The sequence below is a fragment of the Struthio camelus genome, chromosome 5 (genome assembly GCF_040807025.1).
Source record: "Struthio camelus isolate bStrCam1 chromosome 5, bStrCam1.hap1, whole genome shotgun sequence".
NCBI lineage: Eukaryota > Metazoa > Chordata > Aves > Struthioniformes > Struthionidae > Struthio > Struthio camelus.
In genome coordinates this window covers 81,184,503-81,470,954 of record NC_090946.1, presented here as the reverse complement: position 1 = coordinate 81,470,954, position 286,452 = coordinate 81,184,503, and the positions used below count along the sequence as shown (strand labels likewise).

The 286,452-nt window shown below is 45.8% G+C and overlaps 7 protein-coding genes and 1 long non-coding RNA gene across 18 annotated transcripts; 5 read left to right on the top strand and 3 right to left on the bottom strand.

Moving 5' to 3' along the window:
* The first annotated feature begins 153,432 nt into the window (after positions 1 to 153,432).
* LRR1 (leucine rich repeat protein 1) lies at positions 153,433 to 166,313 on the top strand. 5 transcript variants are annotated; one of them, XR_011141746.1, is made up of 6 exons: positions 153,433 to 153,694; positions 153,794 to 153,892; positions 157,238 to 157,965; positions 160,821 to 160,987; positions 161,502 to 161,629; positions 162,729 to 166,313. XR_011141746.1 is itself a non-coding variant. In XM_068947618.1 (5 exons), the coding sequence occupies exons 1-5, from the start codon at positions 153,512 to 153,514 to the stop codon at positions 161,570 to 161,572; spliced, it is 1,248 nt and encodes a 415-aa protein (XP_068803719.1). In that variant the 5' UTR covers positions 153,433 to 153,511; the 3' UTR covers positions 161,573 to 162,681. The 5 variants fall into 5 exon arrangements, 3 of the variants coding, with proteins under 3 accessions (XP_068803719.1, XP_068803717.1, XP_068803720.1); XR_011141745.1 differs by lacking the exon at positions 162,729 to 166,313 and adding an exon at positions 161,932 to 162,681; XM_068947618.1 differs by lacking the exon at positions 162,729 to 166,313 and having other exon boundaries at positions 161,502 to 162,681.
* Positions 166,314 to 166,729: 416 nt separating this feature from the next.
* On the top strand, positions 166,730 to 168,288 carry MGAT2 (alpha-1,6-mannosyl-glycoprotein 2-beta-N-acetylglucosaminyltransferase). The gene has a single exon (XM_009677016.2). It carries the CDS (start codon positions 166,813 to 166,815, stop codon positions 168,160 to 168,162), a length of 1,350 nt encoding a protein of 449 aa, XP_009675311.2. The 5' UTR covers positions 166,730 to 166,812; the 3' UTR covers positions 168,163 to 168,288.
* A 1,733-nt stretch (positions 168,289 to 170,021) lies between these two features.
* Positions 170,022 to 185,763, bottom strand: DNAAF2 (dynein axonemal assembly factor 2). Its single transcript, XM_068947614.1, has 3 exons — positions 184,019 to 185,763; positions 173,825 to 173,971; positions 170,022 to 171,413 (listed from the first exon to the last, which is right to left on the bottom strand). Exons 1-3 carry the CDS (start codon positions 185,621 to 185,623, stop codon positions 170,841 to 170,843), a joined length of 2,325 nt encoding a protein of 774 aa, XP_068803715.1. The 5' UTR covers positions 185,624 to 185,763; the 3' UTR covers positions 170,022 to 170,840.
* On the top strand, positions 184,715 to 192,780 carry LOC138067562 (uncharacterized). Its single transcript, XR_011141744.1, has 3 exons — positions 184,715 to 184,784; positions 188,343 to 188,390; positions 189,375 to 192,780. It is a non-coding gene; the product is annotated as an uncharacterized lncRNA (long non-coding RNA).
* Positions 187,449 to 208,693, bottom strand: POLE2 (DNA polymerase epsilon 2, accessory subunit). The gene is made up of 19 exons (XM_068947615.1): positions 208,555 to 208,693; positions 207,185 to 207,285; positions 204,760 to 204,835; positions 203,254 to 203,331; positions 201,691 to 201,784; positions 199,596 to 199,670; positions 198,309 to 198,392; positions 197,670 to 197,726; positions 197,211 to 197,259; positions 196,099 to 196,171; positions 195,329 to 195,501; positions 193,065 to 193,154; positions 192,818 to 192,872; positions 191,545 to 191,604; positions 191,366 to 191,443; positions 190,786 to 190,894; positions 188,784 to 188,960; positions 188,508 to 188,575; positions 187,449 to 187,590 (listed from the first exon to the last, which is right to left on the bottom strand). The coding sequence occupies exons 1-19, from the start codon at positions 208,620 to 208,622 to the stop codon at positions 187,572 to 187,574; spliced, it is 1,584 nt and encodes a 527-aa protein (XP_068803716.1). The 5' UTR covers positions 208,623 to 208,693; the 3' UTR covers positions 187,449 to 187,571.
* A 2,441-nt stretch (positions 208,694 to 211,134) lies between these two features.
* KLHDC1 (kelch domain containing 1) lies at positions 211,135 to 243,091 on the top strand. Of its 2 annotated transcripts, XM_068947613.1 has the most exons (15): positions 211,135 to 211,473; positions 215,282 to 215,352; positions 218,012 to 218,129; positions 219,109 to 219,227; positions 220,994 to 221,072; positions 221,967 to 222,050; positions 223,848 to 223,931; positions 226,051 to 226,123; positions 227,458 to 227,657; positions 230,157 to 230,215; positions 236,109 to 236,221; positions 236,997 to 237,069; positions 241,344 to 241,428; positions 241,764 to 241,816; positions 242,169 to 243,091. In XM_068947613.1, exons 1-15 carry the CDS (start codon positions 211,372 to 211,374, stop codon positions 242,341 to 242,343), a joined length of 1,488 nt encoding a protein of 495 aa, XP_068803714.1. In that variant the 5' UTR covers positions 211,135 to 211,371; the 3' UTR covers positions 242,344 to 243,091. The 2 variants fall into 2 exon arrangements, with proteins under 2 accessions (XP_068803714.1, XP_068803713.1); XM_068947612.1 differs by lacking the exons at positions 226,051 to 226,123; positions 227,458 to 227,657.
* A 204-nt stretch (positions 243,092 to 243,295) lies between these two features.
* KLHDC2 (kelch domain containing 2) lies at positions 243,296 to 258,051 on the top strand. Of its 5 annotated transcripts, none has more exons than XM_068947607.1 (15): positions 243,386 to 243,456; positions 244,277 to 244,328; positions 245,200 to 245,367; positions 246,224 to 246,303; positions 247,350 to 247,467; positions 248,811 to 248,926; positions 251,576 to 251,657; positions 251,761 to 251,844; positions 253,996 to 254,076; positions 254,155 to 254,213; positions 254,657 to 254,766; positions 255,225 to 255,297; positions 256,167 to 256,254; positions 257,414 to 257,466; positions 257,805 to 258,051. In XM_068947607.1, the coding sequence occupies exons 3-15, from the start codon at positions 245,212 to 245,214 to the stop codon at positions 257,926 to 257,928; spliced, it is 1,224 nt and encodes a 407-aa protein (XP_068803708.1). In that variant the 5' UTR covers positions 243,386 to 243,456; positions 244,277 to 244,328; positions 245,200 to 245,211; the 3' UTR covers positions 257,929 to 258,051. The 5 variants fall into 5 exon arrangements, with proteins under 5 accessions (XP_068803706.1, XP_068803708.1, XP_068803711.1 ...); XM_068947610.1 differs by lacking the exon at positions 244,277 to 244,328 and adding an exon at positions 243,804 to 243,881 and having other exon boundaries at positions 243,393 to 243,456; XM_068947606.1 differs by lacking the exon at positions 243,386 to 243,456 and adding an exon at positions 243,669 to 243,881.
* Positions 258,052 to 259,438: 1,387 nt separating this feature from the next.
* On the bottom strand, positions 259,439 to 285,933 carry NEMF (nuclear export mediator factor). Of its 2 annotated transcripts, none has more exons than XM_068947603.1 (33): positions 285,770 to 285,933; positions 284,791 to 284,859; positions 283,972 to 284,074; positions 282,935 to 283,060; positions 282,702 to 282,850; positions 282,419 to 282,486; positions 277,952 to 278,038; positions 276,900 to 276,976; positions 276,294 to 276,364; positions 276,128 to 276,203; positions 275,013 to 275,075; positions 274,575 to 274,652; positions 273,971 to 274,179; positions 272,415 to 272,603; positions 271,860 to 271,923; positions 271,244 to 271,332; positions 270,398 to 270,501; positions 269,939 to 270,001; positions 269,021 to 269,133; positions 268,301 to 268,358; positions 267,855 to 267,913; positions 267,397 to 267,517; positions 266,990 to 267,254; positions 266,193 to 266,235; positions 266,058 to 266,107; positions 264,339 to 264,486; positions 263,902 to 263,979; positions 263,632 to 263,820; positions 262,959 to 262,991; positions 261,942 to 262,048; positions 261,800 to 261,843; positions 261,621 to 261,700; positions 259,439 to 259,765 (listed from the first exon to the last, which is right to left on the bottom strand). In XM_068947603.1, exons 1-33 carry the CDS (start codon positions 285,826 to 285,828, stop codon positions 259,688 to 259,690), a joined length of 3,210 nt encoding a protein of 1,069 aa, XP_068803704.1. In that variant the 5' UTR covers positions 285,829 to 285,933; the 3' UTR covers positions 259,439 to 259,687. The 2 variants fall into 2 exon arrangements, with proteins under 2 accessions (XP_068803704.1, XP_068803705.1); XM_068947604.1 differs by having other exon boundaries at positions 283,972 to 284,193; positions 285,770 to 285,905.
* Between the last annotated feature and the right edge of the window lie 519 nt (positions 285,934 to 286,452).

Sequence of the window (286,452 nt, the reverse complement as noted above, 5' to 3'; positions counted from 1 at the left end):
ATATCATGCAAATTCCTCATCATTATGGAGATGTAATTTACACCTTTCATTTCTTTTTGTTTTACTTAATCCATTTCAGATGCTGGGTGTTGTCTTTTAACTCAATAATTGTAACTGATTTATCCCTCTCTGGACATGTGACATTGCCAAGAAAATTGCTTGTCACTTAATGATATGAAGGGTCCAGTGCTTTGCAATGCTTTCCTGCAATTCAAAAGACATATTAAATAACACTTTCCTGAAGTGATAACAATCTGTGGGCATTTTGGCCTCCTCCTTTGCATGAAGGTCTCTGCAGCTCATCAGCTCTCTTTCCAGCAGTCCAAAAACCACAGACTGTCAGTTCTTCCTCCCTTGGAGAAGGTGCAAAACTGATGTTCTCCCCTTGCTGACAGTGTTTACCCTTCCAAGCTGCGTAATGGCATTCGCCTGGATGTTAGCTGCGGGACTCCCCAAATCCCAAGCAAACTCCATTGCAACTGAGCAGCTTCATTTACAGAGGGCTGAAAAGGTGGAACAGGCGTGCAAGTGAATATCGCAGCATGGACCACTGAGGCCAATAAGCAAATTATCAGGGGTTTGCTCTTGATGGCATAGGTGCCCTATTTCTCCCCAGGGAATATTTGCAAGTCAGAATGACAGCATGAGACTTCAGCTTTAAACAGAAGAGTGAGCTTTCTCTTCCACTACAAAGTGAGCCTTGGAAAACCTGCACTGATTTGCACTCAGACAGCACTCTCACATGACCAAACACTGCTCAGTGCGATCATGGTTATACCCCCACTGTTGCCAACGTACGTCCCATGACCTGAGCTAGCTTCAGGCTTGACCATAAATCCCTCTGAGAAACTGCGCTCTGTCCTCGCTGCTCGTGGGACCTGCCCATGCCAAGCAGGACCTTGCTCAGGAACATCTGTGTGAGCTTCAGGCCCAGCGTTGCCATTGGCATAGGCAGCAAGTAGGACTTTATGGACCATGCGGAGGTCTGGGCCCTTACAGATTGCAAAACCCTGCTTCCAGTTCACATGAAGTCAAAGAAAATACAGCCTGGAGGTGAGACTGTCCCTAATACAGCTCCCGCCAGCCTCTCCCCTCCATCCATACTGGCTGCACCCATCCTGGATCAGACGGCCCATGTCTCCTCTTGTTGCCTGGAGCCTCCACACAGTATTAGCTGATAGAGCAACCAAGTGTCTTTGGGTAACATACACCACAAACAGCTATGCCTTTCCAAAAATCAAGCAGCTAGTATAGTTTATACAATTATTTCCAGTCCTTGGCCAGACTTAGCTGCTGAAGTAAACTGTGCATGCCCACCATCGGCCATCTTCTAGCTGCGGCGCAGATGCTCAGACCATATTGTTGTCAGTGCAGTTCCCTGTTTTGATATTGTATCCTAATGAAGCATATAATGTGCCAATTTACAGTATGGATGGGTTGACATCTTCATAAGGAGTGGTGCTGCAGACAGAGCGCCTGAAACACCAGCCTGTGCTGTGCTTTCTCAGACACGCTGCTCAAAGCAGTGTTTCTCCTGCAGTCACCCCTGTGACGTTTCTTCACCGGAAGAGAGACATCAGTGCCCAGTTGCTGAGGTACCATGCAGCAGCTGTGGGGAAGGACGAGTTTAGGAACTCAGTGCAAGGCTGGGAAGGGCGGGCAGGCGTTTCCCAGGTAAGCGCTTGGGGCTACGTTTGCAGCATCCCCACCTGGGCTGCAGCCAACCTTCTAGCTAACATCAGCAGCACATGGCAAATCAAGCCCACAGTGTTTGCTCTTCAAAACTCCCTATTAATGGCCTTCTTCAGCAAGCCATCCCAGCTATGAACCGACTTTGCTGATGCTTCAGTTTTCTTTTCTCTGTTTGAAGGTCATTTTACTACCTGTAGCAAGAGGAGACACAGCTACTCATTCACATCAAGAACAGAGGTCAGGATGCCTGGACTCCTATTTCCAGCTCTTACAGAAATTCAGTGTATGCCCTAAACAATTCATTTAGACCCACTTGTCAGGAAGCTCACCCAGAGCACAGAGTCTGGGAGACTTGTGGAGGCTCAGCACTTCTGAAAATCATAACCTTGCTTAGTGCCTCAATTAATCCAGCCGAACAAGGATGTTATGCTACCTCAGCAGGAACATGAAGAAGCTTTTCAAGGCTTGTAAAATTCCAAGATCGTCTTTTAAAAAGGTGGCTTAAAAGTGCAAAGCACTGCTAAGACCGCTGTTGCGATTGCACGCCATGTAACCTCCTCGGCAGCTTTGTCATGAGCCTTCACGCTCAGCTCTGCTATCTGCCAGCCAGAAAGCCCTGCAATAGATAAGTAGCCACAATCAGAAAACTGACAGTAACTCAACTTTTTTTTTCTGCCTACAGAGCTGGGCAAGGGCTTTTTATCATGAATGAATATTCATGTCAAATAGGCAGGAGTGCCTGGAATTCATGAGTATAATTTTTACAGGATGACAAAGACAATCCTGTGACAGTGATTCATTTTGACATGACTGTAAGTGTACTGCCTGCAGCTCCCAAGTTGGGCTTTTGCTAATGCAGAAATGATTCATATTTTTGACGTTGCTATCAGATGAAGAAACGCTGTAGGAGAATAAATAGCATGAGTCATCCATTTTTTTTCTTTCTTTGTTTGGTGTTCTTAACCTAATTGTGCTTGTATTGCTACAAGTAGAATTCAGAAAGACAGACAGAAGAATTAGATCCTCTGAAGATTTGCACTCTGCCTGTAACATCCCGTGGTGAGCTGGAAATGGCACCTAAGAATATGCCATCAGGCTTATCTTCAAATGTTGTACTTTTATTGGTTTCCTGTATACCTAATGACTCTGATATTGCTTAATGTATTACTCAAAATCTCAGCAACATTTATTTTAGACACCATTGTACAGTAGAGAACATTACACGGCAATGGCTAGCAAAGCTCTTTTAGGACTGTGGTAAAGACACCTAAAAACTTAGGAAGTTTCACACTGGGGATTTTTCAGGTAATTGTACAATTGGGAATCTGTGGTTAGGGTTTGCAACAGATCTCCGCTGTCCTGTGTACCCTTACAGCAAGGTAATTACTCTGCCCGTTTCACAACTAAGGCTCAGCTCAGCGGTCACCAAACCAGCACGTGCCCTCAGGAAATCCCCCTCCGTGCATTTCCCGATGCTCAAACCTCATAGCTTCTGCTTCCAAAAATATTTAAACCACAGGAACTAATCTCTTGCTAAGATGAGTAGAGGGTGTTGGAGGCATAAAACACAGGTAGTAAATCAAGGTAAATGCAAACTAGCAAAATGAATCCTTTAGAAACTTTTCCTCCAGTCCTATATTTCCATAACCGAGGGAACAGGAACCCATGCCAGCACTTCCATTAAAAGAGGTATCATAAACAAACTTTTGTTTGATGAAGTTCTTTAAGAGCTCAAAAGTCTTGTCTCTTTGTCATCATAGTGGATAACATGATAACTATTCATAGCCCACTTTTCACCCTCAAAGCACATTAATTCTCACAATATTCCTGCCATGTAAGTGATTATTAGCCTCATTTTATGGATGAGGAAAATGAGGCAGAGAGGTTAACTGACTTGCCCATAGGCCCAGCTGCATGGATACATAAATAGAGGAAGATATAGAGAGAGGCTTTACATTTATTAGTTTTAATATCCTCTCAATCCTGCAGAGTGGGACTTGTGGTAATTAAGGCAACTGGCTTTAACAGGCAGCAATATGCAAGGTAGGGAACCTAGACAGTTCTTTAAAGCCCCTATAAAACATTTCTAAAATAACTTTTCTCTGCTCTACAGGGACATGGAGGTTAGGAAGGTTTTTATCCTCACACATTTGGGATCAGGTATATGACGCACCCGGTGCTTGGGCGCTCGTAGGGAATGGATGCTCACGGCTGTACGCTAAGAGGCTTTTCAGAGAGGAGCTTGTAGATGCTGAGGACGGGGAGGAGGAGGAGGAGGAAGCCAGCCAATTCCCAGGCCAGCAAAGCCCTGATCTCCATGGAGCGCACAGACACCAAAATAGCACAGCTGACCTTCACATCAACGGCTCCCCCTCTTCTACGCTGCACAAACGCACAGGAATCTTCTCAAAGGCAACCCTTTGCGTGGCACTTGGAGATAATTTCACCTTATTATTCAATTAATTCATGTTGTCCCTTCTTGAGCTGTATTGTCTCAGCTGAACCTTCTCATAAGAAAATCAGAATTTTCTGTATAATTCAGTGAGTGGGCATACAGCTCCCGAAAAGCAGCCAGAAAACTTCTTCACTTCAGATGCTTAAGAAACAATTTATGTTTTAACACCCAGATCCCAGAAGGGCAATTGAACAGAGATAACTCCTTGAAAAAATATCAAACTAATCATAAGCTAAAATCAAGTTGTCTTTATGGTTAATTTTCTCCAGCTGTACCCAACTGTGTGAGAAATATCAAAGAAAAAGACTCTAGTAGTTAAAACAACCCATAAATCTCTAATAGTGGCTTTCAGATCCTTATAATCTTGGATAAGCATCTCCATCAGTACCACCACAGCATCATGCTGGCCTCCAGCAGGAGCCAGGCAGGGCGCTAGGAAGGGACCAGCACAGCCTCTACACCCCTAACCCACAGCATTAGGGTGATTTTGGGCACAGCAGCTCCATGCATGACATGGCATGTATTCCCAGAGGCACTGCAGCAACGCCAAGGCAGTGCCAACGCCTCATTAAACGATGCAACTCCTTGCTACAACGTGGTAGGGATGCTAAAAGGTTTTACCGCTGCAAAGGCAAGGAGGAAAACAAAACTACTTTATTGAGAGTTATTAAACACCAAGACAGCAGAAACGGGTAAAGAAATATCTGAGAAGCAAATGGCTGGAGCCTGTGATAGTATTTTGAGGAAATATCATTAGCTGTTTGCCTTATTCTCATGCTCTTTCCCAGGCTCTGCTTCTGACTGCTGCCAGCAACAGGACACTGGGGAAGATGAATCTTTTTTTCTAATCAGGTGCAGCTAATGTACTGCTTTTATGTTATATATTAGGAAGTCAGTCTGCTGGTAAAACACAGAAATGAGCAGCCAATGCACTTGCCACCCTTGCTGTTCAAGCAAGCTATCACTAGGAAATCCATTTTAGAAAGGAAAAATGGAAAGCAGGATTCAGAGCAAAACAACATACGCTTTCTGAACGAACCAGAAGCTGTAGGAATGACTGTTCTGGGAAAGCACGTAACCCACTTCACCTCATCTCATGAGTCGTCTGCAACTCTTCCTGCATAAATAACATGTAATGCGCCTGGGGAAACGCACAGGCTGTCTCTTCTTTTCATTTTCCCCTCCCCAGAAACAGAAGCAAAGTATGTGGCTTGCTGCCTCCTCTTAAGCATAGAAATGAAATACGGTCCTTGTGTACAGATAATAACAAGCTACTTGATCTCAACAACAGCCTTCCTGCTGTTCTCCAACCCTCTAAAAGGATTCACATAGCAAAAGCCTGACTGTTCAATTGTGCTAATCAATTATGTTTATTAAATACCTCTATTCGAGCCCGTCAAAGGCAAAGGGAACGGACTATGGTATTCTAAACACATGACCCCAGTGAGATCCGAAGACATCCAAGTAGAAGGAGAACATCTTTCTTGAAGAGGACTCGGAGGGAAGGGTCTGGCTCCAGACTGGACTGTGCACATTGTCAGATCTCAATGTGACTAGAGATAGAAATCACATAAAAGTGACCGTTTCCTGCAAACAGTTTTGTAAGCTGTACTTCTATAATTATGGGGTTTCTAACACAAGGCCACCTAATTTCTCAATGCAAGCCCTGGAATAAGTTAATTACAGGGTGCATGACCCATAGCCTCTGCTCTAATCACCCTAATGTCAGTGGTTCCTTGTATTTTGAAGACGCAGTTGCCATTTGATAAGGATCCTGCTTCCTATTAATTGTCCCCTGCAATGAGCTTTCATGAAATTTAATTTCTTTAATGCATTTCTCTGATCTGGTTGATTTGGACAGTCCAACACTTGGCATTGTGTCTGCATTTATTAGACACCTGTTCTGCTGTCTCCCTTTGAAAAATAAAATAGTAGTAATAATGTTCAAACATGTACAAGATGCTGGTGAAAAGAGTTTGGACAAGTCTGTAACAGTGCCAAATCAGAGTGGGTCCAGCTCAGAGCTGGGAGGAGTCTGTGAGTCTTGTCCCTGCTTTGAAGGGAGAGCTGGATGTAAACCCTCGTGAAAGCCCAGTCAGGAAAAGGGATTTGAGCTCAGCCTCAGATGATGAAGACCTGTTTAGGTCGGGTCCTTCACTGCAAGCAAGGGCAAACGCGAGCTTGGAGGGGAAGCGTGTCCCCGCATTTGTTTGAGTCTTAAATTATTAATCCATTCTCTTCAGGTTTGCCATCAAATCATGTCCATTGTTTTGCAGCTTATTAAAAGCATCCTGCACATCTGGTCTAATCAGGCAGAGGACAATTGCCCAATTTGATTGTCAATAGCAATCCCAGGATATCGGCTCAGTAATCAAAACGTTTTCCAACTCGCCAGCTTCTGCAAAGGGTTGTTTAATCACCGCTGGCATAGAAGGGACTCCAAGCGTTACAGATACAGTCCAAGTAAAAGCGCTGCTCTCCATCATGCCAGAGGTAGAAAAACATGAACCAAGACCCAGCAGATACAGCAGCGGTCGCAATCATCGTCAGTAATGACCACCTGTAACTTGCTGGCTGCTCCCAACAGCACATTCAGCTCATCCCTATTTACATTTCCTGGGTCAGCGCACCCCTTGCAAGCTCAGAAGGGGCCCACAGAGAAACATGGGACATCTTATTGCTGCTATTATTATTATTGCAGTATTTGTTACGGAAGTGCTGAGGAGGTCTCACACCAGGAGATACTCCACTTTAGGGCCACACAGTACTGGGCCAAGCAACTTGTGGCACTGCCTTTCCCCAGACCCACACAACCTCCCTAAGCCTGGAATTTCAGATGTCATTGCGCTTGCAGCTGAGGTCAGAAAAGCCCTGCAAAAAGACCGTGTGCACTAAGAGCAAGCCATCTGAAAGAGGCTTTTTCTGCTTCTTTTGAGACCTTAACTAAACATACGTTAGCCGACAAAACGTGGTAAAAGGTCACAGCAACAGTTGAAAGGTTTGAAACACTCTATTCCCTCCTTTGCTCGCCTGAGCTGGAAGGAGAGATTTGATTTTGTATCAAAAGCCTGTTTTCTATACACTACCATCTATGTATCTCTATATATATATTTACATGCACACACATTATTTTTGACACTGAAGAGTTTGTGAGAAGTTTGAAAATAATCACATGCAGGAAGCCATAATAGAACCAGCAGCTATTCACGGAAAAGAGGAAAAATAACAGGTTTTAGACATGAGCAGGAAGATTTATCTCTTACCATTAGAAGCACCTCCATCTCTCCAATAAAACTTGTTAGGATAATCAAAGCATTGCCCTAGACAGCAGAATATTTATCAGCACGTTCCTCAACACGTTATTGCTCCGAATGTGAATCAGTGGACTGTACTGCCAGCTCTTAAAGGCTGTGCACAGAAACATACTTCCCATAAAGGTGCCTAAATGGGTCAGAGACTGTATGTGTCATCTTCTCATCCAGGAGAACCTCATCCCTTTTTTATATCTTTTCAATCAGTTTCATATTTAAAGAAAACTTTGCATAAGGTTTTGAAGTGTTCATGTGGGTTAAATGTAAGTATAAGGAGCTTGCCCTAGGGAACATCTGCTGCAAGGCAGTATTCCTGCTTGTCTGATTGGTGTAGAAACCAAGCCTCAATGCAAAACCCCATCCACTCCCCACCAGGAGCTGAAAGGGCACTGCCTCTGCTGCTCACTACAGAAAAAGGCCTTGCAAACAGTTTTCACAGAATGGTTGAGGTTGGAAGGGACCTCTGGAGATCATCTAGTCCAACCTCCCTGTTCAAGCAGGGTCACCTAGAGCATATTGCCCAGGATCACATCCAGACGGGTTTTGAGTATCTCCAGGGAAGGGGACTCCACTACCTCTCTGGGCAACCTGGTCCAATGCTCTGTCACCCTCACAGTGAAGAAGTTTTTTCTCAGGTTCAGACAGAAATTCCTGTGGTTCAGTTTGTGCCCGTTGCCTCTTGTCCTGTCGCTGGGCACCACGGAGAAGAGGCTGGCCTCATCCTCTCAACACCCTCCCTTCAGATACTTGTACACATTGACCAGATGCCCCCTCAGTCTTCTCTTCTCCAGGCTGAACAGGCCCAGCTCTCGCAGCCTTTCTTCATAGGAGAGGTGCTCCAGTCCCCTCATCATCTTGGTAGCCCTCCGCTGGACTCTCTCCAGGAGTGCCATGTCTCTCTTGTCCTGGGGAGCCCGGAACTGGACACAGTACTCCAGCTGAGGCCTCCCCAGGGCTGAGGAGAGGGGCAGGATCACCTCCCTCCACCTGCTGGCAACACTCTTGCCTAATGCACCCCAGGATCCCATTGGCCTTCTTGGCCACAAGGCCACATTGCTGGCTCGTGGTCACCTTGTTGTCCACCAGCACTCCCAGGTCCTTCTCGGCAGAGCTACTTTCCAGCAGATCAACCCCCAGCCTGTCCTGGTGCAGGGGGTTATTCCTGCCTAGGTGCAGGACCTTGCACTTGCCTTTGTTGAACTTCAGGAGGTTCCTCTCCACCCACCTCTCCAGCCTGTCCAGGTCCCTCTGAAGGGCAGCACAGTCTTCTGGTGTTTCAGGCACTCCCCCCAGTTTAGTATCATCAGCAAACTTGCTGAGGGTGCACTCTGTCCCTTCCTCCAGGTCATTGATGAATACATTGAACAAGACTGGACCCAGGACTGACCCCTGGGGGACACCACTAGCCACAGGCCTCCAACTAGATTCTGTGCCACTGACCACAACCCTCTGAGCTCGGCCATCCAGCCAGTTCTCAATCCACCATTTTGAGAGGCAGTGATTTACCAGAGGGAACTGAAGCCTTAATATTGAAATATTAAAAGATAGGTGTTTCACACATTTTGTTGTTAGCATATGTGCAGCAGTTATTTTAAAACAGAGTTAGCATCCAGACAGCTGTATGGGATAGACAGGATTAGGGATAGCAGTACAAAGCAACAGAAGTAAGCCTTGGACAAGGCTAACGCAGACGCTTGCTCGTGGCCTGCACTGGTGAAGGGCTACCGGCATCACAGCAAGCAAGTACCTACAAGTCAGAAATGGGTCATTATTTTCAATGAACAATTTAATTCATTAAACACAGCATTTCCCTTTCAGTTGTTGAATACTGTGCGATCAGATGATGATGCTTTTAAACATGATTGCTGTTTACAGTAGTCCAGAAAGCCTGTTGCTTCTGCACTCCACATTTCTCATTATTTTCCCTATGTGAGAGTGTCACTTATGGGGCAGGGTAATTTTCCTGCAGCTGTATATTTTGAGGAAGAGGATTTAGAAAGTGCCAAAAACTGGCAATTACTCCTAATTGCAAGGATCTGTTCTAGATCTAAGGTATACAGAGAGCTGTGAAAATGGCCATAAAAAAAACATATCCTTCTGCGAACGTGTTGCTACAAGGGCTTTTGTCTTCTGCAACAGAAAATCTTGCTCACCTGGGGCACATCGCCTGAGGCTGCAGTGCAAGGTGGTCGGGGCTACCAATGCAGGGGGCAAAAAAAAAAAAAAAAAAAAAAAGGCTTGGAGAAGTAGCTAAAGAGCTTGTTTTGGGCTTGATGACCTTGAGCTGGTGGCTAGATGTCCATGAGAAGATATCAGGGTCACAGGCAGAACAAGGAGATGAGCCTGGAGTACAGAGGCAGGTCAGTGAAGCTGCAGCAGATATTTAATTTTACTTGAGGATCAGGTAAGTCATGATGGCAATGAAGCTCTCTGGAAACCCAGACAGAGAAAGAGGATTCATCTTGCAGACCCTGAGGTAGAAAGCAAGCTGGGAGAGGAAAATGCCCTGAGAGTAAGGAAAATATTTCAAGAATAACAACAATCCTCAGGCCCTGTGGCCAGTCAGGATATCTCCCTGCTGTGGACTGTGGGGGCTCCGATAATTGAGGCAAGTCTTGTAGTTTTAGGGTTTTTCTTGATGTCTCAGACCTAAGAATCACCTAATGTATAAAGAGACTCCACCTGAATGGGCCAGACAGGCAGACTGACCACCAAGGTTGAAAAAGCCTTGTAGAAGTGATCTACAAGTACTCTGAAGAAAAGAGGAAGGTGCTGACATCTATTATTTTGACCCCCCCCCTTTTTTTTTTTTTTTTTTTTTTAAATCTCATGGTTTTCAAAGCAACTTGGGCAGTCTGAGTAGTTCCCAAATGAAAATTTGACAAGGAACTGGATTCTTCAAGACCTGATTAATAAGTGGGGATATTCTGGGTTTCTTCATTTTCTTTGCCTTTGGCCAGACTGACTCAGGAGGTCATTTCCATGAATTCATCTTTTACATTATGCCAATTAATCACCCATTAAGAGTTGCAGTTGCCTGTAAGTTAAAAATACAGTGGGCAATGTAGTCTTTTAAAGAGTACAGGGGGAGCTGAGCCTTTCAGTTGCACACGCAAGCACTAAGAAGCAATTCCCTTCTTTTGAAGGGCGGTATTAACCGCCGAACTTCCAGGTTTGGGGATCTGGGGAGGGGTGGTGCAACGGGACAGGAGAATTTTGCCCTGTGCTCACCACAAGTCTGAAGCTAGTTCAACCCTCCCACGCACAGAGGAGCAAATAAGCAGTAACATAAACATGGGTCAATTGTCACGTTAGAGGCTTTGCAGGATCCAGTCCTTGGATATAATCCCCGAGAAAAGTTTCCTAGTTCATTTTCAGCTGGGGCTGAGGAGAGGAGTTACATACTGGAAAGAGTCAGGCTCTACCCTAAGTTCCTCTATAATCATTTTTAATTATTATTTCACAACTGCCACCTGGCAAAACATGGATCCATCATCCTATCCAAGCACATAAACCTTCCAGTAATGCAGATAAAGCTAAGAGCCTTAAGCAGTTTGTTTCTCTTTTCACTTCTGCCCATACTCTCCCTACCGGGGCTGGAAATCTGCGGGAACCGAGGCAGCAAAGTATTTCATGGCAGTCTGTCACTTTCTGCTAATCTTCCCATGCTGAAAATCGTTTTAAATCCATTCCTGTCTTTTTACATTTGCATAACTGTCCAGAAAGAATATCCTAAAAAGGCAGAGACTGGTTTAGTGTGAATGAACATGTCACAAAACATTGCCAGATCTGCAGCGCTTGTGTAAATCTTTCACGATTTAAAAGTTCCCAAGTCGGTAATACCCAGAGTAATATGAAGTATGGGTCTGGACCCTCAGTGGACACAAAAAGACAATTTCAAGTTAGTCTCCTCTTCTTCATGTCTGCTTTATCCATCCCTTATCCTGGCAGCAGCAAGGCGTATTTAATCCCCTGCACGTACCTATGGATCCCAAGCACGGAGCAACCCCCTGTCCTCCAGCAAACCGCCTCTTTGCGGCTCTCTGAGCTTTCCCAGCAGAAATAGCCCAAAACACTCAGCGTGCACCCAGCCTTTCACCATGCAGCAGAGAGGCCTTCCCTTTCTGCCCGTAAATCGGATTGCTCCATGTGCTTTATTTCCCATCTCTCCACACTATATAGCTCTTTCCTTCCTTTTCCTGGTACGAGCCTTTTCCCAGACATTCCTCGCTTTCAGATATTTGCTGCAGGATTTATTTGAGAACTGCCAACCTGAGGGAAAGGAGCAGAACACCTTCAGGAGGAGAGCTGAGAGATCTCAAAACCTGATTTTTCACTGAGATTTTCCGTAGTGAGAAATATCTCCGCTCCTGAATCGGAAATAATCACGATCCCTAAAGTTTCCCTCAGCACTTACCGCATGAGTGATAACAGATATCTTTGCTTAATATGCCGGCACACTAATATCAGGAAAAATCACTGTAGTCACCTCTAAAATAGGGGGAAAAAAAGAAGCAGCAAGCTGTCTGCACTGTTTGTTTCCATTAGCTTCTAAACACTGTCAGCGTAGTTTCCATCATAGCCTATCGCCGCTTTCTAACCCAGCCAGCACTACAGCTTCAAAATCTCCTCTCTCCGCGCAGCATGCACTAGGATGTGCAGGGTCTCTGCTTTACGCCTCCGAAGATTTATTAGGAAGACAAGGTTTTCAGAAAGAAGCAGTATCCTGCATTGAATCTGCTGGATGTGGCTGAAAATATAATGAGTGCACTTGGAGGCACAGAGGCTTCTCCTCAAGCGCGACACACAAACTGAAAACTTCAAGCTAAGCACAGATTAGGAACAATTGCTCTGGGTTAAAGTTAATTCTATTAAGCAATTCAACAAGCTGAAGGGAAAATTAATTTAGCAGCCGTAACAGCCCAGAAAAAGGTGATCACCGGCTTTGTGACACAGAAAGGCAAGAAGTAAGGTGAAGGGTAGCAGAAAGCATAGAGTAGGAAAAACTCTGTCTTGAAGGCAGTATTTCATTGAATTTGAGACTTTTTATATTCAGAGCTATACGTTTGTACCTCTCAGGCCATCATTAGATGGTTTCATAGGTCTGCTTTGAAGAATGAGTTGCAAGGCCCAGTGTTTGCCTTTCTCTGGCAGGTATTCAGGCTGGATCAGTCCCTGGGAGGTTTCGTCTGATTTGCATCGTTCCATATTCCAGTGCTGTACTAAACGGGCTCCTTAAACGATGATTTGCTAGGCCACTCTTAATGACTTTGCAGCACCCAGCGGGAGCCACGTGAGTGTGGCCGACTGTGCCAGGGCACCTCAGGGTGGGCTGGGGGACCCCAGGCCCCTTCTGGCTCTGCGGGCTTAAGTACTCAGCTGCGGGTAGCCACGCGTTTGTTTACTCCAGGAACACGTGCCTTGGATCAGGGCGCTTTAAATGTAGCCTCTACTGCACTTTTTTCCACGTGTTGTCAAGCTAACAAGGAGTTCTGCGAAATCCTCCTGGGATTTCTCTTATTAAAAAAAAAAACTCTATTGACTTTATGCCAGAAGCTCCAGTGAAAACAGAGAGCGGCATCTCTTTAAGTGAGACGGATTTCACCGCACAGCCGTTAACAATGAAACCCAGAATATGAAACACAAAAATGTTTCCATCAAAAAAGGGGTAGGCTTGTCATAAGTAGTTTCAAAGGAGGGTGCTCTTCTCAGCCAGCGCTTCTCCATTTACCCAGGAGGGCAATTACAGCAATAACCACGCTGGCCCTTTGGTCCTACAAAAGCGGATGTACCCATTCCCTACAAGCACTCCATGAAACACGGTCATCGGTGGAGACTGTTGGATTTACTCTGATGGTATTTACTCCCTGGATAGGCTACAGTCGATCCCATAAGTAGGTCACCTTTATGCTTTTTAATAGTATTGCAGTATTCACGTTTAGAAAGTAAAGAGCCTAATGCAACAGCAGAGGCAATAATTTCAGCACGTTTAGGCAGGACTTAATTTCCTCCAGCATCCCAACCAGGGAGTGAGTTACTTAAAGAAATCGTTCCCCGAGCACAGCAATAAGTGAGGCTTGGAGTCGCTCCTATTTGGATTCCTTGCTGTCTAATAAAGTGTGAGCTTAACAAAATGCGGTTATGAGAGCACCTCACTCAGGCATTCAGTTAGCTATTTCTCAGAATATTTAGCCACGTTGTATCTTTGGGCCAAACAGTTCAACAGTCATCAGCAGGGACAGATAGAGAGGGAGAGACAAGCAGGAAGAAAGTAAGAGCGTAGATGGTCACTTAAGCCTTGTTTCTTCAGGAATCCTGGTTTTAAAAGACGTCAAATATCAGGCTTAAGCAGGCAAAGCCAGCCTCAGGCATATGCCACCTGCATCCACAATACATGTACCCTTGCAAGTGAAGCGCTGTGCTGTTAGTGCGGCTCGAGTGTCCTCAGTATTGGGGCAATAACCTCAGCAATAACCAGAGCAGGTACTGTCTGAATAGGCCTGTTTCTTCTTATATTACATTACTAGGGCTGCATGCTGAGACATGTCACATTATATTAAAAATAACAAAACCTACTATCTGTTTTCAGTTCAGACATCAATAAAAACAACTGTAACAATCAGCACCCTAGGTGCTGGTGAGAAAATTGATAATTTAATATCTCCAGGAGCTCTCTTTCCATTACACAGACACCAGTGAAAATAAAAACAAATAGCATCTCCAAACGTACAAGCTTCAGAAAGCTTTTCACCGAGCACAGGGTGAGACCTAACACACAGGACCAGAAAGAAGGATCAGTGCCAACCTTAATGTCCTCCCAAAAGACACAACAGTCAGGAGACAGGAAGACTGTGCAATCTAATGCAATCTCCCAAGCCCTTTCTGAGCATAACAGCAAGGACAACTTTACGTCACTAACCCACTGCAAACGCAAGCGCAGCCTCCCTTCAGCACTGCCACCAGACCCCGCTGCCCTCAGAAGACTGGAGGTTGCTGTCTCTCTTATCCTATAATGGGGGACTTGGGCGACCAGCTGTGTCTATAACCATAAAGGCACCTAGATGACTAGCCCAGGTTCATACACTATACTGCCAGTGCCTAAAATTAAGGGGAAGATGGCTCCTGTCCTTTCTGTTGCTCTTGTCCCTAGAGGGTAAGTGTCCTCAGCAGAAACTCATGGCATATTGGCCCTTCTGCTGCTCAGGGGGATATCTGTGATGGAGCAACCCGGATGCCAGGTCTCCTGCAGCAGAGAGCTATAAAAGATCAAAACGGGCATGCCGGCACAGATGCAACGTTTGAGTAGGATCCTGGGAAAACAAACAAAAAACACACTAAAACCACAAACAAAAACTTTCTGCTCTCAGACTCAGAGCCATGCTGGACAATGACACCACAAAAGTCTCCTTTCCACTGGGACCCACCTCAAGAGGACAACAATAGAAAGAGAGGATGCCCACCCAATTTGCTGCAGTGCAAGGAATGATCTACAGCCTGCCTGAAATCAGTACAGCTCTTTGGAGAGAACGTGACCACAGAGCAACCACCACGATATGTTCCCAGCTGTCCTTCCCACCCTTAATCTTTCCTTTTTAAAAGCCTCATGACTCAAAAGACTGGGCTTTTCCATACCTGTTAGTAGGTACCAGGAGGTGCCTTGCCAGTTTTTAAATATGCAGCAGTGATAATATGCACTAGCTGATCCCTATAGGGGATCAGCCTTTCCGCTCACCGTGCTCGAGATGTCCTGTCCCAGCTCAGGCCGTAGGCTAATGAACTCAGCCTTTGCAATGACCAGTACAGGAGCTACCCGGTTAAATGCCAAGGGTAGGCAGAAACCCACTCACCACTACCTGCGATCAGGAAGGGCTGCTCCACTGCCTTTTGCCTTTGGCTAATGACTTACCAAGTCCTTTTTAGTAACTAATCCAAGGCCACATATGTGCTAACAGCTCTAACCCCAGACACAGGTTTAATTTGCTTAATGCTAAATTTAAGGCTTCAGGAGCCTAATGAATTTTATTAAACACAAAAGTTATATAATGTAGTATTTTATGATTAATTAGCAGTGCATAAAAATGGTAATTATAATTGTGCTCATAATTCCATTTTTGTGTCATTATCATAATAATTGATCAAAACGTTTTACCCTACAAGCATTTTTAAAACTGCACTGCATAAGAAAAAAAATCCTCTAAGCCCACACTAAATAGCTTTTCCAGGCAGCACCCAGATACTGTCTCCCCATCCCAACATTTCTAATGCAGAAACCTTTCAAACAGCCACGGCAACCTTACCAAAAAATCTGCTTGTTATGAGGAAGGGGGAAAAAAAAAAAGATGAAAGTCCATCCGTAGATGGAAAAAGCCTACTTCTAATCACAACATAGTCTAAGAATACGCTGTATCTTTGCTTTGAAAATGGCCAGCTGCTCTACTTTGTCCATGGCTTCTGATCACAGGCTTCATCAAAAGCGCCTATTGCCTGTTTTTGAAGATAATGGAGATTAGACTAGGGAGCTCAAACAGATTAGATAAGCAGCGAAATAATTATCCTCCTACCTTTACACTTGCATCAGGTCACAGCCAGGGATTGGGAGTGCTTTGAAAAGGTGGCAAAGCATTACTGACCCAAACTGCCAGTAGCTCTAGCTCAGGAACACAGGGGATCAGACCACTGGCTATAGGAGCCAAAACCTAAACCTTCTCGTTTCAGCTCTCGGCTCCCAACCATGTAAGAGACAACAGTTTCGAATGGCTCTGCTGTGGTCCTGGCTGTCCTCAGCAATATTTCTTGACAAGTTTTGATGATGTCATGCTTTTCTTGTGTACTTCCTCACATCTGCTGGCATCTTTGGGTGATTTTTCTCAGAAATGCGTGATGCTCTCCATTGTGCTTCCCATGGCTGCAGTGGCCTATGGGCCAGTCCCCATCTCAATCCTACCACAGCTCTGCTCACAGAGACAAGGGATTTTGTACTTACTGATTTAAGTAATCCATGATTGGCAACAGCCCACTGGGAAATCACAAAGATAGTCATTCACCTTGGATGGATGGCGTACACCATAAAATTGGCTGTGGCTGAACAAGCCGTTCTTGGGTCCTGACACAGACATGAGAGCACAGAGCAATGCCACCTGGTCTCTCATACACCCCTTTCAAGAAAAGGTGATGATACCACCAACGTTACAATCCCATTGATCCTTTCCAAAGTGTGACATGCAAGGTTGTCCCCAGGGCATACTGGAGGAGCAGGTAGGATTTCTCTCTTGCTGTGGTCTTTCTTGCCCCTTCCCCATCAAGTCCGATCTCAGTGAGGGACAGCACCTATTCTCAGAGGATTTCACCCCATAAGGTGGCTAGGGGATGCATGAGTAGCGACACTGCTGGGCTAGGCAACACAGCATGGGATGCGACTGTGCACAGGGATTACAGATACTGTCAGAGCATGGCAGTGTCAGTCCCAAATTAGCATGCTGCCACTTGGTACCTGCACAGACCAGTGCATCCTGCTCCTTGGAGGCTGTTAGCACCTGGCTCTGGGTGGCTGTAGCTCCTTTTGCTCCCTGTGCCTGCACCAGCTAGCTCAAAACAAGCTCTGAGATCTCCATACGATGCTGTGGTCATTCCTGAAGTGCCAGTGCCACTCCAAAGAGTGGAGCGGGTCAGATGAGCCTCCTTGCTCTCCTCCACATGGCAGGGTTTGGGGTGGGCACAGCTGCTGGTTCCCTCTGCCGAGCTTGCAGTTAAACCCATCGCTGCATGGGCAATGCAGAAAAGGCCTTCTTCACTTCCATCACTTGTCACCTCTCTTCCCCAGTACCACTTCCATTACAGCCGGGGCACGTGGTGCATTTATGTCACTTCTCAGTCCAGAGCAGGCTGCCAGCGTGGGAAGGGAGCAAGTCCTTTTTCCAGCACTAATGTGATTGATGAAGCCTCTTCGCAGACTCCAGGTATGCATGGATGCAACCAAATTATATTTTACCTTCTGTTCAGCTTTGGCAGTGAAATGTTAACCATGTCCATGGGACAGAGAGGCTCAGACATACACCACTGCTCGTGCCTAGTGTGACATGGTCCAAATTGCAGTTTTGTGAAAGTGCTTTTCAGGAGCAAGTGAGTAGTTCACAGTCCTGGATATTAAGCTAGAAGAGGAGCCCGTATCTCAGCAGCAGGCCAGAGTATTGCAAGGCTTCAACAGCAGATTTTAACAATCCTTCTCTTATCACTTTTCTCCTGTACTTTCAAACTTACCTCACCCCAGTTGCTGACTTCAACTTTTCACGAATGGCTCCTAAACACTTATGTGAGCGTCTCAGTTAATTTAAGTCCCACTGTGGGACTGTGGCTCTTCCATGCACATGCTGAAGTCAGCATGAGCACTGAGCACTTCCAGAAAAAATAATAATAATAATAATAAGCCTTCCACAGCAAGGAGACTGTCAGTGAACAGAGAAGAACAAATTGGCCTCCTACCAGCAACATTTTCAATCATAATCTTAAAAGATCAAGCAACAGGTTAGGGTTACCTGACTTGTATTGGTAGAGTTTTCTCAGTAGAAAGCCATTCAGGGCAACTGGGCTGTAAAGCAGTAGCAAGCTTTACATTTTTGATCCAGGCTCACTTTAGGTCTAGCCCTTCTGGTATGTAAATACTTAAAGTCCAAAATCCAGCCTCTGGCTTTCCCAGTCCTGCCTTTCAAGATGTGTTCCCCTGCTTTCCCCAGCTGTTAAAATATCACCTTAATTTTGGGTGGGGGGAGGGGGAAGGAGGGCATCTGTGCTGGTCTTGGCGCACAGCTGGGAAAGCTAGCCTGAGGCATGCTGCTCAGGGAGCAGGTCCTCCTGGGGGTTTCCTCCACTTCCCTGGTACCCATTTGCACCAGAACAGCACCCAGCCCTCAGCCTCACACAGCACCCTGACAGCTCACAAGTTCTCAAATCCATTTAAAAAAAAAAAAAAAAAAGGCTCAAAAAGGGCTCTGCATAGTTTCAAAATAATTGTCAGAACATAGCTAGAAATTAGCAGTAACAGCCCTTCTGAGGCTGTGCAAAAGAAAAGGAGAGCTAACACTTTACCGATTGCTGGCTGAGTCTGGCCAGAAGGATGGCGAGTCTCTCCTCAGCTCACTGAAGGCTGATCCAGTTTAGTCTCAATAATACAGTAATTCCTCAAAGAGCAAAAAGCAACCAGTTGCGCTGTGCTGGCACACTAACCACATGGCCCCTGTGAATGATTACTGTCATCCACCACACGTCTCTCTGAAGGCATACAGCCCAAGATGCAAACCCAGTTTAGGCTAAATTCACATTTTTCCTCCAAATGTAAAGGTCAGGCCTCAAGCACAAGCCTTACACAAGGTATGAACACAAGAATGGCTGCGTGAGTCAGATCAAGACCTGTTTAGCCTCTCAGACAGTCCTGTGTTTGAGAGTGCCTGCAAGCTGGCCCCCTTGGAGGAACACAGGAACAGGACAGTTGTCAGCAGTCCACTGTTCCAACACATTTGGGAGCTATGGCTAAAAAGCCTTCCAATATTTGGAAGGATAAGGAACGAGTTGAGAGAGGAAGAGCTGCTTCCTGAACTGCCAGGACAGTAACACCTTTGCTCACTCACATGGCAGACCTGGACAGGTACCTATAGAGCTTCAATGCTGCATGAGACTCCCAGCACAACTGTTTTTAGATGTCCAAAATCTTATCATCCCTATTAAACTGCCTGCAGCAAACACCTGTGGTGGGCTACGTGAAACAAGACATCAATTACACATCAGGAGGAACCAGAATATCTGTCAAGTGGATTGCAAGACTGCAGCATGCCAGGGTCATCACTTGGTAACTGAAGCAGATCTTCCAAGAGATATCATGTTTTGAGAACTACACTGCAAATTGATCCCAGCTACCATTCAAAAACATTCAGCAAAGAAAGCCAGAGCAATTTAATAAGGCTGAAGAACAACACATGATCATGCTGAAGGCAGCATTTGGCTCCAGCAAAACTGTGCTAGGAAAGTTCTCTGCTCTCATAACAGGAGAAAAGAAATGTGATACCAAGGTTTTGCATGCACCCATTAGAAGTAATGGGGCACCATACCCCTCAAGCACCAAACCTATTGCAGGATGCTGCATCGCATCCCTAGAGGCGCCAAAGCCCAAAATGCAGATCCTCATAACCCTTGTGCAGCCGCCACAGAGGCGCAAAGACCTTCTAGAGGCATATGTTTTCATCCACAAAGCCCTCTCCATTCCTAAAGGTTTGCTGTGGGCACGTCCAGGACTGCCGGACTTAAGCCGGACTGAGCAGTTCAGCACGTTCCTCCTGTCCATGCCTCACTAGTAGCTATGAGCTCCAAGCTCTTCCAGGTACAATCTGTTAAATCTGCCAACACATCTCAGGCTAGTCCCTGAGCAATGTACAACTGTGGGGAGCTGCAGTGTCTTTTTCCTCTTTTCCTTGAGCTACTTGCTGCCCTTGTTTAGCCTAGAATCAGAGCTGTCCCCAGAGATGCAGGCAATACATGTTCATTTTCTGGGGAAACTGGAATCTGACTCTTCCATATGACTACCTGAACACCATACGTGCAAAATCTTCCTGGGCTTAGACACTGTCCCTCTCTTCTGCAGATGCAGAAAAACCGTTCTGGGTTCTGAACTCTTTCTGCATGGCTAATGAATTTGGAAGCCTAAAACTAAGTATCTGGCCCAGTGATTTGGGCAGTCACGTGGGCAGGAGGAGACACTTGCTCTAGTTTCTGTACCAATACATGTCACCAGAATTAATGCAAGGAAGTTTAAGCAGTTCTTCTCAGTGTGGCTGGCTTTACATGGTCCCTTCTTTGCTATCTAACTCTCATCATAAATGGAGCACAAAGCATCAGTGCAAGATCCAAGGCGCTGAATTCCTCCCAATAACAGTCCCCTTGCGCACCTCAGGCCCCTACCTACAAAAGGGAAAGACACCCCTTACGTCTTCAGGCTGCTGAGAGGAAAAATACATCAAGGATGGCCAAGCACTTAGACAACCCCAGGACCAAGCTGCCTAAGCATCTCTGACAGACAAATGCTAATCCAAGTCAGACTCCTGGCACCGTTCAGCCTGTCTGCAATTGACAGGACTAATTTCTGCTAATGTTTCACAACTATAGCCCTAGAGGGCATTTGAAGATCTAGGGCCTGAAGCTCACCTCCCCCTACAATGCAGAGCCAATTTTAGACATGAGAAACCAGAGCAATGTGGCCAATGCCGATGGAAGATGCCCCAAAAGCTCAGAGAGGTACCAGATGGGAGGGAGGGAACAAACACTGAACTGAATGCACATAGCATTTCTCATCATCTTCAGTGGGCTTTGATCAGGCATTTGTAGGAAAGACACTACACAAGACTACTGTGTGTTGCATATAGATTCAACAATGTCATCACGGGCACATTAAATCCCTCTGACGCTAATCCAACAAGGAGACCGTGCTGACAGGCAGCAATTCCACATACTCACATATTCCCCAGCACAGCCACTGCCTGTACAAAGGGAAAAATCAACCAGTAGGTGACTGCTACAAGTGCTTTGGGAAGAACATGAGCTGCAGCCTCAAATTCTTGAAAAAAAGTTTGTTCTTCAAAATCAGAAAGCTGCTTGCTTCAAGACACTCTATTCCAGTTAGACAGCAATGTGCTCAAAGGTTGTGGAGGAAAGTGTGCTGAAAGCCACGGAGCAACGCTGTGCCGCCTGGGAAGCCTCACAGCAAGCAAAGAACTCGCAGCACTGACTGCAGAGAGCCTGGTGCTGGTGATCTAGGAAAACTGGGTTTTGTATGGTAAGAGAGTGCCTCTCTCTCCTTATTCTAACAAAAACTGTGTCTTCTATCTTTCTTTGTAAAGCTACTCTCAAAACAAAACTACAGTATATCTACAGCACAAAACACACTGCGGAGGACAGCTTTTGTATCGCCTCCTCTGCCCTCACCCTGGAAAGCTTGGAAAAAGTAGAAGAAACGAGGCACAGAGATTGTCAGAGTCCGTGCCACCTGCTACCCCCACGCAGCCACTGCAGAGCGAAGGGATGGTGCTGCATGATGGACCACATCCTGGCTGTTGACACCCCAGGGCAAGAAAAGCTGTAACCATCTCCTATCAAGGTACACAGACATCCTACCTCAGACTCACTCATCCATCTTTCACTTTGTGCCACATCTTTTTGGACACTTGGGATACAGTTACATGACTCTCCTAGTTTCCCAGACTGCTCTGAATACTTGCTAGAAACTTCAGGTCCCTTCAGGCTCAGGGGCAATAAAGGAAGGGTGAAGTTCTGCTACATTATTGAAGATGAAGGAAACAGCAAGCAAAGTTCTGGATTTTCCAGTTTTGGTAGAAGGCCTTGGAAAAGGCAAAGGAGTCCCTTTGCCCTATGTTGTGCCTTGATGTATTAGAACAAGGGGGGAGCAACCTCTCAAATTAGTCAGCATGCTTTGTAGTCTGCCCATGGAGAAGTAAAATAAGTCATATTTTGGATCCTACATCTGAAGATGCCATAAAATCTTGTATAAATGACCACAGGTAAAATTGCTCTTCTGATCCCATAAATTTTTGTACACGAGTAAATATACAATTTGACTAGTTCCACAGGCTACTTTCATGAGCAAAGTCCAAAAAATGAATCCTTGAAGAATTAAAATTGATATACTCTTATTTTTTCCTTCCATTAGTCTTAGACTGTCAGAGCAAGTGAGACGTTTAGCATAGCACAGTTTTCGAAACCAGGAAGTCCATTAACACTTACAGTTTTGTAGCACTAACATAACTGGAACTCTTTACATTGGGGGGAAGTAGGTCAGTAACCTTCCTGCTCTACAGCTGCAGACTCTCCAGGACTTTGTAGCCCTTGACAGTTGAACAGAAATGAAGAAATCTCATAAACTTGTAGTTTTGGGTTACGCTGATAGTGTTCATGCAGGAACATCATGCTTTAAGTCAAGCCCCATCTAACATGCCCATGCTCATCACTGCTGCTATACTTGTTCAGCCGTCAGCTTTTCAAGCCACAGAAACGATGACAAGTCTCAGTCAAGTCTTCATCAGGTTAGAGGTTAATTGGCTCATTTTGGTTTACTTTTAGAACTTTCTAATTACCTTCACAAATAGAACATAAAGCAGGGAGCCAGATCTATCCTTAACCATGGTATCAGTCATGGAGGCAGAAGAGGAAGACGGTTTGGTGTGAAGTGCGAGAGCTTCTCCACTTGAGGCAGATGCTGAGGCCAGCTGTTCGGTGCTCTCAGAGGACATGAGGGAACGGATGACTGCGCTTTTGTAATCACTGTGAATCTGAGTCTATTTGAAAGGCATTTATTTATATCCCACAGTCAATGTATTTCTTGAAATGGGCAAAAGCTTGCTAACAGCATCGTCTCTGCTGGCAACCCAGATGAAATACAAGATGCTTTGTTTGAGGAGTGCTTGAACTTTAAGAAACCTCTGAAAGGGATTTTGGCTGAATCACTAAGCAACAGGACATTGCCTCCACTTGCCTCACACACAGAAGAGCGATGTTGAAGTCTTCTCTAATGGTCTCTCCTGGCCAACTAGCAACTCAAGTCCATATGTCTCAGATCAAAAGAAATGCTACCTTTTAGTTGAATAGCTGAATATCTGATTCAGTTCCTAACAAGACATTATCTATTTAGATGCCACAAAGTCTCACCTCTGCCTCATTTTAGCTATAAACCACCACAAATGTTTCTATTGCTTTTCACTATGAAATAGGAAGTTTCAACAATGTCAAAATACCACTCACAGAAAATAAAGTACAGAGTGATTTCGGCAAGAACAAGTGGGAAGAAATTGGCTGTGAATATCGTTGCTAACCATTAAAGCAGCGATCTTCTGGAACAGCCTCTCCGTGAAGAGTAGCAGAATCTAAAATTACAAGACATTTCTCTGAAAAGGATTACATGACACGGTCTTCTGGCCAGAGATATTGGCCTCAGCAATCCAGAAGGGACGGTTGTTCCCATGACTTCCCCCAGAATCCCTCCACGGGTGAGCACAAGGCTCACGATAACAACAGGGCTGAGTCCCAAGCGTTTACCGTGTACAAGGGATGGGAGTTGAAGGGTGAAACCATACACACTTAACAAAAGCACGTTATGTTAATTATTTCTGCAAGAGCTGCGCTAAGGCTACCCTTCAGCCCTACACACTATATGTACACCTAACCAGAAACAGCACCTGATACTACTCTCCATATTTTCACTACCTAACGGGAATTATAGAGAAGGGGATCACTGCTCTTCTCAGAGGCACACAGTGAACAACTTCAAACTGCATCAATGTCAAGTCCAATTGGACATCAGGAAAAATCCTCCACCTTGAGGGCAGTTAATGGGACAAGGGGCTAGAGAGGCCGTGTGAAGGCTCCAGCCTTAGAGATAATCAAAACTCGACTGGATAAAGCCTTGAGAACTTCAGAGCTAGCCCTGCTTGGAGCAGGAGTTTGGACTCCTGCTTGAGCTCCAGAGGTCCCTTGCTGCCTAAATCTGTGCTTGACTCCATAATTTAAACACAGCAGACTGTAGAAAAGAATGGCTTTGTGCTGTACCCACAGAGCCACCTGCACCTCCTTTCCAGAGGCTATGAGGTTTGTCCATGTATTCCCCCAGACCTCCTCAGCCAGTGGGTGTAAGCCACTTCATCCTATAGCAGAAGTCCATGACCTGGTAAATTAAAAGCACTTACTCTTTCTCATTAAGTGTATCAGGAGAGCCCTGGGTACTGGCCCAGCTAGATATGCTCATAGGAACTACAGAACTCCTGGGGTAGGTATTATAACTTTGGCCTCACCAGTAATTCTAATGATTAAGGTTGTGTAATACCTTTTTGTAAGTAACCCACAAGAGGAGACTATTAAAATTAATGCATAAAATGTCACTAACTCTTCACTTCCAAAATGTCATTATAAGTTGAGCTTTAAAAAAAAAAAATTTTTGAACACTCCCCTAAAACCACAAAGACTGTGCAGAAGGGCATAGCTGGCATCTACTTGAAATTAATTATGCCTCTGCAACGTTCCGATTTCTCACCAAGCTGTCAAGGGGAGTAAAAGCACAGACTACAGAACTCAAAGGCATAGGAAAACACCACCCATAACCTCACAGTGGTGTTTGGCCTGGCCACATGTAATGCACAGCAAATCACTTCTGTGCTTCTTGAATGCCCTTGTAGAAAAAGCACATAATAAAGCATACATTGGTCAAAATCTTCCATTGGACCCGGGATCTGCAATCCAAAGTTGGTGGGAAAAGTCCTCATTTCCTTAAGGACAACTATTATAACCCATTTTAAATAGCAAAATAGTCAGCTATTTTTCTAGAGAGGAAATGCATTCTAAGTAAGTAATACATTATTTAAAGCAGGCAACCAGAAGCTTCCTGGCTCTTTTCCTTTCTGCAAATGCTCCAGATATTCTCGTGCATTAGAGGAAGAGAGCGTGCATTTAATGGAGTGACAGACCTAGGAGCCAGAGCCCACTGGCTCCTTCTCGGGAACTCTCGCATCAGCAGTCTACAGTCTAGAGGAGCAGCAGACCATTGACCTTCCCCACCTGGATGGCAGTAACAGGAGCCAGACTTTTTCCACTTCTTCCCTCTCAAGAAAACTGAAACTACCCAGTCTTCCCAAAGCATTATGTCCTTGATATCTTGTCCCTTGTAGAGGCTCAGCACGGTGAATATGCCTGAAAACCGAGCCATCTAGACAGTCTAGTGAGAGTGACAGTGATTCCAAAGGGAAAGGCCATAAACACTCCCATCCTGGGAGAAACCATTACTGTGGTAATGGGCCTATTCGATACAAAGTGGGCCCAATTCTAAACCATCTCGTGCTCCAAACTGTAAAGCTTTTCAGACTGTGAATAATATCATCCCTCTGCAGCAAATACTAAAGCAGAAAACTCAGAACAAAGTCACTTTGGGCTTCTCCGTTGGAGAACAGCTCTTTTCCACCATTCCCTGTGGGGACCCTCTTTTCCACAGAGAGGCTTTATGCAGTAAGTGCCCTCAGGACACAAACACCAAGCAAAACGCAGCAGGTAGCATGTTCCTCTTGTTCCCCAGAGGAAACTGTCTCACAGGCACCATTATAAACATGGGGTAATTCAAGTTACCAGGTCCTTCCTAAACAAGCCAAAATCTCCATTGCAGTTCCCATGGCACACAAGAGCCAGCACACAAATCCGTGAAAGGGTGGCTGAGAAAGAGGTGACTTTATACCCCTCCTCAAGACTTATCCACATCCTTGAAGTGCAGTCAGACTGCTCACGAGGAGAGTTAGCGTGAAAGAGACTGCATGTGTCCCAGGACCACCGCAGATAGACACTGGGCATCTAATGACATTTGCACCCTGCTCACTTCACTCATGCAAGGGTCGCCTCAGCATTAGTGAGAGCTGTCCCCACATGTAACGGCAATAACTTTTCCTCCAGAATCTGCTGTCAGAGTAGGAAAGCACTTATTGTAAACTACCGAAGATTTACTGTTTGGAAATGGTTGGGGAATCTGACTGCTGGCTGCACCCCCACTTTTTAATGTGCAAATCTATTACAGCAGCAGACTCCATTTTCCTAGTGTGTAGTTTTGATTTTAATGAGCCAAATCTCAGGCATTAGCTTCCAAGAATGTATATTAAGTCATTATGTATATAGATTTTATATGAAGGCATTGAAGCCAGCCAGCCACAGTAAAGCAAATTGCTATTTGCACCGTTTGACCTCTAGCAGAAATAAGACTGACATGCGTGACTATTCAGAAGATCATCCTGCCCTTATCTACTTAGGTCTTCACATACATGGCTTGAAGCCTTACCATTTCAGGACACTGAATCTCACAAGCTGCATCCATCAGGTGTGGGACAGCCATCACTTTCTGGAGAAGCTTCCGCCAGCATTGGCACTGTCTTATGATCTCCTGCCTAATATCACCAGATCCAGTTTTACCTACCAGTTTTCTTATCTCTAGCTCTTATCTATTGCTCAGTGAAAACGTGTATTGTTTCTTTTCCCTTCTTTATGTCTTCCTTTAAGGGAAATAATACTCTTTTCTGGATAGGGCACTCAACTGCAAGTCAGAAGTCTTTAATTTTACTCCTGAGTAAACCACTAACCTTGGGCAAGTCTTTAAACTGCTCTCTCATCCTTTTGTACTTTTTGTCTGTTTGGACCACCAGTCAACAGAGAAAAATCCATTGCTCGCTCTAAGCGGGTCTTCAGGACTCCTCTACCGATGGAAAGGGAATAATATTTCCATGAGATAACTCATCCCCTCCTAAGATAAGAGGAGGGATTGTACTCCACATGCTCCTTTGTCTCCACTGATTATAAAGGAAAACTAATGGTTGGCTTGCACTAAAAACTAAACAACTAAAGGCCGGCAAGATGAACAACATCTTTCCCATGCGTTTTTACAGTACCTGTCACAAAGGAGTTCCAGTTCCAGGCAAAACTTCTAGTTGCTACCATAGCACAACAGCAAACGCAAAATTACTTGTAGTGAGATCCATCTTCCTATAACTTACAGAAGCTGTTCTGCAAAACAAGGTCTCCTTCCACCCTCTGGGTCACTTTTTCAGCGTTCTTTCTACATACACACATTATGGAGCTGTCCGGTAGTAGAAGTATCTCAAAATGTATACTTTTCCCCTCTCCCGCCAAGAAACAGGAAAGCCTTAGCACCCAGATGTCCTGGAAAGTAGTTCCCAGCTCCGGAAAAAGTTAACAGATTTGCTGAGGCTAGCTCCAAAAACATGGCAGGTTGAACACTAGGAAATCAGGAAAATGTATTTTTTATATATATATAAAAATATATTTTTAAAATCCCACATTTTCAACACAAAAAAAAAAAATCAAGATTTCTGGTCAGCACAGTGACTGAGCAGCAAAGCACTCTGCAGAGGCCGAGGCAAGGCCCCTGCTGTACTGAGCTGGGGTGGTGAAGTGACCATCCCTCCCCGCAGGGTGCTGCGGAGAAGTGCATTGCTCCCTGGCCTCCCTGAGCCACTACGGTGACAGCACAGCCCTGTTAATTAACAATGACAAGCTGACTTTTATCTTCTGGTGGGAATCAGGGTTGCATTGCACTAGCAACGCCTACACATGCACGTTACTCTGCCCTCACAGCCCTGCATCAATTCATCTCCAGTTACCTACCTGCTGTCTGATGACTTCTTATAAGTACCATAGCTGATGGGGACCTAAAGAGGACATCAATAGACAAGTGACTACCAGACTAGCTCAGAAACAAGCAGACACTAAAGAAACTCAGAGGCCCAAGGGAGAAAGATGAGCGTGCGTGGGAAGCTGGCAGAGAGTGATGCACTAGATAAAGGTAGGAAAGGGAGGGAGAAGGAAAGCTTTGAAAAGCCTTGAAAGTAAAGATGAGATGTTTAGAATTGTGATGGAAAGGGGGCACAGCGGAAAAACTCATTAATATTGTCACTGGGAGGTGGTAGAGGCATGACAAAAAGTGGGTCAGGCAAGAGAGGAACACTTAAGAGTAATCAGGACTTGGCAGCATGGGGAGACTGTTGTAAAGGAGGAGAGGATGAACCTTGAGAAACATTATGGGAGAAGACTAGATCCAGATCCTCCTGGGATCAGTGTGGGAAGCAACAGAGGACATTTGTGATCAACCGCAGTCAAATAGGGAAGGTAAGGAAGGTTTAGGAGGAAACACAGGGCCAAGCTCAATGCGCTGTTCTCTGGTGTTGCCAGGACCACAAAACAGAGACAAGTCTTAGTGTGTGTGACAGGAGAGACAGTTCGCAGGAGAAAGGCAAATAAGCAGGTGTCCGGATAAGATAACCACAAGTACAGGGGTAGAGAGAAAAAAAGTGAGATAAGGATCTGTAGAGATATTTATCTATCTATATATGGACACACACTTGTGTGTTTGCATGCATACGTTTATGAATATACTTTTAAACTTTTTATATATAAAATTTAAATAATATATACTATATTATATTTTCATACAGTCAATTTGCATAATTTTTCACAATTCCTAAGCCCCACGCTGGAGAGGAAACCCTGCACCCAGGGCTGGGAGGAATTTTGTGACCAAGTCAGTTAGGTCAGGATTTTCCTAAACATCCTAAAAACACTAAATTATTCCCTTCTCCAGGGCATCTCCAGAAGAGAAGTGAAACTTCCTAAAAATGACCCAGGAGATAGCAGTTCTTTAAAAGTTGAGACCTGAGGAGAGTCTCCACCCTTCTCTTTCAAGGAAGGGCCCTTCCTCGAGCACATCCAGCCTCTCTGCACAGTTTTGCCCTCTTAGCTTGCCCTTCAGCCCAGGGCCTTTGGCTGGCAGTGCGCTTGCTGCATCGCATGGATGTTTTAGCTCTGCACAGAACCACTTTTCAGCCTGGTTACATTGAGCGCCCGGCCAGCACACTCACAGTTGGCCAGAATCACCTCAATTTTTCTTAGCCCACCAAATAAAACGGTCCTAAAGTACTGATGCCAAATGCACGCTCTGTGTAGCCTATGTTCAAGCATCCATTACCCAAAAGAAAAAGTCAGCTTCTTCGACTCCTCTTATTGTACTCATGTTCTTTGACCCAGCTGCACTTACTGCAACCCAACAGTCCCATTTAGGGGTCTGCTGCAAGCTGCAGGTAAACACTCTCAAACCTCACACAGAAATAAAAATCAGCTACCAGGGTAATGGCAACAAGTTTAAGGGAATCTGCTCTTTTCCGGCAGCCCGTGCCCTCGGAAAGGGTGCTGCGTCCTCCCTTCCCACCGTGCTACGACATTAGCCAAGGACTTCCTTCTCTTTAGGAGACCTAATGAGAGGTTCACTTATCTCTTGGAGAATCTATTGACAGGAACAACTTTTTTAGTGTCTACAGAGGAATGAAACCTATTACACTGATAACGACCTCCGAGGAGAGATAATGAATGTCTATCAGACTGCAAGGAGAAAAAAAAAGTTATTCTCAGGTTACGTTCCTAGGGAGTCATTTATAACCTTCAACGCTCTTCTCCTATTAGTGTGTAAAGGCTCCTGCTTTTCTGCTCTGCAAGCATGACGGACAGCCAGGCAGACTGCCACACCAAACCAACCCCGGGACCTGCTCCGCAAGCTGCAGCATAACATTAAACACCATGCAGGCCTATTTTGTGAACTGATATTCTTACAAAGAGATTTCATTTGTCTTTGTTCAATAAAGACCAAATCTCCAGAGGCCACAGAACATAACATGCAATATTTAAAAAATGAAGCTGAAAATTAAGGCTGCCTTGTGGAATTATTTCTGCATAGATTTAGCATATTTCTTTATGAAATTTAATGTCACCTATAAGGGCATATAGTGGCTAGATTTTATTATTTACAGTGCATTATCTAGAGTACAACACATAATGGCTTCATACAGAATATAGGTATTTAACAGTAGTCAGTGAATAAAACTGTCAGCTCACTGTACTTTACCGGCATTGTGTCTTTGCAGGATAATGCAACATCACGAGGTATGAAAACATTGGGCTTCATTATCTGAAAGGAGAACGCTTTGAACTCAGTAAGTGATAAAACGAGAAGTATGATGGCATAAATAACCCTGCTTAATAGCACCGTCATAAAACACACCATCCTAATTAGCATCACCCGCCACTCTTGCCCAAGCAGCAGTGATGCTGAACGCTGGAGGTGAGCTCCACAGTCAGAGAAAGGCCAGCGGTGAAGGTCTGCTTCATATACAGCACATCTGCTCTTGCTGCAGTTGTATTTTTAGCCAGCATGAATTTTGAACCTTTATCCCCTGCCCTGCGCTGGTATCATCGAGTTTCTCTGTCACTTTCTCACTTGCACCCTGAAACTCAGCCCTTTACTGATCCCACAGCACCAATGGAGAGTCTCTAAGTTTCTCATTAGACACGCAAGCCACCCTCAAACTCCTCTACCCAACCCCTTTCACATCTTGCACTATATATAAAGCATATCTTACCTGTCTTCTCTGCAAAGTCTTCACAGGCAATATCTGCCAATTTGTGCCCTGGCTCCTGGACGTTCAAAAGAAATGCCCAGGCATTAGGACTAACCGAGTAAGAGAAAGCATAAAATAGGGACGGCAGTCCTTGACAAGGCTGATCCAGAGCCCACACAGATCACAGGGAGTCCTTCCAGCAGCAGCACATAGAAAGCATGTTTTTTCCTCTTATTAGGTGCTGTGTCGTTTCATACATAAACTCCTAGGGTTGCCCTGTGCTTGCAAGGCAATGGAAACTCCTAGCGAGAGACAAAGCAATATAGTCCCGTGTTTCCGTATTGCTGAAGTTGCACCCGCTGTATGTGCATTCATAATTATATATGACCAGCTCTGTCTGCAAGAGGGAAACAACTTTCATTCTCTCAGTGTTTTTCTCAATCTTATTCAAGCTCCTACATACAGGCATCTTGACAGAACAAGTGTGACAACAGATAGAGATTCACAGCATTCTCATTCCACAGCTGAATTTGGACACTTCAGGAATGAAAAAAAAAAAAAAAACCACTTTCATCAGAAAGCGTCAGCGTTTCTTTCCTCCAGTGTTTGCAACAAATAACACAACTCCTTCAGCATTTGGGTTGAGGTGGAAGTCACCTTTGTTTCACTGAGCTGCGACTTCCCTTCGGTACCTAACCAGAGCTGCTGTCTTGGCTTTTTTTTTTTTTTTTTTTTTTTTTTTTTTTTATGATCTTTGCCAAGAGTTTCCTCAAGCAGTTCACGCAGGCTGGTGTTCTCAATAGGCTCAGTTTAACAAAGCACAGGTAAAAAAAACCCAAAAAACTACTCTTCTTAAACAGTGTCTTCATGCTTCTGGGGTTGCAGATATATTCAAGCTTGGCTACTATACTGTGCTTCACTTTAAACTAAGAGGCTGTCTTGATTAAATTTGCACTCTCTCTCTCTCTCTCTCTCCTCTGTCCTGCCTATGAAACAAATGGTGAGCTGTTCTTGAATCAGGAATTTTCCATAAAAATGGTATCATCCTCTATTTTATAGACAAATCCAGCATTTCTCAATGAGACTCTGCTTAAACTATTATTTTACAGAATCTCATTAGGTCAGAGAAGCTGAGGGATGTTTTTAGCTGTTGTGGTCTGGTATATGACTAGATATGCCTAAGATGATATAAATGCAAAAGTACATTTTAAAAAAAAAATCACTGAATTGGTACCTTATCTTAGAGCAACTGATGTTTCAGCAAGTCATGCCAACAGACCCTAAACGCAAGATTCGCAGCAAAGCCCTTGGGCTTCCAAAAAGAATGAGGACTTTTATAAAAATTTTAAATGCGTTCCCTCCTTCCCCTATATAGGTGGTATAGGGCAACATCTTTCTTGAGATGACATACGCCTAGATGCAGCAGCTGAAAAGCTAGCCCAATAGATCCTTCCCTCCATTGTTTTAAATTAGGCAGTTTACAGATGAGGATGGGAAGGGGTTGCACTCCACAGGCACGTGATTGTTTTGCCTGCACATGCTCTTATTCTGCAATTCTTAGAGAGTCAGAATGCTTGAATGGATCTATCTTATCAAGGATTTGCACTCAATGAGGAAAGAAGTTCTCATGGTGCCGAATAGTTTAGATTACTCAGATTACGATTTCTCTGTGCTTACTGATTCTTTGAAATTAAATTGTTATTATTTACTCGCTTTCTAACTAAAAATAGGAAAGCTGTTTTTGGAGAACAGTAAATTTTCCAAAGGATGTGGTTAAAGGAAGGGGCAAGATAGAGGGAGGACACCTGCAAAACACCGTGAGTGCTCCTGAGGGGTGCTGAGCAGGGTGCTCTCCCACCAGAGATCCAGACCCCTGGGGCACTCGGAGCTTCTGCCCAAGCTGCTGCATTTCACAAATGCTTCAACACCCATTTGGCCATTGGATAAGAAATAGCTACAGCTGTACTCCAAGGACTGTTCAGTTATTAATACAGACCCAATAGAAAAGACCAAGCATGCACAAGCTCAATGGGAAGCATCGCTCCGTGGTTGGAGCCCTCTCCTGGGGGGACAGGACTCAGCCTTGTGCTGGTGGCAGAGGAACAGGAACAGAGTCTGCAATATCAGCGCTGGTGGCTCCGGGGAGCCATCATGGGTAAAGACTTCTCTATTGGCAGTTTGTTAACTATTTAATATTCTCGATCCTTTATTAATATTTTTCCTGTACCCAAAGCAATGCACTTTGTTACCTGCCAGACAGAAGAGTTTGTGAAAAACAATGCCTTTTTTTTCCTCCTTCAGAGATTACATTAAGAGGAGGAATTATATTAGGTTAGACCTAAAATTAATTTTATATATTCCAAGTTTTTCAAGATACAGAAAAAAAAGGAAAAAACATGGCTCTAGCTGCAGCACTCACTGCTGTGTATTGGAATCAAGGGCGCTGTGCAAGCACAGAAGACTCTTCAATGATAAAGTTTGTGCTTAAGCAAAAAAATACATACACGCACTACTTTAAACACAGATACCAGATGCAAGTGTCTGCATTATGTAGTCTTAGACCCAAAGCCTAAGCACCTGAGACAAACAGTAAAACCACACTGAACAAAGTAGGGTGAAAAATAAAGACATGATACCCCATTTCATTTAGATGCCCACTGAAGTGAAGATGATGCTACAGAGAAAAGTGCAAATCTTAGGCACCTCTAAACACAAGGCCAAAGATATACGTCCCACTTGTTTCATACAATCAGAGCCCCTGCAAAACTTTGGGATTAACTCTGCAGATTAGCCTTTCCTTGTGCATAAACTTCTTTATAAACCAAAAGCAATGCCAGACTCGTATGCACGATTATCATGGCCACAGCAAGACTGCCTGCTGTAGATGTATCAGGGCTTAGATCACGCCTACGAACAACTGATTTAAAAAAAAAAAAAAAACCAGCCACTGCAATACCTCTGCTTCCAGGCTGCATGTAATCAATTATCATTTTTGTAAACATCATCTGTTTTAAGCTTTATTTTTTCCTAATAGTTCTCATTTTGCTGAGTATTTGCCAAGTCATAAGTGATAGAAATGTGACAATAGCTGTTCATTAATCTCAAAGAATGGGATGCACGTTATACCAGCTGGCATCACTTAGAGCACTAATTAAGGGAAGACTGTTTTCAATGTATCATATGCTCTTCTTCCTACCACCTTCCTGAAAATACTCAGCTGTTTTGCCTGTGACGAACCCAATGCTCACTTTGGACTTTGCACAGCCACTGGGCTGGATATTCTGTTGATGCAAATTGGTGCAACAGCCACGAAGCCATGCCAGCAGGCACCAGCTAAGGAGGTGGCTTTTTGCCTCTCCTCTGACAGTCACTCAGCAGAAGTTGTCACTCACTCAAGGTGGCCATGAGAGAGGAATTTTTATAACTCCACCCGAGAAAGGAGATTTAATGGTTCACCAGAATAGCCATCCCAGCTGGTAAAAGTTTACATCACATATTTATGCCCAGAAGGGTGACCGCAGAGAGACCTTAATGTGTGCCTTTATCCTCATTACTCCAGCCACAATCAGAGGTAAACAAGTGCATTTAAATTTAAGGCTGTTTCAGGAAAATATGGTGTCTGTTAATGAGGTCAGCTTTTATATCACCGCAATTGTCAACTAGATTTTAATCCAGAGAGAGAAGGGGGGGGAAGGAAGTGCAACCAATCACACATGTTGAGTCAAACGTCTTGAAAGCTCCTAATAAAGCTGAATCCTTTACCAATATTTCTATCAGGCCCTCTAACACCAGCCAGGTTATACTAGGCAACTGCCTGACCTGTATGTGTGCCAGTAAAACCGCCACATGCGCTCTTGAGAATTTAAAACCTGCTCCAGTTTGACTAGAGCATTTGATATACAATTGTTGTTTATTGTTCGTATTAGATCTCCTCCAATGAGATGCAATAACACCCTTCCAGATTCAGCTGTGTTCACATCACCTTGATTCATATTTGAAAATTTTGGTGCCATTACTGTGCCTGCTTGAGAAATGCAGCTCACCTCAATAGCAGACTCCATAAATATTTTGTAGCTGAACTCCAAAGGCAGCAAATATTCCTTGTATCTGATAGGGTGTGATAAACAGCCCATATCCTGAACGATTTCTAGAAGATCATTGCATGGAGTCCTTTCAGCCATCTCATTAATAATTCACAGGGTATTATTTCCCCAAATTATGGTGGCATCAAGTTCACAGGGAAAGGCGAATCTTATGAAGATTATGATTGCATCATAAAAGCAATCAATGAAAATCTGTATTAGAAATTGCATCTTGCATTGGCTCGAGTGTTTTAAATTTTGTTTGGTTAACAGGTAATATCATATTGCTATAAATACATAGTAGAAACGCATTTTCAGTTGGATCCTTATTACTCAGGCTTTAAACCTTCAAGTAGTTTGTTTGACATTGAGCCCAACAAGAAGCATCATGACTGCTGAAGTGGGTTTGGTGCTCTACTCGCTCCGTTTGAAATCACTACCAAAGACACCAGGGAAACTAAAGATCTACGTAGCATTTCTGTTGCTTCTTTCCTGCACATGTGTGTCAAATTGTTTATTCTCAGAGGTTTTCCCCAATTTGCAAGTCAGATAATGTTCTTATCCATCAAGTCCATAATGATTATGGCATATTGTATATGACAGCTGCTTTAACCTATGTTCTGTTTGAAGAATGCATGTCACAAATAAGCACATGCTTGAAAAAAGGCAAACAAGTTCTGGGATCTCTATCAATAACTGATTTTTGTGAACTGCCTTTCAAATATTAAGCTTCCCCCCCCCCCCCCCCCCCAGTCAGAAAGCTACCTGTACCAACTTGGAGCATGTAGTTATAGAAGCCATAAAATAACATATGCTTTTACAAGCAACATTTAAACTTTCATGTGGTCCTCATCAACAAATTGATTTAAAATTTAAAATCAGAATCACTGTTACATGATTAACCACTATAAAGTTAATAAATGCATTTCCTATTCAAGTCCTGTTTGGGTGACTTAAATTCAGTTAAATCAGTGCAGAGACTAGCAAAGTTTCAACATACAGCAAAGACATCTAGGCATAAAGGCAAAATTGTTCCTGGGCGCTGCATTCATTTGCAGTGTGTATTTCTCCTACCCTTTGCATTTCATCTGCTCATGCATCTTTCCCATTACGAGCTTGCTAAAAAAGGGAGTATCTGACACATGCATCATTCGCGGCATAAAGGATTCCAATTTCAACAGGACTCCTGCAAGCTAACTAACAGATTCATTTCATAATCATCCTCCTCACAATTAGCTAAAACTGTGCTCCAGGAGGCTTTCACTTAGCAGGTGCAGTACGCTCTAGGAAAGCATTTCAGAAGCAATCACAGCAGCTTTTGTGGTGCAGATCCATTTGTCAGCTCCCTGAAATTAAAGACAGCACTTTCAGGTCAAGGTATTGAATCTTAAGTCTTGTACTATACTTTCCTATCAACAGGATTCAGTCCATGAAAGCCTTTAAGGAAAGGAACCCCCCCCGCCAGCTAATTTCCATGGCATAATTCACAGTTATGCCTGTTCTTAGGACCCTTCCTGGCAAAACTCTTCAAGGAATACGTTCACATACTGAGGAAAAAATTGGAACAGATACCAGGCATGCGTTGTTTTTTCCATGGATATTAAAACATTACCAAATTGAAAAAAAAAAAAGGCAGCTGTAAACATTTTTTTTCCCTTTGGTATTTTCTTGCCAAAAATCTACTTTTCATGACTGCACCCCTGCCAGAAAGGTTTTTACAAACATGTAAAATACCTCTATTACATCCCTGGAAGGCCTACTAAAAATACATTCCAAACTAACAAGCCTGGATATTAATAACAAATATCACCTCTGCATGTCCATGAAGGGCACTGGCAAGGCTGCCAATACAGGAATCTCTTGACTGATCCATTATATTTTCCAATTTTACACCGCACTGACATATTGTATCATACCTTTCAGTCACAACACAGGTTTTCCAGTTCTTTGCTGCTCAGATTTGCAATGAGGTGATCGTTATGTCAAATTGTAGGTTACAGACACGTTGTGCTAACTGCTGAGATTCCCTAAAGGCAACCCAAAAAACGTGTACAGAAAGTTTACTTTGAGAAACAGGGCCAAGTTCTGCCTTAATTTACAAGGGCACCAGGGGGTACAGAGGCACCAGAGGGAGTGCGGGAAAAGGGATAATTGAGCCCAGGAGTCTTTTTACCTTTGAATGCTTCAAGGTCATCAGCTCCATTGCTTTTTTCTGCCCCATCTATCATTGCTAGTTTATAATGATTATCAGCAATTAGCCTGTCACAGCATTACATTGCAATATATACTACTGCATGCTGAATGTTTTGAGGATCAAGCCTCAATTTCCTACTAAATTCTTAATTTAAAACAAACAAGTAAAACCTGAAATTAAGGAGACTTAATCCATCATTTTTCTTGCTCTTGATCATCACAAGGAAGCACATATCTCAAAATTTCATTTAACTTTATATCTTATTTGGTTTTCATTCAATATTCTGTGAGAGCTTTGGAGAATTCAGCTCACAAGGGAAATGCTTCACAGAGCCTGTTTACTGGGAATAACAGGAAACAAGATTCCCCAGGAACAGTCTTTGACAAAAGCATCGCCCTTACACCATACCCATCCTCCACAAATGGACCTGGACCTAGCACCTTCGGCCGCTGTGCTTTCCCAGCAGCACTTTAAAGACCTTTCAAACCATGTGGTAGCTGAATCTGCTTCTCCGGGAGTTGTTCAGTGCCCCTTGCACTTTACTGGGATACAACATGCATGGCATAGGTGACCTTCCGACCACATCTGGAAGGGACCATCCAACTGATCCTCAGTCCGTCAGCAGGCCCGTTTCCAGAGAGCCAGGTGCTGTTCCCACTGCAAGAGAAACAATCCAGTTCTGGCTGCTACAATGCAGAGGCAGCAGCTTAGATGCTGCATAATCCTTACCAGAGCATTCTGAAAAGAAAAACAAAAGGCAATTCTGTTTTCCCAAGGCTTCTTGCAAACACTCAGTGAGGTGTGATTATGCTATAACTACAGTTTACTCGCACCTTATGCTTCTCACAAGCCAGATTCTTTTGTCAGATCTACGCAAGGACTAACTTCTTTCCCATCTCCCATAGGTAGGGCTTCCTGACCACCTATCAGGACCAGCAACTGTGCCACAATAATTTTGATGTGAGCCTTTAAACAGTTGGGTTGGTGCTAGACTTTGACCTACTTCTGCTCCTTTCATTTACTAAGGGGACATAGGGAATGTTTTCTGTATTAATCTATTAGTGCCTGCAGTGGCTGGAGGATTTTAAAACCTGCCCAGTGCCTCTGCTCTGAATTGTATCCGTGATCTCTGAAGCATGACACAGCATGCTATCTGTGGCATTTATGGCAATCTACACAACAGGTAAGATGCATCTCACCTGATTTCACATGAGCTACGGTTATACATCTAGCTCTGAACTCCAAGCGTGAGAAAGAGCAGCAAAGACAAGCACTTGCAAAGGGTGATTTATCTGACTAACCTTAGACGCCCTACGAAGGAGGAGATGAATCATTCTTTGTAGATAACTGTTTTGTTCCACTGACTAAACAAGCCCCAAGCGATCAGCTGATACACAGAGAAAAAAAAAAAAAAAAAAAGCTTAAATAAGTTGGGTTGGTAAATCCTACTCCAGCTGAGAATTTGGCCCTATTCACAGAGAGAAGTTGAGTCAGGAGGTTCCAGAGTGAGGTAAGGACTTCCTCACCCACGTTCAATCGACCTAGTCAGGAACATTTCAAACGGATCTATCTTGTTGACGTACCAGGACACTCAGCTAACCTGGGCACATGAGGCACAGAAATTACCAGGTCTGTTCTTAAGGCATTCCCCATGCCTGCTCCTGGAAGGAAGACCAAGTCTTAGCGTTTCAAACCACTTCTAGCAAGAAGACAACCTGGACTATCATCACTTTTTAGATAAATAATCTCTTTCACAGGAATCTTGTCAGTTTGACCTACTCCCCGAATAGCAGCAATCACATTTTTGTTCTCAGAAGTACTCTTGGCAAAAAGTCAATGCTATTCTTTCCATGTTGATATGATGCAACATGGTTGCAGCAGCCCCTGGGACATCACCTCTCAAGGGATTGTCCTGACACTTTTCAGAAGGTATGTCCACACCACGGCATGAAAGCAGGCTTGAGCACACCAACTCCTCCAACTTCAACATTCACTGTCCACACAGCTGATTCGATGTTGCTCAGCACTTCTTCACTGCATGTTCAGCCTCCACATTGTGCTTAACCAGGCTGAGACACAAGGCAGATGCCATCATCCTTTGTTACAGTATAGCTGAAGCCTCTCTAGAAAAGACCAGACTGTATGGCATGTCTGCTGCTAACTGGGGCCAGAGCACAACCCCGGCTGTGAACCAGCCCAGGTCACCTGAAAAAGCAAGCATAGGCTGATGCTGAGGGGCCAGGGTGCTCTATACCTGCTGCAAGCCCCAGAGCTGGAGGGGAGGCCACATCCCAGCACAGGCTTGGAGAGCATCCAAAGCTGATGTCAGCCACAGACTCAAAGGTGCTGCTAAACAGACAGCTGAGGCACCTTTAATAAAGTTATACATCCTCCATCTTTCTGAAATGCCAGTAGATATCAACAAATCTCACATGCTACTTTAAGGTATTTCAATGACAGTTTAACCATGCTTTGCTGAAAGCAATTCCACTTCACAAGGCTCAGGCACACCTGACCTAAGTTGAGCAAGTTACCCTACAGCAACCAAGCTAAGGTAATTTTCCTCATAAGCAGCTTTGACCAATGCCACACAAAAGACAATGCTCTGAGCTTATTCTGCAATGACAGAGGATTAAGTGGTATTATTTTGATTTTTCTGCAGAGTAAGAACACACATATAGGCCTCGGGGGATGTTCAGTAACATGTTACACCGCTCTAACAACATTTTCCCCACAGCCTTGGGTTCATTATACTAGCTTTAAAATTGGTAGAGACTTCTTCTCCAAAGAACATCACAGTACCAGCAATACACCTTGCCACAAGGCTGCAGAAGGAGGCCAGTGCATTCACAATCTCCTTCTCTCGCTTTTTTTTTTTTTAAAAAAAAAAAAAGCATATGCTGAATTTTTTCCTCCAAGTTTTTCCAGAACCAGCTCAGGAGAGAACAGAAAGATCAGTGTAGACACTCATATGCAGATTCCCACCCAGGGAGATGTGAGAGATGAAAAATGAGAAGCTCCATTGCTTCCAAACAAGGTTATTTACAGCATGCAATGGGAGGCGAGGGCATGAACTCTCTCCAGAAGTGTTGAAATATAGATCTGACTCTGGGCATTGTAGTGCCTCGCCAACAGCGCACTCAATCAAAATCAAATAAGAAAGATTTCACACTGCTGCTGCCACTGCTGCTTCTATTTTAGAGTGTCATTACTACCTGTCCTGAAGCCTACAAGAAAAATTTCTCTGCAAGTTCTCAGGCAGCAAAGAGTTAAGAAGATTAGCTCCAATAAAACAAAAAGCTTTCACAAAAGTTAGCATGAAACACCAGCAGGGCTTTGCAAGGCCAGTAACCATACTTTTAAAACAGTATGTCTGGTAACAGAATGGCTGAATCCAGGGCAAAAAGGGCATGTTCATCAGTAGGCTGGCTGTGCTCTTATGAGAGGGTCCCTGAAACACTTTGCTGTCCAGGTGAGACTTCCATTGCTCCTCGTTGCTTAGGGATGCCCTTCACTAGCTGTGGGATGCTGCTGATGACAATTTGGATCATCCCAAGGAATGATCCAGAACAGAGATAAAGAGAGAAGAACCCGAATCCAAAGGAAGGAGAAAGCTTTGACTGTGCAAGAGAAGTGTCTTCCAAACCAGAGCCTGTTGAAGCATTTGCATTATGGATTTTGCCAGTCACCTTTGCTGCCCTTTGTGCTTCTCCTACAGTGACTCCTGTGCAAAAAGAAAGTTTCCAACTGCTCTTTGATGCTAGGAGGATTAATATTACTTTTAATAGTTCAGCACACGCAACAGTAAGACTACTCTGCATCACACAAGCCCTCCTCTGTGACCTGCTAGAGCTCAGGAAGAACCTACTAAATAATAAGTAATAGACTTCCTCCTCTTCTTTTAGAGTGTCTTTTAGTCTGCAACTGAGGCTCAGCATAAGGCCTGCCTACTATCCAGCCCCTGATCTCATGATGAACTCCTTTAGGAAAAAGTTTAATTCCCTGGATTCCAGAGGACACAGTGCTACCAAAGGCTGGCAGGAGAGAGGGGAAAGGAAAACCCACTCCAGAGGATGAGACAAAGTAAGGCCAGAAAAAACCCACAGAAGTAATAAGGATCTTCAGACTCTCCTGTCTCAAAACTCCATTTTTGGAGAAGCAGGCTGAAAAGATTCTCTTTTACCTAGCCTAAATCCTGGGATCAGCTCACAAAAGTAGGCCAAATCCACACAGGAGTCCTTCTTTCAGTAAAAAACTTCTGCATAGTAGGTCCCCAGCTGTCCCTGCCCTCCTTATGGGCTACTGCTTCAGAATCCTCCCCACATGCACTGCTGGGCACAGAGCCATTGCAAGGCACGAGGGCTGCAGGTACAAGGCAGCACACTGCTCTACAGGCCCCCTGCGCAACACATTTCTGACTGAAACTGCTTCTGCTACCTGTAAAGCTTCTCAGCTTTCCATCCACAGAGGTGGTGAGGACTTGGCATTGCTCCGTTACAGTGGAACTGTTCTCTGACCAAGAAGAACTTGTCTTTCGGCAGACTGGACTCCATTCATCCAAGGAAAATACTCTTCTTGAAAGCACACAACAGCACAAGGATGAAGGTGCTTCAAGCATTGTAATCCCAGGTTGACTGAGATAGCTTATTGGGTCTGTAAAATGCCAAAAACTTGCAGAAAAAGCTTCTGAACTGACCTAAAAGCTTACTTCAGTGGAAGGAAGAATTAGGCAAAATGCTCAGGAGCTCACTTCTGGCCTTAAATACATTGTCCCAAGAACTAGAACAGAGTAAAACTGGGCAGAACGTCCCATTGCTGGAAGACACAGACATGTCCATGAAGGGAGATATGAGGAGATGTCTTTGACTCCACAGGGGTGTATTAGCCATGGCACCACGAACACTAACGCAGTTCTGTGGGCCAGAATCAGGAGTTTGTTTACATACAGCCAGCTCAAAGCCCAGACCAAGGAGTGTGGGTCCCCAGACATGTCATCACACAGGGGCTGCACTGGTCAGTGCCTGAGAGGTCCTTCTTGCCCAGCCTTCCACAGCTCATGACAAATGCAATAATTTGAACTATGCAGTTTGGAGGTATACCCATCCCCTGTTACGGGAAGGTTTAGTCACAAAGTCAGCAAAAATACATTTTTCCAATAAAACTTTTCTTCAGAGAGTGATTTACTTCTCGTCTCTTTTCTTCCCTGACATATACTTTCCTACACAGTAGTAACCTGCTAAATATAAAGCATCATTCTGCAGTGATAACAGAGCCAAAACTCTCCTGTGACCAAGAGTTGTCATGAAGCACCTCTTGTTCTCCTCCAAGCAAAGCGAGTCCCTGGTTATGGTTTGAGCTTCCAGATGCTAAAAGTTAAAGAATATTTAGCATATTCCTTAACCTCATTTCCCTAGCATCAAGCAACTACATCAAAATGTCACAGAGAAAGCCATTTGAACATATTAAACACTTTATAATACTGAGTACCTTCTAGATCATCTGGCTGAAAGATCACTGAGCACAGAAACACAGGATTAAGTTTCCTTTGCTGTTTTCCAGGCCCGGGAAAAACAGCCTGGAAGCCAGTTATCATCCCATATCTTTGTGTGCATTTGAGCTGGGTAAAAAATGAAGCATTTAATGCCCTGCATTTCAGTTCAGCTGCTGCAAGTCCCTAAGTCAGTTTGCAAACAAGCGGACTTCAGAGCATCTTTACTCTCGCATTTGACCTCACTTTACCACTGCGTACACAGATACCAAAGATGCATTTCCTGTCTTAAGTGCATATTAGGAAATCGAGGTTCTTTGCTTTCTATTACACACTTTTGCCAAGCAGGGCTAGTTATGATATTAAGTAATACATCAACAGAACGATGGCCTTTTGATCAGAGTTCACACAAGTATATCAAAGCTCCAGCAACCAGCAAGCTGTTTTTCTGGTGATGTATTGGTGTAATACATCACCAGAATGCAATTTGGGAATGATGAATTAGTGGAAAATGCCATCAGAGCTCCATCATTGTGGGGATACATTTCTCACCAGCGGGTGCTGGCAAGTCAAAAAACACACTGAAAGCACTACAAATAATGTTTTGGAAGTATGAACTAATGAGAGCAAACTGGACTTAAGAGTCAGTGACATGCCTTTTGTGCCACATTAGAACAGAGTTGAAATACGCCAGTGTTTAATAAGGCTGACAGAGATCCTGATAACTTGATCTACTTCTGTTAATACCCAACCTGGCCTTGCTGTTGGAACTACTGAGCATGGATTTGATCGCAAACTTGAAAAGGTGACTTTGCTTTCCAACCATCTCCTCTTCTTAGAGCTCATAAGAAATCTCTGGGATGGCTTAGCATTTTTGCATTATTACTCACTGTTATTTCACTGATGAAACCCTCTCTCTCCCTCAGTGTTATGTGGCAGCAGCGCGAGGTTAGTATCCTTTAATGCAGCAGTCACCAGGAAGGACTGCAATACCCATCCCACCAGCATGTTATATCTGCACTGCCATATGCAGAACAGGTCTGAAATGGGAAGTGTTGAACATGTGGAAGCCTGCTGTTATCATGTTTTTTGGCCCAGATCTAAGTGACAGATATCAGAAAATCTGTTCCTGCTAGGACTGTTCACAAAACATCCGGACTCCAGAGCCATCACTGCTCACCTAGGCCATAGAAGACCATCCAGATGGGCCCCAGCTATCAAATATTGCTATTGAGACAGGACCAAGGTGGTCAGACAGCACAGAGCCCTGCTGGAGCAGCAGGAAGAGCCAGTCTGATGGGATGCTGGCAGCAGGGCAGGGCAGCCCTTAGGATTTTTTATTATCATGCTCATTGCTTAAGTCAAAGCCTCACCGACTACATCCTCAGACAACAGGATATCATCGCTCTCTGGAAGGCGGACTCATCGCTGCAGAGGCTGACGCAGACCTCCACAAGCCTGGGGTGGCTCCAATGATCCCAGGCTCCCACGACCCCAGGCTCCCACCAGCAGGGAACAGAGAAGCGTGCCCCATCCAGGGACGCTGTCACATGACCAAGAGCTCCCAGGTCGTAGATGGGTCTGGGCACAGTGAAGAAAAGTAAGACACGGCCGGTAGGCACGATTACCAGCAGCCATATGTCAGCACCTCAAATACTACCAAGATGTAGACAAACATCAGAGAACAGGCCAAAATAGAGAAAGTGCTCTGATAAATCCTTTTAGAGTCTAGATAAGTCTTTTTAAAATAAGAAAACAAAAGAACTAGTACTAAAACTTCATGGCTGATACTAAAACTTGCTTTTCCTCACTCTTGTTCTAGCTCTCGCTGCACTGAACTTGATGCCATTTAACCAAGGCCTGTTTGTACCAGTCTAGCAGCGCCTGAGAATTTCACATGGCTCCCTCATCGAGAAGGCCTATCTGCATCCCCAAGGACTACAATCAGAAAAGAATCATCAAAACTTTGATGGTCACTTCTCCCTTTGATGCTGCCCTCCAGAAACCAAGGGAGCTGTGGAGATCTGCTCTACTCTTGTTTTGGTGAGATACCATGTTTCCCAGTGTTCACTCACATTATATGTTTATGCATGTTTCAGGAGACCTAGAGGCATTAGCAGCATTCCAGCTTAACATATAACGCAGTGCTTAAGAGGTCATAACTACTTTTGGAAAGAAATTAGTTGGAATGAAACAATTGGAATTTTCAAGACTCAAATTACTCGTATAGCATTTCTGTCTTAAGCCCATGCCAAGCTCAGCCTTGTCAACTGCCTATTTGGTGATTATTATTAGAGCCGATAATCATAATCACATATTTAATGAATTGACAAAAGCGTGTATCATATTATAAGCCTGCCAAAGCTGAGCTTGTTTTCTGAATTTTTTGCCATCCTTACATGTGTGTGAAACCAGAGTTAATTTCTGAGTTTTCATTTTCATAATAGGTTAACACTTATATTGCCCAATGACTTAATGCACGGGCAGGGGAGCGTTGCTTATATCATAACGCGGCTTCCCTAATGAAGCTCCTATTGTCATGTAGCAAGCGTTGGCACTTGTGAGCACCGCGTTCGTAGCTCTGTAATTAAATTCCTTCTCCACCAGAACAAAGCAAAACACCCATTTGTACAGCTGAGTATGGCAATAATTAGAGATCATCACTACACGACTGTGTGCAAAATATTGTCTGGTGCTCCAGCCGTATCTATGGCAAAAAGGGGAGCTATTCCACTATACCTCGCAATTAGGGCGACCATGCATTCATTAGCAAGTAAAAAGTCGTAGGGAAGTGCATGGAGACAATAATCTCCCAATAGCAGGGCAGCTCACCAGAGGGTGAGCTTAAGGAGCCAATTAAATGTGTAAGAGACACTTAGTTTTCCGGTTCAAGTCAATATATTCTCATCTTAGTTAATGGAAAGTACTTTGGTTTGAAGTCCAGGAGCTCAGCAGTCAGCACCACTTATTCTCCTATCAAGTCAGGCAAAAATTTGCAGCTTAATAGTGCACAGCCACTGGTGGCAGGAGACTGCTATAATTTATTGCCCGCTCTGCTCTCGCGGTATGCTTCTGTGATGCTCGTGGTGCAGCTCAGTCTTCCTTTCTCTCCTGCACTGGTTAGCTTCAAGACTGAAAGTATTAACATTGTTGATGACACCATATAATCAATGCAATCGACAGAGGACTGAAGTATCAGGGAGCGCTGCACCTAATTAAGTTACCATCAAGTGATTTTTCCCCCTCCCTCTTCACAGCTTGCAACCTACTTTCTGCTTCTGATAAAGAGCCTGCTTTGGCTCTCTGCTCAGGTTTTGCCATATCCCTTCCAAGCCACTTTCTCTGCAAAACAGAAGTTGCAAACTAGAGGCACACGAGAATCTTTTCACAAAGCTTTTTCCTGGGGAACTGACCCTGCTTGACAGGATCCTGGAAGCTCAGACCTTTTCCACTTCTCAGGTTCTGGTGCAAGGGGAGAGATTTGTAACGCTTAATGCCCACACCGGCTCTGCTGCTGGACACAAGCGTATCCTAACGACGCATCCGACCCATGCTGCAGGCCAAGCCGCAGCAGGATGAGGAATCTAGCCCATCAATGCACAGCTGAGCAGCAGAGCTTTTGATGAAACATTTTTCCAGCAGAAAATGCCTTCCCATAAAGTTGGAATCAGACCTATTTTAATTACATTTTACACTGAGAAAGACACCTCTGAAAATACCTCCTTGGAGAGGATCAAAGTGCCCCATCTTTTGATTTTCCATTTAAGTGGCGTATAAGTGTTTCAAAACAAGACGACATTTGAAAAAATGAAACCCAGATAAAAGATTTTTGGATATCAGAAAGCAAATACTTCCGCTGAGGCAGAATTGTGTCTCTTCCTTTTCTTTTTCCATAAGGAATTTCAGTTTTCCATTTCAGCTTCAATTGACAAAGCCAGATTTCAAACAAAACGTTTCAGAAAGCTGAACCACTGACCTCCATACAGCTTCACGTTGGGCTCTCAATTTCCCTTATCACCCTGTCAATTACAGTCAAAGGTTATTAGTCCTTATGAATAAATGCTCAGCTGTGTAAGTGTGGAAAAATTCATAGCCACAGCAACATCTTGAGTTAAATATATTTTTAAAAAAATCCCTCCTCAGCTAATCCTGGTATAACCGAGAGATTTTTTTCAGTGATTACTCTCAGCAGGTTAGAACAGGATCTGCAATGGTGAGGCTGTGGGAGAAAGACTGGAAGAGGTGTGAATAATCAAAGAACCGAAATAGTCAAAATACCCTGTTCTTCCTCAAAAACACATTGAAAGCAACATTGCCGAGATGCATGGAAGTCAATGGCTAAAGCCACTTTGCTGAGCTTACTAAATATGCAAAATATCAAGAAATATCATGCCCATACATCAAATCATACCCAGATATGGCATGTAATTACTTCACATGAGTATCCAATACAGGAATAAGGACCCAGCTTAGAAAGCACTGAGTGTCCTTGGTTTGGTAGGATTGAAGAGTGCTTCTGAGGAGCACATGCTGTGAGAATACAGGGAGGTAAGTATAACAGAGCAGCCTGCTACTGGTGGCTATCTGCTGAATTCCTAGGTCTTTGAAGTGGGAAGAAAACAAAAAGAGCACTTCACATCTCCTACAAAACACCGAAGCCTTCATAAAGAAGGCATCCGTTTGAAAAGCACAGCTGATAAAGCACTGGGGTTTTGTGCAACAAGGCTGTTACTGTGCACAAGATAAAATAAATGAATCACACAAGCACAAACTGCAGAATGGGCAAAGTGGAAGGAAAGTAGTTACTGCTGATCTTGAAAGAGGATTTGAGTAAGCTTCTGACTCTGGCTAGGAAACATCTCCAAGGCCAAGTGATTTTATAATCTCACATTCATAGCCTCAAATCTTACCCAATCAAACAAGAAATTAATCTCAAGTACAGGGAAAGCCACTGGAAGAAGCAGAAATTAGTGGAAAAGATGTCCACTGCACACAGTCCAAGAAAAGCCTTTTTCCTCCCTTAGGTATACCAGCCTAGACCCTTATCCACAGCCAAGCTTTGTGGAAAACTCCTCAAAAATAGAATGAAAATAAGTGAAGCTCTTCCCTCTGCCATCACCAGTTCACTGATATGCTTTCCCCTCCTTAACCAGTATAGTCCCTGAACAAATCCCAGCTGCAGCCAGCACAGCTCTGCAGATCACCAGTCCACCTCTGTAACTCAGTATTACCAATGAGCAGTCAGCATGCTTCAGAACAAATGGGCCACATCTGAGGGTCAAACACTGCCAATAATCACAGAATTGGACTATGGACTTTTATGTACTGCCACAGTACATAAAAGTCTACTCTTCAATGGAAATGCAACCTGGCAAGAAATGTTACCGGTCCTTCTATCTTAATGTTCTTCTTGTTGCGTATAATGCATTTTCCCCCAAAACTGAGAAAGTCCTTTCAGCAACACAAGGCATGGGATTGCCTTAGAACAGAAACCTAATCTTGGGATTGCTACTTTGTTTGGGGCTACTAATCATGTTCCTGTGCTCTGCCTAGGTCTTCCTAACTGTAAATAGGGATAATAAAACTGCTTACCTTTGTCAGGTGGTTTGGGACTGGCAGATGGAAGGGACTGGAGAGGGACCAGGCAGGAATCGGGCTGCTACAGGCTGAGGCCAAGCAGACTTCGGTTTAAAATGGTAATTTATAACCCCTTTGGAACAGTTCCTGATGCTTTTCTGGCTGTCCCTGGGAAGCATAATACTGAAAACTAAGATCAGAAGATGTTTGTGGTGGAAAAAGCACCCTGCAACTGTCGCTAAGAGCCTAACGCTCCATAAAAAACCCCCTCCATTGCTCAGCTGGTGGATGCTCCTTGCAGCACTGAGTTTTCCCAGTGTGCAATGGTGGAGCTGAGCAGCATCTCCTCTGCTCCTGCAAAACAGCAGGTCATCAACTCCATGAATGGGCTAATTCTGGACTTTCTGATGCCTGAGAAAGTGCTTAGCTTCAGATGAAGCTTTTTCCTGCAATCAGGGTATTAATGAGACCTCTCCTGCCTCTGGTGGACTTGAGTACTTCTTAAGGATAGAGGTCATGTTCCTGACTTTTCTTCAGAGGAAGGATCAACTGGGCCACTTTGCTACCCACTTTCCATAGTTTTATGAAACTTGTGAACTCACCTCTTTGATACAAACTCCCAAGTCTGGCAGAAGTTAGCCAAAGAACTAATAACGACTTAAAACAAAGCAAGAACAGAACACATTCAGAGCCCAGTCAAGACACTGGTGACCAAAGCAACGCTGAAAGTAGTGGCCAAGGCTCTTGGCACAGAGGAGCCCTTCACAGCAGAAAGGGAGCTCTGAGCATTCCAGAGAATTTTGGTTTTAGGCAGCTTCCAAAAACTTACAAGATAAAGCTGGAAAGATATAGAAGTTCATATAAGGATTGAAAAATCTAATTTTATCTTGTTCTCAGATAAACAGCAACATTAAGAAAGCCACTGAGATTCATTTGGCTAGGAAATCTATCCTCTTGTTCAAGTCTATTATTGCAACCCTCTTTTACAAGAGGATATAAAGCAGATATTAGAAAAATAGATCCTCTTGAACACATATATCAAATCATTTTTGCAAGCCATAGCATATTTAACACAGTACCACACTTGTCCATGTTTAACCCATATGTTGTAGCTCATGCTTCTGAAACAGTCCTAACTCTTGAGAGAAAACCTTCAGCCAACTTGCACAAACTTGAATTTAAGCAGTTCCCACCAGAGAAATTACCTCAACACACACCACAAGTCACTATTACCATCAGACTAGCAGGTTCAAGGTGAACAGCACCAGTAAGAGTGTCATTATCACAGTCAAGCTCTGCTCTTTGTTCAAAACTCTGAAATTGCACAGCAGCACAAGCAAAACATGGCTTGACATGCACACATAACCATAGTCCAAGAGGTTGGCTTTCACCCGTGACAACAACACCTTACACACCCACCATCAAAAGGAAGGCTCACCAAGAACGGTCATAGGAGGGAGCCCATTATTACCTGAAGGCTCCTTTCTGGCATTCCCACTGACCCACTGTTGAGGTATCTTCCCCATAGGAGCTCAGACAGGGAAGGCAGACCAAAGGCTGAAACACTGCTCTGCAGCATATCATCAAGCTGCAGCAAAAGTTCCTGCACTCCTCAGCCAACAGCTGTGCTGAAGCCTGAGGACAACACCAGGCCAAATCCATAGTCTGCAGAACAGAGCAACACCCAGACGTAAGAGCTGACATCCACCCATACAGCCCAGAGATACCAACTGAGAACAGAAAGCACTAAATAATACAGGGAACAACACCTGCATCCCATCCACATTAGCACAGCTGCCGCTGGGTCAAATACCTCTGTGCTGAGCTCAAAACACCCCATAACAGGTCTCCAGGTCAGCTGTGGCCTTGAAACAAACACTTAGAGAATGTCTTTATAATGAAATCCCAAAGAAAAAGCAGATTTATCAGAAAATTAGCTAGGATGGTCAATGCTTAAAGCAAGGAAGCACCAGATGACTGGGCTAATCTATGCTTTCCCGACAGGCTGACATGGAGCCATCAGGCACAGGATCCCTGTATGTTTCCCCTCTTAGTGCCACATACACATTCTTACAGAAATACATCCAATGGCTGCTATTTTATACCCTTTGCTTGCTAACATCTGCAGACATTAAGGAACTGGAGTAATAGCACCTCTGTTCCCTTTTCAGTCTTTTGTCACAAGAATATAGATTTTCCCTTGTGTGCTCTTTTTCATGTGTGGTATGCATGTTCCAATTTCAGGTGAAAGTATATAAATTAATAATCAGAAAGAGTATATCAGCTTCGAAAGCTAGCAGCTCACACTTTGGCTCTGAACAGGACACGACACATGACTGGTTTATCCCACAAGCTTATCGACCGGCACTTATATTATATATTATATACACTCATATATTATTTTGCCAGGTTTATATTAAACATTTCAGTATATTAACAGCTCTGTTGTGGTAAAAGTAACAGTATTAAAATAAGAAAATCACAATCCATGGTAAGTTGTATCACTCACACCTGGTTCTTGCTTTTCTTCTCCAACATTTAGGAATAACTAATGAAATATAAATATTGGCCCAATAGCAGCTGGCACCTTCTGACATATTGTCTCCTTTAAACTTGGTAAACCATGAACCCCTTGCAGATCCTTGATCCGCTTGTATCATTCTGTCATGTATGTGTTTTTTTCTGTGCTTTTCATTGTTGTGTTTAAGAATAAGCTTTGATATTTTAGAACAGATACAGAGATGTCAATAATGAACTCTTAACACTTACCAGCTGGTTAGTGCAGATGTATCAGTACTTATCTGTATTGAAAAGAGGGCACAACTCCAGTATCTTGTATTTATATAATTAACTTGTCCAACTTTATAAAAGAAAGGCAGAGTCTTCTCTGTGTTGCTGACAACTGGAGGGAGATGTGCTGCTAACTAATGTATAAAAACCCGGAGGTGAGTCTAATAAAAGCAAAAGGAAACTCTATGCATTTTTTATTGCAATATAACCTTTTCATAGAAAAGAACACCACTTGCAACAATCCAGCATACTTCTCTTTAAAGCTAGACTGACACTCAAACAATGTTAAAAAAAGGAGTGCAAATATCTAGGAAGACTGTATTAGGGAGCAATTCAAGTAGACTGAGTTTAAACTAATCAAGGGGATTAGTTTTAAACTGAATTTAAACTATCTCTGTGTTTTGGATGCTACAGAAAACTCAAAAGCCTGCACCATGCTCAGCAATATCCATTTCAGTCCTTGGCAATGGATTTTCCTGGGCGATGGAAGAGGCACAGTCTCTGAAATTTCAACCTGACTTTACAGAGAAATAAAATTTCAATTTCTTTATATTAGTCCTCTCCCAAACTTCACCCAAATATCTCCACATTATCATAGAGTCACGGAAATGTTGGTTGGGAAGGATCTGGGAGGGTCTGCTGCCCCTAGACCAGGCCAGCCATGGCATCCAGTCTCCCAGGATGGAGTGTCACCACCTCCTTAGGCTCTCACCTTCTTGTTTCATTGCCCTCCACATGAAAATATTTTCCTGTATGTCCAATCTGAACATCCTAAGATGCAATTTCTGTCCATTCTCCCTTATTATTCCCTACCAGAAAGGGTTTGGCTTTGCTTTTTTTTTAAAAAAAAAAAAAAAAAGCACACAAACAACAAATTTATTGGGGAAACAGAAAGGAACAACATTTCTAATAAATGTTTCAATAAAATCATGCAAGCAACACACAAAGGAGAAACATTTCCTTAAAAAGCTGCTGATCTGTAAAATGTTTCATTTTTAGGAGTCTGACATTTTTCCAAATTTCTCCTCAAAAGGCTGAAGCTAAAATATTCTGATCTTTACAGGCGGGTATATGCAATCTTAGAAGGAGGCTTTGATTGCAGATCTTCCATCTGTGCTTTCATATTGCTGCTTTGCCAATAAAATCTGATAAAGGAGCAAGGTGGAGGAGCAGGGTCAGGCTCATAGGGACGGACCACCGCTCTGCCTCTAAGTCCTCCTGTGAATTAGTTTTGCTCCAGGAGCCCCAAAGTCACTTTACGCCTCTCACTTTTTCTATATGTGAGGCAAATGGCTCGGGGCTGCCCACTGCCCAGCACCTACCTCTCGGCACCCTCACTTGGGGCACCTCAGGTGCACAGCACCCTCCCCTCAGAGCATCGCTCCCAGAGCTCCAGGGCTGCAATCCGCCACTGTGGCAGGTAATTAGATTTTTCTTCTGAAAGAAGAAAAAGACTTGTTGACTTGGACCTGACAATATCTGTTTAGCTCCAGTGAGAATATAAGTCACTTTGGTGATATCAGCGAGAATGTCATTTTCTGACAATGCACACTAAGAACAATCATTTCAATTACTGAAGGAAAGGCTGCTGCCATCTAAAACCAGATGTCAAGCTGCCAGGGTACAAATTGGCTTTCTTTGACACAATAATTATGGCTGGTTCAATAACGCGTCAACATAGGCTTGCAATAGTGCCTTCCATATAGGTCGATGCTGCCCTGCTCCAGATCACTCTGTTCAGAAAATCTCTAGTGATTTCTGTTGTCATTGCATGTGCTGCTATGGTAAGGAGCAGATTTACGTAGCAGCTTGAAGGCCTTGTACTACCTGTGTCAGCAGGGATGGCATTCTGGCAGGACAATTTCGGTTGCATTAGCTTTGAGACTGCCCCCCTGGATCAGGAGCCACGTTAGACAGGGAGCTATTGCGCAGCTCCTAGGACTGCAGTCCACCTCTAAGCACAGTTGTAGAGCAATTCTAAATGCGTTAAACGTTCTCAGTTTGAGAATGGGATTCCTCTTTTGCTGCTTTATACAACTGAAGGTTGTTCTTAAATAAAACTTGTTGTCTAGGTGGCCTCTACAGTCCAACTGCATGAGATGCACACCTGAAAACACAACAGGATCTACCTGAGAGCTTCTTTCATCAATGACCTGGAGGAAGGGACAGAGTCACCCTCAGCAAGTTTGCTGATGACACTAAACTGGGGGGAGAGGCTGACACACCAGAAGACTGTGCTGCCCTTCAGAAGGACCTGGACAGGCTGGAGAGCCGGGCGGAGAGGAACCTCCTGAAGTTCAACAAAGGCAAGTGCAGGCTCCTGCACCCATGCACCAGGACAGGCTGGGGGTTGACCTGCTGGAAAGTAGCTCTGCCGAGAAGGACCTGGGAGTGCTGGTGGACAACAAGGTGACCACGAGCCAGCAATGTGGCCTTGTGGCCAAGAAGGCCAATGGGATCCTGGGGTGCATTAGGCAAGAGTGTTGCCAGCAGGTGGAGGGAGGTGATCCTGCCCCTCTCCTCAGCCCTGGGGAGGCCTCAGCTGGAGTACTGTGTCCAGTTCTGGGCTCCCCAGGACAAGAGAGACATGGCACTCCTGGAGAGAGTCCAGCGGAGGGCTACCAAGATGATGAGGGGACTGGAGCACCTCTCCTATGAAGAAAGGCTGCGAGAGCTGGGCCTGTTCAGCCTGGAGAAGAGAAGACTGAGAGGCCATCTCATAAACATGTACAAGTATCTGAAGGGAGGGTGTTGAGAGGATGAGGCCAGCCTCTTCTCCGTGGTGCCCAGCGACAGGACAAGAGGCAATGGGCAGAAACTGAACCACAGGAGGTTCCATCTGAACCTGAGAAAAAACTTCTTCACTGTGAGGGTGACAGAACACTGGAACAGGTTGCACAGAGAGGTAGTGGGGTCTCCTTCGCTGGAGATATTCAAAACCCGTCTGGATGTGATCCTGGGCAATATGCTCTAGGTGACCCTGCTTGAGCAGGGAGGTTGGACGAGATGATCTCCAGACGTCCCTTCCAACCTTGGCCATTCTGTGATTCTGTGATTCTGAGATTTGTACAGGCTGTAAATCTACATTAAATTAGCTCTAGTCATAAGCAAGATTCCCTGTTATTCCAGACACAGGCCAGACTGAAAAACACCTTTGAGTTACTCCAAGCCAAGGCTAGCCCTCAGTAACCATCATCCCAGCTGTACCCAGTACAGTTCATCTCCTTTTGCCTGTTTTCTCTTGGGACACAGTAAACGACTATTGGCCTGCAGCAACACCAAATCATCCCTTCTCACATATAGTAACCCTGCTACTGCCAGCTACCAGGCTACAAAATTGCACCCAATGGCCCAGGGATGCTTCCCAGCACGGTCCCACGTACCAGTGCAGAGAGTGCCTTGGAGTCTGAGCCCAGCATGTCTTCAGGAGGAGGCGGAAGTTTTTACTTGTCTGAACTGGGTGCATCATTTGAACGACAACCCACCCCAAGACAAGTTTTGTATTCAAAGATTTGCTCACAAGTGGATTTTTATAAAGATCTATTATTTGGATCAAGCCAGTCTGCGCTTCTTTAATGTTCCTCCATCACGGTCTGCTGCTGTATCCATTAGTTACACCAAGACAAAAATATAAATGGATGCGGTAGCAGAAATCATTTTACACAGACAAATCTTTTTGCATAAATACGTTCCCCACACCCAGGTGAATTTGCTCTGAAGATATTAGCTAGCTACTTTTGCAGATGCTTCTAGAAGCCAAGAATTGTGGCTCTCCGCAATAACGTTTGAGGAGCAAATTCATTATTTCTTCCAAAAACAGTCCTGTGTGTGTGTCTATATGTGTGTGTCTATATGTGTGTGAAGGAAAAATTTGTCTGGATGACTAGAATTCCAATATGAGTTGACAAAGGATTGACTGCTTGTGTATTTAAAACCATGACAACCCTGACATTTTATAAGTTTTTTGCTTCAGGCATATGATAATTTACATTACAATTTTAATATTTTGAGAAATGAAGGCCCGAGAGGTTTTCCTGCTCAATTATTTTGTTCAAAGTATCTCGGAAAAAACTCAATAGACTGTGATCATATTTCTTCATGAAGATCAAGCCACTGTTTTGTAAAGATAACACACTGAACTTTGTTCTTGGCTGATCATGCAATTCCCCACCCTCTTCATGACTGATGGGCCTCGAATGAATATTCGTACCTTGTTGGCCCAACAGACAATACCTTGCAGCAGATTTCATCTGTTCTGACTTACTAAATCTTTACGTGCCTAGTGATGAGTTTTCACCATTGTTTGCAGGAGCCGTATGCTCTTTAAGGCTCAGTTTTCTAACAGTTCTGGATGGCACCGAATGCAATGAGACCTTTGTCGTGAGCAGTGTCTCTGGCACTACACCACTGAATGCAGTAATATACAGGGACTGAGACCTCTGAAGCAGCAATACTGCAGGGCAGGGTGCAGGAACATATTTCGCTCTGCAGCTTCAGCACACATACAGTGTTATCCATCAAATTTTAAAGTCTTTTGTTCAGCCCATTTTCAAAAATCAATATAGATTTCATAAGGATACACCTATAGCTTTGTTCCATCCATTTCAAAGCCTACAACGGGCCATTCTTGCTCTGGGTTTTTGTTGTGTGTTTCTACAGATAAGGGTGGATGAGAAGACAATGAAAGATGCAGCACCAAAATTAAAGCCATATTTAAAAAATACCACCGGCCTTGTGAAGAGACACAGGATAAACAGACCCAGCTCAACTTTTTGGAATATGGTAGTTTTATCTACTGCAATACCAGAGACAGAGACCTGCCAAGTGCCAGATCTTTCTGATTACTTATTAAACTATGAAAGGTCTGAAAATGGAGTTGAACCAAACATCAGAAAATAGCAGTGAAAGAATGGATCAAGGATTTGCCGCACGGGTCCATTTATGATAACAGTCACATAAGCAATGGCCAATCTCATCCTATGCATAGATCCCAAGAACATCAAAGAAAGGACATTTTTCACCAGACAAATTGATGACAAATTGATGAAAAGCCATGAGAGGAAACACAGGAACAAAATTATTCTCAAAAGAGAAGGCTCTAGATGGATCCTGGCTAATAGCACGGGAGCAGTTTCAGGGCCTGCATTGTAAATACAATAAATTTGGATATCAATGCTCCTGACATCCTTTTGTCCCATCCCTCTCTACAAGGACACATTTGAAGCCGGGTGCTGCTCTCTGCTCTACTCGTGCCGCCAGCCTTCAGAGGACGCTCCGTACGCTACTGTCCAAAGCAAACCTACTAAAACAAGCAACCCAAAACCAAACCAGTGTCTTCAAAAACAGTTTGAAATCCCTGGTGATTTCGACCTCAAGCAAATAAAAGCAGATGAAGGAAAATGAAGATCCGTTTGAGAAATACCATGACTAGACAACCTGATCGATGCACTCGGAGGAGAACAACCCCATGAGAAAATTCATCTTGCCATTCGCAGCCAAATGGCACAACTTGGTGCTCCACCACAGTGACCGCAGATGAGCCAGTCCGACACCAAGATATGCTTTGGGGATCCTAGAGTTGGTGCTCAACCTAACGTTTAAGAAGTCTTAATACAGTAACTAACATATTTTCTCATAATCATTATGATCATTACCACAGTAATATCTTAGCGAGGACTTCACAACTCTGGGCAGTTGGCATTTAGGGGCTCAGTGAAAGGACCAGATATTCAAAATTTGCTTCACTGGGTTTTCCAGAGTATCCAGCTTTTCTGAAAACCTGATCAGTCATAGAGCTGTTTGATTACAGAAATAGGAACCAAATTTTGACATTCAGATAGGACCAAAGGTGCTAAAAATCAGGGTACAATCTGGCTGTGAAGACGCAGTGAAACTCTCCTGTGGGTATTGTGATTCTTAAAATGCTTCCAAAGACATGATCCAAAACTGGCCCGTAGCCCAGGCAGTTATTGTGGCAGGCACCTTGGCATGATGATTCCTGCCTGACATAGACCTTCAGTACAAAATAAGCAAAAATAAAAAGAAATGTGTGTGTGTAAAACAGTTACAACCAGAGAGAAAAGTCTGCTACAGGATGTTGAATATTAGAGGTAATAATGCCCCAAAAGAGGTAAGAAAAGGTATAAATGGGATGCAGCAGCAGAAAGGCTGTTATGTGATTGCTGAGGGAAGGAGAGAGGGTTATCGCACATGCAACCCTCACTGAATGGCATGGCAGATAAAGGCTGCAACTGCTGGAGGGCCACACCGCTGGAGCAGGATGCCAGGGTGCTGCATTTCTCTGCTGACAACACAGCTAAAAAATAAAATCAACTGGGTGTAGCCTGGGGCATCAAGAGGATGTAGGAAGACACAGTGGGGCTGATCCGTAATCATCCAGTCCTCCTCCAGCTCTTTTGGCAGTGATGGCAAGCACCAATTTGTGCCTTTGAAATGCTGCTCTGTGTCCACCTGGAGCCATTTCAGCTGCTGGGCCTGTCCTCAGCAGAGTCATCTCAGCTACCTGCTCCAAGTGGCATCTGTAGGCTCAAGGCTGCTAAACCCACCCAAGTCACACACTAGTAACCTCGTTTTCCTAACATCAGATCAGAAGGTTTATGCAGAATTCTGTAATCACTGAATTACTGCCAACAGAGACAGTCCAAAGGTTTTGCCAATAGTGTGACTTTCAGTGTTGGTTGCAGGTAATTTCTGGTACCAAGTCTGCCATGAACATGACTGAGCACCTATACTTCAGGTCATTTTGTGCCCTATGTGTATGTCTATATATACTTGTACGTCTATATATATTTATTCAGATACACACATACAAACATAAATATGTACACACATACACGCATACACACACATATATGTATATCAGCTTCACTAAGGCTAGCAGGGACATCCATGTACCATAAAGCTTTTATTTTCCTGTCTTTCCCAGCCCACTTCTCACCATAGTGGGAACACCCTGCTGTGCAAAGGGAGCAGAGGCAGAGCCTAAGAGTTGGTCTCTATTCCAACAAGGCAAGATATGTAAATGGAAACATGCATATTCATCAAATGAACAAGCTAAGGTGTCATTTCCATTGAAAGCTCCCAAAATTCAGGCGTTGACCACTCACTGTGGCATGAGCTGGCAGCACAGCGCTCTCGGCAGTGCCACCACAGCCACTGCCCATGCGCTGCTACCACAGAGTGAGAAATCAGCTGAAAAAGAGAGGAAGCAAAACAGCAGGAGTGAATAAAATGGATAAAACCGCTGTTTTGTGAATTTTTATATAGCAATTATTTCCACGGAACACCGTGTTTGTTGAATACCGTGTTGCACCCCTGCAGCTCACCTCACAAGGGCCAAAGCTTTCCTGCCTTCTTCCACAGAGCAGTCACATCCAACGGCTGCGGCAAATCCCAGGAGTATCTCGAGGTCTGGAAATTCAGCTCGATTCCTTCTCCACAGCAACCTTAGATTTCTGCAGCGAAGAATTTCTGGCATAAATTAATCATCACAGAGAAATGGAGAAGTTTCACTTTGCAGAAATTGGAAAAATTGCATCCAATTGCAATTCTTGGTGTGCCAGCACTAAGGAAAACACTGCAATGCTGCACAAAAAATGCAAGCTGGATGTTTTCATGTTGGCCTTTCAGATCCGTTGCTTCCCCAGGTGAGTTTCTTGGGAAACCACCAGCTTCTTGCAATGCACTTGGTTCTTTGCTGACCTGCATCTAGGAATGGATATGTGTTTTCCAGAAGTTAAGGTCGTATTCCAGGATGAGGCCTCAAAAAAGTAGAAAAGGGCCTGATAGGTGTTGAAAATGCTGTCCCAACAAGCTAGAAGAGGCTGGGAGATCCCACCAAGGCCGGGATGCTGGTGCTGCATCCTGCAGACAGACGTGGTGGCCACCAATGCATGGGGAGTCCGTGATCCAGCCTGCATGTGGCTGTGGCAAAAACCGTGAGTTTTCCCAGACGGTGTGCAGCTGCAAAGAAGGGACCCAGGAACTCAGGGATGTTCCCTAAGGACACACAAAATGCTGAGGACCAAAATGCCCTGCTCCCCTGCGGAGCTTCCAGGGTAGCCCCAGGCACATGCAGCAAGTCACTCTTCTCCGGGCGGTGGTCTGGCCAGTAAATCAGGAGAAATCAGGGAAGGGAGTTAGGTTCCCACCTTCAAGCCAAGCTCCCAGTATTCCCCACACATCTCAGCTTGAGAATTCAGGGTTAAAAATAAGAATGAAACTTCAGGAAATAGCTGAGAAATTACCTTTGCAGTAACGTATGGGGCCACTGATGCCACTGAACATCTTGTTCTTAGTTGAGTTCCTCTGGGCTCTGTGCAAAGCCCTTTTTTATTTTCTATACAAACAAGCTAGGCCTACACTTCCAGAGAGCTAATTTGCATTTTTATGGGGATGAGGCCATTTTGCATGCCAGTGGGCCTTCTCCAAATACCGCCCCAGTTACTTTTTAAAAGGCATTTAACAAAATGAAGGGTAGATTGCTGAATATTAAGCCACAGAGTTTAGTGATGGAAATGTCAGAGAATGTGTTTCATCTAGATACATTAAAATTGGCAAATAGCATGCCACCCAGTTTCTTATCAAACAAAATACATGCCACTTTCCTTGAGAATATGCAGAGTGCACAGTCAGATTTCCAAATTTTGGCATTTTGCTGTCCTTGGGTGTATCGGGCTCCTCTCTGAGCAGGAGCTCACCAGCTCCAGAAACTCTCTTCATCAAAGAGATGTGGCAGTATTGAGACAGAGACAAGAAAAAAATAAGCAGATACTTCATTGATAGTAGAAAAGAAATTCCTCTGTATTTCTCCCCAGTAGAAAGTAAGCTCTATATGTTTCTCACGTCTTCATGCATGAGAGGAAAAAGTCATCTGGACTTCTTCAATATTATCACAGACCCCTGCAGAAAGCAAGGACTAGTGCCCTGCCACCGCCACCAACGGGGTTTCTCTCAAGCAGCTCATGATCCTCACTGCAACCCTATCTCAGTAAGGTCATTGACTGCAAAAATTGAATTTTGATTCACAGCTTTTACATATGAATTGATATTGCTCTTCAAATTTTTGATTTTATAAATAAAAAGTAAAAAATAAAAAACTAAAAAGCCTTTGGAAAAGAATAAATGACACCTATAAAATCACTTCAATTTCCAATAATATCTTTAAACGGTTTTTTACGGTGTTAATACTCAGTATTCTGGCCAAAATGGGGCAGTGCCTAGGTGAGCTAACACTTTACAACCATTTCCCAAAATCTTCAAATCTAAAAAAGACCACAGAGCTGATACCTCAAAAGAAGAAAAAGGAACAAAAGGATTCTCTTCTCAATAACAAATATTTAAAGCCACCTCCGTAAAAGCACCACAAATGTAAATATAGCAGATTCCCATGCACTCACAGCCAGCAAACCTTGGTCCAGGATATTTCCACTTACTTGGCCTAGAAGAGTGGCGCTTAGTCTGGCACCGCTCAGGGGCCCAAGAGCCAGAGTGCCTCACTGCTGAAAAGCCTGAAGAAAAGAGACTAGTCAGCAATGCTGGCTCACCAGGTAGGGGTCTGCCACACTCCCGCAGAGGAGAGGCCGCCCCAGCAAAGGCAGAGACATTTTCCTCCTATTTATTTTATCACGCTCCAATGCCGCTACCCGAGACACGCAGTGCTCCAGTGCTAGAACTGGTGCTGGATGGTGCACATGGGTCTGGACACCAAGTCAGGCCCAAACGCTTACTCCATATGAGTGAAGTAACAACAACTCCCTATTTCCTGCGCTCAGGCAGTGCACCTCAGATGGCCACACGTCATACCCAGGTACATTAATGAGGACTGTAAGCTTATTAGTGATGTGAGCTCCTCGCTGATGACTGGCCACAAGAAGAATTAAGCTAGACTGGCAAAAAGCGGCCAGCGGCATGAGCAAGACCTCGGCGGTGCTCTTACCTGCTAGCGAGGCACATAACACAGGAAAGCGGCACAACCCGCTGGCAGCATCTGGTAACAGGTACACGGTTTTAATACCCACATGATAGATTAGATGCCGGTGAGACAACAGGCTGCATAGGAACCCTTCCTGCTCCTGCGAAAATTGCCACCAGAGAGCTGCATGCCGGTCGCGAGCCGTGCACCCGGCTGGATATCTCGTGGCAACTGATGGGTTGGATATCTCGTGGCAACTGATGGATGCAGAGCATTAGAGCATGGCCTGGTACAAGGAGCATCAACTGCACGCATGAGCCCCCCATTCCCCCAGCACACGCAGTAATAACTGCATAAGGCACTCTCACTTTAAATTAGTATTGCAAATTTAATGCAACTTTGCAAAGTTAAACTATGCAACACCCACCTCAAATAAGTGCTAGACGAGCATTAGTGCCTCCTTGGGAGAAACTCACGCTTTGCAGCAGGAGAGGATAAACGTCTTTGTACCCCGAGGGCTCGTCAGGGATCCCATACCTTCTGCTGGGTCATTGCACAGCGATCGGCGTCGTCCCCTAGGCACAGAACCAAACAAAGCGTGAGCTTACCTGCCGCTGAGGGTTTGCAGGGTTTTAGTTTTGCTGCAGGTTTTTTGTTCTTGTTTTATTTCGTTTTGTCTAAATTGCAGAAGGCACCAGACTGCTGCTCACAGTAAGGCGGGAGAAGGCCAGGAGGGCCAGTAGCTCCCTTCTTGCACCGACAGCAACAAAATCGGAACGAACGCCTGCCCTGCAGGAAAAGGATTGAGCTTTGGGGCCCTTTCCTGGGTGGCTGATTCAGCCCCTCTTAAAACTCCTGGCGCATTGCATAAAGTGCCCACAGCAGCAGCAAAGAGGGTGGGTTTCCCACAGTTTGCACTGGGCTTTCTTCAGGGATTGGGATGCCCAGATTTGAGATTCAGCAGAGGAGCTCTGGGACTAGCCCTGTGTTCAGGCTAGAAAAGGAATCAGGCTGATTCCTCCTGAGGAATATTCCCAGCTGAGTAGTAAAGGCACAGATATGGGATGCCGAAGTGAAAAGTGGCATTCAATGTACCTTGTAGAGAGGAAAAATTAATCAACCTAAATTTGCTGCACTTTGCACTTCCACCCTTACTTGTGCAAAACACAGGAACTTTCTACCAAATAGAGCAATATGTTGAATAAATCCCTCCGAAGGCTGCTGCGAATGCCCCAGCCGTGCCTCTGGACCACTCTCTGGCCAAGACTGCCCTGCACGTGCTGCACTCTGCCCTGCTGGCTCTTACCGCAGCCCAGCTCCTGGGCAAGGGGCTTGACCAATGGCACGGATCAAGGAGATGTGAAGGGAAGGCAGCACGCATCAACGCTTTTTAAAGAAAAGCCCGACTGGCTTTGTGGACCCTGCAGCAGGCCCTAACATGTCGCAGGAGCTCAGGGAGGCTGAAGGGAGGCATCCCACTGAAACGGTGCTGGTGGCTCCCCAGCAGAAGGGAGCTTTGCGATGCTGGTCCTCTCCCTCCTGCCCCTGCCTCCAGCAGCAGCGCTTGCCATCCCACGCTTCAGTTAGCTCCTGGGAAGCAGGAAAAGAATTAATTTGCAGTGTTAAACTTTTACAGATGGAAAAAGTTAGTGTCTTCTCAGTCAGCATTTAATCAAGAGTTCACAGAGGCTTGCCCTGAAAGACAGTCTCAGCCATATCCCAAAACTGTAACCCAAAAATGCAAGTGACATTAAAAATAGAGCAGGTTTCAAGAGCTCCCAATGTGCATCTCCCTCTTGCAGCTGTGCAAGCCACCGAGGGAGAGCAGCACAATATCTATGCCAAGCAACTCAATGGGGACGAGCCTGAGGAGGTTTTCAGGTCATGTATTTACTAGGGGAAGGGCATGGTCAAGCTATGCATTTTATGGCAGGCAGCAAAAGAGGAGAGCAGGAATTCTGGGCTGGAATCACCTCATTTAACTTCAACGGTCAAAAACGTGGCCCTCAAACCCAACCAGGCTATCAATACTCGGTGCATTGGCAGTGGGAAACCAGCACCATGGGCTGCGATGTCCCACTCCAGCATCTGCAGCCAGTGGGACGGGTCACACTGTGTGCATGCCCGTGCCCAGCCCCCAGTGGAGTGAGACGGTGACGACAGCTCCCCCTCTCCATCTTCCCAGGACGGACAGGAGCGTCACCGCGGAAAAAGGATGCAGCAGAGATGGAGCCCAGTCAGCTGGGAGGTGCTGCCAGAAACCTGGAGACAGGCACCACCCTTGTTTTGGTCTCCTCTCTAATGCAGATTGATATAACCATCTTTTTCTCCTCTAATGTGTTAATTTCTAGAAAACAGACAAAAGCCTATGTAATTTAAACTCCAACCTCAGCGGATAACTTCTCCCCCAGAAGAGAGGAAGGAATGAGAAGAAAACAGGAAGCTTCTGGGGGCCTAAAGGTGGTTTGTTTATCTTTGAACTTTGTGCCAAAACAACAAAACACAATTATCCTAATTTTTTGCATGCAATTTCCACCATTGTGGAGCCTTTATGTAGGAATACATCAAACCTCTTCTGCCTGCCAATCGCCTCCGTTGCTAAGGAACAGGCCAGCAGAAACTCCGAGCTCAGAGACTTGCAAGGCCTCATTAAAAGGCTTTGTGCATCGCTATCAGAGAAATGCTAATTTGAGGAGGCTGATTGATACCCTCCTGTTAGTGAATCGCAGCACCGAGGCCACCGTCTGGCTCACCTGCAGTCACTGGTGTTAACAACAAAAAAAAAAAGTCTCATTTCAGCAACTGGAAACATTTTAATCCTAAAAAGCAAGCAAAGACTGCATGTTCCACAAATTTCATTGCTGTCCAACGTGTGCAAGGCTTTGGGAAATTATTACCTGCATTTTGAATTCACTTAGCAACGCAGGTTGAACCACTGAAAATGTTTCCAGTGGTACAGGTCATAGGACATCGTTTTGAGCACACTTCCAGGCAGATCAGCACAGACGGGGCAGGAAAGCTACCGATCCAGACGGAGACTTTCTGCCAAAGCCCTTGTCCCTTCCTCCAGGGTTCCCTGCCCATCATCAGCACAAAGGTTGCGTTGTTCTTTCACGAATAATTTTTGCACTGATTTTTTGCCAATTTTTGCACCACTTTGGTGACTGTCGTTTGCCCAGGCCACTGTGGGAGCATGTGCCAGCTGTGGCACCCCCATCCTGGTCAAGGATAGATGCCCCAGGAGCAGTAACTGGGCTTCGCACTGCTGCTAAACAGGAACAGGCATTTTTCTTCCCAATAGACTTCCTAAATGCATCTCTCACTCTAAAATGGAAAATCATTGTTGATAGAAAAACGCAGGGAAAAATAGAGAAACTCAATTACATCCATATTTAAAACAGGGGTCGTGTTGCCGGCTGCCATGCGGGAGCCCAAACACGGGGCTGGCATCTCCAGCAACCCATTTTCCTGGATTCCTGCCTGGGAGCAGCCGTGGCGCTGTCCCACACTGCAGCCACCACGAGCCACAGGTTTGCTTCCAAAAACCACCATACCACTGACTGCAATGAAGAAAGCTCCTTGGTGTCCTTATGCCCCTGCTACCGTCAGATTTCACTTCAAATAGAGAAAAATGATTTTAAAGTCCAGCATTTGGAAGACAGTTGGATTTCTGCTTTTCCTCTCAAGTAGAAGACAGGGACCGGGCACAGAGGGAGTGAGAAGCCAGCGGCATCACACAGGTCAGTGGCTGTGACTCCCCATCGCAGGGGGAATTTTCTAAGCCCAACTATTCCCACAACCCCCAATTTATCAGAGATCGCATCCTCTTTCACCCCCTTTTGAGACAGGGAGTGATGCTAGCCCCTGCCTCCCGCAGTAGCAGCAGCACGCAGCAAGGCCGTGCCAGGGTCTATATGATTGGTCATCCCCATTATTAATTCGCAAAGTTAAATTAAGAAGACGTTGCAGTTTAATCAATGCTGCAACAACACGATTAATGCATTTAAAGGTTAGGAATGATTGACCCAGAAATGAATTCCCAACAGAGCAGGCAGCTCTGCACCAAAATTAAATGGAGGGAAGCGGGGGGAGGAAACAAGCACATCCTTAAGGGCTCAGAGACATCTTTCTACCATTGAGAGAAACGATTTCACAGAAATTGAGTCAAACAATTCATATTTCATGTTTAGTGATGATCATGTGCTGATCAAAGGAAGTCGTTGTTTGATCTTAGTTTTAAATGGAGCCACTATTTGACCTAGCTCGAAATGCAAACAGAGTGTTATAGAGCAGTGTGTCTGGTGTAGGCACAGGTATGGTTTTTGGAGGTCACCACCCAAGCCTCAAAGCCATCCCTGCTTCTCCTGTCCTGGTATCACAAAGCTTGTCCCAGTATCACAAATTCTACCCCACCAGGCAGAGATCTGCACCGACCCATCACCGGTGGCCGGGACACATCCTTTGTTTAAGGAGCAGCAAGACTGCAGCATAACCACGGCCAACCCAAACCTGCATGGTTCTTCCACGCAGGATGAGAACCCAGCTCTCGCTCCTATTTCCATCACAGCGACTCTGCTCTGATTTCCACCCCAAGCATGCTCCAGGTGCTCGTCGCCATCTGCAGCGCATGCCTTGTGCTTCAGGAGAAAAAGAGTGGAGTTTTTACTTTAAATATGATTTAAACACAGGGTTTTAGTAATGCACTGTTGAATGGGGAACAGGTCATGTTGGAAGCAGTAGATCTGCCCACATCATCTTATCCCAGCCTCTCCTGGAGAGCGTTTAATGTTGGATGGAGCTGGAAAGGGGATTGCTTGCATCAGCCCAGGAGCCTCCTCCTTCCCCTTGTGTGCGCTTTTTGCTGCTTTCCTCCATCCAGCTGATGCTGAAAAGACGCAGTCCCCACTGGAGTAGGAGTAACTGTAGGACGCACATCTGACCACTCTCACTCCCGGCCTTCTGCGGAGGAGCACGACTGAAGCACTGCAGCATTTGCTGTGTTTTCATATGAAAGGCTTCGGGGGGGAGAAACTCCTAGACAGCTCTTAGCTATGTAAGGAAGAGCCAAAACACCCAGCCACTGCCCAGCGGCGCCCCAAGGAAAAACTCACGTCACACTAGCAAACCTGGTGTGTCAGGGAAGGAGTTCCAGCACCACGCTGCTTCCCAGCCACACTGCTCCAAACTGTGCAGGTTTATTAATATCACTGTTTACTCTGGGTTCTTCCGTCATGAGTGCATGCAAAAAGATTAATATTTACCTTGGTGTAAAAGCCAGAAAGCTGTTTGCATAGCTCTTAGTGCACAGCAACGGTTCGGCCAGCAACTCTGAGCCCAGGCACTGCATGTTTATGTCTGGACCATTCTCTGTACGCCAGGTGACATGAGTTTGAGAGGAACACGAAAAAATGAGACAAGAATTGCCCCAGCGGCTTCCTAAAGCCAGAGCAAATTGCTTATTATCAACACACTCAAAATGGGGGAGCAATCGAGGCAATTAAATAACAACAACAATTACGCAGCTGAGGGCCTTGAAATATGTTTGATTAAACGCTTTTATGTATAAGGAAAAATCAGGTCAGACAAAGATTTAGACCCTTTCCAGTCACAATTTAGACCCTTTATCAGGCTTCTGAAATTGCTCAGTGACCTACTTTTTCACAGACTTATTTAACAGTTCTTGGGGCTTTTTGCTGAGGGAGAAAAGATGAGAGAAAACTGGAGAGCTTGATTAATTTTCTCTTAAACTAATATGTAATTTTGAAATAACTCCGTCTGCAGCAGAGGAATTAGAAAGCAGAAGGAATTTCCCAGCCTGGCAAATTTTTCCCAATGCTCAGGATACCACCCTTGGGCTGGCGAGGGGTGGACTTCTCGCAAATGCTGTTCTGCGGAGGTCCATGTCCCTCAAGCTGCAGTTGGACCAAATCACATCTTTCAGAGGGCGAGCATACCTCTGATTTTGATTTTAAGACTCCAGGTGATTATGTATTTACCACTTCCCTTGTAAAGTGATCCGTATGATTAATTCCTCCCACTTTTTAACAGTTGCGTCCTCGCACCAGGCTCAATTTATCTAACTTCGCTCTCCACCTACTGGAACATGCTACTTCTCTGCTGTCTAAATGAAGGAGTAACATCATTAGACATGAAGCTACATTAAAATGTCATCGAGTGTACAACCATACTGATGAAGACGCTACATTTTGCTGTGCTTCCTCGCTTCATGGAGCAGCAGCGGCACTGGGAATGGTGGTTTCCAGCAGACACACTCCCACGACACAGGGAGGAAACTGGGCGCATTTCTGGAGAGAAACCCGCAAGTGCCGGGAGCTCGACGGTGAGATAGTGCTGCTCTGACTCGAGACAGATTAGCAGGACACAACATTGCATTAACCTTGCCACACGCTTTCCAGACCAGCCTAGCACTTCCGCATGACACATACCTCTATGTCTAACCTCTTCCCCTTGACCTGCTTCTCAGGATAAAGTCTCCAGCGCTCCCTAATGCCTGAGCTGTGGCATGACCTTCAGTTTGGCCCTGCTGTTCGGGCTCGCTCAGATACAAGAGATGAAATATAACGCACTTTTCAAAGCCAGGACAATGTAGTCTACCAGAATAGAGTGATGGGTCCAAAATTCCACAGAGACCAAAAAAAATTATATTTAGTAAGCCATGACCATCAAAGGATTTCCTTATAAATGCGGAACCCCAGCTAGTGGCAGGTCCCCCGAGCAACCTACATTCAGCACCTCAGTCCAAAAAATCCACTTGGCAGAGTTTAAAATGGGAATATTGTAAAGAGAATAAACACACTAGCCAGTCTGAAATCCCAAGAAAAAAAATTGTCTGCCTGTCCCCCTGTATCAAATGCAAAGACTAAAACTGCCTCATGCAGAAGATCCGTAAGGGGAGCCCCAAACCAAGCAAGTTCAGCTCCCTTCTCATTATATCAGTCACGGGAAGTTCCCATCATCCAGCAGTATTACTGACAGTGATTAGCAAAATGCCGTATAAACGTCATGATGTCAATGAGCAGTGCGAACTGTACTGATTTAAGTGCAAATGCAAAGTCCCTAAATTTTCCACTTTCACTTACTGTTAAATCCAAGAATGAATGAGACTGGAAGCGTCTCTGACTGGAGGGGAATGTGCTGTATCATGTCGTACCTGCTCGTCAGTAATCTGAGGCTGGGCTTCAGCTTTGACGTGGCAGTGATTGTAGAGGAGCAAGTATAACCATAGCAGGACACCCTGAGAGCCTTGGGATACGGAGCAAGGAAAGCTTTTGGCCAGAACATGACTCTTGCTGCCCAGCCAGGTTTGACCTAGGATCTGTCCACCAGAAACAGCAATTTTCTTAAAAGTGGCTGGCTGGCATATCCTAGGGGATCCCTAATCCTTGCCTCTCATCTTCTTCACTGGATTGATCCTAGCTTGCCCCAACAAGCTAGACTTCGTATAGGAAACCTCAAGGCCCTCTGAACTTCCCCTTTAGGCAATTCACTGGAGCTCTTCCAGCATTTACTGGTGTTTTCAGAGCAGCCCAGAGAAGTTTCCCAACCGAACATCACAGGAGGCTAATCCTTCGCCTCATGCAAATGTCTTAGCTTAAAAATCAAACCATACAACATAGTCTCCAAAAATGGAGATGGGGATTTTAAATCCAAGCACTGTGAAACTATGAGACACATGGGGCTTATTATTATGATTATTTTATAACAATCACTGAATAAAAATTTGGAAAGGGGTCCAGTTGTTTCTCAAACCTTGCTGACATTCTTTGTGGAGAAGTTATGGCAAGAGTCGCCAGATGCTGTTCATGATGCATTTGATACTGACTTAAATGGCAAATTAGTATTTTTCCATTTTTCAAAAATTTAGCCTGCTGCCACATTCAGTCTTGCTTCAATGGCAAAGACGACTCAGGCATTCATTTTCTTCCATTGTAAAATATATCTCGGTTTTCCTACTTGAATAGTTAAGTATCTCAATAGTAAAACTCAAGGAATTTATGGTTTATTTTAAAAGCCCATGTAGAATAAGGCAAAAGTCCAGAGCCACAAAGCTCTTTTGAGCTAGCTATAGCTTTATTTCCTAGCTATTAAGAAGTTATTCATTATGCTCAACATTATTCTAAAGTATAGATTTTTCACTAACCTATTCACAAGGCAGCAAAGTTGCACTGGAACCCAAATTTCAAGATGAATTCAAGCAATGAGAAATGCAGGATGCTCCTGCAGCAAACAGGTAGTGGAGCTCACCACCGTCTGAGAAATGCCCTAAGATCACACCATATTGCTGTTTTTCCCCTGCCCATTGAGCAGGTAGCAGACAAGATTTAGTAAGCTGGCCCTCAGTGTCTGCATCCAGGCATGTAGGAGCACCGTTGGCCTGGTTTACTCTGGGAGGCAGGTGGAAGAGCAGCATCCTCATCCTGTTTCATGCCTGTTCCTTTCATTTCTTTCAAGGGTCCGAATCCAAGTCAGGCTAGAAAAATCCACCTTTGGATCAGTGTCCCAATAGCTATTAACAGAGAATAATAATGCAAATAAGTGACTCAAAGAATCGAGGATCTCCCTCCCCCCAATATGGCGTATTCCTGTTTTACCTTTGTTACCTTGATGCTCCCGTCCACAAAAATACAACCAGACACCTGGCCCTGTGCTTGCCCTGATGATCTGGGATAGGCCCCTTCGCTGTCTCTGACAAACTCAACACATAGCAGTGCCTGTAAATACAAGAAAGAAAACTGTGAGTGTAACAACCCCTAAGTCATCTTAGAAGATGCATTAACGGCTTCCTGAAGAGTACAGCTCCATTTGGGTGCAACGGGTTCTGCAGATGTCACAGCAATTGTTCAGGTAAGTGCAGGATTTATCAACTGCAAGTATTTTCCATCTTCAGCACTGTTTTTCGGTGCCACCTGGCTAATCCTCATGGTATAAATAGTCCTAGTTTATTAAAAGGAAGTCAACACAATACAGTTGTGAATATGCTCTGCTCAAAGCAGGCATTGCCTACAAAAACAACGGCACAATCCTGTAACTGCACTACCTCCTGGCATAAATCTTTTTTCCCATCTTTTGGCTAATTGAAATGTTCACCCCTTTTCTTCCCGAATTGGCTTCCGTTTACTTTCACATTGATACTGCAGCCCTCCTCCAGCTCCCGTGGAAAGGTTTTTCTCCAACTTTGACAGCATCAGAAGCTGACATCTATCGGCTATCAGATTATGTGCAGCACTATCAAAGCAGCCCCTAAGAAAACTCCCAGCCTTCGCTAATACACAAGCTGTGCCAAGGCACAAAGGCGGCAGCCTTTCGGAGCAGCAGTAGGACCTTTGCACCCACCTCTGGCCACAGCTTGAAAGTCCTTGCTGACTTCACTTGAGTCTGTAGGAGCTATTTATTCACATCCCAACAAACACTGTTCAAAGGCTAACAACGGGAAAACCACGTTAGGATGAAGTTCTAGTGATTTTAACGGGGCAATAAAGGGTCACTGTACGGAGCCTTAATCACTGCACCGTGAGTCAGATTACCGCCTCATCTGAGTTCCCGTCTGTAATTTGATATATCTATTAGACCCATGAACAAGTCACCCAAGTGACCACCCAAACACAGCCCTGCTCTTACAAGTGTCTGTCTTATGGCTAGATTCAGCAGCACTAGAGAAAAAAAATAAATCAAATTATGCAAGATGAGTATTCATCGTATTAAATTTAGTAATAAAAAAAAAAAGAACTCAATGATATTCTCACAGGCTGGCTTTCAGGTTGGCTAGTTAATAGATTATTAGAAGTTTTTTACAGCTGGTGGAAGATCTGCCAAAAGCAAGTGGATTGTTACAACCGTACACAATGAATGTGTCAGTTAAACTTTCACATAAATTATGCGAGCCTTTGGGGAATATGCAATCAGACTTGTTAGCGCAAAAATGTTGTTTCATCTGATAATAGCCGTAACGTCCCATTATTTAAAACCATCTATGACATCCTGGGCACTGACTGCCCTGTTTGAAGACTCCGAATTGCGCATTTCCACCTTAAAGCTCCTATGCTAGGCCCAAAGACTGCTGATGCACCAAGAGCAAAGCCCTCCAGGCCAGCTGAACTAATGCATTTGTCTCCCGAAATGTGGCATGAAAATGGATCACTGAAGTAAGAGGGAGAGACAGGAAAATTACAGGTTTTCAATGATACTTTTCACAATGGCATTCTAATCTGCCATGCAGTCTTTTCAGGCTGAGCACTGTGAAGTCCATTTAGCTGGAATGGGAGCATTAAATCCTTAATTTTATGGGGAAGCTGCGATCAGATCAAAATATCATGTTTAAACAGAACTTCTAAATTATGTGCTTGAACCAGTCGATTTGTTTAATAAAGGTCGCCCAGCACTGAGAACGTGGGTTTGTAGCTCTGACAAAGGTGAATTACTGTCAGTGATTCGGAGCAGGTTACTGTCGAGCATCCCCCAAGCCACTAGTGGCAAGAAATTCACTCTTCTTAAAAGGGCTGAAGTGACACATTAATTACTTGGGCAAATCTGAACAAGGAGCAAGCGCAGCGATGGGCACCGGTCCCATGCCATGCCCACATGTCCGGGCAGCACTCAGCCCCAGTGGCGCCAAGCACTCCAGGAGCACACCCAAAACCCAACGCAGACTGTGCAAGACCACCTTCCCTGGCTCCAGGGCCTCCAAAGTAAACACGCAGCAATTTTTATCCTGTTTCATCCCATCCTGAATCCCATATTCTCCGCATCCCAGCATTGGGGTATCCACATTTGTATGGTTCAAGAGCGGTGATCGCAGAGGACTGCAAATAGTTTTTGTGCATCCCAAAGTGGAAAGAACTGTAGTTACGATAACGCTGCAGTTCAGGGAAACTGTGGCTTTGACTTATTCCCCCTATGAGGATCATGTGACCCCACATATCACATGTTCAGTTCCATACCTGAAAGACCAAATTACCAGCTACGCAAAAAAAAACCCACAGGGTACCAACCAGTAGATAGAAAATTGTTCATCAAAAATAGCTGGCAGTCGCTTTCAAATAACAAATGAGTGCACAGAAATTATCAGATCTATGAGGCAGCTATTTCTAAACAACAAAAGGGCATGCAGAAATTTGCTAATCAGAAATGGCCCCAGGAATCCATTGCAACAAGTCATTCAAATGCATACACTGGTTGCTCTACATGTTATTCAACGCGTATATTGGGGTAGCATGTCCACCACACCTAGCACTGGGTCCACCTGTGCTGCAAAGTCCCAACATCACCAGGACACTACAGGTAATTTTAAGACTTTACGCAATTGCAAGTTTATGCAAGGATTCAGAGTCCCTGCTTTGAAGCCAGACTCTTGACACCATGTAATTTACAGGGCCTAGCCACTGATGCACGAATTCAGGATCTCAGCACTCAGTGGCAATGAATGTTGCATCGTCTTTTGGGTCAAGGAACACAAGTGCGGTGCAAAGGGGTTTACAAACCTCGTATTATTGAAGTACCAAAAAAAGTCTTTCTATAGGACCTCTCTTCTACTCTAGTGTAAAACCCTCAAGATGTCCTTCAGCTGCTGTTGAGACATAGCTAATGCATGTAAAGGTTTAACAAGCAGTATCCACTGCAAACCCAAATCCTAAGTGACGGGACCTGGAGCAGCTATTCCAGCCCCATGCCATCAGAACAAGAGCGCCTCAAAGGCCAAAAGCTGGGAGCCAAACCTCAGTAGGACTTAATGGAGCCTGATAGAGATGCCATATGTGCAGAGACATTGCTTTGCCCCCATGCCATGCTGAGAAAATTAGCTGGCACGCTCTTGGAAGCCATCACATCTGGGACCAGCACCTAGGTGTCTGGCTTCAAAAGCAAATGCTGTGCCAGGAGCTAGCAGCAGCTCTTCCCTGCCAAACCAGCAGCTTCTCTCCTGCAGGCACAGCTTCCCTTGGGGCAAGACAAGCTCTGAAGGCCATTGGTTGCACATTTTCCCAGCCGGTTTCTGTCACAGGTGGCTGGGGGCAGTAGGCAGCACAGCTGCCGTGCTCACATGGTGGCTAAGGCAGGATCCCACCAGAGCCAGAGCTGCGGAGGATGCAGGACTCCCAGGCAGCTCCCTGGGGAGGACTGATGTCCAGGACTGTGATCCCAGGGCCTTGTCGTTGGGAGCTCTCATAGCTGAAGGACTACCTCTTAGTCTGCAAGAGGGGCATCTCAACCATCTCAACATGCTCCTGTATGTGGAAAAACCAGCACTACCTTCCCATTCCCCTAGAGCTTTGCAGACTGCAATATGTCTCAGGGAAGAGCCCAGCAATACATATCTAGCAGGAGCAAAGCAACAGCCTTTTGATGCAGCTTTGAGGATAGCATGGAAGAGGGTGAAACTTCTCATCTGTGTTGCTATCGCTTCTCCACTTGTAACACTGCACCTTTGCAAAGATACAGCACAATTTCCCCCCTCTTATTTGTCAACCCTTTTTGCCCCATCACGCTTTCCCTTCTTTTCTCCCAGCCTGAGAATGTGTGCCGGGGATAGGAACAAGGAAAGAATCTACTAGGAACAGGGGGGCACTCGTAATGCTGGGCAGCAGGAAAAGAGCAGCCGCTCTCCCTTCTTTCCAGTGGAGAAAAATCACCCTATTTCTGTCACGCTAGAAGAGATCAGGACCTCAGAGTTACACTATTGCAGAGGAATGATTAGTTAAACCAATGCAGGCAGCGGAAGGCATGTCATATCATAAACAAGGCTCCAAAATGTAATTAAATGATTTTAAAGGCAAAAGTATTCCTTGGCTGACAACTACAGCTGCATGAACCTATATATAAAGAGCCTGAAGCAAATCAATAATACAAGAATTTACTGAATAAACTAACAAAGAACTAATATAGAAGCATTGAGCTACGCAGCCTCCATCTAACCACCCTGACAGGGCACTAAGCAGTAAAGTGTTCCTCCAGACCCGTGTCTGATCTTCCTTTCTTGCCCGTCAGTAAGCGAAAAATGTGCAGTCATCAACAAAGGTGATGCATCCATGTTGAAAATAAGGGCTTGTCTGCACAAAGAAGTCATCCCAAAACAGCAGGGATATGAATCTGAAGCACAAAATTACTGCAGCTCATTCTGTCAAGCAACAGGCTGATGCCTTACTGCTGGTGTTTTCAGCTAGCTTGGCACAAAAATGTGTTATGCGTACTTGGGATTAGTCATTGCAAATAGTGTATGAGCACTTAGTCTTAAAGTGTGCTTAGATATACTACAATACCCAAGACTGACTGAAGACAATTCCTTGTCCTGTAGCTGTTGATGGCCTAATATATCATACAAGCTCTTTTTTCTAGGCAGCCTAGTGGACTTTTCCTTATTCACACTGACACATCCGTAATGTCACCCTTCTGCTAGAAAAGTCATTGGAGGAAGGAGATTTAGGCTGGGATATTTTACAGCCAGCAGAATGTGAAGCCATTGCTTAGCCACATCAGGTATCATGAGCTATTGCCTCTCCCTGTTTCCTCTGCCCCTGCTTGCTCTAGCAAGATCCACAAAACTAAAGGGAATAAATGAAAAATGGCAAATGTTTGTGTGTGGCTCCATCCTAATTCCCAGTGCAACCAGTAGCACAACATGGAAATGACTGTGCAGCACTGCTTATCAGCTACCTGAGATCTACACATCATTGATAGCTTCCTACAATCATGACATGGGCAATCAGCTACATCTTAATTTACTAAAAATTGCTCTGGTTGAACCACAGCATATCATGTCACACTCTACTGGCTGGTCCATTGACCCAGCAGCCTGCTATTGCCAACAAAAGCCCAAATGCCTTCACATCAGGCAGGAGAGGTCCGTGTTGCTGAGTCATACCAGATACACCCCCCCCCCCCAAAAAAAGAAGCTTTTTCTTACGCATTACCAGCACTGAAGGACTGCAACATTGCTCTTAGGAAGATGGGATCTCCATCACTGAAGTTTTTTCCAAAGCAGTCAGGCATCTGTCAGGAATAGCTCAGAATCTTGCCTTGGGACAGGCAACGCATCAGGGACATCTCTTCTTTTTGCAGGTGGTGCAATGGATTTCACTGCATTCTGCAGCATAAGCTGTATTTTATGTACTTTCACAGTACTATCTCATCAGTCCAGTTCAAGATTGAAGAGGTTATTTCCTCCACAGTCACAGTAATTCAGGTATTAGGGCTATGCTTTTATCCTGAACCTTTAAATTTGGCAGTTTAAAAGAAGGAGTACTTTTTAAGAGGTTATTATTATTGGATAACTGCATAGGTCTGGTTAGCACATGGCCCCAGGGAGGTTGAACAGTCCCAGATAGAGGGGATGCAAACATATCCACTGCAGGCACTATTTACAAATCAGCCTGAGACATTGTAGAAGGGGAACATCTATTTCAAAGGTTTACATTTTGGAATTGCTCATGTAAATCCAGACCAAAGATCTCCTGCACAGTCCTTGACAATAAGGAAGGAGAGGCTGCGACCATCAAACACAACTCCTGAATTAAAGTGGCATCAGCAAACTATTGTATGTGGTGCAGCTGCACTGCAGAGCAATGCTGCTGTGGGCTTTCTCAGCTCCCTCTTCCTGGAGCACCATCAGAGGACATCAGCTGAACACATGGGGAACAGCTGTGGGTCAGTTTCGCTGCCTGTTTGACATGCGGCCCCTCTCAAAAATTGATTCGACCTTCCCCTGGACTCTCCAGTAGGCCTCTGGTGGAGGTTGGAGAGATGTTAAAGAGAGCACTGATGGAGAAAATAGAGCTGGGAGGGACCTCAGGAGCTTCTCCAGCATATTCCTCTGCCTCAGGCAAGGTGCAGCAGATGTAAACCGCTTCTGACAGACGGTTGTCTAACCTTTCCTTAAAAAACTCCCATGATGGAGCTTCCTCTCCTGCCTTGGGCAATCTATTCTAGTGTTCATCCTCGCTGAAGTCAGTTTTCCCTCATGTCCAACTCAAAACTGTGCCCACGTTCGAGCCTGTTACTTCTTGTCCTATTTACAGTGGATGTGAAAGACAGATCATTCCCTTCCTCTGCAGCTGGCTCACATCTTAGAAATGTTAACATCCGTTCAGCCTTTGCTTCTTTAGGCTAAACCATCCCCCTCCTTTCAGGACCTCTGTTTTCTAAATGTCAATCATATTAATCATTCCTTTTTGCACTGTGTCCCTTTAGTCCTCAACTTTCCTGAACCCAATGCCCAAAACCGGATCAGGGGCTTTGGCAGAAGCCCCAAAGCTGAGTAGAGCAGGAGGACTTTGCTGCACACCTTGCAGGGGCAACTCCTGTCTAGGCATCCCAGGACAAGGCTTGCCTTTTCCACAGCTCTGTGGCATTACTAACTCTTGTGAGACCCTCACACCTAGGACCTTTTCTCCAAAACTGCGACCTCAGGGGCCTGCTGACTGCTCCAGCCTTTGTGCAGGACCTAGCACTTACCTTTACTGAATTATCTTTTTTTCAGATCATTTCCCTGACTTGTCCTAAGCCTTACAGTCTATCCCTACCCCAGCTCTGACAGCATAGTCTCAACTCCAGATATAATAATTCTACATTCTACTCCACCACTCTTCAAAATCACTGAATCGTTAATGGATCGAGAAGAGATCTCCAGTTAATACAGCTACCCTGTCTGACGATGAAACACTATTAATGAATTTGAGGACGTACTTTGATTCAATCTCCATCTTCATAATGGTTTCACCCTGTTGTCTACTCAGCCTCTGTATAAAAACGTCAGTCAGTATCTGATGGAAAGTCCAGCCATAAGTATCCTCATTGGTACAACTTCTTAAGTGGGTCCTTCAAGAACTAAGACATTGCTAGGTTTCTCAAAGGCTTGAGGTGTCCCATCTAAGGCAGAGTTTCTGAGGCAATCTTTCTTCACAGACTTCAATCGTCACAGTTACAGAATCACAGAATCACAGAATGGCCAAGGTTGGAAGGGACCTCTGGAGATCATCTCGTCCAACCTCCCTGCTCAAGCAGGGTCACCTAGAGCATATTGCCCAGGATCACATCCAGACGGGTTTTGAATATCTCCAGCGAAGGAGACCCCACTACCTCTCTGTGCAACCTGTTCCAGTGTTCTGTCACCCTCACAGTGAAGAAGTTTTTTCTCAGGTTCAGATGGAACCTCCTGTGGTTCAGTTTCTGCCCATTGCCTCTTGTCCTGTCGCTGGGCACCACGGAGAAGAGGCTGGCCTCATCCTCTCAACACCCTCCCTTCAGATACTTGTACATGTTTATGAGATGGCCTCTCAGTCTTCTCTTCTCCAGGCTGAACAGGCCCAGCTCTCGCAGCCTTTCTTCATAGGAGAGGTGCTCCAGTCCCCTCATCATCTTGGTAGCCCTCCGCTGGACTCTCTCCAGGAGTGCCATGTCTCTCTTGTCCTGGGGAGCCCGGAACTGGACACAGTACTCCAGCTGAGGCCTCCCCAGGGCTGAGGAGAGGGGCAGGATCACCTCCCTCCACCTGCTGGCAACACTTTTGCCTAATGCACCCCAGGATCCCATTGGCCTTCTTGGCCACAAGGCCACATTGCTGGCTCGTGGTCACCTTGTTGTCCACCAGCACTCCCAGGTCCTTCTCGGCAGAGCTACTTTCCAGCAGGTCAACCCCCAGCCTGTCCTGGTGCAGGGGGTTATTCCTCCCTAGGTGCAGGACCCTGCACTTGCCTTTGTTGAACTTCAGGAGGTTCCTCTCCGCCCAGTTCTCCAGCCTGTCCAGGTCCCTCTGAATGGCAGCACAGTCTTCTGGTGTGTCAGCCTCTCCCCCCAGTTTAGTATCATCAGCAAACTTGCTGAGGGTGCACTCTGTCCCTTCCTCCAGGTCATTGAGGAATACATTGAACAAGACTGGACCCAGGACTGACCCCTGGGGCACACCACTAGCCACAGGCCTCCAACTAGATTCTGTGCCACTGACCACAACCCTCTGAGCTCGGCCATCCAGCCAGTTCTCAAGCCACCTCACCGTCCACTCATCTAGCCCACACTTCCTGAGCTTACCTAGAAGGATGTGATGGGAGACAGTGTCAAAAGCCTTGCTGAAGTCCAGGGAGACAACGTCCACTGCTCTGCCCTCATCTACCCAGCCAGTCATTCTGTCATAGAAGGCTATCAGATTGATCAAGCATGATTTCCCTTTGGTGAATCCGTGCTGACTACTCCTGATCACCTTCTTGTCCTCCAGATGCTTAGTGAGGACCTCCAGGAGGAGCTGTTCCATCACCTTTCCAGGGATGGAGGGGAGGCTGACAGGCCTGTAGTTTCCTGGCTCCTCCTTCTTGCCCTTTTTGAAGACTGGCGTGACATTGGCTTTCTTCCAGTCCTCAGGCACCTCTCCTGATCTCCAGGACCTTTCCAAGATGATGGAGAGTGGCCTAGCGATAACATCCGCCAGCTCCCTCAGCACTCGTGGGTGCATCCCATCGGGGCCCATGGATTTACGGATGTCAAGTTTGGACAAAAGATCTCTAACCTGATCCTCCTCGACCAAGGGAGAGTCTTCCTTTCTCCAGCCTTCCTCTCTTGTCCCCAGGGTCTGGAATTCCTGAGGACTGGCCTCAGCAGTAAAGACTGAAGCAAAGGCAGCATTCAATAACTCTGCCTTCTCTATATCCTTCGTGATCAGGGCACCCGCCCCATTCAGCAGCGGGCCCATGTTTTCCCTAGTCCTCCTTTTGCTATTGATGTATTTGAAGAACTCCTTCTTGTTCTCCTTGACATCCCTTGCTGGATTTAATTCCAACTGGGCCTTAGCCTTCCTTGTCGCATCCCTGCACACTCTGACAACACTACACTACACATAATCTGTTCCACCTCTTGTTGATACATATGCAGTGTATTATGTTGCTCAAATACCTTCTACTGGACACTCAGCAAAGACCTGGAATCTGATTTCCCAGAAATGCCAGTCACCAATTCCAGCTTCACATCCCAGCAGATATAGGCCCATTGCGAAGTGAACTGAAACCAGCTCAGTTTTAGCAAATGCTGACAAGCACCAAAGCCACAGGATCAAAAACTTGGGTGAGGGTTAATTCACCTTAGAGTAAGGCACACCGTGAAGGTCAGACCTGAACAGCACCATCAGCTGGGACCTCAGCAATGACAGTGCTGCTCTTGAGTCTTGGTCCCACGCAGCCCTCAAAGGTTTGGGGTGTTTTACAGTCACTTCTACAAGCAATCTTGGACTGAGGGACCTGGAAGGCTGTGTTAGTCTTCTTGAATCGCACACAGTCTTTGCCTGCTATCTCAAGAATAACGGAAGGAAAAGGCTGCTCCCTCCCCAGTCAATCTGGTTTTCTTTCAGTATAAGTATGATCTGTTCTTATTTAAAATTACATTGCCCTAAAATGTTTATTTTTTCCTCAATGTGCTGCAGCCATAAGCCCTAAAAAACATAATTTCCACTTTTATTATATTACCTTCCTTCATGATTCCCACCAAGATGGAAAATACCCAAGGTTAGCACTTTGCAGACTGCTTGCGTTTCTTCTCTGGGAGAGAAGAGCCTGCATAAAGCCATGAAGAGACAGGTTTGGCAGCAGGACATAGAGGTCATGCTTGACCCTGAGACCGCAAAAGGTAGAAAACTGGAGAGTTGAAGGATTGGTCTTGGGAATCGCCTCCTCCCAGCCTTCACACTCAAGTCTTGCACAAGTGTCCCTGCTTACCTCAGCTGCAGAGCTGAAAAAAAAAAACATCAAGAAAAGAGTGCTTGGGTTATGAAACTGCAGCACTTCTGAGGTCGAGCTAAACAGCTTAAAGTTTCACCTGGAGATTATAAAAACTCCCTGCGCCAGCCCAGCTCAAATAGTATAAGACCACAGCCCACGTGAGGCAACAGGTGTAGTTGGGCTGAGCCTCACTGATGAGCAAGCTGGAGGGACACAACATGAGCACAGGGCCAGGAAGAGCCCGTGCCAGCTGACATTTTGTCTTTATCTCACGTTCTCCTCTACTCTTCCCCATGCTGATTTTCTGAGTCTTTCTTTTGCAGATTGCTTGGCCTTGAAGGCTGCAGAGAACAGACTTAGTGCCACAATGGAAAGCGCTATTTATTAATTTCCACCAGGTACTACATCTGCGCTTCCTTTGTGCTGAATTACTTACGTTTAGTGTGTTTATTATTCTTTTACAGGATAGGTAGATAACTGTTATCCATTTCTCTGTAATTGCACCAAATGCACACTAATCAATGCAAAGCTAGGCAGAAATTTCCTGATGAAACTCTACTTTACATGACACCTGGGCTTCTGAACGACTTCGAGACGAACTTGATCACCACCTTGGCTAACAGAAACCAGTCTCTTTTAAACCACATCCTTTTAAAATGAAAATCTTCCTTTTTAGATGAGACCTTTTTAATTATGGAAGCTATCAAGCTGGGATGAAACATCCAAATACAAAAGTTAGGACCTCATCTTGATGCATTTATAGGCAGCTAAGCTTGGGTCCCTTTAGCATTCTCAAGCCAGAGAATTGTCCAGCCGCACTAGAAAATATCCGATGGAGTAGGTTTGCGATTGAGAGCTGTTTGAGAATATTGAGCTGGACTCAAGGAAGCACTAGGGCTCATGCAGACAGGAGTGCCTATATTGTTTTTATAAGCATGGGATGCTTGCAAGCGTTGCATGCACCACACATTAAGCTAGAGGTTTTAGGGGACACTGCAGCAAGAAGGTAGAGAAGCTGAGGTCCCTACAGTGGTCAGAAGTTCAGCTTTTTCCTCCTCCTTCTTCATTATCACACTAGCATGTCCTGGCTTTTGCTGCTTCTTCCATTTTACACACCAGAGGCAGATACCTTGAACGACCCACGCAAGCTCACGCACGATGACTGTGACAACTCGGACTTAGTCCTGGCAGCTAGCTCCTGCTTCTACCACATGGTGGCCAACTGTCTCCAGGGGAAAGCTTGCAATAAACACAGGTTTGTTTCAAAACTGAAGACCTTTTGCCTCAGTCATTTAACAAAGTGGCAGCTAAATGCAGTCACACACATAGGGGTGTAAGTGGTTTGCTGCTGTTCCAGCATATTTTCAGCAAATAGAGTGCACTTCATTATAGCCACAATGAAAATTAGGCTGAGTCAGAAAAGTTACCAGATATGCTTGATTTTCTTTAAAGAACAGTTGTCCTGGCCAAGCATTATTTTCATAGCAGCTAAAGATTTCTTTATTTGGCTCTAAGTTTGCCTATCTCCTTCCTGGTGGAGACAGGATTTAATCCACAGCAGAGTAAAGTCTGATTGTCACTTTAAAACTGCTATTAAGAAGATATGTATATTCCATCAAGGTGACAGCCAGTTAATTAAACTGTGTGGCATTTTGTATAAGAACAAGGCAATTTCACAGTGCCTCTTCTTCAAGAGTTCTATAGGTAGAATTCAGATATTCAAGCTGCATAGAAAAAGCTCTCCAGATCGGTCAGATCTATAGAAGTGGTAAATCAATTGTAAATCAATTGAAAATAAGGCATAAAAGCGCTAAGTTTTAGGGAGAAGAATTAGGAATCAATAATGGAAGTCAACAGGCTCACGGATCTGAGGATCTGATTATTTTACTGGTGGGGAGGCTGGCACATACGGAGTGAACTGCATCCGTGGAAAGGACAAGAGCTGCTGCTGCTGGTAGGTGAAGTCACTTCCCCGTAGACACAGACAAGAGAGGGGCATCTGCAGCCAGCACAGCGACTCAGCACAGGGGCAGAAAGAATTTGTTTGTTTGAATGGTGAAGGCACAAGCATAGATTTGGAGGAATAAAGGCCTAATAGCACTGCAAAGGGGAGATGATCTTGTGAATTCAACCATGTAGCATAAACAAGTCTGAGTTCAGGGTAGATGAACCAGTTCCCAACAAGAGCAGTCAGAACAGGAGTTTAATGCAGTTTGGTCCTCTGACCCAGTCATACAATGATTGATTTAGAGTACACCACCTAATACAAACTACTGTAAAGCCTTGTTTCCTTGCTCTAGACAAAGTGGAAGAGATGAGCCATAAGAAGAGATGTACATTTATCCTTCCCTGCAAAGCACTGACATGTAAGGACCCATTAGGTAAGGATGTAGAAAACAGAAGTGATAAAAAGAAGAGGGTGAAGAGAGAGCTCTGAGAAACACATTAATTAGAAACCCTAGCAAAATTTAGGTCATCATTAGTGCATGTAAACTCTCTCAGTGGAGAGGAGCAAGTATGAATCAGTACTGTGCCATTGATTTTGACAGAGATGCGAGAGTCTGGCCAGCTGATGGCTGACTGAGCAGAGTATTGAGAGCCTGCACCTTTTTAGAGGTCTTCTTTAGATGCAAAACAGGATAAGCAGAGAAGAAATAAAAGGGTTTGCCCATATCGCAAACAGTTCTGAGTCTGAATTGTGGCAACACCATGTCTTTACTGAGGGCAGTGTGGATGATCCAGAGGAGCAGGAGAGGGTAGTTAATGCCTGAAGCTGAGCCTCTGAAATGCAGCCTTCTAGACCCCATGAAAGGGAAGGTGCTGAGGTAAGAAAGACATTAGAAAGTGTTCATTATTACTCCTTCTGCAATATAGGAACTATCCCAACCTCAGGTCTGCAGAAAGCATGGTTTAGGTGTGGTATGCAAACTCTCTTTTCATGTGCTCTCATATTCCTAAAAAAGTATTCTTTTGATGCAGCCTTTACAATTTTAGGCAGAGTAGCAATTCACAGAGACCATCTCAAGGGCTAAATAAGCCTTAAATCTCTAACAAGAGTAAGAAATAAGGCTACCTGATGCTTAGAGCACTTAGACTCCTCTGTCAAAGGGTCTGGGCAGTTTTCTTGACTTTGTTGTGAATGGCAAAGTTGAAGGTGTGACGGATAGCCCATGTCACAGATTATAAAGCATCTTTCATTTCTATTAGAGGACAGGGGTCAGATCAGCAGTCCTCTGTAGTCAACTCTCCTACTGATTTCAAGGGTTTTCAAGTGAAACTCACAGTAGACAACTGTAAAAGCACAAGCTAAATGCACTTGGAGTACCCGGTTACTTACCCATACACCCATGAAACCCCAAACCCCAAAATGAGGTGCACGTACAACATAGAGTTTCTATTCCCCATAAAGAGCATCCTTCAGAAAAATACTAATGCTCCTGGGATCACCAGCTTTAAGTAGTTCCGCTCCTCTTGGCCTTTGCTCTGTGTTAGGAAATAATTATGAAAAACAATCTGAGCAAGTCAGCTAATAATTATACCATCGCTGTGTATTGATTCTTCACATGCACAGGAAAAACCTGAGTAAGCTACATTAGTTCTCTGAATGAGATATGGTTTAGGTCTTAAGACAACAGATAGTTAGGTTTTTCACATCCTTCTCGACGTTCTCAGGAAATTATGCAGCAGAACTTAGTGAAATATTGTTGTAAGGTAATAACACTGTCTTCGTCCCACCCCAGCCAAACTGTCTCATTCCACTCAATAAAGAGAAAAGAACAGTGAAGATAAGGACAAAACAGCAGCTGTCAGATGTTCCTGAGGCACCGTAATTATGAAAATATTATTTCATGTTTTGCAATAGTATTTTCCACTAGAGAGACACTTGCTCAGAGCCTTAAAGTCTCATCATATTACAGGAATCTGTGATCGTGATGCACTCCAGGAGATCGATGAATAAATACAACCCTCCATAACTTTACATCTTAAATATTTTTCTCTACTTCTCTTTTATGGAGCTATGGAACATTAAAATGGGAGCATCATTACACACAGAAAAGCACCTATACAATGTAGCCATTTGTGCCGTGCGTCTTTCTTATCATTTCTCTTGTGTGACATCTAGAGATGTCTATTAGACACAGAAAACAGTATTCTCCATTACCCAACAAATGAAAATACCCATGACTTTTAAATTACAACCAGATCACAGTGAAGAGTCAGAAGGAGCCGATTTAGGCTAGCTGACAGCCCATTTGTCCTTTTTCAAGCCTGCCACTTTGCCTGCGTGGAACACAAGAAAGAGGATAACAGACTAATGACAACTACAGCACTCATTCAGCTGTTGCACATGACAGATTTGGTGCTCCTGAGAAGAGATTTGAGATAGTCTGTGTATCAGAGCCTGCAGCCTCCATCCACCTGGACACCAGGATAGCTCAGTCTGCACATGGATACTGAGAGGCATCGCTCTTCCCTGCTATACCAGCGGTTTCACTCAGGGCCCTGCTAGCCTCTGACTTTCACCAGCCCCACTTGACCCAGCAGGAGATCCCAGCTAGGAAACGAGAGGAAGATCCTGGACTTTCCTGCAAATCAGGAGGCCAGAAGGCAGGAATGGAGACTGACAGCAGAGAGACGCAGATAGTTGGACAAGGGCACATCTACGTGGCCAGGTATAGGCAGTCTGTAAGCTAGTGGGATGTGAACAAAGTAGTTTCTAGAGAAAATTGCCCACTAGCCCCAGTCTCTGTCCAGGTTAACAACCAGGCTAGCTTGGACACGGTTCCACACTGCCAGCTTCTAGCTGAGGCCACAAGCAGCCCCATCCAGGGTCTCTCCAAACTCTGCGGTGACTGCAGCCCGGAAGGAAGTGCCAAGGACATGCTAGCATTCCAGATGCTTCTCAGCCCCACAACTGCTCTTCCCGTCGGCAGACCCAAGGCTGATATTCCAGTTTAATAGCATTAAGCAGACTGGTTCAGTACGGTCCCAGAGCCAAATATAAAGAGGGACTGATTGTTCCGTGTAACAAAGCTCCAAGAAGTCCATCTAAATGGACACAACAGTCCCAGCAGAGACAGCCCTGCAAAGTAGACCCTAGCAAAAACTGTGCTAGGGACAACGCCTTGGGGCTGTGTTGCTTTGCAGAGATAAAGCCCAAAGCCAGAAGTTACTTCAGAAGAAGTCTTCCCTAAGGAGATTCACTGCTGGGTGGCTAACAGCGAGGGATGGCACAGCACCAAGACAGATCATGAGTCAGAGGACTCCTTTGGAGACTGGATTGCTCCAGAGTGACTCCTTCGGATAAAAGTGCAAGTACTCAGATGAAAAGGACAGGACAGACAACCAGCGGGGCAAGCAAAAGTACAGCTATAGTCTGCAACCACCTCACAGAAACAGCAAGCAATGTCCTGGATATCACGTATGAGCCTCTGCCTGTTTCTTGACAGGGTAACCCAACTGCAGGATAAGCACAGGCATCCAAGAGTCCGAGTGAGCAGGTCAGGTGGGAACGTCTCCATACTTTCAGCTGCAGAGGACACCACGCAAGCGCCACTTCCCACCTCTGTGCCTGTTACACTGTCCACCTGAGGAAGCTGCTCCTGAAGAACAGTTTGGATTGGGCCCTTCCCAGCAAGGTCTCTCTCCATAGGGACTGCAGCCACTAGTGCAGGCCAGGTGACATCTCTTCTCATCAGCTATATCTGACCTTTTTGAGGCAAGGATGGCAAGATAATGAGAGTGACACAATTAGAAATAATTAGCCAAGTGGGAAATCCATTCCCAGCCAATTAACGGTAAGAGGCAAGGGTTGTGCGATAACAAGTTAAGACTGTATTTAGCTATTCTCAGCTCACCCTGCTTCCAGCAACAAGAAAGCTAAGGAACAAATTGTTTTTTCATTAAAAATAATTGGATGACAAACATCATATCAGTTGTGGGGATCTGAGCGGGGAATTGGACTCACATTCCTCTAGACAGAGTAAAAAACCTGTCCTGAAGTGGCTTTTTCCCACCACGGAGAAGGGTTTGGAGCAGGGGGCCACCTTCACCTGCCTGCAACTATCTCTGCTCACAGCTTCCTGCAGAGGAAGGGCATAGATCCTACTGGGTTTGACCCTATTGGCCTATATTTTAAACCAATACAAAGATGACCAGCCTGGTAGCCAAATATTTATAGCACATCACTGGTAAGTACGCAAACATACGTTTGATGAAAGATTCCTCCAAGACAGAAATTTCTCAAGGCTTATGAGAGTTACAGTCATTCACTCAGTGCCTAGCACTGCCTCATGAGTCTTTGGATGCCCGATCCAATGAAAAAACCTCTGGGATCATTAGCTAAAGCAGGAAGTACTGCCTCAGAATTGCTTGACATTGGTGTCTTCACGGTGTTCACCATCATAACTTAAGAAGTGAACATCTTTGTCAAAATATCAAAGTTTTTCACTGGATAATTCACACTGGAAAGACAGACTAAATTCATCAAATAGATTGTCTACAGGGGACAGTTTCCTCTGGGCACAGGATAGAAAAAGCTGCTAGAAACAGAGAACAACGTCAGCATCTCACTTGGAGATGGGCAAGCAGAGCTGACAACACTGTGATTTATGGAGAACCAAGGCCTATTTAGAGAGAATGCAGTTTACAGCAGCTGTGCTAGCAGAGGTAGAAACATGGGAGTCAGCTCTGCTCATCATCAAATTGCAAGGGCTAATATTTTATAAGTGTAAAAGACAGGCAATGACCTTGCCCCCTTCAGAGTCTGGAATTGGTTCTAGGTCGAGTCTTTTAAAAACAAAAAGGTGTTTTTTTTTTTTCTAAGTACAATACGTCTCAGATCCTGTCTGCAACCTAGTAATTCACTGGGAGAAAACTTGGGTGAAAAGATGTAAGAGCACTGTTCACCATGTATGAGCCTGCACTTAAAAATGTTCATTTAGAAACTCAGAGTTCACCTTGACCTAGAATACACAACTATTGTAACAAGAGATTAAATATGAAGCTGCTCCAAAAAGGTTACTCCGTACACTTCCCTTATGGAAGAATATGTTGAATAAAGATACGTCAAATCATCCTACTGACATGACATAGTCCTAAAAATTATAACCAGGTCCTGAAATTACTAACATCTCCAAGCTAAGGCTGTGCCATTAAAGTGGCTCTGCTGCACTTGGTGGTTTTGCACTAGAAGAAGATTGAATGTTACAGAGTTGATACAGTTCTGCAGTTCTGTACCCTTCGATAGATGGAAAAGCTTCCACCCAGCAGCTCCCATTGTACTCAGAGCTATATAAACAAACCGCAGCAGTGATGCTCATCCAAAGACAGGTTATAATTTAAAGAGAGATACCAAAAGAAAGGAAGTAGCAATCAGTTGCTGAGGACACCTCCCTCACAGTCCAGCACAGTGCCTTAATCACAGCCCTCTTCCTGCTGTCCATACAACAGTGACTTTTCTCAGCTGTGGTTGTAGAAAACAATAAATCATAATTTTCATTTACTGTTCTCATTTATGGTTCAAAAAGCCAGAAATACAGAGACAGAAATGCAGGAAACCGCTGTCCCAGAAACAAACCTGACAGGCAATGGGAGAGGGAACAATTCATCTCCCTCTTCAGCTATTCGCAGAATAAAAGGGAAACTGTATTTATTCTTTATTTCTCTAGTGGGCTTCCCCAAGTTATTATACTCTGCCTTATTAAATAATTGAAAAGGCTTGTCATAAAGTGACTTCCTCCTCCCTATCCATCATTGAGATATGCAGAAAATGGCATGTCAAGGAACATTTGCTAGGAAAGCTTCAGGGACCATTAACTCTTGTCACTGCTTAAGTGATTAAGGAACCAGAAACAGTGATAGTGTTTCCCAGCTGGTTTGTAAATATGTAAGTGCCAGAGCTTCCATCCTCACCTCACAGTGAGGTCAAAAAGAGTATTGGGGTTTGGACATGACAAGGACAACCCTCCGCCACCTGGCTGGAGCACATCCCATAAATACCCCATGGACGAGCCACTGCGGGAGCCCACCACAAGCCAGAAAGGCTCCATAATGCTCTATATACCTGATGGCACAATGTGCTATGGCCAGTCCATTTTCTGCCACCACATTTTGAGAGTTTACCCGCCCTCACCATCTTACCAGGAGCACAGTGACGTCCCCCGTTTCCATACACTGTCCGTGATCTGTGAATATTTAGGTTTTCCCTACTGCTTCTGAACAACCCTACTCTTATCATTCATTGAGTGAGAAGGCACATGAACTTCTCGGTCTCTCTTCTAACACAAAGTCCCACGGTGTTGAAATCTTGACATTCATCCTGACATAGTGCTTGATGTGTCCCAGCCCAGTCAAACAGAAAGCCCCTCTATGGAGCCAGGACATGATTCACATCTTTTCTACCATCATTTTTCTTAGGCAGCTTTCTTTACTCAAGAACCAAAGTGGCAGAGAACAGGATGGGAGGAGAATGGGATTTCCACAACGCTTACTGAAACCACCACCAGTGCAAGGAGATCATGAGGATAACGTGGGGTTTAAAATCATTCTGTGAATTTCCAGCAGCAGCCAAACATAAAGAGCCAGCAATGGATTTTTGACTCCCACCACTGAGGATCTGGGAGCAGCTTGAACGCACCTTTTCCTCCCTTCCTTCCTCTTGTGCCGCAGGACGGTATCATAGGCTAGTTTCCAGGAGAAAAGAGCCTGAACTCAGACGCAGAGCAGCATGAGATGAAGTAGCGGTGACCAGTGCAGGTGGGCTGGCAGAGGAGCAAGAGAGGAGCAAAGATGCTGCACAAAAGCCTCAGGACAGGGCATGCATTTAAAGATGTGTTCTCTCTGTTTCTCTCTTTCCCTCTGTTCTCTTCGCAGACTGAACCGGGGAAGGGAATCACTCCGCAGCCTGGCCAGGCTTAATGCTCCCGCGAGCATTCAGGGGACCACAGGTCACATACATACACATACAACTGGAGCCCTTTCAACAGCAACTGCTTTGGACCAGTCACTACAAGTCCTGACAGCAGCACAGTCACATCAGTGCATGAAGCATTTTAAGGACTTCACACACCAGACTGGAATGATCGCCGAGATCTCCAAGCTAAACAGTACCCACGACCTTCCTTATCTCAATTGCACTGCTACTGTCTGGACTTTTAGCTATTTTCTACTATCCAGATCTATGTTTCTCCAGAATAGCCCACCCCATCGCTACCCCAGTAGAACAAAAGCTGAAAATATCTCCAAAAAGTTGTGACAACAAAAAGGAGCAGAATGCTCTCTGGGCACTAGCGGGTAAAGTGTAGTCTCCTTTTCACAAAGCTGTATCTCCTGCTTGTTCCTCACCTACAATAGATGCAAGTCAGTTGGAGTCCTGAGTGGCAGAGCCAGGTTCTTCACTTTGAGCTGCTGAGACCCTTGATGCCACCCCAAGGTGCAGTGGCTGGTGAGTTGCCTTTGATCCAGAGATCTAGTAGCCCCACGTGTGTCATGGAAAGAGCACAACAATTGGCATGGTTTCCAAAGCTGTTGATGGGGGGGCATGTGGGTATGAAAAGCCATTCCAGCTGGCCTAGGCAGAGCTGGCATCCATGTGACTCCAGTTTGACTTCTCAAAGTCAAGTCCAGGTTGACTGCACAACCTGCTCCTCCTGCAGCACCCAAACACAAGGAATGATTTCAGTGAGGACACTGCTCTCAGCTTGTGCACAACGCTGCTTGGCCAGCACTTGACTTCCAGGGCCAAGGAAGCCATCAGACATTGTGAGGAGAGCTTAAAATCGGAGCTGTCACAACACAAGGAACCCAGGATTTTGACTTCATGCCATGGACTTTCAATAGCAGTATGGCCTGGTTTCTCTTGCTCCACCACAGTGCACTGCAAATACGCTGGGGTAGATTACAGGAAGGATTTTGTTTCTCTTGGTCTTTAGGCAGTTGCATAACAACAGATTTGTTAACTTGTCCTGGAAGCAAGGGTCAGACTTGGCTCGGGAGAGTTAAACTACTAGAAATGCATGGTTTTGTATTGCTCCTCTCCTTTCTCAGTTGGTTTGGAGTGGGATTCAGTTTACAGCAGTAGCCTATGCATACCCAGCAGAGTCTCCACTTTTTGCTTTCCAAACATACACGGTATATACGTATTAGGAAAAGACTGTGATATACATTGGTGTCGGTCTAATAGATTTGTAACATCCCCCTATTTCTTGAAAGGGGCACCAAGCTGGGCATGCCAAATACAGGGAACATAAATCTGAGTGCAACAGAAAGTCTCCTGAACAAAGCCAAGGACACCTTCAGATTACTCCTGATGCCGTTCCAAAAGCCAATTGCTGCCCAGCCTTCCCCTGCCTATTTAGAAAATAGGAACAGGAGCCGTGAATGTTAAACGGTTAAATCCAGGCTGTTTGTTGAAGATATGTCTCCACAAATGTTATACCATCTGGTGCTCTGTGAAAGCTGGAGGAGTGGGTGCTGTATTTTCATAACAATACGCCCTTCTACTCTCATTGATTAATAACATGAAGCGATTTTGTCTTTGTTCTTTCGTATTTTAAAATATTTGTATGAAGGCTTTTCAATGCAAAATCCAGTAATTATCTTAAGAGCTGAGTCAATAGGTGCTTTGGGCAGAGCAACTACATATTAAACTGAACAGTAAAAAGCTCAGTGAAAAGTATTTCTGCACCAGGCCCAAGACCACAGAAACCCTTTTTTGCCCCAGTACAACTATCCCCATAAGCCTTTTACCAGACGCTGGTAACTAACTACACATTAACCACGGGAGGAGGGAGGACTGCTGAGGGGGAGAGGGGATTGGATCTGGTTGTCATGCTGGTGATGGTGGGGAAGTCCCCTATCCTACTTCAGCATCCTCACACCACCCCAATGGGAACTGCTACAAAATCTGGCTCCACAGGACGGAAAGGAAGATGAAAACTTGAAATTTTCTACCTTCAAGCCTGCTCCTTGGGCTGCTGACTTCAGAGACACGTCCTCTTGAAAAAGCAGCATTTCAGAAACACGAGGGAAGGAAAAGCTGCAGAGCAAACAGCCCCCGAGCCAGGAGAAGTCAGTGGTCCACCAGTCTCCAGCAGGCTGCAGCCAACAAGTGAATGAAAACTCCTGAATTCAGCTTTCATGCAAATAACAGGAAAAGAGCGGTAATTACTAACATGAACTGAACTGAGATCAGAGCGCTGAGCTCTTTTACAGGTCTTTATCCAGGCCCTGAATAAAGCCTGCACCAACTCGGGCAGCATATTGATCTGCTCAACAGGCTGCCCACAAGCAGATTCATGCTCTCATGGGCATAGTACACCAGGGAACAGGTCCAAAACCCTCCAGACATCAGAATGAGCCAATTCATAGCAGCATCCGTGCCGGAGTACCGCAGCTCTGGTCCCTCTCCCATCCCGCACTGCTCCTGCATCCCAGACCACAGCAGTAGCCTCGCCAGAGCAAGGCAACACATTATACACTTGCCCTCCCCTTGTCCTTATGGCGTAGATGAGCATACGTGCAATGAAGTATCTTGTTTAGGAAGATACTATTGTGATTAGATCAGTTAGCTTCTGTGTAATACTTCATGTTTGCAGCTGTGAACACAAGCCCTCCTCTATCAGTAAATGTAATTGGAACAAGACAGAAATGTAAATGTAATCACAGACCTTTGGTGTCAAAGGCAAAATGCCTCTTCAGTTTAGCAGCTAGGTCAAGCTCATCAAGCAGGAGCCTTTTTAGTTCCAGAGGATGAACAGCTCATGAACGGGGAACACAGTTAAAAATTTGCCACTAGAAGATGATTTTAAAAGTGCAGTTCATAGCAGATACAATTAATAGGCAATTTATCATAAAGATAAAGTTCCCTAGAATTTTTTTTTTTTTCCTGAGGGGGCTTTATTTCACCAAGCAGTTCCAGCTTTGTGCTGGAAAACCAAAGCAAAATGCTTTGCAAACTTGTTTTAGCAGCTGTGAAAGGTAGAAGTTCAATTTTATGGAAAGCAGAAATTCCCATATAATCACCCAATGAACCAGTGGAGCCTGCAAGGAGAAACACCAAATGCTGTGAAACCTGTGATAAAAATTAAGGGTCACTGCTGACAGCGTAACTCACAACACATTTCACCCTTCACATGCAGCACTCACAGGATTTAAAATGGCAGGGAGAAATCAGGACAGCACTATGTCCGCTATCACAGTATCAGATTCAAGAAATCCTTTGGTTTCATACAAAATACATATGTCTATCCCCCGACCAGCCACTCCATTACTAACCTAGGCAGAACTCTCTCTGTACTTCAGTGTTTAACTTCTTCCCTCATGCCTCTTCTACCTGTTGCTTCCGTGACCAAGTTTCAAAGTATAGATGAAGTGACCCTAATCAAGCGATAAAGAAACAAATCCTCAAACAACTATTTCCTATCTGACAGTTGGCAGGCGAATGCTTCACTGGCTTTACTGTTTAGCCATGAAACCTTCATCGTAAGTGTCATTTGGCTTTAACTTTGCAATAAGGTAATTATAGTGCTGCGCTTATTAAAAACAGCCTCCATCACGGAAGACGTTGACTGATGTTGGCTGGAGTTCGAACTTGACAGCCAAGTAGGATGAGCAAGTGCATCAGGGTGCTAACGACATTATATTGCAAATGCTGTTTATTTCCTGTCAGCTCTAAACTCTGCAGTAAATAACACATTATAAAAAAAGAGATCCAGAAATAACATTAGGTTAAAATGGAACCATCAATTATCCCTTTCTTCAGCTTTTGGAAGATTTCTTTTTTTATATAGTTTCTTTTTGTTGTTGTTATCTGGAAGTATTTGTGGAGGATTTTTTTCTTTAATCATTAATTGCTTTTTTTTCCCTGCCTCCTCTGTTCTGCTTCACTGCCTATAAATCAATGTTGAAAAAAAGATGAAATGTTACTATTATGAAATGAGTGTAAAACAGTATTTAAATAAATTTCCATTTGCATACAAAGGCAACTACTTCCCCACGCCTCAGCTTCGAAACCATCCACTCCCGCTGTGAACAAGACCAGCTTTTCCAGCCCACAGAGGATCCATCTCCTGTTTTAAACCCTTTCAGAGCAGCCCTCCAAGAGGCTGAGCCCATAGTCCCATGGCTACTTTTCTCCCCTCAGCCATGAAAGGGGCTCCAACACCAACCTCACCGAGGTTCATGGTTTTTTGCGGAAAACCCTGGACTTTCACAGAAATCCCTGGTTCCCCTGTAACCTAGCTGAGAGAAGGAGAAGCACAAAGTGACTCTGGTGGGCACCTTAATCCAATTAGCAGGTTTTGGCCCTAAATATTCCCTACCAAAAAAAGCAGTCATTTTCAAAAATCTGATCTTTCCTAAGAGTATATTTGTTGGTGCAAGTTTTCTTGTGATTTCAAATTACAAATCTTATTCTCCTTTTTTAATCTCTCCCCTCAGAGGGGCTGGTGCGGGAGGAATGGCGAAATAATGAGGAAGGTGAAACAACACGTTCCCTTCTCACCAGCCACCCAGAAACCAAAAATACAAATTAATTTTAAGTTAAAATCCAAGCAAAAAAAAATTAATGTGTTTGGTCTCAGTTTCATATAAAAAGTTTAAAGACTTTGAAAATTAAATTCTTTGGGGTGGAGTCCCTTTCTGAGGTTGGGAAAAGCTGGTTTTGGTGAAGCCCAGCTAGAAGGTTTCCATTTTATAGGACCATGTGCTGGAAGTTGCTTGCAGGTGGAAACATAAGGACAAGTATGGCAGATTTCCCTGGTTTCAAGAGGCACCAGAGCATTTGAGAGGGGAAACCAGGGATTTTTCCTAGGACCATGGCTCTGCAGAGCAGTACCTGACAGCACAGACACGGTCTTCCACTACGTGTACAGACACACAAAACTCGCTTTTGCTTAGGAAAAGTTTCACCTTCCAGAGTGCAATCTCAATGTCTGACCTAGGAAAACTGGGATCTGAGGGATCTTGGGCAGAACTCACCTCCACGGCCGTTGCCTTCAGCACAACAGTTGGGACAGTCTGGATGCAAATGGTTTGCTCTAGAAAAACCTATGATTCAAGGGGTCCTCCTCTTAAGCAACAGAATGAATGCTTTTGCATAATTTGCAAGAAGGCCAGAAGTTTTTTTTCCCATGGAGACCTGCAGTTTAGGAGGGCTTTCAAAGTTCAACATTTTCATCAGAAAAGAGGGAATCCAATATTGTGGATGATCTTTACTGCAAACAGGAGCACTTCATACACTCCTCTCAGCCACAGTGAAAAAATTCAGACTCACAAAAACAAATCATGAAGGTACTTGTCACTTGAATTAGCTGCGCCTGGAAATTTTTCAGAGCGCTCTGATGAAGAGGACGTTTTCGTCTAAGTTGGAATGTTTTTAAAACCCCATCAATGGCAGTAATATTTTATTTAGAAAAAAGCACTCCAGTAACATTGGCACGTCCGATTCCAGCATTTTCAAAGTGGTTTTAAATTTTGTTCATTGGAGAAAATTAAATACATTTCCTAGGGAAAAAAAAATTAAAAATTCAGATTTGAAATAAAACTGTTTGGGCCACCTAAAGCAGGTGGGGGTAGGAGAGGGCTCCTGGAATTTGTATCACAAAATTTCACTTTTACTATTTCATTTCAGAATGGAAACGTTTGAAATGGCAGAATTTCTTGGAAAATAGTCTTCCAGTTCCCATCCAAGTCTACATGAAATGCCAGCTGATTACATTTCAGCTTACACCTCTGCTCTCTGGCCCCTGAAGATCCCCTGGTTTTAGTTCATTCGGGAGTCACCTCCACAGTGGAGGAGAGGTCATAAAGGAAAGCATCCCAGACTTTTCACCCGAATACAAACGCAGTTTGGATAAATGAAACTTGAAAACTTTCTTTACCTGCTAAGTACTTCCCAGGAATTTACCATTTGGGCTCCAGCAACTGGAGCCCCCCACGTGGAGCTTTGCAGGGACTCTGGGAGGGTCAGCTCAGCCCTGGCAGCTCCTCTGACTGGTTGCACGTGTCCCTTGCAACTTTCCACGCTCCTGAAAGGAGCGAAAACCAGTGTTTAGAAACATACCTCACTCACTTTACACATACCAGGAAGCATCATCTTTCGCATTTCCACTCACAGCAGGTATGCTGCAAAATGCCACCTTTCAACCCAAATGGGCTGTCTCCATCATGCTCCTTTCTGCAGAGATGGGCAGGGCAGAACACCCAGTTGCTCTTTTTTTCCTCTAATGATCATGATCAAAAGGTCAAGGATGCTAAATATTCATCACAAGAAAGGTTTGTTTGCACAAGAAATACAGCCCGGCATGTTTTCAGCATTACCTGGCAACTTCTTCAGCACAAAATGATTGGCCAAAGAAAAAAACCTCTTCATTGTTAACAATATGGGGCAGAAAGGTCAAAAAATCCAGCTGCAAATTACCCAAGTGACTGTGAAATATACCTTTTTCAAGTCCTCATTCCTATTAATGGCTCATCATACTTCTCCTCCCTGCTCACTCGCTGTTATTTAATATGAATCCAGAAGGAGTTAAGGTTGAGCTCTCTGACCTTTCAGGGCAGAAGATGGGGAATAGCTAGGTCGGTGTTTGACAAGCAGTCAGCACTAATCAGAATAAATTACTTCTTCTCATCTGAAGCGTTCTTTCAGCAGCTTCGAAGGGTCAGTTAACATTTTAACTCAGCTTATTCTGCCATGAACAGAATTGCAGATGAGATATGTCAGGTTATCCCAAAACTTGCTCTAAACTCAGGCATTTTAGTGCAACAGGCTCAAGGCTTGGCCCAAAAAGTAGTGCAAAATAGTTTTTGTTGAAAAGCTGTCCTGGGGAAACTGTTGTTGTTTTTTGTGCAATTGTCAACTTTCAGCCAGGCTCCTTACAAAAAGGCTTTGGAAGTTAAATTTCTTTTCTTCATTTTAGAATCATTTCCAAATGTGATTCGATGGAGGGGGTCTATTTTGAAATTAGTTTTTACAGCATAACAGCAGATCTAGTAAAGAGCTGGAAACCAAACACAGCTACTCTGCAGCAGTTAGTCTCCATATTGATTCTAAAGTGAAAAAATTCAATACAAAATGTGGAAGATATTCTAGAAAATTTGTTGGTTCAATTATTCTTAAATAGCATCCACTGAAATAAAGCATTCAAATCGCACAGTGTGACTTCCCATGACGTACCTTGTCCTAAGGGGGCAATCCTGACATGCAGTGACATAGGACAATCACCAAAAAAATCCTTTTGAAAAAATAATTTTTCTTTCCAAGATAGTTTTGCAAGAGGATGAATTTAATTTGCATTTTGTGGGGAAAATAATGCTGTTTTCGTTCAGTTGCAGAACTGGAATGAACATTGGGTTGTCAGCACCTCCCACGAAAGAGGAACTCTGCCACACACATACAGCTGGCCCAAATTAAGACTACTTTTGAGCAAACACATCCTTAAAACCTCCTCTAAAAAGTGCTTCCAGAAGATGGTTCCTTCTTCAGTCCGCAACAGATTCCCTCCTCCAGCTAATAGAGGGTCACATTCACCACAACCCCAGGGAGATATTTATTGTCCAAACCCTCCAATCAGCTGGACACGTAAGCTGAGCTTTCTTCCTCCCTGTTAATTTTCCTCCCTCTTCTTTAATCTCTGACAAGCACAACTACGGGTATTTCTGGAGGTCACCAGCCCAGCACCCAAGCATGGAATCCACCACATTGTTTCTCTGCTTTCTTGAGGTATCAAAGCTGCTTAGAAATTTTGCCCATTTCCCTTGACAGAAAAATGAAAAAGTACCAATCAAAGAAAGCAATTTGAGTGATTGTGCAACCTATGCCTCTTGTCTTCAGAGGAACATGCAATGTCTCTGATTTGCTAACTAACTCTTACTTTATCAATCATTTCTGAATGACTGAATTCAGAAAAATATTCAGAAGAATATTTTCCCCTACTATATTTCCTGATTTTTTGGTAGCTGAATTATTTTAAGAAATGGATTGGAGGTGCCTACTGGTGGAGTTTTAAGAAACATCCTATCATTCAAAAAATAAAGATTTTTCTGACATGGATAGCACTACATTGTGGATTAATCTCCAGAGTTGCACTAATAACAGGGACACACGCTATCCAGTCAGGAATCAGAGCTTCACATAAAGGTTAACAGAAGACGATACTCAAAGGCACACAGGAGCCTTTATCCCACCCCTTTGGATATCAGGTATTAAAAACCTCCAAGCATCTGGGACACTCCTTTCTACTATGTTACACATCCTCCTTTCAAAGCTGTTATGATAATTTCCCATCCTGGGACAAAATCTGCATATATTCTTATGCAAACAGTTTGCATCTCCTACAGACCATTAGTTTCTGTATATTTAACTTGAAAATCATTCCTATCATTTGGAACTCATTCAGTTCATTAAAATCTCATTTCACCTTCAAAACTGCCAAAAATTCTTTCAGTGGAGACCTGGGATTCTCTTCCGATAACTCACTATAACCAGTGCTGCAAAATCTGTTCCATCACTGAAAAGAACTGTGCAAGTACTGCAAAACCTTCCTCCATTAGGGTTGTAAAGGAGTAATTTAGTATTTTTGCCTGACTTGTATTTAAAAATATGGAGGCAATTGAGAATGTTTTCAAACTCCTACTTTAAATGTTTGAAAGTAATATTCATAAATCATCTCTCCATTCTGTCCTGCAACTGCGTTAGCGTTGTCTGGGGAACATTCTTCGTCCGTCGCATTTTAGATGATGAGCTTTTCTGTAACTAACTTCTGCTGTTTGTATTTATTCATCAAAAGAATAGATAAGGAGTTGAGAAAATGTTTATATTTTCTTCTTGTTGACTATAGCCTTAAAGAATATCTCTCACATTCCTTTTTCTGCAAGTAATAAATCCCATGTATATAATTCTCCACTGTCCCTATCACCTGTCTGCTCTCCAAGGTGATTAACTCTATGATGACTATAAAAATGTTTTATTTAGTGGATAATTGTAAGTACTGGTATCTACCGTTTCCAAATGCCTTGCTTTATTATCCTTGTTCAAGAAGGTCTTAATATTTAAGTGATTTACCGATCACTTAAAATGCCAGCCTAACCATTAGGAGGCACATTTCACTATGCATTGCCTAATTTTATAGTACATTATTTCTTTATAAACAGACACATTTCTGCGGAGCATTAATTACGCCTCTTTGCCCATTACGAACTGCATTTGGAAGACAACGACGTAACCAAACGCTTACCCTGACGGATGGTTCTGGGGCTCCGCGTTCTGGCTCCCACCAAAGAGCTTCCCAAAGAGCGGAGCTACTGCGAATGGGTAACGTTACGCCACGGAGGAGCAGTGATTTGTGGAAAGAAAGCACCTAATGAATAATACATGGCATTTGCACTTCAGCAACCCAGTTGGTTAAACTCTTTGGCATCAATAACCTGGTGCTAAAAGGCTCTGTTTATTATTGCAAGCCTCTAAGGCTTTTCGAAATAGAATCACATCAGCCACATTTATAATACTTAACATTTGGAGCAAACTGCAGCTTGTTGCGCCACCGAAGAGTCCTCTCCCCGGGGGCTTCTTCTGAACCCATCCTGGCACTTGAGGGAGTTGGGGCTTTTCACGTTTCTACCATAACGTCAGGATGGTCAGAGCAAAGTTAGCGGGGAACAGTCCACCCACTACCCCCGCCAGCACTCCTGGACAGGAAGCCCCCAGGGCACAAGGTTTCTGACATGGCCTGCAAAGAAACAAAACCGCAGTTCTCATCGCTGTTTCAGTCTTCAGCCATTTTGCTCTCAGGCGTGCACGGCCTGAATTGTTGTTGTCACGGAAGGTTTGGTTTTTAGGGGAAAAAGTTAGGGAAATGGGTTTTACTGAACGATGGGTATACGGTGCCAGTCACCCTGTCCTTCTTGTGACCCCGGTTAGCCTGCAGGAACCCCCCGCTCGGCAGTCCAAGACCGTTAGCGGAGGGCTGACACGTACCCCGGCAGCCGGCGGCGGTCGGTCAGCAGAACGCTCCAGAAGGGGGGCCGGTCCGCACGGCCCTCTGCAAACAGGCCCGCAGTATAATTAGGGATCGACACCGGACCACTAAGAGCGCAGGCCTAGACAAGCTTGACCGGTCGCTTGCCCGCGGTCCCAAGGTGGGACAGGGATAAAAGGGGCACACACCAGCCCGGCAGCAGCGGCGGGCAGAAGAAGAGAGCTGAATTCACTGAAGAAGCAGCGGTGAAGAAGGACCCGCCGAGAGCCGAAATCGCTGGAGCGGCTGAGGAAGACGACGCCTCGGCGGCCTTTCTCAAGGCTCGAAGACGCCAGGCAGCCGCGTCCAAGGCTCCCCCGCCCCACCGAGGGAAGCTCTCCGCCCCGGCAGCGCCGCCGTGCCCCCCGATCCGGGACGCCGGGTCAGGCAGCTGGGGACCCCCCCACCGCTCCGGACACGGGAGTCCTGCCCCCCTCCCCGCTCCGGGGAGCCGCGACCGAAGCGGCGCGCCGCCTGCTGAGGAGCCCTCGGGCTGGAAGCGGCACCAACCCCCCCACCCCGGCCGTGGCCTGCTCGTCCCTTCCTCCTCCTCCTCCTCCCCCCGCCCGGCACCTTCCGGCGTAACCACCAGGTACCTTCACGAACCTCACCCGTTGGAGCTCATGTCTGTGTTTGCAGTTACTGAGATTGTCCCTGTTGCGTGTTGTGTGGGGACTTGAATGTATAGTTACTGATTGATTAATTGTATATTGTTACTATTGTTGTTGTTATTACTGGTTTTTAATCTACACCGGCACCCGCACCTTTCTTGTAGCGTGGAGCGCTGTGGGGACCAGAGCGTGAGGAAGCTCTGGGGTGGGCTCGGCCGCCCCTCCCGGGCCTCCCGTGACGGTTGCCCACTGCACGCAAACCCACCTCTCTCCGGCACTGCTTCGGAGGCCGCAAGAGCCGCGCCACAATTCAGACATCCAGGACAGAATCAAGCTCTGCTCTCTCTTAACATCCTCATTAAGGAGCCAGCGTTTACCGACAGTAACCCTGCAGATGCATGCACAGATGTTGCCTGTATTTAGAATAGGAAATAACTATAGTTTCTCAGGTACCACCGTGCAGAACTGACTGGGAAATGATTTAATGGTGCCCATTATAACAGAAAAGGCAAAAAACAAACAGAAAAAGCTATCAAAGGTTGTTTGAGAAGTTTTTTTGTAGCTGGAGGACCCTTGGCTGAGCTGAACCAAAGGTCACCTCTTGGGGATTCGGTTTATGATGAGCACAAATAACACCTGCAAAAGCAGCATATACAGCAGACAACAGGGCTGAGCACTATGCATCAGAGGCAAAGAACACCTTGACACGCGCTCTTTGGAAACCGAGCAACCACACAGGGAATCGTCATCATCTGCCCGGAGGAAGCAGCACAGATGGTTCCTAGTTAGCCAAGCTACACTACATCTCAGCAACACCCGAAACTCCATGCAGACCTGAAAGAAACACAAACTGCATTAAAAGACAAAAGAAAATTGCCTTTCAAGAGGGCTGACAGCTCACACTACTTTCCAGCTATCTGCATGCTCCAGAAGAAGCAACCACCTGACAGAGAGCGATGCGCTGGTTGTATCTGATGCAGACCATAAGCAGAAAGAGTGAACCTATTCTCTTAGAGCACATGGACAGTGGGCACACAAAAGCCATCCCATCTTCTTCCTCGCCACCCTCATTTCTCTGGTTCTAGGTGCAAAATCACTAACCAGAGCATATTCACAAAAGAACCCTTTTTAGCATGGAAATCTCTCTAGATGCAACAGGAACTCATTTGGGTTCAGCAGGAGAGATACAAAAACAGCTGCAAAAAAGAGATATTTGGATAGAAGGGAGTTGGAGGCTTTGCACAGAGATAACATCAGAGGGACATTCATCTTCTGGGGATGGGAGAACAGCACAAGGGAGAGTCAGGCTGCAGCAGAGGTGGACAGGGCACAGAAATGAGCTGGCAAGCTGCGCGGAACAGAGCTCTACTGCTGCCCTGGCCCTCTCAGACCCTCTTGCACCCACACAGACTTTCTAGACCCACACCAGCAACCAAAAATCCTAGAAGCACCCCAAATCAGGAGTGCCTCTTCCTGCAACCTTACTACATACAAAGGCTCTGAATGAACCCCAGCAATCCGTGTCACCTCATGAGGTTATCCCTTCCTGTGGCTGGCCCTTTCCTGAAATTATTCTCTTCCCACCACGGACTCACTAAGCCAATCTAGATGAGCTCTTGCCGAAGCCTACCTTATTTTTGATCTGCTGCAGGCATGGTTACTAATTTAAGCTTAGAATTTGATTAACAGATAGTGTTAGACCTTATCCTTAGGCTGCAATAACCTGCCCACCACAGAAATGGTGATCAGGCACCCTCTGAAAAAAAATCATGTCTTTGTTCAGGGAATCAACAAATGTATCCAAAAAACAGACATGCTTGTGACAGCAGTGATGTTCAGACCCTTATGCCGAACACTGTGGCCAATTTCACCCAATACACAGTGTCTTGTGTATAGCCTGGCACCAGACAGCAAACCCAGCACCTGCTCTCAACTCATCCTGGATTGCACCTTCTAGTTAGTAGAATTGGAAGACTTTCAATACCATCACTAATTTGGTGTCAGCATCAGGAACTGGAAGAGAAGAAGAAATAATCCATTCCCTTTGTTTCCTCAAGAGACGGTGGAGGTATCCGTTGCCTCAATGGACCCATTGGCTACAAAAGGTCAGTACGGACTTATATTCGTATAAAAGTGGTTTATTCTGGCTGAGCTGAAACTGTTCTCAACCAGCCAGAGCAAAACCCAAATAAGCCTAATTAAACTCCTTCGAGAGCCACCAGAGCAGCTTCCACCGCGTTGGCCAGATGGGCTGATAATCCAGCAGTTTGCTCGTCGTGGTGAGGGCTAAGCAAGCAGCTCAGCTGAAAATAAGGCTGCCAAAAACAGAGCTTCCACTCCAGCTCCCAAGGCCAAGGCTCTTGCCAGCTTATCTCCCGGCCTTTCAATCTGTTACTAACACACATCTCTCCTTTCCCATTTCTTACAGCTGATCAGGCCTTTCTAGACAACCCATCTTCCCCTGGCTGAGCCCAGGCAGCTTCGCAGCAGCTCTAGTGCACAGGTGCTGCCAGCCCAGCCCACACCAGCCCAAGACACAGAAGGGCCCAGCTAATATCTAATTAACCAGTGGCCATCCCAGGTCAAATTCAATCATATTTCACATCTCCATAATTTTCTGCTACCACTGAATTGCAGAGCTGGTGAGCCTGTATTGCCACAGCTCCTTTACTCGTTAAAATAACCCACAGGGAATAAAACTACCCCCCACTTTTTAAGACTTCTATATTTACCATGCAGAAAAACTTCAAATCATAAATTGCAGTTGTCTTTTATCAGTTACAGGATTATGGTGCTAGCGCTAATTCACAAGTGACTGTAAACAAAGCTTTTTTCCCCAGAAGACATCTCCTATTCAGAGCACAGCCGAAAATGCAAGCAAGGTGCTGCAGTGGACCAGCAAGCTTAACAAGCCTCAGGACAGCATCAGCGTCAGACTCTTATTTCTAAAAGTATATTCAGAAGTTGTTATAGCGGTAAGCCAAGAAAAACCCAGAGCAACAAGCAATTTGAAATTAGGGCAAAAAGCAAACGCTTCAGAAAAATATACTCAGCTGCGCAAAAGCTTGCCCAGGCCAAACAGTGATAAATTGCCCTTGTCACTGACAAGCTCAGCGAGAAACCTGTATAGCAAGGGGGACCACATTGAAGAAGTCTCATATTATATCCAGCAAAAAGATCTGGGATTGCTGCAATTAAATCCCTAAAGGTTTTAAGGCGAATGCAGCTGCAGTAACGAAAACGAGGAGGGCGATAGGACTCCGGTTAGTTAAACATTCAACGCAATGCCAATGGGAGCGGCGTCCAGAAGAGGAAACTTTGTTCCTGCTCGCAGCTAGCAAAGGGAAGGAAGCTGGGATTGCTGCAAGATGTCCAGAGATCAGGACTGTCTTCCCCAAAGACAGCCTCCGGCTCAAGCATCCCTGCATGGAAGGGCCCACGCAGGATGGAGGCCAGGCGGGAGGAGATCGGCAGGGACTTCACATCCTAGAGAAGCAGCAAAGCTCACACGGGAATTGCAGAAATCTCATAAAAGCCACACATGGATTGGGGCTTTCCTCTGCACAATTAGAAATCTTGACCTCCCAGCTCAGTCATGCCGGCTTAGCAAAAAGTGCAATTTTTGAAACAACTCTATGAAAACAGGTGCAGTTTTGTAGCTGAACCCACTACAACCCTCCAAACCCAAATGAAACTCACCCATAATTCATAATTGTTTCCTCTCAAAATGCCCTCGAACATCCCCAAATGCAGGGAGCAGAGCAATTAGCCCAGCACAATCTCCAAAATCATCCTGTATTTCTGATTCTCCACCGTCATTCCCTGAGCACAGCCTCCAAAGGCCACAGTTTCAAGAAGGGCAGACACTGCTCTTAGACAGTGGCTTGAATATCAAACACCGGTAGTTCCGTTGCCTCCATGCACCGGAGGACTGGCCACACAGAGAAGCAAGAGCACATTGGACTGCAGAAGGTGGACGCTTCTGACCACACTATTTTTTTTTTTTTTTTAAAAAAACCAAATCTTACTGGCAGCGATCAATGAAATAACTCTGCTGTCCACAACAGCCTCCTCTCAGAAGATGCATGATCACAAGATGGAGTTTTCTAAGTTGGCTCTGAGGTCAAAATGAAACGTCTCAAAATACCAGTAAAAAGATGGTGTTCTTTAAGAATTCAGCTTCTAGAAATACACACAACAAAGGATTGCCCGCAGCAAGATTCACAGTCTATATTTAGACTAATTATTTGCATCTTAACTACTTTGCAAGCCCACAGAGAGAACCAAGTTAACAATTTCCCCATCTGAGACTTTATTTTATTAATGAAAGAACTAACAGAAGACTAACATGTTTATTTTAATGAGTCCGTTCCCCTTATACAGGGCTATCACTGAAGCACCGTGTAGGTCTGCAGATCAGCAAGCGAGCCTTGTTGGTGTGCACACGCAACTCGAGCACAGGCAAAAACACTGACCAGTTTGATTTGCAGATCAGCAAATTTGCAAGATATTTAAATGCTGTACAGCTCTGAATCATTAAAATGATTTCAATTATTTTCCCATCAGTTTTCACCTCACTCCACTACCGAAGCGACGGCTGTAGCAAGCGGTAACTCAACAGAATTAGAACTCTGCCAACGCTGAGCCATGGGATTAAAATTTCAAATTGCAGGGCAGGAGTAATTCCTGAATACCTGTGCACTGAGCAAAACCAAGAAAACAGACATCAGCACTGAGCCCACCAGCATCTGCCAACTTCTGCAGGAAAGCAGAGTATCCACTCTTAAGGTGCATCTCCCAGGTCTCACCTTTCTTTATATTCTTCTTTACTCCTTACGTATCTTTGCAAGCTTATTCTCCTCCAAACTTGTAAAGTCAAATCCATTCAGCCATGCATACACGGCTTCCTTCAAATATACAACTTCAGATGGTAAGCTCAGCCCTCAGCTTTTTACTGCTGGTCTATAAAGCGTCTATCACTTATATTGCAAGAGCAATGTGTGGAGGGACCCTGAAGCCTCATGGAGCTCCAGCGACCTCCCGTCAGGTGGTAGAACATGACGAAACAGGCACCAACTCTGTAACTGAAAGCCGCAGCTTCCAGGAGAGGCAGGCAGCAAGTCTGTAAAGAGAGATGCAGAGCTAGTTAAAAGCAGCTGTCAGAAAGCTTTTTTTTCCTTCTTCTCCAGAAAACAAAATTTAAAAAAAAAGTCTTTAAACACACAGATACTGTTAATAAATCTGAACAAACACTTTTCTTAAATTGCAATTACATTTTCTTTTTGTGGTATTGTCTCCCTCACTTCTGTTTGTTTTATTTTCTCAAAAAACAAAAGTTTTGAATAAGGTGAAAGCGTTGCTTGTATCTTGAAGCTTTCCTTGGAAAACATCACTTCTCTGCCAAGGTAAACCAAAAGTAGCATAGTCATCTCGTTTCTTTGCACATCTTCATGCAAGCACTACCTAAAGGCCGCTGAGCCCAGGAGTGCCTTCCAAGCACATGAGCTGGCAGAGCGCTCGCCTGGAGAAAGTTGCAGTATTTCAGGCCACATGGGTCTACTGGAGCCATTTCACCCTACCTACAAGCTCCACAGGCTGGAAGACCTCACCCATTGCCGCATGACGCATACTCCCAAGCGTCTCTCCCCCCACACCACCAGTAATGATTGCACAGGGCGTTACTCCACCGTTGCCTCCAACCCAACACAAGCAACACTCTTCCTGATTAAGCTGCAAGTTAGTGAAATTCCCACCTGCATCCCACCAGCGCAAAGCTGGGCTGCAAGCGGAGGTTTGTGAGCAAACCACATGCCCAGTGCAACCCAAAGCCAGCAGGTACACATCCATCTCCTCCATCCCATCCTTGCTCAGCTTATTCCTGAGTTCACCCGCCTCATGCATCCACCTCCCTCCCAGCCCAATATTCAGTCTCCCCGGATGCTCGCGTCCTCCTTGGATGGCTCACACACCACAAGGAGGACAGACGGGCAACTGGTGCTGGAGGAGCATGGGGATGCAGCAAGCTTCCCACTTGGCTAGGAGAATCGACACTGACAAAGGAAAAGTTTCCGTCGTTTTACAACTAGTCCAATTTGTTAAGCAAAAAAAAAAATTCAAAAAATTTAAAAATAAATCGCAATGCTATAAGCCATCAGGTTAGAGCACCTATGACAGTTTCTCTTGGACGGGTTCCATGTCGTGCCTCGGAAAGCCTGGCAGCGCTGAGTTTACTGCAGGAGTGGCCACTCCATGCGCAGCACCTCTTGATATCATCCTCAGCAATAAACAGTCAATTAAGGGGCCACATTTGGCCAAAGTTTGATTTCCAAGGCTTCCATTTGGCAGATACCCGATCAAACCCGACTGAGAAATGCCAGTAAAGGATGCTTAACTCTGTCTTTGCATACAGATGGCATTTAAGTTGGCTTATTTACAAGTACCCCAGCACAAAATGGGCAAACCACACAAGTTGGTGGCAAACAGGCAGCATCTCAGGGACTCACTGGCACCTCAAGTTAAACCCAAGCCCTGGGTTCACATGCACCTCGGCACAAACGCACCATGACAAGATTTTGGCCAGCTGCTTTAGTAACTGCGAAGGGCTGAATACCCACCTCGCTTTCCTCCTCCTTGCTTTGCCCACTCGGCTCCCCCACAAAAAAAAAAATTTAAGTTTTCTATTGCCTTACCTTGCCCCAGCATGGGAGAAAGAGCGCACTACAAAAGCGTATGGAGGCGGTGAACAGAAAAACGGTTTCACTATTTTCTTTTTTTTTTTTTTTTTAAACCATGCAAATAGCACAGCCCCATCCTGAGCAAGGTGCCTGGCCACTGCAGGACAGGAAACAATTTTGCAGCTCCAGGAAAAAAAAAAAAAGAAAAATCTCCAAGCCTCAGCCAGAACAGGGCAAGCTGGGAAAACATGTGTACATCAAAAACGTGCAAAATGCTCTGCTAACTACTGGAGGAACTCATCCGCGCGGGATGTGACGCATCAGCACAGCGGACCAGGCAGCACTGGGCGCTGCTCACAGCTATTTCACTGTTCCTGCTGCTCCATTCGGTTTGCTAAACTTAATCTGCATCATTCTCTCTGCTTTTTGCCTTCAGAAGGGGCATGATAAGCTGATGTGAGGCTGCAAGAGGACACCCACCAGCAGTGGTCACCAGCCTTTAGGTCCAACTTTAACCACCAGCTCAGCTTTTTGCACTTCTTTTAAAGCAAGCTACTAAGTCAGCAGAAGCAATATAGCTGACTGCACTTCTCTGCTGTGCAATGCATTAAGCCATTTGGTTTAATAAATGATGCAATTAAAATTATACATATTAAACATGATGCCCAGCATACAGTAAACTACCAAACAGCATGTTTCAGGAAAGCTGCTCCATCAGCTTACGTTGGGTTAGATGGATTAAGCAGATAAACTGATCTCCTCCAAGGGGAAATCATGGAAGCCGCATGTCTGAGTGTCCACCTCCATTAATTCGGGCTGTGCTTTGATTTCTGCCTTTATGCCGGAAAATGGGATTGCTGCAAGGGAAGGTGCAGAGCACATCAGCAGACACAAACCTCCCAGTGCACACACATCCCTCACGTGAGACGCTACTGATGATGAGCGCAAAGTCTCATGGCAGCCCTCTGCCGTCCTTCACACCAGCCTTCTTAGGTACAGACAAGCAAGGGATACCACTTGGATAGGTACAATGGCAAAACAGATTAAATGATGACACATTTTCCCTTTTCTGCCCCCAAAAGCATTCCAGATTATATATGCAATAGCAATTTTGGGTTTTTTGTTTTGGTTTTTTGCCCTGAAGTTGAGCGATACAGGTATATAGATATACAATACAAATCTCCATGAGCAAAGGCACCAGCTTCCTACAAAGAAAGAAATAGAGATAGAAAGAGAGCACTTACACTATAGTACTAAGCGCTAAGCATTTACACTGCCCTCTTTCTGTGCCTGCTGTCCCACACTGATAAGATTTACACATCTGTGAAATTATGCCCACTGCTTGGCAAACAAGTGCTCCCTGAATTCGTCAGGAGCCAGCTCAGGAAGCCTGCACGCTCCTCCTTGTGAGGAGGCACGTGCACAAGTGCAGAGAAAAGATCTGCTGAAATTCACTTTGATAGGCGCTTGTCAGGTTTCACACTCAGTTAAACCAGCCTGTCTGATTTGAGCTTAGACACAGGCAGATACACAGGCAGTGTGATGAGGCTTTTTCCCCCTCTGTCATCAGAGATCTTTGACCAGAATGGGATTTCCAAGTACTTGCGTTGGCTTCAGTGGCCAGCCCCCCGCCGCAGCTGCAAGGCCTGCTAACTAGGGACTCCAGCATCACAAGGGCTGGACGCAGAGAAGGAAAACACCAAATAAACATTTCTTGTTGCTTTTAACATTTGGTGAAAAATGAATAAAAATGCAAATAGACTAGCATAGGCTATAGTGAATTTTTGCTTTTTTCCCCCGACAGGTTCCACAGCTTATTTCTTCCTCCACTGGGACTGTACCTCTCGCTCGATTCACTAGCTTCAACATTTCTGAGCCAGAAGTCTGATAAATAAGGAACCATAGTTTGCCTCTTCCTACAGCACAGGATAACATACCCACAGGCCTCCCTGTATGGGCACGTGGGATTGCTTACAAAGACCGCTCCCCAAACCCAAGCCAACAGATTCCCTGCAAGATTATCCACAAAGCATGAATGCAAAGCAGCATGACTGGAGCAACTAGTGCAAAGAAAGCAGTGAGCGGCAGCACCTTTCCACCACTTTTGCCGTGGAAAGACCCAGCACCATTCGCTTCAGCCCGGGTGCTAGAGCAAAGGCAGCGCAAAGCATGGGGCTCACCACAGAGAGCCTGCCCTCTTATTTCTGCAGCACGAGGATATAAAATCAGAAACTCCAGCAGTCCCTCCTTGAACTCCATGATCCCACTCACATTTGCACTGACTCCTGGGCAAGAACCACCATGCCATTTTATGAGTCACTCCGAGCTTCCAGTGGCTTGTTTCCGAGCTGCCGTTCCCCTGCCTTCGAAATAAATAGCGATAAAATGCCAGCAGCTTTTGTTGTCCTGTTTGTTTAGGGTTTTATTTTGCGTTGCGCTCCATCTGTGTCACTTTCCTATTGCACCGCTCCCAAGCGGCAGCATGTCAGCATGTTATATTTAGGGGGGGAAAAAAAATAAGCAGTCTCTCTGCCATTTTATTATCATCGAGAGCACCTACTTCCAGATGGAAATGCAGATTGGCGTGAGCTGCAAGCCTTCTCCACTGCCTTCTGTTCACTGCCGCTTTGCCAGGAAAGATGTTGTCCCCGAAAAAGCTGGAGCCTCACACCGACCGTGGAGTCGGATTGAATTAGTGCTTCCCAGCTCCGTGTTAGGAATTGGTGATCACTTTTGCCAGTTGTTTACATGACCCATGGTCCAGGGCTGTCAGATAACGCACCATATCACCTCATATTAGTACGTGCTAGAAAGTTGTTTTTTTCAGTGAAGAAATAGGTTAAGATTCACTTGAAACAAGCGCCTTCACAAATACCGTTGTGCTACTTTTTTTGCGAGAAACTCAGTGTCACCCTTTCACGGAGGCACTGCAACCAGAGTGCGTTACCAAGCCACACATTTGAACTCAGCAATACCCTTTCGCTCTTCAGCCTGGTATTCGAATCCCAAGTAATTACTGTCATGTTTTTTACTGTCCTCTGGTGCATTACACAAATTGAAAAATATATTTCCATCTTCTGGCTCAAAGTAGCCTCGCTAATAGCCCACAGTGAAAATAATCACTATAGCCCAGCAAAGCCAATGCGCAGGGAACGCTTCAACATCATGTGGAAGAGTGAAGAACCTAACTCAATTTTAAAATGACTGGACTGAGAAACTCAAAACTGAAAAAGCTAAAATAGACAGAGAAGTATATCCAGTTGCCATGGCTACAGCGAGATATGAAAGCAAGAACCGATGGAACCTTTACAGCTATTTAAATGCTTATTATAACATTATGCAAAATGGCTGAGTAAAGAAAGCAAAGAGGTTAACGTTCTTATAAGGAAAACGGTCATTGCGGGATGAGCAAGGTAACAATTTGTAAGTCAGAAATAAGGCCTTGTTTAAATTGAGACATTTGGAATAACGATATAATTATGCCCTCTGAAATTAATGAAGGACATTTATTTCAAAGGGTGGAAAAGGAGGGAACTGCACTTGGGCCACTGCACTGTGAGAAATGCTTTTCTTTCCCAATTTTTCCTCACAATGGGAATAAAAGAGAGACAAAGGGGAGCTGGAAAAGGGGTAGAAGACTGAAGATATAGCCAGCTGCGGTGCCAAGGCGGATGCGTCAGGGAGCTGCCCACTTCCAGGCACATCTACCTCCACACCTCGTCGCGCCTCCCGCAGCCGGCCCAGGCAATCGTCCAGGGGCAACACTGAGTCTCCGACTTCCTTGATTTGCGCCATCGCCAAAATGAAGTAGAGCTTCTATTCCTCACTTCATGCAGAGGACCCTGATATTGCATTACACAGCATATTGTTCAGATTTCTCACCTTGTAATAACCGCTTCTCACTTTTTCCAGCTTTCTTAACTACTTGCCTCTCCTGCTTTGCAGCCAGCACTCTCCACTGCTCCCTTGGAAACACGCTGGTGCTCATGAAGACATCAAGAGCTGCTGTTCCTCCATCACATATTAAAGCCTCATCATAGTCTTCCAGCTTAGCAGCAGCTCCTATTTGGATACTGCCTTTTCTTCTTCCAGTACATGCACATGAGTCGTGCTCTGCTCTGGGCAGTCCAATCAGGCAAGATGAGCGTGGGTCATACATAAGGGGGAAGCAGAGATTTGGGGTCAAAGTATGCTCCAAAACTTGGATTTTGAGTATAAACAAGCTTTGCTGACAAAGGTAAATTAAGGCACAGCAAGTGCAGCATCTGCATAGACCTACCACGCTCCCACATCTCCCCTGTGCCCAAATGCTTACCCACAGGGCCCATTGGTGAGCCCAGGACCAGCACGGGGCTCTGTCTCCACCACTGCTGCAAGGCCAGGAGGGATTTATTACCCTCTTTTCTGTGAAAAAAGGAAGAAAATTATCGAGACTTGCCTCTCCTTCCCCTAGCTCACCTAGGAGCCTGAAGGAGGACTGCCAGCTGCAGGTTTTTCTCCTGAGAGGCCAAGGGAGTCGAGTCAAGTAAATTCCATTACATCTGCGCTCAGGCCTTCAGGCTGGGCAGTTTCCTGTAGTCATTCGTCAAGTGCTTTTCATCTGAAACATGATTCGGGGATTCAATTACTTTATAAAGTCAATATTTTAGGTCACAGCTTATGCATCAACAAAGCCATCTCCAGGGATCCGAGTTTAGCGCAGCAGAGCTTTAAGTAATGTTCCCTGCACTGCTCCATCCAAAAAGTCAATAAGGGATGTTTGTTACCCCCACATTTCACTCTCAGAAGCTGCAAAATTATTGTTCACGTTTGTAAATTTAAACCATCGTGAAGGAACAAATTTTCCTGGCCACGTTATTTCTAAAGGGATAAAAGAGGATTGCTCCACTGCTTCCTCTGAATGTCCTTGGCAGTATTTTCCTGCTGCTGAACTAAACAAACAGGCATGGGCAAAGCCATTTGCTCCTGCTGGGGCTTACCCCTGCACTGACATTAACACGAGGGCTGAAGCATCACCCAACGCTGGCACCAGCCCCCCAAGCCGAGTTGCATTTCCAGTATCAAAGATGGATTTCCAGTATCGGGGAATCATCTGATCTATCTCAATTTTCTAAGCCTCCAGACTAGGCAGTACTCGAGCTGTCCTGTTAGCACTTGCAGTGTAGTTTTACATCCAGCGCGAGCTAGTTCTAAATTCAGTTTCTAAACCCTCTGTAGCCAGAGGTATTTGCATCTAATAAAACAGAAAGCAATGCCCTTTTTGCTAGCTCAGGTAGTTGGTAGTTAGCTATGGTCTCCCAGGCACCTGCTAAGTAAGCCTTTAGATCATCTGAAGTTTGAGACTGTGTGAAAACCTGAGGCATTTGGAGTGGGGGGGAGAAAGCAGTCGCTCCGAGGACCCAACTTTGCACAAGACACCAGAACCCAGGTGTAAAACAAGATTTCCAGCAGCCAGGTAAAACAGGCCACCATGCAAAGCCCTGGAGAGAGCTCACCTGGGAGGCTGTGCAGTTCAGAGCACGCACCCAAGAAAGATGTCTTCAGTCTGGAGTGTGAGTGAGGGCAATCATCAGGAAGGCGTCAAAGGGGAGTCCACAAGCGCAGGGGGCAAAAAAATAACTATCTAAGCTGCAAGACAAGGAAAAGAGTCTGGAAAACATGATCATAAATACATTCAAGCTAGAAACCAAGAGAAGGTTTCTAATGCTCAAAAAAAAAAGTCTAGAAGAGCTTTGTTGTGAAGGGCAGGAGCAACTGAGGCTTCCTACATGATTTTGGGGTGGCTCTTGAATGGGTTGAGGAGAGGGAGCAGATATGGCAGTGCTGCAATAGGGCAGAACAGGCACTGGAGCCTCCAGCCCTCTGCTCCAATGTTTCATCCTTTCCACTAAGCAATACAAAACTAAACCCAACTATTAACTCTTTGGAGCCCTTATGCAATGCTTCCAACTACCTAGAACAAAAACATTTCACATTTCATTGAGGATGGGGTATCACTCCCTCCTCCTCATTACCAAATTTAGCTCAATTCTAAGTTAAATATTTCACTTTTTTCCCCCTTGAAATTACTCAAATAGTAAGTTTTGAGACTTTTTATTTAACAAGCTACCAAATGATCTTTTCCAAAGCCAAAGAAATCTCCACTGAATCCAGAAAGCCATTTTTAAAAAAAGGATTAAAAATTAATGCAGCTCAGATCACTTTCCAGGAAAAATTTTCAAATCCAGGAGCATGCTTGCAGCAAAGGGTGCTGGGTCTGGGGGAAGCCCATGGCACTTTCAGGACAGCACAGGCCCTGCCTGCATCTCAACCAGGGTCTCAAAGCACAACAGCCACCATGAAAGGCATCAACAAGGAAACCAAGCCTCAGGGCTCATTTCTGCTCTGCATGGGCTAACATTACCTGAATCTCAACAAATACCAACAACCTCCACCCTCCCCTGCCCCCATAGCTTAGTGAAGGTGCCTTTATGCCTTTCAGCAGGAGGAGGTAAAGCTCAGGTATGTTTAGTTTAGGCTCATTAGCAAGAGCAGAAGTGTCCTGCTACCTCGCTCCGCAGCTAATCAGGACAACAAACCACAGCTGCTGTGCAACATGCTGCATCTTAATGGCATTGATTCAGCTGTGGATAGGGCTAAGTCGCCTCCTCCAAGGAGCCCAAGTGTTGCAGGTGTGACCAAGGGGAGTCGGCTGGGCAGCCAGGGTACCCTTGTGATTTGAGAGGAGCAGGTAGCATGATGCCCTCAACCCCGCTGGGGTCCCCACACGTGGGGATGGTCAGAGGTGTCATCAGCATGTGGGATCCTGCCAGGCTGCCATCCCACGGGTGGACAACACCAGGCACTGCCAAGCCTAGGTCCAGGGCCGAGGAAACTGTGCCTTTTTCTCCCAAAAGGAAGCAGAGGAAGCTGAAAAGGCTGAAAGTGCTGTTTCAGGTCCAGGCTGGAAATCGTACAATGGCCAGGCCTGTGCCAACAGGCCCCATCACTCGGGACCCTGCTGAGTCCCCTCGCCATCCTAAATGAAGTCAAAACTCTGTCCTGTGCCCCTGAACGCAGCTCTGACATTCACCAGCTCCTCCGGTTGCAAAGCGTCATTTTTAATTCACAGGCCATTAACTAACATGACCCGCTGTGGAAGACTGAAGTCATAAAACTCCCAGGAGCGGCAGCCATCTGCATCTGCTGGGCCTGACCTGCCAGGAAAAAGCCGAAGGGTGGAAAAAGGCAACGGAGAAAAGTGCAAGTGGAGGTTTTTGTCATTTCAAGCTTTTGGACAGGCGGGTGCTTGCGCATGTTGGAAGCACCTGCCGGGAGCTCGGTGGGCATCGCCCCACATCCAGAAGGGCATTTCTGGCAGGACCACGGGCCAAGAAAAACGCTGCTAAGTCACTCCAGCCTAAAATCAGCACCTGGCGAGATGAGATGCGAATCCTCAGGCCCAGCAGTGAGTCTTTGCATCTGTTGTCAGGAAAGCCTTAGGAGCTTGTTGTCACCAAACGCTTGCAGAGGACTGTTCAGTTAATAGAAGGTAGGAAAATCAGAAGACTTAACAACAGCGGCAGCAACATTTTACAGCAGCTAGCAGAACTACCCTCCTCTGACGTTCTTTTCCCATTGATAAGGTTTGATAAAGCTGTTTGCTTTGCAGGCGTTTTCCGGCAAATGAGCCGTAAAATGGGATAGTTTAAGTATTATCCTTAAATAGCAAACCTTCCAATTATGCTCGAAGAAAAATTACTATATCTTGCTAATTATAGCAGCCACAGCTTGGATTTGTTTGAAGAGGAGCTCACTTCATTTAAAATAAATGCCAAGTTTGAAAGCAAGATGGGGGGGCCAGTGGGAAGAAGGCACATGAGAAATGAGAGAGTTGTCATGTCTAAAGCATGCAGGGGATCGTGCGTGTCATCAATACGCATGCCGGCCACCCGTGCGTGCGTACGGCAGTCCAGCTGCGCTCACAGCTCTGGCTCCCAGCGCTGCATGCCCCCGTCTACAAATTCAAGGGAGTCCCAAACTGAGCTCTTCTATCTGCTGACCCAAAAGCAGTTCACTGAGCGGCTCCCAAACAAGGCGAGACTCAAAATAACCTCAGGATCTTCATAAATATAATATATATATGAATGTATAATTCATCACAGACTCTATTTTTAAGGCCGTTTCCCCCCAAACAGACCAGCAAGAGGTTTGAGAAGAGGCATCAGCTCTATTTTTAACAACTTGGGATTAACCTCTTGATCTTCTTTACGCTCCCAGGCCACAAGACACTGTGTGTTCCACGCAATGGATCAAAATAAGCCCCTTGCTGAAATGTCACCCACAGAAGAAGAGTTACGGGGAGAGCCAGGACCTCCACGAGCTGCACACACGCACACACTTAAAATATGTCAAACACAAACACACTCTGACCTCGAGTCAATTAAATCAGAGTGAAATACAACCACCAACATCAGATGGGTGGTAAAGGATCTTTTCAGGCATTTTGGATGTGCCTTTCCAGGGTTTACCTGCGCAGCCCAGGCTTGCTGGCTGGTACCTGTAGAATTTGCTGTACAGTGTCTCATTGAATTTTCCAGCAGGATTTGGTTTCCCTGAGGAAAGGCAACAAGTGGGAAAAAGAGCTATAGGAGTAGGTAAGAGAGAGACATCGTCTCTGGGAGCAGAATTAAAGCTATGACCGTTATTGGCCCAATCCAGAGGGCGGTTTTGTTTTTTCTCGTTGAAATGTCACCTCTCTGCCCTGCACGCTCTTTAGTTTGGGTCGCAGGGAAGGAGAGACTGTGCCTTTGATTTACTAGATAGATATATTTAGACTCATCGCTTTTTCTTCCAGAATGAACCAAAAAAAATGCATTTCATTTCTTAAAATTTCAAAACACAAAGTTATGGCTCTGGAAGGAGTACCCTGCAGAAATACTTGCTGGATTTGGTGCAGCTCTTCAGGTTGGCCACACGCAAGGTTAGCAAAGCTCCTAGGAGTCACCTCCTGGCTGGAGGCCATCGGCCCTGCCACCTGCAGGCATTGAGTGGGAAAACCCCAACGCCGTCTTGCCTGACATCTTCTGCTCAGGCCAACAGGTCACCCTGGGAGGAGGGACGAGGAGGCCCCTAGCTGTGATTTCACCCCTCCTTGGGGTCTCCAAGCCTCCGGCAGTTTCAGCAGCTATTCCCTGCCCTGATCTCTGGACCACTATCAGGTTCAGTGGTCACTTTTACTCCTTCTGTGGGCTCATGGGACACAGCACACTGAGGAGAGGTAAGGGGAATGAGAGGGAAAAGCCAGGACGTTGAGAAAAGCAAAAAAGCAGCAGAGGCAAGCCAAACTTTTTCCACTTTCAGATCGTTTCTAAGTCAAAAGTTCAAAAATAAACTTTTGATCTGCTTTGCTGCTCCCCTTCAATTTGAAACATGACTACAGAACTAATTCTTTTGTTTATAAGCATTAATACTGCAATATTTATCGGAGCAAAACTAAAGGACTGACAAGTACTTGGCTCACAGTAACACGGAGCAAAAGGCTCAGTGCCTGTAATCGCAGCTGATAGCCACCTGCTATGGCAAGGCCATTTCCATCCATGCACATTTTCTGGATGGAAATCGTTGCAATAAGGAGCACGAACCTCCCCCGAGCCCATTTCCAGTGGCAGCTCTCCGAGCACATTTCCTTGGCATTTATATCTTGACTCTGAAAAGAAAAAAAATGGCTTTCCACAAGTATTCTGTGATATTTATTCAAAAGGCTCTGTTTTGACAGACAATCCTGTCTACAAACTCATTTGCTAGGATAGTCACCAAAACCAAACTTAAAAGGCGCGTGAACAGAGCCAACAAGAAATCGGTCCAAAATGGAGAGGGATGAATATTCATGGAAATATTTTGGTTGCATCTAATCTATCTTTATAACAGACATTTCACTCAAAAGATGGAGCTCAAAACAGCAACCGCAAGGAGACATGTAATTAGCATAAGGGATAGTAATTAAGGGTGCAAATATAGTTGGAGACGGGCTTAGTAGTTTTGTGAGGAAACTGGGAGAGCTCAGTGTCAGCCCACTGATGACGGGGCTGAGTAACCGAGCACTGTCACCCAGCGGCTCCTTTCCTGCCTTTCTCCTTCCTTTTCCTCTCTTTCTCCTTCCTTTTTTAAAGCTCCTGGTGTTTATAGTGTAACGTTACCCATAGGGGACACCAACGGACAGCCCAGCGGCCCCCAACCGCCCCACTGCAGCTAGCGCCAGCCACTTATCTGCATTTTAATCCCCTCCAGCATCCCATTCCCTTTCCTCCAGGCACCGTACCACTCGTCTCGTCACCTCGGCCTCAGCCTTTTCTTTATTGTCGCCAGCCCAAATGAAACTGCAGCAGGTTGGGCCACGCAATCGATTTAGTAAACTTGTCGCCAGAAAGGTGAAGGAATATTGTTTGTGCTTGCGAAGGGCTGCAAATATTGCCGATAAAAGGCAAAGAGATGACATAGTGCTATGACTCCCCGTCTCCCTCCCATCTCCCTGGCCGAGCTGCTTTCCCAGCTTTTCAAAAATCATAAGTATTTCGCTCTGCTTGCGCAAATAGAAACACAGCCCAGCAAACAGAGCGCGCCAGGAGATTTCATCACTCGGGGAAAGAGAGAAACTAAATTCTGCGTTACCAAAATACACGAGCGGGTTTTCTCCAAATCGCTGCTGTCCGAGGGCGGACAGTGATGGCTTCATACCTCCTAAGATGCAGCCTTACAAAGAGCCACGTGTGACTCCCCCAGTTCCTCTTTTCAATGGAAATAGAGGACGATGCCCGGCTGAAGCCAAATGTAATGCCCATAATTGTGGCCGGATGCCCTAATTCTGACGTGGATATAATTTGCAAGCACAGAAAAAAAAAAGGGGGGCTTTGCTGACAGCCAGCCTGTCCTGTTAAGTCATCAGAAACCAGGACGGTTATACGGCATCTAGCAGCGAAAGCATCTAATCCCTTCAGCAATTTTCAAAAGCGATTACCTAAACCGCATGTACAAATCCCTCATTTGGATGCTTAATTAACTGGTGGGCACATAAATGCCTGTTTTATGGGCCCACATGGCGAGCGGAGCATACAAATGTGGAATTTGGATGGCCTATTAAGGCAGCCAGGTTCAAAAACTGGGCTCATTACAGAAAGGAATTAGCCACTAACGAACAGCACATAGCAACAGGGACTGTGCCGCTCACGAGGGCCGTGGGGCCACTTCCAACCCCTGCCCGTCCGTGCCTTGGTCACCCTGCAATGGGTGGCTGCTTCCTCACTTTTCAGGGAAGGCTGATGGTGGAAAGCCCAATTTGCACGGGTCTTAGAGAGCCATCTTACAGCCCCACGCTCTTAGGCTGAGCCAGGTTTTGCCTCTCCAAAGCACAGCCCGTTGGTATTCCCCCGCTGCTCCTTCCTTGCTCCGTGCTTCTGCAAGTACATCACCGAGGCGTTTTGTGCGCAGTCTGTCAGTCCGTCCCTGCTGGAATTACTGCATGAAAAGCCCCTTGGGTTTCCCTTGAACAGCTTTTTAAAACAAAAGCACAAAAAGCCCAACCCACCCTAAAATTAAAAGCAGCTCAGCACACAGTATGAAACTCGCTGGTACGTGGTAATGGGTTGTTTTTATCGACTGTTGCAGCAAGACACGGCAAAGAGGGAAACCATGAGGCAACACCTCACACAAGCATTTATTCCGCAGCTCAGGACAGCAGTGTCTGCAGGTATCCAGAGATCCTGTCCACACTGGGTCTCAAGCACTGCCTGCTCCCTTAAACTCCCTGGGAGTCTCTGCATGGGCAAAAAACTGGCTGGACAGGACAGGGAGCTAAATTCTGCTCTGCGTATTTTAATACCCGGCCAGCTCTCAGAGCTGGCTAAGTAACAGCTCTCCAGGAGAAATGCATTGCCCTCCTCATAAAAGTGCTCAGGACTTTCTTCGAGGATTTTCAAAACCCTTCTGCATCAAATATACGACAAAAGCCTGACTATTTTGAAAGCACTGAAATTGCAGACTGCTGATTTTTAATATGCATTGCATTTTATGGCTCAACTACTAGGTTAATATGCAGTGTCAAGGATTTCAACGGGACTATATTTATAGGCATCATTAATTCATATGAGTTCATAACAATCCCATAATACAGAATTAGTGGTATTCTGCTTTATCCAAGGTGCTATTAAGATATAAATCACGCAAAGAGTGAGGCTATTCTGCAAAGCAAAAATATAAAGGCAGAACAACTTCAATAGTGTGTTATTATTAGACACCAAACAGTTACAGAAGAAGGAAAGCTTGTCAAACAGAGAGGGAAGCCGGCATTTTATGCGCTTTCCAGTATCACCGCTGCTGCACAAAGAGGAATAAAAAACAGCCCGAAACAGCAAGAGCAGAGGAGCAGCGCAAAGACTCCCACAGGGCAGCTCGGCAATGGGGTGCCCCCGGCAAGCGGGACGTGGCACCAAAAACAGCACAGAGCCCAGCCAGGTCCCCAAGGGGGTCCCTCCTGCCAGGCGCCCCAAAGGCTGGGAGAGCCAGACGATCGCCAGAGGCGGGACGGCTCTCCCCACGCTCTGCTCTGTTGCAGTTAGCGAGCAACAGAAAAGTTCAGCAGCGCTCCTAAAAGTTCATTTAACTCTGAAAAACAGGCTTCAGCCCTGCTTGGAATCGCATTAGTTATGCAACATTATTCAGCTGGGAGCCAAAACCCTCCAGTATGCATTAGTTCTTTAACTACCATTATATACTCTAATAGGGAGACATTCAGGAGAAATTAGGAAAAAAGCAGATAAACAAGCAGGAAATTTAGAACTGGGCTCATGGGACTGGAAGGAAGAAAACCTGCAGCGTTCACCATAAAAGAACTCCCTTTCAGGCTGAAAATGGTGACCACCAGTTTTGCTCAGAGGACGGGATTTCCTTGGAAAGTTTTGCAGTTGTTCAGCTTGCGGAAAACTCAGACACGGACCCCCAGCATTTCCTCCATTTTTTCCTGAGAGCCCTAAACCTCCGCTGTGCTTTGTCAAGCAAACACACTCCTGAAAACATCATTGTTGACTAACTGCACCAGCACTTTTGTTTTTTCAGCAAATTTCCGAAGACAGAAAGGAGTGAAATATTTTACCTATAAAACACAGACAAAAGCTCCCTGAAAAACTCAGCTGGCTCAAAGCCCCACGGCACAAGCAGGCACACAGCTCCACATGGACACATTTTTACCACTTGTACTCTTGCATATCTTATGTCCATCAGAAAATTCATCCATATCTATTCTAGTAGCCCGGTAGCATTAAACAGAGCTTTCCTGAAGCCAATCAGTAGAAGTCAGCCTGCGTCCACACACCTAATATCTCTCACTGCCCCAAAAGGGTGGTCACGTGTAATGGGAACAGCCCACGGCTGGTGTCAACCCCTGCATGGACCCAGCCGTGCCACTGGCATGGGTGCTGCGGTGAAACCCTTCCCTCCCAAAATTTTCCTCCCCTCTTTGGCTTTTGCTTTTTTTCCTCCAAACACGTTGCTACAGCAACCTCAGCGTTTTGTCCATGCCTGGGGGAATAGTTAGCTCCAACTCAGCTACTCCATGGAAACATGTCTCTGCAGCTGCCGCTTGGTGGTGCAGAGCTTGGGCACAGCTCATTGCAGCTGCCACTCCTTGGCAGGGAGACGGGCAGCACTTTGCCCTAATCCTCCTCGCGGTGTGACCTTTCAGAGGTTCAGTCCAAGTATCACCCCTGAAGTCCAAGAGCCTGCAGAAATGGATATTTTTCCCACTAGCCCGCCCTGTTTTAATGCAACATTTTTCTCCGGTAAACGCAGAGTGAACGCCACTGCACCTCTGCCATGCTCGGAGGAATGAAACCCCAACCAGCTAGCAGGTGGCCTCCAAAAGATTTCTTTGCCAGCAGCATACTGGTGGGGTTCTCCAAAGGCTAAACAAGTCCTGCACCGAAGGACATTCAGGCACACAGCCCGGCTGGAGGTGTTGCTGAGGGATCTCTCCGGAGCATCCAAAAAGCTCCCAGCAAGCGTCAGCCTGGGGCTTGCAAGCTGTGCCATGCATCTGCAAAAAAAAACGATGTATAGGATCGTGGTCCCCACACCAATGCGCGTATTAGGGCTCCTTTTTGGAATAACTTCCCAAACTTTATAGTTTGTTGATATTTCAGTCTGTGGTGGTGCATGCAGCAGGTCGCGTAGGGCCAGTTTATGGCCATCCAGGAGGGTGCTGAGGGTGAAAGGGGTCACTCCGGCGAGTCTGAAGGACTCTCCAGCACCTCGGCTGGAAAAGAAAATCCTGGAATGAAGCAAGCAGCCCTGTAAATCAGGGAAGCTCCTTTGCCTGGGATGTGGGTGACTCAGTCGGCCCTCGGCACATCGCCCCGCGGAGCTGCCTCCAAGCTCCGCTCCAGCAACACTGCCCCCGCATTTAATTAGCCAGCTATAAAATTATATTTAATTGTACAATTATGCCGATATATGCATAATTACTTAGATATCAAATTATTAAGACAAATTATGCTCCTTCAGACTCCAAAGGCAACTTCGAATCATCGCTGCTTTGGGCTTATAAGCACTTCTTCCTATGGCCTGAACAAAATCTCCTCTGATTTTTGGCAACGATGCTGCAGATTTACGCTCTCGTGCCAGCAATGAGTGTCTGATCCTTCGTCGGCAGCCAGCCGGGCTGGTGACAGCGTTCGCCCCCGTGCCTGGGTGCTCATTCCCATGGGGAATGGGGACTGGCATGCTGCAAGGAGCTGCCCGCTCCTTCAAATCAAATTACATTACAATTAGAAATAAAGAGCTTTGCTGGCCTGCAGCTTAATAAAATACCGTATCTGATAACGCTGCAAAGAAAAACAGAGTTCTTCCTCTTCATTTTGCTGGATGTTTTTTTTTTTTAAGCGCATGATCTAAGGTTTCACTCCCCCGGCTTCTCCACTACTACTTTTTTTAAAAGCACAAACGAATCCTCTCAACAAGATCTCAGCTAAGGCGCAAGGCAAGAGGAATACACCTCCTTCCAGCGGTGCCAGAAGAGGGTTTATCGTGTTGTTTCCCCACTGCCTTACCCATATCCCCACGTATCTCTTCCATCTCTAACTAGCGAGACAGTTTCCAGCCGGTCAGAACCGCAGATGAAATTAATGCATCGGCAGATACCCACAGCAGCCGCTCAGGTGTTCATATTGAAAAAGTATTGGGATTTGCCCTAAAAAAAGCGACGTGACATGAGCTATGAAATCGGACAGGTGGTTCACGGCTCCGTGCTGTGGTCCGGGGCCGGGGCTGGGACACGGCGGCGGACGCGGCGCAGGGCGAGCAGGGCCGGCTCCTCGGCCCTCACAGGGATGCCAAACCTTCCTAAATGCTCTTTCCCATTAAAAACGGGGGCTGTTTACCAGGGGTTTTTCAACGGCGAAGCAACATCGAACTAATTTTCTACCTTGGGAGAGGAGGGCAACCTCCTTCTTTGGGGCAATGGTGTTATTGCCGGTGGCACCCGCTGAGGAGATGGCGGTTTCCCCCACCAAGAAGATGGCACCCCTCCCGAGGAGATGGTAGCTGCCCCCACCGAGATGTCGGCTGCCCCCGCAGAGGAGATGGCGGCTGCTCCCCGTGAGGAGGTGGTGGTTGCCCGCGCTGAGAAGATGGCGGCCATCCCCATGAAGAGATGGCAGCTGCCACCGCCAAGAAGATGGCAGCTGCCGCTGCCGAGGAGATGGCGGCCACCCCCGTCAAGAAGACGGCAGCCACCCCTGTGAGGAGATGGCAGCTGCCCCTGTGAGGAGATGGTGGCCATCCCCATGACAAGATGGCGGCCGCCCCTGTGAGGAGATGGCAGCCACCCCCCATGAGGAGATAGCGACAGGCAGGTGCGAGGCTGCAGGCGCCTGGGAGGCCCCGTCGGCCTTCACCAGGCGCCCGAGCGGCAGCGGCACCGCGAGGGGAGATGGCCCCGGCCGCGGGGAGAGGAGCCTCCCTGCGGGGCTGGGGCAGGAGGCCACCGGGCGGCTGCAGGGGGCTGAGGGCGGCCGTCAGACGTACGGGGATTAACGGCTTAAGAAGGGAAACGCGGTGCGCGCCGGGCCCAAACCGGTCACAGCGCAGATGGGGTGAGGCGTAAATCTTGGGGAAACATTAATAAAGAGCTCCATCTACCGACCCCCTCGGCTCCGAGAGCGGCCGCCGGCCCGCCACCGCCGAGGGCGGCCCCGGGGGCTCCTGCCCTCGCTGGCGCCAGGATTTCCCCAGCCAAATTAAAAAAAAAAAACACAAAGGGAATCGCGGCAGTTCTGTCCGTCCCGTCCCTGCCAGACGTCACCGGAGCAGGGACGGGGCAATATAGGAGGGGCTGAGAAGCCGCAACTCATCACTCAACCCGCGGGGTGCCCCGGCCAGGGCTGGCGGTGGGGAGGGGGGGTCGAAAGCTACCTGCGAAACACGAGCTCTCCCAAAAACAGAGCGAAAAGCAGTCGAGTTTTGCAAATTCATCATCTCGCCGGAGCAAACATACTTGCAGTGAAGCTCGGTGCCTCCTTCGCCACAGGCTTTCTTAGCATTCTCCTTGAATTTAAATTCATTGCAATTGATTAAACCTATTTTTGTCTCATTTGCATGAAACGTAGTATCTCTTTAATAGTACGTTTCGGGCAAGGAGATGAATATACGTTTAATTTAAAAGAAAAAAAAAGAAAAAGTTAAAAAGGGTGCGAGCTGGAGGGCGGCACCTGAGAGCGCCCAGCGCCGTAAGGTCCACGGGGCGGCAGGGCACCTCCACAAAGGGGACACAGCAACTCAAGTAAAATGAGGTAGCCGGGGCCTCGCTGCCCGGAGCCACGCTCTCGTTCAACACCCAGCGTCGAGGTCCCTACGCGCTCCCCGTCGAATGACCGAAAACGGCACCAAAAAAAAAAAAAACTCCCTGTAGCACCTTCCCCAAAGGCCTCCCAGAAATGAGGCCAAAAACGGTGAAACGGAGGCAGGAGGCCCCCAGAGGCATGGATGCCCCCCCAGGAGTAAGCAGGCTAACTAACAGCTTGCAAAGCCACGCTCGCATGCTGAGCGTGAGCCCAGCACCGTCTCGGGGCCGGTAGTGGGGCTGGAAGGTGTCTCAGCTAGCAGACCTGGGTAAAAATGACGCCGTGCTTCCTTTTTGCATTTTTGGGGAGTCCTTAAAAGCATCCCTAACTCCCCCTCCCGCCCACAGAAGCACCAGGGCTGAAGGATGCTCATTTTTTCTGCAGTACCTCCCATCCTCGAGGGCCAAATCTTCTTCCTCCTCCAGCAGAGAGCAGGATTTAGTGGAGCCAGAAGCGCTGGAGCTTTGCAGCAGTTCACGGGGGGATACAGCACTGCCCCCAGCCTTCTCCGCCGTGTCCTGTCCGGCACGGAGTCCCTCTTTTGCCAACTCTTTATGTTTAATCGATCATCAAGCCCAACCCAAACAGATCCAAAATTTACAGGCTGGCTCAGCGCAGAGCGGAGATTTCTGGTCGCTCATCCAAGCCAGCCACCTCCCGGCGTACTGGCCGCGGTCTCCTGGACGCCTCTGGGTCTCCGAAAACCGCGAGCACCCGCGGGCCACCCACGAGGGCTTTTACTCATTCCCCCCATTCCCCTCCGGTAGCAGCCGCTGCAATTTTACTTAAGCGATGCCTGTGGCTCCGTCCAGGCCGGCAACATCTTACAACTCCGTTAGTACAAAACGCGCCGCCTCCAGCCGGCCCTACGCATTGCGGCGGCTGCAGGGGATGCCCGGGGCGACCGGGAGAGGCGTCCACCGACAACCGCCTCCCTCCTCAACAGCCCCTGCTTGCGATTGCCAAGTGGCACTCACGAGATGTCCTCGTTACGCTTTGCGTGGGACTAACGAGCTGTGCTCTGCACAGCTCTGCGCTGCTCTTCTGGAGGGGGGAACGTTATTTACAGTCAACAACGAGATTAGAGCTCCAAACCGCTTTTAAATTTGAAAGAAGTGGCTTTGGCTTCACAGGCTCAAGCGCTGGGAAGTCTATTAAGTGAGAGCGAGAAAGGAGATAGCGTGGAGCCGTTTGTGTTAAGTTCAGCTGCGCATTTCCTTGAGCTGACCCAAGAGAAACAGAGGAATGGAAAATTAAGATTGAAGAGAAGGACCTGGAGCAGCCTACAGGCCCTGGCCAAGGCCGCTCACAAAAAAAAAAATCTGTAAAACTGGTCTTCAAGATAAATAGTAAATTGATTGGAATAAAAATGTTGTATCCACCTGCAAAAAAAAAAAACAACAAAAAAAGATTCAGATCCTGCCGCCGCAGCAGCAGCAGCAGCAGAAGTCCCGCTGGCCCCGCGCGCGTGGGAAACGAGGGGATTTGGGTGATCCCACCAGCTTGGACTTGTCCCGCGGCGCTGCGGGATCAAGACCTTCCCGAGCTGTCTTGGGGGTGGGGAGGGTTTGGTAGCAGAGAGGGTGGCCCAGAGCAAAACAGGCCGACATAGGGATCCTACATGCTGAAAGCTGGTTGAAATAGGCAGGTTCCCAGCAAAAGCAGCAGTTTCAAAGAATCAGCTCTTTCTTAAGGAAAAAAATCTCTTGCCCGAAAGATAGTCGCCACCTGCAGAGCTTTGACTGCCCAGGGAGCGTCCTTGTGCCTGTTAGCCGGATTCGGCACCGTAGGAGCCAGCAGTGCCTGCTGGGGTGTCCTGCACCTCCTTAATTCCCCCTGAGCACGGAGGTGCCATCCCCACCCTTCGCTTTACGGCAGCGTCAGCGGATGGTGCCACCACCCTGGCCACGTGCCTCTGCGTCTCACCCTCCACTCCAACTTCGGGGGGGGGGGGGGTTGTTAATCACCACCCCTGATGGGCAGCTAATTAAATCCTGCAGCTCCATGTTAACCTGCAGGTGGAGGGCGCCCATCTGAAAAGCCGGAGCCTTCCTGCAGCGTTGTCAGAGTTGCACCGGTGGTGGTGAGGTATCGAAAGGCAGAGAAAAGCCCCGCAGAGCCCTCTGATGGGCGCTACCGCCGCCGCTCGCCGGGGTCGGGATCTCACCAGCGTCGGGATCCCGCGGCTCCTGCTCGCCGGGGAGAGCGCGCCTCTGCGTCCGCTTCATAAAGCTTCGCTGAAATGTTTAGGAGATGGTTATACTGGAAAAGTGCGTGTTTCCCCAAAATTGAGACAGAGATTGAAACTGCTGGAAGAAAGGGGGGAAGAAAGCAGGTCCCTCATTAAGGCGGGAATCCCTCTAGCAGCGTTGTCGGGAAGCGTCAGCCCCAGACGCTGAAGCGAAAAAAGTGAAACCGTGCAATTTTCTGCAGGGCGGATCGGTACAGATCAGCCTTCGGGGAGCAATGGAAGTGCAGGACGCAGCCGGTCGGGTCCTGCGCATCCGTCGGGGCCCTGGACGAAAGGCCGTTGTAACAAACACCGTAACTCACTCGCCCAGCCGCTGTCCCGAGGACGACACTTGGCCTCTTGCAGAGACACTGTGGTAGCCACAGGCACTGAGAGAGACGAAGCTCCCCAACCGCTCTCCCATCACGGTTCTCCAGTATTTTCTAAGACAGAATTTTTTTTTTGTGACGGGGAGATGTCAGCGCTGCTTTACCTGCCTCCTTGGCTCAGCTTGTATTTTTTTATTCATGTTTCCATTCTCAACCAAAAAATCTGCTTTTATCTCCTTCCTCACCACCCAAAAGCCTAGAAGAAATCAGAGGTGAAAAGGGGGGACAGGCATCATGTAGGAAATCCTATTATGGCAATTTACTGCTAGAAAACAGAAAGAGCAGAAGGTGAGTCTCACTCTGCGGAGCGTGACCCGTGCATCACGTTGTTAAGAATATCCATTAATCGGCACGGCTCCGGCAAAGGGATCCTTGCACGGTGGGTGTCTGACAACCCGGCAGCCAGATCGATTGCCATCGACGGCCGCGCGGCGCTCGCCGCTGCCCGGCAGCTCAAGGAGCAGGCCCGGTGCACGGCCGGACAAGCTTCCTCGCACTCCTAATAACCCGCGGAGGGTTTCCCAGGCGCTGGGTAAATAACGACTCTCCCAGATGATGCTGAAAGCGCTGCAGCCCTCGGGATTTCCTTTCAGGGGTGTTTCTCCATCAATCCTCCTGCCCTCCGTTTGCTGCTTTCATGATCCGCGCGTTACCGATTGCTGGTTCTGCTTTGAAGACTGGGAAATATTCCCTCTGCGCTCGCAAGCAGTTGCTTCCTTGAAGAGCAACAGGGAAGAAAGTTGCTCCTCTCTCTGCGGCCGCCTGGTGTCTCAGCCGGTGCTGTCCCACAAGAAACACGTCCCATTACGAGAAACGCGGTCAACTTTTCAGCAAGGGAGACACCCAGAAACACCACACAGTAAATCACCCATTGCGTTACGAGAAGACGTGGCCAGAGCCACGTCCTGCCGCCATGCCGTCCATACTGCGTCCCACGCTGCAGCCGCGCAGTGGGAAACCTGAGCGGAGGCAGGTGAAATGCCCCTGCACGGGCACCCAGCCACCTCTTCCGGGACACGCGGAGTTTCTTCTTTGCCCAGGTCACCTACCAGGTGTGCTCCAAAATAGGATGGGAAAGGAATGTTTCTGCCCCAAAGCTGGGGTAGAAAAACATCCTGACTGCCTCACGACTCAGCCCCAAGTGGGGACTGAGCAATGCCATGCAAAGCCAGCCCTTTCCGGAGAACCGATGTCCTCCTTCTTGCCCAGCAATCTGTGTAGCGGAGGGACTGGAGACCGATGGATGGCTTGAGTTTGTCTCTTTTGGCAGATGTCACAGAAATCTCTGCAACTGAGGCAGCCTGCAAGTGTCGGCCTGGCAGCCTGGGGAAGGCAGGAATATCAAATCTACCCTCAAATTAAGTCAGTACTAGGAAACCCTCAAGGGCCTGAAGGGATTTAACTCATGCAAGGTCCAAAAGTGAGTTTAGGATTCAGAAAGCAACAGAGGATCCAAATCCAGATTCCCTTGTAGGAATGCAACCCCAGCTTGCAAACATCTCCTTCGCTGCGATGGCGGCTCTCGAAACACTCCAGGGTGGCTGCCGAGCGCCGCACGCCCGAGTCCCAACGGCGCTCCTGCGCCCGAACGGTTCGGATGGAAAAGAAACGGCCTATGAACTAAAGCGCGGAGGAAGAGGTAAAAGCTGGGCAGCGAAACGGTGATGGATCTTTTTAGTAAGGGCTGTCATGGAGCACCTGAAACGCCGTTTGCCATTTCTCTCTATAAATGTCACCCTCCGGCAGATGCTCTGACATAAAGGGATGATTTTTTACCTCGGTGCGGAGTCGCTGTTTGTTTACATGTACAAATGGTAGCAGCTTCTGCCGGGGCTCCCGAGACAGCTCAGCTGCCAACTTTTGCTGCGGAGAAGGCCTGCGAGTAGCATGCAGCGCTTTCCTCCGCGGTCAGCCCGGCAGCCTTCGTCCACTGCCCTCGTCGCTGGCGTGCGACCGGTTCACCTGCAAAAGCTTAGCTTTGCCCCAGGTTGAAACAAGAGGTGCGTTCAGCAGTTATCCCGGATCGCAGCTGGCTCTTCCGGGTGCTAGCTCTTCCCTGGGCCCTTCTCCCCTCGCTCGGCGAAGCGGCCACGACGGGCACGGCACGGTAACGGGCCGCTGGCGCGGCTCGGCTCGGCTTGGCGCGGGGCGGCCGCTCGGACGGTTCAAGAAGCGAGCGAGAGCGCAAGGGAACAAACACCGCTCTCACGGGCGCGTCCGTGCTAGCAGCGGGTGCAGGTGCCGTGAGCCCCTGCAGCCTTGAATGACTTAAGGAGTCGCTTCCCGCGATGAGATTTTCGTAGGTGAAATGAGTTTAGGCAGGCTGCGGTGAGCGATCGGGAGACCGAACGACAGTCTCTCTCCGCGCCAGGGAGGGAGTGCTGGGAAAGCCGCGTGCCGGTTAGCTGCACAAGAGGCAAATGCAGCATAATTCGATATATTTGCATGCAGCAAAGGGAACAGGCTCCCGGTAGGTTTAATGTACCTACAGCCGCCTGCGGGCATCGGCAGCGAGAGACGGCCACGCCACGAGAGTGAGACCATACGATGCGAGGAAATTTCTGCCTTCGCTGCCGCTGAGGCCGCACACACGTCGCTTCGCTCCCGTGCGGGTAACAGCACTTATTTATCCTCCGGTACCGGCCTCAGCCCTCTGAGCCCACCCCGGAGCGGGGCTGCCGGCTTTCCATCCAGATTCGGCGCCGTTCCTGCACACGGCGTTTCCGACCCAGCTGCGGGGCCCCGGCGGGAAGCAGCGTCGCTCCGAAGCTGCCGCATGCGGTCGGGCCATTTTCAGCCTGCCCAGGGGAGGAGGGACTGGGTGAAGGATCTTTTTTAACATCTCCCCCATATATGAGCAGTTTCCTTCAAGACCTAAAGCAGGATCGGACTTGCTCGCCGCTTTGGCTCCTTCAGCAGCTGCAGCCCTGGCGCTTTACGGATGTCGCAGCATTAATAATCCCTTTCAAAACAGGCCTCGGACGTAAAAGGCCAGTTTGCCAATCCACGCAGACCAGGCAGAAGCAACGCACCGTTTCCCAGGGCTGCCGAAACCTACCATCAGGGCTCAGCGCGACCCATGCAGCAGAGGAGACAGCTCCGCAATGCAGATTTCGAACGGGAGGGTTTTGCAGCGCTCGCTGCGCCCCTTCCCAGGAGCTTGGCCAGCCCTGGGGTGCCCTGCGCACCCACCGCTCGGACTGACCCCATGCTGCTCGTGTTTACTACCTAACACCGTAAAAATGCCAGTTGGCACCAAGTCAACACGATGGAATCAACCATCGTGAGACGTGGCGACATACAAAAATTAACTTTTTTTTTCCTATTGGAGCTCGTTCCTGTTCCCCCTTCCGTCCGGCGGACGCCTTCAGAGGAACGGTCCCCAGGGCTTGGCTCGCCTTGCGGGTGTCTATCCCACCGCCCTCTTTCGGGCTGCTTCTGATTTGCTTTTCCAGGTCATGGGAGAAAAGCAAAATGCATTCACACCTAGACAACTAGCTGGGAAGGGGGCAATTTACTATTGCAGTAACGTGGTGAAGAAAACCTGTTGACATGGCTCCATCCAGGAGCCACTGGGAGCCGTCACAGACCCGCCGGCGGGCCGCAGGAGCGCTCAGGTGCTTCACCTCGGCAAAAGCAGAGCCAAAGCGGACATGGGAAGCTACTCCTCTTCTGGAAACACAAGATCTTGGGGGGAAGTTCATATTTTGGGGGAGGGGGAAATGAAAGAGAAATGGAGGAGACTCTCCTTTTGAAGTAGTAGGAAGCGCTCCTGAATTCGGCCACTTCAAAGGCTGGTGTCAACGTGTGGAAGCTGGCACCAAATAACCGCTACAATTATCCACACCTAACGACCACTAACTTTTAACAGAGAGCCATTTAAAAGCAAATCGTTGGATATTCCTTTCCTGGCAGCAGTTTGATGAAATGGCTGCTCTCCAAGAAAATAGCAAAATAATGACAGAAAAGCACCCGGCTCTAAATACAATAAAGCACAAGAAGACAAAGTCAAGATTAAAACTGCTCTCATGCCAGGGACACAGGCTAGGTTCATTGAAGTGATGGATTGCCGTTCCCGCGCTCCCCCAGAGCAGCTGCTGAAGCTGTAATGGGTCCCATACAAATCTTTAGAGCAGTGTCCTAGCAGGGCATCTGCAATAACCGGCCTTTTAGATATACGAGATGAATGAAATGAAGTGTCCCAAGCTCTACTGAGAGCAGAGGGCTCTATTAATCAAGAGAGATGCACAAAGCACGCCTGAGACCATACCAGGCTGTTTATCCCAAAAACCTCCTGAGGCCAAATAAGCATTTTTTCACTAATTTCAGGGCTGATCCCTGCAGGCATGAGCGTAAGAGGGCGACAGGGCCCCACTGGAGCCGTCAGTCCCCAGAAAGCTGCGCGGAGGAACGGCTTCCCCACTCGACTACTGCAACGGCCGAGGCCGTTCCCAGGAACCGCGCTGACGTCCCGCTGTCCACCAGAGACTCCGGGGGATTTGGGGGCCCTGCACTGGGGGGCTCCCTCTGACTGTCGCCACCCACAACTTTCCTCCCTTTCCCAACCCAAAACTACCAGCTACAGCAACAGGTTAATTTACGCTCTCGCCTTCAGACCCCAAGACCTGAGTCCTTCAGGAGTGCCCAGGCAGCATGAAACGAAACCAGTCGAAAGAGATTTCGATTCCAGCCACTAGGGAAATGGGCTGCAGCAATATTTTACTTTCCCCTTCTTTAGCATCATGGCAGATGAGGAGGCACAGCCGGGTAATGACAGCAGATCCCACTAATTGCTGCATGCAGCAGATTAATGCCAAATACCTGCGGCAATCTCGCCTGTCTCCAAACACAGCGAGAGTCTGTGCAGGCTGGAAGCAGACTGATGAGCTCCAGGAACATTTCATCATATAGCTCCTGAAGACCAGGCAACAGATTCACTGTGTTCACACAGAAAGAGGGGGAAAAGCATCATTTAATGCATTTCCTGGAGAAAAATCCACTTTTTGGGCCACTGCTGTTTTATTGGTTTCCAGGACAGCAAGTAGGTTGTGTTTACCAAGTCACAAGCAGCAGCTCCGTTCACTGGGAACAAGAAGATCCCAAAGACCAGAGGCAGTGAAGAAAAATCAAATGAGCAGCAGCGAGGTTAATTATGGGAGAGCTCGGCTGCTCCAGGCGCAGCAGCCACGAGAGTCCGATTCTCCATCCCTGGGCCCTGGGGATCTCCCGCAGCGTCAGCTGGGGACACAGCCACTGAGGGGGGACAGTCGAGTCACTTTTTATTTCTGGCCAACCGCATCAGGCAACGAATGTCAGCGCTCGCCACCCCCAACAGTGTTTGGGTACCAGCGCATGGCATTCCCGCACCCCAGGGCACAGCGCCCACGAGCAACACGCAAGGGGATGCTCTCAAAGCAAGATCCTATTTAAAGCCAGGGCTCAAGAGAATTCAGTAGTTCTGCAGCACGTTCTGAGAAATTCATCTCACTGTCAGCAAAAAACACATCTCAGGTGAACTCTCTCTCTCCTCACCTTTTTATCACAGATAAAAGGATCAGTGCAGTCCAGCAGGGAAGGAGGCAGCAGCTTTTGTCATGCCCTGGACACCCAGACCAGGTCCCTTCTCTGCCATTCAGTGACCACTGAGGCCTTTCCCTACCTAAGGGCACCTCACCATTGGCCTTTGCACGCCAGACTTGCAGTCCTTCTGGACTCAGATCTCCCAGGACCCTTTTAAGTGGATTGGGCTCAGGTAAACCTGCAGTTCAGGTGGTATCTCCATCCTTCTCTGCTTCCAGGCAGGAGGGCCACACTCTAATGACTGCATTTCCCATCCTAGAAAGATGATGTGCTCCCCCATTTTAAGACACTGGTCTGCCACCCCATGTTCATGGCCACTGCCACCATAGCCATTGCCAGGCTGGGCTAGGCACTCCAGTAGCCTCCAGGCTACCTCCGGAGCATCTGCCATGTGTCTCTTTTCTCCAGGTGGCCTTTGAGCCTGCTGCTAGCCTTTTTCCTCATGGCATTAAAATCTGCTCTTTTAAAATTCATCACCCAGGGCCCTTTGGGGCATCCCAAGGTGCAATGGTACATCATTCTTATAGTTTGGTCCTGTTTATATAGTTGTGCATTATCATTTATTTGCTATATTGTAATTTAGCAGAGCAGAGTTCACCCCATGCATAGCTTTGAGTTGCAAAACTTGTTAAAAGAACAAGTATTTTCACTGTTGATGGTGGCACTTACTGTCCTGCACAGCTGCTCTGCCTAACACGCTTTGCACCCACTTGAGCCTTTCCCTCAGCAGAGGGTTATTAACAGGGCTCTCACCTCTCTTATCCCAACTGCCTTCATAAAAGGTGGGAATTTAACACTTCTTACAAACTCTGCCCTTCTGTCAAATCTGGTAGAAATGGGACAGCCAGTTGAAGATTTAAGGGAAGACTCAGCAATTGCATACGCTTCCCTGGGCACCCCTGTCCAACACACAGCACCCCCCCGGTTTCTACTTTTGAAGGTTTGGATCCAAAGGTAACCCAAAAGAGTGGCACATTTCACGCCAGCTACCCTCAAGTTTGAGGGTGGCCCAAAATATATTCTCTGAAAGAAACGTGTAATTTTCCCTCTGCCAGAGAACTCTGAGCAAAAAATAGAGGAAAATGATTCCTCAGTGAACACTGAAAACAGCTTTGATTCCAGAAGTGTCCAGCTCACAGATGGACCGCACTGAAGAAAAGAGCGCTACCAGCGAGGCAGAAGGAAAAATGCTGCCGCTTTATTTGCAACATCAGAAGCTGCATCTCCCCGCTGCACCAGCTGTAACTGTAGTGCCAGCTTTAACAGGTAGAACCATATCTGTAAGATTTTAAAACGTTGCCTTCGGGTGAGAAGTAAATCATCTTTCCCTTGTTGATAATATTTTCTGTAGGTTATATCTGCCGAAACGTAACTTGCACTCCCCAGATCAGAGGACGAGTTTTGTGACAAGAAGTCTCACGCTGAAACACCGATGTGTGTCGCGGTATTGCAGCCCTGCGACCAGGGCAGTTGATCCCATGCGTTGTGCCTCGAAACACAGTACAGAGCCGTTGTTCGTTAGAGCAGCTGCAATAAGGCATACTCAGAGCTATCAGCTAACTGTTTTTAAAAGCGGTATGTCTTTACAATGGCTTAGCATGACATTTTAAGGTAGAGTTGGGAAGCAAATTGAATGCAGGAGGGTAACAGATTTCAGCCATTGTGAACAGTACTATGATATAAATGTTGGAAAAACTGGACAGATCCGTAGGGCTGGAAGAGCTCAGGAAGTTCCCCACCTCATCCACTCCCCTTGGCCACAGTCAACTCCGTCATGCCATTTCCAGCAGATCCTTATCTGACCTATCTTGAAAATCTTCTCGAAGGAAGATGCTGCAGCCCCGCTGAGCAGTCCACCCCAGTTCTTTCTTAGTCTTACCAACAGGGAGTTCTCCTTAAGTCTCCCTTGCTGAAATTTAAGCCCTTATTTCTGGTCCTACCCACCACAGATGAGGCTTGAAAAAAAGGGCTAAACAGGTGCTTTAATCCATACTTCCCTCCACCAGGCTCTGGCTTTCTGCTTGCCAAGGAGCTTTCCTGGAGAAAGAAGAGCCTTTCCAACCGTGTACCAGATGCTGGAACCTCATGAATCACCTACAAAAAGGTCTTTTACCAGATTAACTGATGACCACGACTTTATTCTGTCCCTGGCCAATGCTGGACAAACTCCATCACTTATCAGAACTCCATCCCTTTCTTAACTGATTTGAAAAGGAGGGAGAGAGACACTTGAACTGCCAGAGCAAACTAGTGAGTAGTCAGCCCTGACCCCAGCTCTCCAGTATCCTGCCACACCTGGGCTTAGACCCACAGGATATGAGATGGGCTGTTAACTGTTTCCCCAGCACTCTAAGACATACTGACCCCCAAACTAGCCTATGTTCATCAGCTATATGGAGCACATACAAAATGATTAAATGAGTTAACTGAAGCTACTCCTTATTTAGAAAAAAAAAAGAGAGAGAGAGAGAGAAAACCTTAATGACATGTAGTCTTTGTTTGAGAACAGCTACACCAACTCATGGGCAATGCCCAAGTGCACTGTGAAGAGAAAAGGCACATGTGGGTGCAGTACTTGGCAGATTTGTGTTAGGAGCCGTGCAAAACAGCAAGTCAGAGGACTCGTAGGTCCTGGAGCCTGTTATTCACAGCCAAGAAGAGCTTTCAATACCATCTTCATGGGAGAGCTCAGTTTCAGAAAGAAGAATGCTTCAAATACAGCATCTGTCTCATGTGTGCTTGAGTTCAACACTTAGTTCAGAAGATGGCTTCTACTTACCTTGAATATTATTTTGGATGCTGCATTTGGGTCGATGAGCTGCATTGCGTTGTCTTTGTTCACAGTGGGGCTACCACAGCTGAGCACATGGCCAGGACACACATACCTTGGCACTGCATGCAAGTCTTGCATCTCCCAAGAGGAGGGGGCACATCCTATGACAAAAGCTCTCATTCTGGCATTCACAGGAACCAAGTGTCCATCCCAGGTTTGGTCAGTTCTCCTCACAAGAAGAGATTTGAGGATTAACATCTCTTTTCCTTCAAGATCCAACATGCCTGAGAGTATCTGTAAAGTGAAAGTCAGCTAGCTCAAGGGCCTCCAGAATGCTAGCTAGAGAGATGGCCAAGGGGACAACTTTAAGATATATAAATTATCATCACTTGCCCCAGTACAGTTATTAAAAATCTTTATAGTTGGAAAATGACAGTGCCTTATTTAATTTATGCCAAAAGCAAAGACAAGAGGAGAACAGTGCTGAAGATTACTCTCCGAGTGTGATGTTCTCCTGTAACATAATGAAATGAGCTGGAGAGCAAAGTGAATTAGCGCTGCGGGCTGCCCTCGCCCCACTGATCCCGGAGAGCAACACGAAGGCTGCACTTGCCAGCTTGGTTTCCAAGGTCAGCAAGGACCAAAGTGGTCTGTCGCTCCTCCCTGTAATTTTAGCATTATCTGAGCAGCTGGCTCCAATCCTCATCATTTATTCTAATGAGGACAATTACTCCAGGGCCTCTGATAGGTGGCAAACTCCTTCAGGAGCAAGGAGAGCATGAGTATGAGGGGCTGCAGGTCTCCAGCTAGCTCCCACATTCAGGCATTTCAGCATCCCTTGGTAGCTGGTACGTCTGCTGCTCCTGGCCCAACCCCAGTGTGGTGGCTGTCCATCCTGCACTTGCCTCCTAAACTATTCCTGTCTCCCTTTCATGTCACTGGATAGCCCCAAAATTTGGGGGATGCTTTAAGCAGAATTTTGTTTTGAAACTGTATTTTTTGTGCCCTGCAAAGAATTTACCTCTGAACAAATTGTATGTAAAGTTTTGATGGCAGCAATTAGCCACCTCAACATAAAGCCACTGAGCTTTGTGTTTCTGCAGGGAGGATCATCCCGGGCCGGCTCAAGACCCGACTACGACACAGCCACCGAAGGGTGTGGCAGATTTAGGTGCTCTCTGCAGCTGTAGTTCTGGCTCCGGGCTGAATTTTGCAGCATGCAGGAGTCTCTACTCCACCAATTTACTACCTGGCCCGGGGACAAGCAGTTGCCGGTTACCTGGAAAGCTTCATAACAAAGATGCAGCTCAAAGGGTGCATAAATAAAGATGGACATTCAGCCCAAAAGCTGAGCTGCAGGAAATACAGCAAACAGCGCTTCTCTGTGCGACGTCCACAGAGGATACAAGTTTTCGCTCATTTTCGCGAAGGTAACCATTGATTTTATCATGTTACTCCCATGCTGTGATTGAAGAGGAAGGGAAAAAGAGAGGGGCATCATTTCATAGTCAGCTAGAGCACCGCTTTTGGAAGGCAAAGTCACCCGAGAGCCGAACCCGCGGAGCAGAGCCGTGTCTCCCCAGAACACGCAGCGGGGTGCAGACGCTGGCGTGGAGCCTGTGCCCTCCTCTCTGACCAAGGGGACTGTGGCTGGCCAAATTCCCAGCAAGGAAACCAGGGGCTTCAGGGCACCTAAGAACTTAACTGCAAAACTCATTACATGCGGGAGCCCAGAGCAGCCACTGTTTTGAGGGCAAACAATTTTACTGCTAAGGGTGTTGCTTGGTTTGGGTAAGCACTCAAGTCTACAGGCCTTTTGGAAACTTCTGCAATCCCCAGATCTCCATAGCTAATCCCAGGGGATTGCCAACCGGACTCGCGCAAGCCCACGACGAGGGAAGCGCAAACGCCTGGAGAAACTCGGAGGCTTCCCTGAGAAGCCGCGGGAGCCGTCCAGCTATTCAGTATCCAACTCCTTTCAGTGGGTCCAAAGGACTTGAAAATTTGGGATAAAACCACACAGTCCATGAGCAATTTAGGGCCTTGAAGGGGAAGGTTTTAAGGCCTGACCCTCACCCCACAGCACGGTCCCCTCGCGCAGGGCAGCACAGCCTCAGACGAACCACTCCCAGGTTTGCCCGTGCCCGACCCAACGCGGCCAGAAACGCGGGCTGTGGTGCGAGGGGTCCCCCAGGCTCGGCGGCCACATGAGAAACGGAGCGGTATTGCAGGAGGCCACTGGTTTCTGAGCATCGACGCCCACAGGCGGAGAACGAGGGATGCAAAAGGCTGGCGTCGCCCAGAGCGCGTGCTCTCCTCTTCCAGGAAACCGCGGGGTGCATCGTAATACACTTCTAATGAGAATGACAACTAGCGGCTCTAGGTCCCCGCTCCGGCAGCTCGCGGGGCAGCCCCCGAGCACGGGCGCCCACACGCCGGGCCGAGCGCAGCAGCGGGGCCGGGGCTTCGCTCTCCTGGGTATGCGTTCGCTCTCGGACCGAGCTGCTCCGACCTCTGCCAACGCGCGATCCCACCTGCAGCGCCCGAAACGTCACCGCTGCTTCTCGCTTGCTTGTTGCTGTTAATCACGTCCTCTCTTTGCACAGTACCCGATCAGCAGGGACAAGCCGTGGCCCTTCTAACCGCTCCCCATTATTCCTTGTTAGGCCCTTTGCTCCAATTCCCTGCTCCCCCTTCTGGTATTAAATATTTAGGCCCCCCCTCCCCATGGAAAGCACCCTTTGACTGTCCCGGTAGGGACAAGCGCGCTTTACTCATGTCATCGCTTAGCCTGGAAGCAGCCCAGGGAGGCTCCGAGGCCGTCTCACAGCAGCCTTAATTTTGATTAATATCTCTTCCGGACTTTGAAACCATACAGGCATGCTTCCCTTCCCAGCCAGGCTTGTTAAAATCATAAATCAATCTCTTTTGCTCCCTCTCAATGCTCAGAGACCTTTCCGGGTCCAGGCATCCCGCTACAGCCTGCGAGAGTTATTTCCTAGCTTTGCTTCGTCCCTCGGCAGAGAGCGAATCCACTCGCTGAAGCCGAAGAGCCAGAAACGTGTGTTTACTTGGAAGGAAGTAAAAGCTACCTCCTTGTGGACGCCGCGCTTCTGTACAGCTTCATGCACGCCGCAGAGGCCAGGGGCGAACCCCGAGCCCGTCCGAAGCGCCGGCGTCGCTCCTTCGCTTCGCTGCCAGCCCGGGCGTCCAGCCCGGCCCGCGGCACCCGGGGGCTTCGCCTCCTGTCGCATCCGTAGCGTCTGCGTAAGGGCAGGCGGAGGACAGCTACACGCGTGCACGTGTGCCTGCATACGTACATGTGTAGATGTACATAAATCTAAGCTTGGACACCAGCCCTCAAAAGCCACATACCGCTACCCAGGTCCCGTTCCAGAGCCCAAAATCCGTCTGTCTCACTCCCTCCGGGTGCTCAAACCCTCTGCGCGCCCAGCAGCACGCCGCTTCAGAAACAGTGTTTTCTTTTACATTTTCCGTTGTTCCCTTTGCTTTCAGCCTAGCCCCTGGCAGACGGTTTTGGGGTCTGGTCCTCAGAGGCGCTGTCACCGCTGGGGGAAGCGAGCGGGAAATCGCAAGCGCGGCCACGCGGGAAAGGGCTCTGCGGGGCCTGGGAGCAGCCGCCCCGCCGAGGGCGGCGGGCAGCTTGCTAGGCAGAAGACCACGAGCAAGACCTCACCTTTTGGACCTACGCTCTGATTTACAGCACCAGCCGGGATGAGATAAAACGGCAGCGCTCCGTAATAAAAGATTCGAGGGTTATTTGTCAGCTCGCCGTTCTTCACGCCGGAAACCATCCGAGTTTCCGGCCAACTCTTCGAGGGGGAGAAGGTCGTTTCTGGCGGCCGAGGGGCTGCTCGCTCTCTTAAAGCGAATAACGTATAAGGAAGAACAAAACAGTCCCGTTCCTGCTACTCCTGCCCCCCGCCACCTCCTGGTGCCCTGTGGTTTCCACCTTCTCAGCCCGCATCCCCACCAGGACCCCGTACCCCGAGCCTGCGTTCGCCGCCACGGCCGAGGGGACACATGGGACCTGACCCCACCGGAGGGCAGCTGCGCCTTCGCAACACCCGCGCAGATCGGACACATCCGCGATCAGGGCTTTCAATGTCAGAATAAACTTAAGCAGAAGCCAAACCTTCAACCAGGTGTTTGCACTAATTCTCCAACCCGGGCCTCAAAGCTGACCGGCACCCAAAGAAGGGAGGTGGCAAATCTCTGCGTGCCCACAACCCCAAAATACGGTCGCCCTTCCTGCTGCTACCAGCTTGTCCATATCAGAGGAGACGTTCGTTACCCATAATTTCATATATCACCTCAAACAGGGGAAATATCAATGCCTGCTCACAACTGTTCGAGTCCAACCCAAACGCTCCCAAAGGTGGAACAAAGATTCAGGCGCTGCCGGGGCAAAGCAGCCTCCAACCCCAACGCGTCGGAGCAGCGCTTGGCATCGATTTTCTCGCCAGCGGCCGTGCCACCTTACGGCAACCCCTGCCCAAGAGCAGAGGAAGCATAACCGAGCTTTAGGGCTCACGCGTGCGTGCTGGCGTCGCGATGAGATACCATGAACTCGGCGCGTACCTCCGGAGACTTCCCGCTCCTCCAAGAGGCAGAGCTTCCATCTGCCGGGCTTTGCGCAGGGCTCGCTGGAGCGAGCGCCGGCCCCGAGCGCGAGCCGTGAGGGCTGAGGCCGCCGCGCTCCACGGCTGGGCACCGGCGGCCCTGGAAAGCAGCAGCGTTTGAGACACGAGCTGGCAAACGATCGAAACCGGTCCACGAGCTATTGGGGGCAGGACTCGGGTCAGCGCCCGCGGGCCGCCTGGGCACAGCCGGCCACGCTGGGTTGCTCATCCGAATCCTGTAGTGAAGCGTGACGCTTTAACAGGACACACGCGTTCTTCGTAACCACACAGGATCGCACTTACAAATCCCCAGCTTTGGCATGAACCTCCCCTCGCAGATCTCGCCTACAGGACACGGCGGAGAGCTGGCAGAGAGCATCGCAGCCGAGCTGCTTTAAGCACCAAGACAAGCGCGAGGTGCTGGGAAAGCAGAAGGGGACCCTCGTTCCCACGCACCTTCACGCTGGTGACACGTTTACCTTGCACAACGCAGCACCGTCACAGCCTGGCAAGTCTTTGTCGACCCAGCACCAGAAGAAAATGATGAAAATCACCGGCCTCCTGCCGGACGGCTGGAGCAATGCGCGGAGGGAGAGGAAGGTGCAGCCGCCACCTCTCAGGTAATGCAAGACAAGAAATAACTCATTTCGCATCCGATGAATAATTAAATGTTCCCGGAGGGGCTGACGGTGCTGCTCCGTAACCTGGATACCCGCATTTAGCTTTTATCCCCTTTCTCTGCAGAGCCTGTCACCACCCTGCAGGTCAATGCGATGTCCCCCTGCCCCGAGACCCTTCAGGCCACGATGCCCCAGTAGCTCCTGGTCCAGCTCTGGCCACCTGAGTTCGGCTCTGGACCAATATTGGCACCTATTGCACCGCCTGCAAACACATGATTGACGATGTAATAGGCTATATTGTATTTTGAAGGAGAAACGTAGCCCCAAGAGCAGCTTTCCTCCAGGCAGAGCCTGCGTGAGGCTCCCCGTAAGAGTCAGACCTTCAGCATCCAGCCGGCCGAACAGCCCGCGGCGCGCTGAAAGTCGCTTACCAAGAGCGGAGGTTATGCGGAGAGGCCAGGCGATGGGAGGCGACCCTGCTCCTCAAGGCAGGCGTCACAAGGCGCCGGCCCGGCGGGGAGCACGCGTGGCGAACCCACCAGCTTCCCTCCCGAGCCGGGAGAACCATCCGCTTGTTCACAGGCGATCAACAGCCGGAGCAGAGGCTGTCGAGGCTCCCTGGAGACCTAACCATGGTTTCCCAACCCATGCTCCTGGGCTTGCCCTAATTAGAAGGGCTCTATTACTGACAACGAGGCACCGGCTGGGAGTTTACTCAGCATGATATTAAGAGGACGTGGAGGATTTGGTGCAGTAAAGCGCTGTTCTAACTCCTCAAACACCTCGGTAAGGCCGAGGCATCGGAGGAGAGCAGCAGCTCTGCCGCGAGCCTGGTCAGCACTGCGAGCATCCGGGCCGTTAGGGGACGCGGCAAATATACGGGGGCTATTTGAATGGAAATTGTAATAGTAAAATATTTTACAGCGCTCAGTAAGTCAGTGTCTAGAAGGCAGTGAAAATCCTGCTCGCTGGGAAGACATAAATTTGATTTTAAGTTTGTTTAAAGCCGTTTTAACACCAAACAAGTAAACATTTATAACTGAATAAATAGTTTTCAGTTTAGTCAAGGAGCATTCAGTGGATGTTGGCATAAATATTCAGTTATGGAAATTATTTGATTGAAATAGATTTTTACATGCCATAAATAAACATTGTCTGAGACGAACACGCGCGCCGAACAAGCAGCAGGAATTGGAGAGCCACTGACGCCTGATGCCGATCTCGGCGAGCGTTTTATTTAGAAGCACTTCTGCTCACCACGCAGCGAGCCGGCTCAGCTCCCGGCTGCCCGGGCCTTCTAGGCGTCCCTCTCGCCAGGCCGTTAACGCTCAGCGCCGGCGGCCTGCTGGCACAGCGCAAGGGCGGCGGAGGAAGACGCCAAAGGAGCAAACGAAATCTCAAACGCGGATCCCGCGGCTCTTGCTGAGCGAGGGGGTCGCGCTCAGCGTAGCCGTTAACCGCGTTGAGCGACAAATAGATGGAAGGTGACTTCTCAAGAAGATACTTACGGAGGAGCAGCCCCAAGTTCAGGAGGGTCTGACGTGTTTGCGGTCCCGTGCAGGTTCGCTGGAGCGAGGGCTGGTGTCACAGCTGCCACCGCGCTGGCCTGGGCTTTTTGGTGCCCCAGCTCCTCAGGGGCACTGAAGGCAGCAGAACTTTGCATTGGCCAATAACTCTAAGACAGGGCACAACTTGGTTCGTTAATTGGGTGAGGGTACACAGCATTAAATGCTGCTCCTCCCGGGAGCCGCGAGGAGCGAGCTGGGCCCAGCACCCTACGCCTCCTCCGGTATCATCCCAGGTTGCCTCCCCGATCTACCAGTCACAGCTTCTTTCCTCACAACCCCACTCCACACTTGAACAACAACAAAAAAAGCAATTTCACAGCAGGGCTCACAGCCCCAGGGGCGCAACAGCTTTCCAGACAGGGGTCACTTCACTGGCAGAAACGGGGCCATCATTAGAAAAGTTGCAGTGAAAAAGGCCAGGCAAGCGGGCTGGGAGGAGGATTTGGGCCATCAGCATCACCAACCATTGAGGTGCTTCCCACCAACAAGCCATCACCAGGCCACGTAACCTTGGTTCCCCTTCCAGCCACCCATCCTCACCCACTCCTTGTCCGTGAAAAGTTCAAGGTGGAGGGGACCCGCTGGAGGTCTCTGCTCCAACCTCCACTCAAAGTGGAGCCAGCTTCAGAGGTGGATCGGGTTGCTCAGGGAAGAGTCCTGTTTCCAACACCTCCAAAACCATGGGTCTCCACTCATCCGCCTCTTCTCTAGGCTGATCCACTCTGGCTCCCCTGACTGTCCTTGGCCACCGCATGCGCTCCAGCCCCCTCGCACATCATCTCAAAGGCTCAGGGCTTCCTTTCCAGCTGAAACACAGATCTGCAACATCCAGGTCTGAAATAACCAAAATAATCTGTCCAGACCATTTATTAAACCCCTATGCAGGACCTCAAAGAGGCAATACTAGACTCTGAGAAAGACAGGAATTGCCTGACTACAGATAACTGGTGGTTTCCTGTTCTGGGTGTTCTAGACTTTCTTTCCAGACTAAGAGCACGCGCAGGACCAGAAGGCAAGGCTAGCAGCAAGGCCAAGCACCCTGCTCCGCCTGCTTCCCACTGGGAAGCCAAGGGGACACCATCAAATTAAGAACTGTACAATGAGCATTTGGATTTGCTTCAGCTTCATGTTGTGAAGTGGCCATACTCAGGTACCAGCGAGGTAAGGCCTGTTTTGGAAACGGGATCAGTTGGCGGCACGTGAAAATGGGAGCCTGGGAGGGGGGGCAGGGGGAAACACCAACAAAACCAGAAGAAAAGGTAAGAACTGGAAATCCAGCTCCATCTCTTCTGGCCAGACATGTGACACCAGCACTGTCAGATAGGACCTGAGCAGCAGCGAGGAGAGGGGCAGAGCCGGGGCTGTGCCCTGATCCCGCCATCCAGGCCCTGTGCAGTACGAAGGACTCAAAAGCTTTCTTGCACTTTCAGAGGGCACAAGCTCCAGAGTCGCTCTCTGCACGCTACAACTTACTTGACAGTGAAAAGCAGACACTTTCTGGCATCCTTCGTTTCCTGTCTGCCTGGCCTCTTGCCGAAACCCTACCTGCAGCCGCAGTGAAACCACGGGCTGACTGTGCCATCTAGCTTCCACACTTGGACTCTGCTACGCTTGGTTTTCTCTTGCCAACTTTTTCAGCCCTATCCACTGAAACGGTAACTGTACACCTAGTATCTGGGGACAGCAGAAATCCATGCATGCTTTTAGTCGAAAATCTCTATCCTGCTGGAAGCCGCTCCGCAGCGCAGATGGAAGGGCAGGGAACAGGGAAAACCATGTCCAGAGGACACCTACTTTCCTGGCCAAGCAGCTGTGGTCCTGCTAACCATCCCACCACACTAGCATAGATATCCGCAAGCAACAGCGGTAAAGGAAGAATCGGTTGCTTCTAAGCAAGCCATTGCTGAAAGAGTTAATATTAACGACTGTGCTCTGCCTGGGGTGCTCCACATCAGAAAACATTGGGAAGATCATACCCCCCACCACCACCTGGTCCCACAAGCCATTTGTTGCTATAAGCACACAGATTTCAACCAGTTAAACCTGTGGGCAGGTCAGTAAGCCAGGTGGTAGACCCCTTCCCTTGTCTGCTCCCACTCAGCTGGAAAAGGCTGAAAGCACCAAGGATGACAAGCCTGGAGGAGGGCTCGAGCCCTCTCACCAGGGCTGACCAAGCCACCCAAGTCCCCAGCTCCGGCTCTCAGCCAGGCCCAGCACAGGACAGTTAAGTGGCTCAATCTGGTGTAGGTCACAGCCATCCCTACAGGGTAGGGTAGGGATAGTAGACCAAGCCCTCTTTTCCCCAGCAGGAGAGTCATCTCAAGACATCCCAGCTTTCACAGTAACCATGCTGCTGCAGCCCACCCGAAGGAATTGCATCCATCCAGCCCCCATCTGAGCGCAGACAGCTTCATTTCTCCAGCCTAAGGGCGAGTTCAAAAGCCGGTGTTTTACCCAAAGCGCTGCAAACCCCTGGAGCCTCTGACAAGCATAGATTTCATCTGGTGCATAACCCAACGCAATTTAGTGGGTTTTCCCCCCACTTTCAAATCCCTTATAAACTCTATTTCAGCAATTAGAGGTTCGTCTCTCAAAGCTAAGGCATCACTGTCTTTTACTTTGCTTCAAATACGCAACTTTATTTCCCTACAGGAAAACATGTATCCATTGTTTGCTATTAATGCAAGAATCCTTGAAGAGTATTTTGATTTTACTTGTTCTTTAGAGGAATCAGCAACTCTTTATGAATCATTTCACTTCCAAATAAGTTTGAGCTTCACAGCTGCGTACCTTCACAGTCTGTAACTATCAGCCTTAGGAAGAATCTAAATGCAATTTTCACTATGAGCTCAGGAAATTCAAGGTTTTAGCACCTAGTGTTTGTTATATATTGGGCAATACATACATAGTTAAGGCAGTAATAAGGTAAAAAAGCATTACAGTTTGTACTACACCACCTTCCCACTAGACTTAAAAGATGGGAGCAATAGAATTGGAAAAAAGGTAAGAACATTTAAGGCATTTGCAAAGTTACAAGGTGACAATTGAGATATTTTAATGTGTACAGAGTAATTCAAAAACATTGTAGTTCTGTTTTCAGGTAGGAAGTTGCTTTTCAGTTGGCCTCCCTAGCTATTTAGTAAAGCTTTTCTCACCACGTAGACGACAGATGCTGTGGTAGCTGGCTCTCAGGACCAGATCCTGAGCTGCTTTAGAGCTGCATAACTCACCGCCCTTCAACAGCACCCACGCAGGGCAGAGAAAGGTGCCTCAAAGCCATTTATAGCACAAAGGAGCTTTGCTGAGGAAAGAGGGGCAAATATCCACAACTCCAACAGACTCGACATCTCTTTGCAGCTCTAATTCTTCGCATAATTCAGGTACCACGGCTCTTTTCAAAGCTTCCTCTCAGCTACCTGCCAGCAGCTCAAACCAAACACCCAGGGACCCTAAAATAGCAGTCAAAGGGGAACCCCATCCCACCTCGGCTGGATGCAGGACCCGTGCGAGGAGTTACCCAAGGACCTGCTCAGGAAGGCTCGGGACCAACAGGGGCAGATGGATATAGCCCTGTAGCCGGAAGAGTCGCTGGCAGGAGGAAACGCGAGACCGATACTGCTCTGCACAGGGCAATCGTTCATCAGTACGGCCCAGGGGAGGGACTCAAATCCCTGTCCTTGCAGGAGCGGGAAGGTGGGACTCCAGTGCAGAAGGGACAGGAGAAGCCTTACCTGATAACGCCTCATTCAGCGGTGACGGCTCTCGCCCAGGCAGCGCAGGGAACTCAGATGGGAGGTTCGAGTTCACACCACGAGCGCTCAGCTACAGGCACCCCTCACCCAACAGGGCAAGCTGGCAGCAGAGCTCCCCTGCCAGAGGCAGAGTCCCACCTCTGAGGGCCTCAACTTCATTCTGCTCTCACCAACCTCAGCCGGGGCAGGACGCCCGGATACCTCTGAAGGGAAAGTGCCACAGGCGCAGCTTGTGCGCCTGGAAGAGTTACCAGAAGGCACGTTGAACACAGGACAGTGCATGGACTCCAGTAACGAGACTGTTAATGTCTTCCCCCTCCCATTTCACATCTTTACTGATTTTGTTATTTTCTACTGAAATTTAACACTTTGGTCAGATACTAATACGCATATGAAAAGGTGGAATAAAATGAGCAGCATCGCTCACAGTATCGCTGGTTATCAGGTTCTAGCTGTCAGCTGCTCAGCACAGCTCCTTCGTGCAAGTCTACTGATTGCTTCTGGTTGTCAAGATCCTGCCCCAGACAGCAGGCGCAATCAGGACATACAGGGCGTTTGCTCCTCTGGATGCCGCCAGGTTGTTAACACATGCGCAACTGCTCCTCACTTTCGGTAGGAGCACTGCGCAAAGCCCGTGTTTGGATTGTGCCTTCCTTGCGAGAGGATAAGCTCCAAGCTCTCTCAGTTACAAAGCTGGCATCAGACCCACTGACGGCACAAGTCCACTTTTTACATGTCATGCCTCTGCCCAGCAGCCGCTGATGTTTGTCCCGAGTCCAAGGCAATAGCTTAACTTGGTCCTAGCAGCTCCTCCACACCCGCCTCCACAGTAGCGCTCACAATGTGTTAAAATCAACATGCTGAAAAAACAGCTTTCACACTGCGGCCCCCAAGTCTCCTCTGGGAACCCGAGAGCAGAAGCCGGTCACATCAAAGCTGACTAGCTTCCTTGCTTTCTTGAAAGAAAAGAAAGAAGTCTTTGGGATCGCTAAAAGAGTTAAAGGAATGCTGAAGAACAAAGTATTTACTCTTTCAGTGAGGGTCCCCTTGATATCAGAAAGGTTTTACAAGATCCTGTAATTGTTTAGAAAGAAAATTTGACTTTTCTGATTTTCAGAACCAGGCTGAACCCAGAAAAACGCACCTCACAGGATTCATCTATCTTTGTGTATATCAGCAGAAACCGAAGAATCAATGCCAGAGGAACTAAACCCTGTTTAGGGTAGAAACTGTCCTTTACACCGATAAGTCTCCAACGAAGAACCAGGGGTAATCAATCATTTCTCAGATGGCCGATTCAAAGAGAGGGATGGACTGAACGGCACCCTCCAGCCGCAGCAAGGCTAACCTTGGCCCAGGCCAGCAGCAACCTGGATTGTCCCCAGGCAGAGCTGAGCAGTCCGAGCCACGCAGAACCGGCATCCCACACAGCGCTACCACGGGCTGCGCGACCGGCAGAAAGCAATTGCTTGCTTCTGTTTCGCTGAGGAGACGACTACAAGCAATACCTCTGCTCCTGCAGTGTGGATTCTTCCGTTGTAGTAAGTTTTGTAACCACAGGGTGCTGTAACTTCTGTGTCCTTGCTGCTTCGCACTGCTTCAAGTCACCCCCTCTCTAGACTTACACTTTTGAGTATTCCTTTCCACTGCCCCCTCCAAAGTGTCCTTTCCTAGTTTATTTTCATCAGCACTATGTAATCATGCCCTTTATCCAGCTGTGAAAGAAGCTATCACAAGATCCTTCTGCGACCCCACTTGAAACTCCTTCCTGACTGACTAGTCCATATGAAGGGTATCAACATTTTTCTATAGTCCCAGCAAATCACATCCACTGCCTCCCCTGTCTGGGCTTGTTTTCATTCCCTATCCTCTAACTACTTTTCAAGCTTGGCGTTTAACAGTGTCCCAAGATTTCTCTCACATCAGAAATGGCTGGTCAAGTTTCTAGGAACCTCTCTTGACACCCAGGTACCATATTTCCATTCCTACATCCTCTTGACTTGGAATCAGAAAGATTCTGGTTGGAAGGGACTTTTGGAGATCTCTAGTCCAACCTCCTGCTCAGAGGAGGGCTAACTTCCATTAGATGAAGTCGCTCAGGGTTTTGCCAAGTATTCAAAAAGTCTCCAAGGATGGAGAGTCCATAACCTCCAAGTCCTGTCCCAGAACTTAAGCACCCTCATGAATTCTCCTCCTTCATTATGAAAAACACAACTTTCCCTTCTTGCAACTTCACCCTGCACAAATCCAGCCCCTGGAAAACGTACACGTTTTTAAACTGTCCTTTCTTACTGGCATGAACTTCTCTCTCCTTTTTCACCACCTTCTTGAAGTTTGATCAGACTTCACATTTAATTTATCAACGTTCTCTACATTAACTGTCATTAATAGCTTCCTTTCCTTGGTTTTCCTCCTACTTCCAAATACTTTCCAAGAGCGGTTCTCATTGCCTTACCATCCGCCACGCAGCTGGTAGTTCTGCTGACACTCTACTTCGTCTTCTTACCTCCAGGCTTGGGCTGCTCCTTTAGCCCTCTCTTTAGCACTTACTTCTACTTTAAGCATTAAAGATTTTCAAGGACATAAGCATGAAAATGAAATAAAGATCTGGTTAATCTTTACAAGGAGAGAAAAAAAGAACACTCCTTAGAAAACATAGCAGTAAGAGCACAAAAGTGTGTTAACAAAGAAGCATTAAATACTTGCTCCAAAACGCTTCCTTTTTTTAATGGAGGTTTCAGCTCCACTCTTGGGAATAAGGGTTACTTGGAAGCAAATCCCAACGTAACTGTAAAATGTAAGACTAGAACTTTAACTTTAGCCAAATCAGAAGTTCCCTCTAGCTTAAAAAATAGAAGTCCAGAAAAAGACTATTCTAAACTCAATATCCAACCAAGATTGGTCACTAGAAACAGAGCACCTACCAGCCACTCAGCAGCTTTAGCTGTTTTTCTTCATGTCACTCTAGTTAGCTGCTCCAACTGACATCACAGGCAAACAAACCTTCCCCGAACTCAAATTTGAAAGAGGATTTGGCGTTTGCCCAAGTGAGATTTACAAACCAAACTGTTAAAATTCCATTAACCCAGTGATTTGTCAGTTTGTACCATCAACTTAACCGCAGTCCAGGGGGAGAATGATGCTTTCCCCTTCATGCGTAGGGGGAACAAAAAATACGATTGCAAGGACTCCTACCGATCTCAGGCAAACCCCTTCAAACTACCCCACGTCAGCAAATTAGGTATGCCAGAAGTTTTGTCCCAGGTCTTGCTGCAACCAGTACAATTTATTTGGAAAGGGTTCTCAAGCAGTATCTTGTCCAGCTACAGGAAACACTCATTTGGCCAGCATTTTCCTGAAAAGTGGTCTGCATGGCCTTTCAAGAGCCGGTTAATTGTTAGAAAGTATAGCACCTCACACAAATTTGTTCTGTGTTATTGTTTCAAGGCAAAGGGAAGACTGAAATCCCCCAGGCAATAACAGACCTGTAGAGTCTTATTTGAGAGCCTGTAATTTGTGCTCAGGCTTTAAGTATTAGTTGCTTTTATTTAGTATCGCAGGATTACCTGTTCCTTCCTTGTAGTAAGCTAAGGGTCTAGTTCCCCTGCAATAAGGCTACAAGAGCCCTTAGAACTAAAAGAGTACATTTTACACCCCTCTCACTGCCATAAGTGGATATTAACCTGGCTGGGTCCTCCCACTCACGTTTCCACGTTTATTTTTTGTTACTTACCAAGTATTGATCAAAGTTTCACCAGATTACTTGCAGACCATTCTTCTTTCACTGTCACCGAATGACTGACCATAGCAGCGCACACACCGCAGTGCAACTTTACCTGGTCAGCTGGGGACCAAAAAGGCAGCGAGCTGAGCTTCAAGCTGCTTCAGCCTCACCATTACCCCCACAGCCCTTCAGCTCACGCTGTACACATACCTCAGACCCCCTGCTCAGCAGCCTGCACCTCCCCGGAGGTTCCTCGCAGGAAATTTGACATTAAAGCTCACTTTAATGACGAAAAGCTGTGATGTTAGGCATGCCTGCTTGTGCCTGACAGCAGAGTGCTGAGCACGTGCCCACACAACCCAGAAACACCTCTCTGTTCCCATCACTAGAGGAACAGAAACAGGCTCCACGACAAGCCCCATCCCATTCAGAGTTAAAGCACTCACAGACGATGAGGCTCAGGGTGCCTTTTCGCCTCAGGAGAGCGGCTTTAACACCACACTGAAAAAGCACTCCAGCCACCAGGCCAGTATGCGGATTTGTTTCCGGTCCCTTCCAAAAAATATCCCATCTCATTCAGTTTCATTAAATAATCACTTGGGGGGGGGGGGGGGGGGCTTGGAAAACTTCAGAACATAGCAGGTGCAATAGAAGATGTTCTTTCAGCAGATAACTTCGCCTTGCTAGGCTTCCAGAACAATACAGTAGTATTATATATGGACTTTACATATGGCCTCCTTCCACACTCGCAGAAGAGGCAATTCAGACCGCCCAGCATATTGCACTGCTCCAGCCCAGGAAACATTTGCATTATCCAAATGCTGCTTCTGGCTCAGGACCTACATGCTGTTACTCCTGTATTCTACTTCACATGAAGCATAACAGACCCAACAGCTTTCCACAATCTGATTAGACCTTTTAGCACAAAGGGCTTGGACACAACGCTTAAGGTACGGCTCTGCGCCACAAAAGCGCTAGTAACATCAGCATTTTTTCCAAGTTAGCAAGAGCACAGTTTGCCAAGACCTAACCAGAACAGGTCAGCCATCGCCAGCAGCTGCCCTGCAGTAGCACAAGCCTCAGCAGGCTGCCTGGCCATTCACTTACCACTCATTTTAAGCAAGCCTTACAGGCCATGCTGCTGCCCTGCTTAAAAAATGCTCTGAGCAGGGGCAAGTCCTAGAGATGGGCACCCCCATCCTGATCAAACATTATATATGGTTTTTAATTCAGAAATCATGACTTTTGGTGCAGTCACGGCCTTCGTATGACCGAAGGACATTCTCTGTATCACTGAAGTTGCATGGAACAGAAAATGGAGGGATTCCCACTGCATCTAAGAGAACACAAACATGCACGTTGATTTATACTAGCGCTGCACTACATCCCATGGAGGTGGGGGGAAGAACCTGTCACTAAGGCTTGTACATCACTAACATACAAGTATCAGCTCCCCAGGAACTACCAGGCTTTGCGTGGGGAAGGCTGAGGGCGCCAGGGCAGGCTCAGTTAGTGCAGCTCCTGTTTCTTCAGAGCAGGTAAGCAGGGAGAGGAAGATGCAAACCTCGCGGCTGTCAGAACCGTTACGGAAGGGAAACGCACACACGGCAACAGGGCACGGAAACCATTTATTGGGTAGCACGGTGCCGAGACGCTGCAGGTTCCTCGGGGCGGCCCGGGGGAGCGGCAGGAGCCCCTGGCGCCAGGCTCATCCTCCCGGCACTCAGTCCAGCTGCAAGAGGAGGGAGAAGGGCGTGAGGCGACAGCGGGGAAAGGCCCTCCCGGCGCCCCGCCACCCCTGCCGGCGCTCACCTTGATGAAGCCGATGTCCTTGGCGTACTGGCGGAAGCACTGCCGGCACATGTTCAGGCCGTACTTGCGGATGAGGCCGTGCCGGTTGGAGCACACGCGGCTGTGGGGGAAGAGACAGCGAGAGCGCGTCAGGGCCGTTAATGGCGGCGGGGGGGGGGGGGAAGGCCGGGATCCCGCTTCGCGCCCCATTCCCGCCTCCTCCCCCCTCCCCGCCCGCCCCCTCAGGGAGAGGGGAAGGGGCGCCCGCCCGCCGCCCGCGCAACTGACCAGGAGCGCGAGCCCTGCCCGAACTTCCTGGGGTGGCTCCAGTAGAGCTGCTGGTGGCCCATGCTGCCCGCTGCGCGCCCAGCCGCCAAAGGAAGATGGCAGCCCGCGCATGCGCTAATCAACGCGGCCCCCGCCTCCCGGCTTGCACCGCGACGCACCCTCCCCCCTCCCCGCCTCCCCGCCACCACCCGCCTACGAGGAGCCGCGCTCCCCCCACCCCCACCCCGAGCGGCGGAGAGCCGCGCGTGCGCAGCGCGGCCCGCCTCCCCCCCGCCCCTCCGCGGCGTGACGTCAGCGGGCGGGAGGCTCTAGTAGGCGGCGGGGCGGGCAGGCCGGCGCCGGGCGCGGTGGCGCACGCCTGTAGTCCCAGCTACTCGGGAGGCTGAGCCCGCCGGATCGCTTGAGCCCAGGAGTTCTGGGCTGCAGTGCGCTATGCCGAGCGGGTGTCCGCGCTAAGGCCGGCATCAATATGGTGATCCCCGGGGAGCTCGGGGTCACCAGGTTGCCTAAGGAGGGGTGAACCGGCCCAGGTCGGAAACGGAGCAGGTCAAAACTCCCGTGCCGGTCAGTAGTGGGATCGCGCCTGTGAATAGCCACTGCAGCGTAGCCTGGGCAACACAGAGAGACGCGGGCTCTTTTTGCGTCACACACACCCCCCCCCAAAAAACTCTGCTGTTTTTAACCTTCCCCTCCAACCCCCGACACCCCCCTTTTGTGCCCCCCACCCCAAATATACACACACGCACACAAGCAGCCGGCGCCGCACCGCCTCCTACCGGCCGGCCGCCGCTTGCAGGCAGTGAAAACGCTGGTTTTAAGGGGCGACGCGGCTTGCGGCGCGCCCGACGCGCACAGCCGAGCCGTGCCGCTGCTACCGGCAGCAGCTCCGTCTTCTCCACCGCGCGGAGATTCCCTATCCGTCCTAGCCCTACCAACCCGCTTCATTATAATTTTAATTTTTTTTTTTTTTGAATGCTTGACTCTACTGATTTTCTCTCTATTATTCAGGTAGCGAGTTTTTTCATAAGGCCTCGCGCGCTCTTGTCGTTGACAGCAGTTTAGCCCCTTTCTGTGCCAGGCACACATCCAGACCGTCAAATCTGCACGGGCTAACTCTCCTCCCCAGGGACACCCAAAAAGCTTTCGGCAGCCAGGCGCTCCCAGGGAAGACCCTCACTCACGGAGCCCGCTGCCGGGACGCGAGAACGGACCGCGGGAGCAGGTTGTTGGTGATTTTGTCAAATACCTCCCGGCACGTTGATGGGAACGTCCACGAGCCAGAAAGTTTTCCTCCCTCCCGCTACTGCCTGGCAGCAGTGCACTAGACCTACACCCCATCTTACGGTAAAACTCTGCTCCGGTGTCTGATTCCTAACGCAGTTTTTCCAGAACTGCGTAGTGACATGAGAAAAGCAAAAAAAAAAAAAAAAAGCCAGAACGCATCTTTCGCAGCCTGAGGAAGTTATGAGTGTACGTGGAAGATAAAGTGCGACATTGGCATCCAAATTAGGTAAATGGCAACCTGCACGTCACAGCGAACAAACAGCTTTTTTCCCAAGTTTTGCTTCTGAACTCCCATGGTTGCCTTTCCCGTTACGCTTATCTGAGCCCCTTCAAGCAACAACCCATCCTTCAGCTGGTCCAGTCCGAGCACATCGGGGACAAAAGGCCCCAGGGAAGACTCATCTATCATCCCCTGACTCCTGAGATGATGTTTTGTCACTGACGCTGACTTTTGCTATCGCTGTATCGGACACTATTCCAGGAACCTTTGTAAATGAACACACTGAAGGATTTCTTATAAACTTTCATCATCCTCTGATATGTATCACAGTTGTACAAATTGCCCAAAAGATTTGCCTGTCGTAACAATCGACACCTTAACGATTTACGTGTACCCGATCAGCTCTAGAGATGGTGGTCCCAGGTGTAGCACTGCCCGGGTTGTCTACGTGCTCTCCTTTTCTCCAGGAGCGGGAGGGCCTGATGCTGCATTCGGCAGCTCTCCGTGCCCGGCGCAGCAGCTCGGTGCTGGAGCTCTGGTAGGGTGCCGCTCGCCCTGGTGCGCAGTGACACAACGCTCAGGGTGGCTGTTTGTAAAGGCCACTGTGTGCTGTGCAGGGCCACCTGCCCTGTAGCACTCTCACCCCACACGGCCTCCTGTGCCACACTGCGCCCGCCCCAGGGCGCTCTACGGCCATGGCATACACCCCCGCGGCCCCCCACTTCCCCACCCTCACACTTCCTGCCACCCCAGCTGCCCCCATGTCCCCCCATAGTCCCTGCCCCCCAGCTCTAGTGTCCTCTCCAGATCCACCCGTGTCCCCTCACACCTACTCCCCGTGTCGCCCATGTCCCCCACCTCCCCGTGTCCCCTCACACCCCCCCATGTCCCCCACCTCCCTGTGTCCCCTCACACCCCCCACCTCCCCCATGTCCCCCACCTCCCCGTGTCCCCTCACACCCCCCATGTCCCCCACCTCCCCGTGTCCCTTCACACCACCTCCCCCATGTCCCCCACCTCCCCGTGTCCCCTCACACCCATCTTCCCCCATGTCCCCCACCTCCCCATGTCCCTTCACACCCCCACCTCCCCCATGTCGCCCACTTCCCCGTGTCCCTTCACACCCCCCACCTCCCCCATGTCCCCCTCCTCCCCGTGTCCCCTCACACCCCCACCTCCTCCATGTCCCCTACCTCCCCGTGTCCCTTCACACCCCCATCTTCCCCCATGTCACCCACCTCCCCGTGTCCCCTCACACACCACACCTCCTCCATGTCCCCTACCTCCCCGTGTCCCCTCACACCCCCACCTCCCCCATGTCCCCCACCTCCCCGTGTCCCTTCACACCATCTTCCCCCATGTCACCCACCTCCCCGTGTCCCCTCACACCCCACCTCCTCCATGTCCCCTACCTCCCCGTGTCCCCTCACACCCCCACCTCCCCCATGTCCCCCACCTCCCCGTGTCCCCTCACACCCCCCACCTCCCCCATGTCACCCCACCTCCCCGTGTCCCCTCACACCCCCCCATGTCCACCTCCCCGTGTCCCTTCACACCCCCATCTTCCCCCATGTCCCCCACCTCCCCCATGTGCCCTCACACCCCACCTCCCCCATGTCACCCCATCTCCCCGTGTCCCTTCACACCCCCCACCTCCCCCACGCCCCTCCACCTCCCCGTGTCCCTTCACACCCCCATCTTCCCCCATGTCACCCACCTCCCCGTGTCCCTTCACACCCCCATCTTCCCCCATGTCACCCACCTCCCCGTGTCCCTTCACACCCCCACCTCCCCCACGCCCCTCCACCTCCCCGTGTCCCCTCACACCCCACCTCCGCCATGTCCCCCACCTCCCCCATGTCCCCTCACACCCCCGTGTCCCCTCACTCTCGCCCCCTCCCCGCCCAGCAGCGCCGCCCGCCACCTCCAGGGGGCGCCAGCGCCCCAGCCAGAGGCCGACACCCCCCCCCTCCCCGAGCCGCCCGAGGCCCCTCCCTCCCCGGGCTGCCCGCGCCCCGCCGGTCCCGCCGCCGCTCCAGCCGCCGGCACCGCGCCGCCCCACCCTGCCTCCCGTCTCCCCCTCCGCGGGTAGAAACCCCTCCGCGGGGCGGTCGCGGCGCTCCGGCAGCCTGCCGGAGGGGCGGCGCTTCGGCGGAGCAGTCAGGCACGGCGGCGGGCGCCCGGGCGCGGCCGGCTGCGGAAGCCCCCGGGCGGCACCGCCCGCGCCAGCGCCCTCGAGCGCGCGCGCCGGCCGTTGGGCGGCCGTTGGCGATGCGGCTGCAGTGCGAGGTGGAGGTGGTGAGCCGGCTGCTGCCCAGCTGCGGGCTGCGGGGCCGCGGCCGCGCCTCGCGGGCTCTCCTCTCGCTGGGCCGCCAGCCCGGCCGGCCGCGGGGCGGCGGCGGCGTTTACCTCATGGTGTGCACGGCGCGGGACCGGGCCGGCGCGCGCTACAAGGTGCGGGGGGGCCCGGGGTGAGCGGCCGGTGGCGGGGGGGGGGAGGGGGTCGGCGTCGCGGCTCCTCACGGCTCCTCACGGCTCCGCCGCGCCCCGCAGGTGCAGGAGAACATCGAGCGCTTCTTCACGCGGTTCGTGGAGGAGGGCAAGGCCACCGTGCGCCTCCGGGAGCCCGCCGTCGACGTCTGTCTCAGCAAGGTGCGTCCCGAGGCGGCGGCGGCCCTCGGCCCCGCCTGGCCCCCACGGACGCGGCCGCCGCTTTGGGGGTGTGTGTGTGGGGGGGGGGGTGAACCGGGCTGCAGCTCCATTTCGTGTGGCCTCGCTGAGGAGAGGAAGGGGAGGACAGGCCAGTTTACGGTTCCTGCCGAGAAAGGTGAGCCCAGCTGCTTCGCTGCGGTGTGCTGTGGTCTGCACTTCTTTGACGCTCTTCTACCTTCCCTATTTGAAGAAAAAACCTTCCCCCCCCCCCATCTGATACCCCCTTTCTTGATCTTTGGCTGTACGTCCTACACGACAGGTGACTGCTTGCTGCGTTTGTGATTAAAAACTGGAAACTATTCTCGTGTCAGCATTAGCGGACCGGTGGTACACCCCTTGTGGACTTCAAAGCTGGAGACGCGCGCTATGGATCAGCAGTACCGTCTCTGTCCCGTTTTAATGCTTAGCTAACAGTAGGACTCACCAGCGTGTTCATTTGCGGTTCATAGCAAATATTTGAAAGTTTAGTTAATGTCTAACGATGCTTTTGTTCATCATGTTTTTGTTCAGTTTTTACGTGGTTAATTCGTATCCAGATACTGTTAAGAGCAGTATCTGGATATAGATGTGGTAGTCTGAGATTGGGCAGAAGCTGGCACGGTGTAATGATCTGGAAAAATCTCCTCTATGAAAAGGAAGGCTGTGGTGGAAAGTGGCCTTAAATTGATGAAACGAGGGGTTCGCGTTATAGGGTTAAATATGAAAGAAGCAGTGTGCTTCTAAATTCAGTTTAATTAACTTTGTCTTGGCAGAAGCAAACGTGCTCTGTGTCTTGCAGGAAAAATTTCACGGGTGTTGTGTTAGATCCGGAATATGTTCTTGTTTTAGATTCTTTCCTCTGAGTGCTTCTGCTGAAGAAGGGAAGTCAAAAAGTTGGTCTCTGAACAAACTTGTAAAAGGGCATACTAGTACTATTCTCACAAGAATCTAGTGAAACGGGAGTTAGAATTTTGATCTTTCATAAAGCTATTTAGAGTTGTGCTAGGGAAGCTACATCCTCACTTCCTGTTCTTAACATAAAAGCTCACCTTCATACTGTTAAACTCTATAAACAAATTACTAAATTCTGCAAAAGCCAGTGCTACTGTGTATTTCTCTTAAGCTCTCCAAAACTGGAAACCTAATTTAAGATAATTGCTAATTTTTCGATGTCACTTCTGCTAGTCTCATAATTTCATTACGGAAAGCCATCTAACGTCTCAAAGATGGACAAAAGCTTTGTAGAAAAGAGACTCCTAGATATCACTGTGCTGGTTGTGTGCAACTGCTATGCCAAACCCTGCTCTCCCTACTCTGCCAGGTAGTGTGATTTGCTGCATTCAGCCACATCGGAAATTAAGTTAAGTAACGTTGCTCTGGAACATTTAACCCTGGAGCAAAAATCAGTCACTGGTTTTTTTCCCTTTAGCAGGCCTGTGCCTGCTGCATTGCGTGCAAGGCCTGCTAAGTCCATGGACTCTCCGATTGCCTTGTCATCATCTTTCGTTCAGTTCTGAAACAAGAGACTTGAAAGGCATAGATGCGTATTAACTTAATTTCACAACATCTTTTTTCTTGAGACTCCAGACTTGTGGAAGGAAAATTCTTTCCTGAAGGAAATTCCTTCCTGAGCACTTCCAGCTAATTCTTTGCCTTTTTCATAGGTAGGTCTTAGTATTTTTCTCAACATGTTCTTATGGTTTTACAGATATACTTCCTTTACATAGATATTGTGGAGGAAAATTGTTTTAAGGCTCCAGAACACAAAGTATTCCTATTTTCAAGATGCATAAATAGTGTGAACTTATCTTAACGTCGTAGAGCTTTCGTCTCTAAGAAGCGGGTTTCTGTTGTGTCTTGCACTCTGAGAGCAAAGAAATAGTGCCTGTAACTTCAGTTCTAGCGTCTTGTCCGTCCTGCTTGGTCTTTACAGATCTGAATGACTTTTGCCCCCTTACTTTCAAATGTATTTATCTGCTTTTACCCTTGGAAGCATGCTGAATTTGACTGTAGTTGGGAGGAGTCCCATAGCTAAATGTTCCAGTGTAGCTTGGCTGACATAATAAACATTGATAAGAAGGTGCAGTTTCCATATCTCTGGAAGATATCACATCAGGTGTTAAGAGAACAGATGTACGTGGGATGATTAAGGCGGCTAGTCATTAGGTTAGCCACGCAGTCAAATATGTTTGACCTTTATTGTCTTTATTTATATTGCATTAGCATCTAGAAATCTCCAAGATCATTGTGCATTGTGCTAGACAGTCTATATTATGTGAGCTAGTTTTGCACCCTGTAGAATTTGATATAGACAAATACAGTTAGGAGAAGGGTTGTCTCTTAGGGGCAGAAATGGGTGTCACCAGGTTTCAGCTAGCCTATTCACCGCTAGAAATAGTGTGAAAAACCTCTTGACTCTCAGCACTCCGCGAGTGTTTGTTCTTTTCTGTACTGAGGGATAAATTTTAGTGTATATTAATACGTTCTGCTTTTTGTTTCCAAATTACCTTATAGCTTCATGTCTGTCAGTTGCCAGCTGGAGTAGATACTTACTAGAAATTTAGAAGAGAAACGTTTGGTCACCCTGCTATGCATAAACTTAATTATATCAGTACAACAAATGTAACATAGCTTCACTTGATCTTTATTTAAAATAGAAGTCATCTGCTCTTCTATTAATTTGACTCTGTCATTATACTGTATACCTCCTAAAGCAAAGTTGGTCACTTGTTTGCAGAACAAGTGAAAAGAGTTATCCTCCTCTTTGGTGTTGGCCCAACCAGACAGTGCTTCGTGTGACTGGAAGCACTTACTTCACCTGCCTTGAAGCTTCCCACCTTGATTCACATATAAATTCAATCTCCGATTCCATGCTTTTCCTTCCTCGCAGTTTTCAGAAATGATTGCCTCAAACTTTAGATCCCTGCCTTCTCTGTGTGTGTTTCTGTAAACTGTCTCTTTATCATGTTGCAGTTTAGTAAGATCACAGTGCATCAGACTTCTTTCTGTACTTTATTTTCAGCTCTGAACTCTGTGCTTTGCTCCTTCTCTGAGTAATGCAGCACAGTTCATTTGATCTAGGTTATTCAGAGAGTTCATAACTTCTCATTCAAATTGCATACCATTTGTTCTTAAATAATGTAAACGGCATGCCAACCAGGTAAGCCTGAATTATGTTTCCCTTTCCCATTTCATTGCCCTTCTGACTGTCTCACGATACGCATGTGTACAAAATAGTTCAGAAAGTGTTACTACAGATCTAAGAAAAATGAACTATTTATTCCATGTTTGTGGGTTTTTTTGTAGGCAAATGCCAGCAATTTAAAGAATTTCCTTTCAGCTGTGAGACTGGCTCACCAAGGTACTGACATTGGAGCGCTCCCCCTCTCAGCTCTGGTACCAGCAAAGACCTCTGAAGTTGAAAAACCTAAAACGAAGATGATCATAACATCAAGAAGGGACTATCCTCTCACCAAAAGCTTTCCTTATTCCCTAGAACATCTCCAAGCCTCATACTGCAAACTTGCTCGAATTGATATGCGTGTGCTTTGTTTAAAGAAACTCAGAAAACTAGACCTAAGTCATAATCATATTAAGCAACTGCCAGCTACTGTTGGTGACCTGATCTGTCTTCAGGAGCTTAATTTGCACAACAATCACCTGGAGTCATTCAGTGTTGCTCTGTGCAACTCCACCCTTCAGAAATCTCTGCAGTTCTTGGACCTCAGCCAAAACAAAATTAAAGCACTTCCAATTCAGTTTTGCCAACTGCGAGAACTTGTTAATTTAAAGCTCGATGACAATGAGTTGATTAGGTTGCCATTCAAGATGGGCCAGTTAGGCCATCTACGCTTCCTGTCGGCAGCTCGAAACAAACTTCCTTTTTTGCCCAGTGACTTTAGGAAACTCTCTCTTGAGAACTTGGATCTCTTTGGAAATCCTTTTGAACAGCCTAATCCACTTGTTCCCAGCATACAGCTGAAAATACCATTGACTTTATTAGAATGTGCTGCAAGGGCAACTGTAAATTACAGGTAAGAATAGTGTGATTGGTACATATGTCACTCCAGTTCAAACCTGTCAAGTCTAAACTTTCCAGTTTTTTCTCTGTTTATGGCAAGTGTTCTTCACATATTAAAAACCATAAGGTTAAGGTTGCTTGAATCCCACTTGTAAATTCCTCTCTTTATTATACAAGATAAAGCGGTTTCTTGTAGTAGCTTGGTGTCTTTGGGAATGTTTAGAGAAAGCTAGCAATTGAAATATTATTATTCACAAAATGGGGAGCACCACAACAGAGCATTTTTGTGCAGCCATGGGAAAAGAGAACCCATTTCCGTGACCCTAAACCGCTTCCAGAATTTTATATGGAGGTGCTTATGTTACAGTGGATTTTTGTGATACAGGTCATAATTTGTTTTGGGCCTTAGCTTGAAGATTCCTGCTTGCCCCTCATCTTGTGTTCACGTTAAAGCACGCTAGACTGCATGAAAAATCTGTTAGCCCGTAGCTATCCTTTCACGTGTGAAAATAGCGTGTTGGCAAAAGGTTACCTTCCACAGGACAGCTTCTAGTTATGGACCTTGGTCAGTCTGCCCCTGCTTTAAATGAGACCTTACACAAGCTGAGCAGTGTTAGAAAGAGACTGCGAGGGGCTTCTCAAAGGGAGAATATCATGCTGCAGTTGGCATTACTTACTGCAGGTTTCTCTCTACTTCAGGTATTCTTGAACTGTTTCCTTCTGTGTTGAAGTTAGGCTGTTCCGCCTTATGCGGAGAAACCCAGTTCTGAGGTAGTTTTACAATTAATAGCATCTCTTGCTTCTTCCTTGCCAGGCTGCTGTATGTCTGTTTTTCTCCCCTCCCTTTTCCTCACGTTATTTGCATAGCTCTGCCTAAATGCCACTGTCTGTGATTTTCTAGTACCATCTGGCGCTACTCCCACCCCATTTTCGTGGGTGAAAAGGGAGCGAAAAGATGGGAGAAAGTCACAGATACAGAAAGGGGGTGAGAGACAGACTTGATGTTCTCATAATTTAAGCTCTTTGCCCGTTCCTGCCTTAGGGGTGGGGAGAGCCCCCAGAGCCTGGGTAATTGCTCAGAAGTCTGTGTTAAAGGTGTCCGCAGGCATGTGGAGCACACCCTGGAAATGAGCTGAGCTAGCAACCAAGTAGTCTGGTTCTTATGTTCTCCGCTTCTGACCTAGCTGAGTTTAATCTAGAGCGATGATCAAATTTTTGCAGGCCTCCTTTCCGGTCTTTAATATAAATTGCAGTGTTTTTGATACTAGTATGATTAGAGCGTGTGTTTTTCCAGAGAATATAATGCCTCTGCACTGGTCAAATGTTGGTGCTCAGTTACATTACCAGAGTACCTGAGGATACTTGTCGTTAACCTAGCCCCTGGCCCCAGTACAGCAAGTGTTGTAAAAAGCCACCATCGTGCCGAATGAAAAAGGCTCTCTGCTCCAAGAGTAAGACAAGGGAAACAGTCCTCTTGCCTAAGGGGTCTGTGATTATAAGGAAACAGTGCTGGTCAGAGGAGCCCTGGCATTTCAGCAGCCTCACTGTTACTGAGATGTCCAAAGGTGTTGCAGCGCAGGAGCTTTTGAGAGGATAAGGAGGGCAGTTTTGTGCATTCATTCCGGGGGCTTCTCAGATGGAAGGGACTCGCTAAGCATTAGTGATTTACCTTTAAAAACAGCAAAAAAAATAAATAAAAAAAAAAACGAAAAAATAAAATGTAAGAAATGGGCAACAGAAGCTGTCTAGCTGTCTGACATTCACTGGATGCGTGAATTAACAAATAATGAGAAATAGGAGTGACAATAGGCTATAAAAGCCTTGAGAGAGGAAGAAAACAGAAGGAGGGATGGCACCATAAAAGCAAATGTTTGGAAAATAATCTTTGTGGTGGCATTCTGGGCAAGTACAAGAGCTGTGATTGTGCTTGTCATGACCAGAAAAAAGGATATCCTGTAACTGAGGTGGAGGAAAAAAAAATCCATGGGTGTCTTAGCTATGTGAATGATGGTGTGTAGAAAGAATGAGGACTATTTAGGTATAGCCTGGATGTGAGTCAGTGAGACCTATTTGGTAAGTCTTGAGTTGACAGTTGTGCACTGGCGGTATCCATATTTTAAAAGAAAGTTAACTCTATTAAATAGATCAGGGAAATTCTTTGTTTTTTACCCTAAACACAATGCCACTCATCTGTGAATGTAGAAGCGGCAGTTTCTTCGTTCTTCTTGTCATTGAATGTCATCACTGCCATGATGGAGGAGAAGATAGATTTGTCAACAGAGAACCTTAATTTATTGTCTGCAGCGTAATACTACTGTAAAAAGGCTCACTTGATCTCCAGTTCACTCTCTGGATACAGTGTGTTTATGATACTACCGATTACTCATTTTAGAGAGTGAAGAGCAGATTGTGGGTACCTTAGCAGGCCAGAGTGAAATATGATCTTCCTGGCTAATGTGAGGGAAGAACAAATGTGTGCCCCGGTTATCTCTTTTTTTTTTTTTTTTTCCTTAGTCCTCTTTTTAATTCTGTATCTATCTCTAATTCTCTATCCCCATCGTAAGGTGTTATAATTTGCATGAACTCCCTGCTTCTTGTTACAATGACTTCTGGAGGCCAGATTCTTGGCACTTAGTGGTCAGTAACACGGTTATGTGTTTTTTGTGACCATTTTGAAAAATGGCATTTCAATTTCTAACTAGTCTGGTATTGCTAGTGCCAAAATTTCAAATTTGCCTTTTTAGATGATCTTGAAATGTTTTGGGTTTTTTTTTTTTCCCCCTGACTGGTGCATATGGCATGTCACTGTGTTTGAGTGACATTGGTTAATTTTGTAGTGAATTCTCACTTACTTCTCTCGTTCAACAGAATCCCTTATGGTTGTCATCTGCTCCCTTCTCACCTTTGTGAAGATCTGGAAGTGGCTAAAACATGCCAGTGTGGAAGTGCCTGTCTCAGCAGCTTCATTCAAATCACAGTGACCATGAATCTCCATCACGTAGCTCACACTGTGGTCCTCGTGGATAACATGGGAGGTACAGAAGCACCCATTATCTGCTACTTCTGTTCTCTAGACTGCTATTCCCAGTTCCTAGACAGGTACCTGCAAAGTAATGGGTGACCCCTAAGGAGTGCAAAAGCTCTGCCGGAAGTTCTGTCCAGTGATGGAGGGGTCTGAAATTGTTTTGTGTTTTGTTACGCACATGGGCTATTGTGAAACAGAGAGCTATCGTAGAGCATTTGCTACCGACAGCAAATGTCAGTCTTACAGTGGGGAGGCACTATGAGCCTGATGTGGTGGTCTGACTGTTTCTCTACTACTAGATTCTCTCTTTGGTTGGAATAAAAAGTGGTTCTTAGCTTGAATGAATCTTCCTTAGAATGTGTTTTGCTTTCTTTTTCCTATAACTATGACTTTGTCCAAAGGATCATGACAGTTTTGTAAGTGGCTTCTCCTTCCCAAAAGGAAGGTGGGTGAATTTCCGCTTCCTAGCGTATATCATACTTCCTTGCTTACTGTTCACTTGAGGCTATGAACTCTGCCTACAGAAGAGGACTACATTGACTTTATCACTGGACTGGAATCTTCCCAAATTGTTTACTCTAGAGCAACTTGGTAGGCTGCTATGAGAAGAAGTTATGGTGTCGGTGGTTCAGAACTGGTCATGTTATTCCAGGTACTCTTTTTTTTTCTTTTTCTTTTTTTCTTTCTTTTAAGTTCTGTGTATAACATTCTCCCTTCAAGCAGGGACCAGCAACCAGCAGACCAGCATTGTTTTTTACTGGAACAAATGTTTCTGGTTTTATCTCTTTGTTATGAGAAGCATCTTTTCTAAATATGTGGTCTAAACTTTGTTTCAGATCTCACATTTTAAAGATTCTCGATTTGTTCACTGTGTCCGCTTATTAAATTTTGAAACTGTTTATATACGTGTAAACTGTGTTTTCTCTAATGGATATTTTATTCAATGTATTTTAGGAATTAGCTCCAGGCCTTTGTCCTGGTAAAGGTACTGAAACACTTAGCATATCCACACCCTTATTTCCCAGTCTTGTCAGCTGCTCCATGGCTGAAGGATAGAAACAGCATGGAACAACCACTGTTGAACAAAAGTCTTCAGGCGTCTCATGCACTGGAGCACGCAATGACTTGGAGAAAGCATGTAATACTGGTTTCTAAAGCAGCATTGACTGCCCAGGGATGAGTTATACATCTTGCACCTCTTCAGGTCCTAAAAAATACACTGCTGTGGCAATTACATGTAGTTGCAATGGGAAAAACAAGACATCCGTAGCTACTGAGTGCAGAACTGGTCCAGACTGGCCTTCAGGTTACACCTAAATGTGATGCTCAGTGAGGAGCAGTCTGAAAGCAGGCAGCAGGCTGCTGAGTGCACAGTACAAAGAACGTATGCAGGTATCGCTTAACAGCTACTTGAACATCGCCTTCACTTACATATTACAAAACGTCAGTCTGAAATTCTTCACTTTCCAAGACGCTCACAGCAGAAAGAAATATTGAAGGAAGCCCACAGAAGGGCTTTACTCTGAAAGAAAATCATTGGCTCTCGCAAGACCAAGAGATACTTTTCCTGAGGAAGAAAAACCTTCCAAGTTGTTCTAGAAATACCAAGTGTCATTAAAGCAGCCTCAGAATGTCAAAATAACTTGATCGTGTTGTCTTCATACAGTATTTATAAAGCATTAAACTGACTTTTAAGTAATTGAAGGAAGATTTGGGTTAATCATTCCTTGTATGTTTTTCTTCAACTACAGAAAACTTGCAAAGCAGAACGCCGACTAGACCTATTTACCTCAACACTAATCTTCTGAAAGTATTGTAGAACTAAACTTGGAGAATTTTAAATATCCGTATGGTGATGCTATTGTAAAGTGAGAGAATTCCCGTCCTGATTGCAGCAGCCTGAAGATTACTCGCGTGGAAGAATATCCCTTAGGTGGAGAGCGTGATTAAGAGGAGGGAAGTGGTGGAGGCAGCAGCTTGGCCTCCCGTGGGACGCGTGAGGAGTTTCACGTTGCCATGCGGAGGGGTGGATGTCTGTGCAGCGGCTGAGCCCCTTCCAGAGGACGCGGCCGTGCCCAGTGGAGGCAGATACTGTGCACCTGCGCGGTCAGATAGAGTTAGGGAGAGCAGGGGCTGAGGCCCCATCCAAGCCCTGTTGTGTAGGGAGTAGTAATCAGCTGGGGGCGTTAAGGGCCGGTGTGAAGAGGAGTGCCGTGGGTTTTGTAATGAAAAACGGGCTGTGAACTGTGGGAAAGGGATTTTTGTCTGGAAATATCTTGCTCTTGCCTCTGCTCATACTGTTTTTTTTCTTGTTTTCCTTTCCTTCCATGCCTTAACGCTGGGATGGAATTCTCTCTGAAGCAGATTTCTTTGCCAGAGTTGACTTGGCATCCTGTAATTCTCTGAAACTACAGCGTTGACCCGGTAAAGTGCTGGAGTCCTTTTCCGCAGAGGTTCTTTCGCAGCACTTAGTGCTCTAGCGTCCGAGTGCCTCCTAGCAGTGCAGCAGGTGTGTTGTGATCTCGCCGCACAGGGGTCAAAAATGCAGAGGAGCTATTTATGCTCCTCATTTCCCTATCTTTCAAGAAGAGATGAGGGAAAGGGAAGTCTTTTGCAGCCAAGAGGAGGAGCTGGAGAGGTTTATGATGTCCCTTAGTTCCTGTGGGCATCCGTTCCGGCCGTGTTAGCTTTCAAAGTGCCAATGGTCCCAGCAAACAAGATTTATCCCTGCTGTAAAACCCCTTTGTCAGTAGGGTGAAGTTTGGCCGTGGATTCGTCTCGGAGGTAGCAAGGTGCTTGCGGCACTGGCGTGCGGGAGCCGTGTGCGGCCAGGGCTGCTGCCGCAGGCCTCGCCAGGAGAGCGCTGCAGCGCTCCGTGCTGGGCGCTCCCCCCGCCGGGCCTTGCACGCTTGTCGTCCAGCCGGGAGGTGGCGAAGCAGCAAAGAGCCGAAGCAGTTCTTCCAAGGCAGATAAAGCTAAAGCAGCAAGTACTACTTTCGGAAGAAACGCGAGTAGCGTAGCGTTGCTGAGGGAGCCCTCGTTATCCTGAGCCGTTGTGGAAGAGCGTCTCCTCCAGCTGTTTTCCTCTGCTTGCCCGCAAGCCAGCTGCGGTGCTGCTTAGGTCCTGCTGCTGTTAGCTGTGCGCTGCATTTATGGGGCGAAAGGCCAGCGAGCAGGCGTGGAAGCAGCCGTGGGAGCAGTTAGAGCTGGCAAAGGACGGGCCCAGCTCGGTTATCTTACGTTGCTAGTGCAGGAGTGGGTGCGACCTAACTGCTGCATCTAGGCTTTGCAGAGAAAAAACGTGGCAGGGCAAAGGTTGTTCTCATAAGAAATGATTCTACCTTATTTAAGGTATTTGTGGAAAACATTTTATGACCGTTTATGTGGCAGTTCCTATTCATAGCAAAGCAATCGGATCGAACCAAACTGGCTTTGCTGCAGAGACTGTCCTGTCTCTTATAAGGGGTACTGTTCTTTTTAGTGTTGCACTTGGAAATTACCAGGTGTGCTCGGATGATTAAAAGCAACTTGCTTTTTTGAGTTGCGCAAAGAATATGTCAAGCTGTGAAACTCGTTAAAAACATCCTAAACACAGCAGTATCCTACCCGTCCTTTTTGTTAACGTTATGCCCGAGAAGTTCACTGTTTGCCTCTGACTTGCGGAGTCAAACACTGTGGAGCTTATTCGTGTTTGATTAAAACAAGGGATGGCTCTCGCCCTGAATTTAGGTAAAGGGCACTCTGTCTAATGTGAGATGCTTTTAAATGCCATTAAAACATGTATTTATCAGTAATGTTGGGGCTGGGGAACCCTCTATGGCAGACTTCAGTCTGATCTTTCTGAATGCTGCTGCAAACTGGACTAGGGGCGGATTAGAGGATTCTCCTTTTTCCCTCGGCCTTCCTTTACTGTATTGATGCCATTTACGCGTTGTCCAAGTGCTTCGCAATGTTTAATGCGCTTATCCTTACAACGCCTAGGTAAGGTAGGGAAATTCGATTATGCCCGGTCAGACCATGTTTCAGTTCTACCCAAGCTTGTGCAGGACGTTACCTCTGGCTCTAGAGTACCGGGCGACCTTCTTTAGGCAAGAAATATTTAAAGTTATGGAAATGAGCATTGATGTTAAACTACCTCCAGAATTTTCTTTAAAAAAAGTCCTCGCACCTACGTGTGTTAGTACCAGTGTAAGGAGGAGGTAGTAGTAGCCCGCTGAAAGCAGCGCGTTAGTGCTGTGGAGGGGGGGCCGGAGCAGGGAGCTGCAGAAACGGCAGCCAGAGCTGGGGGAGCTGCTGTCCGGGGGAGCGTGCGCGTGAAATGCAGCATTGGCGGTGCGGAAAGATGGAGACGATAAAACCTTTCCGCTGGCTTCTGGCCGCAGCTTGGCAGCACTGCTGATGCTCGGCAGCCTCGATGGACAGCGCTAGCCGAGGGGGTGAAATCTGCGCTGGGGAGGCCACCGGCTGACACCTCCAAACTCGGCTCAAAAACCGTTGATTAGGTTTATAACGCTTTTTGAAACGGAACTTGCACGATACTGAATTCGTTGTGTAAGCCCAAAGCGGAGCTGCGGTGCCTCTTTCGTCTCGCTCGTTCTTCCTTTTGCAGGCCCGCGCGTGGGCGACGGGAGCGGGTAACCTTGAGGAGCGGGCCGCGCCGCGGGCTGCCCACGGCAGACGGAGCGCGGCTCCCCCGGCGGAGGCTGCCGCCATCTCCGCTCCCTGCTTGGCTGGAAAGTGAAACGTCTCCTTCCTTCCCCAACGCACCGCTCAGCACCGCTGGTCGCTGCGCCGATGAGAGCTGCCCTCGCTGGCAGGAAGTCGAGCAACAGACAGTTCCTCAAAAACATCATGGCTTGGATAAACTCCAGGCCACGGGGCTCGGGCGCGCGTTGTAGGCCGGCTCCGCGTCGCGCTGCGGCTCGGGGAGCGGGGCCGGCTGGTGGGAGCGCTTTCCAGGGGGCACGGTGCCACCCGCCGAGCGGGGACCGCGGGCGCCCTCGCACAGCCGCTCCCCAGGAGCTGCTCCCCGTTTCGGTCGGCCGCCCCGGCCCGCGGGCGTCGATAGCAGCGTTCCCCGGTGCTTTGGGGAAAGCGTGGGTGCAAGTTCATGTCGTGGGGGAAAAAAACCTTGCAGGCAAAACCGAGAGGGCGATGAGCGGGGGCGCTGGGAGCAGCTCCTGCCGGCTGGGCGCCCTGTCCCGCAGAGCCAGCCGTTGTCCCCCGTGCACCTCTGCGGGTCACCGACAGACGGTGTCACCCGTGGGTGCCCGCCCGCCCTTCCCATCTGGGGTTGGGGCCCCGCGTCACCTTGGGTCAGGGCAAAAATAATAAATAGAAAAGAAAAAAAAAAAACGGCAACATCAGCAGCGTAGTGTGCCGGCAGCCCGGGGGGGCCGTGCCCGGGCGCGGTTCCCCTGCGGGGGGCAGAGGAGAGGGAGGGCGACGCGCGTGGGGGCGGGCGGGCGGGCGGGCGGGCGGGGGGACCGCGCGGCGCCGTGAGCGGGCGGGGGGGAGGGGGGGCGGCGCAGCTCATCAGGCTGCGCCCGCCGAGCGGAAGCGGGGGGCGGGCGGCGGGCGCGAGTGGCGAGGCGGGCGGCCAATGGGACGGCGCCGGCGGCGGGGCGGGCGGCCAATGGGGCGCGGCAACGTGTGCGCGGCGCGGGGCGGGGCGAGGAGGAGGCGACGGCGTCGCGCGCGCCGTGACAGCGGGAGCGGCTGAGCGCAGCCGGAGCCGCCGGCATCGGGCGGGCTGGGCCGGGCCGGTGCCGCCGCGCCGCGCCGCCATGAGCTAGGCGCGGCGGGGCGAGGGCGGCCGGCCGGCCGGCGGGGACCATGAGGCTCCGCATCTACAAGCGCAAAGTCTTCCTGCTGGCGCTGGCGCTGGCCGCCTGCGCCCTGGCGCTCTGGGGCACCAACGGGCGCGGAGGGCGGCGGCGCGAGGCGGCGCGAGGCGGCGGCGGCGCTGCCGGTACCGCCGATCCGGCCGCCCCGCCGCGGCCCCCCGCCGCCGCCCTGCGCGCCGCCAGCGAGGCGCCGCCGCCGGCCGCCAGCGCCCGCCGCCCCGCCGCCAACGCCTCGGCGCCGCCGGCCGCCAACGCCACGCTGGGCTACCGCTCGCTCGTTTACCGGCTCAACTTCGACCAGCCGGTGCGCAACGCCGGCCGCTTCCCGCCGCGGGCCGCCGACGTGGTGCTGGTGGTGCAGGTGCACGACCGCGCCGAGCACCTGCGGCTGCTGCTGGCGTCGCTGCGGCGGGCGGCGGGCGTGGAGAACGTGCTGCTGGTGCTCAGCCACGACCTCTGGGCCGAGGAGCTCAACCGCCTGGCGGCCCAGGTGGACTTCTGCCCCGTGCTGCAGGTCTTCTTCCCCTTCAGCATCCAGCTGTACCCGCGCGAGTTCCCCGGGCACGACCCGCGCGACTGCCCGCGCGACGTGGGCAAGGCGGCGGCGCTGCGCCTGGGCTGCATCAACGCCGAGTACCCCGACTCCTTCGGGCACTACCGCGAGGCCCGCTTCTCGCAGACCAAGCACCACTGGTGGTGGAAGCTGCACTTCGTCTGGGAGCGGGTGCGGGCGCTGCGGGAGCACGCCGGGCCCGTCCTCTTCCTGGAGGAGGACCACTACCTGGCGCCCGACTTCTACCACGTCCTCAAGAAGCTGTGGGCCCTGCGCGGGCAGGAGTGCCCCGAGTGCCAGATCGTGTCCCTGGGCAGCTACGGCCTCGTCCGCGGCGGCTTCGCCGGCAGGGCCGACAAGGTGGAGATGAAGACGTGGAAGTCCACCGAGCACAACATGGGCATGGCCTTCGGCAGAGACACCTACCAGCAGCTCATCGAGTGCACGGACGCCTTCTGCACTTACGATGACTATAACTGGGACTGGACTCTGCAGCATTTGACTGTCTCCTGTCTTCCAAAGTTCTGGAAAGTGCTGGTTCCCGAAATCCCCAGGATTTTTCATACTGGGGACTGTGGCATGCACCACAAGAAATCCTGCAGGCCGTCCACCCAGAGTGCCAAAATCGACTCGCTCTTGAACAGCAACCAACAGTACCTGTTTCCCGAAACGATGAGTGTCAGTAAAAGGTACTCCATGGCACCCCTTTCCCCTCATGTCAAAAACGGAGGGTGGGGCGATATTAGGGACCACGAACTCTGTAAAAGTTATCGCAGACTTCAGTGAGGAGCGTTCTGGCAGCCTTTTTCTTTTTGAATTGTTCCATACCGTCTTTTACAGACGGTCACATGTATAAAAGCATTTATGAGTTGGTTTCTGCTTTAATATGAATAAACATTCTTGTAAAAGGTGTCCCAAAATAGTAATCTTTCATGTTCGGCAACTGTGTCTTTCAAACAGGCTAGTTTCTGCTGCGGGGTCACTCAAAGCAGTATTTACATCTGTATGCAAAAAAGCGACCATCGCTGTGTTTACTGGGAGGAGGAGGAGGAGGAGAGAACTTTTATTTAAGTGCATCTCTTTTGGTGCTTACAGCTTTTTTTTCCCCCCCTTCCCATCCAGCGTGTCTTCAGCGCAGTATGCGATGCCTGGAGCGTTGCGCTGAGCGTGGGAAGGAGCTTTACTGCGCTCCGGCCGGGGAGGCAGGCCCTGCTGCTGAAGTCACGGGGAGCCCGCGCTCTTCGCGGGCTCTCCTGCCAGGCCGTGCTTGATACCTGGTACCTGCATTCCCGTTTATTTGCTATGTATTTGATGATTATATGAAGAAAAAAAAAACACTGTTTTTTTTTTTACTACCATGTAGATAAATATACAATTTTTTTTTTAGTTCTGCCAAAATAAAATTCAGTTCTTTTGTAATACTACAGAAGTTCTTCATTCTCCACCCCCCCCCCCCAAAAAAATTAAGCTTTTATTGCTAGAATGAAAGTTGGGAGTGGGGGGAGAGGTTCTCTTTTTTATTATTATTATTCTCTAAATCCAGAGAGTGGAACAAATACCATCACTCATTCTAGTGCTGTACATTTAGTTTAATGACATGTATAATGGTATTCTCTAACTGGATTAAAATAGAGAAACAAAGGAGTGACACCACACCGACTTTGTTTGAAACAAACCAAAAAAAAAAAAAAAAACCAAGTTAACTTGAAAATTAGTCAGCTGTGTGAAGTGCACGATAAAAATACTGCTGTGTAATGGAACTATGCTGAAGCGGCGCTGAAAGCCATGAGCAACGCGAAGCAATGCCGTTTGTTGACATGAACCGCTTATTAGCCTGGGCTAAGTGTAATGGTACAATCTGTTTTACTGACACCACGCCAAAGCAAAATTGGAGCAGTGGCATGTTAAAAAAGCTTTTTGTGGAACAGAAGTAAAGCAAACACTAAACTACACTGAAGGGGCTGACAGGATTTGGAGGGGGAAAAATTTCTTGTTTAGTTAGATAAAATAGGGAAGGGCATGTAGCAAAGCTGTCCTTTTTTTTTTCCACTGTTTGTCACCTACATTATGGGTTGTAAATCCAGTGGTTAAATAGTCAAGAGAAGAGAGAGGGAAAGGGAGACAGGTTTTATAAAATACTCTACTCACAGATGTTCATTTTGAATATGCCATGATAAAATGCTTCTTTTCCTTGGGTAATTTAACAACTGCCCTGTTTTTGTGCAGTCTTTGAGCAACAAGCTTTGTTACTTGCTACATTTTTATAGTTTCACAACTACTGGAAAAAAGCTGTGCCAGCCCCTTAATACCTCCCACAAAGAGCTGCGCAACTGTGAGAGGGCAGGGAGCTGGGTTAACCCTAACCCCGCAGAGCGCTCCTCTTGCAGCTGGATCCGCGTTGCGCTGGCATAAAGGGCAGGGCTGATGCTTTGGGCAGCTGTGGCTTCCACTGACCGAACTTAGAAAATGAAGCTTGCATTGCATACCTCCACCCCCACCCCCGTTATGAGCGCTTGTATTATTTAGCCTCGTACTGTAAGAGTCAAATCCCAGGGCAGATTTGAAACAAGTTAGATTTAACGTCTAAAGTACATTTTTGTCCCGTACAACTTGAAAGAGAACAGAAGTTATTTCAGAAGCAGTGGAAAAGAGAACTGAAAGTTTATTATTATTAGATACATCCTTTTGGTTATTGCACTTCAGAGATACATGAACCAGCCCACTGAAGTTCATGAGCACCTGGTTTAGCAAGGTAGGTCCAGTTTGGATAAACAGAGCCTATTTTGCAAACTGGAAATACTTAGTACCAGGCTTACAAGAACAGATGAGGTTTTTTTGTGCAACTGAATTTCTTCTTTTGACAGACAGACTGGGGAACATTTGGATACTGTGTAGCTCAAGTGATGTACTAGGCTAGAATACATGGTATAAGTGTCAATCATTTCTAGCAGCCTAATTAGAACTTCTCCATGTAATTAGAAATTTGATTTGATTGCTAAAAATCACTGGCGCTCTAATCCTACAGTTACCACAAAGCGAATGTTTTGAAAAGTGATGAATACTGCTTATTTCTAGGTGGACTAAATACAGCAATTCCTGAGAGAATCATTAGAAAAAAAAGTATATATAAAAATGGCCTATGTAATTTACCAACACAGCTTAAGGAAATTCTATAAACCATAAAGATGCATTTTTTCCAGGAGCTCAAATTTACCTAATGTTAGCTACTGAACTGCATCACTCTTTTCTTGTAAGTAAACATTTCAGCCCATAAATGTGATTAAAGAAAATTCAGACCTATAAACTTCAAAATTAGTAACAGAGTAAGTATTCTAAGTTGACATGTAAACGAGACAGTTTAAATACTCTTAGCCCTGAAGCCCTAACAAGCATTGAACCATGAGTCCACGGAAGTCACAGTAAGCACTGAACAACAGAAGGAAATCCTAAAATACTGAAGTTAGTTAGTCCAATTCGTACAACAAAGAATTCTGAAAAGTGACGGCACAGTGAGTTGTGTGATCCCTAATGATCTGCACACTTCCGTCCTCCGCGTTCACTTCTTGGAGAACCGGGGAAGCTGGTGTGCAGTCCGAACTACGCTGGTTGGCACGTGCAGACTCCGCGCACGCGGCCACTTCACCCCCTTCCGTTTTTGCCTGCCCTTCTGAAAGAGGGCCTGCTTGTTTTTCCGACTCCGAGGATACGGCCGTTTCGCCTATTGTGAAAGCAGAGTCTATATCTGGTTCATTGCCCTTAGATTTGCCAGGAATTGCTAAACTGGTGTCAGAAGGTTCAAGCTGCAAACAATGGTGTGAACTACAACCTACTTTTCCTATTGTTTCAGCTGGTACAAAAGATGTGGAAGTGTTGTGGGTTTCTGTAGCACGTTCTTCTTCAGCTGTGTCAGCTGCAGTACAGTTAGTTTCTGTCTTTGTTTGGAGGTCGGCGCCGTCCGTCTTTCCCGCAAGATCTCGTCCTAGGCTGTTAACCGTGTGTTCATTTTCACCTTGTTCAGAATGAGCTGCCTCCTGTGACTGTTGCAAAAACAAATTGTTTTGTATTTAAAACTGACTGAGCACACGAAAATGCCGTAAAGACGTACCAAGACACTTGTTTCTAGGACTTGTTTCTCGAACATCTACTTCCAGAAAGCCAAGTGAGTAAGGTCCTGAGGTTTTCCTGATCTTGTAATGTACATGGGAATGAGCGTTAGGGAGGTTGTTTGCTTCCAGAGGGTTTCCTCTGCAATAGGAAATGCTGCTGGGCAGCTGCCAAGTGATCACAGTTATATCACAATTAACAGTGGAAAAAAGGCAAGTCACCACACCCAGGCTCTTGTTTTCCACAACTCTGTGGTTACAGGATTAGCCGCAGGATCTAAACTTACATGGCAAGAAGCGTACTTTAACCTTACACTTCGGACGGAGAACTACCATCCTGTCGTTCGTGAAAGGTTTAAAGGGCAAGAGAGCTGTCTTTCTCAATCTGTGTGAGTGAGTTAATCCAGGAATTGCTCCTGTTTGCCTCAGGAAAGCATTAACTCTGAAACTGGGTGCTGTCTAAATAGCAGCAATCCAATTTCACTGCCAGCTATTGATTGCTTCAGCAAAAACTTGCAGGTAATTCGCAAGTCCCTATCAGCGGGTTGTCAGGACCAGAAAGGGGTCTATCGGGAAGTGACTCAATTCATGGATTCAGAGACCGCGTCGCTCTGCCACTTACCCAGCCGTCTCTGACCCCAGAGCCACTGCTCACTCCAACAAGAAATGAATGAAATACTAGCAAGTCCTTCTCAACGCTCAGCTGTGGAAGTCACTGTGGAACACTCAGCTTCCACTCCCATGTGGAAGTATGAACCATTGAAGATATTTTACCTTCCCTTTCTTAGCTACCAAAGTATCCAAATATGCTCTCCAACAATCTGAATTTTAAATTTTTTATGTACAGTCCACACCAGTTATAAAAGTTAAGTTACTCAAGTTAAGACTGGAACCGCTACCTTTAGAGTCAGCTCCACAGTCCTCTAGCTTAGCTCCAGAGCATGCTCCATGTGAACTTGTTTTCCAAGAGGCTGTGTACGTGGTAACTAAGAGGCTGTGTACGTGGTAACTATATCTGCACTCCCTAGTTTATGACCATAGATATAACCCGATGGCCCCAGCGTGTTATCTTTCCGTTGAGAAAAGTTCTAAATAAATTTCTAATGCAGTGTCTATCAGAAATCCCAGTCAATTTGGGGGTTTTACCTCACATTTTCCCATTTCCAAAACAATGTTTTATTTGCTTCTGACAAGCAAAAGGGAGTAAAGAAACTGCGGTGGCTGTGTCCCCGTGCACTTAACAATAAACAAGAGAGATTCTTGCTTTTAAAATAGAAGATGAAGAGCCAAGAGAGCTCATTTCTGTTTCTACTACTGGTGCAAATTTTCCAAATGATTTTTGACAAGTTCTTTAACCTTTGTCTTTAAATTTCCTGTGTTGTACAGGGAAGTAGTTTTAACCCTGTGACAGACTCCAGAAACAGGCTACCTCATATGCTTTATACAGACAGGATGACTGAGGAAGAAGGGTAGTCTGAACGATGCCTTAAACGTAACCAGCAGTGATTCTGAGATCAGAGTTTAAGGTTAACAGTCCCACATTTAATTATCTACACAATAGGAAACCACCAAGTATTGAAAAGTTCACACTGAATAAGCATAAAGAGATCTGACTCTTCAAAAGTCTTCAAGGTTTCCTCCATCTTTGTAAAACTGTGGGATTAACTAAGCACCCTCCCGTCCATCTTAACGAGCCCTTTCTATGTCATGCTCCCAGCAACCGGTTTCCGTGGCGCTCTCCCTCTTTCCTGAGCTCAGGGCCCTACAGGTAAGCTCTGGATACCCTGCACTTGCCACCGAAAGTATCTGTGCAATGGAGTTTTTGACTTTGGGCTCCGATAGGCTAACCCAAACATGTATATATGAAGGACTTGGATTATCCACTTATTCCCATTTCAAGAAAATTCTGGTTTTGTTCTGATGACAACTGCCCTGATTTCTTAGCAGCATGGTCTCATCACTCTAGAGGGACCGCAAGTGCTGCCAGGGCAAATGACGGATACTACTTAGTTACTTAGTTATTTTTGTTTTAATGCCAGTGAGGGATTTAGTGTGTGGATGCATTCTGTATTCCTGAAAGAAGAAAGCATTGTCTTTAATGAATCACAGCTCTCCATCTTTCCAGGTAAACACAGGTGGTTTCAATCCATTGGTCACATTAATGGCACAAATGTGAACCTCTGTTTCTAAAAACCCGACATACTCCCAAATTACCCCCCTCTACAGTTTTCCCTGCTGAATCAAGACAAAACAGGAACAAGGCTGTTTCAGTCACATTTGATGCTGCCTTGTTAAAGTACCGCAAATCAATCAGCAATATGTGCTACTGCCAAAGAGATCCTTACCTGCAACCTGATTTGACTTCTGTCCTCAGTAACATCAAGTACTTCAATTGATGGCTGACTTTCCAGAACTGACTGTCTGCAAAGGGAAGGGCTTAAAACAGTGCCTAGAAATCCATCAACGTTTTCTTCACTGACAAACAATCTCTCCTAAAGAAAAGACAGACCAGGTTAAATCTTTTCCTATTTTCGTATTTCATACTTCAGTGCTTTTGCAGCAGGAAACCCACTGAAAACAAAGACAGAGCACTGATTCACATCGCAGCTTTCACAGCATGCTCACTTCTAGTTACAGATTTAGACATTCGGAAGTAATGAGGTGAAGTGAATTTGAAAAACAGCGCTTAGCTCATTTTGATTAAAAGTATGGATCTGCATCATACACGGAGAACGCTTAAGAGGATGCTTCTCGCTCCATTCAGGATTATTGCACAGATTTAGAATCCCCTCCGAGGAGGGATTTGCAACAACGTTGTTCCACTGGCCCGTTCCACCTCTCTTAAAATCAGGGAGAAGTTTTACATTTATGGATTTGTTTCAGTTCCTACTTTAGGAAAATGCAAACATCCAATTGGACGGTAATTCTAGTACGTTTGAATCCTCAGGTTTCCAGATCAGTCCTTCTAAAGCAAAGACTATAAAACATCCATGACGATATCCGTTTCACATCCGTCTGCGGAGGCTTCTCACATCTTCATTTAGGCAAGAGTAAATACCAGTTGAAAGAAACGGAGGGGTAATCCACAGTTAAACATGACAGACTGGGACATGTTTTAAGGCTATTAATATGCAGTTCACAAACGGTGTGAAACACGTTGCTACAGGTTTGAAGATTTAAATCAGTTGCAAGTATTAAAGGTCCTAAAATATAACCCGGAGGAGCTGTTTCTAAGAAAAACAGTGCTTGCCCTGTTTTATGTTCTTCCTAAAACACTGGTTATAGGCTGTGGTTAAGGACAGACTTCAACACAGCAAGACTGATCTTCAGTCTCTAACCTAGGGTGCTACACCTTTATGTTCTGTGCATTACATTTCCTGTTTAGCAAGGAACCGTTTAATTAGCAATAGTAGAAAAAACATTGTAAGCCTACTTTAAGTAATGCTATTACACCTCTCATTCCCGTTGCACTCTTTTGTCCAGCCAGTGAAAGTTGAATACAATTCTCTCTGACATCTTTTGGACTCAGAAGCAAAAAGGCAAACCTGAACATTTTTGGCCCCCTACAGGTGTAGCCTTATGCACATCCACGTGCTGCACTGCGTCTCGGCTACAAAATTTAACGGCCATCTTTAAAAAAAAAAAAAAAAAAAAAACCCTGTATGGGAAAAATAAAATGGCTTCCTATTTTTGCGCTATGTAAATTAGAAATCACAATATGGAAAGTCATAACACACTTATGCCAGTTTTCAAGACAAAAAGATTAGATTCATCTTCTACCCAGAAAGAATACAATCCAGCTAAACATCCAACGTAAGGCGCGGAGAGTTTGTGAAAAGATCAAAACGCGACACGGTGACCCTGACAGAAAACCTTCTAGTAACGGAAATACTTGCATTTTTGTATATAAAGCTTAAAGAATGTTTTCCCTCCTGCTGCTTCCTTTCTTGTCGGCCAGAGGCAGCTTCCTGGCGCTTCAGGCTTGTAGAAATACTCCTACGGGCCTTTTTCTTGCTTGCTTCTCTGCTTGAGAGACACGCGGAGCCACTCACCCCGTGGTGGCGGCGCGCGCCAGCGCCGCGGAGCGTCACAGCGGGTGCCAGAGCGAAGGACTGAGGCGCAGGGCGCGGGCAGGGAGCCCCTGCGGTCCTTCAGCTCCCACGAGCTGCACCCTGGCAAGGCCTCGGGCAGCGCAGGAGACACCTTTCCACCTCCACAAGTATCATTTTGCCCGCACACGTCACAGGCAGAGCAGCTCAGCTTCCCGCCCGCCCTGCTTTCAGCGCGCTGCGGAGCCGGGTCGAAACGGAGCCTGCCCTCAAAGCGCAGCGAAGACGGCCAAAAGCTCCAGAAAGACAACTCTCCTCGCTCAGCTGAGAAGTTTAAATCGCACGCCAGTAATTCAGCCTCAGCTGACGCGTTCATGCTCTTACAGCGAAAGCACGGTGCAAAGGAGCGAACATTTTCCCAAAAGCTGGAGACTCGTACTCTGAGCGAGGACAAAGAAAGCCCTGTGCTTGTTATTGTTTTTTCCTCCAAAATAACTGTTACAAGATTTCCGCATCTCAACACCCAGCTTGGGAAAAGGAACAACAGTGCTTTTTAGGTCTCGGCAACTTTGCCTCCGTTCTCGGCCTTCTCCTCTACTGTTGTTGCCGTGAGCAAGTCTCTTTGCCTCCGTTTCTCCTGCACAAAATGGGGATAACGATCGATTTTTCTTCTGAACGTGTATTTGTTTTGTCTAGAGAGAGTGCGAGCCTCTTGTAAAAGGACTACCCTACCGTGCATCTGTGCTCTTAATAACATCGGTACCGGATCGTTAATGCCTACAAGGAGTGCTACAGCTAAACCAAATCACAGGTGCAGGAATCTGGAGCGGAGGTGCCTTAAAAGACAACGGTTAATGACATGTTTTCTGTATGCCAAAATATAGCAAATTTCTTCCTTAGATCACGTTGTCTGAATTGATTTTAACCACACGATCCCTCGCAGAGGCCGCTGCCTGAGAAGCTTGTGCCGTGACACAACACCTACCGCGCAGCGACGCCGGGAGCGCTCTGTAACAGCTCCAATACGCGCCCTCCCAAGGGAGGGGGACACAGCGGCGTGGCAACGTTTGTGAAAGAGCAGGAGACGGCTTGCACAGACGGAGGCAGAGAGGGCAACGAACAGAACGGAGAGGCCGCCAGGACCGAGGCGCCCCTCCCGGGCCCGCCCGCGCGGACGACGGCCCAGCCGAAGAGAGCAACGGCCGTTTATCCTGAACGCAAACGCGACTTTGCACTTTGGCAACAAGCCCAATAAACCTTTCTCAAGGTTTTTTTTCTGATTAAAAGCAAAATCATTTATTTTGTTCGCAGCACATACTGTTAACAAAAGTAAAATGGAATGGGAAGTCTATTTATCATTATTTTACGCACAGGATAAAAAGTAACCGTTTGTGACGATGTTCATATCATTTTGTCCAATTACTATCAATCAGTTTTACCAGGTTTGATACCAACTTGACACTGTATTCCCAAAGCACTACACTTACATTTTAAGTAATAAGTATTTAAAGTTTTATCACAGCGGTGCCTAGTGGCCTGCCATAAATCAAGGTATCGTGTGCTGCACGCACAAGCAGTGCTGTTTGGTATCAACCTCACGATCGTCATTAGCGCCTTCGGACAGCCATCAACTGTAAGTCAAACTCTGCAGTCACACTGAGTACACACCGAGGCACTTATATTACCGCAGATGGTATCAAAAAATGATTCAGGAATTTGTTTTAAAGCCTGTTTACTTTGGTTTGGAAGAGCAGCAGAGGGCAAGCGTCCACAGAATGATTTAAGCGATCCTCTAAAATAATTCTTCAGTTTTAAACAGTTTATTTCCTGATATTTATGATACTCCCTTAGCAACTTGGAATTTAAATTTATCTTTCCCCGTACATACTGTCTCCTGCTGTTTGGTACACACTCATTTTTCCCTGTGACTAAACTGAGATCAAATTAACATAAACGTTAGCAGAAACGACTTTGGTTTTTAAGAGCACTTCATCATTCAAAAACGTCTTCATAGCGCACACATTCGGCAGGGCACTGGGAGCGCGTAGCTGCAGCAAAGGCAGCAGACACAGCGCGAGGAGGGTCGCCCCACGGCTACCTTTCCCAACTGAACGGTCTGTGCTACATAACTTTATCCAAACTCTTTAGTTACACTCCAGAATAATCTCCCACACAGACTGCAGCAAGCCTAAAAGTAGGGCAGATTTCAGCCTTACGTTATTTGCATATCTTTTACAGTGAAATGACGCCAGTGTGAAAAGGGACTCAGACCTACAGATCTCCTGGCCTCCGGGTTGTGCAGTCCCACTGCAAACCAGCTCAGCAGGAGAACGTGAAGCTGAGAAAGTTGTAGGAATTACAGTAACTGTACTGAGGTGAAAACTTCCATAAGGTATTCATGGCTGCAAACATTAAACAGTTCAAAAGAGGCTTTGACTAGCTTAATCAGTAGGTTAATAATGTTTCCTGACAAAACTGTGTTCTGTACACGTACATTATTCCCATAATGCATTTACCAATTAAAGGCTATTCAGAAATTAGTTTGTTTTATAGCAAAAGCAAACTAATTATGATTTTTAATGCAGTTTGGAAAAGAGATTACTTCAAAAAACAAACAAACAAATAGTACGTTTGTTCTGTTCTCCTTTCCTGTCCTCCTCTGACCTCCCAGCAAAACTTGCCAAGAGTCCTGAAACACTGAGCACAGAATTGATTGAACCAAAAATAAACATTTGTAGGACTAAGCACAAAAGTCCTAGTTTCTAGCATCATCTTCCAAGTGACCTCCATCATCCTCCAAGCGACCTTTAAGCAAAGTATATTAACTCTTTACAGTATTTCAGAAGTTGAAAACTAAAACATTGATTGAAACGTTCAAAGGAGGCTTGTAGCACAACTCGAAATAGCTTGGAAGTAATAGCAAAAATCTAAGTGCAACAGGAAAGCCAGCCAGACCACATCTGATCTCACGTTCAGGTGGGATCCGAGCAAGTGCACTTTGTGGGCATACGGCAGCATCCATTCACTTCTCCTGTACGATTTTGCTTCGGGAAGGTGAAATAGGCTTAAGATGTAAATGAACCTTACACTTTCCAGCCCAGCTCTCCCAATTTCATGCTTGGTAAGCTCAAACCAAAAAACACATTTATCCACAAGAGTCCTAATTCTGAAATTATGAAGCGCCAGGACCGTCCCGGAACGGCCTCCAGGCAGCGTGCCCATGAGAGTTCACTGAGCCTGCGGCCTCTTTCCACGCCTCATCTTTGCTGGGAGCAATACAGCTCCGACACCCACTGCTTGCTCACAGCTGCCTTCTTTTCCAGGGAATATGTGGCCTCTCTACAGCCAGGCAAGTAGCCAATGTATCTGGGGAGCACTGGATTTCTCAGTGCGTGCATTCGCCTGCCTTGCCTGCGTGCAACAGATCTGACAACACAGTGAGGGGCACTTCCATACAGCCATCCACTTGCACACAGTTTTGAGTGACTCAAGGACCTTTTATACAAGACAAACACTAGGTTTAATGAGATAACAAGAGGGATTAGTTACAAAGGCTGCAGGTCCCCCTGTTCTAAAGGCAGCCAAAAGTAATACTGTTCCACGGTCTTTCTGTAAGCAGGCAAACCGTAGCTGCAGTTTGTCTTGGAGGAGCTGCCTCGTAGCATACCTTTTGCCAGAACAGAAGACGGGAGTTCACAGGTTAGAAAACAAAACAAGTGACAACAGAGGTAAGCACTCAACAGAGGTTACAGTGCAACAGTGTTATTTACTGGCTCCTTTCCGAAGGAAAAAAGGGAACAAGAGATTCAAAAGGATCTCCTTCACAAGGCTCTTGTGGCCGTGCCAAGCAAAAATCACAATTCTTTCATATGCTCAGTAATACAGCCTTCTAAAACATTCCCCATAAAGATGACAGTGTTCATACAAAAGTTAAACAAAGCTTTCGTATCACTGAGCAATACCTATTTTAAGCAAGTCTCACAAACAATAAACATATGCTTAGTCTAAACCATCAGCTAATCAGGAATGTTTCATATGATACTTTTCATATTGTTAAAAATAAATAAATCTCAGTGATTCCCTCCCTCAAAGAGGAGTAGTCTAGGACACAACCACTAAACAGAAAAGTGTACATCCTTTGAATAAATTCATTTCAGTCCACTGAGAAGCAAGGGCAGGCAGGCGTGTGGATTGGCAGAAGCAGGAAGGGACTGCTGAATGCACTGCCGTTATTACTTTAGCCAGTCTTTTTCTAATCACAGGAAAATGAACACACATGACCCAAAAACTGCAGGCAGAATTAATTATCTGCCAAAGGTGTTTCACATACTGAGCCTACAAGTCTGAAGAATGTACAGTAAAGCCCAGATACACCCAACAGAAGCCTGTTTTTTACTTCTATTAAGAGTCGAGCACTTAATCCCAAGAGACCAAACATTAGAAGGCTGTGCTGTAAGAAGGCATAATTTAAGTCTTTCTCAGCTCCAGCTCTACCTTAAGCCAGGATATTCTGGGACACACTGTTCTCAGAAACCTTGCCTGGCACGCTTACAAATTTTATTAATGGCTATTTAACTCCCAACTATTATTTTTCATCATTTACTCCTCAAACTTTATCTTAAAATGGTCACACTCTAATGCTGGAGCTTCCTAGGCCGGAGCTCTCAGGATTTAAACAACTGGAAGGGAGAAAAGCGTTACTGGAGAAACTACGATAAAGGAGCAACCCCTACCACTGGTTCTGTTGAGGCAAAGAGCAGAAGGTGATTCTGGCAGAGAAGCTGACCTTTCTCAGGTGCTGGGTCTCTCTTCCGCCAACAAACCCAGAGCCATGAGGCTCGCAGAAAGATGAACTTCTTGGAGTCTCTGGTACAGTGATTGAGGAGAAAGGCCAGTAACGAAAGATAACTTTTAAGCCTCTGAAATATAAGTGACCCTGGCCCAGGAAGTCCAAGTTATGGAAATTTTAGTTTTATGGGACTTCTGCTCACCATAGCAAGTGGGTAAATGTTATGGATTGCCCAGGGAGCGGAACTACTCGAAAAGAAAGAGAAGCAGTGGCTGCAGGCGCTGATAAAAAGTTATGGCTCAGAGTCAGCAGAGAGCTGCCATTGCACGGGAAAGTAGGAAAAACAAAATGAAATCAAGAGCAATCAAATTAAGGGATATCTACAATGGCACATTAAAGGTCTGGGGGTGGGGGGACAGCGACTGTTGCACTGTAAATATTTGCTGGATGTAAGCACTCGTTTTCGCTTGAGTGGGAATTCAGACTGCTCAGCACCTATCGAAACTGAGTTCTAGATATATCATTTTTCAGCATAGGGATTCAAACGTATCTAACTTTACAAAAAGCAAAATCAGTCCTTGATATTCTATTTCCAGAATATCGTCCTAAGCACAATCTAAACTCATTCTTCTACCAATATCTGTATTAGACCAATTTCTAGTGAGAAAAGAGGCTAGCGCGATAAGAGGAACATCACCAGCATGCAAGGCAGGACCGTGCAATCACTGGCACTGTTATTGCACATGTTGATCCAGGCACAGGCGCAGAGGCAATAAAAATCAAGTGATGTATTCTGCACAACCTCATGGTCTAGGGACAAGGCTGCTGAAGACATGCATTCTGCTCATGCAGTGAACAACTGTCATAATGCATTTTCCTGGCCGTTTGGTAAGTTAATGGGAGGCAATTACACAGGCAGTATAACAGAGTATTACAACAAGCACTGCGGCGAGAGCTATCAGGGCGCTGGGCAGATTTCTGAGGAAACTAACCCAGCAAGGACTCTGTTCCCAGAGGTCTGAAAAATGTAGAATTCTCTTGGTCTCCAGTAAGAAGCCACTTCCCAGAAGATCTCAGAATAGGAATTTCATATCCATAAAAAAAATACTTGCCTCTTCTTCAGACAGTGTCCACTACCCTCTACTGATGCTACTGGGGGAAAAGATTACAAACAGGGGAACAACAGAGCACTTTGGAGGTGGAGATTAAAATTGCTGTTCACCTAGGACACTGGCGACGGATGCAGCTCCTTGTAGATCTGGATGCAGGAAGTATACCTCAGATCAACAGAAATAGATTCAGAACAGAAAAATACCAGAAATTACAGCAGAGAAATACAAGAAATAATAAAAGTAGAAGACAAGCTGTCGAGAGCAAATAGTTAATAGACAGAAGACAGCATATAATAGTAGTTCTAATTAAATATTAATTTTTCTCACTCCATTGCGAGAGAATGCATCTATCAGTGCTGGCACAGACACTTTTGGGAAACAGCAGCTAAAAAAAAAGGAAACAGAACAAATGATTTCAGATTATCTTAACTGCTTCAATTTGCAGGCCTGTTCTCCAAAAGGACTGCACCCCAGAAGAAATCAATCTTTTTAGTCTGCTACATAAATGAATTTCCTATTCATCCTAAAGGAATAAGAGTTCCCAATCTCCTCCTCCACTTACTCCGCCCAAACATTTTGCAATATATAAGTTCAGCAAATTTAAAGATTTTAACTCACAAAATGGTAATATTGGTTAAAATCTCATAACTGGATGGCCTTTTATCAACTTTCTATCAAAAGGCATTCCCCTAGTCATAACAATGAATGCACACACCAAACATCTTAATCATTAGATTGAGATGAAAGATGCAAAAATGGTAATCAATCACAGCCACACCATCGAGGGCATAATGCAGCAGAATTTCCTCTTCCCAAACTGGATTCACTGCCCTCAGCAATATTCCCATGTAGTCACAGAAAGCTGCTTTTTTCCTTAAAAACGTAGAACTTTGCTACAACAATTCAGAATGATAAATGCTAATGAAACAGAGTATGACAATGATGTCTCAAAACCACTGCACTGTCACTACATTACTGTTTCTGCCAAACTCTGAGAAACTGGAGCAGGTCATTAGACCCTCTGGTAACGCGACTGTTAATCCTGCATATGTGTAGGCCTGTGTGCTGTAAAACAACGAGAAAGCACAGACGTGCACCATGATGCACATTAAGAGAAGGAAAAAGCAGTTAAAATGCTTTTACTTCCTATACATACATGCCTGCTGTGCCTCTACAGAGAATAGGCAATAGGTTGCACGGTGACTGGTTTGACACTGCAGCAGCACCCCGTACTCGGTCACACCAATTACCAATAATGCTGCATGTTTCACAGTGCCACTCACACAGACCTGCGAACTCTTGCTTCAGTAAAAGTGAAGGAAAACGCTTTCCAAACAGTTCAGTGTAGGTAGGTGGCTCTCAATACTCTCTCTTCATCTGCGGTACTTACCTGAAGCAATCAGCTCCTCCTTCAGAGGAGCTGCTATCACAGAAAAGGTAGGTAGCCTTTACCTAGGCCTGCTAAATGAGAAATAAAGCGAAGATTCAGCTGCACATATACTAACTGGATGCAAACATCTCCTTCAGGATTATACAGCGTTTTCTAATTCTAGGATTGGAGCAATTACCATCCTGCAAGCCACCATCCCAGTAGATGTACTTTAAGCTACCCAATTTTCTGGACTTCCACTGTCATGGTATGCAATCCAAACTAGAAAGGATTTTATCGCTCGCAGGGCTGAAAAGTTGCACAAGAGTTATGCTGTCCTAATCGCTGTTCGTGATAAGCTGTCTGAAGCACTGAGCTACACAATAACGTAGTTCTCCACAAAACCTCTGTGAGTGCTTCTTCACAGGAAGAGTGCCTCGACGCGAGCATCTCTTTGTGGGGAAACTGCCAACTCTCACTAAGCACTGCTAGCCAGATGCAGTATGTGTGCCAAACTCTTCACGTCAGATGGAGTATTCACGGCCTAATGACCCATAAAATAACAAAACATCTGAACTAGAATCATATTCAGACCGGTAAGAGGAGAGAACGAAGAACTAGCCCAACAAAACGGCAATCAACAGCTGACCGTTCGCAACTGCTCCTTTCTGTATTACTGCGGTTGAACTAATAGGTGTTTCTCCAGCTGTAAAATGGGAACTCTGTCCTGGAAGACGGGGAGAGGGGTATATTCCACTCACAGGCCTGCATTTCAAGAAGCTGTACATGTACTTGTACTATAAACATCTGCTTTTTTTCCATGTGAACACACTGCATGTCCAAGACAGTCATTCACACAGCCTACAGGACTAGAGCTAAGTATGTAGGACAGGCCCTGTTTTCCCTCATCGTCGAAATTTTCCTAGAAAAGCCCGCTCAGAAGGCGGAAGTCTTTCCAACCCCAGCTCTGTGACAGGACCTTTGCACCGCTGGGAAAAGGCCAGCCCTAATGAGGTCGTTCCACTTAGTCCAGTAAGGGCTCTCTGAAGGAAGCAATTTCTGTCACTACCAACTTGTTTTGAACTTGGACCGATAACCTAATACCTTCCCCGAGATTATTGTTCACAAACAAACGCAACCAGCGGAAGTCACGTACTTCAGCGAAGCCGTGACATTCCTGGGAGCGTGACACCCACACCCCACCGCTTTGGGGCAGTTACCTGCAGCGCAGAGGCGTCGAGGCCGAAGCAGAGCTTCTCCCAGGGCCCGGTGCTGCCGGGGGCCTTGGTGAGCACGATAGCAGCGTTGTGGGCAGACACGTCAATGCTGGTCTCCGGGGAAGCCAGCCTGTTGGCCGGAGGAAACTGTAGGAAGAGGGCATAGGAGCCAGCAGGGCTGGAGAAGCGGAGGTGATAGTGGTTGGCGCCCAGGTCGCCGCTGAGGCTCTGCGGCAGGATGCCGGGCACCTGCAGCAGCACAGTGACGGAGGCCTCATCCTGGCGGCAGTGGAAGGGAGGGCACAGGGCAGCCCCGGGGCTCCCGGTGGCACAGCCCGGGGCGAGAGCCATGCCCCCGGGGGCTGCCGGCAGGGCCAGGCTCTCAGGGGGCCCGGCAGGGGGGTCCTCGCCAGAGCCGCCGGGCTCGGGGCCGCCGCCGGCAGCAGGAACGGGGCGCTGGGTGGGCTCCCCGGGGCCGCACGTGTTCCGCGCCGCGCCGCCGGGCGGCTCGCCCGGCCCCTCCGTCCCGGTAGCGGCGGGCTCGGCCTCTCCCCGCCACTCCCCCGCCGCGGGCGGCGACACCACGGGCAGCGTGACCACGAGCTGCCGCTTGGCCTTGTTGAAGGCGGCGCGCCCGCGGCTCTCGTCCACGGCGTAGGGTAGGCGCAGGCGCAGGCGGTAGGCGGGCCGCTGCGAGTCGAGGCGCAGCTGGCGGTCGCGGATCTCCAGCGCGGCCTGCGCGGCGGAGCGCAGCAGCGGCAGCTCCACGGTCAGCACCAGCTCGCGGGGCACGGGGCTGGGCGCCGCGTCGCGGCAGTACCGGTAGTCCTGCAGGTCCACGTAGGAGCGGTGGCGGAGGCTCCAGCGCGGCGTGGTGGGGCCGGCGGGCGGGGCGGCGGTTGCGGGGTCGGCGGGCGGCGGCGGGGGAGGGGCGGCGGCGGGGCAGGGGTAGGGGAAGGGCGGTAGCGGGCAGCCGCCGCCGCCGTCGTCGTCGTCGGGCGGCGGCGGGGGGCCGCCGGGCAGCGGGCTGCGGATGACGGGCGCCTGCGGGACGCCCTTGTACTTGGCGCCGCGGAGGACGGCGGCGTTGGCCCGGTCGAGCTGCACGGCGAAGCGGCGCTCCACCGCCTCCAGCGCCGTGTCGCTGAGCAGGCGGCGGAAGCGGGCGCTGCGGGCGGCCAGGCGCAGCGCCTCCGGGTGGAAAACCACGTCGTAGACCAGGCAGCGGCGGCCACCGCGGCCCAGCTCCTCGCGGCCCGGCGCCAGGCTGTAGGGCAGGGCCCAGCGGACGCCGCCGGGCTCGGCGCGGGGCTGCGGCCGGTCCAGGTGCGGGTTGCTGCAGACGTTGAGGTAGCAGCGGCGGGTGCCGGCCTGGCTGGTGCGCAACACGTAGCCCGCCGTGGGGTGGATGAAGCGCACCTCCACGCCGCGCTGCCGCTCCAGGGCCGCCACCTCCTCCTCGTACAGCCGCCGCTGCTTCGGGTCGGCCACCTCCGCCGCGTATTCGGCGAGCAGCGCCCGGAACTGCTCGTCGCGGAAGGCCTGTTGGAGTCGCTCCACTTCCTCGGCGCTGAGATCCAGGTCCTCCAGTCGCTCCGCGCCCGCCATGGCCGCGCTGCGGCCTGGCCCGGCCCGGCCCGGCGCCGCGCGTTGCTGTGGAGACGCCAAACAAGATGGCGCCTCCCCCCTCTAGGCCGCGCGCGTTGCTGTGGAGACGCCAAACAAGATGGCGCCTCCCCCCTCTAGGCCGCGCGCGTTGCTGTGGAGACGCCAAACAAGATGGCGCCTCCCCCCTCTAGGCCGCGCGCGTTGCTGTGGAGACGCCAAACAAGATGGCGCCTCCCCCCTCTAGGCCGCGCGCGTTGCTGTGGAGACGCCAAACAAGATGGCGCCTCCCCCCTCTAGGCCGCGCGCGTTGCTGTGGAGACGCCAAACAAGATGGCGCCTCCCCCTCTAGGCCGCGCGCGTTGCTGTGGAGACGCCAAACAAGATGGCGCCTCCCCCCCACCCAGGCCGCGCGCGTTGCTGTGGAGACGCCAAACAAGATGGCGCCTCCCCCCCCCCCCCCCCGGCCTCCTCTGTGCTGTCCTCCCTTCTCCTTTGGCCTCCACGGCTTCTTGCTCCCTCCTCGCCCTCTCGCCCAGGGGTGGGTGTAGGTTTCCCTCATCTTCTCCTCTTTCCTCGGCGAGGTCGGTGCTCTGCACGCTGCATCTCGCCATGGGTGATCTCCTGCCGTAGCAGTCCCCTGGGCTCCCCCCGCCTCGCTCCCCGCTCAGCATTACACGCTTCTCCAGCGTGCCCCGGCTCTCGGGGCCAGCCTGCTCCGCGGGCTGACTGCACAACCGCAGCGCCGAGATACGCGACCGCCGCTCGCGGCTGCGACCGCAGCTCCTCTTCCTTCCTCACCTCCGAGCTCTCGTTTTCACCTCTCTTCCCCCCTCTAAGTCTTGTTAGGGCTCAGGCATGCTCAAGTCTCTTCTCTTAAGCACCTAAATGCTCCAGACGTTGCTTGTCCGTTCGCCTTCCAGTCCTGGGTGGCCGCAGGGGAGTATGTTCAGATGGGGGGGCACAGTCTCCTACAGTTTAATTTTTGACCCTCGCCAGTTCACCTTCTACCTCTTGTATCCGGCTTTCACCGCAGCCCAGGGGGCCCCTCCGGAGGCCCCGTCTCCCTGCCCTCCTCTTCCCGCACCGCGCTCTCTGCCCCCAGCACACGGGCACCTCGATGCCAGCGCGGGAGGCACGGTCTGTGAAAGAAAGCAGCTGCTGCTGAGGATCCTGCGTCTATACCGTACGCGTTTCAGGTGCTGGCTTGGGAGTAGCGCGCGTCTGGTCCCGTGACCTGAATGCCCGCAAGTGGCTGCATCAGCTTTTTGCCTCGTTTCATCAGGCAGCAATCGCGTTCGCACGCCGCGAGGCCGCTCTGCGGCGTGAGCCAAGCGGAAGGTAGCGCTGTCATGGTCTGATTCCTTCCTCCCTGTCTGCTTGCTCCTTCAGCGTGATTTTCAGAGAACGGCAGCTCTCTTTCCAGCCTTTCGCCGAAGTTTTAAAGGACTCCGTCCTTTTTCCTCTTAAGTTTTGCTTCTCCCCACTTTGTCCGTGCAGACTGAACAGACTGAACTGCCATCAGTAATCAACACCTCACTCGTCTTCTCTAAACCTTTCCAAAGCAAAATCCTAGCCCGCTTTTCCAGTGTCTCCTGTAGACAACTAGCTATCAGTTTGACTCAGCATGGTGAAAAAGAAAATTCTATCAACTTCTTAAAAAAAAAAAAAAAAAAGATATTTCCTATTTGATATATATGCATTTGGTTCTCAGTTGCCGTCGTTCTATTACGTTGTTCAAATCAATCTTCCCTGCCACTCTATATTTTATCTAAAAAGCTACTACCAGCATATTTTCCTGTAAAAGTTTATTTATTTACAAAATATACCAGTTTTAGCTTTGACATTTATTCTGAACAGTCAGTAATACATAATAAAATCAATCCATCTAAAATGAGTACTACAGTAACTTCACAAACGCTTCATTCTTTTTTTGCAGTCTTGCAGAAATTCAGAGACCCTGGAGCTTGCTGAAAATACCAAACAAAAACAATATTTAGTTTTTTAAAAATAGTACACAATAAATAACGCGATTCCATTTCTTGATATATATGAAAGACTTGACTTTTTTAAAGCTATTTAAAGACTTATTTAAGACTTTATCTTAAATACCAAGGCAAAGCCTTATGGTATGATATTTTCTATATTCCAGTAATGGGCACATGGGTATGATCAGTATCTATTATCAATTCCCTTATATTGGGGGGTTATTTACCCATTTAGGAAAAACAAAGCTTCTACAACAGGAGGCATGAAATTGAATCAGAGAGACAGACAAGATAAATTTGCACGTTTCCCATTGGGTTCCACCGTGATGATAACAAACTGAGGCAAATTTTCATCACGGTCGTAAGCCCTTTGATACTTTTTATTTGTGCGGCAGTTGGTCTTTTTTTCCAACCATTGGAACACCACAGCTGGAATGAATTAGCACAGATATCAAAGCACGAAAGTGTCTTGTTGGCTTGACTATAATCATAAAATTAACCAAGCACTGTCCCTAAGCGTGATTAACCCAAGTAACAAACATTTCCTCCAGAATTTCCTCAAATTTGTTTCCCAGTGGGGTCTCCAGTCGTTGAACAGCATATACTACATTAAATCATTCCTTTTACTTTTGGATTTTTGGATCATGCGTCTCATCATGTTATTATTTGACTGCAATTTCTAAATGTATTATTTATTATATCTAATTTATTATTTCTAAACTTATTAATTCTAGGCATCTGGACTTCTTACACTGCATATGTATGAAGCGTAACAGCCTATGGTAGGCAACAGAACATTCACTCTGTTTATGTAACTGATTTTCTGTGTCCCTCCCGAGAATTAGAAAGTCAGCAAATAAAACGATATTTCCTTTAAACAAGAAGCTGAACATATTTACCTGTCTTCAACTGTCTTGTTGGAGGGGTAGAACACCTTGAATGAAAATCCGCTTCTTGGAAATGAACCCTGTAAAGAAAAACACATCATACTTGTATAAGGAAAATACCATACAAATAGTGAAAGACACACTTCAGTGAGGCTGCACTCCCTTTGGCAGCTGACCACTCACTAATTTTCCTAATATTTAAATTTAAATAACTCCACTCTGTAAATTAGATGCTGTTTATAGAAATCCAGTACAATCTTATTTTGGTAAAGCATAAGAAAATCTTACAGGATTTATGCAAAGGCAGTCAGTATTGGTGACAGTGAATGGGTCATATTTGTCTGCAATCACGAGCATATCTGGCACAGGATACACCCTCAAGGAGTAGTCATAGGCCCAGTACACAGGGCTAACATAAAGCGGAAGTGGCGTCAGATGTCCTTGTGATAATATAGTCTTTACAAACTGCAAGATAAAAATACATTAAGTTAGTTTGAACCATCTTCTACAAGCCAAACTCATTCCTGCCACAACTGCAGATACCAATGCCCTGTTAATAAAGAAGCGTCGTTCCTGGAGATATCAATATTTTTAATGCATTTCCCTCCTTCGGGATTGTTAATGATTTTTGGAGTAAAGCAGCAGCTGTCCTGCAACAGTCAACTACTGTTTGTTTCTTATACAAAGTCCTTTCTGCAACCTAACAGGCACTATTTTAAGGTCCCAATTTTGTATTTCACATAATGGACATCTGAATAAATTATATCACAGCTCTTCCATTGATCACTCGCCAACAAACCACAGAATCTGTTTGCCTGTTCCTCAAACCCAGGAAGTACCAACACTGCTCTAAGTTTTATTTTGTGTTTTCTTTCTCAGGGCTTCTGTTCTATTTCCTCACAATACCACTTCACTACAAGATCCACGCTTAAACACAGCTTTTTCCCTGGACTGGGGCTTCTGATTCCCTAACTCTTTCCATTCCCTTGGCTGCTATTCTGGGGAGCTGCCCTGCTCCCAACACCAGCCAGCCCCTGGAAACTCCCTTCATCCAGCAGATTCCAGCCAAGGTATCTTGGCTCTCTGAAGCTCTCTGCTCAGGCCCCTTGAAAACTTTATTATCTCTAATCAATCATGTAGGTGCAAATGGGTCCCATTTCCCCAAAAGGGTGAAAAATCACTACAGCAACTTGGTGAAAAGGTCTACTGTTGAAAAGACAATGATGTACAAAGCATACGCCCAGTTATTCCACTAGCCCTGTAGGAGGCCTAAAGACATCATTAATTCCTCTCCCATTCATCTTTTTATCTGATGGTATAATTAAATAATTAACGATATAGGCAGAAAAGGCAGAGGAAAAGGCAAGCATGCAAAAGTAGCCCAATATCTCTAGCTGCAGATACTGGAAAATAAGTGTTGCAATAAGTAATTCTAAGTTTCCTTCATGATTCCTTCCCCTCCTAACATGAGAAAGGAACTCCTGTCTGAGTACCGCAGTGAAGGTTTCTGGTGTGTACATGCACGTGTGCGAACCCATGCACACAGAGGACAGGTGCATCAGTACCCACCGATGGGCTTCCCACACTCACAAAAAAAGCAGCACTCCTCTGATAGAGACAAGGAAGAAAGAGTTAAGAGGAAGTTACCAAGTCAAAAATAAGCCATAAAACAAATAAAAGGAGACTCGGTCACTGCAATAAGCCACTACTGCCCGAATCACTCTGATTCAATTATATCAGTAAGTCCTATCAACTCCTGCTGTGCATTCATTAACTGGCATCATAACTCAAAGTGCTGCGGAGATGAATCAAAAGCAGGCTTAAGACTTCAAGTCAGAAGTCAGAGGAAGCAGACGACCTTTCAAAAAAGTGACGTGCTGCTTTACTGCAAATGTCACTGGTTAATTGATCAAGACTCAAAAGGTAATTTGTGCTAAACCTTCCTTTTAGGAATCAATATTTCTTGCACAATGTTCATTGCTGATGCAAACACACCAACAGTCAGCCGCGCGGAAGTTCTGAGTTCAAGGGCGCCTACAGTGGGACAATCAGAATGACTCGACACCATCAATCAGTATCACGGTTTCAGTCATTTTACTATGAAGATGTAAATGAAAGTAATAATACTACATTTCTAAATCTGTCTTTACGATTCTTTTCTCAAACTTGGTTACTCTTACAAGGCTTCGCAAAGCAGTACGCAGCCCAGAGCACCCTAAATTCAGATCAGCTGTTCAACAGAAAAAGTCAAAGAGATCTTAGCAAGAAGTGCTGAACGCAACTCACTTACATGGTTAGGAATATCCATGTTGCTGCTAGGGAAGCGGACACAGTTTCTGCACATTTTGTTTACCAAATCTTCACGAAAGATAATTATTTCTTGCGTGCAATATTGAATCCTAAATGGCAAACATTAATGAAGTTAAACGAATTGGAATGAAACACTGACAAGATGACGATCTGTATTAGAAAGTTGATCTTCTCCCTCTAATTTACAGCCAAATGAAAAAATACCTTTCAATTAAAATACTACTTCCCCATCTTCCATTCATTCCTTCCAGATTCAGGAAAAGCATGATGCACTTGAGCGTTTTTTTTTTATGCTCTTTTATTAAACTTTTAGCACTGCTTCCAAACCATCTTATTAAAAGTATATGCATGGACTATTTTATTTCACAGTAAATTAAAACAGAAAAGTATATATGAACTTCCATCACTAATGTATTCATGTATTAATGTATTTAAAACTAGTTACAATTAATGCAAGTGAGGAATTAAAATAATTTAGAAATTTTAAGACCACTACATTTACACACAAATTAGTCATTCGGTAAAAAAGCAAGAACGATAGCAGCACGTTAGACTGTTACCTGCAAGGATTTGTGGTGAAAAATGAAAATGGCACCAACTGTCTGAATTCATGAGTGATATTTTCAGCCAGAGGAGGTCTAAAATAAACAGCAACAGATAAAGCAGCTAAGACTCTTATCTTCTTTACCTATTTAACTCAGTATCTCAAAATTTGAAAAGAATAGTGTAGCAAACTGACCGTGGTAAAATAGAGCCAGGACCAGGGTCTTCAGGGCCAGGAACAAACACAAATCGGCTACTGTAAAAAGTTTGATGTATCGCTTTAATTTAAAACAATTCTAGAAGTATCCAAATATAGGTCAGATACTGCCATTACTCCACAGATGCATGTAAATAACCCATTCTGGAGCAGGGATGAGAGTTCTTCCTAACATTTGAACCACATAAATCACAACTAAAGCATAAGATACATATTCATTCCTCACTAAAGAGGTGGAGGAACCCTAGAAACTGCTCACCGTGAAAGGAAGACTGACTGTGGGAAGAGAGGAGGACCAAAAGTGCAGCTTGGCTCGTGACTCAGTGGTAACGGGCTCCGTGATCCCATACATGGAACCCAGATTATCCAGCAGCGTACACCAAGAGAGCCCCGCCGTGACACACGACAAAGGATCGGCCCAGGAGACACGCTTGCTTATAGCTCACAAAGAATTCAAGAGCCATGGGTTGGCCATTCCTGCTTCAGGGGCCCATTTTATTAACGAGCTCTGCTTAGGACCTACCATTATGAATTGGCAGCGTCAGAAGCCAGAAAGGATAAGCCAGGCTGTCTCCCTGTTTGTCTTTCCTTCATACAGTCAGACTCCTATAGGAATGGTATAGTCCTCTAGGCCTGCAATGGAGCTTCCACAGAGCAGGGATGCAAGAAGGGTCGAATATAAGATTCCTTTGCAAGATTACATTGCTTTGGTTACTAAGCGGCTAAACTAACGGCTGTGGAGAACTGTGTATGCAATCGTGGGAAGGTAGAAAGAGATGGCTCCGCGTCTGGTCAGCGTTCCACATGACATTCTCTGGGCCTGCTACAGTTTGAAAGCCTGTAGTTGCTCCTAGTAGCATGAACACTTCAACATTATTTTATAAAGGAGCACTGTACAGGTAGAACCTGTTGATTTCAAGGGAGCTGCAGAAAAACAAAGGCTCACCTAAATAGCACTTTTGGGGAATCAGGGGCCATGTATAACACACATGGAAAATGCTTCAGAGATGGACAGCTTCACCTTTGCTCACTCAACAGCTCCTTGCATTACCAAGCTATTCTAGATATCATCAAAGACTGATACTGCTCCCAAAATAATCTTATGGGTCTGCTACAAGACTAGCTTGATATCTGATCATAGCTGGCTCACGATAGTTGGGAAACATGAGATCTGTTTGTTTCTTAAAGTAACTCAATTAAAGCTTTCCACAACATAGACAATTTTCCCATTTCATAGCACTTTGCTGTGTACCTTTTATGAATGCTGGGATATTCACATATTATATCTGCAAGTGCCTTCAAAGAACCTAGAGTCAGAAAAAAAAAATGTATGATACAACACCTGGTTAGACAATAAACACATTATATGAATCACCTGTGTATTTTAATACATCAAAAATGTGTTACTCAGAAAACATGGGTTTGTTTTCTGCTCTCAAACTTTTTTGCCATCACTATTTTAATATACCGTATGTGTCTGACTACAAAGACTTTCCTACCTTTCAGTGACTGAATTTGACTTTTTCCATATGGTGCAGATGAAAAATTTCCACAAAAGAAAAAGCAGGTTGGAGGTGCAGAGGAATAACCTGGAAAAACAGAGTATCTGTGAGTGTAACATCCATCCACTTCGGTATCTTTCATCATTCAGCCTCCAGTCCATTTCATGAAGGGCAGAAACTAGAACAGCACTTCAAGCTCTGCTGCTATTAATACAGCTGAACTATTTTCTTCATATAGGCTTTAGTTAGCTTTAAAAGGATGATGGCAATGCACAAATCTCACTCCCAGGGAGCCCTCCGTTATCCGTAGGAACAGCTACAGGCCCAGTTCCAACAACGTTGTCTGCGTGTATCCAACTAACTACTGACCCGGTCATACCATTATACCAAGTACAATTATAATAAATAATATAATTTAAAAACACTCTCTTTCCTTAAAGAGAAAAATAGCAAGTGGGTAGCAAGTGGGATTATTATTAAACTCCATCCATTATTCCAGTTCAAGGGCTCTTCTAACATTCCATTCGCTCTTTAGGATTATAAAGCAACAGTAACTGGAGTTGCCTGAGCATTTTAAGAATCTGATGAAGCCTCAAAATACTACTAAGCACATGCTTTACAGCACAAAGTAAAAAGAGAAACCCAATCCCCATCTCTAAAACAAACATAAAAACATTTACTCAGGCATCCATCTCATGCTCCAAGTTACATTCCCTAATATGCTGTCCCAGACTTAGATTTACTTCACTGTTTTTCAGTTCACTTGACAAATAGGACGGAATTATTTATACCAGACAAATGGCTACTCCGTGTTCCTTTTCCTTGCTATTACTCTCAGCTATTATTTTTAGTCTAAATTTCAAAATTTATTACTTGTCTATAAAAAAAAAAAAAACTGTCTTGGCATAGTAAATGTAATAAGCACATCCTTGCCAGTTCAATTTAGTATACTAACCTCACCAACCAAGGTCTCTTTGCTACTTCAACATATGCAATCTTAGGTCAGGTTCAGTTTGTTTCAAGGATCTTGCCAACTTTTGTCAAGAGAGAGAATAGGTTTTGGAACTTCTCTACTAGTGTGATAATTTGTGTCCAATTTTCTTTAAGTGAGTAGCATTTTCCCACCCTAAATTTTAGGGTTTTTGTTTGTTTTCTTTTTAAAGCAGACACCCTCTCACACTTTTACCTAAGACAGACAGGACAAGCTGTTCCAAGTATTCTGGAATACAAAGAAGCAATTCACAGATCTCACGGATGCTTGCAATCCAAATGCTGTCAACATTACCAATGTAATGATGTGTGGAAGAATCAGCTCATATTTTAGGAATGAATCACAACATGTTTTCATTGGTAAAACCAGAAAGCATTCAAGAGAGAGTGCTGATCTCTAATGAAGAAAGAAGTTTTCTTTAAACCAAGCCTAGGAAGAAGTTTCATAAACAAGTGAAACATTCTTGTCACATCACATAAAATGGCTACCGTCCAAAACAATATAGTACTAACTGATTTATGAAAAGGAAGTGTCAGTTTGCAAAAATATAATATAACCCAATTTTAAAAACTGTTACAGAGCGATCCAAAGGAAATATAATAGCAGCCATGAAATGCAATAGCTATCACTAAAAGAGTGAGACTTCCGTGGTTTTGGGCTTGGGTTCAGTGAGGTCCTATAAAAAAATGCAACAGCTGGGCTTACTGTAGCTTTCTCAAAACAAAAGTTCATCCAAAACATACAACACAGTAACACCAGGACTCTTGAAAATTGTTGCCTGACTTTTTTATTAAAAAATATGTGAAAGGCACACAAGCCATTATCTCACAAGAGAGCACAGTTAGGTCACAGTTTGACAATAAAGTTGGCCTAACGCTTAGCTGCTGCTAAAAGGAGCAGTCTTGCTCTCAATCCTACACTCTCCAGCTTTCCCTGCATGGACAGCGGTGCTCATGTGAGCGACCACGTGATGAACAGTTCAGAAAGCTAAACCAGCATGAGGTTAATTCTCCAACAAGGTAATTGGTTTTCTACTGGGATGGTTCATTGAATTGGCTCACCATGGGGTCAAACTTCCCAGCCCATGCTGGGGAGGTGACTGGAACACAGCCACAGCAGGGGGTGAGGACGGCAAACCCCTGGCAGCCCTTAGCCATCTGACTGCATTGCTGTATTCGTCAGCTCCGCTCTTCAGTGTTGCCAAGGAATAAGGTCAAGTTAAACTGTTTAAATGTTCTCTAAAACAGGACTCAGAGCAGTTCCCACCCACCTGCAAACATTGTATGAAGCTTTTCCAGTACTTCTGCTTGGTCCAGCCATACATCGGAAACAAATACAAACATGGCATCTTCATTTTCATCCTCCAGCTGTTTTAGTTTTGCAGAAGCCTTTACTGAGGCTGAAAACGGCCCTCCAAAGAAGTTTACGTTTCCATAGTAGGCTCTACGTTATTAAAATATTTAGGTTAACTCTGTTTGCTCCCCAAATCATTACTGGCTTTGATTATGACTCATTTGAACAATGTTGATTATTATTATTATGAAAGATAGCTCAGATGGTATCAATAATCATTTGGTGTTTCATGGAGAAACCAATGAATAGAAATGGCAGTCATCCCGATATAAAACACAAGTGCTGCCCTGCCATAATTTAACAGATCACGTCAGGGTAGTAGTTATCCTGAGTTCTCTCCCATATCCATTCCTTGAACAACACATTCATCCCTGTTGCTTATTCCCATGTAATAGTTACCCCAGTCTTGCAACTCAGAATGGCGTATATCACAATTATCAATAATACGCAGAACCCAACGGCCTTTGGGAGGGTTTTTCTGCTAAGCGTATGGGCTTTAGCTACAGGCCAAGTGGACCAACAAGCGCACAGCACTGCTTGTCTTCTTAGCATTATATTTATTTTGAAGCGTCTGGTGAGGCGAAAGAATAGCATATTTAATGTCACTGAAATTATTTTTTAAAATGCTATTATTTGAAAGTCATAACAAAATACATAGAGCGAGGCTAACAGAAGTTAGGTTTATACCTAGTCGTAGCAGAAGGCTCAGTAGGTGGAAATCCAAAAGCGTTCACATGAAAAACTTCATCTTCATACCAACCTAAGACATTTTTCAACAACAAAACGCCCTTTAGTTTTTCTAATAACATCATGTCCTAGACATTAGTCAGAGAGTTGGCAGCTGTGCTACACAGCTAGCCTAGCTAGTCCCAGCCTGCATCAATTCCTCTCTTGTGATAGCACCAGCAGCTGGGCTGTCTAGTGGTGAACCAGACCAGGGAACTCTCCGGCTGAAAAAACAACCTGAGCAGGAAACCTAGCAATTTTTCACCCCAGTCGTTTCTGAGAGTGGTTTTACTGTACAGCCACACAAACAACCATCTCAACCCAGCTGAAGGAGAACGTAAGGGAACAGGAACCATTTTCGCAGGCCTTGCCCTGAACAAAGTTTACATCAAATCGCACCCCTTCTTAAGAACTGTTGGTTCTGTTAAAAGTAATAGAGTGAGACTTGTCCCTACTACCATTCTTGCTCTTAACTTCTATTTAGTTTATTTCACAGATTTTAAACATAAAATGCATTATTAGAAAATATATTAGGATTACGTATATTGCACATAATAGAATCCTACAAATACCACTGTTTATCATTTAGCTAAAACACACCCAAGGCTCCAGAGCTGGAAGCTCCTACCACCATCTTAATGGGAAGTCTCAACAAAGACTCTGAAGGACAGAAGTTTTGCCAACAGAAAGCAGCATTTTCAGACTGCTACATTGTACCGTTCAGTTTTTCTACTCTGTCCTCCTAATCTAGCCATATCTTCTCCAGGCATGCTGTAGCCAGGCTAACTGAGGCCAATCCTCAAAGCTGCTACAGATGCTCAGATCCCATTGACAGCACTGGAAACCACAGAATGGTCTGTGCCTCTGTCTCTGCCTCCAGAGCCCACAAGATAACAATAGAGCAGGAAAGACCCAAGTTTAGGGCCAAAAATCTCAGTCAGAAACCCAGTTCATGGACAAGCCTCACCCATGTGAGACTTGTCTCTTTGGCCAAATCTAGCAGACATGTACTTGCAGCAACACTCCAAGCATAGAATAATTTATTATGCATTAGGAAAAATATTCTGCTTTACCTTCTGCCAAAACAAAGCATGATTCAGTATATAAACCGCTGTGAAACTGGTACAGAACAGTTAAGAAACATATTATTCTTAGATCAGGACTCTGAAACTAGTTCTCCGAAGTTTGTTTTCCAACTGGTGGCGTAATACATTTGGACACTACTGAAAGTTCACAGGCTGTCTTAAGAGTCAGGTGATCACCTCGTAGCTGAGCAGTAAGCTCATAAACAGCACAGAAACAGGTACACGCTCTGCTTCCACTAGGAAGAATACTAACATGTCCTAGCAGTCTCTGTGAAAGGGCACTGAGCTGCAGTGACCCAGGAATTTGCAAAAGAAAAAAAAGAAAAAAGATGAGGCTGCAACTTTCTATTTAAAAAAGGTAAATATGTAATTATTCATTCATTCAATCTGAAATTCTCCAGGTCTAGAGGACATTTCTTCAAGTTTTACATCACAAATAAAGGATATTGCTTTACTAAGGTCTAGCTGGACAACTCCTGTAGGATCTTCTAGGAAAAATTTCCCCTAAAAAACAGGGAGAAAATTTAAGTATTAAAGTAAAATATATCCAAACACATAAACGCTTTAACCAGAAGTATCTATCGATCAGCATCTAGATACGGTTTTTCCAAGTGTTCACTACGATAAGCTCAGACTATAGTGGCAGGACAAAATACGATGCAGTTTGTTAACAACTGTATTTTAGCAGCTTCCCTTAGCTAGGTTGCAGTTTTGATTGCTGGCACATCTCTCCTCCATAATCATGGTCAAATGCAAGGGCAAGTCCAAAAACTGGTTTGGGGGCTCCAGGGTTCAAAACTGAGGTATGGCTAGAAGAAGTAACTGGTTCTGGCTACTGACATAAAGCATTGCAAAATTCTGCACTCTTCAGAGTGAGGCATCTTCCCTTACACACTAGCACTGACAGCTCGTGAAAAAGTCTCTTTTTAGGGAATGGATCTTGCACCATTGGCACTGATAGGGGTTTTGCCATCGACTTATATGAACAGGATAAAGCGATGAGAAATTTAAACCACCTCATTTTCTAATATATTATCATGCAGAATGTACGGTGACCCAGATATCCCACAATAAAAAGCAACCTACCTCTTTGAGCTGAGTTATCATCCCAAGGACAATCACTTCCCCCACTTTAGCTGTATTGCCCAGTAGAGTTTCTACTGTTTTAAGCTGGAATCAAAGGCAAAGAATGAAGTAAGAACTCAATCAAACTCGCCATATATCTATGCTTAAGCAAGCAAGACAGAGCGCTGCAATGGGCATATTTTCATATAAATACACAAATGAGCTATGGCAGTTATTCAGACTTACTAGAAAACCAGGGATCCATTTCTGAATGTCAAATGCAGCAGAGTTCTGGAAAAGATTTCCAGTAATGGCTGCTAGCATAAAGAACTGTTCAGCAAGTACGTATTTATTGTGGTTTTTTTTTTTTTTTACTTACAAGTGGATTAAAACTGAAAAAAAAAGTGGTAAATTCTGCTCTTGCATAAGAATGTCAGTTGTAATAACACAGGCTCCTCAGCAGGACCCAGTCTGAACCACAGGGCCAGCCTGTGCTCACACAGTTAACACTAATTATTTTTACTGAAGAAGCTCAGAGGGATGACAAAGAACACTCCAGGGTAATGGCAGGTGATACAACACAACATGCTCTCTGCCATTCCTGGACAAACTTATTTTGGTCTATGACGCTGCAGTTGAGAGAGACAATCCTCTTACAATACCAGCCTGAACAATGCATACGCCAATGCTGATAGGGAGGACAGGAAGCAGTCAAGAGAGAAAGATGCCTATAAAGTCTGGATGGAGATGCAAGCTCAGTTCAACTAAGATCAGTTGTTTGTTGCTACATGACAGTGGGCTGTGAACAGGCAAGTTGAGCAAAGCAAAAGCTGTCATTTGGTAGCCAGTGACAAACATTCAGAGTCTTTTTTAACATAATAAATTATACAGTATGGAGAGACCATTTTAAAAAGCTGCAATGGGAACAGAGCAGACTAAAGTTATGACCTTATTCAGTTCTGTGTTTGTGAATTTAGTGCTTATGAAAGAAAGAAGCAGAAAAAAATATCCCCAAATGAAGGGAAGCAAAGCGTGGTAAGGTGATCAGCTATTGCACTTCTGCCTCAGGAAGCCACACTTCTTGTGGACTTCATAGCTGCTTTTGAGTGCCTTGGTCATCATGCTGATCTGAGCCAAATAACTGCATTTTTGACACACCAACTAAAAATGATAGAAAATAACTCATTTTCATTGATTACCCATACTAGATGTAAAAATAAGTTGTCACTGAAGAGCTATTACTGCATGAAAGTATAACTCCTGGTACAATTCCCTTCGAGGAAAAAAACTAATTTTTTTTTTTTTTACCTGGAATTTGCTCCTACTGTCATCAGGATGAACGACGACTGCTGAAGGAGTAAACAACTCATGTCTATGAGTCCTCTGCAGAAAGCAAAATTGAAGTAATCAGTTTAAAAAAAAATGAGTGCTGTCAAAAAGACAGTTCATTAAAACCACTATACAAAATAGTTTTTCAAGTTCTCTTGCTCTATTTTATCCAGCAACTTCTGATTTGTTGAGCATGATCACTTCTTTTGATTAGGATTTGTTTCTAAGAAATAGATTATCAATAATGCTGCACGATCAAACTAAGCCCAAAAGATAACAGTGCATCTGTAACTGTTCCAAAAGTTATTTCTGACTACTTGGAAGGAAGGAATAAGAGAGCAAGGGAAGGTATACTATGTTAACTGCTAGGTATGTGGAAAAGAGCTGGTAATCTCTTCAGGGCAGAGTCTACCAAAATAAGCACTTTTTGAAAATAACAAGGGTAGACAACACTTTAACACATAAACTACAGAGAGTACGAAGAAAACGTGTTACAGAAGTTTTCACTTCTTTCAATGTTTTTTTATGCAGTTTGAAAGCCTCCTCTTGGAATGAACACATCGCTCTCGGTCCACCTAACACGAGCAGTAATTAATGACATTGGCAGCCCTCAGCCACAGAGTGACCTGAACCTCCACTTTTCTGAAAAGAATAAAATACGGTAACCAAACACAAAACCTCTGTAACAAAGATCCTTTGTAAAACTGTCAGATTATGAGGTGCAATAGCACAATATAGTCTAGGAAAAGAGGAGGCCTCAGGATACTGGTATTCCCTATTGACACCCTCACGTGCTGTTCCCAGAAAACAACGGGAGCATGCCAAAATCAGCAGGTTTCACTAATTCAGATCACTGTTTGTACTGACTAAAGGTTCTTTAGTCAATGGTTCGCTGGTCTTCCAGGGCAGACGTTCCCAAATTGCCCTATACATACTACTGGTGGCACTAAATCCCAACTGCAGATAGACAGGGAGTTGCTGCTGCTCCCCAGTATCTGACTGTGGGCAGGCAACTTCCATGTGGGCCTAAGGACAAGCAGCTCACGCAAGCAACTGGCAGCCTCCCAGGCATGGAAGAAAGCTGCAGTCACTGCCTGCCTGCATGCAGGTGTTTCACCAAAACTCAGATCAGGGGCCGTGCACACACAGTTAGCTCTGCACAGCACCTGCAGCACGGAGCATGACCTGTGCTGTGCATCAGCCCACTGATACTAGCAGCTAGCGCAGACACCTGACAAACATTTAACAAGTTGGCTGATCAGCCATCTGCTCCGCATCCCGTCCCTGCTCACGCTGCACCATACTACAGAGGCAGGGCAGAGTGCAGCAGGGATTAAGCAGGTGGGTAACAGTGGGATCCCATTTTGGGTGGTGAGTGGAAAAAAGCAAACAAGAGGGCTGAAGTACTGTTGTGAGGGATGATCAGACAGGGAGTGCTGAAGGACCGACTCGTCCTGGCTGTGTGTGTGCACAGACCGGTCCGGAGCCACTACCTGCAGGTACTGTAAACACCTGCAGCTACTGTCACGGTGGTGCAGAGCAAGGCATGTCAGGGCACTGCATTCTGAAGCTGCTCGCAACAGAGCAATATACATGCGGCACCAAGAGATGACAACAGGTGGCTGGCTCTTTCTGAGCGTTTTGAAAACTGGAAAAAGAATAAATTAAATAAACTAGAAGCAAATTTGAATGCTTCAAGGAGAGCCTGAATGAGCGCTTCCCAGGCCTTCAGGTTTATATCATCTCAACAGGCGCTACACACGATGACATGCTGGTTAACGTAGCACAGAAACAACCTTCAGGAGACACAAAAGCAAGACACACATAAAAATACATAATCCCCTTTTATAACATGATGCTAAAATTCAGAAACAGAAGAATCCGTAATGTTGCATAGTGTCAACAGAGAGAGCTGATAAAACTTAGTACAGAGCTTGCTCTAACTCAGATTTCATTTTAACTGTAGCTCACTCAAGCACCTCAGCACAAAACACTGGTGTATACCTGTCTAAGAACATACAAGGACAGCATTTTTTTCTCGTCTTTTGGGAAACACAGCAAAACTTTTTCTGACCTGTTGTAAGATGGAGTAGCGTTCACGAAATAACTCTGCTTTATCTCTGGCAGTTCCAAATAAATTTGGTACAGGAACGTTGGTCATTGACAGACTGCAAGAAGTTTAAAAAAACACGATTAAAAAAAGGTATGCTACATACCCAATAACGATTTGTTAATCAAAAAGTTGTAGGAAGTTCCAAAAGCTGCAGTACTACTACATAATTTATTTATTCAATAAGATTTCTGCTAGCAATGCTGTGTTTATGCGTTCTGAAGGCGACATCCATTTCATTTCTCTCTAACTCACAGTCCTCACAACCTATCTTTCCACAGGAATGGGACTGAACATAAATCAGTTTCTTAAGTGGTTATGTCTTTTAAGTAGCTATGGCAAAAAAAATTTTCTTCCTCTTGGTTAGCGCATTGCCTTCATGGAGTTCCCTGCTTCTGACAGCCTGGAAAGCTAGAGAGTGACATTGTAATTAAATTTCTACTGCAAAAACACAGAATGCTTTTGCTATGCCAGCAGAATCATGAACCAACGCTAGAAAACAAGTTGCACATTACAAGAAGGTAGGTGCAACCCTTCAAAATGAACCACAATCCATTCCTCAGCTAAGCTCTTTGAAAGCACAGCCTCTTTTGGGTTCAGCATCTTTGTCTGGGCTGCTTGCTGTTAAAGGTAAATTCTTTAGCTAGCAAAATATTTACAGCCAATACTGTCAGCTACTTCTCTCTTTCTCCAACTGTGGAATCGTCTGTAGCTGCTAACTCTTCTCTTTTAAACATTCTGTAACTCTCCTCAGAAAGCCCCAGGACTTCTGAGAATTGTAAGCTACAGTTTGAGAAATAAATGCAGGCAACTGACAGACCAAATCTATTTAAAAAATTAAACAGTCAAATAGAAAAAAAAAACCCACAAAACTTAGTGGTGTACATCCTTAGCCTTACTGTGCCTTCTCTTACTTAGCCTTCTCTCTAAACCTGAGAAAAAAATTCTTCACTGTGAGGGTGACAGAGCATTGGAACAGGTTGCCCAGAGAGGTAGTGGAGCCTCCTTCCCTGGAGATATTCGAAACCCGTCTGGATGTGATCCTGTGCAATATGCTCTCGAGGCCCCTGCTTGAGCAGGGAGGTTGGACTAGATGATCTCCAGAGGTCCCTTCCAACCTAGACGATTCTGTGATTCTGTGATACTGTCTTTTTTACTTATTAAATAACATTAAAATGGTCTGAACATTTTTTATCTGATAAACGCCTAAGTTTCAGAGCCAGTAACATCACAGGCACCACCGAATACACTACCACAAGAGATGCAGATGGCATGTTTGGGCTGCATGCTAGGGAAAACTTAATTGGACTAGGGAAAACTTAATAGTGCATTTATTTGTGAGCCATCGTTTATCACAGAGCCTGCCTGGTACTTCAGAGAACGTGAAACAAATTATCTCACTTTCTCACATAAGGCTCAAAAGAGGAGACCCAAGAGAGAAAGATTAGAAAACGGACTTTTAAACCTATAGAAATAGAGACTTAAAAAAATAAACAAGAAGTAGCTGAAAAAATACGCAAGACTTACGGTAAAAACTTCTTTCTTTCTGAGTTATAAATATAACGTGGAATATCAAAGGCCCCAATAATGTTGAAAACATTTTCTCTGAAATCAGAACACGTTTACAGCATTATTTGAAATAGAAAAAACAAACACTAAGAAAGCAAAACACCTGAACCAAACAGTACTGATTTTATTCACTACCACTGTGGGCTATCACCCTTTCTCCCTCTTCACTTCACCTACTGGCTATTGTAGCAACTTTTAACTCAATTAAACTCTTTAGAAACTTATTTAAAAATGAGAGAGGGATACCTCCTCTTCCATTACCATCCTCCAATATCTTTTTTGACAGTAGAACAGTCTTGGCATGGTTAATCCGAATACATTTAAACAATGGATGTGCACTACTCCGCAGACTATACATGGAGCTGTCACATCCCCTTCTGTTTACTGGATCAGCTCTATCCTCTGATGCCATTTGTTTCTCTCTTACTCTTAATTGGATCAAATTCATCAGAGTGGATAAAAATTATCACATCAACCTTCACTAAGGCTTACAAGCACGGGACATCCATCATTGCCTAACAGACAATGATGTCTTAGGCTTCAGGGTGCATTTCTCAGAAAACTCTGTGTCTAAGCTTTCTGGAAAAAAGTTCAAGAGAATTTTAAGGCTGGCCCTGTGATCCTATCCTATTTCTCTGCACTGAGAATCTGTGCACACAGCTTTCTCTTCACTTTTGAAGCTTAAAATACATTATGTATATGAAGTGATACAAGGAAAGTTACACTCAAGCTGCCTGCACTGTAAAGATTCCAACAACTTCGAGAAAAGTCAAAAACAAATATGCTTCACACTGAGGAACGGTGGGATCACAGTATCTAATTGAAAGGCTTAACAAACCATTTATTTACACAATTTGCATTACAATATCAATACACAAAGTAAACATTAAAAAACACATTCATCATAATCACAAAAAAAGCTCTCAGAAGCTCAAATAATTGCTCTCTGCTTCGTTATCAAAGAGTGAAAATCAAGCATGGTTTTCAAAAAAACAGCCCTGCTATGCAAAAAGCAGAAACAAGCACCCTGGAGGAAAAGTCTTCCAAGTGCTTTCAGAAAAGAGGTATCTTACGAAAGACAGAAGAATAACGTTATAAGAGTTTCATCTGGAGGAAAGGAAATAGAGAAGGCGCAGAAGTCACAAGTTCTCTCTAAAACGTGGCTATTGGTTCATTTTACTGGTTAATATTCAACTTGTATCATATGCAACACATAACCATACCATTTTAATTCCAGAATGTCAGCATTATATTTAGAATCCCCTACAGGCCTATCCATGAGAACAAATTTTCTATAAAGGAACATTACTAACCTTCAAAAGGCAGAATCAAGAAGACAAAGCACAAAGCAATTACTGCATGTGTAGCACTGCAGAAAATGCCTGACATTTATTTCCCAAGAAGAAATAAGGGAATGCATACCAACTCCCATAAACATCATACAAAAAAATAATGTCACCGTACACAGTTTCATCTGATGCTTGGCTACATTCTTGGACGGCTGCTTCCACTGCGGCCTGTTCAATCATATTAGATGACACTGAAAAGAACATCGCAAAGGATTAAAAGTGGAGCCTACGGAAAGTGGTAAGTAAGGAAGTATGTAGGTCGCAAGTATTTTACAAAAATGGTTCAGTCACCTAAGAGGAATATATTACACAAATAAGCATATTTTCTATAAGCTAACGACACGTACTGTTTTCTCTATCAATTTTTTACAAATAGATTACTTAATCTCCTTACCAGAAGAATATATCTCTCAAAAAAATAACCCACACACATATTGTGCCCACCAGCAATTCACTAAACATGGAGAGTGAGATAATTATAGTTTAGGTAAAGCTGCCAAATATACTACAAAAGTGTTAGATGTGAGCTTTCACATGCTGGAGGTTAATTTTGTTCCAGAACATTATTGCACAGATTGCTGTCACAAATAAGTATTCAAACAGTTTAACACAATCTTGGAGATAGGTACATTGCTGTCTTCATGGATGTTAAACTGATCATCGAAATTCAAAAACATTTTCTAAATACTAATGGTCTGCTGAACTTGAAGGGAAGACCAATGCACAGATTCACAAAAGGACTTGGGCTTAGTGACAGTCACTATTGCCAAGCCTGACTGCTGGGCTCCTGGAGCAGATATCAGTATGCAGAAATCAGCCCCAGAGTTCCCTGTCCAGGGCATGGGACTTAAAACAAGAATTTAGGAGAGTGCTGAATAGCAGAACAAAAGGGGCACTAAGTGAGCTAGAAGGAATCACAGCAGGGACCAACATGTCTGAACTGTACGTCCACCCTCTTCTCAAAGAACTCCCTGCAGTTAGCTGTACAAGGTTGGAATGTATAGCACAAAATCTCACCCTGGACAAAGGCTACTGTTAGAGAATACAATAACTGCGGGTACTACGTTGGTCCTAGAACTTCTTGTACTTGTTCAAATTTGTTCAAAAATGTTGAGGAGTTAATTTGTACCGCCAGGCTTTATGCTGGATCAGGACCAGCTCTCTACGCTGCCTTTACTCTCTGTTCGATCAGCAATCAGCTGTTTTCCCAAGGCTAGCGTAAGAACATAAAGCCATCCTAACCTCTGTACTGCGTGCTCTAATACATACTACAAACTACATACATGGCACACACGTGTCCACCCTTGATCTGATTCGGTTTAGATAATTTTCCCCAACTCATCTGAGGCCTAGTATTTAGATCACATTTTTACGGATTTGAATCTCCTCAGCCGGAAAATCACATTGAGCCCAGGTTTCCTAGTTCTCTTGAGCTCTGATCTGTAAACACACATCTATGGCAGGTATCAGCACCACCTCCTTCGGTCAAGCGCTCTAACTAAAAGCGCTACAACTCCTGCTTTGTGCTGTCAGGCATGTTCTGAACACCTCTATCACGCCATGCCCTGCAAGGCACTCAGTAGCAGGGACACTTTATCTGTGTGCCTCAGTTAAGCAGGGCATAGTGCCCCAGCTTAGCAGGAGGCAGTCCCCAAAGACAATATTCCTGCCGAGATGATGAAGTTCCAGGCATGCTCAGAATTGGTGGGGGCCATAGGAACTTCAGCAGCAAAAGCTCAACGCTTTGAGCTTCTCATGTCCTTATGGATTTTCCAGGAGTTTTCTGGGCTGGACTTCTGAACTTACTCATCTATGGACTCTGACCTTGTTTCACACACCAAGCAGGTACAGCTTCTCCCGTGCTACAGCGCCCCAACTGTTATCAGCATAAGATCAGGTAGGTAAAACAGAGCACCGACATCTGCCTTGCTGCTTCAGAGACAATCCAAGCGCTGGTTAAATTCCACCCATAGCTGGTTTAAGTTAATATACCAGACTATTACACTGGTGCACTGGCATCTGCCACTCCACTTGGCTACAAGTGCACTGATCTCTGAACCGAGATAGGTAAACTATTCAAGTTTCCTTCTTACAGTCACAGCTAAACTCCCAAGATTATAGCTGTCAACAACCTTATCCCTCTCTGGACCTGGACTACTGGATATCACATAAATTAATTTCTCATGATCTCTTTGGTTTATTTTCATACTTAAAATGATCGTTTCAGATGCAAAGATATCCATACAAACTCAGCTAGGTGCTGTTCTGAGCTGGTATTTAAGAATTTCGCTGCTCACGGAGAAGTCAGGAGGCACGAAGCTGCCAACTTTTTAAATGGCAAAATTACACTACCTTTTGCTAACACGACAAACTTCAGTATTTAGCAAAACAAAAAGTCCACAAATGCATTTATCATGATCAGCCTCGTAGATTAGAACGACACCTCAGTGCATAAGCTGCCAGCAACTCTGTCTTTGTCTAAATAACATTGTAAGGCCAAGAGAAAATTAGCAAGCTTAGAAAAAAAATTGTCTACTTACGAGGCTGTTTTTCAACAGCATCAATGATGTTTTCAATTACATCTTCAAGCTCTACTTCATTGACGGACTGAAGAGCTTCAGTAAGATAGTTAACAGCATCCCTAATTTGAATGAAGGACGTTAGCTCAAAAAGCAATTAAAACTCACTAAAGTTTATACAAACTATGCTAATCTTGGCAGATGTGCACATCATCACTAAATGCCTCGTGATTAAAGAAGGAGAAACAATTAACACTGCATAATACTGCACTGGTTTAAGTTCAAATGAAAACAAAAATTCATCAGGAATAGAAAACACAGCGTTCAAGATGCAGGCAGAGAGAACCTCATCTTCACAGATGAGGTAGAAAGAGTCATGTTAGAAGGAATTTCTGCGGTCACCTGGTCCAGCATTCTGCTCCGAGCAGGACCCACGAGGTAGGTCACCTCACTCAGGGCCTTGTTCAGCCCAACTCTTGAGTGTCTCTAAGGATGGAGATCTCACAGCCCCTCTGCATCCTGTCCCAGCACTTAGCTGCTCTCACTGAGAACTGTTTTTTCAGCGGCTCATAGGAAATTCCTCACTGGAAGGGACCTCTGGGATCATCTGGCCCAACCTTCTGTTGAAAGCAGGGCCTTAGACTACATTAGCCAGGGCCCTGTCAAGCCAAGTCTTGAGTATTTCCACTGATGGAGATCCCACCACTTCCCCAGTCAACTGATTCCAATGTTTGATTGTTCTCACAGTGAATAGTTGTTGGTGTTTTTTTTTTTTTTAAAAACTCGTGCCTGTTGCCTCTTGTCCTGGCATTGTGCATCCCTGTGAAGTACCTCCCTCTTTTCTACAACAATCCTTCAGGTCTAGAAGACTGGAATTTGAGCCCCCCCCCCCCCAGCCTATCCTTCTCTCGGCAAACAAACCCAAATAAAAACAAGAATTAGGATAATACGTAAAACGTGAATTACGAATTCATTTCTTCCCCTTGCCCTTTGACCGCAGACTAGCGGTTAAAGATGACAATTTTATCATCCCCATCACCCATGAGCCAACCAACAACGGCGTTTCGGCTAAGAGCCGACCCTCACACCGTCTCCGGGAGCCCTAACTTGGACTCCTGGCTAAGGAAACGACTAGGACGCTGCGGTCCAAAGTAATCGCATCCCCTCCGCGCCAGAAACAAACACGGAACCGATTATTAAAAGCACGATCCTGAGAGGGCACAAACAGGAGCAGCAGGGCCCCGGGCTCCCTCGTAAACCCCGCCGCGAGGAAGACGCGTCCCGGCAGCGTCTGGGCGGGAAATCGCCTCAGGAGGCAGCGCGCCGGGGGGGGGAGGGGGCCGCCGCCGCGCCCCCCCTCCCGCCGCCCGCTCCCGCCGCCCGCTACTCACGCGCGCAGCAGCAGCCCGCGCAGCCGGAACGCGGCGCCCAGGCGGCGCCGCAGCCGCGGCGGCTCCATGGCGGGCGGTTGGCGCCAAGCGGCACCGCACCGCCCCTCGCCGCCGTCCCGGCCCGGCCCCGGGGAGGGCGGGGGCCCTGGCCCGGCCCGGCCCGGCCCCCGCTGCCTCGGCGGCCCGCCACGTTTCCTCGTTGGGGCCGCATCGCCTTCTCCAGAGCGGCGAGCGGCGCTTTTTTTGCGCCGGGCCGCGAATTTGACGGGAGGGCAGACCGAAAAAAAAAAAAAAACACCAATACAACAGGAAGGCGGCTGCGGCTGGCACTGGTTGCACGGTAAAATTACCTACTGTGTTATTTTCTTGCCTCTCAGGCGAGGCAGTCGACAGCGCTGAAGCCCCCTTGGCTCAAGCAGGCCCGGGCTGCACGGCGTCGCCGAGGGTCCAGCGCAGTCTCTCTGCCCCGACAGCATTTTGCATCACGACGGACGCAGAGCGTCTCCCAAATCAGTTCCCGTACCCGCCATCAGACGTAAGGTCCAGATACGGCAGGCTGCGAGTCAGTCTTCCACGTGTACTGTGATGGGGGCTTGTCTTCACCCGCTGATGCCTTTAGCCCGTGAGGTGGCCAGGGAGGTTCCTCTCCCGCCCTTCGTTCACTCTTCGGTCGGTCTCGTCTAAGGCTTCCCAGCCCTGGATCGGGGCTGTTAGCAAGCGACCGTAACTCTGCCGTCTGTTGCTTGGCTGGACACTGTCTTTCATAAACCAGCTTCACCTTCTCACTACTTTGCGCAACGGTATTGTACTTGGAAGGGAGCACAGTGATCCCTGCCGCTTTGTTTTCGTGCTCTTGTATACCCTCAGCCGCTGTCCTACCTGAACGCCAAGTTTACCAGCGCAACCCTTCGCCGCCGGAGAGTTTAGTAGGTAGTAAGCTCTTAGCTCTTGTGTGTCACCCCAGAGCAGTGACTATCATCCCGCAGCACTGGGAGACAGGGATACCTTCCAGTAGTGGCTGTCTTTGCCAGCAACCACAGGACAGTCCTCACCGCTGCCTTGATGCGTACCCAGGGAATTAGCCTTACACGCAGTTTTCTTCGGGCCCCCAAAAGAGACTGCAGGGCTATAAAGCCGGACAAAATAATGTCAGCTTATTGTCCATAGTCCCTTCTCCGCTGAATCATTTATGATCAGTCCTCCTCATTCAGGAGGAAGCTCATGGGTGAAGCTCAATCTGCTCTCTTTAGATGAAAAGCTACCATCTGACAGGTCTCAATTATTTTGGCAGGAAATATGGTCCCTTTTTTCATTTCAGACAGGCAGCTATCTTTAGGTGCAAATTATGAACCCAATGATTACATCAGCTCTTCTATTCACTAAGGTAACTGCTTATTCTCCTTTAAAGAAAATCTAATTTAAGCATCCAGCTCACAACTCACCTGGAAAAGGGAGGTAACCCTCTTCTAGCAAAAGGAAAGCATTTTATTTTGAGGTACGGCCAAACCCTAGAATATAAAGCACAGCCCTGCGGCATCCTGCTGTACTTGGGGTTCTGTTACGTTGCCTGGAGCCTCCCACCGGAGATTTTTATAAAAGTATTCTAGCGTGAGCTGTAGACTCCTGTTTCACAAAGCCATCTGTCTCACACTCTGGAAGTTATGCCCAGCTCTTTGTCTCCGCCGTCTGTCATGACTTTGCTGGACATGACAGCGCTGGGGTCTTAGCACACGCCGGCACGGCTTGGGAGCAGAGCAGGACTGCTGTATTGAGACAGGCTGGCGGTTTACCATCAGACAGCACATCTGCCTCGTGCCAAAGGTGAATCGATGCAACCGTTTTGTTACACCAAGCACGACAGAGATCTCATTTTCGTGTCTGTCAGCGCTCCACTGGCAAAAGCCAAAGGTTGCTTTGCGCTGCTCCTCAGCTTTTCTGGGACCTCACGCTGTAGCTCCGTTTGATCTAGATGTCTTTTGTACTTGAGAATTTGTCTGTTACCCCCCTTTTTCTTAACTCTTTCAAATGCTTGTTCCTGTGTTTTTAACCATCGCCCCAGAGTGTCAGCAGCGTTACATTTCTTCGTGTTAGTATTAGCAGTCATTGTCAGGATTAGTTAACGTCCTCCCTTCTAGCTCTAACAGAAGAAATCTATGTCCCACTCCCACAAAAAAAAAAAATATTTATAATTACTTGTTGGAGTCATTTTACATGGTGGTAATGCATTCATTTCCCCCAGGCTCCACTGGCCCCTCCTTTCTGAAGAGCTGTATGTTTTATTTTTAACTCCATTCATTCTGATTGCACCCACCGCTCATCTGGAACTGACTGGGTTGCGGATCTCATAGCATTAAGCATGGCAGCATAGGAGGCTGCTGCTTTTCCAGCCTGCTGCTTAAGGGCAGGCCAACACAGAACAATGTGTTACTGATGAGTGGAGCTCCCTCAAATAATGATAAATATATAGAGAGTTTGGGACATGATGGCAGATGACTCGCAGGTATTTCCCCTTCCAGGAGGGGAACAAGCGCAGCCCCACGGCCACCCCCGCCGGCCCCACTGCGGCCCCCCCGCGAGGCCCGGGCAGCAGGTCGCCCCCGCCGCCCGGCCCCTGCTCCCGCCGCCGCGGCTCCGCCGGAGCTGAGGGAAGGCGGCGGCGGCCCCTCGACCCGTTACGCCCCACACTTTGGACCCTCCTCGCTTCCCGTCCGCCCTGGGGGGGAGCGACCGGCGGCGAGCCGCAGCCTCTCCCGGAGGAGGCGGTGGCGGGACGCGAACACTGAGGCAGGCCAGCCGCTTCCTCCTCCTCCTCCTAAGATGGCGGCAGACTCCGCGGAGCAGTTCTGCGTGGCCGAGGAGCGGAGCGGCCACTGCGCCGTGGTGGACGGGAACTTTCTCTATGTGTGGGGGGGATACGTGGTAAGGCGGGAGGCGGCGGCCGGAGGGCGCCGGGGGCGAGGACGAGCGGGAGGAGGGTGGGGGCAGCCCGGAGAGGGGGAAGGTGGAAGGGGAGGAGGCGCGCCGCCACACAGCGGGCCGCCGAGCTGAGGAGCCCCGGAGCGGGGCGGGGAGGGGAAGCTGGTCGGCGCGGGGGCTCCCCCGCCGCCCTGCCCTGCCCTGCCCGCGGCGCCCCCAGCCGCCCCCTCGGCCGGTGCAGCCCCTCGGCGGGCCGGGAGCGGAGCGCTGTTTACCTCAGCGCGGGCGCTGATTGGCCGGCGGCGCCGCGCGCGCCGGAGGGGCGGGAGCTTTAAACGGCGGCGCGCGCGGGACGTGGCTTTGGAACGGCTTCAACGGTCGCGCTGAGGAGAGAGGCGCGCGCGGGCGTGGGGGAGGGGCCGCTGCCCCACAGCGTCTCCGGCCCCTCCGGGTGCTTGTCCTCCTCTCTCCTGCTTATCCTCTTCTCTGAGGATTAGTTCCCGAGACCGGCATAAGTGGTGTCGCCTCGTTTAGCTGCGTGCTGCGCTGTTCTCCCTTCGCTCTTTTACGCAGCGCGTGTCTGGGAAGAGCTCGCGAAGCCGGGTCACTTCCTCTGTCCCACGAATATGCAGTGCATAGGTGCTCTGGGCTAAATGTTTCTCTTGGTTCCCTCCCTTTGTGTGTGTGGGGGGGACTGCTATAACGTTTGGCTGTATTTTGTCTATAATCCGTTTGTATCGCTCATGTTCTTGCTTCTGAGTCCCTGGGTTTTTTAGTTGTCAGTAGTTGTTTGTTAGACGCAGCATGTTTCCTCGGAAAGCAGTTCGGTCATTTCTAAGATGAGCCGATGGTAGACTAGAACACATCTGCTTTTCTCCATCAAAGGACCACTGACAGTTCTGGTATAAATAAATCCTTGTGACTCTTAGCTCTGGATGAATTCAGTCTGAAAGGGAGCTATTAATGATGCTATCCAATATCCACAGCCAGTGCATTCTCTCCACAGTCTTGTGTTTTTTTTTTTTTTAATAAAAACATTGGACCCAAAAGATGGGATAGAGCTGGGCAACTTGTGACATTTGAAAAGAGGTACTCTATTCCTGAGCTTGGTTCATTTGACTGGGAAAAGGTTGTGTTGCCACGGGGGCTGCTGGTGACTACTGAAATACTGAAAATACAAACAAATACAAGTATTGAAATACAAACCCTCAACTGCGGTAGGAAGCAAAGCAGTGGGGTGTGACTTGCTGGGTTACCCTGGCATGCCTACTCTAGCCTCTTGTCTACCCTGTTGCATGCCTGTTCTTGCCTGATCCCAAACTAATCAAGAACTGCATCCTGTAAACTATTCCCAGAGCTTTTGTTCCCTTTGGATGTCATGGGTAGGTAGTACGTTTCTTGTGACTGCCAGTTATGTACAGATTTCAGTACATTTTCTATAGTACCAAGGAGTTAGCCACTTCTAGAGTAAGCATATTTAAATTAATGTGAATGATCTGTGATGTACAGGGAGATGTAACGTTCCTTCTGACCTTAAACTCCATTATAGTCTATAGATAAACTATGCGATATCTAAATGATTGAAAGTCTTTGGTAATCTTTTATGCTTTGGTCTTTGGAAACTAAGACTAGATTGACTAGTGCATTACTTTCAAAGGCTTTCTAATGAAGAACCTCGGGTTCACGGCACAATGAAAACTAAGAATATGTCAAGTTTGGCAAATAAAACTGCTAAATGCATTTTTAGCAAGTTTATGTTTTTACCTGTGTAGAGTATTACGAAAATCGTTAAGTTAGCGTTTAAATAGCACTTTACAGAGGTCAATCAGTTTACGTTTTTAATGTTGATGGTGGACTGCTGCCCAGCTGACATAGATCTTAGCATCAGTGTATTTGCTCAGAGCTGTTTCTGTAGCAAATGCTTGGCCTCTCACCACTTAAAAATGTCTAGATTCAATTTATCATACTTCTGCATGTTATGAAAGCAGCAAGCTGTGTATAACAGCAGAATTTACCCTACGAAAGGTACCGGCAAAATAAACTGCACAAAACGTAGTGCTTGCATGCCTGGTTGACGCCTTTTTAAATTGAGCAGGTAACAGTAAAATATCATGTAAAGGCAAGTAATCAATATCAGTAATCAAATTGTTAATCGGTTAAATAAATTTAACTTTTGTATTTAGCTTCTTCTGCTCATACTCATTCCCTTTTAATCTAGGTTGTTTTTTTTTTTTTTTTTTATTTACCAAGTCTGGCTGTTTATTCCCCGACAGTGTCAGTTCTTTCTGTCTCTGATGCTAAGTCAATAATGACATTATTGTTTTCTGGGCTGAGTTCTGCAGTTGCATTCTTTCAGACTTCGTTTTCCCTGCTTGTTACTCTTCCTAATCGTTATTTCCCAAATCGTTATTCTTTCTAATGTGGCCTCTGTTTAGGAGTCCTCATAGATGTGTTTTCCACAGATAAATTAAGCTGCTGCTTCATGTTATGACATAGTGAAGCACTTTTATATGTGACATTCTGTTCTTTTAAGCACCTTCCTTCAGTCACTGCAAGTAACTTCCTTTTGTGCTTTTCGGGTATACTTGTCTGTGTATTTTTTCCATTATGCTTATAATGCCTCCTAATTAACAGTATCTCCCAAAGCAGAAAATAATGAGTTTCAATTCAGGAACTCCACATCTGGTCTGTTTTATGTTGCGACATATTGTTCTTGGAGAAACACAGATTGTGAAATCGGTGCCCTTCCGGGCCTCAGGAATTAAGCTCCCAATTATTAAAATTAGTACTTTTCTCTTGACTTTTTATCCAGTTGTTGAGTTTCGCTGCTATTTTATCAGTTCTTTACTCGTCCACAGAGTTTGACAAAGTCTTGATTTCTGGAGATGATAAAAAGGGGTGGTAGAACTAGAAAAAATCCTTTATGTGAAGGAAAAACCCTTTTTTCATAAAGAACCCAAACAAAAAAAAGAACAAAAGTAAAACTTTGATGCTCATCTTTAGTGTTACATATTTGGAGTTTGGTAGGATAACAGTACAGCCAAATGTGCTCAGAGTGATCATATGTAGAACTAAAAAATACTTCTTTACTAACCTCATTTTAATAGAGGAGGATTGTTGTCCATCTGGGACAATTTGCCAGTCTCCCGAGAAAGTTTTTTTTTGATCACTGATCGTGTTACGGCTACTGTTGTGCTAGTTATTAGTAAGAATAGTGCAGATTTCCTGACTGCTTAGCTGTTCACCTGTGCTATTTTATTACTATTACAAATTGTCTCTTGTATTTATATTGCTTTTTGACTATCGAAACACTTTTTTCCCTCCCTCTGATTTACTAATAAGCCGCATTTCATTTTTATGATCTTCATGCTTTAAAGTGAGTAATGAAGTGATCCTGGGCAATACGCTCTAGAGGTCCCTGCTTGAGCAGGGAGGTTGGACTAGATGATCTCCAGAGGTCCCTTCCCAACCTAAACGATTCTGTGATTCTGTGATTAAAGATATTCCTAACAATCAACAAAACTCAGTGATATAAGGAAATACTTAACACACAGTATTTTTAATAGCTTTAAAAATGAGAAACATTTTTTTACATTTCTAATATAAAATGTAAAATATTAGCATTACTGAGCTGACTGTTTAAACGTTTAATGATCCAAGAAATAGTGTTGAGGTACAACTTATCCACTTGTAGATTGTCTCCTTGAGATTATTTAATGTTGCTGAGTAACATGATTTGATAGTTTGTTTTAACAAGTATGGTGTATAATACATAATTGATTTAACATTTGCAATTTTTCTTTTGTTTTAGTCAATTGAAGAAAATGAAGTGTATTTGCCTAATGATGAGCTCTGGATCTATGAAATGGATAGTGGGTTATGGTAAACTGCATTATTTATATTTAATTAATATATAACATTGTTATTTATGTAGATTACAGTTAGCTGTGGGTTAAAGACTTATTTCAGTTACATAAATGAGCTCTTGTTCATGTTCTTTGGAGTTCAAATAGCAGGTGTTTCATGAAGACTTAAGAACGGGCATACGTACTTACAAATTACTCTAAGAAATACATTAATTCCTTTCGGATGATTGTTTTTTTCTGAGAGGATGTTTTAAATGGCCAGCTTAAGGCTTTGTTGTTAAAACGGGTGCAATACTTGCACATTTATTTCAGCTCTGTTCTTCTTATAGTACCTGTTAAGTTAAAATGAATACTTAAACACTAGATACTTGTGTGCTTGATCTATTTACAGTTATATATTTTTTTGTAATTTCTTAACTACGTATTTGCCTACATAACTCATTTTTAACAGTCAAGCTAAACGAGAACCTGCTCTTGCACATCACCAGCAATTTAGTATTTACATCTTATGTTTATTGTGTTCACATATTGGGCAGTGATAACAATGCTCCTTTTTAAAGCTTGCCAGTAGTTGCTGTTATACCAGTTGCTTTCAGTCTGGTAAAGTAATATCCATTCGGGCTCAAATGTGTTTTGTGAAAGTTCTTTTTTTAGTCTCCCACCTATTTATAGAAAATTTCTTGCATCCCCATATTTAAAGCAACAATTTGAAATCGAGGGAAAAGGGGGAAAAATTGCCGAAAAAGGGAAAATCAGATCAAGAAGGTATCTTACTGCGTGTATGACATTCCACATCCATTTGGCCAAGGCACTGTCCTTTGAAAACAGCAGTTTGCGCATGGTTAGCTAAGAAGTTCTAGCATGTCTTTACTAGCCTTTTTGAACATTGTTTTCTCACTGAGGCTGCGGTTTGATGTCTGCTGCTTTTGGTCAAAGGTTAGCTAAAGAAACCTCATACCCTTTCTTTCTTGTTCTTCACCACTGATATCCCCTTAGCAGTTGTACTGGTACAGCTGTTTATATGGTCATGCAGGGAATTGCATCAGGGAAATGATCTGGGTTAAATATAACCTTTCTTTTTGGAGGGATTATTTTTAACCTGGATCAGTTCCTGATCTCATTAATTTTACAGCACAAACAGTCAAATACGTACAACCAAGTGCACAGCATGACACAGGAACAAACAGGAACGAGAGAGCAAGAGCAGAGAAAGAAGGTAGGCCTGCCTATGGCAGTGCTGATGCCAGAACAAAGGTATTTGGTATTTGCCCCGAGAAGCTGTTAGTGAGCAGTTTTCAGTAGTGACAGATTACACGTGCATCATTCACATCTGGTGATTTAGGCCTCTTTTAGGAATTCCTTTTTAGGAGATTTCCTTTTAATGGCTGCTTCCAGTTCTTTTAGGTTGGGGAAGGTCAAACATTGAAATCGAAAGCTGTAGGAGTATTTTTCTTCTGTATGGTCACCAGTGATACAATAGGAAGCCGTCTGATCTAAAGTCAGATGCATCAAAGAAGGGAATGAATGGAATTGACTGGGACCAGAAGTTAGAATTAGAACAAGCAAGGGGAAGAAAAACTAGAATTAGGCTTTGAAGTGGGGTGAGATACTATAATTGAGAAGGGAGACTTGGCTAGGGACCCAGTTGGAGGGCTCAGAGTCAGACTGCATGAAGAGCTAAGAAAAAGGAACTGGAGTGGCAGGGGAAGGAAACTTTGACAAGAAACTGTGGGGTGAAAGCAACTGAGACTTCAGCAGCAAAGCTGGGGCAAGGAATTGGAGTGCCAGCACTGAGTTTTCACTGAAGCTGTGAAAACAAGCTGCAAATCCTAAACAAGTCACATTGTATGTGTCTTTGTGTGAGAGAGGGAGCGAGGTAGAGGTAGGCAGATAAGTATATGTAGGTCCCTATTTTCTGTAGAAATTCAAGATTCTAGGAAAGCTGTTTCCAAGCGTGGAGTGATGATTCTGAGTGCAGTCCTGGCCTAGCGATTGGGCTCATGAGTTTGGCAAAAATTCAGTTTCATCATATAGTTAGGTAGTGCCTGAGATTGCTCGATGTTAGAATTTGTTTCGCAGGAAGTGACTGGTTTGTAAATGAAACTAACAAGGAAAAGGTTAGGAAATGCTACTAACTGTGGAAGAACAGAGTCCTCATTGTTAAAACTGACATTATTGAAACTTTTGGTTATACCGAATACAGTGCAAAATCCAGTTTTAGGAGTGACGGAATGGTTGCCAAAATTAGTGAGTACTTCTGACCTTTATTTCTACTTGTGCCTCAGTTTTCAATCTGTGAAACAGCAGTAATACCATGTTCTCCTTTCAGGGTTTTTTGAAGTTAACATTAATAGTATTTCAAATTTTTGAGTAACTCCTCTTTCAGCCCTACCGATGCTCTTTTAATATGGGCTTCATCTTCAGAAAAATGAAGGTGCATCTTAATGTATGCATAATATTCATGTGAAAGTACTCTTACACCATAGGATCTGACTTAATACATCAGCTGCAGTTTCTAGTGCTATTTATGCAAACATTGCAACTGTTTTATATATTTATATTTCCCAATAAAAGCTTTAAATATAAAAAAATATTACTACATCTGTTTTGATTTCGTTACTTTTACAATGCTGCTTCCAAACCCACTAAGACTTGATATGTATGCTATATTGCAGGACAATGCACCTGATGGAAGGAGAGTTACCCACCTCCATGTCAGGAAGTTGTGGGGCAAGCATTAATGGGAAGCTGTACATATTTGGTGGATTTGATGATAAAGGATACAGTAATCGGGTATTGTATTATTTTCTTTTGGAACATACTGAATTTGAATGAGTAGTAATGCTGAACTTCTTACTGTTTTATCAGGTGTACTTTACATTTGAACTGAGAAATTTAAGGAAAAGCTTTGGTTCTGTAGAAAAAGTGTATTTCTAAAAGACTTTAAACTGGCATGTAACTTTATAGTTTTTGTTCTGAAGTTTAACTCCATTTATTTTTCTGGGCATTTTCACTGACCCTTAGCTTCAGACCCAGTGTATTAAACTCCCCGGTTTTGTTTCTAAAAATTGCTTTTGCTTTCCTGATTCCTTTTTTTTGGGGGGTTGAAAAACAGATTTGCAAGCATAATTTAAATTTATCTCATATGTATCGATTTTATTTTTGGTCTTTGATGACTACCTTTCTTATACAGTCATGTAATAATTAAAGCTAAAATATAGCTGCTACTTTTCCTAATAACTGAAGACTAGTAAGTAGCAAAGTAGAGGAGGAAATGAGCTATTTTGTCAATTAGTGTAAATGAAGTCAGAGTTCAGTCCAGAGTAGAAAATAATAGAAAATAACTGAAATGAGGCCTATAATCACATCTCAGTTTAGTACTCTATTCACAAACAATACTGATTTGGGTGTGTATGTACTCGTTAGGTTAGATAGAACTCCTGAAGGATAATAGTATTGAAATGAACGAGCTGTTCATCTGGCAGAAGTTTTTTGCAAGGCTTCGGTTGACTCTGGAAGGAGCAGGATTTTACTGGACTCGTTTGACAGAGCTGAGGGAAGGAAACTTGCTGCTAGTTCTTATGCTTTAACTGTGTTTTTGTCATGAATCAGGCTCTTCCTGTATGCTGTAGTGTAAACTTCACTGTCATTTCCTTTTTTAAAAGGAAGTAGGGTGTTCTGGGGGTGGGGGGGGGTTGCTCTTACTCATTGCTGATCTGTGCTTGATTCTTCAACATCATTTGTACTGAAAATGTTATTTTTTTCTTTTAAGCTGTATTATGTTAATTTGCGAACAAAAAACGGAACCTATAGGTGGAAAAAAATTACAAATTTTAAAGGTCAACCTCCTACGCCACGTGACAAGCTTTCCTGCTGGGTGTATAAGGACAGGTAACCCCTTAAGAATATTTAATATGTCTTAACTGCAGACAGGAAGTATTATAAAGTGAGGAGAACGCAGGTTTGGGATTCATGAAACTCTTAATTCTTAGCTGGACTTGCTATGTGATTTTGTGTAACTCTCCTAACAACTTTGTAGCTGAGTTTTCCACCTGTAAACTGAGAAAATGGTAAGTACAAGCCTGCTTTAGGAGAGGACTGGGAAATTTAATGAATGTCTCTGGAATGCTTTGAGATTGTAGATGAAAGTCATTATGCATCTGTTACTTATATTTTTAATTTTAACACGTATTAAAAAATCAGTGTAAAAAAATACACTGAATTTTTGGTATTTCCTGCAATAAAATGTATATTTGACATATTTTCAAGGATTTTTAATAACATAAAAATATTGACAATTGCAAGGACATTTCAGTGAGTATCTTTATAATATAAGGGGCCAATTCAGCCTAGATACTTGTGCAGTAAAAGTTACTGAGCATGTTTGGAAAATAAATACATAAATAACTGTTTTACTCCAGATTTTCTGTTTACTCTGGAAAGTATCTGGATGTTGTGGCATATCTGGTCACAAGTAACATGTGGATGATGTGATATGAAAGCTATTGTAAACAAGTAAGAATATGATACACAGTGAACACAAAATATAGGTATTATATAAATATAATGTGTCAATACTATATGTTGATTTTGTAACGCTAATTTAACTGCGACATATGTGAAATTACATGTGTTTGAACAGCTTTTCCTTAGCTATTAATGCAGGATTATTCAAAACTAAGTTGATTATTCAGAGTCTCGTGTAATCTGTATACTGAAAAGGTCGCCTATTTCAGGTGGCAGAATGTAGCTTAACATAACCTTTTTATTTAACAAGACTATCTGGGGACAAGCTATGCACCTTTTCAAAAGTAAACCATAACATTTCACACAATGTGCATTTGCAGATCAGGATGTCTTGGTATATTGCACAATGCTTTCAGTAACTCTGTTTCCCTAGGAATGTCAGTCTGGAATGACCTTCACCATACCATCATTTCCCAAATTGCCTTCTCCCAAGATCACTAACAACAATACCACATATCCTCAAATGTTGAAGTTAAACAAAACTTTAGGAACCATTACTTATGGATGGCCATTTCATGGGTGGAATATTAGGCTAGGAGGTGTGTAACAGTACTTGCAACACAATACCCTTATGTTCAGTAGTACTTGGTTAAAAGAATCTCTTTATAAGTTAGAGAAAGGCTTTGTGGGTCATAAGCAGTCTGTGGGCTGAACTTTGGGAACGTTTTTGGTAAAAATATGTATGGCTAACATATGCAGCAGAAGCGCAGGAAAGTCAGTGCAAAGTGATAAGAACCCTAGCAGAAGCATAGGGGTTTCACTGTCTTGTATGTTATGTGTCATTTTGAGCTTTGTATCTGAATACGCAGTCGTGATAAGCTTGTGGATGGAGGAACAGAGTATAGGGACTCTGAGGTCTCTTAAACTTGCTTCCTTGCTTCTGTGGGCTTCTATCAGGCATGTTCAGGAGTGTAACAATATTACCTTCATCTTGGTAAGGCTTTCCGTGTAGTTGTGTGCTGTATGAAGTACTTTTATTTTCTTATGTTATTAATAGTACAGAAGGCAAACCAAAATTTGAAATTAATTGTTGCAGCTTATTCATTTGAATGTTATTTAAAAACACAGCTTTAGATTAAAAAAGTAAACAGCTTTAGAACTAAGAGATTTTTTTGGTTTTGTTCTTTTAGGCTGATATATTTTGGTGGCTATGGCTGTAGGAAGCACAATGAACTGAGTGACTGTTTTGATGTCCATGATGCATTTTGGGTAAGCGAGCTGTTACTGTTCAGAGTGCTTTGTCCTTTCTGATGGTCAAAACATAATCTTTTATACTATGTTCAGAAGGTATGAAAATCTTTCTAACTTTTCTTTTATTTGTAGCATCAGCAGAAATGCAAAATTGAATCTTTTACTTAAATTTGAAGCTTCCGCTATTGGACGTTGGGGTTTTTTTCAGTGTATTCCAAGTACCCAGCTCTAGGCTTCGAGTGTGACGGAAAAAATGCTGTTAAAGCAGAAAGGAAGGCACTATTTTAAATTAAATATGAAAATCGCACAAAATTTTAGAGTCAACGTCCGTGAAGTAACCGTAGGATATTTATAGCTTCGCAAGCCTTCCTGACAAATACTTTCAGCTGATTTATTTTATTTGTTATCCAAAGTAAATACCATTCCTTTAAGATGCCTGGATTAGCTTCTTTCCCATAACGATTTCTTACAGTTTTTAGAAGAGGGGCTGATTTAATTGGAGTATTCATGCACAAGAATTAACAAGAAATAAATACTCACTCGAGAATATAGACCCTTACACCAAAAGTTAAATATTGACGTACAGAAATGTATTACTTTGTGCAATCTGACTAGTTATTCCTCACTATCTTACAATAAAAATTAGAAGGTAGAATTTGTCTCCTCTGCCTGACTGACTTAGGAATCTAGAGCCCATTTTCAAAAGTGTCATCAGCCGAAAGAATCCTAAATGCTCTTGATGTTCAAATAGACCTGAGTCTGCTGAATCACTTAAAAAAGATGTTAACTTCTATTTCTCCATATTTTGATTTATTTTCTGTTTGGCTATATCACTCCTAGGCTTTTCTCCTTTAACAAACACAAAGATGTTAAGATGAAATACATTTTTTGAATTTTTAACTTCTCTTTTAGGAAGGACAGATATTCTGGGGATGGCATAATGATGTTCACGTTTTTGATACAAACACACAAACTTGGTCTCAACCAGCAATTAGAGTGAGTGGTTTTTAAGTCTTGTTTTGTGACGCAATTGTGATTGTACTACTTTTTGAATAGTTACTGAGCTCCAGAAATCGAGGATGGGGGAAGTAATTCGAATATGCTTAGTATTACTCAGGTTCATAACTTATAACAGGAGGATATTTAATGCATCTGAAATGTGGCAAATTCAAAACTGATAAAAGGAATTATTTTCACACAGGATGTTATTAGACTGGTGTTCATTGCTGTAAGGTGGTTTTGAAGTAAAAAATATAGCCAGTGCCAGAGAGGTGTTGGAAATCTGTATGGATGAGAAGATGACTATTAAATAGCTCATTGTGACAAAAAGCATTAGGAGATAAAGCTTCATATTCAAGCTTTAAAACAACTCTTGGCGATATAAAATTACTGTCAATGCTCCATTACTGGAAGTAAGTCACTGGGCAGGAGAATACTCCAGAAAATAGAAAATCAGTTTAATGGAAATACCAGAGGGGTGCTGAGGAGCGGTGTACAGAGGTATGGCAGTGTCTCCTACCGTTTTGATTCTGCAAAATGTTTGGGTATCCTTGTACTGCCTTCCCAGGGCTTTGGGTCTGGAAAATTTCTTAGCTGGAGCACAACCATTAACTCAGGCTAGCTCTGTATTCAGGATGCATCACCCCTAGCGAAGGCCTTCTGGAAACATGGTCTTCAGGGAGCGTGTTGCAGAAACATGTGAGTCATTTTAATAGTGCTAAACTGAGGTTAACAAACCCTGTCTATCTGAACTGATTTGCTGTGAAGCCATTTGGTTGGCTCTAATCTGTGTAAAATTCATCTGCAAACAGGATAAACTATCACAGATAGCGGCGAGTCGACTGTGAGAGGTTACGGTCTAACTGGGGGATTTCTTCCTCCTTTTTCCTTTTTTCAAAAAGCTGATAGGTCTGTATGATTCTTTTAGTCCAATGTATTGTCATTCATAGTTGTCTTGAAGTCTAGTCCATGTTGGTTCCCCATTCAGCTTTTGCAGACTGAGAGCACAAGGGAGAAAGATACCTAACGTTTTCCATTGTTAGTTTAGGCCTTCAGCCTTTATTTATTTGTGAAGTAAAGATACGTGTTCAGTATGATGAGGTAATGCACTCATTCTTTGAGTGCTGCGTATATGCAGTTGCTCTTATTCTTTAGCTCAAAGGTTAATGCTGAAAAATCTAAACAAATTTATTGTAATCATGCTAATTGTTAAAATAAACAGAACCAGTATTCTTCAGCAAATAAATTATTTTATTTTAATAATCGTCCAAAGAAGCATGTATACCCAGAGGTTTCCCAGGAAAATGGTAATGCACGCGTTTCTGTTTATTGAAATTACTATGATAGTGTACCGCGGAGCCTCATACAATGCTGGTGAGCTTACGTAAGAATTCAGTAGAAAACTTTGATACCAGTTTGCACCTTGGAAAAAATCAAGCTGAGCAGGACATATCAGCAATAACTGGTGTGTTATTGTAACTTTATGCTTGAGAGTTAAAGAGAAATTAATGTGTCTCACTTGAATAAAGTATTAATAAGTCAGACTAAGAGGGAATACATTAAGCATGAGGAGCTGAGGGAACTGAGTTAAAGTTGTCTTTGGCAATTATGCATATCATCTAATATCGCTGGGGTTTTGGACACCACTACAAATTCTTTCCTTTTGAAATTGTAGTTCTGTTGGCATAATGATACGTGTTGGTCTTACTTTTGCAGTTTCTGTGTTACTGACTTGCTGTTAGTCCTCGGCTGACGCTGATGATATTCTGAAATATCTTATATTGGTTCTTTCAGGGCGGAGATCCACCACAGCCTCGAGCAGCTCATACATGTGCTGTGCTGGGAAATAAAGGTTACATCTTTGGAGGACGAGTACTGGTTAGTGTTTAATTAAGATATTATATTGTCAATAATAATTTCCTGGCAGTTTTTTTGGTAGCAGTTTATTTTTGCAGGAGAGAAAAAGCTGACGTGTCTTTGACCATAGCCTGTATGTTTAAGGATGGTTAGTCCAGGATGCTTATACCTTGTGAAGAGTACCCTTTTCTCTCTATTAATGAAGCATACATTGCTCCAAAAAGGAAAAACCGGATGACCACCTGAGAGGAGGCTATTTGTAAAATGTTTATAAATCGACAGAAGTGATTGAGCTGTGCATAATCTGAGATGCTTCTTTGAGAATGGAGCAAAAGCAAGCCTGATGCTAGCATCTCATCATTTATTGAAACCTGATCTATCGTTCTGTGCTTGCTACAGCTTGACAGAGTTATATATCAAACTTTTGTTTTCATTCTATTTAATGAAATGCTAGCAAGTGGTAAATATAACTAGGATTTTACCTTGTGCTTTTCTTCCCTAAAGAAAGGGGAAATATATAAGAACAGTCATTTCTCACATACACACCTCTGATAGCCTGATGTTTACCTTCTGAGAACTGGAGTTCAGAATAGTTGTTCGGAGACAGTATTTTATGTTTGCAAGCACGTTAGAATTGCACAGTGAAGTTCTAAAAGGTAGGAAATGCCAGATTTCGGTTGGCTGTAATCTAAAAATTTTGTCATCTTTGTTGTATAAATGGCTGAAGTATGGTCCTCTGGAAAAACAGCATGTGACCTTAATGTCTGGATACAAAGCTATCAGTCTCCATACATTCAAGCCAGTACAGGATGCTGCAGCATGTTATTTTAATAACACAGGTTGCTGCAGGCACAGGTCATTTCTGCCCTGTTAAGCCTCCCCTCTGCTCTCTGAACACCAAGTTCACAGTCTGTCTTTCAACATGCTCAGTGCCCTTGATACAGAATATGTGAAGCATGCCGTAGAGATTGCTGTTGACAACTCTATTCTGAGCATCCAGTATAAGCTCTTTGCCACAAGGGTAAGGTTTGTATGTGTTTTTTGGTAGTTGATCACGACCGTATCATTTAATACACCCACTCTTAAATACTGTATTGAATCTTAAATACTATATTGTCAAAGGCAGTGTAAGAGCTGTATAGGATGCAGTCAGTGCACATGTTAGAGCAAGGCTAGATTCTTTCTATATAATCTTAACTCTTAAATTTCTTACTTTCCTAGCCCTTCTTAACTTAAAAAAAAAAAAAAAAAAAAAGAAAAAAAAACACTTGAACAGTCCTCTTGCATCATCCTCCCTTTTCCTATGGCAAGGATGATTCCCTAACAAACTTGAGGCTGTTACTGGGAAGCAGGAGCTTAGGAAAACCTCTCAGCAAAATGCCTATTTAATTTTTTAGCACTGGTCCGAGGAGATTTTTTCCCTGTTCTCATAAGTAGTTCTTCTTCCTGAAACATTAAATGTAAGAACTGAAGTCTGAAGCAGCAATCAAATATAAAATATGTCTTATGAATGAAAATAGGGATACTAGATAGCCTTTATAAATGATAGGTGGAGCTGGCATTAATTAATTTTTTTTAATTAATTTTTTGCTGACATAGGTTCTTGATGGGCTGGTATATGTACCAACTCTCTTTAAAACTATTGCAAAAAATATAGGTAAGATAATATGTATGAGCTGGAATTTATCACGAATGTGAGAAACTGAGATTCTGCAAGGCAAGTAAAAAAAACCCCAATTTAAGTTACTGTATACTCTTCTGTATTTTTTAAGTCATTAAAATTTGTTCTCTTACCTACAACTAATTTAGAGCCTTTAATCATATTTAGCTAGAGGATGAGACTTGATGCTTTCTGTCTCTACTGCTATGAAAGATAACAATCAAGAAGCTTCTGAAAGCACTCGGTGCTATATTTGTATAGTTTTGTTATATGAAAGAAAAGGAGGTAACTGTTATTTGGAACTGTCTTACCACGAACATATGCCAACTTCATCGTAGAAAGTTGCCATACCCTAGTGTAGGTTACTTTTTGTTCTCAAATACTCACAATTAAACATTGCTTAGAATTGCACTTTCTTCCCTGTCTCAATTTCCCCTCTCATGCTGTAAAAACTGCACTCCAATGCAGTGTTCTTCTCAGGAAAAGTCTACAGTTCTGTTACAAAATGGCTTACTCCCGCTTGCTCAGACAGAAACCAGACATACTGATCAAGGCAGGTTGAGAACGGCCACATATTCAAATATCCAGCCAGTTATTCAGTTTGAATTGCCTCCCACAGCTGCAGGAAAGTTTTTACCCTAAGTACCTTTTCAGAACAATCAGAAAAGAAAATAACCAAAACTGCTCCTATTTATTCTTATGATTCTGTATGACGTGTTGTGTGGCCTTTCATACAGGCTTATGATCTGTGAAAGTGTTGCTAAAGCCCCACTTCTAACTGAGAGAACTGCACACAGTAGCTTCCAGAGCTGTAGGGTTGGACAAAGTTGACTTGCAAATGACTAAGGAAATACAAGAGTATTAAAAAGTTGGAAAAGTGTCTTGTCTTGCCAGAGAATCCTGTGTGTCAGGGTTAGCCGTGCCAGGCTAAACGATTCCCGTGCCTGTGCTATAGGCTTGCTGTGCCATGTCTGCTATATAAATGAGCTCTGCTAACCACAGCTGAACTGTATCCTGCCTCTCATTTAGCAAGCCTGCAGATTGAGGGGGAGAGAAACCTAGATGTGAAGAAGTAAACATGCAGCTCAGGACCTTCTGGCCTACCATTTCTGACCACTTTCACAGCCTTCAAAGCCTTGCTGCATCTGGCTTTCTGTTAGTGAGGACTACGTCTTTGTGGTGCAGAGGTCTTCCCACCAGAGACAGAATAGCTGTGTGTGTTGTGTTCTAGCTAATTAGGGTTGCTGCACCATGCCTATTGCAGTTGAACTGCTCTATAACCCAAGCTATGATTTCCACATAGCCTCTGCTACCTGGAGTGAGTATATTAGTAAACTGGAGCTCACCTGTGATTTTTTTTTTTTTCCAACTATGCTGTTGCATGATTTGATAAGCCCTAAGCTCTCTGGCTTCTATTTAATTCTGTCCCGTTAACTACAGGATTCAGGAATACAAGAAGGCTATGATCTCAAGAAGTTTTTCTCTTCCTCAGGTAGCATCTGCTTCCTTAATAACCATTTGCTAAATTTCAGTGAAACTGCTTGAGAACAATATCAGAAAAGAATGAATTTTTGGAAAGCTGTACTTAATTTTGCAGAAGAGCAGCAAGTGTAATTTTCCCTTTAGTGATACCCTGTTATTGTTTCACTTCCTGTCCTAGAAATAAATGGAAGGAGATTCATTAGGGTTAGGGAACATGCAGTAAATATAAATCATGAATCAGGAAAGGAAAGGTAAAGACATCAGAAAGACTACATTTCCTGGCAACAGGAGTAAATTCCTCCCCAAAGGATGAAGTCTTGCTTTTCTCCATAAATTAAGGAGCAAGTACGGGGTTGCTCTGCTCCTCCTTCTCCTTCTAGTTCACCATAATACAAATCTTCCCAGGGAAAAGGCTCTACAAGGAACCAGAAAGGGCCAGGAAGTGTCATGAGGCTTCTCCTATTCATCTTTCTGGGAGGAAAGGGCACCTTTTTCCAAACTTGGAGCTAGAGCTGGTAAAAGAAGAAGATGATGATCAAAATCAATTGTACCAGGAATCATTTGAAAACAGGCTCAGAAGTGTTATGTGGACTCTGTTCCTCCAGGTAAGCCCCTGCAAAACAGAAATGGGAGGAAGTGGGAAGGAAGGAGAATTAGTCTGCAAGTTGATGCAAGTCTCTTGTCTGATTTAAGTGGAAAGTTTTCATGTAAAGAATGATGAAGTAATAAAGTCTCTCCAGCAGCTCTTTGCATATCTGATGCCTTAATGTATGCATGTTTATATTTCTGTTACCTGTTCTGTCACAGAAGATCAGAAGATACGTTGAACTGCAAGTCTGTCTTTTACAAAGATTTGAGTTGTAATAGCTATTTGATTGTAAATCTCAGAATGGAGAGCTGCATAGAGGTTACTGTAACAGCAGTGAGCTGTAAATATGTCACATTACCCTTAATGCCTTTCATGGTGCTGGAAAGCTAGTCCTGAGACAAAGCAGATCTTGGTTAATGTTCACTAGGCTGCCAGTAAATGAACAAGCTACAGATAAATGTGTAAGGAGTGTAAGGGCTTCTTGTAGCTCGAAGGGAAATGCAAAGCGTCTTTTGAGGCTTGGTGGTGCTAAGCCAGTTAAGAATCACTTTAGGATTATCAGCTAAGTGATGAAATGTAGTAGGTAGCATTTAGAAAGGTAGAAAAAATTGCAAGAAAACTTTGCATAATGCAAGTGAACGTTCTATGAACTGAGCATGTGTTTTACAGTTTCCCTAATAAGGGCTGGGTAGAAGACATTTTGATTTGTTAAATCTATGTTAAAAGACTGAATTTTAGACACTAGTGTCCAACTGGTGTGTATTTCAAATTCAAAATGAGGTTGATGTGATTATGCATCTGTCAGTGTGTTGAAACATCAGAATATGAAGATGATAATACATTGATTTCCCAGGGAACACAAAGTCAAAAGAACTATTCTGTCTTCTGCCTAATGCCTAGTTTTTCAAGAGAGGAAAGTCAACGAGGAGATCTTGAACAGATTCTTCTTGAAACCTTAATTTTCAGCATAACAGCAACTTTCTTTCTTTCCTTCATTAATAGATGTCCTCTGTATCACAGTGTTATTCCAAGATGATTAAATATTTTCAGTATTGGAGGCCAAGATGATGTTTTTTCCCAAGTGTCTAGCTGTGTAGAGCAGAAGATACTCAGTAATTGCATTTTGCTTTCTGCTTGTCTAATTTGTTCCTCATCTCCTTCAAAGTCATATGAAGGGGCAGGAAATTGGATAGACTTGTCATGGAGGACAGATCTGTTCCACTAGCTGTCAGCTGGACTGCCTTTTATTGTTGCATTCACCCTCTTGATGGGATGAAGTTTCTTGGGCAGTACACAAAAGCACTTACAGGCTGCTTTCCTTTAGCCTATTGGCTTCTCTGAAGGCGTGTTACAAAATGCTAGTTAACATTATATTCCCTAAGACAGAAAAGGTCTAGCGCATCAGAGGAGGCCACAGACGTCCTGAAAACCTTGCTGTTTCCTGAAATACCCTGAGAGACTTTCCATAGCTCTGATGGACAGCATTGGAAGTCTCTCAAACTCACTAACTGGCTGGGTTTCTCAGAGGTGAAACTACTCCTCTCCTGACTTAAATGACAAGTCTAGTTTCTGCCTCAAAGGATCTGCAAGCTGGAGAAAGGCTCATTCTAATAGATCTATGGACTATTCTAGGAGAAAAGAAATTGTAAGGTAAGGCAAGATATATTTCCCTACTTTTCAGATACTGATTTGTAGTACCGAGGGGAATCACAAAAATCAGTCAAGTGTTTTGTGAGTCATTGAAAATGTTATTGCAGTCTAAAGGAAAGAAATTCTTGCTTATAGTCTTCTCCTCTCCCCTCCTGCCACACATTTATGTTTCCAAGGCAATTACTTTTTTCATTTCAAAACACACACGGATATGCAAATGTATTGCTTTTCCCTTGTTGTTACTGATACATTTTATTATTTTTATAGCAAATGTTCAAGGGTCATAAAACCCTGTTGTTTTTAGTAGTAACGTTGTGCAAGGCCTTAACATCCTGAAAAGAAGGAAAAACACAGATGTGATGAACTTTTTGTGGGATGTCATATGCCAAGTACAGTACGTAGCAAAACGTTTTCAGGAATTGGTGACCAGGCAGGAAGATGCATAGGTCTGATCCAAATGCCAAGAAAAATAGTGAGTTAAACTATATGCAGAATATTCTTCTGCAATTATCCACCACAAGTGCTATGGATGAGAATTGAAATACCATTGCAAGAACTGAATATCACATAGTTCTTGACTATTAAACTACTATTGAAAAAAAAAAAAAAATTGGCTCCATACTGCTGTTGCATTACTAGAAATATTCCTGACAGGTTATTTTCAGAGTTTTGTCTGTTTTTATTGAAGAGAGGAAATGCTTTTCATCTGCCACGCAGGACAAAGCTGTGTTGAGGCACGTAGGTAAAATTGTACCTAAAATAATATTACTAAAATATTCTGTCCTGGGAAGATCTCACTAAAATGCTTTGCTCATTATTTGCTTAATATAACACAACTGGGCTTTTATTTATTTATTTGTTTCAGCAAACTAGAATGAATGATTTGCACTGCCTGAATTTAGACACTTGGACTTGGTCTGGAAGGTAGGTTTCTCTCTATAACCGTTAAAATTGAATGTGGCAGATTGAAACATACTGTTAAATAGTTCCGATGCTAATTTTGTAGCTTTTCCAAGAGGAGAATGGGAGTTTGGGGGACTATTTCAACAGCTGTTACATTGTGATTTCAATTTAATTTAATTTGATAGTGGCTACAAAGCTCTTTCTGTTCTGCACCAAAGCATTGTTGATGCGATTTTAAGCACAGCATGTAGTGATTTAACATCCGAATTTTCAAGATGGGTACCTTTATCCATATGGAATTTTGGTTTTGATGTTTTTTTGCATGCTCTTTGTACTATCTATTATTATTTGACTTTTTATAGTCCAGATTGGAGAAAAATCACTTTTATTTTCTCTCAAGATATGCTTTTTAAACAGTTTTTTATCAAATAATATTATCTAAATGTTTCCATTTTAAATTAAGTCAGGTATTAATGTACCTCCTAAGATTTATTTGCGTATAGTAGTTGCGATAGTGCCTACTACATGTGTCGAATCAATTGATGTATTGTCAGCTGATAGACAAACCAAGAGGTAAGCAGTAAATGATAGGTGGTAGCCACTGTTCTGTTCCTATTCTCAAAGTGACTTAATCATTTCGTAAAAGACTGCAATACAGCTTCCCTTCCCTTCCCTTCCCACCAACTGTGTCTGCAGCACCGCTCCTGCATCGAGCGTATTGCTCTGCCCTCTGAGCTGAGAGCAGAAAGAGGGAGTAGACAAAATCCTCCATCCAGGCCTTCTTACCACAGATGGTAGCAGGACAAAGAGGTCCCACAGTATCCATTCAAAAAAATTCTCTCTTCTCTTCTTGAGATTTCTTTAATTATCACTTATGGTTTACTAATCAGTTTAATTGTCCTTTTTTTCTTTACCGGTTGTTTTAAAGCCTTAGACTGCAAACTCTGCCTCTGAGTGGAATGATTATTCCTAATATTGGCTGCAATTGCTCACTTTTTTTTCTTATTTGTAGCATAAGCAGTTGCTGTTTGGCTTGCTTTTAAAAAGGAAACCTGTAACAGTTGGGTGATCAGTCAAGGAGGGGAATTTCAAGCTCTAAAGAAGGGGTGTCAATGTCAAAGTTCCATCAAAGTTCTAGTCGGCTAGTGCCCCTTTTTGTTTGGCACATGACAGCTAATATCTAAGTTTAAAAAAAGTTTTTTCTGTTCTTGACCTGAGAAAAACAAACTCATTTTATAAATACATACACACATACATACATAAACACATACATATGTACGTATTCACGTAGATTACATCTCAAAGAACTAGTTACTTGCAAATGTAACTATAAACATATATGTGTATATGTGTGTATATATATACACACAGTTGAAAGTAACTGGTTCTTTGAGGATACATGCAGTAAGTGTGTGTGTGTGTGTGTGTGTGTGTGTATGCATATATGCATCCTCAGTCTGAGGATGGTAATACTAAATGCAGTCATTCTTAAAAACTAAAGATTGTTCCAATACTCAAAGGTTTCTAAATTGTGATTCACTAAAAAGCTCACAAGACGTGCCCATGATTTACGGTAAAATCTGATCACTGTAAATTCAAGAGCCTACCATCCAGCCATCCCGTAGCACCAAGAGTCTTTGCAGAGTGTCGGCTGCTATGGGGGCACCTCACGAGGTCAAGCAGTCATGTTTATTTGTATCTAGATGAGTAGCTAATCAAAGGCTGGTTTATAGGAAGCTTAAACTCTGTTCTCCGCTTGCTGAAGGGGCTGAACTTACGGAAGCTTGAAAAAGATCATTCAGACTATCACAGATGGCAGAATTTAGATTAGCCATAGTCAAATCGGGGAAAAATGATACTTTTCTAAGGCTGGATTATGTTCTCTGCAAATAATTATAGCCACAAATAAATTATCTACTATGTTAAGACCATCTTATATTACCAGGCCACTTGTCAGTATGCACAAGCATACAATACCTCTAGCTTGACTTCATCTGTTAATTATAGAGGAGCAAAGATCAGTGTATCTTTCAGGAAATATCAATGTAGTATTCACTTTTTTACTCCAGTTCACAGTCTGTCTTTGCACAAATTGTTTGGAAAGTGATTTTGGCCTACATGCTTCCTTTCATAAAGTCAGCAGTGGCAGCTATATTAGAAATGAGATTGGGCATTTTTAGGGATCATCTCCAAAATAAAGAAATTAGTTCCAAAAGTTGTATGATTCTACACATAGACATCGTCAAATAAGACGGATTAGATAAACAGGCTGTTTTGGAGTGTGGATGCGTGTTTTTGTGGGGGGATGGTGAGGGCATTGTTTTCTAAGGATTCTACTCTGTAGATTGTCATAGCCGAAGTTTTTGCCATATGTGGCAGACAAATGGTTGCTGGGACTAATAAAGCTATGGACACAGTAATACCGTTAAAATACTATTTCACTATTAAAATAGTGAAATAAACCAAATCACTCCATATCCTTGGAGGACCAGCATTAGTTTTGAATAGTTTTAAACTGACAATCTATTTCCAGCTACAAACTACCTCTAAAAAGCCCTGGTGTCATCCCAGTATTTCAAGGGTCCATCAGACTTTTTTGCTATCAATTTGAACATTTTATTTCTTGCAAGAATCACCTGCCTTACCTTTCTTGTGCTATAGCCTCAAATTCTTCTTTCTACTGAATTTTCTGATCCAAACACAAATGGAAAGTCAGAAAAGATGCAGCCTTTCTGATCCTCAGCCATTCTGCAGCTGCAGGGAGATATGAATTCTGTCTTTGATTGCCTGTGTGAATTATCCCCAAAACAGGGTCAAGCATTTAATACAGATTAAAACGTCTGTTGGCTGTTTTAATGCTGCTGACCAAGACAACGTTTGACTACAGGTATTAAAGTTCTACTTTAAAGTATCGGTCTCTCAACAAGAAGGACATAGCTTGCACAGTCCAACATTCAAATTCACTTGCTGGACGTTCTCTCCAAAAAAGAAATATTCCTAACGAAATAATTATTTTATTTAAAACTTTGTGGCTTTTCATTAACGCATGTGCCGTTATGATGCACCTTACAGCAGTTTCACCAGACTGTTTCCTTAATCAGTCATGACCAGTTCTTTTCTTATTCAGCTGTATGCAAATTTATTAAGGAATTGCATTGTAGTAACCTATTAGTCCAGGAATATCTTCCAGCATGAGATTATAATATCTTTTCAAGCCACAGTGTTCACTGTTAAGCTTCTTTCAAAATACTCGTTACATTACTTAGAAGATACACCTTTCAGTTGCCACCGTATCAATAAACAAGGCAAGCAGACTCTAAGCTGGTGTGACTGAACTTTCCTGTGGTTAATCATTTTTGCAAAAGAATTTAAAGAAATTAGCTGGTGTTGCAATTGCCTTTCAGTTTTGTCTTCGAACTTAACGTTGAAGCTTTTTTTTTTTATTTGACCATTTTGTTCAAATCTCCCTGTTTTTTCTTTTCAAAATATTGTCCCCTATGTGGAGAAAAAAAAACACCACATGTTGGTTGTTGGGCAGGTTTTATTACAGACTCTTGTTGGAACAAAGACCTTGATATAAACTCTATGGCTGTAAATAGTGAGTTTTGAGACTCCTTGTAGAGTAAGTATATTACTGTATCTCTGTCTTTTAGCACACAGCTGAATCTAGCAGTGGAAAATAGTGATGCCACTATAATACTACAATTCTGAATGTATCCAGTGCTGAAGCTGTCAGGTGCTTACACCAATGCGGTGTCTATGACCCTAGTCTTGAGTCCCACCCTACATGGTACAGCCCACGTTTATTTTGCATTGCCGGCCTCTGCTGTGCTGCTGTTCCCCTTCTCCTCCCCTTTTTGCCCACCGAGTTCAGGGTACCGCTATTTGTCTGGCGTTTGGTCAGGCACTGGGGAAAGTTGGCGACGTGTTGCTTTCTTCCTGCAGTACTCCTTCCTCTGTCTATTTAAGTGCTAACATACAGCTCCTGCGTATGGGAGATATTGGAAGGGGTCTCAGGAATGAATTGTCCTTGAGTAAGTGGTCCCTAGAGCAAGGGGAGGAGGACAGGTTTCCAGTGCTGGTAGTATCACACACCCACTACAGCTTCCACTAGATGATGAAGTTCCCAAAGCTGGGTGTGGGCTAACAGTGAGATCAGATCAGGTGGAAGTGAGAGGAGAAGGAGACCTCTGCCCTTACCTGGAAATTAACCTTGCTTCCTCTGAGCTCCACTGACCTCTTATTCATATGATATTTCTGTTACTGTGATACTTTTTTCTGTAGCTTGAAAGATGGAAATGATATTGCCCATCAGAATCTGTATCACCCATCAGTATCAGCGTTCTAAACGTCAAAGCCTGTTGCATCTGAGCAGTCTGCCTCTTTGGCTAATTTTAGAAGCTTCTTGTACAAGAGTTGGTCAGAGCAGGCACTGAAATTCCTTGCTGTTTTAAGCTTGTTGACTTGGCTCCAGCTTCAGTGCCAAATCTGGTAGGACAGTTTTACAATTGCTATTTAATTAGCCATGATTCCTCAGTCTTGGCTTCCAGGTGGAGAATTACTTAGCAGTCACTGGTAGGTGATATTTCTCTAACTGAACCTCAGATGTCTGAGCCCTCTGTGCTCAGTTAAGAGAAATAGGCACTTCTGGGGCACAAGACAACTGCTGCAATGGTAGACCCCTAAAATAAAACAGATGAGTTGTGTTCTTCAAGGGCCTGTTTCTCTTCATTGACTAAAAGACGGATAGATGACTGTCTCTGCAGTATTCTCATTGTAGATTGAGCACAGGTCTGTGTAGATTTCATTCACGTAATAGCAAAGGGTGGGGAGAAGTAACTGGTTCTTTGAGATGTAATCTACATGGATCTTATAACTTCCTTCCCCACTTCTGGGCAGTCGCCAACTAAGATTTGGACCTGGCAAGGGAGCTGACAGGTGTTTGCAGCTGCTCTTTTCATTATCCTTCTAAAATCAGGATATACTGTGTATGTAGTGGCCTAGATTCATCATATCTGTCTTTAGGTAGTTTACAAGTTGCCTCTGCAGTTAGTGGCAAGATGTTGGATGGGCTGATGCCCCCTCGAGGTCCTTACTTTTCTCTGCTGACTGTATTGGGATCCTCCTGAGACAATTGTACACCTAAGTTTCTAAAATAAGATGATGCAAATTCAGGCCACCAACTATAGGTAATGCCTAATGTTCAGGTTCTTTACTGTTCATGTTCTCATCTCAAGCTTGTGTAATTGTGCAGCTAAAATGCAATCCATAGATAACATTTGGGAGAACTATTCTTTTGTAACAAAACCACATTTTAAATATAATAGACCTACATTTGTTTTGTACGTAGAAATTCTACTTTTTAATACAATTTATCTCGAAGTCTAGGTGCCCTCCATTGTATTAAAAGGCACAAAGGCTGAAGAGGTATAGTAGCTTTTGGTTAAGAGGTAAAGCCACAGTCTTTTTATAACTAAAGATCGTTTTCCTAGGAGCAGAACAACTATAATCCCACAGGATTTGTTAAATTTTAGCATAAAGAACTGAATCTGTTTACCTACATGCACTATGCAGTTTATTTGAATATAATGTCCTTCCTTTGCTGTCCTAAATGGGTTCACTTGTGTGTTAAACTGTAGTTTCAGTGACCTTAAAAATTAATCGATGCTTTTATGCTTTCATATTTACATTTAATATTTACATAACAATGCTTAGAGAACAGTTACTACAAGAAATTACTTGGTTTAGATTTGAATGCCACTTTTCTCAAGAGTAAACTCAGATTATTTAAGTGCATCTTTTCTACTGGGAAAATATCGCAGCTTATTTTAGGACAAGCTAACACTTAAATTTTCTGGCAGGTTCATTTTCATCATTCTTTGAAAATTTGTTTTTGTTTATTTGTTTCACCAAGAATTAGTATCAGCGGAGAGAAACCAAAAGATCGATCGTGGCACACGTTGACTCCTATAGGAGATGACCGACTTTTTCTTTTTGGTGGACTGAGTTCTGATAATGTTCCTTTAAGTAAGTAATTTAAAGCTTAAAAGTCTATTGTACGCTTTAGTAGTAAACTAACATGTTGTGTACATTTATTGTCTTTCTCAAGCTATTTAGTCCTAAGACTTGTTACAGAATTTTCATGACACTTGAATATTTCTCTAGCCATCTTATTTTATATAGAAGTTCAGGAGCACATGGCGCAGCACCACAAGCACGTGTGATGATAAATCTCTTTAAACTGTTTTAAAAGAATAAAAGGCAAGAGTCTCACACGTTCAGATATCAACAAGGGTAGCTTTTTTTGATATCGATAGCAATCGTAGTAAGACGATACAAATGATAATGTCAACATAACATAAATTTTTAGATGAGTAACATTAATCACAGCTATAAAAACATGAAAGAGGAAGTCGGAGAGTCTATTACAGAGTTATTTTCCAGAAAAGGCATCTTTTCCATGACAAAATGCAAAATTAGTGAAAATAGCTTTGAGTGTCACAGATATATTCCAGTGGCGGGGGTGAGGGGCGGATTTTCAAAGAGACATTGACCTTTTTTCTGAACATATTTAAAAGAAAAAAAAAATCAGTGTATTCTCATTCCATATTGCAATACAGTGAACTGTCTGTGACTGAAAGGTTAAGTTAACTTACAAAGATGGAAAAGATGCTAGTTGATCCAGTGATTATGTTATCGTTTTCTTGATTTAATGTTATCTTAGAACACAGAGCTCTTTAGAATGAGAAGATCGTACTTTGTCCCAGGAAGAAGTACTAATTATGTATCTTCTTCTTTGTAGGTGATGGTTGGATTCACAGCATTTCAACAAATGGATGGAAACAACTTACCCACTTGCCTAAGAGTAGGCCTAGGTATACAAAAATAGATCCACATTTGCTGAAAGTTAGACTTTATTAAGTAATTTTAAATTGTTGAGCAGTATTTTTAATCTACGTTATAAGAATATGTTACAAAATGAATGCAGTATGATGGAGCAGCTTGCATTACTAACTTAGGCTTCTTCATGCTAGGTACAGCATTATTACTTTCTATATTTGTTATACTTTATGATGCTTTCTTGCATTAAATGGTTTTGTTTGTAATGAAAGATCTCATTGTCCAATCAGCCCGGTGTTATATATCACAATGATTTTGTATAATAAAATGTACATTGATTAATTTTGGAGGAATTAATAGCTTACAAGAGTGATGAAAGTTGATTAACGTTGAGACATTATTAGCGACATGGGAGAGAGAGCCATGAAAAATGTTGATGCCCCTTTTGGGGTTCAGAAGAACTATAAATTGCTCTTTGTTTTTCCCCTGAGCAGAAGCAGTTAATTATGCTTACAGTTTTGTATAACTGAATTTAGTACTAAACAACACTAGTTGGATTTAAACAGCGTTATAGTTAATGATTGTGGGGTTTTGTTATTTTGGGGACTTAACTGCCAACCAAAAAGGACCTGGTTCTACGATCTGCATTGCGCATACTGGCAAAAATACTGTCTCTTGCAGACTTCTGTTCCCCTCTCAAATTTAAGACTGAAGAAAAAGGTGGATTCTTTCTGACTAAAGCAAGCAAATTTCATTTTCTGAATCTAGAGGTTATTTAGAAGCTGCCATTGAAAACAAGCACTTGCTGTATCAGAGTACAGGCTTCATTTTTGCCATTATGTTTGCAGCACTGCATGTGTTTATAATGTACTACATACTGTCGAACAGAATTGCTGCAGATGGTAAATATTCAGTTTTTCATGGAATCCATTCTATACATTAGCTAAGGTACTCTCAACACTATTTTATATAGTTTTTTTTAGTGTAGGGTACGATTTTGGTCTGGCATTTGGATACCTCCTGCCATATGTTCTCTTTTCTGTTTCTGGAATATCTTTACGTCATGGAGTAGTCTTCCAATTTTATCCTGTTTTAGAGTGTCTTTGAAATGTAAGAAAGCAGTACATTTGGTCTAACAGTGCTGTTATATTTAAAACTGTTTCAAGACGAAATAAATTCATACCTTAACTTTCATAGAGCATTTTCTATCTTTTTATGGTAATGAAACTGATTTATGAAGAGATTGATGACTGCCTTCAGTAACAAAGCACGTTATTAGCAATCAGAGGTTATGTCTGTCTTTGCCTCCTGTTCAGGTCTCTTAACGGATGGTCTCCTGTAAAATAACTGCTGAAGTGGACTGCCTCCGCTTGTGTAATTAAGTTTTATTGGTGCATTAGGAAAAGGATTGGAAAGGGACAAAATTGGCTCTTTCTGCAGGCAGCAGACTAGGGAGCTGCAGCTCAGCCTTTACCCCGCAATTAAGCGAAAAAACATTTGTACCTCAGATGGTAGTAGACTTGTATGCTATCAACCTGTGAGACTCGAGCACCAGGTGGCTTTCAGGCAGTTCAAGGGCAGATCCTGTACTGGGCTACGAAAATCTGTCGTTTGGCTGTGCTGGCAGAGAGGCTGTTGAGCAATCCACCTTTCTTGCTGACGTGGAAACACGAAAAAGGATTCCCAAGGTTGACACTGCTAAGCTTCCTGGAGACTCTACTGCACGCCCAGCCAGATCCTCAGAATGAAATAGAGAGAGCTATTGGGTCACATACTGAAGACAGTTTCAGAGCACCCTCATGTCCAAATGTGTCCTGTGGTTATACACCATCAGAAGATTGTGATATGCAATTTGTAGGTGGAGGACAGTTGCCTTTCATTGTCTTCATTCTTTATTGAAGTAAGTGACTTCTCCACCTCCCCCCCCCCCCCCGCCCCAAGATATTTCAGTAGCCTTTTTTAGTAAGTCTTGGAAACAGAGAAAAGAGACCCTACCGAAAGTTTCTCTGTATATTGGATTAGTTTGAAAGTGTGGAGTATTTCCTTGTACCCTAATTGTGTCCCTACACTTACAGGACCTCTCTAGCAGAAAAGATTTTAACTCAGGCCCATTGCTCATGTGACTTTAGCAGCGGGACTTAAAATGCACTGGCAATCTTACCTATGTATGCACTTATTTTATATATTTCTATTCTATTTTATAATAACACACTGTATATCACGCATGTATTTCGTGATGCTTCTGCAGAATTGGCGCTCTCCTTAAATGCTGTAAAGAGTAATTCCTGTAAAATTTCCTTCAGCCTCCATTTTCAGTAATTTGTAATAACTGTCTTCCATGTTATAGAACTGTGGTACTAAACTGTGTGTTGGTAGAAAAGTGTTCTGTGTGTTTTGCTGTTGGTGGGTTTTGTCTATAAATTGTACTTCAGCTAATGTTTTGCATGTGAGGTTAAAATATAGAGTAAGTTATATGTTTAACTTATAAATTCCCAGTGTTTTCATTACAATGTAACTGTGTAATTCTAGTCAGAAGAGCTGTGTAAAAAGGTTGCATCAATTCAGTTTATGTATTATTTAAATAACATGCTTTATTAGAATGTTTAGGTGATAAGTTAGAGCAGCTGTGAGAGGACATAAACTCTGTCAGTCTGTAGAAAAAAGCATCAGGTTGCAAGCTAGAATGTCAACAAAGTCAAGGCAGGAAAGGCTTTCCAGTGTTCTTCGGTGATGAAGTCCAGGCCAGAGTTTTCCTAATGCAGATAAGGCAGAGACAGATCTATCTACAGGTATGAGGAAGAGAAAAGGTGGGATACAGTTTAGCGTAAGGAGAACAGTGAATAATTACTGAAATTAATGGAGTAAGAAAATGAGAACATTTGTTTTTGCCTGAAAATTCTAGTTGTACATATTATTTTGGTTATGTAAACATACGGGGCCATACGGCTCTGTAATTATAATCATCCTGTGATATATACTTAAGTGGTGATACACCAGTAGAAAAGTAATAATGTTTGATCTGCTAATAATAAAAAGTAAACCTAGCAAATTGCAGCTACTGAAGTAGCTGAATCATTGCTACAGCAAGATTATACAAATTAGTTTTTTGTTTATAATGCCAACTTTTATATGCAGAACACAAAATTACTTGTGGGCATGATTTAAGAAATTGTCATGCATAGAAAATGATCTATGTGAATCTTTGGGAGAAGCATAAAACTGATGCAGAAGAACCTGTGTACTGAACTTCTCATCCTAGTGTTCAGGCATAACAGTCAGTACTAAAAAGCCCACAATCTTAAATCCATTGGTATTATAGTTATTAATTAAATAGTGGAAATTTAAAAAAAAAAAAAAAAAAATCTTGACCAAAGCTTATCTGTATAGTTATTTTGTTTTACAAAAATTTTCCACTTTAAGATTTTGTTGAAGTACTGATAAATAAGCCAAAGTATACATAACTATATTACTTGTAAGTCAAATAATTGCATATATACATATGGGTCTGTATGAAATGTAATAATTCAGCAAAAGTCTCATAAATTGGATAGTCACATTGCTCTTTCCTTTCATAATGTTAAAGAAGTGAATAATATGTAAGGTGTTATTTTTAGCATTGAAAGCTTTTGAAATAATCACATTTGTCTTAGTTTTCCAAGTATTAAGGTTTATATGAAGGTGCTCTGTGTGGGTATGTGTCTGCCTCTCCTTGCCATGTATCTTTTGAATCAATGGACCCATTTCAGTAATATTTGACAAAGTAGAAACCTCAAGGATACTAAGCCCCGACAAGTTCTGTGCAAATAAATGGCCAAACAGAAAAGAGACACTCTCTAATCAGTTTACACCATTGAGTGCTTAGTGCTTGTTAGACAGCAAGGAATGGAAGGTCTTTGAGACAAAAAAAATCATGGAAAAAAAAAACCAACTGTGTTGTTTCTGCAGTTCACAGAGCAATTTGTAAAATAATCGAATTACAATTTTAAATTCCTCTTGGTGAGTAGTGTGAGATGAGTAAGACTTCACATCTCTGTGCATAAGTAGTGGAATCATATGATTTAGAAAAGTGACCTTTCCATTTTAATTAAAAGGAACTTATATCCTTATAACAAAAGAGTTGTTTGAAAAGAAACCTCAATATGAAGAATAGAGGGAGGTCATGTGAGATGATTGAGGTTAATATTTAAGCAAATATACCACTTCCCTGCACCCCTTAAAACATATAGTTTTTAGATTTGTTTTACTGATAATACACAATTGCTTTTTGTTGTTATTCAGTCACTAAGTCTGTTTGTAATTTTATTTCCAGATTGTGGCATACAGCCTGCCTTGGAAAAGAAGGAGAAGTGATGGTGTTCGGTGGAAGCAAAGATGACTTGCATTTTATGGATACAGTCAGTAACCTTAGTAATGAATTCCTAGCACTGTAATAATTAAAATAAGTAAAGTTAATATAATCGCTGAGATCATCAGGGCATATGCTGTTGTGAAGACGTGACCTTGGGCGTTTTTGAAAGGCGATACATGAGGGTTTTCCTCTGCCTTCGTTAGCCTCGTAGAAGGGAGTTCGCTATTCAGATTCTTTATAAAATGATTATTTAAACATTCATTTTTAAATTATGTATGTGGCAATAATTGCTACATTAATCCGGTTAATAGACAGCTGTATTTCTGAGATGAGCTATTATCCTAGTGATTTTCATGTTTATTTTTTTTCCCTCTTGATCAGGGTCACTGCAGTGATTTGCTGATATTTCAGACTCAGCCTTATTCGCTCCTCAGGTGAGTTGAGGTTATCGGCACAAAGAGAGTCTAGTGTAAACTACTATCGTACTACGTTTTTACACACAGGTAAACACACATTTTACTCTTGCATAGGCAGGTAAGCTAGAAAGTTACTATTTCAGTAAATGCTCCAAACGTGCAATGTATGACAGACAATACATAGCAGTTAAGCCACAGGAGGTGTGTTTCTAGACAATACATAGCAGTTAAGCCACAGGAGGTGTGTTTCTTCTGCATGTGTATGCACAACATGTCATTAACATCATCGCAAGAAACTTTCATAGGTGTTATTTTTTTATCTTTAGGTTATAGGACATTTACTTAAATCTTTTTTTTTTTTTCTCCCCAGGTTGTCTCTTGACTGTATTGGTAAAAATGCAACCCTCCTACAGAATCAAATACCGTGCTTGCCATCCAAACTTCTGCAGCAGGTGCTGAAAAAAATAACCTTTTGGGCTGCAGTTAACCACCGGCAAGAGAAAAAAGCTGAAACTGAAAGACAAGGTCAACTTAATACCACATGAACGATCGGCAGCAAAACTGTTAAACACTTTGTTTATTTCCAGTGTACAGCAAAGTCTTTTGTTAGTGAACTTTACTAATGCTACAGAACAACTGTATGTTATGCTGAGTTTCTAAGTGAGGTTTGAGAACAAAGACATTCTTTTTATGGAAATCTCTTTTGTTTTCTGCATTATAGAAAACTGATAAAACTTCATTTGTATATATTGTTAACTTCTGCTGTTGTGGTCTTAATGAGAGAGTCCATAAAACTTGTTCTTTTTGTAGGTGACAGGTGATATAAAATGTTTTCAGTTTGATAAAATACGGCTTAAGTCTTAACTCTTATTACAGCCTTATCACATCAGCATTTCTGAACCGATACAATTAGTCCAACACAGTATCTTTGGAAGGTTCACACTTGATGTTCTTCAAAAAGATAACTAATTTGCTAATATGACAATTCCAAATCCTATTACTCGATTCCGCCACATTCTATCATTCGATTAGTTACTAAGAGCCAGCGATTTTGCTCAAAGTAGAAAAACACTGTAGAACTTGAAGAAAAAGCTGTAATGAGCAACATTGCAGTTTGTATGTGGAAGCTTTCATGCTGCTCATAATATGGTTTTGCTGTGTTTCTGTAATCACTGAGTCCTTCTTAAAATAGGTTGTATATTGTATTTTGAGTGTGTAAAGTTTACATTTAAGTCTTGTTTTTTAAAAATTATGCTTATTTATTGTTATAAAAGAGCACTGTAGTTCTTGCTATTTTTCCGTTTCAAATATTTAGTTAACGAGAGCGCAGTCATTAAAATTTTCTAGAGGGTTGAACGGTGGCCAAGTTCGACTAGTGTTTGCCGTTTTTATAACCTGCAAGCCCGATGTAACGCAGGGGAGGGAGCTCGGCGAGCACGTGTGTAGCCTCAAGGGAGACGGCGCTGCGGGTGACCCCGGCGGGGGAGGGGGCGGCGCATGCGCAGGGCGGCGCCGCACGGCGCCTGCGCGGCGCGGCCGGAAGCGGCTGCCTGAGGCGGATGTTGACGCTGAGCGCGGCTCGCTGAGGTGAGGGGGGCGGCGGCGGCGGCGGCTCGGTGCCCCTCGGGCCGCGGCGGGCGAGGGGGGGGAATCTCGGGGTAGGGGGCGGCCGCGGCTCGGCTTCCTCCCGCCCCGCTCCCGGTGATCGTTAGGGGCGGGAGGGAGCCGGCTCGGCAGGGCCCCGGGGCTGCGGCGGCTCCCACGGGACGCGAGGGGGGCCGGGCCTTGACGCGCGGGGCTTGGGGCGAGGAGTGCGGGGGATAAAGCAGGCCCGAGGGCGAGGATACGCCTTTGGGGCGCGGGGGGGTGGGGGTGAACTTCAGACCCGTGCGGAAAACAAGAAGGGCCGGGGAAGGGGGGGAGTTAACGGCTCTGATACGTGCTGTGGTGGGGGGTTGCTCCAGCACTGCGCCGTTGGGGCTAAAATCGCGTCGCGTGGTGTAAGCGTGGCAGGAGAGGTCGTTTATCCGATCTTCCTCAAGGCTGAGGAGGCTGCTCCTGGTGTGTCTGGGCATCGTGAAGGGTATGGACAACGTGGAGGGAGTCACGAAGGGCTTGAGACTTGCAGTGACTTGGGAGGACAGAAGCACTTTAGTACAGGAATAAAAAAGGCAAAGGGGGAAGGCAGGAGTTGTCCAGTATGTGGTAGAGTGTTGTAAAAAAAATAAAGAAAAATGATTGGGGAGAGGACAGTAAAAATCTGCTTAGTTTATAGTAAAACAGATTTCACTGAGGCATGAGAAAAACTTTCAAAGGAAGAATAAACTGTCCAGAGCGGTGTGGTGTCTCCTTCACTGGAGCTTCAAAGAAAAACTAAGTGAAAATCTGTCAGGAATTGCCTAGATGTTCTTAATCTCGTTGGAGTGCAGGGTTTGGGAGTCTCATTGAGGTCCTTTTCTGTTCTGTTTCTTTGCCTAGTTGCACGAAACTCTGGCTTGGGCTGTCCAGCTTTCCTGACCTTTTGATCTGGGTATGAAAATCTTTGTATGGTGACAGCCTTAAGCCGTGTGCTTACAAAAACTGGGAGCAGAAGGGAACCTGGAGTGTGGCTCACAAGTGGAAAGTAACGGTTGGCTTTCCAGGGGTTCCCCTGCTCCCTTACAGGCTGAGGCAGAGCGTACAGACAGCTTCCAGGATGACCTGGCAGGGCTGACTTCAGCCTCTCCTCCTGGCTTGGTTCCTCCCACGACTGGGGCTTTGAATTACCAGTGACCCCTGTCACAGCATGGCCTGGTGGCTGCTCACGTAGCAAAGCGCTGGCGGGGAAGTTGCACTTACGTACCCCTGGGCGCACATCCTTCTTTCCAGGGTGCGTTAGATTTCGGCCTCCTCTGTGCCAGTGTGATTTGGTGCAAGTGGCTGGCTTTGCTTTCTATTTCACTTGAGGTAACGTTGTTCCAGAGTGGCTGGTTTTGGGACAGTTTATGTGTGGGAGACTTGACTTAGGGACTTTGCCTGAAAGGTTGCAGGAGTGAAGACTTTTGTGAAAACCACAGCATAGACAAAGCCTTTAAATTTACTCCATTGTGTGTTGTTACCTCTGTGCAGAGCTTTTTTGTTCATCAATTCATAGCTAAGTGTTTAAAAAAAAAAAAAGAAAAGAAAACCACCAAAAACCACAAAAGGAGATATCTGCTAAAATTGGCAACTGAAACCATTGTAAATTATACACAACTCAGGAATCCCTATCTGAAAGTTTCTTGAGTCATGGCATGACTTCTTCCACTGAAACGTCATTACGAAAGAAGCAGCAGCGTATAGGGTTTTTTTTTCCCCCCCCTCTGGTGGTTTCCCCTGCTGGCTTTCAAAGCTCCATACTATATGTTATTCTGTGCACGTAGTGCTGTATCGAAATGGCTGATGATAACGAAGACCTGCAGGCAGATGAAGAGCTCCCAGCTCCAGCTGAGGACAACTTTGAACAACTGGAGAACGATAGCCCCGCTGAGCGTAGCGGGCACGTGGCAGTCACTGATGGACGCTGCATGTACGTCTGGGGAGGCTATAAGGTATGCTGTTTCTGTCCCTGCTAAGTAAGCCTTTTGCTGCCCATGGTGCTGGGAACATGTCCCAGTAGTTTGGAAGTGAGTCTGTAAAGTTATCTCTGCCCTGAAAAACAAACAAACAAACAAAAAATTCCAGTTAATGAATTAGAATGTGAGGTTTAAGAGTTTTGAAATGATGAAATAATCGTGAGTGTTAATACAGATCTTGGCAAGCAGATAACTTTGTGGGGTGCAAGGTGTTGTTTGCCTTTCTCAACGAGCTGATGTTCCTGTTAGAAGAGAAGGAAATACTCTGTGATTTGAGATGCAGACTATGCAAAATCGCACTTTTATTTACAGCATTGTTAGCACAACTGTATTTTGTATGTCAGTGACTGTGGGTTGGGTGTTTATCATGCACTGCAAGCAGAACCAAGCCATTTTGAATTTTAACAATGAAGATGAACTTTTTATTTGACAGTGAACTCAGTAGATAAATCGGTAGCTGAAAGTAAAACTTTGGTGTATTGTTCTGCTAGTGTCGTGCAGAGGGTAGGGGAGTTGAAAAGAAAATTGTGGCTCATTTATTTACCCTGGATATCCTGCTTGGGGTATGAAAGGAAGGTTTAACTGCCTTTCGTAGATGCCAGTCTCTGGCTCTGTTGGAAGCTTGTCTGGTCTCCAGCAGAAGCTAATGAGGCTGATAGCTGCTCTCGAAGGGCTGTTCTGCAGGTGAGAGATACAGAAGTGCAGCAGGCACTGCTCCTGCTGTTTTCTTTTTCACAGTTAGATCTCTGAGGGGGTGTGAAAATTCACAGGAACTTGCAGCTGCGTATGTCAAGTGTCCTTCTAACGCTGCCTTTTCTGTACTGTTCTGCAGAACGCCCAAGTTAGGGGGTTTTATGACTTCTATCTACCTAGAGATGAGATATGGATCTACAACATGGAAACTGGAAGATGGTACAGTAAACAATTAACTTACTAATTTTCATTTTATGGAAAAAATGAGAAATTCTCAATTTGATACAGAAAGCACACTGAGGGTCTGCGTCCAGGATGGTGGTCGTCTCTAGAGACGTGTCTGATCTCTGTGTTCCCACCTAACAAAGTGTTGCTTAAAGGTGTAAAACATTTCTAAAGCTTTCTTTTTCTTGTAAAAACTATGAATACATTTTTCACAGGGATGAGGTGGGTGAAGTAGGAGAGGCAACTTAGACGGCCCATGCAGGAATCACAGGAGTTGTTGATCACACAGCCACCGATATGAAGCGTTTTGGGATGCCTGGTACAGGATATAGTTTCTGTAAAGTGCATTTGTACCACTTGTGAGTGCAGCGGTAAATGAATGAGAGAAGCGACATGGAATTTTTTGTTTATTTTCCTTGTAAGCAGTTGTTTTTAAACGTTTATACAGCTGAGGAAACTACTGTGGTCTCCTAGACCACTAGGAACCTGGAAGTTGTGTGAAACCTGTGTACGTGATAGTGCAAGACAAGGGAGCGTAATGCTGCAATTCTGTAGATAGGTAGGACCTTGCATGGCAAAGCCTAGTCCCCTCAGCTCTTTAAAGTAAGTGCAATTTCAGCACTGGGTTTGCAGTTGTCGTTGTGGCTGAGGAGGGCCTCGAACGTGGAATGGAAGCTCCTCTCTGTGGTTGTAAGACTTATTGAAATACGTAGCAAAATAAAAACCTTCCGCTTACACAGGTGCATCTTTTCTTTGCCTGGGGATCTTTCTGGAATTTTCACGAATGTGAAAGGCATATCAAACTCCTGAACTGGGCAGACAGGACTTCTCCCCCATGAAAAGTGTATTAATTAAAATTACCTTTTCCCCACCTCCCCCTGTAATATGTGCTTGCGTCTACAAGGGCATCAGAAACTCATAACTGAATGGTCCTCAAAGACTTGCCTTAATTAAAAACATACAAGTAACGTTAAAAACTTCCAGACAAAATCATTGTTGTCCATTTTTATCAGATAAACTATTTTGAACTCTGCTTCTAGGAAGAAAAGTAAAACAGAGGGAGATGTTCCACCTTCCATGTCTGGAAGCTGTGCGGTGTGTGTAGACAGAGTTGTGTACCTATTTGGAGGACATCACGCACGTGGCAATACAAACAAGGTCAGTAATTTAAAGATAAATCCTTCTTCACAAAGAAGTTTCTCCTCATTAGCTTTTGATTCCATTTTGTAAAACAGAGACGGACTTTTCAGTTCATTAAAATCCATCCAGAGCAAATGTATCATCTTAACAGATCACAAAAGCATTTTCTTCTGAATGGCAGGACAGGTTGGATCTCGTTTCAGAGCTTAAATGTTAATAATGGGGGATGCTGAACACGTATCCAGTCACTGTGTCCTCTGTGGCTTCTGCAACGTAATACTTTCATCTGCTGGCTATATCTGTATTTCTTGGAAGCAGATAACCAGCTCTCTCATCCTCTCAGCAGCTTCCCCAGATCTGAACTAATTGAAGCCGTGTTCTTTTTGTGCTTGCCAAAGAGGTTTTAACTAACAAAATATAGTGTTTGCCACTTGCATTGTTTTCGTGCAGGTGATCAGCTGGCTAACTTATACCAGTTCAGGGCAACAGGTCAGATCATGTGAAGTTTGGAAAACGTGTAAACCTTCAGCTCTGCATCGTTTCACATGATGATTGTACTCTGGTAGCTTTACATCGCTGAAAAAGCACCACGGCCTGTTATTGTTCTGGCCGCAGTTCTAGAGCAGTTCATCCTGTAAGTTGTATTGCTTTGGTGCTTTTGGGTTTACTTTTTTTGAAAGCTAAGAGTTTCTGGAGGTCACTGAAATAAGATCAGGAGGTGATTTGAAACTGCTCTGTGGTTATTTGAAACGTTACTCTTTTCTGGAGTTTCTGATGGTATTTTACCATGTTCTGAAATTGTGATTTAAATTAAATAATGTTGGCCTTGCTTTTAAATATAAACTGAAAGTAACCTGGGGCAATGCTTGCAAACAGTCTGAAACAAACTGAATTTATAGTGTGTGACTTCCTTTCTTCCTGTGAGTGATACTGCTACATTTCAGTTACTTTATATATCTGTACCAGCTATTTCTCTCTATGTAAAATGATGTAATGTGCAAAGAAGGGTTGCTACCATAAAAAAAAAGTTTTTTCTTGACCAGATTTTTTTATTGTAAGGAAGTTGCTACTTTGTACACACCTTCGTTTTATCCTATTTCAGCTTCCAGACGGTAAAACTCAGTGTCCGTAGTTCTCTTGCTTTTATAAAAGGGTATTTTGGGCTTGAATCTGCAAAACGATAAGGATCTTTGGCTCCATGTTTTGTACAAAACGTTGCCAGTGCTCTGTGTAGTTAGGAAAAGAGCTTTTAAAGTACTTCTGTGCTGATACATGCTAGTTAAAAGTTAATACATTAACATCAATCAGACTTAAGCTTTAAGCTAACTGTGTGGGTAAAAAAATCTTTTTATTTTCTACAGTTCTACATGTTAAATTCCAGATCCACGGACAAAGTGCTGCAGTGGGTCAGAGTAGAATGTCAGGGGGTCCCCCCTTCATCAAAGGACAAACTTGGCGTTTGGGTTTACAAAAACAAGTAAGGCTCCAGCAATGAAGTCAGCACAGCTATCCTTGCGCGTGTTTGCTTTTAATCACTCTTAGTCTCATCACTGTTGTGTCTTTTTGTTTGAATAAAAACTGCCAAAGGACTTTTTGACTGCAGCGCATACGTGCTTCAGGAAAATGCTGGGTTTGTTCCCCAGCTAGCCTTTTAAAACTGTTCAGTCCTTTAACCTTCCTTAAATGAAAAACCTCCCTCCTAATTTGTTTACGTATAAGCTGCAAAATATCCATGTGAGTCACAGTCCAAAATACAGGCTCATTAAAGGCAAATGCTCCACATTCTCAGGGCATTACTTTAAAGATACTGCATCCTGGTTACTTGTATCAGCGTCATTCCTCTTAGCAATTGCATCTGGAATTAATCTTCATATAAGCCTATTCTGGAATTCCTGGTACCTTGCAAAATACAATCTTTTGGTCATGTCTTGTGGGACAGCTTGCGTTTCTTTGATAGGTCAAGAATGGGAAGCTGTTTTAATTTAAAATTGCGTGTGCCTTTTTGACATGCTTAGTTCAAGATGTTTGTGCTGGTTACACAAAACAAGGAATGTGTTAGATGAACTGCTGTTGATGTTATCCGATTTAATATGTTGGGATCGTGTCCAAGACATGCCAGAAGGCCTTTTGGCATTTCAAACCTTGGAAAAGATGAGGAGGATTGAGATAAGGTGTTAAAGCTGGAAGAGCTGATGTGCAAAATATTGCTGCTGCCTTGCCCCCGTGTTCAGCTAGGGTAGTGCTAGTCTCTTCGAGAGTGAGCTGCGTGATGAGCTTGTCCCAGCCTTTGGCACTGTAGGATAGACTGAGGAAAGCCCTTGTTGTAGGTAGTTTCCCACTTCCACACGCTTGCTGTCCCAGCTGTTCAGGAGGTGGGGTGTGGGAGTGAATTATCTCAGGGGAAGGCAGGGGCTTTTAGCTCTGTTCTTGGGGTGTCTGCCTAGCGCTGGCTTCTCGGAGGGTTCCTGGCTTTGGTCAAAACTGGCAAGGTTACGTGTTCTTACTGTTACGTTAGGGAATTTTTCAAGCATTACTTGCAAAGCCTTACCTGGACAGCACAGGCATCTGCTTCCTGTTAACACAGCTGGTCTTGGTTATATCGAATCTGGCTCCCCTGAGGCAGAGGAAATCGGGGATGCCAGATACGCTTGTGTCTGGGTCATGTATGGTGATTTTGGTGTATAACTGGCTACAGATGCCCGCAGTGCTTTGTGCGTTACGCGTTCTGCGGCATTCACTGTACAGACTCATGAAAGGTTGGAAAGTGCCTGTGATGCTACTTTGTAGATTCTCAACATGGAGAGAAAGCTCATTATTACAATGCCTGCTGTGTGGTGAATTTTGTAGCGTCGTTGTTGGAAGGCTGAGAGGTTTTTTATTGTTGTTCTTGTTTGTCCCTTGAGAACCATTTTAGGTGTAAATCTGTGCTAGATTGGAGTTGTGAGCTTGCACTTAGGTGGTGTAGATGGTTTCCTGTTACCTCCTAATTTAATAAAACTTTCTGGCAAAACCATGCCATTCATTTCTAATGAGCACTGAACCGCAAACATAAAATGTAAATGTAAATTGCATTGTAAGAGACAAAAAGAGCAGTAAAATCAGATAAGTAACTGATTGCTCACAGTAACTGCTCTTCAGGCTTTGAAACAAAACAAAAAAGTGTGAAGAAAAAAGTCTTTCCTAACCAAAAAAAAAAAAAATAAAACTCTTCCTGGGCAGCTTCAGTGGTAGGGAGTTTGCTGCCCGAAGTGTCGCTTGCCTTGCTCTCCTGATGCCCTGTCCTGCCAGTCCCACACAGGCAGTGCACATCTCCACAGTGACCGTGTCCGGGGCTGCACCCGAGCAGCTGATTTCTCGAGTCATCAGTGTCTTGGGAAGCGCTGACGGCTCTGGGTGCTGGGCAGTCTTCAGGCTGCATCAGCCCTGCAGAGGGAGAGCAGAAAACTGTACAAGCCCGTGCTTTCAGGCAAGCGTTGGTGTGGGGCAGTGCAGGTGCTGGTTGCAGAGGGACTTGCACATGGATTTAGTGCAGGAGCCTGCACCGAACCACTGAGAGAGAGCAGGCACTTGAGCTTTTCCTTTCAGTCTCCTTTTTGGACCTCAGTTCAGAGTGACTTCCCTCTATTCTCTGCCTGCTGTACGTGGTATGTGTTTCACTCGCACCCCATGTGCTTTCCCTTTGCTTTTTACAGCAGTGTCTGTAAACCCAACCCATATTTTGGGCTCAGGGAAAATGTGCAAAGGCCTCGGAAAGGGTGGAGGCAGGAAACTGCAGGAACAAACACCAGTAGCTGCTGTATGGGAGCCCCAGTAGTGACGGTTTGAGCACAGCAACCAAGCAGCAGGCCCCGTAGCTTCACGCTTGGAACCAGAGCAAAACTTGGGAGCCTGAGGCCTGGGAAAGAGCTACAGAGGGATTTAATGTGGGTGGCAGGGTACTTGAGGCAAGGGATAGGGCTCCACATCTGGATAACTTGCGTTGTAGACATATTAGGAGTAGTGAAGCCAAAGGGGCTTCCCTGGTTTTCCTGTCTTCTGTTTGAGTACAGCCTTTACATAGCTGTAATTTGTAGCAATGAATGTGATATTATATACCTAATAGATCTTGATGCATTTTCTGTTTCAGGCTAATATTTTTTGGAGGCTATGGTTATTTTCCTGAAGGGAAACAACGGGGAACTTTTGAATTTGATGAAACCTCTTTTTGGGTGAGCAAACTTTTCCCACCTTGAAATAATTTCTGTTTAAACTTTAAATCTAATATTTGATTAATGCTTATTAAAACTTGTTCCTTGTTGAATATTTTTAAAGAATTCAGGTCTTCCTAGAGGGTGGAATGACCACGTACATGTTCTGGACACTGAAACTTTTACTTGGAGCCAGCCTATAACTACGGTAATTACTATTCTTGTGTCAGTTGTTTTAAGTTGGAGTTCTTCAGAAGTGTGTGCATTGTCTGCCATGTCTCTTCTAGCGTTGTATAAAAATAAGCGTGACTCTGCTAGGCCTGAGTTCATTGCTTTAGTTTGTGATAAGTTAGAAGAGACTGCTGATAAAGTGGCCTCCGTGCATAGCCACAGGCTGTTCGCAGTGGCCTGTCCCAGCAGCAGCAGCAGCTTTGGGCTGTAAGATGTTCTGTGTGCCAAGGTTGCGGGTTCAGTTAACTTGCAGCGTGAGGCTGTCTTAACCTGTTGTATCTCTACTGTAGCTTCCTGCCACCCTTTTAGAAGAGGTAGGTAGCTATTCCCGAGCAAGAAGCATGTGAACTCACCTGGAATAAATTTTTCTTCTTCTGCTTTCCTGCTCTACCCTGCAGCCTTGTTTACATGTCACCAGTCTTTAACTGCTGAGTGAGCAGTTGTCAGGTGCCCCTTGATCCTGCCTTTTTCAGGATATAAACCAGTTCCTGAATATCAGGAGCTACAAAAGATGCAAGAGCTCTCTGAAATACCTAGTGCTAGCTAGCAGGAGACATGAGAAATGCCTCATTGGGTCAGGAGGCAGGATCCTGGAGTAGATGGACCGTGGGGCGCTGATCTTGTCACTGTGGCTCTTCCTAAGTTGGTTTTCTCCGTGGGATGAATCACTGACTGATTACTGAGTGCCCCTCTCTGTAGCTGTGGCCGCTGGATGCACTGCCTGCAGCACTGCTCGTTTCTGCTATTCTGACTTGTCTCCTGGGACGCGCAGTCTGTCTGATCTAGCCACAGGAGGAAACCTAGCCAAGAGCTAAAGCTAGGACTGCGTGACTTGGGTTCTCTTCCCTTCTCATGCTTCAGAGCAAGCTGTCTTAATTCCCTGTACCTTGCTTCCTTACCAGCTACGGCTGTTTTTATTTGTCTCCTGTGTGTGCATTCCGTGAGGTGTCATTAGCTTGTGTTTGCAGTCTTCCCTACAAGATGCTTGAGGGGGAAAGACCAAAGAGGTGGGTTTGAAACAATGTCAGTAGAACTAGCCTGGAAACTTCCCCTCAAAATAAAAATAAAATGACTTGCTTATTCAGCTGCGTTCTTGAGACCATTTTTAGCTGAATTAAAACCATTCCCCACGTCCTCTCTCCTTCCTAACAACGAGAAACTAGCCTTTTGTTTTACTTTGTCTTTCTCTCGTTGTCGTCTTTTTTTCCTGCTGACCTGCTTTTCTTCACGCTTCAGTGGCTTTGTTCTCATGGGGAGCTTGGAAAAATAAAACGTATGGTCTCGTGTCAGCTCACTGTTGTGTGGAGCTTTGGTATGTTTCACTTGGCTGCTGGATTGTGGTAGAAACAAAACGCAAAACTCTGTGTGTTGTAATTGCAAGTAGACACCATTTGAAGTGTCCCAGAAGTATTCAGAAGGAGGCAAATGGAATTATACTGCCACAGAAATGGAGGAAATGAAATTTGAGATAAGAAGCTTATTATTCAGATTACTGAAAAATTCTTTTGTCTTAATGCATACAGATCTCAAATATCTTAGAAGCCGCTCTAAGAAAAATACTATTTAATGATTCATGATCTCATTGCCTCATTTTCAGTCTGAGGTCTTCCGTGACTGTCTGAGCCCTCCTCTAGAAGCAGAATTTATAGCTTGTCACGTAAAAAGCGGGGGAAAAAGCCTTCCTCAGTCAATTTTCTGATCTTCTGTCCATCAATGAAAACAAATTTCTGCACACAGAACGACTTACTGGATGTTTTTTCACATTCTGTTCCTTAGCGACCTTAAATCTCACTTAAGTTCAGCCTTTCATCCCCTGGGGTGACTGAGTTGTGGGACTGTGAGATCTCGCTTACCTTGACGGTGCCTCCCAGGTGCGCTCTCCTGGGAGGCCTGAGGGGCGCAGCCCTGGTCTGCTGCGCCTGATGATGCACCGTGCCTGCCAGGGCGCCCGGCGGGGCCGCAGCCCTGCTGCTTCGTGTGTACGGGGGGTGCGTTCAGCCCAGCTCCTCTCTTTACAACATCTACTGTAGGTTGCTGGTGAAATAGTAACAGCAGAAAAGAAAATGCTACATCTTTTGGTAATATAGCAGATGAACTTGGCTTCTTATTTCACTTTTTCTTTCCCCAGGGTAAAACTCCGTCACCACGAGCAGCTCATGCCTGTGCTACAGTTGGGAACAGAGGCTACGTGTTTGGTGGCAGATACAGAGTAAGACCCCAGCCCAGTTTAGCAGTGTATTACTGAAACCCAAACAGAATGTTTAAACCATCATCTGCTTTATTGTAGGAGTCCAGAATGAATGATCTTTACTATCTAAATTTGGATACATGGGAGTGGAATGAAATGTAGGTACTAAAACTTGTGCTCTTTTGTTTTTAAAGCAGTATGTAATTGCATATGAAGAAGTGGAGGGTTTTTGTGTGCGTGTGTTTTGGGGGGGGGAGGGGGTTGGTTTTGTTACTTCTAAATATTCTGATGAAACTTAGTAAACTCGAGTAGAACTGATCCTCCTAACCCTGTTACTGTCAGGAATTGTGAAGTATGGATATGAGCAAAACTCTTACTTCCTCTAGAGTGTTGCAGGCTGGCTTCACAGGGTTAGTGTGGTATCTTCAGTGAACTGCCTTTTGCTATTCTAAAGAAACTAATTGCTTTTGGGTCACAAGCTGTGCAGAGGACGAAGTCCTATGATTCAAATATCTGAAAAATAATCAGAGCAGGAAAAAGCAGCAGCATTTTACCATAGCATATCTGTAATATATCTTGTGATGTTCTTATTTAAATACAGAATCACGCAAGGCATTTGCCCAGTAGGCCGATCGTGGCATTCTTTAACACCAATTTCCTCAGATCATCTCTTCCTCTTTGGAGGATTCACCACTGACAAGCAGCCCCTAAGTAAGTCATTCCAAAAGGATTTTATGCTGTCTTTGTTTTCTTAAACCGTTACGCGCAGAAGCTCGGGTTATTGCCTAGGTCACCTTAAATTCTTTCTAAATTCCTTCCGTGCACTCGTGTCATTGAACTCCTTATGGACAGCAGCTAAATTGACACAGTAGGAGTCAATGAATGTGTTGAGAAACTACTATTTCTAGAATTTAAGGTGCTCTAAAAATGCCTCTGTTGCAAATTGCAAGCAGTAAGAGCTTGGCAGTCCTCCATGTTTCCCTCCTTACTTTGCTCCTGCAAGCCAGTGCTTAAGGCCTGTTTTCATATAGCCGGCACTAAGTTTTGTAGGTTTTGTCCTGAAAAGCTTGATTTATTTAATGACAGTTTAATAACAATAACGTACATGCTCCAACAAACATGAAAGAACTAACAGTACTGTTTGTATTTGGCGTTTTGGTTGTTTTTAGGTGATGCTTGGATTTATTGCATCAGCAAGAATGAGTGGATACAGTTTGAGCATAACTATTCAGAAAAGCCAAGGTAAGGTGTACGCTCTTCTGGAAACTTACAAAAACTAGGGAGGAAAGCTTTCATGTTGGCATGACAGGGAGACAACACACCTTCCTCTTTATGCCACTCATTTTTTTTAAACAATGCAGTACCTTGAATTAGCAGTTTCTACCCCAGAAGTGCTGATGTATTGAATGCAAGCACAGTCAAGCTTAATACCACTGCTTGACTGGTGCTGGAGACGGCATATAGCTTAAGGCTTTTTTGTTGAAACAGCAGGAGATGCAGATGGGGATTTAAGGTTTTATCTACTGGCTGCAAAGGCCAATGAGCTATGAATGTGCCAGCACAAGAGCTTAATATTTTAACCTGTGTATTCTTGCTCTGCCAGCAAAACTCTGGACACAGGGAGGTTTGCACCAACCTATGCGCCTGTAGATGTGGTTAGAGGGACTGAATGCATGTGTGAGAAAGTGATTTCCACAAGTCTTGCACCGCTGTATTGTTGGATAAAAATCTGCTGGTGTTCCTTCAGTCCTGTGACGTGGCTCCACTGGGTTATGAAAGTGAAGTTTGTGCAAGCAGATTGTTGCAGTCATCCTGCAAAAGTGACAGGAGTGCTGATTTCACGCATGCCTGTACTTGCAGGCAGTGTGTTGCTGAGCCCCACGACTCCACAGCCTTGCTCTAACCAGGGCAGCTTACACAGCCCATGATTTACTGGCTAAGAATTTTCCTTCTCTGAACATAAAACTCCTGTTGATTTAGCTTTATAGTGTACTGGTGAAAGGCAAACTGTGTGTATTAACTTGAAATACAAATCCCAACCCTGTCTTTTTGAGCACGTGGGTTTTTTTGTTTGCTTTGGTTAATGTAGTGTTGACGACTTCTGTTTTTAGGTTGTGGCATACAGCTTGTGCAAGCGAAGAAGGAGAGGTGATCGTCTTCGGGGGCTGCGCCAACAATTTACTTGCCCATTCTAAAGCTGTAAGTTTATTTCGAGCTTTCCCTTCCTGCGCGGCCCAGCCCTTCCCGAAGGAGCCGCCCTGGCTGTCGCTCCAGCAAATGGGAAATGCTAGCAGTCAGCAGCGTGGTCTTGTGAGGAACGGCAAAGGAGCTTGAACAGAGCTCAAAGGGGAAATGTTTTGTTGCTTTTCTAGAAACCAAGTCATTATTCATTACTCAAGCAAACTCTTACTTGTTTTCCCTCACATCCACATTTCATACAGGGCCTGTTCCTATCTCCAACTACTCCTTTAGTTTTTGCACTGTGCTGCTTCCCCAGGAATGTTTTCGGGGAGCCTCTCCCAAAGTCATTTCTTCTCTGATGCCTACCAGGAGGCCTGGCTGCATAGAGAGGGTCTCTTCAGTCTAGAGTAGCCAAGACGGGGGGGATTGCTAACATCTGTAAAACGGCCAGTTGGCTGGAAAGGGTAAACAGGCACTGTGTTTGCAGGACAGATAGGTTTATGTACGTTCAAGGAGCAGATGTTTTTAAAAAAAAAAAAAAAAAAAGCCATCAGTGGCTGCTGCACGTAGTCCCTGTATCTAAAGTCTCTCACCTGCAGCTCACTGGAGACTTGAACGTTCTGCAGAAGCACCGGTAGGTGCTGACACTCATCTCCCCGCAAGCTCTGCCCTTGGCTGTGGTAGGAGCTGGGACAGGGGCTAGCGCAGCCAGGGACGGATCCGTGTGCGCGTGTGCTGCTGGCAGGCTCTAGCCCGCCCAGGCCAGACCAAGGCTCACCTAGCCAGTCTCCTGTCCGACAGCAACAGGAGATGCAGCGTAGGGAGAGCACGTGAGCCCGGCCGCTTTCTGTGCCCGTGCCCCTCCTGCTCCCCCAGCTGCTTGTATACAGCAGCAGTTTATCTGTATTTTAATACACCTTATAGTTTCCGGAGTGCCCCAACATCCCCTCTTGTAGGATTTGGTGAAGAATTCTGCGTTCAGCTTATTTGCTGCCTTTGTGATTTATATAAAACTTCGGTCTGGTCCCCATGGTCAGCCTCTGCAGCCCACAGAGTGCTGCTGTTGGTTTTGTCTTCCTCGCCAGGGTCTGTTTGCTGCGAGCCTTGGCTGTTCTGGCTCCTCAGTGCTGTAATAAAGTGAAGCCACGTAACCCAACTGCCTCTCTCTCTCTCTCAGGCTCACAGTAATGAAATACTTGTGTTTTCTCTACAACCAAGATCTCTTGTAAGGTAAGAAAACAAAACTTTAAACTCTCCTGACTCATCTGAAATGACTAGTGCAGGGTTAACAGCAGACCTTTTTCCTCGTGTTTCTGTGACACTGCCGAACATTGTTGTCTTGCAAAGAAAGCTGAAGCAGCATCAGCCAATTACAAGTGGACATGGCAAGATGCTGTTAATAAAGCACACAGCACATGTTTGGCACTGCAGGTGATGAGACTAAGTCCTAACTAATTAGCTTTAAAGAATTAGCTTATCTTGTTGCACTTGTTCAAAACTGTGCTAACAACTGACACAGGTTTTGTTTTGTTTTGTTTTCCTCTCCCCCCCCCCCCCCTCGCCCCAAGGCTGTGCCTCGAAGCAGTCATTTGCTTTAAGGAGATGTTGGCCAGTTCCTGGAACTGCCTCCCCAAGCACTTGCTGCACAGCGTCAATCAGCGGTTTGGAAGCAACAACACCTCGGGCTCCTGAGCTGGCTGCACTGAGCTGGCTCTGAACAAGCTGTGCATGGCTGAGCAAGGCTAAAAGATGTAATAATTTTACCAAGTGTGGCAAACATTAAACCTGTATAGATTAAATATTGGTATTGTTGTAGGTAGTTGCTTCCTGCCTTTAAGTTGCATGTGAATGGCCTAGAGAGAACCTATTTTTGTGTAAAAATGTTTGCAATAAATGTATTTAATGCAAGTGGAGATGTATCCCATGCTTAAGCTAAAAGTAGGTCTGGGTTTGTCCACCTTGAAGAACTTGTGAGGGCCACCCCCAAGCGAGAAAAGGGGCTGCGCACATGTGTGGAAGTACTTGTTTATGGCAGCCCCAGCCAAGGACCTGTGGACGTTAGCTGTTGTGCAGGAAATACTGAGGCACCCTATGAATATTAAAGAGGAGCGTTGCGTTAGTCTAGGCTGAAGAGTGCTGTGATGGGTGAGCAGTCCTGTTTTAGTGTACAGCCTTAGGACCGTGTCTGCTTCACGCATTTTGCCACAAATGTTTAAGGTCAGAGAAATGGTTTTTTGCGAATTCTACATAATCAGAGTAGATAAACTGTCTTAAACCTTCAGGTGTTAAAGCATCACTACTCCTGCTTGTGTCTAGCTGGTTTTTGGAACTCGTCTATGTTGTGGAACTTATATGCGAACCTTAGGTAGCAGATATTCTGCCCTGAGAAGTAACTGAAAGTGCTCAAGCCTGTCTGCAGCTGCGTCAGCAGCCTGAACAGCTCACCTACCAACTGAGCAGCCTGAGCCACCACGGACTTGATCTTGGTAAAGGTACATGGAAATTGGCTGTGAAAGGGGGGTCAGTGCTGGCCTTCATTGACTCAGCCCCAACTAATCTGCAGCCCCAGCTGGTGACAGTTGGGACAAAGAACAGGCTGTGCTGCTACGGGGAATGGGTCAAATCACGTTTAAGCTGTCCTCAAAAAAAAAAAAAAAAAAATCAATAAAAGACTTTGACTTCTAGACCAAAACTCCAGTATTTTAATTCCTGCGCCAAGTTCCTTTTGTATGGTTGGGCTACAAATGGAGTAAATGCTCAGGGTCCTGCGAGCTCTAGGAGTGAAGATGCTGTTTCAGAGCTCTGCCTGTGGTATACTGATAAAGCAAGTGCAGTTTTTAATGCTGAGTCTCAAGCTAATGGCAGGGCTAATTAACGGGTCTACCTGTAACTGCACTTTTATCTCCTGGCAACCAGAAGCATGTTTTAGGAAGGGGGGAAAAAAAAAAAAGACACCCCCCCCCCAAAAAAAAAAAAGCCCTGCCTTTTCTGAAGTGAGGCATTCTGCACTGACACTCACTTCTGAACCTCACCTACTTCCACCAGAAACTCCACTCCCTTTCAGAGGAAAAGGGCAGCTGTGTGAGGAAACTGAACATGACAGGGTTTGCTGCAGCAAATCAAGGCATGCCTTTGCCCAAAAGCACAGGGAAAGAGCGCTCAGCACCAGCATTCAAAGCATTAAAGAAAGAACAGCTTGAGATCATGTCACTGACCAAACGCCAGTAATTTACTTGCATGGTTTTATGCTCTTTGGACCAAGTGAGCTGTTTGTTAGAGTCCATCTAAACCAAGAAGCCGGAACTGGTCCACATCTGCCTGCTGACATGGAGACTCCATTCAGTCACTTGACAGCAGTCCAGTCCAGGTAGGTTTGTCAGTCTCATCTGAAGGCAGCTGGATTCTGGCTGAGCAGGGGTGGTGGTTGGTGATAAGAAATACAAGTATCAAATCACTTCTTTTTCCTGTTCAGGAGATTAGGTGCAGACACTTTCACTTTACCGGGAATATTTCTTGACAAGTCAGTATCCTACAAAACATAAAAGAGGAGAAATTGCACATAACGGAAAAGCCTGTTAAGAACATCGTCCTCCTCCCCAGCTACTGTTTCTGACTGTTGGCACGAACGGATGTGCGTACCGCTCAGCACATTTCTGCCCGGTTCCTGCAAAGAAAACAAGGCTGACGTCACACTTCTGCTCTAGCTCCGTTTTAGTAATTTCAGCCCTGTTAGTGGTTTTTCTGTGCAGCTTCCACACGTTAGCTCCATTAGGCTAGCGTGGTCGGCTCCGTCATTCACTGGGCACGACCTGGTCTCTTGCGGTCGTTAACTGTTAATTGTGTTTCTCTAGCAGCGTTCCACGAAAAGTCAGCATCACGTCTGACGCAGTTCAATACTTTAATCAGTGAAACAGTACAGGCCAACGGCGGCTGTCACCCAGAACGGCCTGGGCTGCCTGGCAAACCGGGATCATTACGTTCAATGAGAAATAAACACCTGTAAGAAAACTCCTGTTATTTCCATTGGCATAACCTTGATTCAACTTAGCAGCAGCGCTTGGCGCAGTGAAGCCTGCAGGCCTGAGCTTGAACTTTAACCAAACCTGCGGGCTACTGCTGCCAGAACAACTGCAGACCCAGCTGGAACCAGCCCTCAGAGATGCAGCACGCAACGGGCAGAGGTAACGGTTCACCGCCGGATAAGATGCAGAACACAACGGGCAGAGGCATAGGTTAACCACCGGATGAGACACGGCACTGTGAAGCAGGACCATAGCAACCGTCCTGGGATGGAGACACGACCCAATCACAAGGATCGCGACCACCAACGCAGAAGACGACTGGAAGAGCCTGTCACTGGCAGGCGGGGAAATAAGACTGTAAGGAGTATAATTATCCTAGAACTTCTAGGTAGTGGAGTCTCCTTCGCTGGAGATATTCAAAACCCGTCTGGATGTGATCCTGGGCAATATGCTCTAGGTGACCCTGCTTGAGCAGGGAGGTTGGACTAGATGATCTCCAGAGGTCCCTTCCAACCTAAACGATTCTGTGATTCTTTGTTCTGGGTCCCTTTTCGGAGGCACCCAGCTCGAGCTGAACGAAACCATCGTATGAGTCTGACTCTTAGCGGTGAACGCCTGGGGACCTTTATAACAACACTCGAGGACTGAAAGTCATGACAAGCAATGTGGGATTGGGGGTGGGGCGGGGAGAAAGGGGACTGTGGTGCAAAAGGCTGATGGATCTGCAAGAGAAGAGCGCAGCAAAGAGCCGGCCTCTGTGCCGTACAAAAGCCCTGGCGGCAGGCACCGCTGTGCTGCAGCCTGGCGTCTTCCATTTAAAAAGGACCTGGGGAAACTGGCAGGAAGGGGGAAGAAAACTGCAGCCCTCGGTTCCTCCTGGGGGGGCTCAGAGCAGGACCTGGCCCTGGGCACGCGCCTCGCCCGGGGAGAGGAGCGCAGGCCCCCAAGCACCGCCGCGAGCAGCCCAGCAGGACCCGGCCCCACACTCCGAACCTGCCTGGCCAAACTCCCTGTGCCAAGAACTGTCCTTCCCGCATGCTGCCAAGAGCGGTGGGAATTTCCCTCCCTGAACCAGAGACCTTCCTGGAAGAGGAGGCTTTTGTCAAATATGTTATTATTTGCTGTAGCAGGAGCACAGTACAGAAACCTCATGCCCAGTGCTACTGGTTAGGCTAAATTGCTAACGATCCGTTCCAGCCTTAGCGATGCCTCTTCCCTAGCTGTACTGAGAAATACAACACAATACAGGGGAAAACAAAGCAACAGCACATTTGGTTTCGGACATCTTTACCCCCAAAGTGGCACTAGTGAACTTTTTTCTGCTGCAGTTACGTTTGTACAAGACAAAGAGAAATTAGTCACCTTCACACTGCGAAAGAGGTCTTTCTCTCTTGCAGTAGCTTCTTTGGATTGCATAAAATTATGCAAGGCAATCTTTGCAGCTGTAAAAACATAGGAAAGGAGATTTAAACAGTATCTAAAAATGCGCTGGCTTCAGTAGGTAGAGCACTGAAAGGGATTCACGTGTGTTAATGCCATACCTTTTCCTTTCTTTTGGGTGCCTGGAGTGAGCTTGACTTTATACCTTGCAAAAGAAAAGGTTTCTGTAACTAGTACGGCAGGTTCCCATCTCACCGTGCAGGCAGCCAGCAAACCTTTCCCACAGAAAGGGCTGCAACTTACTTATAGTTTGTCATCGCCGTGTAGGGAGCGCAGATGGGTATGGCAAAGAGCAGTACGTCCTCGGGGTGCGGCTGGCCCGTCAGGGAGTCCAGCAAGGCCTCTCCTTCCTGAAAGAGCGAAGAACCCGCGCTGTGAGACCAGAGCGCGGCACTCGCCCCGCCACCAGCCTGCTTCCCTGGCGAAGCAGCTCAAGGCTCCCCCCTTACCGCCGAGCTACAGAGCGGCCCTAATCCCACAGATGCCAATGCGGTTACCGAAACATACTGCGTTTAGCTTCATCGCTTACTTCACTGACGCTGACTTACCAAGCCACCACACGTTCCTGACCAGCAAACAAACCTCTCTGATTACTGCAGTCGCATCATTCAAAACGGAACGGATCTTAGTTTTCACTGCACCAAAAAGGACCCCCAGCTACAGTTATATCTTCACAGCGTGACCAAAGGCTTCCCCCTACAGACAGCCGTTCAACTCCTTGATTAAAGGAGTGAAAGAAATCAGCTAATTGTCAGCTTTGGGCTACAGACCGCCAGTCTGTAATTACGGAAACTTTGGAGCAATTTTGTACGTAAACCAATTTCTAATCCAAAGAAAAACTTTCACTGCGTCATACTGTGTCATCCTCCTCCGGCCCAGGGTCACCACTGCTGCGGGATACAAAGACCTCAGCAGGCAAAGACAAGGGACAAACTTCCATTTAGCCAACCCCTAGTTTCTACAGGGGATACGTGTGATAGGCAGAGTATCAAATTAAAACAAAGCTTCCTTTTTTCAAAACACAAGAAACCTGGTTCGACCAGTAGGAGGCCAGAAGCGCGAGGTTTAACAGTGAAGGCGTGCTCTTCCGGAGGGCTCAGCGCAGGGGCCTCTGTGCCACCCCCAGCCTGCCGACAGCCAGGCTTGCGCCTCAGGTCCTGCCCTCGCCGAGCTGCGTGCGGCAGCGGGGCTGCCGCACGCGAGTTGGGGTCAAGCCTTTTCCTCAGCACTTATCTGAGATTCAAAGACAAGAGCATTTACCTCAACTCCTGGCTGATCCTGGTCTTGCTCCTCCTGCGCACACAAACAAAGGTGACTTTAGAGCTGAAATGAACGCGCGACTGCTTCCGTCCCCCCAGAGAAGCTCAATTCTTTTATCAGCGGTCCACAGAAAGCGGTCCACACTCGTACTGCAGAAACTAAACGCATTTTAAGGCAAAAGTAAGAGCATTTTTATGTGGGTGAGAGGAGGAGTATTTCTTTCAGAATGAATGTGCTTGGCATACACCAACCTGGGAGGAGAGATGGGCTGTGATTCAGAGATGGGCTGTGATTCAGAGATGGGCTGTGATTCAGAGATGCTGACTCACAACAGATCTAGAGAGCTCTCAGTTGCATTTTAGCTGCACCAACTGGGAGTCGTTGACTTAACCAGATCCCCCAGCGGCTTGGCGAGGCTCGACACCCCTCAGAGCCCTCGTTCTGACCACCCTGGGAGCGTGGCATGCACACACACTGCTCCAGGGGTTTCTGGTACTTCTCAAAACCGATGGGCTCCCAGAGTCCTGGCATGAGGTGCGTTGCTCTCCCCAGCGCCCCAAAACGAGCCAAAGCTTCTCAGCGTCCCTGGCCAAACGGCAGCGCACAGCTCCAGGAGAGCCAGAGGGGAGGACAGACACACGGACAGAAGAGGCGAGGCGAGCACGCTGCTAACCTTCTCGTCCTGCTGCTCTTCCAAGGCTGGGTCCTGCGACTCGTGCAGTAGGACTCCTGCTGTCTCCTTGGCCCCTCCAGCACCCCGATGCGCAGCCTTGGGTTTCTGCTGTGGCTTCTTTGCTGGCTCATCTTTTGTCTTCCCTTTTTTCCCTTTTTTCCCTTTCTCCTCCTTGTTCGACCCTGCAGACTGCAGTTACACACAGAGGTGGTCAGAGCCAGCAACCCAGATGACCGCAGCACAGGAGGAGGCAGAACTCCTCTCACTCACCCCCAACAGCTTCATGATGAGCTCCCGGTCCTCATCGTCCTGGTCCTTGTACTTCTCCTTCATCTTCTTCATTTTACTCTGTAGGGAAAATGCACCAACAGCTTTAGAAACAGTGGCTTTTGGAGAGAACTGCACTCGTAGACAAAAACCTAAATGCTGAACCCACGCTGCTTCCAGGTCTCCCGAGCCTCTTTTAAAGCAGGTCACCGGTAAGCAAGGGACTATTTCTTGGCCAGAGAAGCAGAGCGCGCTCGATGCCAACAGACCAGCACCCACCATCTTGAACCCACCAAGAGCATATCTGATTTGAATCTAACACTACCAGGCAGCTGTGAATGTCTGACAGGAGCCTCGAATTACTGCCTGCCTGGGAGAGCACGAGCCCACACTTCACAGGGGAACAGCTCACCTCACGGGGAAGCTTGATCCCTGCCTACCTTCTGGCCCCGCTTGATGGGCTGTGGGGCCGGCACACCCTTATTGGTGTTGGGCGCAGGGGGACGCTGCGTCTCCATCTCTTTCTGCTTCTCCTCGGGTGGCTCCAAGTTCTCAGAGTCATTTTGCTGCTTCTTTTTCTTCATTTCTCTAAGGAAAGCAAACGATCACTCAGAACAGCCCCTCTTGTCGTGGGCTATGACTCTTCCGCCAGCATTAACACCCCGCTTCCCAGCCACAGAGTTACAGAGGAACCTGAGGCAAGTACCCTGGGAATTGCTCCTCTTTGGCATAACCTCTCCAGCCCAGAGGCTGGATAAGGTTGGGCCCACAAGCGCACAGGAAGCTGCCTGTCCACGCTCCTGCGCGCCCAAAGGACGAGAGCGGCTCCGTTCCCAGTGGGAGGATCACAGAATGGTTTACGTTGGAAGGCACCTCTGGAGATCATCTAGTCCAACCTCCCTGCTCAACCAGGGGCCTCTAGAGCACACTGCCCAGGATCGCATCCAGGCGGGTTTTGAATATCTCCAGCGAAGGAGACTCCACAACCTCTCTGGGCAACCTGTTCCTGTGCTCAGTCACCCTCACAGTAAAGAAGTTTTTCCTCAGATGGATCAGCAGGATGCCCTACTGAGCCCTCGTTCCTCCTCTCACAGCTCCTGCTCGCCCACCACGTAGCGACGGTCCTGGTGGCCCAGACCAGAGCCCTCTCCCTGAGCCTGGAAAGGGCACTGCACAGCCAGGCTGCCTCCTCTTCAGAGAGCATAGCTACGCTAAGCTAAATCGCCTCCCTGCTATTCAGGCTCTCGGCTTTAACCACCGCAGCTGAACGCACCACGAAGGACAACGGGGCCCCTGTCTGAGTGCTCTCCGCTGCCCAGCTGCCTCCGAAGCCTCCCAGCCCCGTGGCTGCTGGGTCACGGCTCCTGGCAGAGAGCGCCTGCCAGTCCCGTAACGCTGTGCTCTGCCTCGCACAGCAAGACCGCGGTGAGGCCGCTGGTTTGGCGAGGAGAGGCAGGTCCAGGCGCAGCCCTCGCAGCCGCCACGGCCAGGCTGGTCCGAGAAGGCAGGGGGAAGAGCCAGCAGCCACCGCATCGATAAGCCTCCACCTCTGAACAGCAAAATCTCCGATACAGCTGTATCGACAGGGCTCCCATCAAACCTTGGTGAAGGTGGATTTTGAGACTTCCTGATGACAATGAACAGGCTGACCCCCACACCCTGCTCTCCAAACCCACTGCAGCACTTTGGCAAGGGAACATCTCTGCTACCTCCGCAGGCCTGTTGCGGGGCCAGGAAGGTGGAGGGAAAGCAGGCTGTTAGCACAGCGGAAGCCTGGGAACGTCCACCCCCGTCCCCGGCGCAGGGCATCATCTCACAGGCCCAAGCTCACGCAGAAACGAACCACGGGCAGGGCCCAGCTTGGAAACGCAGGATGGACAATCCAGGCGCTCCTCTGGGCTGACCAGGACTTTGTGAGGCCTTCCCAGCTCAATCAGTCGCCCTGCAGCTTGGCCCCGCCACCTGCCCTCGCCCAGCAGTCCTGCCTGCGGGGAGCACGGGGCAGCACCGCAGACCTGGTGCTTTTGGGCAAGCGCTACCTTCCTCAGGGAGCAGGCAGGGTCCAGACTGGGAGATGCAAGCCATGCCCTACCCCCAGGTCCTGAACAGGGAACAAGGCGGATGCATTTGCCTCCCCCCAAACAAACAGATGCTCTCACCTCCTCTCCTTGGCGGAGAGATGCCTTCGCCCCTGGGACTTGCTGTCACTCTAGAAAGTGAAATATGGTTAAAACGCACCATGTCCAGCGGCAGTTCACATTGCTCTTTGCCAAACATCTAAGCTGGGACCTTACCAAGTTGGGTCCTTCCTCTTTGGGGACAATTTTCTGCAGGGATCTGTGGGGAGATTGAAATGGAGCTTGTCACCGGATGAAGAGCAGCTCAGCCCTGCACGCACCACCACAGCCCAGACATCGGCCACTTGGTTATACGGCTTTCAGCTTTCTAGTTCTTCTTCGAAAGTCACAGCTTTGGTGAAGGGAAAGGGCCGCAATACTGGGAATAAGTTTACAAAGCAGGTCCTCAGATCTCTGCCAGCTTGTCTCATGCACACACACAAACACACCCAGCAAAGACAGCCTGGATATAGCATGTGCTAAAGAAACACCCTGATATTCAACGACCCAAGCAGATAGCCCTAATCTTCTGCAGTGTTCCCGACAAGAGGTGCCCCTTTTCACCTGCTCAATCCCTTCTCTTAACACTCTCTATGCAGTGCCATTTTCATGGACAACAGGGAGATAAGCTCATCTCACAATCTCCTGAGGAGCAAAAGCAGTGCTAGGGATGCCTAGGCCAAAATAAGAAGTAACAAGCAGCAGCCAAAGAGCCAGATACCGCTGACCAGGGAATGAGCAGCTCTGTGTATGCGTACGCGCGTGCGTATTTGAGGAGGGAGGTCCAAAGCAAGTAGAGAGGGGACAGGGAATGGGTACAGAGCATGGCAGTTATAGCCCTCTGCTCTGGCATCAAAGGAATCGAGGGCAACTCAACGCTGCCCTTGCCTTGGCAGGTCAATATGGCATTTTAACAGTACGGAGATCCTCGGAGGGCCCACACCGCTGATAAACACAACCGCTCATTCACATACCTTTGCAATTGAAGGTGTGACAGGTCAATTGTTGTATCTGGGTAATTTATCTCTTCCTCCTTCACTTCACTCTTTGACTCTGGATCTTCCACTTCATCTCCAGATTCTCCATTGTCCTCTTCTGAGACACCCTCTGGTGCAGGAGGTGTCTCTACCCTGCCCTGGTCAGGGTCAGCTACACCCTCACTGCGATTACTCTCTTCCACATCCTCTGGTGCTTCTTGACCCTCAGCTTTCTCCTCCTCACTGCTGCTGTCTCCTCCTTCTGGGGTGCACGGTTGAGGAAAGCACAGTTCACATTAGAAACACAAGACTGACCCATTCCAGAGTGCAGAGAACTGAATGCGCAAGCCCAAATGGTCCCACTTGGCAGCAGCGCACACAGTGCTCCAGTCACACCATCATACCTAATAGCTCCACTTCTTCAGACACCAGTTCGCTGGCACTGCTAGAGACAGTTTCTAGATCCTCATCCTGCACTTTGATCTTCCTTTCTTCTCGATGTCTCCAAACACAGCTTTCATCCACCTAATAGCAAAGGCACCTTTGTATTAGGCTGATGCCTGTTCCAGTGATGTTCACTAGCCTATTCAGAGAACACCAGCTCAGCATTTTATTCTTTCTCTTTTAACGCTTTTTACACTCCTAAGGGAAGGAAACTAAATCAGCGCATTTAAACCTAGTCTGGCAACCTCAAAAGTAAAGCTAGTGAGGGAATTTTCCCTGAGTAGCATTTTATGGGATTTGCCCCAGGGGGAAAAGTAGTAATGGGGAACATACTGGTAAGCAAGAAGTAGAAAGTAAGCCTCCTACAGCTCAAGCCAAATGAAAAGAAACAGCAAGAGCTGCACAGAGAAAGCAGTACCTTAAACAAGAAGCTAAACCCCATCATCAGATATGAAGGAGGAAGAAAGTTCTTCTTCCCTGAAAAACAAAGGCAGATTCCCATAAGGAGGTTTAACAGCTATGTCAGATAACGTATTTCCAAAATTCACTTTTATTAGAGGCTTTAGGTCACCAAAAATTATACTGGGGCTTGTTCTAGCTCTTGGAGGACAACAAAACTTGTGAAACATGAAAGCAATGTGGCTAACCATCTTCTGCCCAGCGCCTCTAATCAGCTAGCAGATGCTGATGTAGCTGTCTGATGTTTGGTCTCTGCCACTCAGAACAGATTTTGAGGAGAGGAGCAATATCTGCCACCTGCCACAGTGACAGTGGGACACCTCAGGTGGTTGCCACTGCAGGACAGCAGAGCATTTCCAGACAAAACGCTTTATGTCAAATTCCCATTGTCCTCTCGTGTCTCACCTCGAATCATGAAGCTTCCGGTGGTGAGGTATTCTCCTGTAGGTGCAGTTTTAGAAACCTGAGAACAGTAGGATACAGTATAAGGAGTATCCTTCATAGAAGACCAGCACTACAGAACAATAGCACTAGCAGAAGGAACATTCAAGCAAGCTGCGTTTTTAGCTTATGTGAACAGCTTAGCAGAAGGACTCAGTAACTGAAGAGTTCTCCCTGCCATTTGTAGGACATCTTCCTAAGGGATATTTCAGTTCAATCACACGCTACGGGGCTATGCTTCGGAAGCCCTGAATGAGGAACTGGGTTTTATTCAGGAAATTGGAACAACTGAAGGCATTGCGACCTTTAGTTTAATGTTACCATCTTTCAATCCTTACACGCGAGTTGCTCGGAAGCACAGCGAGACCGTAGTTAACATACAAGCTAGAACCTTGCCTGAAAAAATGTAAACTTGTTTATTAGAAGAGAGGAAGATTTTTTTTTTTTTTTTTTACAAGAAGCCAAGCTTGCAACGTTGCCTCAGCCATGCATATGTCACGTCAGAGGCCACCCCTGCAGCCCTGCCCTTAAGTCAGCGCAGCACAGCCAAGCAGAAAGCACAACAAATGGTATCCAAGAAGAGAAGTTTCATCCACATCCTTTAGCTCCCATACAGAGAGATTTTATCTGCAGTCCCACATTTGTTCCTTCAGATGTCCTGTTTGCATGCACAAGTGTCCTTACCTGGTGGTGGAAGACCCACCAAGCACTGGTGACAACACGGGCATCCCAGGCAGCGCTATAACACAACGCCATCGTGCCTGCCTCTGTCAGGGTCCGTGGAGGGATCGGTTCAGCTGCAACAGTAACATCCAGCACATCAGCGAACACAACACGTGCAACAGAACGTGACCCTCCAACTTCCACATGCTCCCAAATCCGATGCATGGACTTTTCAGAGCTCCTGGGCAGAGGCAAGGTGGCCTGGCTGAGTTTGAGGGCAGCATGAATAGAGCAGACGCAGTGTCAGGAGCTGCTCTTCTCAGCTCCTCAGCAGAGGCTGAAGCCAGCTGTGCTACTGCTCCTTCCTCAGCTCAGCTCCCACAAGGGAGCACTAACCATGCTGCCCACAGAGTAAGGCCAGTTCCTGCCACCTCCCAGGAACAGGGCACCGACCGGCACTTGCACGGCTGATCTCACATGAGATCCCCGTCACTGCAGCAGACTCCTCTGCTGAGATCCATTCCCCTTCAACAGCACCCAAAACACTTAGGTCACCAATGAAAGGGAGCTACGGTCTCAACAGGACTCCAGTCCTTGTGGCAAGCGGCAAGCACTGGCACACCACCAGCGACTAACGCCTGTCTCCACAAAGTGCATCTCCATTGCTCCTTCCCAACAGGAGCTGAATTGAGCGAGCACAAGCAGCCAGTCAGGGCTGGGAAGCAGCAGCAGTTAACAACAACCTGCTGATGCCTCAGCAGTTAACAACAACCTGCTGATGCCTCTCATGTCCTAAGTGAAACATCTGCTGCAGCCGGGTACCGCAGCGATAGGGGAAGGCAGCTCACTGGGCTCGGCTCAGACATGCAGTGCAGATATCGCCAATCTGCAGCACCCTGACGCTTCTCAAAGTCCCCAAATGAGCTCCACACGAGGTACCTGTTGGGTTCTTGATCACACAGCTTGTGGCTCCATGGAGATCAGCGTGCACATATACGTCCCCTGGAAGAAAAGTGACACTTTTGGTAACTACACAGATCACTTTCGGGAAGATTCCCGGTGCCCATGGGAAATGGCTATCTTGACTGCAGAGAAACAGATAGGAAGGGATCTGGAAGCCTTTTAGTCTATACCTGTTGCCCCAGGCAGGATCAGCTCATTTGGTCCCTACAGGCATCTGTCCAACCCACTCTTACCCAAGAGCTGAAGGTCCACACCAGACTAACCCAGCACTCCACCGACAAGAAACAAAATTTCTAGATTTACCATCACCAAAGTCCCCTTGCACCTAACACCAACTTAAGAACGGACCAGACATTCCTTGCTGTGTTCTCCTTGCACATTTACAAAACTGGAAAGCAAGAGAGAGACTGATATACTCCACTTAATCAGACTTACCTGATTTCAGGTATCTCTTGACAATCAATTCATTCTGCTGTTGATCTCTTCCAGCGATAATGAGGTAATTCTCAGAACTAACGAACCACAGGAATTTCTCAAACCTGCCAAATTACATCAATCCATTGTGTGAAAAACACCTGTGACTAACAGTACATCACAGAGTTATTTTTTGTACCAAACTGAGAACATCCATCTTAGTATCTATGACTTCTAACAGATGCTGCATCAAGTTTCATAGCAATCCATATGCCTATGGCATAAAACCAAGGCACGGTACAAATGTAACATTTGTACAATGTCAATGATATTTTGAGATGACACAACAAGCACTGTCACCACAAAGTCCAGCTGCCTATTTATTTTTATTAATTTAATTCTTAGACTACAAAAAGCTTTTTTTTTTTTTTAAATCTACCATTATTACTTCACATATCTGAAGCTGCCAGAAAGTAATAGCAAAGATTCCTTTTTTTTTTTTCTTTTTTTTTTTTTTTTTTAAATTAAGCCCATCCTCCTAGCTCTGCTCGAGGCAAAAAAACTCAGCTAAAGTGCAACTCCACGTCCACAGTCAGGCAAAGCGACCCACAGAACAGGACCATGAACCTATGCAGAGCCCCACTGAAAGGAACTTTCTGAGGCAAAGGCACTATTAAAATCAAGCCAGCAACTTAAAGGAGTAACCAGAGGGAGACTCAATGTCAAGTGTAATGCTAAGAAAACATTATTAACTAATATAATAATAATTACCCACTTCTAACCTAGTAAAAAGTCAACCTGACACAGTCCTTTTGAATTTGCACGCATCCACAACACACTGGATAATGACAGTGAAATTGTACTTGCCAATAGACCTTTCTTGCTTTCTGAATGGTGGTAACTGTCTGAACTTCCTTCAGTGTCTGCTTTGTCTTCTTCTCAGCTGATTTAAATGCCTATTTAGACAGAAAGTATGATCTCAGTTCCCCAGCACAGGAATCATACAGGTGCTAACCAAAGAGTAGGAAAGCTAGTAGGAAATTTCTTTTTTTTCCAGACTGCAGGCTCTACAAACTGCTGTGCGCAAGCCTACGTTCTTTTCATCCACATACAAAACCAGTAATCCTAAAATATTCATAAATCTTCACTTTATAGCAGCCCCCCGAAAAGATTATCAGCTGTCTGATCATAAGGATTTCCATTAATTTTCCACTCCTGTCTCCCTAAGTTCTGGTCTGCCAATATCTCCATCAAGCACCCGCCTAAGTGTTCACAGGGCGACTGATGGAAACCGGGTAACACAGCGGGGATCTGTAGGCCTCTATTCAGTGACCTTAGCAGCCCAAGAACAAAACGACCCGGGTTGGTTGATTTCACCTTTTGTGTCTCATTACAATTACCTAGACTAAGTCTGAATTTTCCACTTATCAGTGACAGAGGCTTTGCTTTTAAATATCTTTTAAGAACAACTAAGAAGAAATACCTTCTCTGCAGCTTCTACTGTCTTCTGTGTTTTCTTAGCTGCATGTCTCTTGTGATCATAATACCTGTGAAATAGAAATCTGTTTACATCTGAAATCCCAGCACGTCCGCTCATTTTTAGAGTGTATTTCTTATGGTCCTTGACATTTGTAGTAAACATTCAGTTTTGATATAGTAATTTTTAGCTCAAATCTTTGGCTTAGTCTTCATCTGAGAAAAGTAGCCAAATGAAGTAACGGCCCTTCGCAGACACACCGAGCACTCTGTTTGGATTACTGTGCGGCAAAAGCCATTTTGTTTCATGTGTCTCTGTGCAGAATTGTACTCAAAATTAAATTAATATGATAGCAAGAGACAACCTGCTATGTAATAGTGAGATAGTGTTTTGGGACCAGGAAAATACACATTCTAGAGCTAAGGACAAGCTACCTCTTTCAATTTCTAACTTTTAATTCACAAAAGATACACGTGGGGCCCTTCCTATGATGTTATCGCTATTAACTGCCAGCACACAGAAAGTTCTATGACCAAAGCACACATTCATCGTAAACCTTACTTTTTGGCATTGGCATACGCAGACAAGCTGAGATCAACATCAACTAACAACGGCTTGTTTTTCTGTGGTTTCTTCAACTGTTTGCTTTTATTCTTTTTCTTTTTTCCTTTTGTTTCTTCTGTTCCTTCTTTTTCTAAATCAGCATCCTCCTCCTCCTCCTCTTCCTCTTCAGATAACAAGTACGGGTTCCTTAAAAGATATATCACACTGATTAAGGTAAGAGAACCGGTTATTTTTTAACCTTAGCGCGATGCATTTGTACTTCTGTTCTCTCATGAAGACTGGAAATGGCCAGAAAATCCTAATACCATTTTCACTGTGCAGCTGCAGGAAGGCCCTAGGTTGCCTTCTATGCAAGCAGGTTTCTGCCTTAGAGTCAGCCAATGCTTGGGGGGGGGAAAAAGAAAAGAAAAACCAAAAGATAAAAAGAGCTGAGATTTTCCAATTCAAGGAGGTGGCATTTTCCAAGGCAAATTTTTTCTTTTAAATCCTCCAGTCACTTTTACAAAGAGATATACATCTCTGCTCTCAACGCAAAGAAAAAAATTAGGTCGTCAGAACAGTTCTTTGTTTTGAGCCTGCTTTCACAAATTAGGAGAGGAACAGAGACAAACGCAAGGCATTCTATGCCTGATGGGCATGTGAAATGAGGGCAGGTACATCGTCAAGCTGATTTGGTGAATAGCACAGCATTGCAGTGGTTTAAAATCTCATAAAATATCTCTCATCCCGTTTTCAAAGAAGCATGCTGAACACAGATCGGCTGGAATGGCGCTTCCTTCTCACCAGCACCTTAAATCTTGCTCAATACAGTGGTGCTGAGTCTGCGTAGCAAAAGGTGGTGGAGCAGCATAAAATAATGTTCTTCATAAAGGGAAATACATCTCCACAGTCCTTTGTGCTAAGGACGCATGATTCAACACGTGGTGGACTAACTAAGCTGTGTGATCAGTGAAGTGATTATTCATAATAAAAACAGACAGGAGACTGCTGTAACACGCAGTTACCAACACAGAACTGACTCCTGAAAGCAAACCTATTCTGGAATATATTACTGACATGTTTGAAAATAACGGAACTAAAATTTTAAGTTCACTTTTTCATAACAGCTTTCATAACAGAAGTTTTAGCTATAAAACTGAAATTCTCACTTTTATATCTCCAGCATCCTGATACACTGTCAGCTCAGGTTACACAGGATCTCTCTCACCTTTAGTGAAAGATTATGGATATGCAATATTTGACATACTTATACTGAAATACATTCCCACTTGGCTTGCAACACGGCATGCCTTTTATTATTTCACGGAGGTTTTTTAAGACTTTCCAGGTACTACCTCACTGCCAGCTCTCTCATCAGGACTCCTACAGAAAGCAGGGAGCAGCATCAAGACTTGCAGTTCATACCAGCTGCAATTCTTTTCGTGTTAATTTAAGGAAAACTGAATAGCTTAAATACCAGTGCAGCAACTGAAAACACAACTGTCTCCTGCTCAGCTCACTGCACGCAGTCACTCCCATCCGCATTTGGTATGGAGGATCTGCAACGTACTCACCTCAGCAGCATTGTGATATGATTTGTCTGAAGCTTTAATTCTTTGATTGCACTTGCAACAGGGTCCCCCTGTGCTTGAGCTTCTTTTACGATCGCTCCAATCTCCGTCCAGTCTATTTGGTTGGCTAATGCGCTGCGAACCACCTGGATGGCTCGGTCAACTATCTCTAAGTTCATTTCTACGAGTTCTCCTTTTATCTTATCAATTTCCTTAAGGAAAGGAAAAAAGCTTATCACTATTCAAGCTAAACACAAACTCGGCAATATTTTTAAAAATAAAAGTACTGATTAATATTGTTAATATGTTACAATTAATACTGAGACAAAATCCAAGAACGACATTCAAGTCATCACATGGGGCAATGACCGACTTGACTCCCGCAAGCAGAGCTCTACAAGCAACTCTTGGCAAGGGAGGTGCCAACTTTCGGTAAGGGAGCAGAGCCCAGCTGGGCAGGCCCAGGCTCCCTGAGGGGCTGCAGGGTGCTCACAGGCAGGTGAAGGCTTTCCTTTGGGATCCAATGCTGAGCACAGCCATCAGGACCAGCAGGTGCATTTCTTCAAGAAACATTACATATCTTCTCAGTTAACAATCCCAGTCTTACCTGAGCTTGCTGAAGAGCTTCTAGTCTGTGCTCATGATCCCTACGGACATTCTCAAGTTTCTTCAGGGCTTGTTTTTCCTTTCAGAAACAAGGAAGATGGGAAAAACAGTATCTTACCACCTATTCACTGTAAAGACACTCCGCGCTGCATTCCAGCTAAAAAAATACAACATACACAACTTAGAGCATACGGGATGCAGAAAAGTTTCCAAAGAACTGCTCTTAACGTTATTACTTGTATTCCAAGCAGAACGAACCACTGCATTATACAGATTGAAACCTGCTCTATGACCATCACTGATTCAACGTTCCCACAGCAAAAATAAGTACATGACTCCTCCTCTACCCCAAGCTACGTGAACCAAATGCCCTAAAGAACCATCTGAGAGAGCTCTGAGAGAGCCACCACAGCTGCTCCGCTTCTGGATGAGAACATACCTGCTGCAACGCTTTCAGATCAATCTTCTGTCCCTCTAACTTGGAGTAGAACTCGTCTGCTGCCTGCAAGAGAGAGTCAGATTTAAGGATCTTCAAGATGCATCAACCTGTACCAAGAACAACAGAAGACAGATGAGGTTCTCCTCATGAGAGGTGACGGCAAAGCACTAAAATAGGAGACAGATGCTAAAACAGGGTTCAGTAACACCCTTTGTTTTAGCTTGTCACGAGACCAGTTCAGCAAGACATCACTCAAGATGTCTCACTTTAATCTGGGGGCTATGGACATGAGTAAATAACTGGCTGAACTGGGAGCCTCATTCTACGTTAAGAAATTGTAGTGGCAGAAGGAACCTGCTGTTTCACACAGTGTGCTCTTCAGATTAAACTACTGCAGTTACAGCCCTGTCAGCCCTGAATCCCTGCTGCACCAATTGGTCAGTTCAGAAAAAAAAAAAAAAAGAAAGCACACTTTAGAACTCCTCCTGGTGTGGTGCTCCAGTTGCCAGACACTGCGCCTCAAACAAATGGAGAGGAAGGTTTTAGGCTGCTTAGACCATTGATGTTGTGAAGGAGGTGACAGAAATCCAGACAAGAAGCAGGGCAGGAAAGTGAAATGGGAACTCTGGAGATCAAGGCCAGGAACAACAAGTAGTTAATGATTTCAGATAACATTAGTGAGTCAAGGACCAGGAAGGACAACACTCAAGGAAATACTAAATCAGATGCTTGAACCTTTCCAAGTAGTCACAGGAAAAGTATAAAGGTGCTGACTGTTCGCCTTCAGCAGTAACTCAGCTTCTGTGCTCTCCAGTAACAAATATGTTTGACCAGGACTGATCAATAGCCAACTTCCACGCAGGCTCAATACACACCTGCAGTCAGTGCCACATACTGAATTGCAGCTACAGAGTTAATAAAGATGATACTGCTCAGTAAGAGCCTCCAGGTCCCATTCTGCTCAGCCTTTTCTGCACAACACACTTATCCATCAAATTAATGACTTGTTCCAAGGTCTGTGTTTTCATTAACAACTTCAGCACCGTATTTTAATTGCGCTCTCTAGCATCAGTCAATCAAAGCACCTAAGTACAGTATCAGCAAAAGCATTGTACCTTATTGAATGAGTCAAACTCCAAGTACGGACATTTTGAATGTTGAGAAAACAAGAAAGGATGAAATTCCTCATATCTGTAAAATACACATTCGATATTATCACCTGAAAACTAATTTAAGTAATGCAGTCTAGTAAAAAAGGGAGTAACTACTTCAAATATTTACGTGTAGATATCTTCTGCTGGTTTATCTGGTTCCAGGCTTGGCTTTTTCTCCCTTTTCTGGATAATATAACCCTAAAATAAAACACAAGTATGTCATCAGCGTTTGTCTTTGAAAAGGATCCCCCATCCCCTTATCTTGGCAAGGCAGGAAGTTTTAGGTGCTAACCTACTGATCAGCATGAGACAGTAATTCATTCCAGAGGAGAGACCTTTTGGCACTAGCAATGTGATTGACTGAATGAGTCCTGACCACTCACTCGACTCCAATGCATTCCAGAAAAAAGATGAACTTCTCCTGCGAACCTCAGAACTACCCTACAGCTTACCATACAAATGTAAGTCTTACATGCAAAACAGTGCTACCCACTATTAGAGCACAAATGCAGTTCTGACAGGAACATATTATCTGCTTAGAAGTTATTTAATTGCTGCAAGGAATGCAAGGAAGCAATTTTTACTCCTCACCACTACCTGAAGCCCAAGCACATGAAACAAAACCTGAAGACGGTAACAGCAGCAGCAGATACATGCTGAACAGTACCTGCCTACCAGTTGAATTCTGCAATTCCTGCGTAACTGATAACCAAGTTGCTCAGCTGAGACCTACCTTTCCACTGAAGTTGTCAGTTAGCGTCATATATTCTTCTGCTTTCTCTAAAGCAGTAAGCACTTTTTCAATATTTTCTAAAGAGAGAGGGAGGAGAGGAGGAAGATTTTAAAACACCTAGAACAAAAAGATATTTTGATATAAACATAGCACAACAGCAAGTCAACAAAAAGACCCAGGCAACTGTGCTTCCAACTATGCGCATGGAGCAATCTGTCCAACTTAACCATGTCAACAGGAAGCTCACGTCATCATGCGGCCTTGTGAAATATCCTAAAAGTAGGATTCTAATACGTTTCAAAAATAAAATATTATATAACCTTTATCATTGGTGCTTGACTACAACAATTACTGTTCACTTTGAACATTACACATATTTTCATTTGCAGAATTTTTAATATAAGAAAATACCTATTTTAAGACATAACTGTTCAAATTTCATTAAAAAAAATACATATGCTAGCACTTTATAAAAACAAAACTACAGAGGCAAAGTATAGCCAGTAGCTGTGCGAATTTGTTTGTTACAAAGTCGATTTATTACAGTACTAGAATGCAGTAGGAAGATGTAAAAAGTCCTTTTGAATTACGGAAAATATAAAAGCACCTAAGAAAAATAAGACTATGAAAACAATCTATTCTGACTTTACCCAAATCCATAGTTTCTAAATAAATGTAAAGCAGCTACTTTATCAAATCTCCACCATGACCGTCACAGCTAATGGAAGGCTTTGATACTAACTCTTCTATTCAGGATTCTTGTAAAAATATCCCTTTCCACAGCCAGAGTTCATCTGATTTTTAAAATAATATCTCATTATAAAAACATTTAGACCATAGGAGGACTCTGATATTGTAATTCTAATACATGCACAATTCAAGAGGTTTAATGAGAACAAGGTTGATCTCCAGCCTAAAAACATTACACGACATAACCATACGGTCTGAACTATAGGCGTGAGGATTAGTTATCCCTTTGAAAAAAAATACCACATAGACACAAAAACCATCAAGCATGCAGTACAGGCTTTAAAAAATTACCTCCTACATACCTTTCTTTTCCATACGTTCATCTATTTTGACATAACCAGAAAATCCAGCTTCTATAAGGCAATGCTCAATGAGGGTGGCTCCATAAGCTATAAAAAAACCCAGAAGAATCAGCTATCAAAAACATTTACAATGAATTCTGCATTTGCATCAAAATCATGAGAAGTGCTTCAACAAACTAAGGCCACGAAACTACAGTCAATGCCTAGAAAGACTGGGTAGAGCGAAGGAGCGGCGGTCCCAGAACGCAGCAAAGTCCAGGCAGCTGGAAAAGTAGGTGACCAGCATTCCCATGGCGGTGCTCTCAGAAACGCTCGCTGGCCAGGCAGAGCAGCCGGTCTCGGCACTGGGCTGAGCAAATGGGATCTTACAAACCTAATTATGCTTAAGGTCATCTGGAACTGGCAAAGGTCTGGAACAGAGTGAGGATACCGAGGAAGGATGGGCTTCATCTGGGCCAAAATGGAATGAAAAACTTAAAAAGGGATAGGGAAGTTTCTGAGTGTAGGAAACCCAACAAGGGTAGAAAAGCATCTGGTTTGGGATAAGATATTACAAAGGGTGAAGTCCTCAAGCTCTGTACCTTCGAGTAAAGAACTGGGGAACGAGGGACAGCAGAAACCAGCGCAGCCCCATTCCAACAGAAGGTAGAGAAGCAGCAGACAAAACCACAGAAATACCTCCTCCTACAAAGATTAAACATAAAGCCTGAGAAACAAGACGGGGCAATGGAAAAGCTAGTTTAGCTGAGAACAAGCAAAGCAGGAACACGGTGGAAGGAAGACAATCACTAGGACAACGCAGCATAAAACTTAGAATGATGTAGGCGACCCATAAAAGGATCTTAGAGTCCAACCACATAGACAAGTTAACCACCTGCACAAACACCAGAATCCCAAGAAAATGAAAATCGAGGCCTACACAAGGGACATGCAGTATTAGGGCTACAGAATCAACTGCCTGAGCAGGGCTGATGGTCACCCTAACGTGCAGAAGAACAGCTAAGAGACTGTGAAGGTCAAAGAACAACTAAATCGGATTTAAGTCGACCCAGTCCAGGATACAAGGCTGAGACTAAAATTTTAGACACTATTAATGACTGCTTGATGAGGCAGCTAATCAGAGAGCTCAAAGGAGGAAAAGCTTCTCTGATTTGCTCACAGGATCTGATTAAAATATCACTGTTAAAGAGCTACACTGTGACAGAGACTATAGCGTTCTTGGATTCAACATCCATTCTAGCACAATAAAAAACCCAAGAAATCTACTACAGGCAGGCTCAGTTTAAAAGGAAAGATTACATAAAGCAAGGAAGCATCTTAGAAGGAAATTAAGACAATCAATAAAGCACAAAGCCTACAGACTGCCCGCAGGCTATTTAAAGATGCTGTTTTGCAGGTTCAGAACAAACACATACCGCTCATCAAACCGCTTCAGAAAAATCCAAAGAAGCATGACTGCACAGCAGGATGAGAGAAACTGTTAAAAGCAAAGGGGTATCCTGCAAGGAACTGAAGTTGTGTCCACTGCAGAAAATAGGAAACCAAACTCTGGCCTATAGGAACGTAAAACACAGTAAGGCAGGCCAAAATGAAGCTTGAGATATAGCTGTTTTATACCATAAACAGCTATAATCCGCCAGCTATAATCAGCAGGTTCAAGAAATGACCTAGGTAGGAAAGATACACTCAGGTGGCTAGAGCAGGAAAACTAAATTAGCGTCTTGGATTTAGTTCACAGCGCAGGGGCACAAGGAAGCTCTAGCTGGAACGTTTCTCTACAGAGGCAGTGTGTCAGAAGATCTGTCTCAAATCCAGTTGTCAGGAGAGGAGGTGATGGATCCACCACACAAAAGGAGCAGCAGCAAATCCTCCGGACCCTGGGGTACTCAGCCAGGTGTTTAAAAGAACTCAAGCGTGGAGAGACCAAACTATTTGCTGTAGCTTGCAACGTCTCACTTGCCTTGCTAGGAGGGGCAAAAGGAGGCTAATGAATTGGCAATTACAAAGAGCGGGACCCTTTCCCCTAGGACTGGGAAACCACCAACTTCTTTTTAGGCTGAAGACTAAAACCAGCAGAGACGTGGATAAATATACACAGGAAAAGAGCCAACAGAGTTTTGTCTTTTGCCTCATAAATCCACAAGAGAGTCAAAAAGCGCAAAGACAAGGGAGGCTGAATAGATGAGGTCTATTTGGATTTCCAGAAAGCATTTAACAAAGCTCACCCCAAAGCACTTACAGGAGACAAGCAGCCACAGGATAATACGATAACCTCTGCCGGGAAAACAAAGTGTTTGAAAGACAGGGAGCAAGGAGAAGCTGTCAGCTGTCAGTGCCTACCCCACAGGCAGGGGAGGTGAACCGAGCTCTGCTACAGGGACCTATGCTAGGGTCTACACTTTTCAACACGCACATCACTGACCTGGGAAGGGGGAACAAAGAGCAAGGGGCAAAGCCTATTGATGACACAGAGCTTGTCTCAGCAATAGCCAGCCAACCGTGAAGAACTGGAGGAGACCACAGCAGCAGGGAGCGACTAGACAAAGAACTGACAGATAAACTCACTGTAAATCAATATAAAATGATGTACGTGGGGAAAGACTATCCCCATTCTGCACACACAATAACAGGGCCCAACTGACTATTCATCACTCTTTGGGAACAAGACCTGAAAGACAGTTCTGTGGAAACATAAGCTCAATACTCAGTGAAGACAAAAGAGTCAAGCCGCATGTTAGGAATTATTAGGAAAGGAACAATGAACTCAGCAGGGAAAATCATGCCACAATATAAATCTGTGGTGCACTTTCACTCTGAATGCTAGGAACGGTTTTACTCACCCCATCTCAAACTTGGCAGGGCTAGAAAAAGCCCAGAGAAGGGCAACATGGATGATCAACAACTCGGAACAGCTTCTTGTACAAGGAAAGACTATATAAGCTATAGAAGATAGAAGACTATAGACTATATAACTATAGAAGATTTATAAAATGACTGGCACAGAGTAGGTAAATAGACAGCAACTGCTCACCATCTCTTCCAATGCAAGTACTAGGGCACCAAATAAAACTGCTGAGACCAGTTTCGAAGCAAACAAAAGAAGGTGGCTTTTCACGTGACATTTAAGCAAGCCGTGGAACCCTTTGCCACAAGATATTTTGGATGATGGAAGTTCATACAGGTTACAGAAGAGAAAAATCCAACCCAATCTATTAAATCCAAAGATGTCTGCTTTTACTAGAGAAGTCTCTAAAACATAGATTACTTGGATTGAGAGACTGCTCTGGGAAAACATCAGTTTATTTGTTAACGGTACAGGCAAATCACTGGGCTGCTGAGCAGGCCCTGGCCTGAGGTGAAGATAACTTAATAGGGTGTGAGGAGCTACAGGGCACAACACGAGAAAGTGCTGGACATGACAGTTACCAGTGTGAGAAGTGACAAAAGTTACAGACAGTGCCATGAGGAATGGCTGGGTTTCACAACGGTTGAGAGAGAGTGATGTGAGAAATGGCCAAACTCCACAATAACTCAGGGGAAGATCTGTGGACCTTTTGGAGAGTAGAACCTTGCCAGGCCAACGGTGTCTAGGCAATCACATCAGTAATACTGCACTATCAGAAATACCACATTCGGGTACTTATACAGCAAAACTGAGACCAATGGGGAAAAGTAACCAGCAGTGGGTTGTACATTCAAGAGGAGACCAAGGTGGAGAAAGGGAGGGACAAGAGCAGTGAAAAAGAGAATCGAAAAAATGGGAAAACGGATATTAAAGTCTGCAAATCACGTAACTGGGGCGTTTGGGGTCACCTGCCAGGCAGCTCTGCACCTGATCAACACAGCCAAGTCTGGACAATAAATCAAACTTACTTTTCTGACCATGTCACATACCACCATGCTTCTGTGGTCAACCAGACCAGGGGCATGGTGGGCTTTGCCTGGCTAACAGGGAATGTCCCGATGCACAGACAGAGCATCCCGGTATTGCCACATTGTCACCTGTTCTGTGACTGACAACACTGGCATCCCACGGCCACTTTCTAACAATATCCTTGCCCTGACTGTACACTCTTACACCTCCTACTCAGCACCACCAAAGACAAGACCCTAGGCAAAACGCATCAAGTCACAGCTCCAGAAGAGCTTTTAAAGCTTTCTTTGAAAAGAAAAAAAGGAGCTTTTGAAAGTTTTCTTTTTTTTCCTTCTTCTCTTTGAAAAGAGAAGACTCTTTTCAGGTCCTCAGTACTGTACGATCATGGGAAGGCCCATGTGCAGCGGGCTTTGAATTAAAAGGACCTTATTTGTTTTCAAAACCTTGGGTTGTTTGTTGTTTTGTTTTTCAAACATACATAAAGCCACATCGTAATGAACAACTTCAAAAAAAGACTGCTTGAAGTTGTTCAGCATTGTCTAAAGATAACATATATTGTCCGTTTCATTTTGTAATGAAACATGATTACTTACGAAGATGGGGGTTAAGAACCCTCTTCAGCTGTTCCCCTTTGGGTGCATTTGATATTATTTCAGTTAACCTAGGAAAGATAATGGAGAGTTGCCATTCCAAAGAATGATGAACAATGGGTTTTACTGACTGTCTTTTATTGATCGGAGGCAACAATACATTTCCAGTTTTATAAAGAGAAGTGCAAAATGGCCTGTAACGTATTAAAAGACTATCCAAAGACATACCACTATTCACAGTTGACAGTAATTTAGATTTATTCCTATACGTACACTATCTAGTTACCTTTCCAAGGTCGGCAGGGGTGCAGGTGCTTTTGCACTGTCAATCGGGTATCGTTCCCGAACTGCGAATCTGACATCATCTGCCTCATCTGTGCGAAACCTCAGAATGTTTAAAATGATGTACTCGTAGTCTGTCAGGACAATGTTACCCTGCAAGCACACCGCAGCCGACCATTAGCAAAGGCCGTGCGCAAGTATGCTCTTACAGAGAACGCTCTTGGGCTTTGCACTTACCCTGTCATAGAGCTCTATGATTAGGTGATAAGCAGCTTCATCGCTTCCAAACTGGAAGTCCACAATTCTGTCTATACCCAGCTGTTTTACACTGACAAGTCTTCTCGTCTTTAAATGCTTACGGCACTGTCAACAGAGAGAAAGTCTGTGAGACCACACACACAGACCTGCTGATGATATTTTAAAGCAAAACAAATTTGCTTGTTTCTGCTACAATCCCTCCTGTGACATTCTGACCACTGCTTACTTACTACAGACAAACACCAGAAGAGGTTAAAAATGCTGATCTTACTATTGCAGAGATGAGACAGCTCTTAGCGAAACAACAATATTTTGATATTTACAGGAAATACAGTTGTTCCAGATTCTTAACATTAAGCGATTTTTGCCATTAAAAGCTGGCTTACTCAAAGCAAGGTCACCTATGCCAACTCAACCAACGAGCGGCTAGTTAAAAATCAAAGGGTTCATCTTACAAAGGGAACCAGGATTATCGCTGCATCAATATATGATGTGGAAAATACCTTGGACAATTTTTGCTGAGCCATTTTAATGCGGCTCCATCCAGAGGGGCTAGCATAAGCACACCCGTACGATTCAGCACTCAGGTTGCATCCAAGCAGATCTACCTGCAGAAGTGCATCCTAACAGCTTACGCCAAGCTCTGAAACGTTGAAGTTCAGCACACTGAACTCTATTTAATATAGGGTGCTGTGCCCGCGTAGTGCCTACAAATTTGGACAACATAACAATAAACCTGCACTGGAGTAAAACTGTAAAAGGTGTGGGTGGCCCAGGAAACATTCAGCAGACTACTATTGGTCTTCAGAAAATTACATCTCCCTTGTTTCTGGCACTGAACATCAGTGATGTGACCCCAGGTCCACACTTGCTCTTCCTTTGTCTTCATTCATCCACTTGACTATGACCCACCAGGCAAATCCTTTCACTGGTTTCTTGCACCTCCAAAGACAGAGCATTAAAGTCGCTTTCTCATATTCAGCTGTCTTTTTAAAAAGAAAGTGTAGCTTATTTACCTTCATCGCGAAGCCAGATGGCATCATGTTTTTCGGCCATTCGAACTCCGTTGTGTGAATCCGTATACCGGATTCAAGCAGCAGCGTGGCCTTGCAGTCTGGTCTGTTAACAAGATCAAGACTCACCACTTGGCACGCGGGCAGCCATCTCTTACCACACACCAGTCTGCACCAGAGCAAGACCAAAGGACCACAACCAGCTGCACATCATCTACAAAGACACTGTTGCCGAGGACAGTAATGCCTATCAAATACTACTGCAGCCAGGCTGACAGCAAAAGGACACCCACATTTTAAGTTAACAGGACAGAGCGTTTACAGATAACATGGGCTAGCAAAACACCTCCCAGGCAATGGAGTAAAACATCCTCTAACACAACCGGAACCAAGCAGATGACCATGGGGTCCTTCCCAGAAAGCACTGGATCGGACAGCTTAGTGACTAATACGACACAAGGCCTACCTGCCATTTGGCCCGGGCACCAGTATCGCTTATGTAAGTGTTGCTCTACATTCCTCCAGCTCCTCTCCTCCCTCCCCACAAAGACAAACAAGAATAATTGTGTACGTTTGCTATATACCTTTGGCCTTTTGTATATCTTCTGCAGTATTTTGCCCTTTTCACAACAGCTATACCATATGCTATCTCCCAAAAATTTCCAGACTAAAAATTATCACATTTTATCAAAGAATACTTTAACTCTTTTCACTGAAAACTAGTGAGAAAAGCCAGACACCTATCAGCACAGAATTAAATATATACAAAGAATTCAGTTTTCATATTTAAAGTACAGGGTAAAGAAACTTAGAATTTCTTACTTTTGAAGGCGGATAAGATATGTCTTGTTATCCACATCGTAAACATTGTTTACTCTCATTCCCAGTAAGCTGTCAAAAAGAATATACGTACTTTGGAGAATATGATACACAAACCGCACGCACAAGTGTCACAAAAAATCCCAGTGACAATTAAAACACAGAAGCGCAGGTGGTGATAAATTACCAAGCACTTGCAGCAAAGGCAGCAAAGGAAGATTAATGGAATGAGCTGGAAGCTGAACAACCAAAAGATGGAGAAACTGCTCTTAATGGATTAAGCGCAAAAAAAAAGAAACAAAAAAAAAAACCCGCGAGATGCACGAACAGGCACTGCTGACACCCCAGCTGCAAGCAAACACCCGCTGGACCTCAGTGCAGGACAGAGGCCAGGCAAACCCCCCAGGCTCCGGCCTGCACCCCTTTTCGTGGCAAGGGGCCACAGCAGCGCAGTGCCAACGCACAGGGCTGCGCCGCCAGCAAATTTCTGAGCGCCTTGCTCCCGCAAGCCGGCTCTGCGGTGGCCGGGCAGCCCTCTGCCAGCATGGGGCACCAGCGAGCCCAGTACTAGCAGGGAAACGGGCGCCCGTGACTTGGTTGAGCGGGGCTGGGTACAGACAACGCCCTGGGGCGCCAGAAGGGGGGCAGAGCTCCCCGGTGGACGGGGCGCGGAGGCGAGGGGCACCAGGGCTTCCCGGCTGGACGGGACGCACCGCCCGCAGGGCCTTCCCCGCGGCAAGGGGGAGGGCAGAGCGCTCGCCTGCTTCCCCAGGGAGAAGCCGGGGGACCGGCACAGGCCAAGGAGGGGGCGGGCGGGAGCGCGGGGCAGGGCCTCGGCGGCCCAGCCGCGCCTGACGGACGGGGGCAGCGCGGGCCGGGCTGCGCCGAGGGGCCGTGAAGGGGGGGGGGGAGGGGACGACAGCCGGTCGGGGACAGCGACAGGCACGGCTGAGGAGGCGTGAGGCGCTCCCGAGCGGGCTACCTCTGCCGGAGCTCGGCCAGCAGCGCGCGGACGTCGACGGTGCTGAAGCGCGACTTCATGGCGGCGCCGCCGCCCCTCACCGGCGGCGCTCACACGACCGCCGCCGCCGCTGCCGCGCAGCTTCCCCCCCCCCCCCAAACATCCGCGCATGCGCATGCGCCGCCGGCGGCTACGGGTCGCGCCCCGCGCCAATCCTCCTCTCGGCAGCGCGTCGGGCGGCGCCGGCCCCGCTCCCTGCGCCGCTCGCGCATGCGCCGGCCGGCAGGAGGCGCTGCGGGCGCGGGGCAGAAGCGGGGGGTAAAAAGGCGGCGGGTAAGCGAGGAGGGTTGGGGGGGGGGTGTGACGCAAAAAGAGCCCGCGTCTCTCTGTGTTGCCCAGGCTACGCTGCAGTGGCTATTCACAGGCGCGATCCCACTACTGACCGGCACGGGAGTTTTGACCTGCTCCGTTTCCGACCTGGGCCGGTTCACCCCTCCTTAGGCAACCTGGTGACCCCGAGCTCCCCGGGGATCACCATATTGATGCCGGCCTTAGCGCGGACACCCGCTCGGCATAGCGCACTGCAGCCCAGAACTCCTGGGCTCAAGCGATCCGGCGGGCTCAGCCTCCCGAGTAGCTGGGACTACAGGCGTGCGCCACCGCGCCCGGCGCCGGCCTGCCCGCCCCGCCGCCTACTAGAGCCT

Coding starts and splice junctions, on each gene's coding strand:
- LRR1 (XM_068947616.1), top strand. CDS start 153,512: ATGCGGCTGCAGTGCGAGGTGGAGGTGGTGAGCCGGCTGCTGCCCAGC. Junction 153,695..153,793: donor GGGCCGGCGCGCGCTACAAG/GTGCGGGGGGGC, acceptor CGCGCCCCGCAG/GTGCAGGAGAACATCGAGCG. Junction 153,893..157,237: donor TCGACGTCTGTCTCAGCAAG/GTGCGTCCCGAG, acceptor GTTTTTTTGTAG/GCAAATGCCAGCAATTTAAA.
- KLHDC1 (XM_068947613.1), top strand. CDS start 211,372: ATGGCGGCAGACTCCGCGGAGCAGTTCTGCGTGGCCGAGGAGCGGAGC. Junction 211,474..215,281: donor ATGTGTGGGGGGGATACGTG/GTAAGGCGGGAG, acceptor CTTTTGTTTTAG/TCAATTGAAGAAAATGAAGT. Junction 241,817..242,168: donor CAGCCTTATTCGCTCCTCAG/GTGAGTTGAGGT, acceptor TTTTCTCCCCAG/GTTGTCTCTTGACTGTATTG.
- MGAT2 (XM_009677016.2), top strand. CDS start 166,813: ATGAGGCTCCGCATCTACAAGCGCAAAGTCTTCCTGCTGGCGCTGGCG.
- KLHDC2 (XM_068947605.1), top strand. CDS start 245,212: ATGGCTGATGATAACGAAGACCTGCAGGCAGATGAAGAGCTCCCAGCT. Junction 248,927..251,575: donor GTTTGGGTTTACAAAAACAA/GTAAGGCTCCAG, acceptor TTTCTGTTTCAG/GCTAATATTTTTTGGAGGCT. Junction 256,255..257,413: donor TACTTGCCCATTCTAAAGCT/GTAAGTTTATTT, acceptor TCTCTCTCTCAG/GCTCACAGTAATGAAATACT.
- NEMF (XM_068947603.1), bottom strand. CDS start 285,828: ATGAAGTCGCGCTTCAGCACCGTCGACGTCCGCGCGCTGCTGGCCGAG. Junction 262,049..262,958: donor AGGATCAGCCAGGAGTTGAG/GTAAATGCTCTT, acceptor TCGCTCTTTCAG/GAAGGAGAGGCCTTGCTGGA. Junction 261,844..261,941: donor ACGGCGATGACAAACTATAA/GTAAGTTGCAGC, acceptor TTCTTTTGCAAG/GTATAAAGTCAAGCTCACTC.
- DNAAF2 (XM_068947614.1), bottom strand. CDS start 185,623: ATGGCGGGCGCGGAGCGACTGGAGGACCTGGATCTCAGCGCCGAGGAA. Junction 173,972..184,018: donor TCGACGCCTCTGCGCTGCAG/GTAACTGCCCCA, acceptor TCTTTTCTTTAG/GAGAGATTGTTTGTCAGTGA. Junction 171,414..173,824: donor GAAGTCAAATCAGGTTGCAG/GTAAGGATCTCT, acceptor TTTTTGCAACAG/TCACAGGAGGCAGCTCATTC.
- POLE2 (XM_068947615.1), bottom strand. CDS start 208,622: ATGGAGCCGCCGCGGCTGCGGCGCCGCCTGGGCGCCGCGTTCCGGCTG. Junction 199,671..201,690: donor GCTACTCCATCTTACAACAG/GTCAGAAAAAGT, acceptor TGCTTTCTGCAG/AGGACTCATAGACATGAGTT. Junction 193,155..195,328: donor GCTTCATACAATGTTTGCAG/GTGGGTGGGAAC, acceptor CTGTTTTTCCAG/GTTATTCCTCTGCACCTCCA.